Source organism: Ranitomeya variabilis, chromosome 1, assembly GCF_051348905.1.
Source record: "Ranitomeya variabilis isolate aRanVar5 chromosome 1, aRanVar5.hap1, whole genome shotgun sequence".
NCBI lineage: Eukaryota > Metazoa > Chordata > Amphibia > Anura > Dendrobatidae > Ranitomeya > Ranitomeya variabilis.
The window spans coordinates 818,535,457-818,823,814 of record NC_135232.1 but is presented as its reverse complement, the minus strand read 5'-3'; the positions used below and the strand labels follow the sequence as shown (position 1 = coordinate 818,823,814).

General features: G+C 43.4%; 2 protein-coding genes and 1 long non-coding RNA gene across 13 annotated transcripts; 2 read left to right on the top strand and 1 right to left on the bottom strand.

Annotated features, from left to right (window-relative positions):
* Nucleotides 1–50,308: 50,308 nt before the first annotated feature.
* LIN54 (lin-54 DREAM MuvB core complex component) lies at nt 50,309–89,859 on the top strand. Its single transcript, XM_077274808.1, has 14 exons — nt 50,309–50,521; nt 50,661–51,332; nt 57,284–57,410; nt 67,136–67,284; nt 68,716–68,871; nt 69,601–69,814; nt 70,186–70,259; nt 70,943–71,125; nt 71,199–71,290; nt 74,310–74,381; nt 76,037–76,139; nt 85,560–85,697; nt 87,288–87,490; nt 89,371–89,859. The coding sequence occupies exons 2-14, from the start codon at nt 50,688–50,690 to the stop codon at nt 89,570–89,572; spliced, it is 2,358 nt and encodes a 785-aa protein (XP_077130923.1). The 5' UTR covers nt 50,309–50,521; nt 50,661–50,687; the 3' UTR covers nt 89,573–89,859.
* A 13,259-nt stretch (nt 89,860–103,118) lies between these two features.
* LOC143785708 (uncharacterized) lies at nt 103,119–109,479 on the bottom strand. 3 transcript variants are annotated; one of them, XR_013218060.1, is made up of 6 exons: nt 109,416–109,479; nt 107,273–107,361; nt 106,391–106,443; nt 103,995–104,059; nt 103,754–103,782; nt 103,119–103,276 (listed from the first exon to the last, which is right to left on the bottom strand). It is a non-coding gene; the product is annotated as an uncharacterized LOC143785708 (long non-coding RNA). The 3 variants fall into 3 exon arrangements; XR_013218061.1 differs by lacking the exon at nt 109,416–109,479 and adding an exon at nt 109,115–109,162; XR_013218062.1 differs by lacking the exon at nt 109,416–109,479 and adding an exon at nt 109,111–109,134.
* A 186-nt stretch (nt 109,480–109,665) lies between these two features.
* On the top strand, nt 109,666–205,461 carry SEC31A (SEC31 homolog A, COPII component). 9 transcript variants are annotated; one of them, XM_077274722.1, is made up of 29 exons: nt 109,750–109,965; nt 131,910–131,989; nt 139,375–139,498; nt 140,032–140,230; nt 140,380–140,475; nt 143,181–143,321; nt 143,401–143,543; nt 143,636–143,735; nt 145,811–145,972; nt 146,179–146,331; nt 153,679–153,912; nt 158,522–158,596; nt 158,944–158,982; nt 163,619–163,696; nt 163,981–164,056; nt 167,823–168,001; nt 170,423–170,549; nt 172,655–172,800; nt 173,248–173,421; nt 183,385–183,534; nt 184,699–184,794; nt 185,097–185,229; nt 188,991–189,275; nt 194,137–194,175; nt 197,754–197,809; nt 197,888–198,109; nt 199,885–200,004; nt 200,132–200,203; nt 204,918–205,461. In XM_077274722.1, exons 2-29 carry the CDS (start codon nt 131,911–131,913, stop codon nt 205,095–205,097), a joined length of 3,678 nt encoding a protein of 1,225 aa, XP_077130837.1. In that variant the 5' UTR covers nt 109,750–109,965; nt 131,910; the 3' UTR covers nt 205,098–205,461. The 9 variants fall into 9 exon arrangements, with proteins under 9 accessions (XP_077130877.1, XP_077130852.1, XP_077130860.1 ...); XM_077274737.1 differs by lacking the exon at nt 163,619–163,696 and having other exon boundaries at nt 109,704–109,965; XM_077274745.1 differs by lacking the exon at nt 184,699–184,794 and having other exon boundaries at nt 109,704–109,965.
* Nucleotides 205,462–288,358: the final 82,897 nt, after the last annotated feature.

The following is a 288,358-nucleotide window of genomic DNA, read 5'->3' as shown; positions in this document are numbered from 1 at the left end:
GCAATATTTGGCGGCTCAAAAAATACGTATTGTGTTCGCCGGACACCACCACACACAGCGAAACGATGCATGCGTACGCATCCGCATGCGAACCCATGGAAAAACATGTCCCTGCGTACACAATATTAAAGATATGTACGCATGACGCATGCAGATGTACACGGATCACACATTGCACACAGAAACGCTAATGTGAACCCGGCCTTATCTCTCTATTATTGTCTAATATAATAATTCTTGGCACTCAGGAGAAATTTGTAGAATGATTCAAAAAGTAGATTTTTATTCTAGTGCATCCAGCTCAACATATAAACGTTTTCGGTCTCGACAACTGAGACCTTCATCAGATATAGTTGTCAAATGCTGGAGGACACTGGTAGTGTGTATGAGTCACACACTGTGTGTGTAGCCGAGGAGCGGGAGAGCAATGCGTCTGAAAGCACTGGACGGCAGTATAGGCGCTTGTGGTAATGCGAGATACTCGCAAAATGAAGAGCGCTGGATGTTGCCGCTGTCAGGGGTGGAGAGGACGCTGCGCTGCTGTGCAGGAGGGAGCTCCCTCCTGCACAGCAGCGCAGCGTCCTCTCCACCCCTGACAGCGGCAACATCCAGCGCTCTTCATTTTGCGAGTATCTCGCATTACCACAAGCGCCTATACTGCCGTCCAGTGCTTTCAGACGCATTGCTCTCCCGCTCCTCGGCTACACACACAGTGTGTGACTCATACACACTACCAGTGTCCTCCAGCATTTGACAACTATATCTGATGAAGGTCTCAGTTGTCGAGACCGAAAACGTTTATATGTTGAGCTGGATGCACTAGAATAAAAATCTACTTTTTGAATCATTCTACAAATTTCTCCTGAGTGCCAAGAATTATTATATTTGCTACTACGGGTTGGATCCCCTACTTGAGCACCTCCCAAGAATCCCTGAGTGCCGTGGCCAATACTTTTTATCTCTATTATTGTCTGCCATGTATTTTGATTATTATATATATATATATCTTTGTGGCGTAATATTTTGGTATCATTCGGGACCTATCTATCCCACTATTATTTATTTTATTGTGATGTATTTATAGGAATTTAGTCTCTTTTGCCCCTTATAATTCATGTTTTTAAATAATCCAGTTGTGTTTTCTATAATTCTTATTGTTATATTTTATGTGTGCGGGCACTCTTTTGCACATAGTGCCAATGTTTTTCCAATTCACCTCCAATAAATGCATTTTTATCTTTTATATAATATTGTCCCTTTTTCAAATTTTTCTATATATTATTATTTATATTGTTTCTATTATTTTTATTTTCCAATGTAATCCACATCCAGGGCTTAGGTTTACATATTTTTGAGTGGTTTCCACTCAGTGTGTTGTTTTTGGTCGTACAGATAGATATTTTAGTATTAATATAGATACATATATTTTATATATTTTTATACAGTATATTTTTATATTTTTTTATTTTTATCTATTATATCCATTTTTTTGGTTACAGCTCCGCAATGTCTACATATGATGTCTGTCTGGCAAATATATCTTTGAAATAAACATGTAAGTTCACTTAGACCTAAAAGGTCGGAGACACACGTAATGCAAATTACAAGGTAGACAAAACTTATCTACATCAAACTTTACTTTAAAGCATATTACAGAAAAAAAAACATTTTCACACATTACACATCTATAAAATTAACAATTATGATAGCTTCCTTGATTTTTAGCTACTTTTCCAAAATTGTAATCAAACAGATTATTGCACACCTAAAAATAAAATTAAAAAACATAGGCCTCCTCCATATCCCCTCAAAGCCTCCTTTCCATCGCCAATATAGGTGTTTTCTAGCATTTTGGAAGAAAAAAAAACCTTATTGATTTGTTTAGGAAAAGTAGAAAAATCTTCTACACAGCTCCGCAATATCTACTTTAGACTTCTCTCTAGCATATATATTTTTGAAAAAATTATTTTGGCTCACTTAGACCTAAAAGATTCGATAAACACGTAATGCAAATTTCAAGGTAGAGGGATCTTATCCACATTTACAGAAGCAGCTGATTTTAGTCTATTGTGTATGGAATCTTTTAATTTTAAGCAAAAAAATACAGAAAAAATACATATTTCCATACATTCTACATATTTAAACTTAATTATGAAAATTACATTGCATTTTAGCGACTTTCCAAAATTATAAACAAATAGATCATTGAACACACAAAGAAGAGTATTAAAAAAAGATATAGGCCTCCTCCATATCCCCTCAAAGCCTCCTTTCCATCGCCAATATAGGTGTGATTTCTAGCATTTTAGTAGAAACAAAATCTCAATGATTTGTTTTTAATTTAGGAAAAGTAGAAAAATAATTTACACAGCTCCACAATGTCTAACTTCAGACATGTGTCTAAGATAGATATATTTAAAAGTAATATTTTAGCTCACTTAGACCTAAAAGATTAGAGAAACACATAATGCAAATTCCAAGGTAGAGGGATCTTAACCATATTTACAGAAGCAGCTGATTTTAGTCTATTGTGTATGGAATCTTACTTTTAAGCAAAAAAATACAGAAAAAAATACATATATTCATACATTCCACATATTTAAGCTTAATTATCACAGTTACCGTATTTTTCGGACTATAAGACGCACTTTTTTCCCCAAAAATTTTGGGGGAAAGTGGGGGGTGCGTCTTATAATTCAAATCTGTGTGCTGTGCTGTAGAGGAGGGGGGCGGCTCTGGAGTGGTGTCAGGGGCTGGGGTGGGCTGCCTGCAGGCTGAGGAGACAGTAGGAGGTTCTGTGCTCCCGCTCATTAGCCTCATGTAATATTCACTGCACCTGCTGTCCATCACCTCGGTGCTGAACCTGTGCCGAGTTGATTCACAGGGGAGCAGCGAATATTACATGTGCCTGCACTCTCCCCCCCACTCCCATCATGGATATGGCCTCCGGTCACTCTTATATGCCCACCCCTGTGCTGCTGGCAGGCACATGCTTCCCCCTCCCTGTGCTGCTGGAAGGCACATGATAAAATAAACACTTAACTCACCTTCCCCTGATGGCTCCGTGCTCACAGCTCCTCGGTTGCTTCCTGTGTCTGTGCTGACATCCAATCATGTGATCAGCACAGCACAGTGATGACATCACTGTGTGCCCAGGTCACATGATCTGATCCCAGGGAAACAGGGTGCGCAACCGAGGAGCTGTGATCACGGAGCCATCAGGGAAAGGTGAGTTAAGGGTTTGTTATTTTATCATGTGCCTGCCAGAAGCACAGGGGGGCATGTGTATGCCAGCAGCACAGGGAGGGGCATGTGCCTGCCAGCAGCACGGGGGGCATGTGTCTGCCAGCAGTACGGGGGGGCATATGCCTGCCAGCAGCACAGGGGGGGCATGTGTCTGCCAGCAGCATGGGGGATTGCATGTGTCTGCCAGCAGCACGGGGGGCATGCGTCTGCCAGCAGCACGGGGGGCATGTGTCTGCCAGCAGTACAGGGGGGATGTGCCTGCCAGCATCACGGGGGCATGTGCCTGCCAGCAGCACGGGGGGCATATGCCTGCCAGCAGCACAGGGGGGCATGTGTCTGCCAGCAGTACAGGGGGGCATATGCCTGCCAGCATCACAGGGGGCATGTGCCTGCCAGCAGCACGGGGGGCATGTGTCTGCCAGCAGTACACGGGGGTCATGTGCCTGCGAGCAGCACAGGGGGCATGTGTCTGCCAGCAGCAGGGGGGTGGCATGTGCCTGCCAGCAGCAGAGGGGGGAAGCATGTGTCTGCCAGCAGCAGGGGGGATGGCATGTGCCTGCCAGCGGCACAGTGGGATGTGTCTGCCAGCAGCACAGGGGGCATGTGTCTGCCAGCAGCACAGGGGGGCATGTGTCTGCCAGCAGTACGGGGGGCATAGGCCTGCCAGCAGCACAGGGGGGCATGTGTCTGCCAGCAGCATGGGGGATTGCATGTGTCTGCCAGCAGCACGGGGGGCATGTTTCTGCCAGCAGCACGGGGGGCATGTGTCTGCCAGCAGTACAGGGGGATGTGCCTGCCAGCATCACGGGGCCATGTGCCTGCCAGCAGCACGGGGGGCATATGCCTGCCAGCAGCACAGGGGGGCATGTGTCTGCCAGCAGCACAAGGGGGCATGTGCCAGCACAAGGATGGGGGTTATATAGATACCAGGATGAGGGACATATGATTTGTAAGACAGACACTGGCATTATAAGACAGACCCCCATTTAACATAAAAAAAATATTTTTTTCTTTTTCTTCACCAAATTTGGGGGTGCGTCTTATAATCAGGTGCGTCTTATAGTCCGAAAAATACAGAACAATGCATTTTAGCTACTTTCCAAAATTATCAGCAAATAGATCATTGAACACACAAAGAAGAGTATTAATAAAACACATAGGCCTCCTCCATATCCCCTCAAAGCTTCCTTTCCATCGCCAATATAGCGGTGTTTTCTAGACTTTTAGTTGAAACAAAATCTCAATGATTTGTTTTTAAAATAGGAAAAATGGAAGAATAATTTATACAGCTCCACAATGTCTAACTTCAGACATGTGTCTAAGATAGATATCTTTAAAAGTTATCTTTTAGCACACTTAGACCTAAAAAATCAGAGAAACACGTAATGCAAATTCCAAGGTAGACGTATCTTATCCACATTTAGAGAAGCCGCTGATTTTAGTCTATTGTGTATGAGAACCTTTAAAGCCTATTACAGAAAAAAATACATATTTTCACATGAAAAAACGACTGATTTTATTTAAATATGTATGACAACTTTAAAGGTTTAAAGCCCATGACATACAAAAAACATATTTTCATTAAAAAAATGTAATAACCTTTGGATCAATCATGAACCTTCTTGATTTGATGTATGAGTGTTCTGTAGGAAGATAGATCTTGTGCAAGCTCAGATAGGTCCTTCAGGGTCTTCTCTGCTATTACTTTGACTGTATCAAGCCATTGCTGTTTTTTCTCCTTCCCTTGTTCCAACTAGGCTTACGCCTACGCATCATCTTGCGCATGACGCAAACAAAAACACTGCGTGTGCATGAATTTAAATGAGTTTTGGCATGCCTTTACATTTTTTATTCGCATGGTGGAGGCGGTGACATCATTTTCTGTACATGCGCAGTCTAAAGTACGCATGCGTACGCATGTCCTTGCGTACCAATGCGTTACCATAGATGGCAATGCGTTTTTTGACGGAATCATCCGCAATCGTCCGCATGCAGACGATTGCGCAATATTTTGCGGCTCAAAAAATACGTGTTGTGTTCGCCGGACACCACCACACACAGCGAAACGATGCATGCGTACGCATCCGCATGCGAACCCATGGAAAAACATGTCCCTGCGTACACAATATTAAAGATATGTACGCATGACGCATGCAGATGTACACGGATCACACATTGCACACAGAAACGCTAATGTGAACCCGGCCTTATCTCTCTATTATTGTCTGCCATGTATTTTGATTATTATATATATATATATCTTTGTGTGGCGTAATATTTTGGTATCATTCGGGACCTATCTATCCCACTATTATTTATTTTATTGTGATGTATTTATAGGAATTTAGTCTCTTTTGCCCCTTATAATTCATGTTTTTAAATAATCCAGTTGTGTTTTCTATAATTCTTATTGTTATATTTTATGTGTGCGGGCACTCTTTTGCACATAGTGCCAATGTTTTTCCAATTCACCTCCAATAAATGCATTTTTATCTTTTATATAATATTGTCCCTTTTTCAAATTTTTCTATATATTATTATTTATATTGTTTCTATTATTTTTATTTTCCAATGTAATCCACATCCAGGGCTTAGGTTTACATATTTTTGAGTGGTTTCCACTCAGTGTGTTGTTTTTGGTCGTACAGATAGATATTTTAGTATTAATATAGATACATATATTTTATATATTTTTATACAGTATATTTTTATATTTTTTTATTTTTATCTATTATATCCATTTTTTTGGTTACAGCTCCGCAATGTCTACATATGATGTCTGTCTGGCAAATATATCTTTGAAATAAACATGTAAGTTCACTTAGACCTAAAAGGTCGGAGACACACGTAATGCAAATTACAAGGTAGACAAAACTTATCTACATCAAACTTTACTTTAAAGCATATTACAGAAAAAAAAACATTTTCACACATTACACATCTATAAAATTAACAATTATGATAGCTTCCTTGATTTTTAGCTACTTTTCCAAAATTGTAATCAAACAGATTATTGCACACCTAAAAATAAAATTAAAAAACATAGGCCTCCTCCATATCCCCTCAAAGCCTCCTTTCCATCGCCAATATAGGTGTTTTCTAGCATTTTGGAAGAAAAAAAAACCTTATTGATTTGTTTAGGAAAAGTAGAAAAATCTTCTACACAGCTCCGCAATATCTACTTTAGACTTCTCTCTAGCATATATATTTTTGAAAAAATTATTTTGGCTCACTTAGACCTAAAAGATTCGATAAACACGTAATGCAAATTTCAAGGTAGAGGGATCTCATCTACATTTACAGAAGCAGCTGATTTTAGTCTATTGTGTATGGAATCTATTAATTTTAAGCAAAAAAATACAGAAAAAATACATATTTCCATACATTCTACATATTTAAACTTAATTATGAAAATTACATTGCATTTTAGCGACTTTCCAAAATTATAAACAAATAGATCATTGAACACACAAAGAAGAGTATTAAAAAAAGATATAGGCCTCCTCCATATCCCCTCAAAGCCTCCTTTCCATCGCCAATATAGGTGTGATTTCTAGCATTTTAGTAGAAACAAAATCTCAATGATTTGTTTTTAATTTAGGAAAAGTAGAAAAATAATTTACACAGCTCCACAATGTCTAACTACAGACATGTGTCTAAGATAGATATATTTAAAAGTAATATTTTAGCTCACTTAGACCTAAAAGATTAGAGAAACACGTAATGCAAATTCCAAGGTAGAGGGATCTTAACCATATTTACAGAAGCAGCTGATTTTAGTCTATTGTGTATGGAATCTTACTTTTAAGCAAAAAAATACAGAAAAAAATACATATATTCATACATTCCACATATTTAAGCTTAATTATCACAGTTACCGTATTTTTCGGACTATAAGACGCACTTTTTTCCCCAAAAATTTTGGGGGAAAGTGGGGGGTGCGTCTTATAATTCAAATCTGTGTGCTGTGCTGTAGAGGAGGGGGGCGGCTCTGGAGTGGTGTCAGGGGCTGGGGTGGGCTGCCTGCAGGCTGAGGAGACAGTAGGAGGTTCTGTGCTCCCGCTCATTAGCCTCATGTAATATTCACTGCACCTGCTGTCCATCACCTCGGTGCTGAACCTGTGCCGAGTTGATTCACAGGGGAGCAGCGAATATTACATGTGCCTGCACTCTCCCCCCCACTCCCATCATGGATATGGCCTCCGGTCACTCTTATATGCCCACCCCTGTGCTGCTGGCAGGCACATGCTTCCCCCTCCCTGTGCTGCTGGCAGGCACATGCTTCCCCCTCCCTGTGCTGTTGGAAGGCACATGATAAAATAAACACTTAACTCACCTTCCCCTGATGGCTCCGTGCTCACAGCTCCTCGGTTGCTTCCTGTGTCTGTGCTGACATCCAATCATTTGATCAGCACAGCACAGTGATGACATCACTGTGTGCCCAGGTCACATGATCTGATCCCAGGGAAACAGGGTGCGCAACCGAGGAGCTGTGATCACGGAGCCATCAGGGAAAGGTGAGTTAAGGGTTTGTTATTTTATCATGTGCCTGCCAGAAGCACAGGGGGGCATGTGTATGCCAGCAGCACAGGGAGGGGCATGTGCCTGCCAGCAGCACGGGGGGCATGTGCCTGCCAGCAGCACAGGGGGGCATGTGTCTGCCAGCAGTACGGGGGGGCATATGCCTGCCAGCAGCACAGGGGGGCATGTGTCTGCCAGCAGCATGGGGGATTGCATGTGTCTGCCAGCAGCACGGGGGCATGTGCCTACCAGCAGCACGAGGGGCATGTGCCTGCCAGCAGCACGGGGGGCATGTGTCTGCCAGCAGTACACGGGGGTCATGTGCCTGCGAGCAGCACAGGGGGCATGTGTCTGCCAGCAGCAGGGGGGTGGCATGTGCCTGCCAGCAGCAGAGGGGGGAAGCATGTGTCTGCCAGCAGCAGGGGGGATGGCATGTGCCTGCCAGCAGCACAGGGGGATGTGTCTGCCAGCAGCACAGGGGGCATGTGTCTGCCAGCAGCACAGGGGGGCATGTGTCTGCCAGCAGCACAGGGGGGCATGTGTCTGCCAGAAGCACAGGGGGATGTGTCTGCCAGCAGAACAGGGGGGCATGTGCCAGCACAAGGATGGGGGTTATATAGATACCAGGATGAGGGACATATGATTTGTAAGACGGACACTGGCATTATAAGACAGACCCCCATTTAACATAAAAAAATATTTTTTTCTTTTTCTTCACCAAATTTGGGGGTGCGTCTTATAATCAGGTGCATCTTATAGTCCGAAAAGTACAGAACAATGCATTTTAGCTACTTTCCAAAATTATCAACAAATAGATCATTGCACACACAAAGAAGAATATTAATAAAAGACATAGGCCTCCTCCATATCCCCTCAAAGCCTCCTTTCCATCGCCAATATAGGTGTGTTCTCTAGCATTTTAGTAGAAACAAAATCTCAATGATTTGTTTTTAATTTAGGAAGAGTAGAAAAATAATTTACACAGCTCCACAATGTCTAATGTCAGACATGTGTCGAAGATAGTCACTTAGACCTAAAAGATTAGAGAAACACGTAATGCAAATTCCAAGGTAGAGGGATCTTAACCACATTTACAGAAGCAGTTGATTTTAGTCTATTGTGTATGGAATCTTTTACTTCTAAGCAAAACAAAAAAAAATACAGAAATAATACATATATTCATACATTCTACATATTTAAATTTATCAATTATGAAAATTACATTGCATTTTAGCTACTTTCCAAAATTATCAGCAAATAGATCATTGAACACACAAAGAAGAGTATTAATAAAACACATAGGCCTCCTCCATATCCCCTCAAAGCTTCCTTTCCATCGCCAATATAGGGGTGTTTTCTAGAATTTTAGTTGAAACAAAATCTCAATGATTTGTTTTTAAAATAGGAAAAGTGGAAGAATAATTTATACAGCTCCACAATGTCTAACTTCAGACATGTGTCTAAGATAGATATCTTTAAAAGTAATCTTTTAGCTCACTTAGACCTAAAAAATCAGAGAAACACGTAATGCTAATTCCAAGGTAGACGTATCTTATCCACATTTAGAGAAGCCGCTGATTTTAGTCTATTGTGTATGAGAACCTTTAAAGCCTATTACAGAAAAAAATACATATTTTCACATGAAAAAACGACTGATTTTATTTAAATATGTATGACAACTTTAAAGGTTTAAAGCCCATGACATACAAAAAACATATTTTCATAAAAAAAATGTAATAACCTTTGGATCAATCATGAACCTTCTTGATTTGATGTATGAGTGTTCTGTAGGAAGATAGATCTTGTGCAAGCTCAGATAGGTCCTTCAGGGTCTTCTCTGCTATTACTTTGACTGTATCAAGCCATTGCTGTTTTTTCTCCTTCCCTTGTTCCAACTAGGCTTACGCCTACGCATCATCTTGCGCATGACGCAAACAAAAACACTGCGTGTGCATGAATTTAAATGAGTTTTGGCATGCCTTTACATTTTTTATTCGCATGGTGGAGGCGGTGACATCATTTTCTGTACATGCGCAGTCTAAAGTACGCATGCGTATCGAACGCATGTGTACGCATGTCCTTGCATACCAATGCGTTACCATAGATGGTAATGCGTTTTTTGACGGAATCATCCGCAATCGTCCGCATGCAGACGATTGCGCAATATTTGGCGCCTCAAAAAATACAACGTGTTGTGTTCGCCGGACACCACCACACACAGCGAAACGATGCATGCATACGCATCCGCATGCGAACCCATGGAAAAACATGTCCCTGCGTACACAATATTAAAGATATGTACGCATGATGCATGCAGATGTACGCGGATCACACACTGCACACAGAAACGCTAATGTGAACCCGGCCTTATCTCTCTATTATTGTCTGCCATGTATTTTGATTATTATATATATATCTTTGTGTGGCGTAATATTTTGGTATCATTCGGGACCTATCTATCCCACTATTATTTAATTATTTTATTGTGATGTATTTATAGGAATTTAGTCTCTTTTGCACCTTATAATTCATGTTTTTAAATAATCCAGTTGTGTTTTCTATAATTCTTATTGTTATATTTTATGTGTGCGGGCACTCTTTTGCACATAGTGCCAATGTTTTTCCAATTCACCTCCAAATAAAGGCATTTTTATCTTTTATATAATATTGTCCCTTTTTCAAATTTTTGTATATATTATTATTTATATTGTTTCTATTATTTTTATTTTCCAATGTAATCCACATCCAGGGCTTAGGTTTACATATTTTTGAGTGGTTTCCACTCAGTGTGTTGTTTTTGGTCGTACAGATAGATATTTTAGTATTAATATAGATACATATATTTTATATATTTTTATACAGTATATTTTTATATTTTTATATTTTTTTATTTTTATCTATTATATCCATTTTTTTGGTTACAGCTCCGCAATGTCTACATATGATGTCTGTCTGGCAAATATATCTTTGAAATAAACATGTAAGTTCACTTAGACCTAAAAGGTCGGAGACACACGTAATGCAAATTACAAGGTAGACAAAACTTATCTACATCAAACTTTACTTTAAAGCATATTACAGAAAAAAAAACATTTTCACACATTACACATCTATAAAATTAACAATTATGATAGCTTCCTTGATTTTTAGCTACTTTTCCAAAATTGTAATCAAACAGATTATTGCACACCTAAAAATAAAATTAAAACACATAGGCCTCCTCCATATCCCCTCAAAGCCTCCTTTCCATCGCCAATATAGGTGTTTTCTAGCATTTTGGAAGAAAAAAAAAACCTTATTGATTTGTTTAGGAAAAGTAGAAAAATCTTCTACACAGCTCCGCAATATCTACTTTAGACTTCTCACTAGCATATATATTTTTGAAAAAATTATTTTGGCTCACTTAGACCTAAAAGATTCGATAAACACGTAATGCAAATTTCAAGGTAGAGGGATCTCATCCACATTTACAGAAGCAGCTGATTTTAGTCTATTGTGTATGGAATCTTTTACTTTTAAGCAAAAAAAATACAGAAAAAATACATATTTCCATACATTCTACATATTTAAACTTAATTATGAAAATTACATTGCATTTTAGCTACTTTCCAAAATTATAAACAAATAGATCATTGAACACACAAAGAAGAGTATTAAAAAAAGATATAGGCCTCCTCCATATCCCCTCAAAGCCTCCTTTCCATCGCCAATATAGGTGTGTTTTCTAGCATTTTAGTAGAAACAAAATCTCAATGATTTGTTTTTAATTTAGGAAAAGTAGAAAAATAATTTACACAGCTCCACAATGTCTAACTTCAGACATGTGTCTAAGATATATATAGTTAAAAGTAATATTTTAGCTCACTTAGACCTAAAAGATTAGAGAAACACGTAATGCAAATTCCAAGGTAGAGGGATCTTAACCATATTTACAGAAGCAGCTGATTTTAGTCTATTGTGTATGGAATCTTACTTTTAAGCAAAAAAATACAGAAAAAAATAAATATATTCATACATTCTACATATTTAAGCTTAATTATCACAGTTACCGTATTTTTCGGACTATAAGACGCACTTTTTTCCCCCAAAATTTTGGGGGAAAGTGGGGGGTGCGTCTTATAATTCAAATCTGTGTGCTGTGCTGTAGAGGAGGGGGGCGGCTCTGGAGTGGTGTCAGGGGCTGGGGTGGGCTGCCTGCAGGCTGAGGAGACAGCAGGAGGTTCTGTGCTCCCGCTCATTAGCCTCATGTAATATTCACTGCACCTGCTGTCCATCACCTCGGTGCTGAACCTGTGCCGAGTTGATTCACAGGGGAGCAGCGAATATTACATGTGCCTGCACTCTCCCCCCCACTCCCATCATGGATATGGCCTCCGGTCACTCTTATATGCCCACCCCTGTGCTGCTGGCAGGCACATGCTTCCCCCTCCCTGTGCTGCTGGCAGGCACATGCTTCCCCCTCCCTGTGCTGTTGGAAGGCACATGATAAAATAAACACTTAACTCACCTTCCCCTGATGGCTCCGTGCTCACAGCTCCTCGGTTGCTTCCTGTGTCTGTGCTGACATCCAATTATTTGATCAGCACAGCACAGTGATGACATCACTGTGTGCCCAGGTCACATGATCTGATCCCAGGGAAACAGGGTGCGCAACCGAGGAGCTGTGATCACGGAGCCATCAGGGAAAGGTGAGTTAAGGGTTTGTTATTTTATCATGTGCCTGCCAGAAGCACAGGGGGGCATGTGTATGCCAGCAGCACAGGGAGGGGCATGTGCCTGCCAGCAGCACGGGGGGCATGTGCCTGCCAGCAGCACAGGGGGCATGTGTCTGCCAGCAGTACGGGGGGGCATATGCCTGCCAGCAGCACAGGGGGGCATGTGTCTGCCAGCAGCATGGGGGATTGCATGTGTCTGCCAGCAGCACGGGGGCATGTGCCTGCCAGCAGCATGGGGGGCATGTGCCTGCCAGCAGCACGGGGGGAATGTGTCTGCCAGCAGTACACGGGGGTCATGTGCCTTTCTTCACCAAATTTGGGGGTGCGTCTTATAATCAGGTGCATCTTATAGTCCGAAAAATACAGAACAATGCATTTTAGCTACTTTCCAAAATTATCAACAAATAGATCATTGCACACACAAAGAAGAATATTAATAAAAGACATAGGCCTCCTCCATATCCCCTCAAAGCCTCCTTTCCATCGCCAATATAGGTGTGTTTTCTAGCATTTTAGTAGAAACAAAATCTCAATGATTTGTTTTTAATTTAGGAAAAGTAGAAAAATAATTTACACAGCTCCACAATGTCTAACGTCAGACATGTGTCGAAGATAGTCACTTAGACCTAAAAGATTAGAGAAACACGTAATGCAAATTCCAAGGTAGAGGGATCTTAACCACATTTACTGAAGCAGTTGATTTTAGTCTATTGTGTATGGAATCTTTTACTTCTAAGCAAAACAAAAAAAAATACAGAAATAATACATATATTCATACATTCTACATATTTAAATTTATCAATTATGAAAATTACATTGCATTTTAGCTACTTTCCAAAATTATCAGCAAATAGATCATTGAACACACAAAGAAGAGTATTAATAAAACACATAGGCCTCCTCCATATCCCCTCAAAGCTTCCTTTCCATCGCCAATATAGGGGTGTTTTCTAGAATTTTAGTTGAAACAAAATCTCAATGATTTGTTTTTAAAATAGGAAAAGTGGAAGAATAATTTATACAGCTCCACAATGTCTAACTTCAGACATGTGTCTAAGATAGATATCTTTAAAAGTAATCTTTTAGCTCACTTAGACCTAAAAAATCAGAGAAACACGTAATGCTAATTCCAAGGTAGACGTATCTTATCCACATTTAGAGAAGCCGCTGATTTTAGTCTATTGTGTATGAGAACCTTTAAAGCCTATTACAGAAAAAAATACATATTTTCACATGAAAAAACGACTGATTTTATTTAAATATGTATGACAACTTTAAAGGTTTAAAGCCCATGACATACAAAAAACATATTTTCATAAAAAAAATGTAATAACCTTTGGATCAATCATGAACCTTCTTGATTTGATGTATGAGTGTTCTGTAGGAAGATAGATCTTGTGCAAGCTCAGATAGGTCCTTCAGGATCTTCTCTGCTATTACTTTGACTGTATCAAGCCATTGCTGTTTTTTCTCCTTCCCTTGTTCCAACTAGGCTTACGCCTACGCATCATCTTGCGCATGACGCAAACAAAAACACTGCGTGTGCATGAATTTAAATGAGTTTTGGCATGCCTTTACATTTTTTATTCGCATGGTGGAGGCGGTGACATCATTTTCTGTACATGCGCAGTCTAAAGTACGCATGCGTACGCATGTCCTTGCGTACCAATGCGTTACCATAGATGGTAATGCGTTTTTTGACGGAATCATCCGCAATCGTCCGCATGCAGACGATTGCGCAATATTTGGCGGCTCAAAAAATACAACGTGTTGTGTTCGCCGGACACCACCACACACAGCGAAACGATGCATGCGTACGCATCCGCATGCGAACCCATGGAAAAACATGTCCCTGCGTACACAATATTAAAGATATGTACGCATGACGCATGCAGATGTACGCGGATCACACACTGCACACAGAAACGCTAATGTGAACCCGGCCTTATCTCTCTATTATTGTCTGCCATGCATTTTGATTATTATATATATATCTTTGTGTGGCGTAATATTTTGGTATCATTCGGGACCTATCTATCCCACTATTATTTAATTATTTTATTGTGATGTATTTATAGGAATTTAGTCTCTTTTGCACCTTATAATTCATGTTTTTAGATAATCCAGTTGTGTTTTCTATAATTCTTATTGTTATATTTTATGTGTGCGGGCACTCTTTTGCACATAGTGCCAATGTTTTTCCAATTCACCTCCAATAAAGGCATTTTTATCTTTTATATAATATTGTCCCTTTTTCAAATTTTTGTATATATTATTAATTATTTATATTGTTTCTATTATTTTTATTTTCCAATGTAATCCACATCCAGGGCTTAGGTTTACATATTTTTGAGTGGTTTCCACTCAGTGTGTTGTTTTTGATCGTACAGATAGATATTTTAGTATTAATATAGATACATATATTTTATATATTTTTATACAGTATATTTTTATATTTTTTTATTTTTTTATTTTTATCTATTATATCCATTTTTTTGGTTACAGCTCCGCAATGTCTACATATGATGTCTGTCTGACAAATATATCTTTGAAATAAACATGTAAGTTCACTTAGACCTAAAAGGTCGGAGACACACGTAATGCAAATTACAAGGTAGACAAAACTTATCTACATCAAACTTTACTTTAAAGCATATTACAGAAAAAAAAACATTTTCACACATTACACATCTATAAAATTAACAATTATGATAGCTTCCTTGATTTTTAGCTACTTTTCCAAAATTGTAATCAAACAGATTATTGCACACCTAAAAATAAAATTAAAAAACATAGGCCTCCTCCATATCCCCTCAAAGCCTCCTTTCCATCGCCAATATAGGTGTTTTCTAGCATTTTGGAAGAAAAAAAAACCTTATTGATTTGTTTAGGAAAAGTAGAAAAATATTCTACACAGCTCCGCAATATCTACTTTAGACTTCTCTCTAGCATATATATTTTTGAAAAAATTATTTTGGCTCACTTAGACCTAAAAGATTCGATAAACACGTAATGCAAATTTCAAGGTAGAGGGATCTTAACCATATTTACAGAAGCAGCTGATTTTAGTCTATTGTGTATGGAATCTTACTTTTAAGCAAAAAAATACAGAAAAAATACATATATTCATACATTCTACATATTTAAGCTTAATTATCACAGTTACCGTATTTTTCGGACTATAAGACGCACTTTTTTTCCCCAAAATTTTTGGGGAAAGTGGGGGGTGCGTCTTATAATCCGAATCTGTGTGCTGTGCTGTAGAGGAGGGGGGCGGCTCTGGAGTGGTGTCAGGGGCTGGGGTGGGCTGCCTGCGGGCTGCTGAGACAGCAGGAGGTTCTGTGCTCCCGCTCATTAGCCTCATGTAATATTCACTGCACCTGCTGTCCATCACCTCGGTGCTGAACCTGTGCCGAGTTGATTCACAGGGGAGCAGCGAATATTACATGTGCCTGCACTCTCCCCCCCACTCCCATCATGGATATGGCCTCCGGTCACTCTTATATGCCCACCCCTGTGCTGCTGGCAGGCACATGCTTCCCCCTCCCTGTGCTGCTGGCAGGCACATGCTTCCCCCTCCCTGTGCTGCTGGAAGGCACATGATAAAATAAACACTTAACTCACCTTCCCCTGATGGCTCCGTGCTCACAGCTCCTCGGTTGCTTCCTGTGTCTGTGCTGACATCCGATCATGTGATCAGCACAGCACAGTGATGACATCACTGTGTGCCCAGGTCACATGATCTGATCCCAGGGAAACAGGAAGCGCAACCGAGGAGCTGTGATCACGGAGCCATCAGGGAAAGGTGAGTTAAGGGTTTGTTATTTTATCATGTGCCTGCCAGAAGCACAGGGGGGGCATGTGTATGCCAGCAGCACAGGGAGGGGCATGTGCCTGCCAGCAGCACTGGGGGCATGTGCCTGCCAGCAGCACAGGGGGGGCATGTGTCTGCCAGCAGTACGGGGGGGGCATATGCCTGCCAGCAGCACAGGAGGGGCATGTGTCTGCCAGCAGCATGGGGGATTGCATGTGTCTGCCAGGAGCACGGGGGGCATGTGTCTGCCAGCAGCACGGGGGGCATGTGTCTAACAGCAGTACAGGGGGGGATGTGCCTGCCAGCATCACGGGGGCATGTGCCTGCCAGCAGCACGGGGGGCATGTGCCTGCCAGCAGCACAGGGGGGCATGTGTCTGCCAGCAGTACAGGGGGGCATATGCCTGCCAGCATCACAGGGGGGCATGTGCCTGCCAGCAGCACGGGGGGCATGTGTCTGCCAGCAGTACACGGGGGTCATGTGCCTGCTAGCAGCACAGGGGGCATGTGCCTACCAGCAGCAGAGGGGGGAAGCATGTGTCTGCCAGCAGCAGGGGGGATGGCATGTGCCTGCGAGCAGCACAGGGGGATGTGTCTGCCAGCAGCACAGGGGGCATGTGTCTGCCAGCAGCACAGGGGGGCATGTGTCTGCCAGCAGCACAGGGGGGCATGTGTCTGCCAGCAGCACAGGGGGATGTGTCTGCCAGCAGCACAGGGGGGGCATGTGCCAGCACAAGGATGGGGGTTATATAGATACCAGGATGAGGGACATATGATTTGTAAGACGGACACTGGCATTATAAGACAGACCTTCATTTAACATAAAATAATATTTTTTTCTTTTTCTTCACCAAATTTGGGGGTGCATCTTATAGTCCGAAAAATACAGAACAATGCATTTTAGCTACTTTCCAAAATTATCAACAAATAGATCATTGCACACACAAAGAAGAATATTAATAAAAGACATAGGCCTCCTCCATATCCCCTCAAAGCCTCCTTTCCATCGCTAATATAGGGGTGTTTTCTAGAATTTTAGTTGAAACAAAATCTCAATGATTTGTTTTTAAAATAGGAAAAGTGGAAGAATAATTTATACAGCTCCACAATGTCTAACTTCAGACATGTGTCTAAGATAGATATCTTTAAAAGTAATCTTTTAGCTCACTTAGTACAAAAAAATCAGAGAAACACGTAATGCTAATTCCAAGGTAGACGTATCTTATCCACATTTAGAGAAGCAGCTGATTTTAGTCTATTGTGTATGAGAACCTTTAAAGCCTATTACAGAAAAAAATACATATTTTCACATGCAAAAACGACTGATTTTATTTAAATATGTATGACAACTTTAAAGGTTTAAAGCCCATGACATACAAAAAACATATTTATATAAAAAAAATGTAATAACCTTTGGATCAATCATGAACCTTCTTGATTTGATGTATGAGTGTTCTGTAGGAAGATCAATCTTGTGCAAGCTCAGATAGGTCCTTCAGGGTCTTCTCTGCTATTACTTTCACTGTATCTAGCCATTGCTGTTTTTTCTCCTTCCCTTGTTCCAACTAGGCTTACGCCTACGCATCATCTTGCGCATGACGCAAACAAAAACACTGCGTGTGCATGCGTTTAAATGAGTTTTGGCATGCGTTTACATTTTTAATTCGCATGGTGGAGGCGGTGACATCATTTTCTGTACATGCGCATTCTAAAGTACGCATGCGTATCGAACGCATGCGTACGCATGTCCATCGAACGCATGCGTACGCATGTCCTTGCGTACCAATGCGTTACCATAGATGGTAATGCGTTTTTTGACGGAATCATCCGCAATCGTCCGCATGCAGACGATTGCGCAATATTTGGCAGCTCAAAAAATACAACGTGTTGTGTTCGCCGGACACCACCACACACAGCGAAACGATGCATGCGTACGCATCCGCATGCGAACCCATGGAAAAACATGTCCCTGCGTACACAATATTAAAGATATGTACGCATGACGCATGCAGATGTACGCGGATCACACACTGCACACAGAAACGCTAATGTGAACCCGGCCTTATCTCTCTATTATTGTCTGCCATGTATTTTGATTATTATATATACACTCACTGGCCACTTTATTAGGTACACCATGCTAGTAACGGGTTGGACCCCCTTTTGCCTTCAGAACTGCCTCAATTCTTCGTGGCATAGATTCAACAAGGTGCTGGAAGCATTCCTCAGAGATTTTGGTCCATATTGACATGATGGCATCACACAGTTGCCGCAGATTTGTCGGCTGCACATCCCAAAGATGCTCCATACAAGGCAGGATGGATCCATGCTTTCATGTTGTTTACGCCAAATTCTGACCCTACCATCCGAATGTCGCAGCAGAAATCGAGACTCATCAGACCAAGCAACGTTTTTCCAATCTTCTACTGTCCAATCTCGATGAGCTTGTACAAATTGTAGCCTCAGTTTCCTGTTCTTAGCTGAAAGGAGTGGTACCCGGTGTGGTCTTCTGCTGCTGTAGCCCATCTGCCTCAAAGTTCGACGCACTGTGCGTTCAGAGATGCTCTTAGGCCTACCTTGGTTGTAACGGGTGGCGATTTGAGTCACTGTTGCCTTTCTATCAGCTCGAACCAGTCTGCCCATTCTCCTCTGACCTCTGGCATCAACAAGGCATTTCCGCCCACAGAACTGCCGCTCACTGGATTTTTTTTCTTTTTCGGACCATTCTCTGTAAACCCTAGAGATGGTTGTGCGTGAAAATCCCAGTAGATCAGCAGTTTCTGAAATACTCAGACCAGCCCTTCTGGCACCAACAACCATGCCACGTTCAAAGGCACTCAAATCACCTTTCTTCCCCATACTGATGCTCAGTTTGAACTGCAGGAGATTGTCTTGACCATGTCTACATGCCTAAATGCACTGAGTTGCCGCCATGTGATTGGCTGATTAGAAATTAAGTGTTAACAAGAAGTTGGACAGGTGTACCTAATAAAGTGGCCAGTGAGTGTATATCTTTGTGTGGCGTAATATTTTGGTATCATTCGGGACCTATCTATCCCACTATTATTTAATTATTTTATTGTGATGTATTTATAGGAATTTAGTCTCTTTTGCACCTTATAATTCATGTTTTTAAATAATCCAGTTGTGTTTTCTATAATTCTTTGTTATATTTTATGTGTGCGGGCACTCTTTTGCACATAGTGCCAATGTTTTTCCAATTCACCTCCAATAAAGGCATTTTTATCTTTTATATAATATTGTCCCTTTTTCAAATTTTTGTATATATTATTAATTATTTATATTGTTTCTATTATTTTTATTTTCCAATGTAATCCACATCCAGGGCTTAGGTTTACATATTTTTGAGTGGTTTCCACTCAGTGTGTTGTTTTTGGTCGTACAGATAGATATTTTAGTATTAATATAGATACATATATTTTATATATTTTTATACAGTATATTTTTATATTTTTTTATTTTTTTATTTTTATCTATTATATCCATTTTTTTGGTTACAGCTCCGCAATGTCTACATATGATGTCTGTCTGGCAAATATATCTTTGAAATAAACATGTAAGTTCACTTAGACCTAAAAGGTCGGAGAAACACGTAATGCAAATTACAAGGTAGACAAAACTTATCTACATCAAACTTTACTTTAAAGCATATTACAGAAAAAAAAACATTTTCACACATTACACATCTATAAAATTAACAATTATGATAGCTTCCTTGATTTTTAGCTACTTTTCCAAAATTGTAATCAAACAGATTATTGCACACCTAAAAATAAAATTAAAAAACATAGGCCTCCTCCATATCCCCTCAAAGCCTCCTTTCCATCGCCAATATAGGTGTTTTCTAGCATTTTGGAAGAAAAAAAAACCTTATTGATTTGTTTAGGAAAAGTAGAAAAATCTTCTACACAGCTCCGCAATATCTACTTTAGACTTCTCTCTAGCATATATATTTTTGAAAAAATTATTTTGGCCCACTTAGACCTAAAAGATTCGATAAACACGTAATGCAAATTTCAAGGTAAAGGGATCTTATCCACATTTACAGAAGCAGCTGATTTTAGTCTATTGTGTATGGAATCTTTTACTTTTAAGCAAAAATAATACAGAAAAAATACATATTTCCATACATTCTACATATTTAAACTTAATTATGAAAATTACATTGCATTTTAGCTACTTTCCAAAATTATAAACAAATAGATCATTGAACACACAAAGAAGAGTATTAAAAAAAGATATAGGCCTCCTCCATATCCCCTCAAAGCCTCCTTTCCATCGCCAATATAGGTGTGATTTCTAGCATTTTAGTAGAAACAAAATCTCAATGATTTGTTTTTAATTTAGGAAAAGTAGAAAAATAATTTACACAGCTCCACAATGTCTAACTTCAGACATGTGTCTAAGATAGATATATTTAAAAGTAATCTTTTAGCTCACTTAGACCTAAAAGATTAGAGAAACACGTAATGCAAATTCCAAGGTAGAGGGATCTTAACCATATTTACAGAAGCAGCTGATTTTAGTCTATTGTGTATGGAATCTTACTTTTAAGCAAAAAAATACAGAAAAAATACATATATTCATACATTCTACATATTTAAGCTTAATTATCACAGTTACCGTATTTTTCGGACTATAAGACGCACTTTTTTTCCCCAAAATTTTTGGGGAAAGTGGGGGGTGCATCTTATAATCCGAATCTGTGTGCTGTGCTGTAGAGGAGGGGGGCGGCTCTGGAGTGGTGTCAGGGGCTGGGGTGGGCTGCCTACGGGCTGCTGAGACAGCAGGAGGTTCTGTGCTCCCGCTCATTAGCCTCATGTAATATTCACTGCACCTGCTGTCCATCACCTCGGTGCTGAACCTGTGCCGAGTTGATTCAAAGGGGAGCAGCGAATATTACATGTGCCTGCACTCTCCCCCCCACTCCCATCATGGATATGGCCTCCGGTCACTCTTATATGCCCACCCCTGTGCTGCTGGCAGGCACATGCTTCCCCCTCCCTGTGCTGCTGGCAGGCACATGCTTCCCCCTCCCTGTGCTGCTGGAAGGCACATGATAAAATAAACACTTAACTCACCTTCCCCTGATGGCTCCGTGCTCACAGCTCCTCGGTTGCTTCCTGTGTCTGTGCTGACATCCGATCATGTGATCAGCACAGCACAGTGATGACATCACTGCGTGCCCAGGTCACATGATTTGATGCCTGGGAAACAGGAAGCGCAACTGAGGAGATGTGAGCACGGAGCCATCAGGGAAAGGTGAGTTAAGGGTTTGTTATTTTATCATGTGCCTGCTAGAAGCACAGGGGGGCATGTGTATGCCAGCAGCACAGGGAGGGGCATGTGCCTGCCAGCAGCACGGGGGGCATGTGCCTGCCAGCAGCACAGGGGGGGCATGTGCCTGCCAGCAGCACGGGGGGCATGTGCCTGCCAGCAGCACAGGGGGGCATGTGTATGCCAGCAGCACAGGGAGGGCCATGTGCCTGCCAGCAGCACGGGGGGCATGTGTCTGCCAGCAGTACGAGGGGGGCATATGCCTACCAGCAGCACAGGGGGGCATGTGTCTGCCAGCAGCACGGGGGATTGCATGTGTCTTCCAGCAGCACGGGGGGCATGTGTCTGCCAACAGTAAAGGGGGGGATGTGCCTTCCAGCAGCACGGGGGGCATATGCCTGCCAGCAGCACAGGGGGTATGTGTCTGCCAGCAGTACAGGGGGGCACACGCCTGCCAGCATCAAAGGGGGGCATGTGCCTGCCAGCAGCACGGGGGGCATGTGTCTGCCAGCAGTACAGGGGTGGCATGTGCCTGCCAGCAGCAGAGGGCGGAAGCATGTGTCTGCCAGCAGCAGGGGGATGGCATGTGCCTGCCAGCAGCACAGGGGGATGTGTCTGCCAGCAGCACAGGGGGCATGTGTCTGTCAGCAGCACAGGGGGGCATGTGTCTGCCAGCAACAGGGGGGGTGGCATGTGTCTGCCAGTAGTACAGGGAGGGCATGTGCCTGCCAGCAGCACGGGGGGGCATGTGTCTGCCAGCAACAGGGAGGGTGGCATGTGCCTGCCAGCAGCAGAGGGGGGAAGCATTTGTCTGCCAGCAGCAGGGGGGATGGCATGTGCCTGCCAGCAGCACAGGGGGCATATAGTGACCGGGGGGGCCTGAACCTGCCAGCAGCACTGGGGGGCATATAGTGACTGGGGGGCTGTACCTGTCAGGAGCACAGGTGGGCATATTGTGACTGGGGGGCATGTGCCTGCCAGCAGCCCTGGGGGCATGTCCCTGCCAGCACAAGGGGGCATATTGTGACCAAGGGGGCATGTGTCTGCCAGCACAGGGGGCATATAGTGACCCAGGGGGGCATGTGCCTGCCAGCAGCAAAGGAGGGCATATAGTGACCCGGGGGGGCATGTGTCGGCCAACAGTACAGGGGGGCATATAGTGACCAGGGGGGCATGTGCCTGACAGCAGAACAGGGGGGGCATGTGCCAGCACAAGGATGGGGGTTATATAGGTACCAGGATGAGGAACATATGATTTGTAAGACGGACACTGGCATTATAAGACAGACCCCCATTTAACATAAAAAAATATTTATTTCTTTTTCTTCACCAAATTTGGGGGTGCGTCTTATAATCAGGTGCATCTTATAGTCCGAAAAATACAGAACAATGCATTTTAGCTACTTTCCAAAATTATCAACAAATAGATCATTGCACACACAAAGAAGAATATTAAAAAAAGACATAGGCCTCCTCCATATCCCCTCAAAGCCTCCTTTCCATCGCCAATATAGGTGTGATTTCTAGCATTTTAGTAGAAACAACATCTCAATGATTTGTTTTTAATTTAGGAAAAGTAGAAAAATAATTTACACAGCTCCACAATGTCTAACTTCAGACATGTGTCTAAGATAGATATATTTAAAAGTAATCTTTTAGCTCACTTAGACCTAAAAGATCAGAGAAACACCTAATGCAAATTACAAGGTAGGTGAAACTTATCTACATTATCTTTATTGTAAATCATATTAAAAAATATATATATATTTTAACACAGTACACATCTATAAAATTAATAATTATGATAGTTTCCTTGATTTTTAGCTACTTTTCCAAAATTGTAATGAAACATCTATAAATAAAATTTAAAAACATAGGCCTCCTCCATATCCCCTCCAAGCCTTTTTTCCATCGCCAATATAGGTTTGTTTTCTAGCATTATGGTAGAAAAAATACTTAATCATTTGTTTATAATTTAGGAAAAGTAAAAGAATGTTTTACGCAGCTCCGTAATGTCTACTTCAGACATCTGTCTGTCTAGCAAATATCTTTGAAATTAACCTTTTAGCTAAGGCTTCTTTCACATTTACGTCGGTACGGGGCCGTCACAAAGCGTCGGCACGACGTACCGACGTATGTTTGTGAGTTTGTGCATAACGTGAGCAGTGGACGCAGTATTTCAACGCTTCCGCTGCCCATTCTAAAGTCCCTGGGAGGAGAGAGAGATCTCCGCCCGGGGATGCACAGTTAAAAATGCAGGATGCAACGTACGAAAAAACATTCATTTTAACGTTTTTTCAAAACGACGGGCCGCCAAAACCGGACGCATCCAGTGGATGACGCATGCAACGTATGGCCATACGTCGCAATGCGTCGCTAATGCAAGTCTATAATGCAAAAACACATCCTGTGGGCAATGTTGTGAATTCCGCTCTTGGGCTCCCTCCGGTGGTTGTAAGTAGCACTTTTGTGAATTCTGCTCTTGGGCTCCCTCCTGTGGTTTTGAGTGGTATAGCTGCTTCTTGGATTTAGCATCAGCAGCTGCTTCCACTGATCGTCTTTCTGGCTCGGCTATTTTAGTCTGGCCTTATCCCTCAATCAATGCCAGTTGTCAATTGTTCCTGCTTGGAGCCACTGCTCTTTTGGATTTCCCTGACACTCTGTCCAGTTCAGCAAAGATAAGTCCTTGCTTGTCCTTTTGCAGTCCACTTGTTGTGGACTTTATTGTTCAGCACATCCTATGTTTTGCTCATTTGTCCAGCTTATCAGTATGAATCTATTCAGCTAAGCTGGAAGCTCTGGGCTGCAGATTTTGCCCTCCACACCTTTAGTCAGGTGTGTAGATTTTTGCATATCTCTGCGGTGGACTTTTTCTAGTTTTTATTACTGACCGCACAGTGTGCTTTCCTTACTATCTATCTAGCTAGAAGTGGCCTCCTTTGCTAAATCTTGTTTCATACTACGTATGTCATTTCCTTCTCCTCTCACAGTCAATATTTGTGGGGGGCTGTCCTATCCTTTGGGGATTTTCTCTGAGGCAAGATAGCTTTCCAGTTTCTATCTTTAGGGGTAGCTAGTTCTCCGGCTGTGACGAGGTGTCCAGGGAGTGACAGGAACATCCCACGGCTACTGCTAGTGTTGTGTTAAGATCAGGAACTGCGGTCTGTATAGTTACCACCTGCTCAGAGCTAGTCGCATGTCGCTCCTAAATTACCAGTCCATAACAGGGCAACTTTGCAGGACGCGTTTTTTCTCCAAAATGACGCATTGTGACAGTTCCAAAACAAAGGAAATGTGAAAGAGGCCTTACATAGACCATTGCCAGCCAGCTAAATAGCCATGGGATCACCTTGAAAGGGAGACCCCGGGAGGATGCCTTGCAGGCCCAGCCTGTGATTGGGACTGCTGGGCAATCTTAAATTTGCATTGGGACAACTCAGCATGCCCCAGTCCCTGATTTGGTGGATGAACTATCCTTAATTAGCATGAGGATAGTCAGCTTGCTCTAGTCCCTGACTGGGTGGCAGGGATATCCTATTCCCAATACTGACAACCCATCATGCCCCTACAATAGTCTTCCCCAGCATTGAGAGAATAAATGTTGTCTAAGCACAAAATACATATTGCAAGGTAGCCCGTGTTTGCTCAAATTTGCAGAAACAGCTTAATGTGGACAGTTCAATGTGTATAGCAATGTCTACTTCAGAGATCTATGTAGGTTATATATTTTTCAAAGAAATCTTTTAGGTTACTTGGACCTAAAAGGTGGAGAAACACATAATGCAAATTACAAGGTAGGCAAATCTTATCTAAATTTACAGAATCAGCTGATTTTAGTCTATTGTATATGATAACCTTTAAGAGTAACCTGTCGGAAACTTTTATCCACACCCAGAAACCATTAATATAATTGTGTTGCCCTTCAAACGATAAGGAAGTTAATTCCTTTATTACCCTAAAGTGCTTCTCCAGCAGTGAGAAATCATATTTCGAAATTGTGTGTGGAAGAGCATTGGGACATGATGGTGAACTTCTACCTTCTCAGTCTCACACTGTATTTCCTATCTAGTTGCATCCACCCCTGGCTGATTGAGACGTCAGTTGGCTTGTACAGAAAGTAAACAACCTGTCAATCAGCTAGGTAGGATATAGAGAGTGAGGCTAAGAATAACAAAATGTGCACTGTTACACCCCAATACATCTCCAGACATAACTTAACCCCTTAACGACCTATGACGTGGTGTGTCTGTCATCGGTTGCCTCCCCCTCTTTGGTGCAGATGCCGGCACATGACAGTTGTTAAGTAGTTAAATGCCACTGTCAATATCTGACAGCAGCATTTAACTTACGCAAACCGGATATGCATCTTAGCTCTGCCTATCGGCGCCTATGTCACATGACTGTGGGTTGCCTGTGGTTGGCATGACAACCATGGGTCTGCAGGAGATCCCTGTGGTTGAAATTGCCGAACTTCTATGAGTGCTGCCTGGTGGTCATAGCATATGAGCATTTTTGTTACACATAGCAGGGCAGCCTGCTATGTGTAACACAATCGATCAGATTATCGCAACTTCTAGTCCACCATGGAGACTATTGAAGCAAAAAAATAAATAAAAAAATATAAAAAAAAATATATAAAAGTTCAAATCACCCCCTTTGCCCCTTTCAACATAAAACAATTAAAAAAATACACATAATTGGTCTCGCCGTGTTCAGAATTGACCAAAAAATTGAGACATTATAGGTCTCAGAAAATGGCTAATTATTATTATTTTTGTTTTTTTTAAAAAAATTTTGGATTTTTTTTCACTATAAATAAAAACCTATACATGTTTGGTATCTACAAACTGGTAATGACCTAGAGAATCATAATGGAAGGTCAGTTTTAGCATTTAGTGAACATGAAAAAAAAAAAGAAGAGAAACATTTGTGGAATTGCACTCTTTTTGCAATTTCCCCGCACTTAGAATTTTTTTCCCATTTTCTATTACACAATATGGTAAAAGCAATGGTGTCATTCAAAAGCAAAACTCGTCCAGCAATAAGAAGCCCTCACATGGCCATATTCACAGAAAAATAAAAAAGTTATGGCTCTGGGAAGAAGGTGAGCAAAAAATGGAAACGCAAAATGGAAATACTCCTGGTCTTTAAGGGGCTAAAAAGGCAACTTCTCCTGTCAAGCAGTCACAGCTGCAGCTTAAATTCCTTCTTTTTTATCTTTATTTTTTTCTCTCTTCTTTTTTCCCTCGACTGATGGTCCATATTCTTATTAGCTCATCAAGAAGGAATAACACCTCTAAATAAATATACCTTTTATTACTAATTAAAAAAACACACACTACAAAATGTGAAAAACCAAAGAAAAAATGAAAAAATCTATTACTGATCTGTAATTATTGGTAAGTACAACAGCATAAGTGTGAATAGGCCTAAATGACCCTAGTTCACCCAAGCTGAAAACCTTCCTAACAGCGGAGGTTGGCACCCTCTTGATACGCAAATGGCGCCCCCGCTCAACGGCGGCTCTCCCTAAAATCGCTAGGTGACCCTAAAATAGATTATCACGGAAAAAACACACGATGATAATACAATACCAATCCAACAATAAAACTTTCTGTGGAGTACTACGAAAGTCAAACCCAGGAATAAAGGTAGGGGTTTAATTGTGATACTAAGCCACCATAATAACAACAATGAGAAGTACCAAAAAATCACAAATTAAGAAACTTATTTTTGGTGGTTAGTTTTTAACTTTAGGGGGGAGACATAGGGATGATTATATTCCTTGCCCTCCACAATCCCTATTTACAGAGTCCCTTCCTGACTGCGGAGGTTGGCACCCTATCATAACAAACAAACGGCGCCCCTGCTCACCGACGGCTCACCCTAAAAAACTCTATAGCTTACCCTTTGATTTGTTACTTATAAGATGGGGATAGGTCAAGGGAAAAAGGGGTTTATAAATCGATACACCCCGAATATCTCAAAGTGGGCTGCCAATCAGTAACCCCTCTAAGCTAATATAACCACTCCAGGCATAGTGTATGGTGATATTATGATAGATTAGATATAGCAAATCCACAAAGCAACGTCCTTTGCCACATGATCACCTATAGTGCAAAGTTTCTTTAGTCAGTGGCAAAAAGGGAAAAAATTCAATATGTAACCAGAATCCATAAGTGACATAGGATTAACATCCCATTAGGTCTCAATAACTCAAGAGTGTCACTACATACTAAAACGTGGCAGCCTAAATCATTCATAACTCTATTGCACCATGCCCAGACAGATCAGTAGTCTGAACAATTTCAAGGTAAAATGTATCTTATATCTGCTAGATTAGCATTGCCTCTGCCTAATCAGCATCACTTTGAATAATACAAGGCTCATTTACTCAGTGGCAAAATGATCAGACATTTAGGATGTAAACAAAATCTGAAAATATAACATCCCCTTAAATCTCTTTTTCTTATAGTGATGTTACTGCATATCAACATAGCAGGCCACACAGATCACAATTAGCGATATTGCTGCATATTAATGTGACAGCCCACATAAATCACCACTCTATTGCACTATGCCCAAACATGTCAGCAATCTGGCAATTTCAGAGCATGTTAAAGTGAGATTCCAGATTTGGATATAACATTTGTATACAAGAGTGTTACTGTTTTACAAAGCAATTTTGATGACTTGAGATATAGCGTTCACAGAGAACTCAAGATACTTATTGCATTGATGACGTCTTATTGTCCTGAAAGTATACTTGAAAGTAGATTCCTGGCCGCCCAAAAACACCTGAATTTGCCCCGCATTTGGGAAATGTTTACTTTTGTCCTCATAATTGTGACTGATGTGCCATATCATCACAATGTGGTGTCAAAGACTCTGTATTTGTCACTTTGAATTTGGTCTTACAACTGGTGTTTTTTCAGTCTACGTGTATATTAATAAGTGTGAGTGCGTTTACAGCCACATGGTACCTCCCTTTTGTTTGTGTGTTGGTTTACATGATGTGGTCACAGTCATATAATCAGTGTTACGCGATCGCAGGTTATAATGCAGAGGTTCTGTTGTCAATATTAACATCATTCCATTATCCCGGACAATGTCATTTGAGGCTATGCTGTCTAAACTTAAAGAGTAACTGTCTTTCTAATATTTATTTATCAGTTAAAATTTGTAAAGGACAAGGCAGTTGCTACTGATAATATTCTATGTGAAAGCAGAAGGAGGACAGGGTAGGTGCACATTGACACTAAATGCTGTGGATTGGATGCTGCGTACTTGTGCAGAGGCCAACCCGCAACGTCCAGATGTTACAGCATAGTGGATGGGATTTCAAGAAATTCCATGCCCACTAGGCGTCCAGAAACACCCACTGATCTCCTGCGGCGATGGACATTTCCAGGTCACAGCAGTCTATTTATCTTGTGGAGACGCGAGCATCCGCAAAATTAATTTCACCCGTGCAATGTACTGGACGCGGTGAATCCGCATGGTTCAATGAACACATGTGGAATCACCTGCGTTAAATAGCCGGCAGTGCTTTCGATGCAGTGGACATGTGCTGTCTATTACTGAACGTTTGCACATACCCTTAAAGATAGAGCTCCTCCCTCTTCTCCTTCTCATCTACATTGAATCTTATCAGCACCAACTGTCATCTCTAGAGTTGAGCGAATTTGTTCTGGTTCCCTCGAATAAGCTGCAGAGGGAACCCGGCTTCCTAGATCAAGCCGGCCAGTCAGCTGATCGGCGCCGCAGCTGCATGTGTCGCGGCTGTGTCAGTCACAGCATATGCATGGAGAGCCCAACAAACAGATAGATACGGCCAAAATGTTGCCATGTGTTGTTGCTATGTGTTTTTAAGGATGGAATAAAAGTCTCAAATCTTATAAGATGTTTTACTTACCTGCTACTCTTCAAGAAAATTTCTTCCACATATCCTGAATCTACCTGAATCTGCTCTCTGAAGTACGTCCATCTGAGTAAATGTTATAGAGTAAAAAATTATTTTAGGGTTGTAAAGTGAGCGTACTGTGACTATACAATACATAAAAGGCAATATTACTGTAAACGCTAAAAATGTAAGGTGCTTATGTCCTACCTCTCCATTTGCCAAAAAGGTCCTCATCTGAACAGGGAGTAAATAGGAAACCAGGCGTAGCTCGGAATTAAAACCTTGTATAGGAAAGATGGGTGGATAAGGATGCTCTGGAAGGGGCCAGGGGTACATATAGTGGTTAGAGAAATGGTCACCTTGATGTGGTTGAATGGCTTTTGCACTCTTTGATCATAAAACGCTAACCAAATACATTACGTTTATAACATTTACAGCAGCATTGAAGTTCATGTATTTATTAATTGGAGTGTGCTGATGCATTGTGTATGTATAGGTGCATCTCACAAAATTTATCATCAAAAAAGTTAATTTATTTCAGTTCTTCAATACCAAAAGTGAAACTCATATATTAGATAGCCATTACAAATAGAGTGATCTATTTCAAGTGTTTATTTCTGTTAATGTTGATGATTATGGCTTACAGCCAATGAAAACCCAAAAGTCATTCTCAGTAAATTAGAATACTTTATAACATCAGCTTGAAAAAATGATTTTAACATCCGAAATGTTGGCCTACTGAAAGGTATGTTTAGTAAATGCACTCAATACTTGCTCGGGGTTCCTTTTACATCAATTACTGCATCAATGTGGGGTGTCATGGAGGCGATCAGCCTGTGGCACTGCTAAGGTGTTATGGAAGCCCAGGCTGCTTTGTTAGTAGTCTTCAGCTCGTCTGCATTGCTGGGTCTGGCATCTCTCATCTTCCTCTTGACAATACTCCATAGATTCGCTATGGGTCGGTAAGGTCAGACGAATTTGCTGGCCAATCAAACACAGTGATGCTGTTGCTTTTAAACTAGGTATTGGTATTTTTGGCAGTGTGGAAAGGTGCCAAGTCCTGCTGGAGATTGAAATTTCCATCTCCAAAAAGCTTGCCAGCCCAGGGAAGTATAAAGTGCTCTAAAATTTCCTGATAGATGGCTGTACTGACTTTCGTCTTGATAAAACACAGTGTACCTATAACAGCAGATGACATGGCTCACTAAACTATCACTGATTGTGGAAACTTCACACTAGACCTCAAGCAGCTTGGATTGCCTGTCTCTCCACTCTTCCTCCAGACTCTGGGACCTTGATTTCCAAGGTCTAATGTGAAACATTCACAATCAATGATGGTTTCGGGAGCCGTGTCATCTGCTGGTGTAGGTACACTGTCCAAAGTCAGCGTAGCCGTCTACCAGGAAATTTTAGCGTACTTCATGATTCCCTCTGCCAACAAGCTTTTTGGAGATGGAAATTTAATTCTCCAGCAGCACTTGGCACCTGTCCACACTGCCAAAAGTACCAATACCTGGTGTAAAAACAACAGTATCACTGTGATTGATTGGCCAGCAAACTCGTCTGACCTTAACCCCATAGATAATCTATGGGGTATTGTCAAGAGGAAGATGAGAGACACCAGACCCAACAATGCAGACGAGCTGACGGCTGCTATCAAAGCAACCTGGGGCTTCCATAACACCTCAGCAGTGCCACAGGCTGCTCACTTCCATGCCACGCAGCATTGATGCAGTAATTGATGCAAAAGGAGCCCCGACCAAGTATTGAGTGCATTTACTGAACATACATTTCAGTAGGCCAACATTTCGGATTTTAAAGTCATTTTTTTCAAGCTGGTGTTATAAAGTATTCTAATTTACTGAGATAATGACTTTTGGGTTTTCATTGGCTGTAAGCCATAATCATCAACATTAACAGAAATTAACACTTGAAATACATGATTCTATTTGTATTGACTCTATATAATATATGAGCTTCACTTTTTGTATTGAAGAACTTAAATTAACTTTTTGATGATATTTCTAATTTTGTGAAATGCACATGTATATGTTTGTACAGTGGCATGTAAAAGGTTGAGCAACCCTGGTCAAAATGACTGTTATTCTGTTATTGTGAAAAGTTATGCAAGGTAAAGATTAAATGACCTCTAAAAGGTCTAAAGTAAAGATGACACATTTAATTTGCATTTTAGGAAAAAAATACTGTATATAAATTGTCATTTTTTTACATTTAAAAAACTACAAAAAAGAAAATGGGCCAGTGCAAAAGTTTGGGCACCCTTGAAGATTTGTATGCTCAGATAACTTCGACTAAGGTTTCACCAACTATTAACATTGGGGGGCGGAGCAATCATGCTTTGAGGTTGTTTTACAGCCAATGGTAGGGGGAACATTTCATGGGTAAAGGAAAGAATGGATTTAATGAAATTTCAACAAATTCTTGATGCAAACATAACACCATCTGCAAAAAAGCTGAAGATGAAAGAAAGGAGGATGACTTCTACAAATGGATAATGATCCTAAACACACAGCTCATGTTCCTTTTTGTAATTTTGAAAATGTAAAAGATGAAAATATATACTGTATATTTTTTGCTTAAATTACAAAGGAAATGTGCCATCTTTAACTTTAGGCCATGTAGAGATCATTTCATCTCCAACTTGCTTACTGTTCACAATAACAGTAACTTTGATCAGGGGTGCCCAAACTTTTACATGCCACTGTATCACTGTATATTCGTTACATAGCGTATTTGTACACCTGTGCATTAATTTAATACTAAAGGGGCGGTGGTCCTATTTTTCTTTTTTGTAGTACATATCGGGGAGTGTGGCCCCCTCCAGGTCTCAGCACCCTTATCCACCAATCTTTACCATACAAGGATTTACTTACTAGCTATACCTGGTTTCCCTTTCACTCCCCATTCAGATGAGGCCTGGTATGGTACAAGGAGAGGTAGGACATATAGTCGTTAGGGACCATCCATATTAGAAGGTACACCTTGATGTGGTTGGATAGCTTTTGCGCTCTTTGATCAACAATTGCTAACTAAGTACCTTATGTTTGAAACGTTTACAGCAATATTGGAGTTCATATGTTCATTAGTTGCAGTGTTCCAACGCATTGTGCACCTGTGCATTAATGTAATACTAAACGTGTGCGGCTCCTATTTCTTCTTTTTTATTTTTTGCAAATTGAGCATACATCATGTAAGATAATGACTATTGTACTGCTCCAGCAAGTAATTTTCTATAAAGAAGAAATACGGTAGTATTTTAACCCCTTTCTGCCAGCTGATGGAATAGTACGTCAGCTCCGGCGGTGAGCCCACATCAAAGCCGCGACATGTCAGCTGTTTTGTACAGTTGACATGTGCGCGCAATCAGCGCGTGCGGAATCGCGATCCGCCCGAGCCCATTAACTAGTTAAATGCCGCTGTCAAACGCTGACAGCGGCATTTAACTAGCGTTCCCAGCCGCGCGGCCGGAAGTGCTCGCACTGCTGAACCCCGTCACATGATTGGGGGTCAGCGGTGCATTGCCATAACAACCAGAGGTCTCCTTAAGACCTCTATAGTTGTTGATGGCCGATTGCTTTGAGCGCCGCCCTGTGGTCGGCGTTCAAAGCACACCTGCATTTCTGCTACATAGAGGTGATCTGTGCTTCACCTCTATGTAGCAGAGGCGATCGTGTAGTGCATGCTTCTAGCCTCCTATGGAGGCTATTGAAGCATGCCAAAATGAAAAAAAAAGTGTTTAAAAATATAAAAAAATTAAAAATATATAAAAGTTCAAATCACCCCCCTTTCGCCCAATCAAAATAAAACAATAAAAAAATCAAACCTACACATATTTAGTATCGCCGAGTTCAGAATCGCCCGATCTATCAATAAAAACAAAGGATTAACCTGATCGCTAAATGGCATAGCGAGAAAAAAATCAAAACGCCAAAATTACGTTTTTTTGGTCGCCGCAACATTGCATTAAAATGCAATACCGGGCGATCAAAAGAACGTATCTGCACCGAAATGGTATTATTAAAAACGCCAGCTCGGCACGCAAAAAATAAGCCCTCACCCGACCCCAGATCACGAAAATTGGAGACGCTATGGGTATCGGAAAATGGCGCAATTTTTTTTAGCAAACTTTGGAATTTTCTTTTTACCACATAGATAAAAAAGGACCTAGACATGTTTGGTGTCTATGAACTCGTAATGACCTGGAGAATCATAATGGCAGGTCAGTTTTAGCATTTGGAGAACCTAGCAAAAAAGCCAAACAAAAAACAAGTGTGAGATTGCACTTTTTTGAAATTTCATCGCACTTGGAATTTTTTTCCCGTTTTCTGTTACACGGCATGGTAAAACCAATAGTATCGTTCAAAAGTACATCTCGTCCCGCAAAAAATAAGCCCTCACATGGCCATATTGACAGTAAAATAAAAAAGTTATGGCTCTGGGAAGGAGGGGGGCGAAAAACGAAAGCGAAAAAAGCTCCCGGGATGAAGGGGTTAAAGGGTTGATATTGTCTTCTAGGATTTTGCTGGAATCCTACCTATAAATATTTCATAAGACACACAGCCATGTACAAGGAATGGCTATTAGGTTGATGATCGTGTCATTTCCAAGTTCAGTAAATTACCATATTTAGGGCTATGCCTCAGTGTTTTCACCAGAAAAGTGGTGTAAAACATTTTGAAAAGTAAAAACTCTAATTTAATAACATTGCTAATAATAAATCAAGCAAGTGCATAACAATATAGTAAATGCTGTATTACTTTTTTAATGTTCCTTATAGGGTAACTATCCAAGATCTCCTGTATAATAACAAAGGATAGAGTTTTTGCTATACACTATGTGGCTTTTGGCTGAAGGTGCAGGACCCGTATCATTAGATTTCAAAGGGGGCAGTGGCTTTTATATTTAAAGTATTTATTTAAAACATTTCTGCCATGTTCCTATATCAATTTTACCCTGCCATAGATGTATTAAGTAGAAAGTTTATTCTTGTGGAGAGTGCCAAGTTGGGGTACGGAGACTTTTAGGCAATGCAATGCAACTCTGGAAATGTAAATATGTTAAAAAGTCTCTTGAGCGTGGCCATGACGATATTTAATTTCCCAGGGGACCAGTGCATGTCTATAATTCTACCTAGACATACCGGAAACTTTCCACAGAGAAACTTCATCCCTTAATATGCCTGTCAGAGGTCTCTCACCCAGTCAAAACAGATCTCTTGTTTGCACTGATGAGGGGCAAACACCTTAAAACGCATGTCTGCAAACTGAGTTTGTGGTTTAGCTGCTTAGCCTAAGACATGCAACAATACTATTTAAAGGATTGCTATTGACTTTAGAATTGCTACACCCCATAGGTGGTACTTGAGTTCCAGTTTATTTTTTTAGTATAGTCTCCTGTGTATGACTATTTACACCTACTTAGTTACAATGGGGTACAAAACTTTCTGTAATACATGCAATATTCCCCATAGTATCCCCTCATATCTGCCTTATTTGAAATACTAAAATCAGGGGTGCACCAGGCTGATATGTAAAGGATTTGCGAACTCCCAAAAATGCTGATTATTTTACCAAATATCTGTTTGCAGGGAGAGCTATTGACTTTAGCTTAGCTTCAGCTAGCTAAGAATGTGCAACTCCTGCAATATACAGTCTGTCACTGTACTGTGAGTCCTTGACATTTACACCACAATGGAAACCCGTCCAGTCAAGAAAAAGTCACAATGTCACACCGATCAAACAAAACAGCATGGAAAAACTGGAAGGATCCTTACCTTCTCTTCGTAGGTGAGCTTTTCCTGCAGAACCATCTAGGATTTCACCTAAAGATCTTCCATGTACGGAGAACGCTGCTCTTGTCTGAGATCTACCTGATGGAATGAAGACTGCGTGCGCCACACATCACAATTATTCCTGCATTCCATCTGCTGTGATGTCATAAAAGGAAGAAGCCTATGATGTCATCAACTGAAGGTAGAAGCCTGAGAGTGCTGTAGCTGAAAATCAAAAGAAATTCCTAATTTATACTGCACTGACTAATGTGATTCATTTAACTTCTAAAATGAACAGGAAAATGTAAACTGACAAAAAACAAAAACTGATTTGCACTTTATAGCCAACGATCACAACTCAGCTTCCATTTTTTATCACAGGTACATAGTTACTAGTGATGAGCGAGTGTGCTCGTTACTCGAGATTTCCGAGTAGGGTGATCTTCGAGTATTTTGGGCGTGCTTGGAGATTTAGTTTGTGTCGCCAAAGCTGCATGATTTGTGGCTGCTAGACAGCCTGAACACATGCAGGGGTTGCCTGTTTGTTAAGAAATCCCCACATGTATTCAGGCTGTCTAGCAGCCGCAAATCATGCAGCTGCGGCGTCACAAGCTAAATCTCTGAGCATGCCCAAAATACTTGGAGATCACCCGAGCATGCTTGGAAATCTCGAGTAACGAGCACACTGTCTCATCACTAATAGTTACATAGGTTGAAAAAAGATCAAGTTCAACCTTTCAGCCATACATGATGCTCCATATATAAAGGGCCCCATATAATGCTCCATATAGTATAGGATGGGCCCCATATATTGCTCCATTCAGAATTGACCCCATATAATGCTCCAAACAGAAAAGTCCCCATATAATGCTCCACATATAATGGCCCCCATATAATGCTCCATATATAATGGATCCCATATGATGCTACATATATAATGGGCCCCATATGATGCGCCTCATATAATGCTCCAAATATCATGGGCCCAATATATGATGCTCCAGTGTATGATGGGCCCATATAATGCTCCAGTGTATGATTAGCCCCATATATGATGCCCCAATGTATAATGGGCCCCATATATTCTGGGTCATTCCATATCAAGTGATCCAAATATGAATATTTTTTTTACCTTACGTCTTTAGATTTTTTTTATTTTTTATTTTTATGAAGTACAACTTTAGTTAATTACAAATTAAAAGTTTGGAATGTTTTTCTTCATCAGTTAATTTTTTACAGATTTTTAAAGTTTTGAAAAAGCATGGATTTTGGCCTGGTATGGCTTTACATTTTTTATCATATCTCGGGCTAGAATTAAGATATAGAGGTGGGAGAGGCATCATTTTTCTCAGAACGGTACCGGCTTTCATTTGATATGTCACAAGACTATGTTTCTTTATATTTTGTTTTGGAGAAATCAAATTAAAAATTTTGATGCGCAATTCTGAAAAAAACGTATTTTTTAAAATTGTGAAAACATGCATGTGTTTTATGTGTGTCCTTGTTTATATTTGTACAGGGATTCAACTTGGGATCTATCACATTTGTATTTTTTTTTTAAGCCTTGAATCATCTGATTTTATGTTTGTTCCTTTTTTCTTTTCAAATTACAACTTATTGCATTCAACATTTATATGTAACAATAAAGAAACACAAAAAACAACTACCAAAGTGCCAGAATAAATGCATCTTAATCATCATAACAACTTCCTCAGCATTTTTAACCTGAATTCTTTGAACAAGCCAAAAGATAAAAGGTGATCATATCCTCAAGTGTGATTTTCTAAATACAGTATCGTCCTAATTATATGTTACAAACGAGATGAGAAGAACCAATATTTCTACCACCTATTTATACATGGAACAATTTTTTTTCTACTATACCACTAAACATGTCATTTCTGAAGTGTTTAAGAAGAATAGTACAGTAGTTACATCCTCGTACTATAAAATATGAACTAATCAAACAATTAATAGTAGGTTTTTACACTGGCCTGTTATCAGCAATGTGTCCCTTCTAGAGGGTGAAATGTCATCTTGTCCATAAGCGCTCACTAGAAAGGCCGTTTCCTTTTGTGTCAGTATGTGCGGCTGTCATGGTGCTCGGCTCCACCTGAGTTATATCTGATTTTTATTCACTTTTACAATGTCTGATTTTCTTGGATACACAAAGGACGGCGCTGGACCAGAAAGTGCAGAAAAGTCACTTCTACATCTTCATTTTCACAATCTTTGGAGAGTCCAGTAGCTGTCAGCGCTAATCATATTCACAGGTCACATAGCCAGTTGTCATCCATGGCCGATCTTGTGCCGCCTTCTACCACTTCATAGACATCACTGTCTTTATTTCCACTACATGGGATGACAGTCCGGTATTGCTGAGTCCTGTGATGGGTTCTGCTTCCTGTAACCGATGTTTTCACAAACTCTCCTCCTCTTCGTAGTCCTGGTTTGTACAATACATGAACTGGATGGTAAGAATATTTTTCTCCCTCCATTTGAGGAGCTGCCTGGGTGATAAGATTTGGTGTGAATACGGTCTGTGGAGGCAGGAGCTGCCGGCCTGTCATCTGCTCTGCAGTCACCGTCTACCCCTGGTCATCCTCAGCCCTAACAAAGCTTCTCCTCTGTCCTCTCCTGTTTCTAAGTGGTAACATAATAAAATAATACAGTAATATCTAGCAATCATGGAATATTTGGTAAATCTAGACCCCACACTGTTAGACCACAAGCTGAGCAGATCTGAAATCAAGATTTTTGAACTGACACTGTAATAGTTTTATTTTTTAAAATATGATCCCATCAAGATCCCATCTTATATTTTGGTACAGATGTGAATAGGAGTATAACAGGCACATGTGCAGTTTTTGAAATTTTTAAATTAAACGTTTTTTTCGGAAATGCGTTTTAAAATTTTGCGCTTGCGTTCGCATAGGTAAAATATTATCAAAGATACTCTTGTGACATATCTGGTGAAAGCCTGTACAGTTCTGAGTAGAATGGTGTTTATTTTGTTTCTCTATCTCTTTTCTAGCCCGAGTTATGGGGAGAAATGTAAAGGCAGGCAACACCGAAATTCGCACTTTTTCCGAACTTTGAAAATCAATAAAAAATAAAAAAAAAAATCTAGAATTTTTTTTTGCTTCACATTTTGCATTCTCTGACACACTATTACCAAATAACAAAATCTCAAAAGAATTAAAAATATAGTGGTAAAAATCATTGGTTCACTTGACATGGAATGACCCCGCTCCATATATGATAGGCCCCATATATGATGCTCCAGTGTATAATGGTCACCATATATGATGCTCCAGTGTATGATTGGCCCCATATATGATGCCCCAGTGTATAATGGGCCCCATATATTGCTCCATATATGATAGGCCCCAAATATGATGCTCCAGTGTATAATGGGCCCCATATATGATGCTCCAGTGTATAATGGTCACCATACATGATGATCCGGTGTATAATGGGCCCCATATATGATGATCCAGTGTATGATGGGCCCCATATATGATGCTCCAGTGTATAATGGGCCCCATACATGATGATCCAGTGTATGATGGGCCCCATATATGATGTTCCAGTGTATAATGGGCCCCATATATGATGCTCCAGTGTATAATGGTCACCATACATGATGATCCCGTGTATGATGGGCCCCATATATGATGTTCCAGTGTATGATGGGCCCCATATATGATGCTCCAGTGTATAATGGGCCCCATACATGATGATCCAGTGTATAATGGGCCCCATATATGATGATCCAGTGTATGATGGGCCCCATATATGATGTTCCAGTGTATAATGGGCCCCCTTTATGATGCCATATAATTTTATTTTATCACAGTTTTATTTGTTTGATTTCTTACACTTATGTAACTACAACGGGATTTTCAACTTCCTGTAACACATGCAAAATCTCCCATATTATCCCCTCATATCCATCATATTTGACATAACTAAAATCAGAGGTGCACCAGGCTAATATGTAAAGGAATACAAACGCCCAAAAATGCTGATTTTTTTATCATATAACTGCTTGCAGAGAGAGCTATCAATTTGAGCTTACTGTGTAAAGAAAGTGCAACTCCTGCAATATACAGTCTGTCACTGTACTGTGAGTCTTTGGCATTTACACCACAATGGAAACCCGTCCAGTCAAGAAAAAGTAAAAATGTCACACCGATCAAACAAAAGAGCATGGAAAACTGGAAGGATCCTTACCTTCTCTTCGTAGGTGAGCTTTTCCTGCAGAACCATCTAGGATTACCACCTAAAGATCTTCCATGTACGGAAAACGCTGCTCTTGTCTGAGATCTACCTGATGGAATGAAGACTGCGTGCGCCACACATCACAATTATTCCTGCATTCCATCAGCTGTGATGTCATAAAAGAAGGAAGAAGCCTATGATGTCATCAACTGAAGGTAGAAGCCTGAGAGTGCTGTAGCTGAAAATCAAGAGAAATTCCTAATTCATACTGCACTGACTAATGTGATTCATTTAACTTCTAAAATGAACAGAAAAATATAAACTGACCGAAAACAAAAACTGATTTGCTGTTTACAGCCAACAATCACAACTCAGCTTCCATTTTTTTTATCATAGCTACTAGTGATGAGCAAGTATTTTGGGCGTGTTTGAAAATTTAGTTTGTGTCGCCACAGCTGCATGATTTGTGGCTGCTAGACAGCCTGAACACATGCAGGGATTGCCTGTTTGTTAGGAAATCTCTACAAGTATTCAGGCTGTCTAGCAGCCGCAAATCAGGCATCTGCGGCTACACAAACTAAATCTCCGAGCACGCCCAAAATACTCGGAGATCACCCGAGCATGCTCGGAAATCTCGAGTAACGAACATACTCTCTCATAACTAATAGTTACATAGGTTGAAAAAAGACCTAGGTCGATCAAGTTCAACCTTTCTCCACCAATTGTATTTTTTGTCACTAAATTAACTATAACCCGCAATGTTATGTGTATTGAGGAAATCATCCAGCTCTTTTTTAAAAGCTGTTATAGTGTCTGCCATTACTATCTCTTGTGGTCGGGCATTCCACAGTCTGACTGCTCTAACTGTAAAGAATCCTCTCCTATTTAGCTGACGGAATTGCCTTTCTTCCACCCGCAATGAATGCCCCCACATGCTACAATTCATGATGCACAGATATGGCAGAGAAATATAGATATAGTACAACGCCAAAGATTCCACTTCTTACATTAAGGGTGACATATATAGTAAATTCTACAATAGCTCAGAAACTGAACAGTATAGTCTTCCATACAGTATTATGGGCATCATATATTGCTCCATACAGAATAATGAGCCCCATATATTGCTCCATACAGAATAATGAGCCCCATACAATGCTTAATACAGTATTACGGGCACCACATTTTGCTCCATACAGTATTATTGGCACCACATGATGTATATGGGGCCCATTATGCTACAGTGTATAATGGGCCCCATATATGATGCTCCAGTGTATAATGGGCCCCATATATGATGCTCCAGTGTATAATGGTCACCATATATGATGCTCTAGTGTATGACAGTACCCTTATATGATTCTCCATATAGGATGGGCCCCATATATGATGCCATATAATTTTTTTAGCATAGTTTTATTTGTTTGATTTCTTACACTTATTTAGCTACAACGGAATATTCAACTTCCTGTAACACATGCAAAATCTCCTGTATTATCCCCTCACATCCATCATATTTGACATAACTAAAATCAGAGGTGCACCAGGCTAATATGTAAAGGACTACAAACGCCCAAAAATGCTGATTTTTTTATCATATAACTGCTTGCAGAGAGAGCTATCAATTTGAGCTTACTGTGTAAAGAAAGTGCAACTCCTGCAATATACAGTCTGTCACTGTACTGTGAGTCTTTGACATTTACACCACAATGGAAACCCGTCCAGTCAAGAAAAAGTAAAAATGTCACACCGATCAAACAAAAGAGCATGGAAAACTGGAAGGATCCTTACCTGCTCATCGTAGGTGAGCTTTTCCTGCAGAACCATCTAGGATTACCACCTAAAGATCTTCCATGTACGGAAAACGCTGCTCTTGTCTGAGATCTACCTGATGGAATGAAGACTGCGTGCGCCACACATCACAATTATTCCTGCATTCCATCAGCTGTGATGTCATAAAAGAAGGAAGAAGCCTATGATGTCATCAACTGAAGGTAGAAGCCTGAGAGTGTTGTAGCTGAAAATCAAGAGAAATTCCTAATTTATACTGCACTGACTAATGTGATTCATTTAACTTCTAAAATGAACAGAAAAATATAAACTAACAAAAAACAAAAACTGATTTGCTGTTTATAGCCAGCAATCACAACTCAGCTTCCATTTTTTTATCATAGTTACTAGTGATGAGCGGGTATTTTGGGCATGCTTGGAGATTTAGTTTGTGTCGCCACAGCTGCATGATTTGTGGCTGCTAGACAGCCTGAACACATGCAGGGATTGCCTGTTTGTTAGGAAATCTCTACATGTATTCAGGCTGTCTAGCAGCCGCAAATCAGGCATCTGCGGCTACACAAACTAAATCTCCGAGCACGCCCAAAATACTCGGAGATCACCCGAGCATGCTCGGAAATCTCGAGTAACGAACATACTCCCTCATAACTAATAGTTACATAGGTTGAAAAAAGACCTAGGTCGATCAAGTTCAACCTTTCTCCACCAATTGTATTTTTTGTCACTAAATTAACTATAACCCGCAATGTTATGTGTATTGAGGAAATCATCCAGCTCTTTTTTAAAAGCTGTTATAGTGTCTGCCATTACTATCTCTTGTGGTCGGGCATTCCACAGTCTGACTGCTCTAACTGTAAAGAACCCTCTGTTGTGAATTGAACTTTTTGGCTCCCTCTTGTGGTCACTAGCGACATGACACTTTGATTTTCTTTCCCCAGCTTGGTACCCACCTGGTTCGTTAGTCCAGGGGTGTTGCTATTTAAACTCCCTGGATTCTCAGTCTGGTGCCTGGCATCGTTGTAATCAGTTCCTTTCTGTTGCTCCTGTCTGCTGGTCCTGGTTCTTTGCAAAATAAGCTAAGTCCTGCTTCCTTATTTTTTGGTTATTTGCATTGCTCTTATTTTTGTCCAGCTTGTACTAAATGTGATTCCTGATATTGCTGGAAGCTCTAGGGGGCTGATATTCTCCCCCCGTGCCGTTAGACGGTTCGGGGGTTCTTGAATATTCAGCGTGGAAATTTTGATAGGGTTTTTGCTGACCGTATAAGTCATCTTCCTATATTCTGCTATTAGTCAGTGGGCCTCTCTTTGCTAAAACCTAGTTCATTCTTACGTTTGTCTTTTCTTCTTACCTCACCGTTATTATTTGTTGGGGGCTTGTATCCAACTTTTGGGGTCTTTTCTCTGGAGGCAAGAAAGGTCTATTGTTTCCCTTTAGGGTTAGTTAGTTCTCCGGCTGGCGCGAGACGTCTAGAACCAACGTAGGTACGTTCCCCGGCTACTGCTATTTGTTGTGCTAGGATCAGTTATACGGTCAGCCTAGTTACCACTGCCCTATGAGCTGGTTTTTTGTGTGTGCAGACTTGGTAATAACCTCTGAGACCCTCTGCCATTGGGGTCATAACACCCTCTCCCATTTAGCTGACGTAATTGCCTTTCTTCCACGCGTAATGAATGACCCCACATGCCACAAGTCATGATGCACAGATATGGCAGAGAAATATAGATATAGTACAACGCCAAAGATTCCACTTCTTACATTACATGAGTGACATATATAGTAAATTCTACAATAGCTCAGAAACCGGACAGTATAGTCTTCCATACAGTATTATGGGCATCATCTATTGCTCCATACAGAATAATGAGCCCCATATACTGCTCCATACAGAATAATGAGCCCCATATAGTGCTCCATACAGTATAATGAGCCCCATATAGTGCTCCATACAGTATAATGAGCCCCATACAATGCTCCATACAGTATTATGGGCACCACATGATGTATATGGGGGCCCATTATGCTACAGTGTATATTGGGCCCCATATAAGATGCTCCAGTGTATAATGGGCCCCATATATAATGCTCCAGTGTATATAATGGACACCCATCTCAAGGAGGATCACAAGGAAATGGACAGCATGTGACTTAAATATGAGTGTCTGAGCAAAGGGTCTGAATACTTATGACCATGTGATATTTCAGTTTTTTTTTAATAAATTTGCAAAAATTTCTACATTTCTGTTTGTTTTTTTTCAGTCAAGACTGCAGACTGTACATTAATGTGAAAAAAAATAAACTTTTTTTAATTTACCAAATGGCTGCAATGAAACAAAGAGTGAAAAATTTAAAGGGGTCTGAATAATTTCCGTACCCACTGTATTTAAATGAGGTGGAATACCCTTGAGTATTTATGATATACAGGTCCTTCTCAAAAAATTAGCATATAGTGTTAAATTTTATTATTTACCATAATGTAATGATTACAATTAAACTTTCATATATTATAGATTCATTATCCACCAACTGAAATTTGTCAGGTCTTTTATTGTTTTAATACTGATGATTTTGGCCTACAACTCCTGATAACCCAAAAAACCTGTCTCAATAAATTAGCATATTTCACCCGTCCAATCAAAGTGTTTTTTAATAACAAACAAAAAAACCATCAAATAATAATGTTCAGTTATGCACTCAATACTTGGTCGGGAATCCTTTGGCAGAAATGACTGCTTCAATGCGGCGTGGCATGGAGGCAATCAGCCTGTGACACTGCTGAGATGTTATGGAGGCCCAGGATGCTTCAATAGCGGCCTTAAGCTCATCCAGAGTGTTGGGTCTTGCGTCTCTCAACTTTCTCTTCACAATATCCCACAGATTCTCTATGGGGTTCAGGTCAGGAGAGTTGGCAGGCCAATTGAGCACAGTAATACCATGGTCAGTAAACCATTTACCAGTGGTTTTGGCACTGTGAGCAGGTGCCAGGTCGTGCTGAAAAATGAAATCTTCATCTCCATAAAGCATTTCAGCCGATGGAAGCATGAAGTGCTCCAAAATCTCCTGATAGCTAGTTGCATTGACCCTGCCCTTGATGAAACACAGTGGACCAACACCAGCAGCTGACATGGCACCCCACACCATCACTGACTGTGGGTACTTGACACTGGACTTCAGGCATTTTGGCATTTCCTTCTCCCCAGTCTTCCTCCAGACTCTGGCACCTTGATTTCCGAATGACATGCAAAATTTGCTTTCATCAGAAAAAAGTACTTGGGACCACTTAGCAACAGTCCAGTGCTGCTTCTCTGTAGCCCAGGTCAGGCGCTTCTGCCGCTGTTTCTGGTTCAAAAGTGGCTTTACCTGGGGAATGCGGCACCTGTAGCCCATTTCCTGCACACACCTGTGCACGGTGGCTCTGGATGTTTCCACACCAGACTCAGTCCACTGCTTCCTCAGGTTCCCCAAGGTCTGGAATCGGTCCTTCTCCACAATCTTCCTCAGGGTCCGGTCACCTCTTCTCGTTGTACAGAGTTTTCTGCCACATTGTTTCCTTCCAACAGACTTACCATTGAGGTGCCTTGATACAGCACTCTGGGAACAGCCTATTTGTTGAGAAATTTCTTTCTGGGTCTTACCCTCTTGCTTGAGGGTGTCAATGATGGCCTTCTTGACATCTGTCAGGTCGCTAGTCTTACCCATGATGGGGGTTTTGAGTAATGAACCAGGCAGGGAGTTTTTAAAAGCCTCAGGTATCTTTTGCATGTGTTTAGAGTTAATTAGTTGATTCAGAAGATTAGGGTAATAGGTCGTTTAGAGAACCTTTTCTTGATATGCTAATTTATTGAGACAGGTTTTTTGGGTTATCAGGAGTTGTAGGCCAAAATCATCAGTATTAAAACAATAAAAGACCTGACAAATTTCAGTTGGTGGATAATGAATCTATAATATATGAAAGTTTAATTGTAATCATTACATTATGGTAAATAATGAAATTTAACACTATATGCTAATTTTTTGAGAAGGACCTGTAGATAGTATGCACTGGCATATTTACAGCTCTGGCAAAAATTAAGAGACCACTGCAAAATGTTCAGTTTGTGTTATTTTTCTCTTTATAGGGATATTTTTGAATAAAATGTAAATTGTTCATTTATTCTATAAACTTCTGACAACATGTCTCTTAATTTCTAAGCAATAAATTTTGCATTTTTTTTCTGAAAAAGAAAAATGGTCAAATTTAAAAAAAAAAAAAAAAACCAGTGCTTTCAGACCTCATATAATGCAAAGAAAACAAGTTCATAATCATTTAGAAACAACAATACTAATGTTTTAACTCAGGTAGAGTTCAGAAATCAATATTTTATGGAATAACCATGATTTTTAATCACAGCTTTCATGTGTCTTGGCATGCTTTTCACCAGTTTTTCACACTGCTTTTGGCGCAAAAATGTAAGCAGTTCTTCTTTGATGGCTTGTGACTAAGATGTAATAAGATATATTAAGATTAGAACGTTAAAACCAACCACTTCAAAAGTGGATCAGATAAAAACAATAACGTGGAGGGAAATGGAGCATCCTCACTCATTGATGAATTGTCGGTGGTCTGGTATCTGGGAAGTCTTAGGTAATTTCCAGGGGCTGTTCAGGGATGGTATCTGATTCTGCCCTTGTGTTTCCCTATGGGGACTGCACTGATTTAACTCCCCTTTGCTCCTGCCCTAACAAGGGCAGTCCATAGCTTAATACTACAACAAATGGCCCTGCACTCTCTGTCCATGAGTCTCATGCGTTGCAACGTGTTTCTTTCATAGGAGTGATCAGGGGACCTATGTACATGGTATAATGGTAATCTGTTCTATAGTGCCAAATAACAGACACTTTTGTCTTCACTACCTCTCAGACAGATCAGTGGGGTAATGGAGTAGAGTATAAATGTTGCGGTGAATCAAATTAGCATCAAAAACATGTGATGGGTCTCATTTAATTGTCCAATGGTATGCCCCAATAGTTAAAAAAATATACAGTACAGACCAAAAGTTTGGACACACCTTCTCATTTAAAGATTTTTCTGTATTTCCATGACTATGAAAATTGTAAATTCACATTGAAAGCATCAAAACAAAGAATTAACACATGTGGAATTATATACTTAACAAAAAAGTGTGAAACAACTGAAAATATGTATTATATTCCAGGTTCTTCAAAGTAGCCACATTTTGCTTTGATGACTGCTTTGCACACTCTTGGCATTCTCTTGATGAGCTTCAAGAGGTAGTCAGCGGGAATGGTCTTCCAACAATCTTGAAGGAGTTCCCAGAGATGCTTAGCACTTGTTGGCCCTTTTGCCTTCACTCTGCGTTCCAGCTCACCCCAAACCATCTCGATTGGGATCATGTCTGGTGACTGTGGAGGCCAGGTCATCTGGCGTAGCACCCCATCACTCTCCTTCTTGGTCAAATAGCCCTTACACAGCCTGGAGGTGTGTTTGGGGTCATTGTCCTGTTGAAAAATAAATGATGGTCCAACTAAACGCAAACCGGATGGAATAGCATGGCACTACAAGATGCTGTGGTAGCCATGCTGGTTCAGTATGCCTTCAATTTTAAATAAATCCCCAACAGTGTCACCAGCAAAGCACCCGCACACCATCACACCTCCTCCTCCTCCTCCATGCTTCACGGTGGGAACCAGGCATGTAGAGTCCATCCGTTCTCCTTTTCTGTGTCGCACAAAGACACGGTGGTTGGAACCAAAGATCTCAAATTTGGACTCATCGGACGAAAGCCCAGATTTCCACTGGTCTAATGTCCATTCCTTGTGTTCTTTAGCCCAAACAAGTCTCTTCTGCTTGTTGCCTGTCCTTAGCAGTGGTTTCCTAGCAGCTATTTTACTATGAAGGCCTGCTGCAAAAGTCTCCTCTTAACAGTTGTTGTAGAGATGTGTCTGCTGCTAGAACTTTGAATGGCATTGACCTGGTCTCTAATCTGAGCTGCTGTTAACCTGCGATTTCTGAGGCTGGTGACTCGGATAAACTTATCCTCAGAAGCAGAGGTGACTCATGGTCTTCCTTTCCTGGGGCGGTCCTCATGTGAGCCAGTTTCTTTGTAGCGCTTGATGGTTTTTGCAACTGCACTTGGGGACACTTTCAAAGTTTTCCCAATTTTTTGGACTGACTGACCTTCATTTCATAATGATGGCCACTCGTTTTTCTTAACTTAGCTGCTTTTTTCTTGCCATAATACAAATTCTAACAGTCTATTCAGTAGGACTATCAGCTGTGTATCCACCAGACTTCTGCACAACACAACTGATGGTCCCAACACCATTTATAGGGCAAGAAATCCCACTTATTAAACCTGACAGGGCCCGCCTGTGAAGTGAAAACCATTCCCGGTGACTACCTCTTGAAGCTCATCAAGAGAATGCCAAGAGTGTGCAAAGCAGTCATTAAAGCAAAAGGTGGCTACTTTGAAGAACCTAGAATATAAGACATATTTTCAGTTCTTTCACACTTTTTTGTTAAGTATATAATTCCACGTGTTAATTCATAGTTTTGATGCCTTCAGTGTGAATTTACAATTTTCATAGTCATGAAAATACAGAAAAATCTTTAAATGAGAAGGTGTGTCCAAACTTTTGGTCAGTACTGTATATCTTTTATTGGTGCTGCTTTAACCTGATTATTAATGAGAAAATATAACTTATTTTAAGGTGCGGTCCATGTGCCTTGGCGTGCAAAGCTGGAGTCGGCTGCGCTGGACCGCATGATAGACCTCTCCGTTTGAGAGATCTCCAGTGAGATCATTTCCGGTCACACACAGATGCGGGTTCGCTGTAGCTAGTGGTTCAGTTGAATGCACAGTGATGTTGGAACGCACAGCCATTTTGGGAGTGACTTTTTCCGAGTCCCTTGCTCTACTGAATAATTGCGGGCAACTATTGCTGATCGATTATTCATTAGATGAATATAAATAATCCATTGGGGTTAGAATCTTGCATTTTCCATTTATAACAAAGTGGTAATTTTTGCAGTAGGAATCCAAATGGAACGGTTAATAACTAAGATTGGTACATATGGGTTTAATACAAATGTAGAGGTGTATAATACTGCCAGTACTTAAGACACTGATGCAAAAGGAGCCCCGACCAAGTATTTAGTGCATTTAGTGAATATACATATCAGCAGACCAACATTTCGGATTTTAAAATAATTTTTCAAGCTGGTGTTATAAAGTATTCTAATTTACTGAGATGACTTTTGGTTTTCATTGGCTGTAAGCCATAACCATCAACATTACCAGAAACAACCACTTGAAATAGATCACTTGGTTTGTAATGACTCTATATGAGTTTCACTTTTTGTATTGAAGAACTGAAATAAATTAAGGCTGCCGTCCCACTAGCAGTATTTGGTTAGTATTTTACATCAGTATCTGTAAGCCAAAACCAGGAGTGGGTGATAAATGCAGAATTGGTGCATATGTTTCTATTATACTTTTCCTCTAAGGGTATGTGCACACGTTGCGGATTTGCTGCGGATCCGCAGCGTTGAGGTGCAGAAACGCTGCAGATCCGCAATTGATTTACAGTACAATGTAAATCAATGAGAAAAAAAAAATGCTGTGCACACTTTGCGGAAAATCCGCTGCGGTTTAAAAGAAGTAGCATGTCACTTCTTTTTTGTGAATCTCCAGCGTTTTTGTACCCATTCCATTATAGAAAACCGCAGGGGTAAAAACCGCAGCAAATCCGCAAGAAAACCGCAGCAAAAAGGCACAAAAAAACGCTGCGGAACTGCACAAAAAAACGCAGGTGCGTTTTCTGCCAGGAGAGGCAGAATCCGCACCAGAAATTCCTAAGCCTAATCCGCAACGTGTGCACATAGCCTAATTGTTCCACTCCTGGTTTTGGCTTATAAATACTGATGTAAAATACTGACCAAATACTGCCAGTGTGACGGCAGCCTTAACTTTTTGCTGATATTCTAATTTAGTGAGAAACACCTGCATGTCTCACGGCTGTTCGATAGCCACAACACTAGTGATGAGCGAATATACTCGTTACTTGAGATTTCCCGAGTACGCTTGGGGGACCTCCGAGTATTTTTTAGAGCTCGGAGATTGTTTTTATTGCCGCAGCTGAATGATTTACATCTGTTAGCCAGCATAGGTACATGTGGGGGTTGCCTGGTTGCTAGGGAACCCCCACATGTACCTATGCTGGCTAACAGAGGTAAATCATTCAGCTGAGGAAAACTAAATCTCTGAGCACTAAAAATACTTGGAGGACACCCGAGCGTGCTCGAGAAATCTCGAGTACCGAGTATATTCGCTCATCACTACACAACACATACAGGTATTGGATAACACACCGACAATCCCTGCATGTGTTGTGACTGTACACCTGCCGTGAGACATGCAGCCGCGGGGATTCGGACATATTATTCGAGCACGTCGGAGTCACCCGGTCAGCACCCCAGCATGCTCAGATAACACCCTATCCCAGCACCAGTGAGTATATAGACATGTGGCGTTACTAACGCTTTGTGGGCGGGCTTGTTTAAGAATCTCAAGTGCAGAAGTGATTTGTAGCACTAAGTATACGCATTTAAGTGAAAAAAAAGTATTGTGCCCAAAGGTGGAGAATCCCTTTAAGATTCCTGAATATGTGTACTTTCCCACAACCACAAATAGATGAGGTAACATCATGGATGACTGCAGGGAGTTTCGAGAATGGTTAGTCTGCAAAATCGTCTAAAGCCCTCAGTTTCCGCCATAGAGAGAGCTGCAAGTGTACTGCCTCACAGGCGCATTTGTTGTCACGGTGTGCAGGCCTCCTCATACTTTTCTGTCATCCCTTCCCCGCCCGCCCTCCGTTCTGCTTTCATTCCGCACCGGATACATCGCCCGGTTAAAGTAAACAACCTCCCAAATCGTAACGTAATCCCGCCGTGCTTTGCACGCATGCGCAAGCAGGCTCCGATCGTGTCGCTTTGCAATTACTGATGACGCGCGATTGTCTGACGCATGCGCAGTGTCGCCTGCTGAGTCCCGGAGAGAGGTGTCTGTCGTTAGGCACCGGCTGGAAGAGCGCCCTTTCCGATCTAGCGCCCGGCGGCTATGGCGGTGTCCCCATAACGGTGCAGCAGGCGGGTGACGGATGTAAGGCTGCCATCCCCGGGACGCAGCCGCTGGCCGACAACTTGCTCACTTCCTGGAGGTAATGCTGGGAGCGCACAGTTTCAAATCTGGTGACTTGTCGTCCACAGATCACGTCACCTATGGCAGTCCTGTGATGGGCTCCTCACCCGCTGCAGGCGATCCCTTGGCTGTAAGGATATCTGTCCTTCTCTTTTCAGGAGATTTGTCACTATCCTATACTAAGGATGAGTGTGATATCTGCGGATGTGAACAGCGCCCTACCGGACGAGATCATGGAGACCGGCCTGTCCGCAGCGGATGAGGACGGCATAGAAGCCATTACAGTCTCCTCCCCCTTGGCGGAAGAGGTCCCCATGGAAACCGACCTGGAAGAAATAGTGGAAGTGAGCAGCAGCGGAGAGTGCATTAGTACGTCACTGGCGAAGGAAGGCGCTGCCCTCCCGGGCAATCATGGCAGCCACCTGGCAGCGGTCGTGAGTGTGCCCAAGCCAAGTCCCGGACCTTCCGCCACGGCCATGAAGACTGTCCTGCAGAGCGGCATCCACAAGCTGCGCACCCCTCTGCCTGGGCAGATGATCCATAACAAGGTGTCGGAGCTGGCGTCCGGCAGCCGGGTGATAAAACAAGAGAAGGTGTACGTGACCACTCTCGGGAAAGGAAGCAATCCCATTGTCTTCATACCGCAGCACTCCATGTCAGGCACGCAAAAAGCCGCCCAAAACCAGCGCGCCGACGCAAAAGGCCCACCGCAGCAGATCAAGCTGGTCACCATCGGGGGGCAAGGCGGGGTGTCCTCAGTGACGTCCGCCCAACTCATTAATACCACTGCCAAGACTTCACTGCAGGGCCAGCAAATCCAGAATGTGCAGGTAACCGGTGGCAGCAATTCAGTACTGGTCTTGGTTTCCCTCTACAGTTATCTGATTGTTGTGTATTGAGTGGGGCTGTGCCATAAAGTGGGCCCCCTCTCCCACCCACCGCGATATGCTGTGTATGACCATCAGCGCAGAGACCCCCCTCTGAGCCATAAGGGGGAACCCTCTGGCCACCATGTAATGTTGTGTACTGAGTGGGGCTGTGCCATGAAGTAGGCCCCCACTCCCACCCACTGGGATATGCTGTGTATGACCATCAGCGCAGAGACCCCCCTCTGAGCCACCATGTAATGTTGTGTGGAGATGTTCTGCCATCCAGGAGGGACAGTGCCGCTCAGAGGTAGGATGGGAAGACCCCAGCACTCCATTGTTGTTGTGAGGAGGCATACACTTTGTGCCATGTACAAGATGGCCAACGTCTCGGCCTGCTCAGACCTTCATCGCAGCCAGTAGACGGTCTGCAGAGCAGCGGTCAGATTTCCAGTAAAACAAGTTATGTGCTGGACTTGCAGCTTTAATCCCACGGCTTTGTTGTGTGCTATAGGCACCTGGTAATAAACATACGTTACATATGTTCCCCGTTTTTTTTACACTCTAAGTGTCTTTTTGTTGCTTGTCGACCGTAATCTTTCAGTGACGTGATGCTGCTGTTCTTGTACTTATGCCGCGTTCACAAACCTGTGAGTCACGGACCGGCTGCAGGTCTTCCCACCTGGACTTGATGGCCTCCTAGGCATGTGCAAAGCCGTCAAGTTCAGCCAGTCACACACCGCGGTCCATCCTCTGTGACACAGATGTGTGAATGAGGCTTTAGGTTACGTTCTCACTTTCATGTGAATGTTACCAACTGAGAGGAAAGCAGATGAGAATAGAACATGCCTATTTTATTTTTTTTTTTATTGTTTCTTTTTCTGTTGATGCTTGGCTTTATTGATCTCCTTGGTCAAGAAAACAAAGTAAGAATGCAGAAAGAATTTATATACTGCGTTCTTTAAAAAAAAGCAAGGAACTAATTAAAATGTGGGAATGAAAATGCTGTGATTTTTGTTTTTTGGTTCACACTCAAAAGAAGATAGACAAAAAAAAATGCTAGGTATGAACAAGCTTTTACCCTCCCAGTTGTATTTAGGTGCTTGTTTTGTTTACATTTAAAGAAGCCCTCCTCCCATCAAAGTTTTTGTCCACTTAGTATATAGCATTCATCATATTATACAGCACTGTGCACTTACAATTACTCATTTTGCCTTTCTACCCAGATAATACTTTTTTTCTTTTCTATGTAAAAACAGGAAGTCTCTTGATCCTGCGGAAATCATCCATCTGTTTCACTCTTGACCCATTTGCTCTGCTCCTCTTCCCGCCAGGGAGTTCTGCAGTGACTTATGACTCATGCAGGAAAATAGACTAGCTACATAGAGCTTACAATAATTCAGCTAGTCAGTTTTTAATCACGTGATGTCATAGACCTAATGGAAAAGAGAAGAATTAGCTGGGTAGAAGGGCAAAATGAGCAATTGTAAGTACACAGTGCTGTATAATATGATGAGTTCAATATATTAACCCCTTTCCGACATCGGGTGTAATATTACGCCGATGTCAGACACCCTCCCTTTGATGTGGGCTCCTGCGGTGAGTCCACATCTTTCCCGGCACATTTCAGCGGGTTTGAACAGCTGACATGTGCCCAGAACAGCTGCTGGTAGAATCGTGAACCACCCGCAACTATTAACCAGTTAAAGCCTGCTGTCAAACTCTGACAGCGGCATTTAACATGCACTTCCGGAAATTATGCCAAGAATCCACCCACCAGTGACACCTTTCAGGTGATCGCGGGTTACTCATGGATTGGCATGACAACCAGAAGTCTCCTGGAGATCTCTGTGGTTGTCATTGCCGGTTCGCTGTGAGTGCCGCAGAGTGGTCGGCGCTCATAGCAAGTGAGTAATTCGACTACTTACAGGCGAACTGATCATCGCCTGTAAGTAGCAGAGCCGATTAGGTAATGGCAGCTTCTAGTCTCCCATGGAGACTATTGAGTTTAAAAAAAAAAAAAAAAGGGTTTAAAAATATATAAAAATACAACCGTTTAAATCACCCCGCTTTCGCCCCATTCAAAATAAACCAATAAAAAAAATCACACACACATATATTTGGGCGATTCTGAATGCAGCGACACCAATCTATCAATAAAAAAAAAAGGATTAACCTGCTTGCTAAACGGCGGTGCGAGAAAAAAAAATCAAAACGCCAGAATTACATTTTTTTGGTTGCTTCGACTTTGCATTATAATGCAATAACGGGCGATCAAAACATCGTATCTGCACCAAAATGGTATCATTAAACCCGAGATCACAAAAAATGGAGACACTACGGGTATCGGAAAATGGTGCAATTCTTTTTTAACAAACTTTGGAAATTTTTTTTCACCACTTGGATAATAAGAACCTAGACATGTTTGGTGTCTATGAACTCGTAATGACCCGGAGAATCATAATGGCCGGTCAGTTTTAGCATATAGTGAACCTAGTAAAAAAGCAAAACAAAAAACAACTGTGGGATTGCACTTTCACTGCGCTTGGAATTTTTTTCCCATTTTCTAGTACACGACATGGTAAAACCAATGATGTCGTTCAAAAGTGCAACTCGTCCCGCAAAAAATAAGCCCTCACATGGCCATATTGACAGAAAAATAAAAAAGTTATGGCTCTGGGAAGAAGGGGAGCGAAAAATGAAAATGCTAAATCCTTGGTCATTAAGGGGTTAAGAGGATAAACACTTTGATGGGAGAAGGGCTTCTTTAGCTTCAACCTCATTCACAAAATGGATGTGAGCTTATTGCCGGTGTTTGCACAATCATGCTTCTTGAGTTGCTGAATTGCAAACTTGCCGAGGTTTTCATCCCCTGTATTGCAAAGGGTGAAATCCGCAACATAAATTGTAATACTGCAGATGTCCCACTGCTTATTCTCCATAACATGTGGAAGAGATTTTGTTATGATTTTATTGTTAAAGCGGTTGTTCACTACTCAGCCAACCCCTTCTGAATCCCTATGTTTCCTGTGTAAAATTACACCTATACTCACATCTAGTGATGAGCGAATATACTCGTTACTCGAGATTTCCCGAGCACGCTCGGGTGACCTCCGAGTATTTTTTAGTGCTCGGAGATTTAGTTTTCATCGCCTCAGCTGAATGATTTACAGCTATTAGCCAGGCTGAGTACATGTGGGGGTTGCCTGGTTGCTAGGGAATCCCTACATGTAGTCAAGCTGGTTAGTAGCTGTAAATCATCCAGCTGCGGCGAAAAAAAACTAAATCTCAGAGCACTAAAAAATACTCAGAGGACACCCGAGCATGCTCGAGAAATCTCGAGTAACAAGTATACTCGCTCATCACTACTCACATCCAGTGTGGGAGCCGTTCCAGCCATGTCAGCACTGGCTCTTGCAGGGAATGTGTCACGTTATGTCACACAATCCCAGCGGCCAGTCAGCGCTGGGGTTCAATCTCCTTACTAATGGACATAATTGACATCTCACCTGTCAAATCTGTGGCTGCCCTCTCACTTCCTCCTTATGTCTTGTTGTATATATTCATCCGAAGGAGTGGAAAGTGAAGTCAGCACTGATTAGCCACAGGGATCACATAACAATGTCACACGATCCCTGGGAGATAAGGTGATGGAACTGCGCTGGCTCTGGCGGTGAGTGTGAGGCTGTGTGCACACGTTGCGTTTTTTTTCGCCATAAAAACGCCTTAAAAACGCATAAAAAGCGCATACATATGCATCCTATCATTTAGAATGCATTCTGCAATTTTTGTGCACATAAAGCTTTTTTTTTTACTCCGAGTATTTTTTAGTGCTCGGAGATTTAGTTTTTCTTGCCGCAGCTGAATGATTTACATCTGTTATAGGCTGGTTTCACACTTGCGTTTTGATCTGCAGCGTTTTTAAAAAAAACGCATGTGGTGAAAAAACGCATGAAAACGCATGCAAACGGTGCGTTTTTTAGACACATGCGTTTTTGCGGCAAAAAAAAAAAACGCGGCAAAACGCGGCGTTTTCCCGCGTTTGCGTTTTTGAAACGCATGCTGAGAAGTGTGTGACAGCTGCCAATCATCAAAATCAACTAGAAAACACACTATTAATAGAATTAGTTAGGGTCAGGGTTAGGATCCCTAGGGTTAGGGTTAGGGGTAGCTTTTTATTAGAATGTCCTGGTCACCAGGTCACTGATAAGCCACCCCCCCACCATCAAGGTGATAAAGGGATCCAAACCCTAACCATAGGGATCCAAACCCTACCCCTAACCATAACCCTTGGGATCCTAACCCTAACCATAGGGATCCAAACCCTAACCATAACCCTTGGGATCCTAACCCTAACCATAGGGATCCTAACCCTAACCATAACCCTTGGGACCCTAACCCTAACCATAGGGATCCAAACCCTACCCCTAACCATAACCCTTGGGATCCTAACCCTACCCCTAACCATAACCCTTGGGATCCTAACCCTAACCATAGGGATCCAAACCCTAACCATAACCCTAGGGATCCTAACCCTAACCCTAAGGTTTAGGATACTAACCCTAAGGGTTAGGATCCCTAGGGTTAGGGTTAGTATTCCTAGGGTTACTAGGGATCCTAACCCTAACCGTTACCCTGGGGATCCTAACCCTAACCCTAAGGGTTAGGGTTAGGATCCCTAGGGTTAGGGTTAGGATCCCTAGGGTTACTAGGGATCCTAACCTTAGGGTTAGGGTTAGGGTTTGGATCCCTATGGTTAGGGTTAGGGTTTTCTTGGTTTTTTTTTGTGTTTTCTTGTGTTTTTCTATAAAAACGCATGTGTTTTTAATGCAAACAAATGCATGTGCTTAAAAACGCATGCGTTTACATAGACAGCAATGCATTTTTTTGCCGCGAAAAAACGCATGCGTTTTTTCGCGGCAAAAAAACGCCGCTAGAAATTACTACAGGTTGCATTTCTGCAAATGAACGCACGCATCAAAAAACGCATGCGTTGCCGAAAACGTGTCAAAACGCATGCGAAAAAATGCATGCATTTTTAATGTTAAGTATAGGGAAAAAACGCATGCGTTTTTTTGCGGTTTTTAGCGCTAAAACGCAGCTTACAAAAACGCAAGTGTGAAACCAGCCTTAGCCAGCATAAGTACATGTGGGGATTCCCTCTATTTTCCCGCTATATAATGCATTGGGAAAGCTCCGGAAAAAACGTGAAAAAAACGCATGCGGTTTTCTTGCAGAAAATGTCCAGTTTTCTTCAGGAATTTTCTGCAAGAAATTCTTACGTGTGCACATACCCTTAGGCCACGTTCACACTCTCAGTATTCGATCAGTATTTTACCTCAGTATTTGTAAGCAAAAACCAGGAGTGGAACAAATAGAGGAAAAGTATAATAGAAACACGTTGAGGTAGTAGAACACGGCACTCATACACTGAAGGAGAGGAGGTGCTCAGGTAGGGTATCCAGCCCCAAATAATAGAAACACGTCACCACTTCTGTATTTATCCCCCAGTCCTGGTTTTGGCTTACAGATACTGAGGTAAAATACTGACCAAATACTGAACGTGTGAGGTTATACTCTCCTCCGGTGCTGGCTCCATGCTAGAACAAAAGGATTGGCAGTCCTAAATTGGACTCTGGATCCTCATGTCCCTGGTATCATCTGTCAGGGCCCCCATACAAGTTACACTGTTGGCCAAACCTGTCAGCTTGTTCACCCAATATTGGTTTAATGTGAATTTTGTTATTATTATTATTATTATTATTTTGTTTTTTGGTCGACAGACACTACCTATAGAGAATAAGTTTTAAACCGCTGTAAATAAGAAATGATAAAAATGCACAGTTTTAATATTTCATTCTGTTAATATTTGAATTTTTTATTTTATTTTGCCTTGTGTATTTTCTGTTTCTTAGATTGGTAAGAAAGTTCCTCTATCAACCTCATCTGGTGCTGTTATCACCAAGCTCATCATTGCAAAGCCATCAAACAGTAAACCCATTGGTTCTTCGCAGACCACTCAATCAACCTCAGTATTTACTGGTAAAGGGGGCAGCCTTGTTCTAGTACAGATTGCGAGGGGTTTTTCTTTTGCTTTTCTTTGAGATGTGTTGAAATATAATTGAGACATGAATAAACGTCATGGGCAGGAGTTTGCCTGTGTGTTAGGGGCTCAGGAGATGAGCTCCCTCCACACGCTCTAGGCGTCTTCTATATTACAAAGCTGGCATCTGTCTGATAGCCGTGGTCAGAACTGACAGAAAAGGGGTGAATGTCCATGTTAAATTAAAGGTATGGGCAGGATGGTGCAGTCATACTGGTTTTATACATACCTGTAGGGTAAAAATCTGCAGCCTGGTTTCCGTTAAATCATCATGGTACATTTTGGTTTCCTCATCTCTTCGAGCTTCAGGACGGGACTGCCTCTGTTGTATTCATTATCTTCCTAATTCTAATGTTGGGTTGGCGACCGTCCTAGCAGTGGGCAGCGCTCTCGCAGATTCAGCTGGTGGTGGTCTTCATGAAAATGGCGCTGCTGCATGTGCAGATTGGTGTCTGGCTGTCTTCAGGAAAATAATGCCGAGAGGTGGTGCACGCGCAGAATGAGATCTCTACTCGTCATTGATGAATACAACAGAGGCAGCGGAGGGGCTGTGGCTGAGCCCTCTGAGCTGAAGACCCTACCCAAAGTCCCACCCCAAAGCACGAAGAGATGAGGAAACTGAAATGTATCATGTTGATTTAACGAAAACCAGGCTGCAGATTTTTACACTAAAGGTATGTATAAAACCAGTATGACTGCACCATCCTGCCCATACCTTTAATTTAACATGGACATTCCGACTGCTAGGTCCTCTTCAAACTTTGATATTGATACAGTGGCATGTAAAAGTTCAGGCACCCCTGGACAAAATTCTGTTACTGTAAACTGTTAAGAAAGATGAAATGATCTCTAAAAGGCTTAAAGTTAAAGATGACACATTTACTTTGTAGTTTATTCAGTAAAAAACAATATATACTGTATTTTTCGCTTTATAAGACGCACCTAATTATAAGACGCACCTAGATTTTAGAGGTGGAAAATAAGCAAAAAAATATTTTGAGCCAAATAGTGTGCAAAAAACTTGCGGATGACGCACTGTTATGGGGGATCTGCAGGATACACACTTATGGGGAGGATCTGCAGGATACACACTTATGGGGAGGATCTGCGGATGATACACTGTTATGGGGGATCTGTTACACCAAATATGGCTACAACCCCCATCATCCGTCAGAATCCACCCATTGGTACAGTTTATTCTAAAGGATGATGGGGGTTGTGCTTCCCTTCAAAATGTGCGCACCTCTTCCAAGGATCTCGTGCTAGTTTAAATAACAAGTGCAACACTGTACATGTGCAGGGATAAATATCTGATTGGTGGAGGCAGCTCAGCAACAGTTCCCTCCACCAATCAATATCTATCCCTGCAGAGGAGGAGAATCATGCTTCTTTCCCCCCCTCTGCTTTAGGGCTCCGGGTGCAGCGGAGCCCAGAATTCACCCTGCTGCCAGCTAGTATTTGCCGAGAGCTACTGCAGCGCATGCGCAGGTCGAGAGCTCAGTGACCGAGAGCTCCATTTGCACGTGCGCTGGTTCGGCGGCCATTTTCTTGAAGTCCCGTGCGGTAGGCACAGACGCTTATTCCGGAAACTCTGGATACCTTAAGTGCAATGGTGCCACCCTGCATTGTGCCGCCCGAACACCGGAGAAAACCGCGCCGCCACCCCCAGCTCCAGGCCCGCTGCACTGCCCCATCGGTGACCCTGCCTTCTGCCAGCCCGCCCGCTCTGCAGCCGCCAGCACCACAGTAAGAGATTCCTTCACTTCTTCCCAATTTTTTTTCACTATTCTGATTGTAAGACGCACCCCCATTTCCCCCCCAATTTGGGGGAAATAAAAGTGAGTCTTACAAAGTGGAAAATACGGTAGTTAATTTTTTTCATTTTAAAAATAACAATAAGTGGGTTCTTCCAAGCAGCTGCCTAGCACTCTGAAAATGGTGGAGACCCACAAAGCATGTATATTAGGGTGGCAGTCATATATTTTTTCAAATTTTTAGGTCTCCCCCTAGCGGATTATAAGATGCACTTTTTTTCCTCCAAATTTTGGGGGGGGGGAATGAGGGTGCGTCTTACAATGCGGATATACCTTACTGGTACCGTTGGTGCAAGCAGGGATGAGGGGGTGTGCTGTGGGGGTGTCCGGTGACGGGCCCCCTCATCCCTGTACTGGTAGGTAGGCACAGGCCCCCTCATCCCTGTCCTGGTAGGTAGGCACGGGCCCCCTCATCCCTGTCCTGGTAGGTAGGCACGGGCCCCCTCATCCCTGTCCTGGTAGCTAGGCACAGGCCCCCTCATCCCTGTCCTGGTAGGTAGGCACAGGCCCCCTCATCCCTGTCCTGGTAGGTAGGCACGGGCCCCCTCATCCCCTGTCCTGGTAGGTAGGCACGGGCCCCCTCATCCCCTGTCCTGGTAGGTAGGCACGGGCCCCCTCATCCCTGTCCTGGTAGGTAGGCACGGGCCCCCTCATCCCTGTCCTGGTATGCATGACCCCCATCAAAAAAGCTTTAAAAAGAAACCTAGTATCATTATACTTCTTGCGCTCCCTTGCATCCTCTTGTTCCGATGCCAGCAGCTGATTTATGCTTGTAAGAAGCGAATGGCAGGGACGTCATGCACTGCTTGCAAGCCAAGGACAGCTGCTGGAATACTCCCAGCTCCCCCTGCCGAGACTACAGGAGTGGAGAGAAGTAAATATTAATTGCTCTTTAATAGCGGGCACAGTGTTAGTTGCAACTGCCGACCGTTCGCGTGTGTCCGCTACTAAAGGGATTGAATATTCACTGCATTCCATGCCTATGAGAGTGAATAGCAGTGAATATTCATTGCCTTAAGTAGCAGGCACACGCGAACGCCCAGCAACTGCAGGAAGCCGGCTGCTGCGACTAACAGCGTGTCCGCTATTAACCCCTTCACCCCAAAGCCTGTTTTCACCTAAGTGACACGGCCAATTTTTAGAATTCTGACCACTATCACTTTATGAGGTCATAACTCTAAAAACGCTTCAACGGATTCTGGTGATTCTGACATTGTTTTCTCGTGACATATTGTACTTCATGATAGTGGTAAAACTTCGATATGACTTGCATTTATTTGTGAAAAAAACAAAAATTTGTCGAAAATTATGAAAATTTAGCAATTTTCAAACTTTTATTTTTTATGCCCTTAAATTAGAGAGTTATATCTCATAATATAGTTAATAAACAACATTTCCCACATGTCTGCTTTACATCAGCACAATTTTGGAAACATAATTTTTTTTTGTTAGGGAGTTATAAGGGTTAAAAGTTGACCAGCGATTTCTCATTTTTGCAAGAAAATTTGCAAAACCATTTTTTTTACGGACCACCTCACACTTGAAGTGACTTTGAGGGGTCTATATGACAGAAAATGCCCAAAAGTGACACCATTCTAAAAACTGCACCCCTCAAGGTACTCAAAACCATATTCAAAAAGTTTATGTTTATTAACCCTTCAGGTGCTTCACAGGAATTTTTGGAATGTTTAAAAAAAATTGAACATACAACTTTTTTTTTCACAAAATTTTTACTTCAGATCCAATTTGTTTTATTTTACCAAGGGTAACAGGAGAAATTGGACCAAAAAAGTCGTTGTACAATTTGTCCTGAGTATGCCGATACCCCACATGTTGGGGTAAACCATTGATTGGGCACATGGCAGAGCTCGGAAGGGAAGGAGCGCCATTTGACTTTTCAATGCAAGATTTGCTGGAATTGAGATCGGAACCCATGTCGCAATTGGAGAGCCCCTGATGTGCCTAAACAGTGGAAACCCCCACAAGTGACACCATTTTGGAAAGTAGACCCTCTAAGGAACTAATCTAGATGTGTGGTGAGCACTTTGAACCACCAAGTGCTTCACAGAAGTTTATAATGTAGAGCCGTAAAAAAAATTCATATTAATTTTCACAAAAAATGATCTTTTTGCCCCAAATTTTTTATTTTCCCAAGGGTAACAGGATAAATTGGACCCCAAAAGTTGTTGTGCAATTTGTCCTGAGTACGCTGATTTCATATATGGGGATAAACCACTGTTTGGGCGCATGGCAGAGCTCGGAAGGGAAGGAGCGCCATTTGACTTTTCAATGCAAAATTGGCTGGAATTGAGACCGGAACCCATGTCGTGTTTGGAGAGCCCCTGACGTGCCTAAACAGTGGAAACCCCCACAAGTGACACCATTTTGGAAAGAAGACCCCCTAAGGAACTTATCTAGATGTGTGGTGAGCACTTTTAACCCCCAATTGTTTCATTAAAGTTTAGAATGTAGCGCTGTGAAAATTAAAAAATCATTTTTTCTTTCCACAAAATGATGTTTTAGCCCGCAATTTTTTTTTTCCCAAGGTAACAGGAGAAATTGGACCACAAAAGTTATTGTCCAATTTGTCCTGAGTACGCTGATACCCCATACATTGGGGGGAACCACTGTTTGGGCGCACGGCAGAGCTCGGAAGGGAAGGAGCGCCGTTTGAAATGCAGACTTAGATGGATTGGTCTGCAGGTGTCATGTTGCATTTGCAGAGCCCCTGATGTACCTAAACAGTAGAAACCCCCCACAAGTGACCCCATATTGGAAACTAGACCCCCCCAGGGAACTTATCTAGATGTGTTGTGAGAACTTTGAACCAACAAGTGTTTCACAACAGTTTATCTTAGAGCCGCGAAAATAAAAAATATTTTTTTTTCCACGAAAATGATATTTTAGCCCCCACGTTTTTATTTTCCCAAGGGTAACAGGACAAATTGGACCCCAAAAGTTGTTGTCCAACTTGTCCTGAGAACGCTGATACCCCATATGTTGGGGGGAACCACTGTTTGGGCGCACAGGAGAACTCGGAAGGGAAGGAGCACTGTTTTAGTTTTTCAAAGCAGAATTGGCTGGAATTGAGATCGGACGCCATGTCGCGTTTGGAGAGCCCCTGATGTGCCTAAACAGTGATAACTCCCCAATTCTAACTGAAACCCTAACCCCAGCCCTAACCCTAGCCCTAACCCCAACCCTAGCCCTAACCCTAGTCCTAACCCTAGCGCTACTTTCACACTAGCGTTTTTTTGCATACGTCGCAATGCATCGTTTTGGGGAAAAAACGCATCCTGCAAAGTCATCTGCAGGATGCGTTTTTTCCCCATAGACTAACATTAGCGACGCATTGCGACGTATTGACACTCGTGTTGTGGCGGACCGCCGGCAGCAAAAAACGTTACATGTAACTTTTTTTGTACCGACGGTCCACCATTTCCGACCGCGCATGCGCAGCTGGAACTCCGCCCCCACCTCCCCGCACCTCACAATGGGGCAGCGGATGCGTGGAAAAACAGCATCCGCTGCCCCCGTTGTGCGGCACTTGCACAGCATGCGTCGGTACGTCGGGCCGACGCAGCGCGACGGCCCAGTACCGACGCTAGTGTGAAAGTAGCCTAACGGGAAAATGGAAATAAATATATATTTTTTAAAATTTTATTATTTTTCCCTAACTAAGGGGGTGATGAAGGGGGATTTGATTTACTTTTATAGCGTTTTTTAGCGGATTTTTATGGTTGGCAGCCATCACACACTAAAAGACCCTTTTTATTGCAAAAAATAGTTTTTGCATCACCACATTTTGAGAGCTATAATTTTTCCATATTTTGGTCCACAGAGTCATGTGAGATCTTGTTTTTTGCGGGACGAGTTGACGTTTTTATTGGTACCATTTTCGGGCACATGACATTTTTTGATCGCTTTTTATTCCGATTTTTGGGAGGCGGAATGAACAAAAACCAGCAATTCCTGAAATTCTTTTAGGGGGGGGCGTTTATACCGTTCCGCGTTTGGTAAAAAGGATAAAGCAGTTTTATTCTTCGGGTCAGTACGATTACAGCGATACCTCATTTATGTAATTTTTTTATGTTTTGGCGCTTTTACACAATAAAAACTATTTTATATAAAAAAATAATTGTTTTTGCATCGCTTTATTCTGAGAGCTATAACTTTTATTTTTCTGCTGATGATGCTGTATGGCGGCTTTTTTTTTTTGCGGGACAAGATGACGTTTTCAGCGGTACCATGGTTATTTATATCCGTCTTTTTGATCGCGTGTTATTCCACTTTTTGTTTGGCGGTATGAGAATAAAGCGTTGTTTTTTGCCTCGTTTTTTTTTTTTTTTTTTTACGGTGTTCACTGAAGGGGTTAACTAGTGATATAGTTTTATAGGTGGGGTCGTTACGGACGCGGCGATACCAAATATGTGTACTTTTATTGTGTGATTTTTTTTTTTATTATTATTTAGATAAAGAAATGTATGGGAATTTATTTTATTTTTTTCTTTAGGAATTTTTTTTTTTCTTTTTTTTTTACACATGTGGAAATTTTTTTTTTTTACTTTTTTACTTTGTCCCAGGGGGGACATCACAGATCGGTGATCTGACAGTGTGCACAGCACTCTGTCAGATCACCGATCTGACAGACAAGGGCAGAGGCTTGCCGGCGCTTGCTATTAGGAACTCTCTGCAGGCGCCGGCAAGCTAGGGCATCTCATGACCCGGAAGGAGTTCCGCGGCCATCTTGGATCCGGGGACTCCTTCCAGGTCACCGGAGCAGCGCGATCTCATTGCGCTGCTCCGGTGGGAGAGCGCAGGGAGCCCCCGTCCCTGCGCGATCCCCCTCTATGCCGCTGTCACTATTGACAGCGGCATCAGAGGGGTTAAATGCCCGTGATCGGCGATAGCGCCGATCGTGGGCATTGCTGCGGGGTGTCAGCTGTCATATACAGCTGACACCCGCACCCGATCACCGCGGCGCTCAGCGTGAGACCGCGGTGATCGGGGCGCTGTACTAGTACTGCGGCTGGCACTAATGCAGTGCCGGCAACGCAGTACTAGTACGGCGCATGTCGGGAAGGGGTTAAAGAGAAATGAATATTCACTACCCTCCATGCCTGTTGGCGTGGAATGCAGTGAATATTTCTCTTTTACCAGCGGGCACAGAAGTTAGCCGCAGCCGCCGTTTCCTGCCTCCTGTGATCCTCCACTGACGCTCCCCCACCTCCTCACCACAGCCAGAGCCGATGCACCCCCCATTTTCCTCCACATTTTTGGATTAAAAAAGCGCATCTTATAGTCTGACAAATGCGGTAAATGCTACTGTCATCTAATGTTTAAATGGCAGCAAAAAGATTTCGGTCCAGTCAGTGTTTGTAGAGGCAACTGCTAGCTGTATAACACAGCCATCGTCTGCCGGTTTACAGCAGGCTCAGTTCCTGAGCCCGCTGTGTACATTCCACACACTACCTGAGAACGAAAATGTGCAACACAGATAATTGAAAGGTTAAAATGCAGCAATGATCTTAAAAAAAGAAGTTATCCGAAGCTCACAAATGACTAAAATAGAAATAGTCGCCCGCCTCTCCAAGTAGCCAAAGTGGTTTTCCAGGCTGAGGAGAGAAGTCCGCAGTCACTCTCTGTGACTGTAGTCTGCTGAATTATGATTCACCTGCAGGCTTTTTATTTCTCAGCCTGGAAAGCCCATTTAATTAGAACAGAGTGTAGCTAGATCCTATTTGCGTTACTATTCTGTAGGCCTCATCCCAGGAATTTTAGTGTAGGGTCCCATCTGAAGAGGTCACCTTATTTCTGGCAGATTGGTTCAGATAATTTGATCAAACTGTTCGTTTAATACCACAAATTTGTTAACATTGTGTAGCTGAAATTCCATTAAAAATTCAGTGTGTGTATATACATTATGGCTCCCAGAGTGCGTATGTGGTGCTAGTGCACCATAGTCGGAGCAACCTTCACATTTCTTTCACTTTGCGAAGTGTTGGACTCTAATTTAATTTCTTGTAGCATACAGTTTTGCATCACGGTGCCTGGCTATCTCTCAGCCAGGAACCTGTTTCCCGGCTGCAAAATCCCCCATGCAGCCCTTATTTTGTATTGTTTAAACTTAGAGGCTGTCTACTATTTGGAGAACCCCTTTTGAATCGCCATATTCTTCACGTGAAATAATAAGAGCCTGTACTCTCCTAGTGCCTGCGCCATTCCAGAGACTTCAGTGCTTGGTCTGCTGAGGCATGTGCTTGATATTCTGTCACGTGAACCCTGAAACCAATCCGCATCTGCAATGGGCCACTTTAGCATTAGTTCTCACTTATTCCAGATGTCCGTTTCATCCAAGGGTAGGTGCACACGGTCAGTAATCGCTGCGGATTGGACGCTGCGTACTTGCACAGCGTCCAACCCACAGCGTCCAGTTGTTACAGCAGAGTGGACGGGATTTCAAGAAGTCCCATGCCCACAATGCATTCATAGACGCCCGTGGCTCAACTTTGGAGACGGACATGTGGCACATCTTTCATCCATACAATGTATTGGACTCAATGATTCCGCACGATTCGATGAACACATGCAGATTCACCTGCGTTCAATAGCCGGCAGCGCTTTAGACTGAGTGGACATGTGCTGCATCCAAAGCGTTGCCACTTACTGAACGTGTGCTCATACCCTAAATGAAGTGAGTGTGAAGCGGCCTCTGGCTACGAGGATCACACAACGTCCTAACTGCCTCACATGCCTCATTGGGGATCACATGACGTCCTAACAACGCCTCATGTGCCTCAGGGGGATCACACGACGTACTAACAACGCCTCACGTGCCTCGGGGGATCACATGACGTCCTAACCGACTCGAGTGCCTCAGGGGGGGATCACATGACGTCCTAACAACGCCTCACGTGCCTCAGGGGGATCACACGACGTACTAACAATGCCTCACGTGCCTCGGGGGGGATCACATGACATCCTAACAACGCCTCACGTGCCTTGGGGGATCACACGACATCCTAACCGCTTCACGTACCTCAGGGGGATCACATGACGTCCTAACAATGCCTCAGGGGGATCACATGACGTCCTAACAACGCCTCACGTGCCTCAGGGGGATCACATGAAGTCCTAACAACGCCTCACGTGCCTCGGGGGATCACACGACGTACTAACAATGCCTCACTTGCCTCGGGGGGATCACATGACATCCTAACAACGCCTCACGTGCCTTGGGGGATCACACGACATCCTAACCGCTTCACGTACCTCAGGGGGATCACATGACGTCCTAACAACGCCTCACGTGCCTCAGGGGGATCACATGAAGTCCTAACAACGCCTCACGTACCTCAGGGGGATCACATGATGTCCTAACAATGCCTCAGGGGGATCACATGACATCCTAACAACGCCTCACGTGCCTCAGGGGGATCACATGATGTCCTAACAACGCCTCAGGGGGATCACATGACATCCTACCAACGCCTCACGTGCCTCAGGGGAATCACATGACGTCCTAACAACGCCTCACGTGCCTCAGGGGGATCACATGACATCCTAACAACGCCTCACGTGCCTCAGGGGGATCACATGACATCCTAACAACGCCTCACGTGCCTCAGGGGGATCACATGATGTCCTAACAACGCCTCACGTGCCTCAGGGGGATCACATGACGTCCTAAGAATGCCTTGCACGCCTCAGGTGACCCAACTTCGCATGAACGGCGCCGGCATCAGAGGGGAGTATAGGCTGTTATTTTACTTTGGGTTAAAATGGTAATTACTTTCCACTTTAAAAGGAGAATCGGAGGAAATTAAGGTGTTAATATGATTCCTTTGCAGGCAGAGTGCTTTCCCACAGTAGTTCTGGAGGTGCAGCCAAAGCCATCACCATCACTGAAAGTGGAGGAGTTGTCGGGACATCAATGGAGTCATCGATTCAAACATCCAACAAAATTGCTATATCACCTCTGAAATCTCCTCCTACAAAGGTAGAGTTCTAAACCGGTGACCTTTCCACCTAACCCTGCTGGTATATTATACATATACTATGTTCATTCACACCTGTTTTATGAATTGTATTAATTTACTTAATTTTTTCATATAAAACATTCAATGGTTTATGAACACGTCCTCAGGATTTTGCCACCTATTCTAGAGCAGGGCATAATGTAAGAGCAGAGACCCTGATTTCAGCAATGTCCGCAAAGCCCCCCATACACTTTAGACTAATGTTGGCCGCACCCACCAATATCACCTGGTTCGGCCAGCAGTCCAATGTGTATGAAAGACCTCGTCCGATTTCCAACTTCTGATCGAAATGTCTCCTGGCGATAAAGCAGCTGGCAAACGCTCTCTCATAGAGAGCACATGCTCCTGAGTATGGGAGAGCTAGCCTAGATGGCTGAACGATTAGCTGAACCATCATTTGGCCGACAGCCATTTCATGTGTATGGCCGGCTTTTCTGGACTGCTTCCTGTAGCTTTGATAGTCTCCTGCTGGTAAAATAGTAATTGTATCACTAAAGGACCAGTAAACCTGTGCCTTGTAGTCCAGTCCCGCGCCCCCCATCAACCCAGCTACCAGTCTGGTGTGGGGGCGAGGTTATCACAGCCTGGCATTAGAGCAGTGCCAGATCTGCAGCAGATAAAACAGTAATTTTATTGAAACTGCTGCAAGCAGCCCAGTAAATGCCACATCGCTGGACTCCGGGTCTCTGACCCTACATGATGGTGCTCTCAGATGGGGTAGCAAAAGCCTTGCTGACAGAGTGATTCCCTTTAATAAGCACCTGTCTTGTGTTCACCTTACCCAGATGTGTATGTTGCATTTTTTTTAAATTACCAAAGCAACAAATAATCCTTTATACAAAAACAATGAGCAAAAATACATGTGATGGAACAATTCAGGACACAATCTAGAACAAAAAGGAATACATTACAGATGCAAAACGGAACAAACTAAAGCAAATAATCCGTATTTGCTCATTTCCTTATGTGAGGGAACATTCGATTCTTTTTTACTTTTTCTGTATTTTATACTCCCATTTCGCCAGATTTATTGTTGATTGATAAGCAAAAAAAAAAACCTGTAACCAAACCTGTTCTGTGGTGTGCCCCTAGATTTGTGTGGGCCAGATGTGCATCATGGATTCAGGAATGCCATTGCTTATGGTTTGTCTCCTATATGCGGCCATGACGTGAAATGGGCCCGTGCTGCACACAAACACTAGATAAAGAGGAGCCCCAATGTGGGCGATTGCTGGCAGGCTGAGGATCCAATAAATGTGATTGGTCTGTGAGGGAAGTAGGCCGCAGTGACCTAAGAGGCTTGGCGGTATTGGACGGCGAGTGTCGCCCGCTGTCATCCTGTTGTTCTGTTGTCCGTCTCCCGTGACTTTACTGTACATTTTGTTTTGCAGGTGACGGTGGTGTCCGTGGGCTCCCAGCCTGCTAATTCCCCTCAGAAAGCAGTTGGCGTGCCCATCAGTGTGGCTCTCAGCCAGCAGCTTTTGACTGTGCAGTCATCGAGCGCTTCCTCCCCTGTCAAGGCTGTCACTAATAGCACAACGGCTCAGGTAGCGCCATTCGATCAGTATTTCAAGTTATTCATTCTCTTAATCAGGTGGCTGAGAATTAGGCAACAAAGAGAGGACGCCAATGTTGTAAAAAGGCAAATTCAGCAGTTACTAATCCTTCCCAGGTCCACCAATGCCCCTCTGTCGCTGTCACATTTTTTACAGGGCGCAGCAGTGACATCATAACTGTGACACGGGTGACCACTGCAGCCAATCACTGGGCTCACCTGCTTGTGCCATCAGAATAGGCGGGCACCGTAGCCATGATGTGACAGATGTGGCCTATAAATACTGGGGCAGTGGCGGAGAGCGATCGATGGAGCTTAGTAACCGTTCTAATAATATTCGCAAATACCACCAATTAGAAATTTAGTATAGTTCTTCAGACTCGCTATGTCGTTTACATCATATAGGGCATTGCAGTCAGCTAAGGTATCCATGGTTACGACCACTCATATAGTTAGACAGCTCTTTGGTCGTAACCATTGATTGATAGGGCTACTGCATTGCCATATATAAGGTAAGAGACATAGCGAATCAGAAGAATTATACTATATTTCTAATTGGAGGTATTTGTTTGGTAATATTATTATTACACCGAACGCATATTGAGATAGGGTCTTGGAGATGGGAATACCCCTTTAATGGTTAAAGTGCTCAGAATGTATACTTGCGTGTTAATACATATGTATAGATTATAAAAAATACTATAATTTTCTATTTTTCCAGACCGTGAAACCAACCGTTCAGACTATAGCTCTTAGTGGCGTCAATACACCTCAGTTTAAAACCATTATACCACTCGCAGCCGCCCCTAATGTGCAGCAAATTCAGGTTCCCGGAAGTAAATTTCATTATGTCCGGCTGGTGACGGCGACTACTGCCAGCAGCTCCACGGCCTCCACGCAGAACCCAAGCACCAGCACACAGCCTCTCCAGCAAGGTATGCTCCTCTGCTTCTGTCTGGCTTCATATTGGTGTGATATGTGTCAGCTGGGCATATTGGGGGAGACTTGCTACACAGGCGGCGGCCAGGTTTTTTGGGAAAATAAAGTTATACAAGGCACTGTATTGGATCTGCATCTTAGACTTTCATGTGCTTTAATGAGAGTAATTGGCTGCTAGACACTAATGACTTCTCTCCAGGGGGACAATAGGACTGCCCAAATGGACAGCTTCAGACCACTTTAATGTGTATAAAGACCTGTAACTGGGTGGTCATTCCAATGTCTGGGGTCTTGGCTATCTGTATAGAAAATCATTTGACTACAGTGAAAGGTTGCGATGTTGTTTCTTGTTTTTGTTTCCTTCCAGCTAAACCAATGGTGGTAAATGCAACTCGTGTGCAGATGTCTGTTCCCATCGTTCCAGCACAGGCTGTAAAACAAGTGAGTTCTAATGCAGTAGTTTAAATTTTTTATGAAAGGGAATCTGCCAGTAGGTTTTTGCTATGTAATGTAAGAGAACCGTGATGTAGAGAAAGAGACCCTGATTACAATGATTTGTCACTTACTAGGCTGTGTCTTGCTGTTTCAATAATATCCGGTGTTTAATCAGCAGGAGATTATCACTATATGACTAGTGTCCTCACGCCTCCTAGTCAACGTGTTTGTGTAACCACTTCCCCCACCACTGATTAGCAACCCTATGTACACAGAAAGCTGTTAACCAGTGGTGTGGGCTGGATCACACAGGACACGGCATTCTGAGCACAGCTACATCTGCAGCAGAGAAAATTGTGATTTTTTTTTTAATTTTATTTTTTTTAATCACAATTGCTGCCCCCAGTACACTAAGTGATACATCGCTGGAATCAGGGTCCCTGCCCCAGACGAGGTATCAAAAATCTGGTGTCAGATTGTCTTTAAAACTGATTGCTAGTCAATCCACTTTAAATTATACAAGTGAAGGTTAAAATAAATGATGTAAAATGTGGGCAAGAAAATCACACAGGTGCAATGTGTTCACCCTAGGGCATATGGCCTCCTTGTGCCCATCCCCGTGATACGCTACATGTAGATGTGTATGTATAGATATTTATCTTTGTGTAATTATTTCTTTCTGTGCTTAGGTTGCTCCCAAACCAGTAAATCCAAATCTCGTGACTTCGAGCCAACCCCAGCAGCGCCTCCTTATGCCTGCCACGCCGCTCGCACAGATTCAGCCAAACCTCACAAATCTCCCCGTCCTGACCCCTGCCCCAGGCACAGGAAATATGGGTTATGCCGTCGTGCCAGCTCAGTATGTTACCCAGGTTAGTAACTGACGGGCGAGTTGGGATTCTTTTTAGCCTTTGTTCTCCTTACAAATGTTCTTTTCTCCTGAAGTTGCAGCAGTCGTCTTATGTATCTATCGCAAGCAATGCAGGAATGTCCGGGGCACAGAGCTCACAGAATCAGCCCAGGGTCCCACTGAATGGGTGAGTACAGCATGGTGAATAGCTACACACCCTGCAGAGATGAGATTGATCTCAGACTGGAGCAACCAGTGCTGAGCATTGCAGGACCGTCCATTTCTATTACCGTACAGTATAAGAAATGACACTAGCTAGCAGGGCTTTGGAGTCTGTGCCATGGAAATTGAGGAGTCGGAGGTTTGGCTTACCGACTCCACACCCCTGCTAGCTGGAGGATCGGCCAGTCATTGCACTCACTGAATACGTGAACAATTTCCCTACTTTAGTGTGTTCATTCATGCACTTATTTTCCACAGTTTCCATTAAGACAGTCTGTTGTGGGCATGCGCCAGGAATGTGACGATCGGCGCATGCTTAAGACTTTATGGGAGACTACTCTTGCTTAAAGAAGCACTCCAGCCATTTCTTTTTGAGTACATAGTGCAGCATGGACTGTTATTAAAGGGCAATGTATAGGTTTGTGTATATAGCTTGTGTTAGTTGATGTAGTGTAGCATGTCTTGGTTGTATGTCATTTTAATTTCTCCTTCACTTTTGGTATTGGTCCCCAATGTAGACTTAGGGTATGTGCACACGTTGCGGTTTTTGCTGCTGCGGATCCGCAGCAGTTTTCCATGCGGTGTACAGTACAATGTTAACGTATGGAAAACAAAAACCGCTGTGCACATGCTGCGGAAAAAAAATGCGCGGAAACGCTGCGGTTTATTTTCTGCAGCATGTCAATTCTTTGTGCGGAATCCACAGCGGTTTGGCACCTGCTCCATATTAAAAAAACGCAGGTGTCTAAAACTGCAGTGGAAACCGCACAAAAAACCACAATAAATCCGCAGTACTTTTTGCACTGCGGAAAATTCCGCAATGGAATCCGCAGCGTGTGCACATGGCCTTAAACTCCTGTGATGTCAGGGTCTTGTCCTGTTGGTCTTGCTCCTATCTAATGGTAGCAGTGAGTGAACAGTGACATACAGCTGTTCCATGATGTGTATACAGCCGTCTCAGTGTATCCTATGTGATGTGTGTACAGCAGTCTTCTATGTGATGTACACTGAGTGCACAGTTATTAGGCAACTTATATTTTTTGATGACTAATTTAATTATTGAACAACTACAGGGCTGTAAGATATATTTTAATTGTTTCAGAAAGGTGTTTATAGCCTTAAAAGGGGTCCTTTTTTTGTTCCAACCACTAGTATAGCAGTATGGATGTGGATTTCTGTATTCTGATAAGGTGTTTTACGGTACATACTATGGGCTTATTCACACCTCAGTATTTGGTCAGTATTTCAACAGTGTTTGTGTGGATAAAACCAGGAGTGGATTTTACAGAAAAAAACTGTACTTGAAAGATTGACGCTAACTGTTTTGTGTTTTGGAGACACCGCTGGTTTTGGTATAAAATACTGATCAAAAACACCGATGTGTGAATAAAGCCCACTGTATGTTACGCATGTTGCATTCTAATGTTCCTGTTTTGTAAAAATGAATTTTTATTTTGCAACTCTGTATATCCTAATAAGTGTCCTCCATTTAAGTGAAGAGTCAAATAATACAAGTTTTTTTATATACTTATGGAGAATAAAATACAGTATGAGCTGCCCATTAAAGGAACAGCATGAGCTGCCTAAACTGGAGCTGCCCTTATGCCACTGTCCTCGCACACATTACTGGCGCAGTGACCCCCTCACACTATCTTCTGGCTCCCATACCTATTACAGCAGAGTTGGCTGAACCCGCTCACTGTCTTGTGGCTATGAGAGCAGTCTGACTTTCCCACAAAAGATAATGCCGGGGCATAGATCGGTTAAGCATTTTTATTTATTTTTTCTCTTTAATGAGGAGAGATGGGCAAGCCACCAGATGGGTATTAAAACTTGGAAAACCCCTCTCCCCATTAAAAACCCAGCACACGTGACAGAGGCCATCATGTATACAATAGCATTTGGCATAAAGATTATTTGAGGGGTATGACCACGTTTAGAATGTGTCTGCTTATGCCAGGGGTGCACAGACAATGGCCTGGGTGCTTCTTGTGCTTCACAATAGCATTTTGTCCGTCCCTCAAGCTCCTGAACACAGTAATGCTTTTTATGCGTAAGATTCTTCACGTGTAGCTTCTAGAAAAGAGTGGCACACGGCTGAGAAGCAGCTATGATTAGCACCAAGTAGCCATCTTTGATGATCACATATGTCAAGACAATGGTGTCCTTTGAACCCTATTTGCTACTCAACAAAAAATAAATTGTATGTATAGTTAGAGGTTGCTGTCCATGCTTGAAGTTCTGATAGTTTGAGTAAAATTTGACATTCCTGCAGTTGGGTAAGCCAAACCTCCGACTCCTAAATTTCCCTGACGCCACTACTCCGCAGCACTGGTCACTACTGAGCATGTGCATAAAGTGCAGCACAGATTCATCTCCACAGCCCTGGTCACTACTGAGCATGTGCATAAAGTGCAGCACAGATTCATCTCCACAGCCCTGGTCACTACTGAGCATGTGCATAAAGTGCAGCACAGATTCATCTCCGCTAATAGCCGATCAAGAACAGAACAGACATTTATTGGACATTTCATAACTTTCCCAAATTCATATGAAAACATTTACAGTACGTCCTGCATCGTACTGCTGTACCCAATTATCTATTGTTGGAGGGGTCCATTTTGTTCAGACTTCACGACTCTTCCTGCAGGATTGGATCTCCTGTCTGTAGTGTTGAGCCGGGTACTCCAATTCCCCTGAAAGATGAGCGATCTGGAAGTGGTCCCAGTGCCCATGAGACATTTCCAGGCTATACTTTTGTTATGCCGTAAATGTCTCGGATATTAATGCTTCCTTCTGATGTGTCGCTGCCTATAAAATGTAGTATTCTACAACTAGGAGTCGGGCTATTGAGGGAAACAGTCAATCTTCCTTCATTTCATATTGTCCTTTATCAACTCTGCAGAATAATTTGCCGTTTGATAAGTTTTCTAAAAACAGTCATCATTTAATGACATGCATATCACTTGTCTTTTTGTTTGTAGCATAATGCCTTCTGAATCGACAAGTCGTCCTAGAAAGCCATGCAACTGCACAAAGTCTTTATGCTTGAAACTGTAAGTAGATGACTTTCATTATGTAGTGCCTACAAGAACTGCGTTTTTACGGCATTGTCTTACACCTTGTAGTAATTCTGAATGGCTTTGTTGATATTGCCTTAGAGTACCTGTGCTTTTTGTAGATCTTTTAAGGTTTTTACGTATTTGGAAAACACTTTTTCCCAACTGTAAAAACAAGTTGTGTTCTACTCACCCTTCCTGGGTCCAGCGCTGAGTCTCTTCTGTTGTTTCCGGTGTCTGTCATTGTCTGCAGTGCAGATATCGTGTTAATAACGCCAATAAGTCAGCTCAGCGTCTCTGCCGGAGGAGTTAATGGCATGAGTCACTTGGAGCCTCTGGGCTCACTGATTGGCTGCAGCACTGTCGACATACGGGTGCATCTCACAAAATTAGAATATCATCAAAAAGTTAATTTATTTCAGTTCTTCAATACAAAAAGTGAAACTCTTATATTAGATAGTCATTACAAACCGAGTGATCTATTTCAAGTGTTTGTCTGTTAATGTTGATGATTATGGCTTACTAGCTTCACACTAGACCTCAAGCAGCTTGAATTGTGGCCTCTCCACTCTTCCTCCAGACTTTGGGACCTTGATTTCCAAGGTCTAGTTTGAAGTTTCCGCAATTAGTGATGGTTTCAGGAACCATATCATCTACTGGTGTAGGTCCACTGGGTTTATCAAGACCAAAGTCAACGCAGCCATCTACCAGGAAATTTTAGAGCACTTCATGCTTCCCTCTGTTGACAAGATTTTAGGAGATGGAAATTTCATTCTCCAAAATGACTTGGCACCTGTCCACATTACCAAAAGTACCAATAACTGATTTAAAAGCAACAGTATCACTGTGCTTGATTGGCCAGCAAACTTGCCTGACCTTAACCCCATAGAGAATCTATGGGGTATTGTCAAGAGGAAGATGAGAGACATCAGACCCAACAATGCAGAGGAGCTGAAGGCTGCTATCAAAGCAACCTGGGCTTCCATAACACCTCAGCAGTACCACAGGCTGATCGCCTCCATGCCTCGCCGCATTAATGCAGTAATTGATGCAAAAGGAGCCCCGACCAAGTACTGAGTGCATTTACTGAACATACATTACAGTAGGCCAACATTTCGGATTTTAAAGTCATTTTTTTCAAGCTGGTGTTATAAAGTGTTCTAATTTACTGAGATAATGACTTTTGGGTTTTCATTAAATGTAAGCCATAATCATCAACATTAACAGAAATAAACACTTGAAATAGATCACTCTGTTTGTAATGATTATATAATATGAGTTTCACTTTTTGTATTGAAGAACTAAAATAAATTAACTTTTTGATATTCTAATTTTGTGAAATGCCCCTTTATCTGCATAATAGACACTGGGAAGAGTGGCGGAGACTGCGTAAAGTCTTGTCCAAATGTGGAGAACCACTTTAAAGGAAAGCTGTTAAACATAGAGAAAGACCAGCGATTATAGGGGAGTGGATAGGGAGAATACACCCTTGGACTTTTCATGCTAGTCGCATCGTCCCTATCCGCTGTTTGAAAGTATGTTTAGCTGAAACACCGCAATGTTTTACTGAGAACTATGTGGCTGGAATAATGGAGCCAGTCTCTTATTGAGGTGATTGAGGTTGACCTTTACTACATTGTCTTTTTTTTTAGATATTGCGATTGTTTTGCCAATGGAGAATTTTGCAACAACTGCAATTGTACAAACTGTTACAACAACCTGGAGCATGAGAATGAAAGGCAAAAAGCTATTAAGGTTAGAAAAATGGATTAACTGTAATCCCAGTGACTTATTCCTAGGTCTACAAGGGCATCTGTCAGTAGGATCAACCCTTCTTTGCCGTCTATATGGACATGTGGGTCATAGAAAACTGAATAAAATGATACTTTGATTTCTGCAATCTGATGTCTTACTCCAGAGAAATGTACATTGTTCTTAATATGTACATTGGCTGTTAAGATCTATGGTCTGGATATAGATCTCCCAGATAATTTGTCCTCAGAGTTTGTTTAAAAGGAAAGGGGCTGTTACCAGAGGCATATAATGACTGACAGCCAGCTCTCCTAATCTAAAAATCTCACACTGGTAATGCCCTCTTTCATTTAAAATAAGCTCTGGAGGCAGATTCTCAGGAAGAGCTATGTCTAGCTCATTTACATATTAAGAAAAACACGGATTTCTTTGGCGCAAGATACCGCATCTCAGATATGAAGGTATCGTTTTTTCCCCTCACCCATGACCGCACGCAAGAGAGTAGGATCCACTCGTATTACTGGACTGAAAACCCCAAGCACAAAATAAAAAGCCAACTCCCGCTTCCTCCTTCAGTGTGCTTTTCTGTCCTCTGGATATAGGAGCCTTGAGGGTAAGAGCCTTTCTGGACCTGGTGGGGTGGGCACACAGTAGATCTGATTCCAAGCACTGGCTTATATTGAAGCATCTTTATCTCTCTCCCCCCACTATGCCTTAGTGACTCATCTACTATATTATTGTCTAAGGGTCACTTTCGTCAGTCCTTCTGTCTGTCTGTCTGTCACAGATATTCATTGGTCGTGGCCTCTGTCTGTCATGGAATTCAAGTCGCTGATTGGTCTCGCCAGCTGCCTGTCATGGCTGCCGCGACCAGTCAGCGACGGGCACAGTCCGATTAGTCCCTCCCTACTTCCCTGCAGTCAGTGCCCGGTGCCCGCTCCATACTCCCCTCCAGTCACCACTCACACAGGGTTAATGCCAGGGGTAACGGACCGCGTTATGCCACGGATAACTTACTCCGTTACCGCCGCTATTAACCCTGTGTGACCAAGTTTTTACTATTGATGCTGCCTATGCAGCATCAATAGTAAAAACATCTAATGTTAAAAATAATTAAAAAAAAAATAAAAAATCATTATATACTCACCTTCCGCCGCCTTTCCCGCTCCTCGCGACGCTCCGGTGACCTCTCCATGCAAGCGGCAGGTTCCAGTGGCAAGGATGGTATGCAAGAAGGACCTGCCATGCCGTCACGGCCATGTGACCGCGACGTCATCACAGGTCCTGCGAGAAGGATCTGCCATGATGTCACGGTCATGTGACCGCAACGTCATCACATGTCCTGCGCTCATACCAACCCTGGGACCGGAAGCTGCCGCGTGCACTGCACACAGGGCCAGGACTTCAGAGGGCCTTCGAAAGGTGAGTATATGTTTATTTTTTATTTTAAGTCTGTATACTACGTGGCTCTGTGCAGTATACTACGTGGCTGGGCAATATACTACGTGGCTGGGCAATATACTACGTGGCTGGGCAATATACTACGTGGCTGGGCAATATACTACGTGGCTGGGCAATATACTACGTGGCTCTGTGCTGTATACTACGTGGCTGGGCAATATACTACGTGGCTGGGCAATATACTACGTGGACTTGCATATTCTAGAATACCCGATGCGTTAGAATCGGGCCACCATCTAGTAGGTTTATATAAGCACTATGCCCCTTTCTACTGAGTAAAAATCCCTTTGATATAATACTGATGTACATGCTGCTCTCTACCTGATCTTTTCACTGGAACTGACTCCGTTTTTATCTCCATGTATTGAGTTATGTCTTTTGCTTATTCAGTAAATTTGTCCTTTTTTATACGTTACATTTGTTATATATTGCTCCGTTTTATCAGTGTATTGTTTAATTTGGAGTGTCCTTCTCTTGTCCTGCTCTGGGCCTTCCCACATGGGCATACGACCCCTTTTCCAGGTTCTTAGTTATGTTTTCTGTTTTGGTCTTTATTCTTCTCTTTCTGACTGAGTCGCTTCCTCAGGGAAGAAAGGGAAGGGGAAACAAATGTGGTGTATCAGAAGTGATAGTTATCATTTGTATTTTATTTTTAGATTAGTTTTCGAGCAGAGAAACTATTTTGCATTTGAACTATTTTCAGCGAAGAATCTTCACGGTTGAATTGTATTTTTAGCATCCATTTAAGTAGCAGAATTGATGCCGTTATAGAGAATAGGATCAATTCTATCATCCCTGTATGAAGAGTGGATCCTGGCTCCTCTTTATATGGAATAGCTCAGATCTGTGGTTTGCCTGTTCTAGTTTTACCAGGTCTTAGTATTTGGCTAGGACATGGCATCCAGAAATTCCCTATGATGGGAAATCTCAAACAAGAAGCGATTGTTTGTCCTGAATACATTTCTTGGGGGGACTTAACTTTACTTCCCAAGCGATGTAACAAAGAAATAAATCTTTCTGCTGGTTTCTAGAACCCCTTTGGCATTTTGGGATGCTAAATAAACACTTGATAGCATACAGTTAGGTAGATATTGAACAATGATGTGATCATTAACACTAAAATGGTTTCTCACAGGCCAGATCTTGGCCTTAACCCCTTCGTGACATGCGCCGTACTAGTACGGCGCTGCCGGCACTGCATTAGTGCCAGCCGCAGTACTAGTACGGCGCCCCGATCACCGCGGTCTCACGCTGAGCGCCGCGGTGATCGGGTGCGGGTGTCAGCTGTATATGACAGCTGACACCCCGCAGCAATGCCCACGATCGGCGCTGTCGCCGATCGCGGGCATTTAACCCCTCTGATGCCGCTGTCAATAGTGACAGCGGCATAGAGGGGGATCGCGCAGGGACGGGGGCTCCCTGCGCTCTCCCACCGGAGCAGCGCGATGAGATCGCGCTGCTCCGGTGACCTGGAAGGAGTCCTCGGATCCAAGATGGCCGCAGGACTCCTTCCGGGTCATAAGATGACCCTGCTTGCCGGCGTCTGCTGAGAATCCTCATAGCAGGCGCCGGCAAGCCTGTGGAACGTGCCTGTCACATCGGTGATCAGACCGAGTGCTATGCACACGGTCTGATCACCGATCTGTGATGTCCCCTCCTGGGACAAAGTAAAAAAGTAAAAAAAAAATTTTTCCACATGTGTAAAAAAAAAAAAAAAAAAATTCCTAAATAAAGAAAAAAAATATATATATATTCCCATAAATACATTTCTTTATCTAAATAAAAAAAACACCACACAATAAAAGTACACATATTTAGTATCGCCGCGTCCGTAACAACCCCACCTATAAAACTATATCACTAGTTAACCCCTTCAGTGAACACCGTAAAAAAAAAAAAAAAAAAACGAGGCAAAAAACAACGCTTTATTCTCATACCGCCAAACAAAAAGTGGAATAACACGCGATCAAAAAGACGGATATAAATAACCATGGTACCGCTGAAAACGTCATCTTGTCCCGCAAAAAAAAAGCCGCGATACAGCATCATCAGCAGAAAAATAAAAAAGTTATAGCTCTCAGAATAAAGCGATGCAAAAACAATTATTTTTTATATAAAATAGTTTTTATTGTGTAAAAGCGCCAAAACATAAAAAAATTATATAAATGAGTTATCGCTGTAATCGTACTGACCCGAAGAATAAAACTGCTTTATCCTTTTTACCAAACGCGGAACGGTATAAACGCCCCCCCTAAAAGAATTTCAGGAATTGCTGGTTTTTGTTCATTCCGCCTCCCAAAAATCGGAATAAAAAGCGATCAAAAAATGTCATGTACCCGAAAATGGTACCAGCAAAAACGTCAACTCGTCCCGCAAAAAACAAGATCTCACATGACTCTGTGGACCAAAATATCGAAAAATTATAGCTCTCAAAATGTGGTGATGCAAAAACCATTGTTTGCAATAAAAAGCGTCTTTTAGTGTGTGACGGCTGCCAACCATAAAAATCCGCCCAAAAAACGCTATATAAGTAAATCAAATCCCCCTTCATCACCCCCTTAGTTAGGAAAAATAATAAAATTTTAAAAAATATATTTATTTCCATTTTCCCGTTAGGCTACTTTCACACTAGCGTCGGTACGGGGCCGTCGCGCTGCGTCGGCCCGACATACCGACGCATACTGTGCAAGCGCCGCACAACGGGGGCAGCGGATGCTGTTTTTCCACGCATCCGCTGCCCCATTGTGAGGTGCGGGGAGGTGGGGGCGGAGTTCCAGCCGCGCATGCGCGGTCGGAAATGGTGGACCGTCGGCACAAAAAAAGTTACATGTAACGTTTGTTGCTGCCGGCTGTCCGCCACAACACGACGCAACCGTCGCACGACGCTTGCGACGTGTGTCAATACGTCGCTAATGTTAGTCTATGGGGAAAAAACGCATCCTGCAGATGACTTTGCAGGATGCGTTTTTTCGCCAAAACGACGCATTGCGACGTATGCAAAAAAACGCTAGTGTGAAAGTAGCGCTAGGGTTAGGACTAGGGTTAGGGTTGGGGTTAGGGTGTCAGTTAGAATTGGGGAGTTTTCACTGTTTAGGCACATCAGGGGCTCTCCAAACGCGACATGGCGTCCGATCTCAACGCGTTTGTTTGCGTTAAAAACGCATGCGTTTTTATAGAAAAAAAACAGAACACACTGAAAAGTCACCCACCACCATCAAGGTGATAAAGGGATCCAAACCCTAACCCTAACCCTACCCCTAAACTCATCCCTAACCGTTTAATGAACATTTTCTGACAGTCATAGTGCCACGTATTTCAGTGCCACGTATTTCAGTGCCACGTATTTCAGTGCCACGTATTTCAGTGCCACGTTATTTCAGTGCCACGTATTTCAGTGCCACGTTATTTCAGTGCCACGATATTTCAGTGCCACGATATTTCAGTGCCACGATATTTCAGTGCCACGTATTTAAGTGCCACGGTATTTCAGTGAAATACGTGGCACTGAAATATCGTGGCATTTACGTGAAATACGTGGCACTTAAATACGTGGCACTTAAATACGTGGCACTTAAATACGTGGCACTTAAATACGTGGCACTTAAATACGTGGCACTTAAATACGTGGCACTTAAATATCGTGGCATGTACATGAAATACGTGGCACTTATATACGTGGCACTTATATACGTGGCACTTATATATGTGGCCACTGAAATATCGTGGCACTTGTATACGTATATACGTATATAAACGTATTTCAGTGCCACGTATTTCAGTGCCACGTATTTCAGGTTAGGGGTAGGGGTAGGGTTAGGGGTAGGGTTAGGGTTTTTTGATTTTTTCTTGTTTTCTTGTGTTTTTCTATAAAAACGCATGCGTCTAAAAAAACGCATGCGTTTTACCGCGATTACATGCGTTTTTTCACACATGCGTTTTTAAAAAAAACGCAAGTGTGAAACCAGCCTTATCCTTGGGAAAATAAAAACATGGGGGCTAAAATATAATTTTCGTGGAAAAAAAAATATTTTTTATTTTCGCGGCTCTGCGTTATAAACTGTAGTGAAGCACTTGGGGGTTCAAAGTTCTCACAACACATCTAGATAAGTTCCGTGGGGGGTCTAGTTTCCAATATGGGGTCACTTGTGGGGGGTTTCTACTGTTTAGGTACATCAGGGGCTCTGCAAATGCAACATGACACCTGCAGACCAATCCATCTAAGTCTGCATTTCAAACGGCGCTCCTTCCCTTCCGAGCTCTGCCGTGCGCCCAAACAGTGGTTTATCCCCATATATGAAGTATCAGCGTACTCAGGACAAATTGGACAACAACTTTTGTTGTCCAATTTCTCCTGTTACCCTTGGGAAAATAAAAATGTGGGGGCTAAAATATAATTTTCGTGGAAAAAAAAATTTTTTTTATTTTCATGGCTCTGCGTGATAAACTGTAGTGAAACACTTGTTGGTTCAAAGTTCTCACAACACATCTAGATAAGTTCCGTGGGGGGTCTAGTTTCCAATATGGGGTCACTTGTGGGGGGTTTCTACTGTTTAGGTACATCAGGGGCTCTGCAAATGCAACATGACACCTGCAGACCAATCCATCTAAGTCTGCATTTCAAACGGCGCTCCTTCCCTTCCGAGCTCTGCCGTGCGCCCAAACAGTGGTTTATCCCCATATATGAAGTATCAGCGTACTCAGGACAAATTGGACAACAACTTTTGTTGTCCAATTTCTCCTGTTACCCTTGGGAAAATAAAAATGTGGGGGCTAAAATATAATTTTCGTGGAAAAAAAAAAATTTTTTATTTTCATGGCTCTGCGTGATAAACTGTAGTGAAACACTTGTTGGTTCAAAGTTCTCACAACACATCTAGATAAGTTCCGTGGGGGGTCTAGTTTCCAATATGGGGTCACTTGTGGGGGGTTTCTACTGTTTAGGTACATCAGGGGCTCTGCAAATGCAACATGACACCTGCAGACCAATCCATCTAAGTCTGCATTTCAAACGGCGCTCCTTCCCTTCCGAGCTCTGCCGTGCGCCCAAACAGTGGTTCCCCCCAATGTATGGGGTATCAGCGTACTCAGGACAAATTGGACAATAACTTTTGTGGTCCAATTTCTCCTGTTACCCTTGGGGGAAAAAAAATTGCGGGCTAAAACATCATTTTGTGGAAAGAAAAAATGATTTTTTGATTTTCACAGCGCTACATTCTAAACTTTAGTGAAACAACTGGGGGTTAAAAGTGCTCACCACACATCAAAATAAGTTCCTTAGGGGGTCTTCTTTCCAAAATGGTGTCACTTGTGGGGGTTTCCACTGTTTAGGCACGTCAGGGGCTCTCCAAACACGACATGGGTTCCGATCTCAATTCCAGCCAATTTTGCATTGAAAAGTCAAATGGCGCTCCTTCCCTTCCGAGCTCTGCCATGCGCCCAAACAGTGGTTTATCCCCATATATGAAGTATCAGCGTACTCAGGACAAATTGCACAACAACTTTTGGGGTCCAATTTATCCTGCTATTCTTGGGAAAATAAAAAATTTGGGGCAAAAATATCATTTTTTGTGAAAATTAATATTAATTTTTTTTTACGGCTCTACATTATAAACTTCTGTGAAGCACTTGGAGGTTCAAAGTGCTCACCACACATCTAGATTAGTTCCTTAGAGGGTCTACTTTCCAAAATGGTGTCACTTCTGGGGGTTTCCACTGTTTAGGCACGTCAGGGGCTCTCCAAACACAACATGGGTTCCGATCTCAATTCCAGCCAATTTTGCATTGAAAAGTCAAATGGCGCTCCTTCCCTTCCGAGCTCTGCCATGCGCCCAAACAGTGGTTTATCCCCATATATGAAGTATCAGCGTACTCAGGACAAATTGCACAACAACTTTTGGGGTCCAATTTATCCTGCTACCCTTGGGAAAATAAAAAATTTGGGGCAAAAAGATCATTTTTTGTGAAAATTAATATTAATTTTTTTTACGGCTCCACATTATAAACTTCTGTGAAGCACTTGGAGGTTCAAAGTGCTCACCACACATCTAGATTAGTTCCTTAGATGGTCTACTTTCCAAAATGGTGTCACTTGTGGGGGTTTCCACTGTTTAGGCACGTCAGGGGCTCTCCAAACACGACATGGGTTCCGATCTCAATTCCAGCCAATTTTGCATTGAAAAGTCAAATGGCGCTCCTTCCCTTCCGAGCTCTGCCATGTGCCCAATCAATGGTTTACCCCAACATGTGGGGTATCGGCGTACTCAGGACAAATTGTACAACAACTTTTTTGGTCCAATTTCTCCTGTTACCCTTGGTAAAATAAAACAAATTGGATCTGAAGTAAAAATTTTGTGAAAAAAAAGTTAAATGTTCAATTTTTTTTAAACATTCCAAAAATTCCTGTGAAGCACCTGAAGGGTTAATAAACTTTTTGAATGTGGTTTAGAGTACCTTGAGGGGTGCAGTTTTTAGAATGGTGTCACTTTTGGACATTTTCTGTCATATAGACCCCTCAAAGTCACTTCAAGTGTGAGGTGGTCCGTAAAAAAAATGGTTTTGCAAATTTTGTTGCAAAAATGAGAAATCGCTGGTCAACTTTTAACCCTTATAACTCCCTAACAAAAAAAAAATTATGTTTCCAAAATTGTGCTGATGTAAAGCAGACATGTGGGAAATGTTGTTTATTAACTATATTATGTGATATAACTCTCTAATTTAAGGGCATAAAAACGAAAAATTTGAAAATTGCTAAATTTTCATAATTTTCGACAAATTTCTGTTTTTTTCACAAATAAATGCAAGTCATATCGAAGAAGTTTTACCACTATCATAAAGTACAATATGTCACGAGAAAACAATCTCAGAATCACCAGGATCCGTTGAAGCGTTTCAGAGTTATGACCTCATAAAGTGACAGTGGTCAGAATTGTAAAAATTGGCCGTGTCACTTAGGTGAAAACAGGCTTTGGGGTGAAGGGGTTAAGGGGGCCTTCAATGAAAAATGTCAACAATATTCAGGTAGAAACCCTATTAAAAGCCTTGTTAAGGTTACCAGGTTCTTTGAATCGCTTTACCTCTACTTCCGTTAACATACTCGATCTTAGTACCAGTTCCTATACACTTCAGTTGTTGGTTAGGTGATTTAATATGTACGGAATATCTAATCAAATCTGAGGAAGATGACCAACCATACATATAAGTGAAGTCTCTAAATATACATCCTCTCCGAAAAAAAAGAAAAGAGGACACAGTTGTCAGCAGTAAAGAATTTATTTTTTACTCCTGTTGGTGCTTTTTGTTGGAGCTCCAAATCGATAGAGACATTATCTTGATTGAATGATATCTAAAACTTTCCCACTCTTCCTTCCTGAAGCACTATCCGTTGAACTAGGATATTCTGGGGATCTTTCTTTAGGTGCAAGATCCTATAGGGTGCTCCCTCCCTATCAGAGGATTCCTTGGTTATCGTCTCTCGTGTGAGGTCATGGGTGAGGGGAAACATGAGAATTAATTACCAGTAATTTGATTTTCCTGAAACCCATGACCGCACCCTCATTTTTTCTCCATCTGGTTTATGGTTAATGGTGGTTATCCATGTTTTCTTCTCACAATGAAGAATGGGCTTGAGTGAATGTATAAATAATAACAAGAATAATGATGATGGATTGGGGTGACTCTCACTTGATTCCTTGGAAACCACATTGAATGAGGAAGTGGGAGTTGCCTTTATGTCCAGTAATAGGGGCGCAGCCTACTCTCTCGTGTGCTGTCATGGGTTTCAGGAAAATCAAATTAACGGTAATATTCATTATTCCGCTTTATATGATCTACCTGCCCATAAGGATGGTTTAGGAGGATTGATGTCATGAACAGGTTCCCTTTAAAGATCCTATGTAGGGCTGAAAACATATCAAAAGGGTTGGGTTTTTTAATGTTTTTCAATTGCTTTCTGCTGGTTTTCAGGCATGTTTAGACAGAAATCCAGAAGCTTTTAAACCAAAAATTGGTAAAGGAAAGGAAGGAGAATCTGACCGACGACACAGCAAAGGCTGCAATTGCAAACGGTCTGGATGCCTAAAGAACTATTGTGAATGCTATGAGGTAAAGATGCTTCTTCGTTAGCTTGAAAAATCGTTCTTAAGGGGGTTGTTCACTATTTGGGACAATATATTTTTTAATGAAATAGGGGCAAAAAAAAAAATGTTTGCAGTTGGGTTAAATTAAAAATGTTGCACTGTTTGTCTTCTATAGTCTGTATTACACGGCCTATTGACTGGCTGCAGAATAAGTTCATTGAGAATCTGGCAGTCTGCCCACTTTGGTGGTATGACTGGGAGGTTGAAGCTCTTCTCGGCTGATTCATGACTAGAGATGAGCGAATATGTTCAGGTCCCTGCTTATTCGGCCAGCCATAGTTCTTACTGAATAAGCTACAGTGGGAACCCAGATACCTGGAGCGCTCCAGGCGATCAGCTGTTCAGGGCCGCAGCTGCATGTGTCGCCGATGTGACAGTCACTGCACAATGCATGGAGAGCCTGTGTGTTGTGACACAGCCGCGACACATGCAGCTGATCGGCCGGAGCCCTCCAGGTAGCCATGTTATCGTTGCAGCTATTCGGATAAGCTCTTATCCAAAGCTATTCAATCAACCCTAGTTATCACCTGTCCTAAGCATAGAGGATAACTTCCAAACCTAAAGGCCCCTTCACACATAGCGATTTACCAACGATCACGACCAGCGATACGACCTGGCCGTGATCGTTGGTAAGTCGCTGTGTGGTTGCTGGGGAGCTGTCACACAGACAGCTCTCTCCAGCGACCAACGATCAGGGGAACGACTTCGGCATCGTTGAAACTGTCTTCAACGATGCCGAAGTCCCCCTGCAGCACTCGGGTAACCAGGGTAAACATCGGGTTACTAAGCGCAGGGCCGCGCTTAGTAACCCGATGTTTACCCTGGTTACCAAAAAAAACAAACAGTACATACTCACCATCTGATGTCCGTCAGGTCCCTTGCCGTCTGCTTCCTGCTCTGATTGAGTGCCGCCGTACAGTGAGAGCAGAGCGCAGCGGTGACGTCACTGCTGTGCTGTGCTCTCACTGTACGGCCGGCAGTCAGTCAGAGCAGGAAGCAGACGGCAAGGGACCTGACGGACATCAGATGGTGAGTATGTAGTGTTTGTTTTTTTTTACATTTACGCTGGTAACCAGGGTAAACATCGGGTTACTAAGCGCGGCCCTGCGCTTAGTAACCCGATGTTTACCCTGGTTACCAGTTAAGACATCGCTGGATCGGTGTCACACACACCGATTCAGCGATGTCAGCGGGACCTCAACGATCAAAAAACGGCCCAGGCCATTCCGACACGACCAGCGACCTCGCAGCAGGGGCCTGATCGCTGGTACGTGTCACACATAGCGAGATCGCTACTGAGGTCGCTGTTGCGTCACAAAACTTGTGACTCAGCAGCGATCTCGCTATGTGTGACGGGGCCTTAAGAATACCCCTTTAACTACACAAAAAATATATAATTACCTTGCAGTGATCTAATCCTATTTTATGATTAAATGGTTTCTACAAAGAAGCTTGCTATGGATGACTAGATAAAGCCATACACTAAAGAAGCACATTTTTTTTTTCATCCCTTTCCACTGAGTTTTGAATTTTTCATTTTTTATTCTTCCCACAGGCTAAAATTATGTGCTCCTCGATATGCAAGTGCATAGGTTGCAAAAATTTTGAAGAGAGCCCGGAGCGTAAGACTCTAATGCACCTCGCCGATGCTGCAGAAGTGAGGGTGCAACAGCAAACTGCAGCCAAAACGAAATTGTCTTCTCAGATCTCAGACTTGCTCACAAGGCCAGCACCATCACTTTCAAGTGGAGGTGGAAAGTAAGCAGCTTCATTTACACTTTTCTCTGCCTTCATCCAGAATTATAATTTACCTTCTGTATTTCTCTCATCCCCATTTTTTTCTGTGAGTGACTGTAGATGTCTGAATCCTTACAGCGTGTGCACTTCACGCTGACCAGATTCTCCACTGTCATTGCCAAGACTCGGCAGAAACGCAACTGCACTTATGCAATTTGCATACTACCGGCAACATTCCGACTAGACGTGTTCAGCCTTAATCAGCTCGCTTGTATTGAGCAGAACTGAGCATGTCTAGTCTGCACGTGACCTCATGTATGCTATTCGCAAACTTGCAGTCACATGATCACACGATCTGTCGCTAAAAAGACCAGGCGGTGTACGCACTGTAAGTATTCAGAAGTCTTTGGTGACAGAGTGACTTCAGATTCACCAGACAACCCCTTAACTAGACAGCAAATTTAAGGCTACGGTGCCACGATGAGCTTTTGGTGAGTTTTTGATGTTGCAGATTTTCTGCACCCATTAAGTAAAATGGGTAATTTGCATTTTTTTTTTTTTCAAAATTACGCAGTGTCAAAAATTCGCCACATCTCTTGGTGGGAACGTAGCCTAAAGCTGTCTTCACATGTTGGCCATTTATGCCAGAGCTGGTGTACATTATAGATTCTGGGCAGCTAACATAGTCAGTTATTTGCCACTACCTTTTCCAGATCTTTGGGCCAAATCCCAGCATAATAAATATTTAGAAATATTTCAAAGCTTTGATTTTAGTGTTCGCAATCTGTTCCAAATCTCTTTAATTACACACATCATATAACAATATTTGTAGACTTGGTATTTACATACTGCATTTCAGATGTGTATCTGCTAACATGCACAGTCCCTGTCAAACGCTGGCATCCTGGAAATAAAACCTGGGTAGAGATGGAGCACCATCAGAACTAAAGACTGTGTTCTCTCAGAAACAGTGCCACCTCTGACCACAGATTGTGTGTGGTATTGCGGCTCGGCTCCAATCGGTTCAGTAGGACTGAGTTGCAATAGCAGACACAACCCACAGCCAGTGGTGCCACACTTATTCTGAAATGTTTTTCTAAGTCTGGACAACCCCTTTCAGTTATATAAACAGAAAAGATGCCAAACACTTTTAAAGGGGTTGTCCGATGTAAAATAAATAGTCTGCTGTCACTCTGTGTGACTGCAGACTTGTGAATCTTCCCAGGCACGCACTGTGCGCAGTGAGGATTTGTGGTTCTCTGCCCCGGGAACGGCAGTCAGTTATGTGACATGCATACTCCAGGCCAGAGCCCGTCCCATGGGCACGGTCTCTCTCCATACACTTATATAGAGCGAGGATGCGCCCACTAGATGGGTTCTGGCTTGGAGTAGGCATATCGCATAAGTGACTGCTGTTCCTGGGGCAGAGAACCACAAATCCTCACTGCGCACAGTGCGTGCCTGGGAAGATTCACGAGTCTGCAGTCACACAGAGAGAACTTTAATGGGAACCTGGCAGTCGATTCATGCTGCCCTTTCTACAGACAGCATGAGTCAGGGTCTGGCTCCATGATTGCAGCCAGGTACATGTCTCTCTGAAATGCTGCAGCCTTTCAGAGAAAGTGTAGTTTAAAGATCCGTCCATGGACCATAATGAGTCTCCGATATCCACACGTGCTAGAGGCCTGTCCATACATGAGATTGCCGCGGGGTGCCGTCTCCGGTTATGGTCCCCAGCTGTATGTTTCTATGCACAGCCGGGATCTGACTCATTCTGCCTCCACTTTGGCCTCTTTAATATCCCATTCGGGGCTGTGTGTATATGTACTTGTTATAACAAATATGTAAAGATGCTAGTTATTTTGAGGTTCTGCTTACATAGCCCCTTCCATTCTTTTAAGGCTACCGTTCACGTTCGTCACAAAGGAAGTCGCTGAGGCTACATGTGCATGTCTTCTCGCCCAGGCCGAGGAAGGAGAAAAGCTCTCGAAGTCCAAAGCTGCCACAGAGCGGATGATATTGGAGGAGTTTGGGCGTTGCTTAATGAGGGTAATTAACTCTGCAGGAAAAGCGAAAAGTGACCCTTGTCCTATGAGTTGTTGAACATGAGGCATATGGACTGGCACCAGTGATTGTGGCTATGAAAAGGAGAGGGTGCTTTCATGGAGAACATGGAAATCGCTGCCGCCTCGGCCCACGCTGTACGAATGACACAGAAAACTTACCCGCTGACTGTGACAGTGACGTTCCCCATGTACATACAGAAAAACAGATTTTATCAGAAACTCTGCTTTTAACTCTTGCAGTTGTCTTACCTGACTCTTGGCTTGTGCACAGGTGATGACCTCTCTTCCCCACCGGAGAATACAGATTTGTTCTTTGTTGCTTTGTCACGTTTTTCCTGATTTGATCAAGTATTTTACTGTTTGTTTTGAATCACCGAGTGTCTTATAATGGTCAGTTTTTGTTTTGCTGCCTGGAGTGGTAAGTTCCCAGTGCTGTGCTCCTGTAATCGCTTCCACGCCATGCTAATGGACATTTAAAGTGACGGGTGGAGGCAGTAACATCGCAATGGTTGGCTGACGTTCATTCATGTTGCCAATTTCATGGCAGAAGCACAAAACTCAATATGGTGCATTAACACATGGACTGCTTTCATGATAAGTTTGATAACTGCTATTAACCTCCTTAGGACATTTGGGAGTGATTGTTGGGATTCTATCCAGTGAGATATAATCCTGAGAGCAGCAAGTTCAAGATCTCCATGCAGATGAATTAAGATCCTACTCCGCTTCCTCTTAAGATAATGGCCAGTAGAGTATTTTAGAATAAGTTGGGAATTAATTGCCAATATTTTCATATTACACATGAAAATATCATACTATATGAGCCGAACCACAGCAGAATGAGGTAAGCGTTCTCATGTACAGGATGGAGGGCCTAACAAGACAGAAAGATGTTGTGGATCATTACACTTGTGCATATCTGCTATTAAGTATGTATTTTGTATATCACCATAGGTCATCATCAAGCCATGGCTGAAAACCGACCTTTTCATGAGTGGAGGGAATACCCGTGTGGCTTGGTCCACAACAGCATTTAAACAAAGTGTAGATTTTTATCACACATACATGTCTTATATGTGCTGCCCATAGATGGAGTAGCGTACATGAGCTGTTCCTTTAAGTGTTAATTTAGGCAATGAAAATTCATGCTTCTACCCCTATCTGTAGTAGGGATGTGTACCATAAAAATGCAGTGAAGTGAGGCTTTGGTGGAGTAAGGTCCTTGTACAATCAGACTTCACAAAGGCTAAGATGGTGCTGCCCATGCGCTCCACTTTGGTCTGTTTGTGGTATATTCACAGGTGGGTTCAGAATAGTGAAAAAAAAAATAGCATCAGAATTTTAAAGGGATGGCTGGGGGTTTAATCTTTAAGCACATTAGGCTTTGAAGCATGTGCAGAACATTTCCTACTGGGCTACCAGATAGCTTAGTAGTCATCGGCCACCACTCTATTTTAATGAAGCATGTCTGATTCCCGTTGGCAGGTGTCCCATTGGTCGGATCCTTAGGCCTTGTTCACACGATCCTTTTTTAGCTGCGGATTTTTCAGGTCCTGATTTGTGAAACCCGCAGTGCAAAACCTGCGGTGGTTTTCACTGTGGTTTTCCGTCCTTTTTCTACTGCGGATTCCACTGCGGGTTTCCAGCTGCTTTTTCCTATTGGTGCAGGTGGAAAACAGCAGCGGAATCCGCAGAAAGAATTGACATGGTACTTCTTTTTTTCCGCAGAAAATCAGCGCTGATTTTCCAGCGGAAAAAAGGAACGTCGGAACAGCGTTTTTTTTTTTCCATAGGGTAACATTGTACTGTACCCTGCATGGAAAAAGGCTGCGGATCCGCAGCAAAAACCGCATCGTGTGAACATAGCCTTAGCAATCAGCAAGTCATTACCAATCCTGTTTTATATAACTTCTCAGATTCTCGTTAATATGTAGAAAACAAATCGCTTTGTTCTTACTAGAGCAAAAAAGGCATTTCACCATGTAACCTCGTCTTCTGATTCCTCTTGTAGCATAGCCACATTTAAAAAAAAAAAAAAAAAAGCTTTTCTGTAAACATGAGCACTTAAATTACTCCCATATCAAATATTGATATCCTTGTGTCTCTAAGCCCAACCCCTGCACTGATTTGGCTTCTGTGCTTATCTACCCGCCACCACCCTCCTGGGAAGCGAAAGGGAAGTTTCTCCTGGCTGACCTCTCATTTCTCCCATCATGTTGTGTTCTAACTTTCTATGTCTGTTGGAAGTGTATAAATGTAAACTAGCGTGTAGATTATCCCATGGGTTTTACATTGTATGTTTTGTAGAGCCACAACTGTTAGTACTGTACATAATCTGTCCGTAACTCCCCCTTTTTCACCTCTTGTGATGTGTATTTATACCTTGTGCAGAAAATGTGAATTTTAAAATGCAGTTGTAGATTATGTATACTGACTTTCTGGCTTGTGAAATTAAGGTGCAACTAATTCTATTCCTAGTATATGTATTTTTTTCCCCCTCAAAATAATTATATTGTCTAAGTATTTTTTTTTTCTTTGGAAGTGGAACAAAGGCCAAAGATTCAAGATGCTTAAACTGTAGATAAGAACAGACACACAGCATTAGTAAGTGGTGTTTAGCTGCCGCTCTGGCACAGCAACTTTTGTTATATAGACCTGTCAAGAAGTGGGATTGGCGCTATTCTGTTAAAGCTTTTAAAATGGTACCCATCATTTACAGATAATATTTGACATTTCAAAATGTTCAGTCGGTTGGAATCAGGTGCTAAACGCTTCCTTGCTAGTTTAACTTTCTGCCTATGCACAGTAAGTTGCCAATCAGTGGTATGGTCTGGGCTATGCAGATGTCAGCATTCGCAAAACTGGTAGATCTGCAGAAGATAATTGATTTTAGCAAACCTGCAGCCAGAAGCTGGCTAATGGGGGTAGCAAAAACCTGATGACATGTTCACTACACAGTCTTTATCTAATTGGGTCTTACGAGCCGGAATTAAACATTTCTTCCACTGAGTTTTTTTTGGCACCTGATAGTATAAGAATAAAATACATACAGGGGAGTCACTTTTTGTGCTGGCTCAGAAAATGGTGCCGCTGCCTCAGTTAGATGGTAGGGTTTTAGGAAGCCACTGAGCTGTATCTTGAATACAGGTGTATATATATTTGTATGGTTATCAAATAGGATATTCTAGAATTCCCTGTTAACAGATGGTTAGTGTAATAAATATTGATTAGTCTATTTGCAAACCATGCACTTAGCTGCAGTGTGTTGTGCCTTGACATAGCCCCCTTATGGGATCTAACCCTCAGCTACACTGACCTACATGACCACAACATTTCCATTCCAGCTGCCCTGTCCAGGAAGCCATTGCCACCTAATGGGGTGAGGCGCGTGCTGGGAAGATATTGGGAGTCTAGTCCACTGTGATGATCACGTGCCAGTGTGGGCTAAAGCATAGAAGGCATGGATCACCTCTGTATCCAATGAGATGTTCTAGCTTATTTCAGACCAGGCTCCACATAAAGGCCAGAGCTGTGCCATAAAAACTATTGACCTTTGTTCTCAGGTACTAAGATCTAGGTTGGGCAAAGCATGTTTGCTTTTCTACACAGGTGTGAGCAGAGGTTTCGGTTAGCCAAAGTACATAATAAAATCATTTTCTACCCACTCTATATACAAACATTTTTTTTACACATCCACCTTTGTTTCTTTAAGTGGTTGAGTTGCTTTTAGACAATATTTTAGTATCAAAATTATGGTGCAAGGCTCAAGATTGCGTTGGATGAATGATTAAAGATGCAGCCAGTTTATCATCCTGCATGAGCCACTGTGATAAATCTGGTGCATATTCAGACTCCCTGTTCTGGATTTACACTGCTTATATTGGGACAGGACTAGTTCCTAGAGGCTCTATTAAAAAAATAGTGTCACTTGTGAACCAAGAAATCCTATTTTCTATCATTTAAGTTAACATAAGAGTAATTTTCTCTTTAATAAAAGGTTAATGAGACATCAGAGGTAGGGGTAAGAGAATAAAGGTCAATGTATCTGGCCTTTCCAGCAGCATAGTTTTGGAGTTTCTCACTTTTTTGGATTCAATATAAACTGAATGGGACATACAAGTGCATCAATAAGTAACAGGGTTTTTGGGAAGGCTGGCATGCTCCGATTAGGGGGTCTGGAACCATTGGGCTGCAATTACAGAGTAGCTTACAAATCTACTACACTTTTCAAACTCCGCTGTGTACATAAAGTTCTGTGATCAGAATTATTCCCATGGAAAACTAATGTATAAAATAAATGGGGAAATATTGTACATTCACACTTCTGAACGATAAACCCTGACGGAAGCATGCAACAGCGGAGAATCATGAACTCGGCCAGCTTACAGCACCATAGACTGCTACATGGGTCTGTTCCTGTTAGTTAAAGCCGCTGCCCATATTTTTATGCCATTTGTTCTTTCAGCTTCAAATATTTGGGAGAACCTTGTCTTTTTCTAGTTCTGTGTACATCAAAAAAGTAGAACAGAAATTTATATTTACTAGAATGTCTAAAAGATACTTTCTATATTGTAAAAAGCAAATGAAAAATCACAGAAATAAACATTTATACTATTCTGGAGTTTGTGTGGTTTTAATTGCATGCACACACTTAAAGGGAACCTATCACCCCGTTTTTTAAAGATTAGATAAAAATAGTGTGAAATAGGGGCAGAGCTGGGCTTTACATTAGTGCCTTTTTACCCCCGTTAGGCTGCCGAAATACCTTTGTGAAGTGGCCGTTTTGTCCTGTCACTCAAGTTGGTCAGGTCGGATGGGTGTGGTCACAGCGCTGTTTCTCCCCCAGATCAGGCTCATCATTACGTTGGTGGCGTAGTGGTGTGCGCATGTCCAAGGTCCCGAATCCTGCACAGGGGTGTGAAAATAGCAGCGATGTCCGTTATTCCATTGGTGGTCGGTGGGCGCGGCCATCTTGCTTCACGAAAATGGCCGCCGCGATAGCCATCTGCGCACGCGCGGATGCCCGCGGCCATTTTCCTGAAGCCGCGGCCAGCAGGGCGCCGCTTCTGCGCACGCGCGGCCAAAGCAAGATGGCCGCGCCCACCGACCACCAATGGAATAACGGACATCGCTGCTATTTTCACACCCCTGTGCAGGATTCGGGACCTTGGACATGCGCACACCACTACGCCACCAACGTAATGATGAGCCTGATCTGGGGGAGAAACAGCGCTGTGACCACGCCCATCCGACCTGACCAACTTGAGTGACAGGACAAAACGGCCACTTCACAAAGGTATTTCGGCAGCCTAACGGGGGTGTAAAGGCACCAAAAAGGCACTAATGTAAAGCCCAGCTCTGCCCCTATTTCACACTATTTTTATCTAATCTTTAAAAAACGGGGTGATAGGTTCCCTTTAATATCTTGGCAGGAAACTGCAGCAAAAGATGTCCTCTACAAACATTTTTACCTAGGGCGGTGATAAAGGGGAGTTTGATTTACTATTTGTATTGGGTTTTTATGTTTGGCAGCTGTCACACTAAAGATGCTTTTTATTGCAGAAACGTTTTTTTGCATCACCACATTTTGAGAGCTATAATTTTTCTATATGTTGGTCCAGAGTCATGTGAGGTCTTGTGTTTTGCGGGACAAGTTGACGTTTTTATTGATAACATTTTCGGGCACATGACATTTTTTGATCACTTTTTATTCTGATTTTTGTTAGGCAGAATGACCAAAAACCTGCTATTCATGAATTTATTTTGGGTGGGGAGTTTATATTTCACACTTGGTAAAATTGATAAATCAGTTTTATTCTTCGGGTTAGTACGATTACAGCGATACCTCATTTATGTCATTTAATGGTTTTTGCACTTTTATACAATAAAAACATTACCGTATATACTCTAGTATAAGCCGACCCGAGTATAAGCAGACCCCCCCTAATTTTGCAACCAAAAACTGGGAAAACTTATTGACTCGAGTATAAGCCTAGAGTGGAAAACGCAGCAGCTACTGGTAAATGTCAAAAATCAAAATAGATACCAATAAAAGTAAAATTAATTGAGACATCAGTAGGTTAAGTGTTTTTGAATATCCATATTGAATCAGGAGCCCCATATAATGCTCCATGCAGTTCATTATGGCCCCATAGATGCCCCATATAATGCTCCATGCAGTTCTTTATGGCCCCATATAATGCTCCATGCAGTTCATTATGGCCCCATAGATGCCCCATATAATGCTCCATGCAGTTCATTATGGCCCCATATAATGCTCCATGCAGTTCATTATGGCCCCATAGATGCCCCATATAATGCTCCATGCAGTTCTTTATGGCCCCATATAATGCTCCATGCAGTTATGGCCCCATAGATGCTCCATATAATGCTCCATGCAGTTCTTTATGGCCCCATAGATGCTCCATATAATGCTCCATGCAGTTATGGCCCCATAGATGCTCCATGCAGTTCTTTATGGCCCATAGATGCTCCATATAATGCTCCATGCAGTTATGGCCCCATAGATGCGCCACATAATGCTCCATGCAGTTCTTTATGGCCCCATAGATGCTCCATATAATGCTCCATGCAGTTCTTTATGGCCCCATAGATGCTCCATGCAGTTCTTTATGGCCCCATAGATGCTCCACATAATGCTCCATGCAGTTCTTTATGGCCCCATAGATGCTCCATATAATGCTCCATGCAGTTCTTTATGGCCCCATAGATGCTCCATATAATGCTCCATGCAGTTATGGCCCCATAGATGCTCCATGCAGTTCTTTATGGCCCCATAGATGCTCCATATAATGCTCCATGCAGTTCTTTATGGCCCCATAGATGCTCCATGCAGTTCTTTATGGCCCCATAGATGCTCCACATAATGCTCCATGCAGTTCTTTATGGCCCCATAGATGCTCCATATAATGCTCCATGCAGTTATGGCCCCATAGATGCTCCATATAATGCTCCATGCAGTTCTTTATGGCCCCATAGATGCTCCATATAATGCTCCATGCAGTTATGGCCCCATAGATGCCCCATATAATGCTCCATGCAGTTCTTTATGGCTCCATATAATGCTCCATGCAGTTCTTTATGGCCCCATATAATGCTCCATGCAGTTCTTTATGGCTCCATATAATGCTCCATGCAGTTATGGCCCCATAGATGCCCCATATAATGCTCCATGCAGTTCTTTATGGCCCCATAGATGCTCCATACAGCATTGTGCCACATGTAATGCTGCTGCAATTAAAAAAAAAAAAAAAAACACTCACCTCTCATCGCTGCCCGCTGCTCCTCAGCGTCCCATCTCTCCGCACTGACTGTTCAGGCAGAGGGCGGCACGCACACTAATACGTCATCGTGCCCTCTGACCTGCACAGTCACTGCAAGAGGACGGGAAGACTGAGCGGCGCCCGGCGAATGGAACGCGGACAGGTGAATATGAAATACCTGGTCCCGGCTCCCCTGACGCTGTCCCTGCCTGTCCCATGGTACTGCAGCTTCTTCCTGTAATGAGCGGTCACTGGTACCGCTCATTACAGTAATGAATGTGGCTCCGCCCCTATGGGAGTGGAGTCCATATTCTTTACTTTAATGAGCGGTACCACGTGATGGCTGAATAGAGGAAGAGCTGCAGCAAGGGAGAGCATGAGACAGGCTGGGATAGTGTTAGGAGCATGTGAGTATGCGACAGTCCTCTCTCCCCCTCACCCGCCGAACATGACTCGAGTATAAGCCGAGAGGGGCACTTTCAGCCCAAAAATTTGGGCTGAAAATCTCGGCTTATACTCGAGTATATAAGGCAATGCAAAAATAGTTTTTTATTCTGAGGGCTATAACTTTTTTGCTGTATGGCGGCTTATTTTTTGCTGGACAAGATGACTTTAGCGGTATGATGTTTATTTATATCCGTCTTTGATTGCACGTTATTCCACTTTTTGTTCGGCGGTATGATAAAGCATTGTTTTTTGCCTTTTTTTTGGTGTTCACTGAAGGGGTTAACTAGTGGGACAGTTTTATAGGTCAGGTCATTACAGACATGGTGATACTAAATGTGTGTACTATTGTTTTTTTATTTACATAAAGAAATGTATTTATTGGAACTATTTTTAAAAAAAAATTTTTACAGTGTAATTTTATTTTTTCTTCTACTTTGTCCCAGGGTGGGACGTCACTATGTAGTTTCAGATTCCTGATCTGACACTTTGCACAGCACCATGTCAGATCAGTGATCTGACAGGCAGTGCAGGAGGCTGGCAAGCCACCTCCCTGCAGGGGATCCAGGGCCTGCAGGGAGAAAAGAGGAGACCTTGTGATCGCGTTGTTCCAATTGCGTTGTTCTGAGGGTCTCAGGGATGCACGCAGGGAGCCCTCTCCCTGCACAATGCTTCCCTATGCCACAATCATGTTTGATTGCATGTTGGATATTTATTATCCAACCCAGCTCCATTAGAGTTGATGTTACTACTGAAACTTGATGAGTGCAGTGGGACTCTGACCTCCCTATTAGAATAGGGAATTGTCCGATATGGGACAATTACTACATCCTGGGACCGGAGGTATGACATTACTTCCACCATCACTTTGGTGAAAACCCTGGGGGCTGTAGACAGGCCAAATGGAAGGGCTGTATATTGGTAATGTTTTATCTGATTTTGAACATAGAGCTACTCTCTAGTATTTCCGATATTCCTGATGTATTGGCATATGGTAGTATGCATCTTTTAAGTCTATTACTGCCATGAAGCAGTGTTGGAAGAGAAGTTTTACAGTCGTGTGGATAGACTCCATCTTGAAGGAATAGTTCTCTATCGATTAATTGAGCTTCCTTAGATTTATTATGGTTCTCCAAGAGCCATCCGGTTTTTGGATTAGAGGGGGGAGTAAAATCCACCTCCTTCCCGAGCCGGGACTTCCTGAAGAACCTTTTTGTGAATAAGTCCCAAGACCTCGGTTTCCAGGGCAGATTGCTCCTGCTGGGACCTTCTTCCGGGAGTTGTTATAAAGTTTTGCCTGGGTGGACGGATGAATTTTATTTTTAGGCTGTCTTTGATAATATTCACAACCCAGGTACTGGGGGAGATATTTAACCAGGCCGGAAAGAAGAGGGAGAGTCTTCCTCCCACTTCTGGCGTAATGTCATTGGGGGGGTGGGGGGGGGGAGGGATTATTTTGCTGATGTAGAGGGCCCTTTAAACATGTAGCCCGATCCTCTTATCCTTAAAGTCCCAATTTTTCCTCTCCCCTGGGGGGCGACCTCTGTTATATCTTCTCCAAAAAAAAGGTTTTTTGGAATCTTTGGGGATATTGGGAAAAACTCTCCTGCATGTTCCAGGATCTCTTCTAGTTTTTTCCCGAAAAGGAGTTGGCCATCGCATTGAATGGAGCACAGCTTATGTTTAGATGGCAAATCCCCCGGGCAACCCTTGAGCCAAAGGGCTCTTCTTACCACATTGGACAAGCTCGCTGCTCTGGCTGTTAGTCTTGCGGAATCTGCAGAAGAGTCTGCCAAGAAAGCTGCTGCTCCTTGCACTAAAGATATATTTGCAAGGATGTTGCCTCTGGGTACTTTGTCCCTTAGCTGATCCTCTATCTGCTGTAGGCAGACCATGAGGGTATGTGCACATGCTGCGGATCCGCAGCAGTTTCCCATGCGTTTACAGTATAATGTAAACCTATGGGAAACGAAATCCGCAGTGCACATGCTGTGGAAAAAACGCACGGAAACGCAGCGGTTTATATTCCGCAGCATGTCAATTCTTTGTGCGGATTCCGCTGCGGGTTTACACCTGCTCCAATAGAAGACTGCAGGTGTAAACCCGCAGTGGAATCCGCAATAGAAACCGCGATAAATCCGCAGGAAAAAACAGCGGTTTTGCCCTGCGGATTTATCAAACCTGCTGTGGAAAGTTCCGCTAAGGAATCCGCAGCGTGGGCACATGGCCTGAGAGCACAGGCCGTACATGTCCCAGCAATTGCTGGCTTCAGGCCCCCCGCTGAGGCTTCCCAGATATGTCTCAGAAAACTGCTTTTTTATCAAGCGGGTCTTTGAGAACACCCGAGTCTTCTCACGGAAGGGATGATCTTTTTAAACATTTGGCTACTGCCCCATCAATTTTAGGGATTTTCTCCCAGGATTCAGAGTCTTTCTTCAAGAGGATATCTCCTTTTGGATGAAGAAGGCAAAGTACCCATTTTTTCAGGTTTTTTTCCACTCTCAATGCTTTGGTTTTCGCATTGACCGGAAACGTGCGTTTCCTTTTTCTCTTCTAAGCCACCAAACATGACATCTTCTAGTGACCTAGGTGTCTTCTCCTCTAACACCATTGCAGATCTAACGGCTTTAACTAATTTGTCTATGTCCTCAGTTGGAAAACATGGACAACCTCCTGAATCACTGTCCGAGGAGGAATCTGAAGACTGGATAGAGGCCGAGGAGGTAGAGGGAGATGGGACGATTTATGACTCCTGTCTGAGAGGCATCTGACTCTGTAGACACCTTACGGCTTTTCCTTCTCGGTTTATTAAGGGCCATTTTCAAGAAGTCTTTTATTTCTGCCTGTATTATGGCTTTAACCCCTTCCCGACATGTGACGGAATAGTACGTCACATGTCGGGACCCCCGCTTTGATGTGCGCTCCGGCGGTGAGCGCACATCAAAGTCGCGAAATGTCAGCTGTTTTTTACAGCTGACATGTGCGCGCAATAGCGGCGGGTGAAATCGCGATCACCCGCCGCTATTAACTAGTTAAATGCCGCTGTCAAACGCAGACAGCGGCATTTAACTACCGCATCCGGCCGTGCGGCCGGATATGAGCGCATCGCCGACCCCCGTCACATGATCGGAGGTCGGCGATGCTTGTACATTGTAACCATAGAGGTCCTGGAGACCTCTATGGTTACTGATCGCCGGTGGCTGTGAGCGCCCCCCTGTGGTCGGCGCTCACAGCACACCTGCATTTTAGCTACATAACAGGGATCTGATGATCGCTGTTATGTAGCAGAGCCGATCGGGCTGTGCCTGCTTCTAGCCTCCCATGGAGGCTATAGAAGCATGGCAAAAGTAAAAAAAAAAAGTTTTTAAAAATGTGAAAAAAATAAAAAAAATATAAAAGTTTAAATCACCCCCCTTTCGCCCCAATCAAAATAAATCAATAAAAAAAAAACCCAACCTACACATATTTGGTATCGCCGCGTTCAGAATCGCCCGATCTATCAATAAAAAAAAGCATTAACCTGATCGCTAAATGGCGTAATGAGAAAAAAATTTGAAACGCCAGATTTACGTTTTTTTGGTCGCCACGACATTGCATTAAAATGCAATAACGGGCGATCAAAAGAACGTATCTACACCAAAATGCTATCATTAAAAACGCCAGCTCGGCACGCAAAAAATAAGCCCTCACCTGACCCCAGATCACAAAAAATGGAGACGCTACGAGTATCGGAAAATGGCGCAATTTTGTTTTGTTTTTTGCAAAGTTTGGAATTTTTTTTCACCACTTAGGTGAAAAATAACCTAGTCATGTTAGGTGTCTATGAACTCGTAGTGACCTGGAGAATCATAATGGTAGGTCAGTTTTAGCATTTAGTGAACCTAGCAAAATAGTGAAGCAAAAAACAAGTGTGGGATTGCACTTTTTTTGCAATTTCACTGCACTTGGAATTTTTTTCCCGTTTTCTAGTACACGACATGCTAAAACCAATGATGTCGTTCAAAAGTACAACTCGTCCCGCAAAAAATAAGCCCTCACATGGCCAAATTGACGGAAAAATAAAAAAGTTATGGCTCTGGGAAGGAGGGGAGCGAAAAACGAAAACGGAAAAAGCTCCGGGGGTGAAGGGGTTAAGGCTAGTGGCAAAATTAGGGGTCTCTTGTATAGTTTTACTAATGCAGTTAGCAGAGATCCTTCTGCCACTGAACTGCAAGCGGGTCTTTACAAAAGGCACACTCTCGGTTCTTTGATTTACCGCTAGCTTTCCTGGACCCCTAGTGATCAAAACAGAAAAAATGGACCCTGTTACCATAAGGGTGACATTCACGTAGATCACTCACCACCGCCGACAATCAAGGGTACCGGTTTTGAAGGCTGGACAGATGCACGTTAAGCGTAAATTTTACTTTAGTTGGATTTTTGTCATCACAAGTATTTTCTCAACGCTCAAGTGCCTTTGGCTGTTAACCTCTTCACTCCTGCTCAAGTGACTGCTGTAGGGGGCTCCTGGGTGCATGCTAGTCATGCAAGAATCATACCAAAGCAAGACAATTAGAAAACTGGAATAAAATAAGCAAGTCTCATTTAAAACAGATTTGTAATTTTAGTACATGGGATAAAGACAGGGATAAAGACAGTGCCCAAGACACTGGGACAGCAGAGTTCGGAAGACTGCTGCATTGTAGTGTACCACAAGGGGGCAGCAGCATACAGTATTGCACATACAGCAGGTATATGAATACCGTCATGAATGGGAGAAATTAATGAACCATCAGCATGTGCCAAAAACAGAAAGGATGTCTGTAGAAGTTGTTATGGGCACACATCCCCTGTAAACACCACACTGAATGCATACCAACAATCCTAAAAAACAGTGCACAGAACTGAAGCATACCCCAAACATTGGGGCACAAACCTCCCAAGCACCAGTCACACATATGCACCATTATAATAATTAATAATAAATAAACCCTACACAGAAACATTGCACAGAAAGGGATACTATCAAAAAGTAACTTTATTGAAAAACCACAATGTTAAAAATTACAATAAAAAAAGGGAAATGCTTTGAAAGGTGACAGCTACACCAAAGCCGCAGGTATGAGGATAATAACCAGCTATAATCAAAAAATACCATCCTTATACTAAATGTGAGTGTGCTAGTAGTCCATGAGGTTTGTAACCTTCAGCTGGTATAAAGCATCCAGCAAACACATCAGGCAAGAAACAGGACCATAAATAACGTTATTAGAGCATAATTACCTCAGACCTGCGGCGCCACCCCTACGCGCGTTTCGGCTTGCATGCCTTATTCCGGAATAAGGCACGCAAGCCGAAACGCGCGTAGGGGTGGCGCCGCAGGTCTGAGGTAATTATGCTCTAATAACGTTATTTATGGTCCTGTTTCTTGCCTGATGTGTTTGCTGGATGCTTTATACCAGCTGAAGGTTTCAAACCTCATGGACTACTAGCACACTCACATTTAGTATAAGGACGGTATTTTTTGATTATAGCTGGTTATTATCCTCATACCTGCGGCTTTGGTGTAGCTGTCACCTTTCAAAGCATTTCCCTTTTTTTATTGTTGTAATTTTTAACATTGTGGTTTTTCAATAAAGTTACTTTTTGATAGTATCCCTTTCTGTGCAATGTTTGTGTAGGGTTTATCTGTTGTAATTGCATGGGATTTTGCTAGAAATCCCTCATATGGGCACAGGTGTACTCTCAACACACTGTGTATTGTGTATCAACATCGGCTTAAAATATGCACCATTAGTACACAGAGTAAAATTAAATTTAGTAGTATAGGCTTCACTTTAGTGCATATCATTGTGCACAGTAATGAGACGCTTACAGTTTAGTTTTGCTTAAAGTAGAATTTTAATTGTAAAAGCCTTTGAGAGAAATACACCTAGTACAATATGCACAGCCTATTGCAAAGGCTAAACTTGAGTTTTGCAACGAGTCTTCAGTGGCACAAAATACAGCCAACACCATCTTCATTGAAGTATAATCTGGGGGAAAAAAATAATTTCATTAGCCCAAACTAAAAAGCATTAAAGGGGAATTTCTAGTGTACAAAGTCTGCAGTCTATGAATGGTCTACTGAATTTTGACACCATGTAGTGCACACACGATGTGTGGTGGGAGATATACATGGTCACATGAAGACTAGACTGCGCATGTCTAAAAATGCTGGATGGAACTAGTCAGCAGGCGCTCGCATACTCTCGTCACACGACCACCCGCACGGCGATTACAGTGCAGCTGTGACAGTGCACAATCATAATTCAGCAGACTGCAGGTTTTAGACCAAAAAAACCTTTAACCTATGATTAAAATGATCTTTTTAATGGTTGTCCCATATATTATACAAAGGAAATGCATTAACCCCCCCCTGCCCCATAAAGGCATTAAATAAAGCTGTTAACCCCATGCACATTACATGCAGGACCACCACTACAATTTGTGTCCCATTGATCAAACATTACCTGCAGATTTTAGAATACTTTGTTTCTGCCTACAATAAAACAGCAAATATTGAAGTGTTACTGACAGTACAACAGAATTTTTTATTTATATTTTTTTTTTAAGTTGTCCTCATATGTAAAATAAAAATGAATCATGTGTATCATAATGTGAACAGCAGTATAAGGTTTTAATCATTGGACAGAAGTAAAATCAGGAGAGTGAGTAGACATTTTATGTCCTGGTCCACCTCAATCTCATTACCTTTGTGAAGATGTTCTCCGGTACTTTCCAAGTCATTATCTCCAACTGACCACCGCACCAGGAGGCTTAAACAGAAAGGAAACGTACAACTTTAGTGCATTCTAAGAAAGCTAAACCATGGAGTTACATAGCAAGATCCCATTTCCCTACCTGGTGAACACTACACAATCACCCACCATCATACACCATTATGATCATCTCACTAAACAGAACCCAAAATCCGTAATATTAGAAGTTAGTCCTACAGGCCAAGCCTCCAGCACACTGGGCTGAGGGAGAAGCCAAGTGCCTGACTAGAGCACAAATGGCATTATGCTGTGATCTTTGGCCAGGTTGTTGGTAAGGATTCTTTAACACTTCCGTCAAAATGTTGAAATGATGGATCCTGTGCAGATTGTAAAAAACGTGTGCACTGGGCCTGTTTTTCTGACGGACCCGTCGAGGCTATGTGCACCTGTTGTGTATGCGTCTTCACAGCAGTTTTCCACGCATACACAATAAAACCCAGGTTAAAAAAAAACAAATATTCTCACCTTCCAGTGTCCCGCGCAGCGTTACCAATGCTTGCGGCACCTGGCGTTCCCAGTAATGCCTTGAGTGCAATGACCTCTGATGTGCAGTCTCACGAGACTGCGACGTCATCCGGTCATTTCGCAATGCATCCATCGGAACGCTAGCTGCTGCGAGCATCGGTAATACTGCGCGGGACACTGGAAGGTGAGAATATTGCAATTTTTTATTTTTAACATCTTGTTACTACGTATTGATGCTGCATAGGCAGCAACAATAGTAATAAGAAAGAGCGAGCAAGAATTTCCCTGACTGGAAATTCTTCCTCGCATGCTCAGTTTCGAAAGACTGGACCAGTCGCTGGATTCCTGCTTTTCACAGTGACGGATCCTGTGTCCATAGGTTTCTATTATAGCCAACGACGGGCAGCGCAGGATCAGTCACTGAGCGATTTTCCAACGTGCAGAAAAAACGTTCCTCTGAACGTGTTCTCTGCCCGACAGACAGCGATTTTCCGACAAATCCAGTGCACGACGGATGAAACAGAAGGTTATCAGTCACAATCTGTCGCTAATACAAGTCTATGGGAAAAAATAGGATCCAGCAGAAAAATTTGCTGGATCCTGTTTTTTTTCAAAAATCGACAGATTTCGATGGGAGCTAAAAGACGGAAGTGTGAAAGAGGCCTAAGGCTACTTTCACACTTGCGTTTTTCAGCTTCCGTCACAATCCGTCGATTTTTGAGCATGCAGGATCCTGCATTTTCCCATAGACTTGTATTAGTGACGGATGGCCTTCCGTTTCATCCGTCGTGCACTGGATCCGTTGGAAAATAGCGGTCCGTTGTGTGGAGAAAATGTTCATAGGAAAATCGGTCAGCGACGCATCCTGCGCTGCCCGTCGTCGGCTATAATGGAAGCCTATGGACGCAGGATCCGTCGCTGACCATCACACAGGAATCCAGCGACGGATCGCGTTTTCCCCTCTGAGCGTGCCTGAAAGGATTTTCAAGTCTTGAAAAAAAAGTTAGAGTCTCTCTCTAGACCTCAATCCAATCGAGAATCTGTGGAAAGAGCTGAAAACTTCTGTTCACAAACGATCTCCATCAAACCTCACTGAGCTCGAGCCGTTTGTCAAGGAAGAATGGGCAAGAATTTCAGTCTCTCGATGTACAAAACTGATAGAGACATACCCCAAGCGACTTGCAGCTGTAATCCCAGCAAAAGGTGACACAACAAAGTATTAAGTTAAAGGGGCCGAATAATATTGCACGCCCCACTTTTCAGTTTTTGAATTTCCACAAAAAATTAAAATTACTAATAAATTTCGGTCAACTTCACAATTGTGTTCCACTTGTTTCTTCACCAAAAAATTACATTTGGTATCTTTATGTTTGAAGCATATGATGTGGTGAAAGGTTGAAAAGTTCCAGGGGGCCGAAATCTTTCTCAAGGAACTGTATGATTTAAAGTGAGTTTATCACTGTGATCCCCCTCCCCACCTTCTATTATATATGCAAATGATCCTCAGATGCCCTGGGAGTGACCAGAGCACTTCATGAACCTCAGCCTCCATGCCCACGTAAGCAGGTAATTGCACCAACAGATTCATTTAAATCCCATTAAACCATTAAATGTATCATCCAACCCAATTTCATATTGATAACCAACCCCCCCACCGTTGCCCAATCGGATATCCTAAAGTTTACTATAAAATGTGCCATATACTCATGTTCAGCAATAGCATCTATAATATAGTTTGTGCAAGTACATACAACCAATCAGAAACAGCCTCTATTTTCAGCACATGCGATGCATCAGATGGCTAAATCATCATTGGTCAAGCATTAGACATTTCTGGTAGACGTTACAAGAACAAGAACCTACCTTTTGAAAACCCTGCCCGTATATGACTATAGCGTCAGATCATTTATCAGGTCCTGTCAAAAAGTGATGAGACACGTTAGCAAGCCAACATCCACCAAAATCCAGTAATCTCAACCATTTTTGTACTGCTGTCAACTAGTTTTCTGTATTATCCAAGGTGGAACTTATTTATCCTGGTCAATTGTATCAACCACATTTATGATTGTGATACAGGAGAAAGGCACATGTGTGACCATTTCTCCTTTCCTGGCAGCACAGTAACATTGCGTTTCCCATGTATATGATATACATTTCTAAGAGTAGATGAGTAGAGAATACAGTACAATTGTATGTTGCACTGATACTAATGGTGGCATTTACAATACCCATCGTGGCATCAGCATCTCAGGAGACTTCTGTGCTCCAGGATATTGGGACCCCACTTACCATCTACAAGTTGTTGAGCACTTATATCCATATACAGACCTGTAGGGGGCCATTTACATTGCTCAGTAGTTTAAAATAGAGATCTGCAGATTTCTGCTGTGCATGTACAGTTTGAACTGCCATAAGACCACACAAGGATCAGTAGGTTATAGGCAACAACCCAATGCGAGTTGAAGGCCTTAAATCTTTTTTTTTTTTACAAGCCAGCTTACATTAAATATGCCACTACTTCCCTAAAGACACGGTTTCAATCCATGATCAGTCTTCTGCAATCGCAGGGCTGTATCAATACAGTTTTTTCTACAAACAATTTCACAACCATCCTCAGCCAGTTAAGAGCTAATCATGGTTAAATCATGATGTGAACAGCAGTAAAAAGGCTTCATCACTGGATGCTGGAAACAAATAAGGCATTTGGATATCACTGGCATATTAAAGAAAATAAAAGCGCATTACCTGATTTGTTCATTTTGGGTGTAATCGGGGAGGACTCCTCATGGAGGCTTGTGTAACTCTTGCTCCAGTATCACCACAATAGACTGCATCTGAATTAGAAAATGAAGTAATTAAATCAAAGAATGTAGATTTGTAAGAACGATCATTCTCCAGAGCACATCCTCATAATTTAGCAGTGTAATCACAGCAGTCATGATGTGAACAGCAGAAATGTATTTTAATCATCGGATGTGCAACATAGAAATTAAAGACGACCCGTCAACAGATCAAAGCCAACAGTTTTGCTTGTATTTCCGCACTGAAAAAAAAGCTGAAAGAAGCGACATGCTTTATGTCCAAAAATCCATGCACGAAATACAGATTACAAAAAAAAACTGCACGCGATTTCTGAAATCTCAGGCTTTGCTGGTATTGTAAAATGCAGCTGAATATTACCATAAAAACCTTAGTAAAACACCTAGTGTGAACTTAGCCCAAGAGGCTTCTGTAGGTGTAATACTGACAGGTATAAAGCATTGCATTATATCAGCGATCAGTCACCTTCTCAGTTTTACCAAATGCAGAACAGTATAACAAAAATGAAAAATCCCTGAATTGATGTTCTTTGTTCATTTTGCCCCTCAAAAATCAGTTTAGAAAAAGAAAAAAAATGTCATGTCCAAAAATGGTAACAAATAAGTCAACTCGTCCCACAAAAAAACAAGCCATCATATGACTGCTGGAAAATAGAAAAATTTATAGCTTTCAAAATATTGATGCAAAAGTTTCTTTGCAATAAAAAGCGTATTTTGGCATGCGACAGCAGCCGAACAAAAATATAAGTCTGGTTTTCATTGTAAACACACGAACTGGAAGAATAAAGGTATCTAATCACTTAAACCACGCAAGGAACAGCATTAAAAAAAAAAAAACACAATCAAACCAGTTATTCGCCTGCTGTTGAATTGTTCATTCTGCCTTCCAAAGATCACAGTAAGGCTCTGCTTGCATTTATAATACTCTACACTGAGCGCTTACAACAGGGTTTCTGCATAAATCTTTGAAATATGTGATTCAAACAGAACCCTAGACTGAAGATTCCCTATAATGAGGCAGATGGAGGCACTGTGGACGTGGTCTGGCCTGTGATCTGGCAGTGTCAGTTTTTATCCATGCATAGAAGCACAGTTGGGTCAGTTTTGCACACCTCTGAAGGGGAAAATCGCTGAACAGAAGCAAGAGTCCATAATAACTGCTGACTCAGCGATTGCATCTCATGGAGGTTTCATCTGAATCACGTCATTCAGAGATGGAACCCCTCATGTGAGTGCTCAGCATAGAGCACAGGATAAATGTAATCCAAAATATTCCCAGTAAAAGCTTCAGTCCACCAAAAAAAAAAAAAAAATCCTCACTGAGGGGAAAAGTGAAATAGTGCTCACAAAAAGAATCCTGAGATTCTGCACTCCCAAATACAGCAACATCCACTGCTGCTTGTTTCTGGAAAACACCCATGGAGTCAAACTCAGCACATCTGTAGATAAATCCCAAAGTGGGGTCACTTTAGGGGGGGATGGGATCCACAAACCGTTCTAGGAACATCTCCCCTCCAGGAGGCAAATAGCGCTCCGTCCCTCCCGAGTCTCTCCGTATGGCCAAGCAGTATTGTACAGCCACATGTGGGGTATTGCCACATTCAGTAAATGTGGGAAAAATTTTGGTGCCATTTTTACCTCTTCTGTGAAAATGTATAATCTGGGGCTAAAACAAAATTTTGGTGGTAAAAATATAATTATTTTTTCTTCACTGCCCAATGGTATAAAACTGACACACACGTGGTGTCAATATTTTCACAGCACCTACAGATGAATTCATTGAGACGGTCACAGACAGGGGCTCCTGCTGGTCCGGCACCTCACGGCTCTCCCAGTGGGAAGCGCTGCACTGCACAATGGCGCTCCATCCGTGTAACCACAGGCCCAGAGGCCCGGGCTCCTCAGCCACCGTCACTGCCATACATGTCCCGTGTGACGGGGGAAAGTGACGACCTCTGGAAATAACAGCACTGCCAGGAACTTGTAATGAGAGGCCTCTGCACAACACCGCGGCAGCCCAGCGACACCGCTCTGCAGACTAGCACTACACAGCCCAGCAGAGCACTCACCTCCTCTTCCTCCGACAGTCAGGCTGGAAAGGCCGCCCAGCTCGAAACCACGAGGTTATAAGCGTAGCACGTATCAGGTCACGTGTGCAACGTCACTGCCAAATCTCCGAGAAGGAAGTGACTGTGCTTGCGTCACTTCCTGTGTGTTCACGGCGGCCATGTTTGTTTCTGGTACTCGGCTTCCTGCAGTTATAGTTCGTACCGTTATTTCATTTGCCATAAAGTGAATGGACAGTGAGACACCGCGGACAGTAATAAATGTACAGTCAATAGAGTGAGAGTGGGCGCATGCGTGTCCGACCTGCTGCTGTGGTTGCCCTGCAGGCCTGTGTGGGCGGAGTTCTGGTTGCCACGTTGAGTTGGACGTGGAGGGGAGGTGCTGGGACCAGAAGAGCCGGGCAGGGAAGAGGCCGGAGGGACGCGAGCAGGGGCACTGGTCAGACCTCCCACAGTCCGCAGCCTGTCTGACATTTCCTGGGCCAGGCTGTACCCCAGCACTGTCGTATCGCCCCCGTGTAAGAGGCCGGGCATCCTCACTTCCTGTGTGCAGGTGAGTGTGTGGGGGCTGCCCAGCTGGCGCTGTGGAGTAGAGGGGCAGCACTGGTGGATGAGTTAGTGCTGGGCACAGTACCCAGATGTGCTGACAGCCATGGTGAGTGTGTGGGGGCTGCCCAGCTGGCACTGTGGAGTAGAGAAGGGCAGCACTGGTGGATAAGTGCTGGGCACAGTACCCAGGTGAGCTGACAGCCATGGTGAGTGTTGGGGGGCTGCCCAGCTGGCACTGTGGAGTAGAGAAGGGCAGCACTGGTGGATGAGTTAGTGCTGGGCACAGTACCCAGATGTGCTGACAGCCATGGTGAGTGTATGGGGGCTGCCCAGCTGGCACTATGGAGTAGAGGGGCAGCACTGGTGGATGAGTTAGTGCTGGGCACAGTACCCGGATAACCTGACAGACATGGTGAGTGTTGGGGGGCTGCACAGCTGGCACTGTGGAGTAGAGGGGCAGCACTGGTGGATGAGTTAGTGCTGGGCACAGTACCCGGGTGAGCTGACAGCCATGGTGAGTGTTTTTGGGTTGCCCAGCTGGCACTGTGGAGTAGAGGGGCAGCACTGGTGGATGAGTTAGTGCTGGGCACAGTACCTAGGTGAGCTGACAGCCATGGTGAGTGTGTGGGGGGCTGCCCAGCTGGCGCTGTGGAGTAGAGGGGCAGCACTGGTGGATGAGTTATTGCTGGGCACAGTACCCGGATGTGCTGACATCCATGGTGAGTGTGTGGGGGCTGCCCAGCTGGCACTGTGGAGTAGAGGGGCAGCACTGGTGGATGAGTTATAGCTGGGCACAGTACCCAGATGAGCTGACAGCCATGGTGAGTGTGTGGGGGGCTGCCCAGCTGGCGCTGTGGAGTAGAGGGGCAGCACTGGTGGATGAGTTATTGCTGGGCACAGTACCCAGATGTGCTGACAGCCATGGTGAGTTTATGGGGGCTGCCCAGCTGGCACTGTGGAGTAGAGGGGCAGCACTGGTGGATGAGTTATTGCTGGGCACAGTACCCAGATGTGCTGATAGCCATGGTGAGTGTATGGGGGCTGCCCAGCTGGCGCTGTGGAGTAGAGGGGCAGCACTGGTGGATAAGTAAGTGCTGGGCACAGTACCCAGATGTGCTGACAGCCATGGTGAGTGTGTGGGGGCTGCCCAGCTGGCACTGTGGAGTAGAGCGGCAGCACTGGTAGATGAGTTCGTGCTGGGCACAGTACCCAGATGTGCTGACAGGCATGGTGAGTGTATGGGGGCTGCCCAGCTGGCACTGTGAAGTAGAGGGGCAGCACTGGTGGATGAGTTATTGCTGGGCACAGTACCCGGATAACCTGACATGGTGAGTGTTGGGGGGCTGCCCAGCTGGCACTGTGGAGTAGAGGGGCAGCACTGGTGGATGAGTTAGTGCTGGGCACAGTACCTGGATGAGCTGACAGCCGTGGTTTCCTGCAGCATTATCATTCAACCTGTCACTTTGGGGCCATCTCCTTCTACATCTATTATAACAAAACACCCAAGGTTCAGCAAATGCATGATAACTGGATCATATAATGAGGACAAAGAACAAATCTTAATTGACCCTGAAAGCAACGCCATATGAGAGAATATGATATACAGAGGAGAACAATGGGAGACTAAAATGCTTCAAATATAACAAAAAACCTTTATTAACACATAAACACTAATAAAAAAGGATCAAAGACAATGAACAGAGCTGACACATGCAATTGGTGCATACACAGTAAACAGTCTGAAGCCCATATAATATCAGTATAGGCGCAGTAGCCACCACATGTGTCCATGGAAGGCTAGATCAGACTTTTATATAAGTAACACTAATGGCCGTCCCACATAGTAGCAATATGTAAGGAGCACAAGAATAAGGTACCAAAGGCAAAGCCTGTCCAAGAGCAGAGACCCCCCTGGATCCCCGACGTGCGGTTCGCTGTGAAATGTGTAGCTTCATCATGGGGGAGTCTGTATTGGAGGGATCCCCATTGTGTATATTCTGAAGATCTCTGACCGTAGTGTGGGAATGGAGGGGATAAGACCGACTCAGTTCTGGGAATCCGACAAATGTTATGATCATATACCTGCAAAGTATACCTAGTCCAGGAAATGTGTGCAAAAGCCGCTGGGATTCCATATAAATCCTGCCTTACCGGAATGGTCTGAAGCAGGCCCTAACAGGTACACCAACATATACCGCATCTCTGTACAATCAAAATCTGCAACTGTGGAGCTGCATGCTTCATGGAAACGCGAAGGTCTGATTGCACCAATCGTGATTTCATTTTTCCGCTGTGTGACGATGCAATTCTTCAACCTCTAGAACAGTGTTTCCCAAACTCCAATCCTCATGGACCCCAACAGGTCGTGTTTTCAGGATTTCCTTAGTATTGAACAGGTGATGGAAGTATCAGGAGTTCTCTCACTTGTGCAGCACTATGGAAATCCTGAAAACGTGACCTGTTGGGGTCCGTGAGGACTGGAGTTTGGGAAATAATACTGCTCTAGGAGATTGTATAGTCGCGGCTACAATTACTAATTAGCAATCGTTGACGTTTTCAGATCATTGATTTGTAGCGGTGGAACTAGTTTCTCACCATGACCGCTCCTTACTTTTCTCCTACGTCATAGGGGAAGAGCCACTAACAAGGAATGGTTGGCTGTTGGCTGCATCTTCGCTTGCAAAACATCCGTAGCATTCTACAGTGCCGGCAAAGTGGATAAGAGTTTAAGAGACCTCAAGCACATGCTGCAAATTATATCCACAGCGTAAACTGGCAGCACCAGCTAACATGCCAACCTGCCAGCTTGAGGTCCGCAGCCTATCAGTTTATACGGCAGATGGTGCGAGCTTCGCGCTTTGCCACACTAAGGGTGAAATGTGCAGCTTTCCCACACCTGGCGTTGTTTTGGTAGTGTTTGCAGCAACTTTGCTCCTGGCAGCTTTGTTTTTCACTGTATACGGTATATATAATAATGAGCGGCTTCCAAGCAGAATCTTAAAAGAAGCTCAAAAGGACGGGACATAAAAACAGCAAATTGCATATGTTCATTCTTTTGAGCATTCTTGAAGTGCTTTTCCAGGCATGTTCCTGAGCGCACCCACCTGAAAAAAGATGCCGTGTGCACATTCTCTAAGGGTACAGACACACATATTGGCAGGGCTGTGTTTTAACCACATGTAAGGGTGGTCTGCAAATACTTGTGGCCAGGGCTGTGGTGTCGGTAAGCCAAACCTCCTACTGTAACTCCTCAATTTCCCCGACTCCCTCATGCATGGCTCATCTTTAATTGATACATTTACTGTAGTAAAATGGTAACATCAGGCTTTTCATCACCATTATGATACCATAATAAAGCTATTTCCTGTTCACTCTAGCACATACATGTCAAACTCTGGCCCATGGGCAGTTATATTTGGCCTGTGATACCAGAACCATCACCCAATGTTGGGCCCATTATTCGGACTATGTGGGGCCCATTATTCTGTATGGAGGCCTATGTGGGGCCCATTATTCTGAATGGAGGACTATGTGGGGCCTATAAGGCCGGCGTCACACTGGCGAGTTTTACGGACGTATGAGCGCAGAAAATATACCCGTAAAATACGCATAACACACGGCCCAATGATTCTCTATGGCCCAGCTCCTATCAGCCGTATTTTACGGATCCGTATTATACGGTCTTCTACGGCCGTACAAAATCGCAGCATGCTGCGTTTGTCACCGTATTGCGCAAAAAAATCGCCAATGAAAGTCTATGGGGGCGAGAAAAATACGGATTACACACGGACCAGCAGTGTGACTTGCGAGAAATACGCAGCGGTGTTCTATAGAAAAGCCGGTAATTCAATTGCCAGCTTTTCATTTCTCCTTCACAAACCCGACATGATATGAGACATGGTTTACATACAGTAAACCATCTCCTATCCCTATTTTTTTTGCATATTCCACACTACTAATGTTAGTAGTGTGTATGTGCAAAATTTGGGCACTGTAGCTTGTAAAATAAAGGGTTAAATCGAGGAAAAAATTGGCATGGGCTCCCGCGCAATTTTCTCCGCCAGAGTGGTAAAGCCAGTGACTGAGGGCAGATATTAATAGCCTAGAGAGGGTCCATGGTTATTGGCCCCCCCCTGGCTACAAACATCTGCCCCCCAGCCACCCCAGAAAAGGCACATCTGGAAGATGCGCCTATTCTGGCACTTGGCCTCTCTCTTCCCATTCCCGTGTAGCGGTGGGATATGGGGTAATGAAGGGTTAATGTCACCTTGCTATTGTAAGGTGACATTAAGCCAGATTAATAATGGAGAGGCGTCAATTATGACACCTATCCATTATTAATCCAATAGTACGAAATGGTTAATAAAACACACACACATTATTTACAAGTATTTTAATGAAATAAAGACACAGGTTGTTGTAATATTTTATTATACTGGTAATCCACCTGATGACCCTCGTTCTGTAACAAAGGAAAAATAAAAAAACAACAATATCTCATACCTTCTGACGCTCAGGTCAAGTCCCACGAAGTAAATCCATCTGAAGGGGTTAAATCATTTTACAGCCAAGAGCTGTGCTAAAGCAGTGCTCGTGGCTGTAAAACCCCCGGGAATGAATGGATTGCTGGGGAATGACCTGTAGTTACCTTGAGTTGCGGTGAGGCGCCCTCTGCTGGATGTCCTCATATGAACTCGAGCGTGGGAACTTTTACCAGGCTCCAGTTCATGAGGACATCCAGCAGAGGGCGCCTCACCGCAACTCAAGGTAACTACAGGTCATTCCCCTGCAATCCATTCATTCCCAGGGGTTTTACAGCCACGAGCACTGCTTTAGCACAGCTCCTGGCTGTAAAATGATTTAACCCCTTCAGATGGATTTACTTCATGGGACTTTGACCTGAGCGTCGGAAGGTATGAGATATTGTTGAGTTTTTATTTTTCCTTTGTTACAGGACGAGGGTCATCAGGTGGATTACCAGTATAATAAAATATTACAACAACCTGTGTCTTTTTCATTAAAATACTTGTAAATAATGTGTGTGTGTTTTATTAGCCATTTTGTACTATTGGATTAATAATGGATAGGTGTCATAATTGACGCCTCTCCATTATTAATCTGGCTTAATGTCACCTTACAATAGCAAGGTGACATTAACCCTTCATTACCCCATATCCCACCGCTACACGGGAGTGGGAAGAGACTGGCCAAGTGCCAGAATAGGCGCATCTTCCAGATGTGCCTTTTCTGGGGTGGCTGGGGGCAGATGTTTTTAGCCAGGGGGGGCCAATAACCATGGACCCTCTCTAGGCTATTAATATCTGCCCTCAGTCACTGGCTTTACCACTCTGGCGGAGAAAATTGCGCAGGAGCCCATGCCAATTTTTTCCGCCATTTAACCCTTTATTTTACAAGCTACAGCGCCCAAATTTGGCACATACACACTACTAACAGTAGTGTGGAATATGCAAAAAAAAAGGGATACGAGATGGTTTACTGTATGTAAACCATGTCTCATATCCTGTCGGGTTTGTGAAGAAGAAATGAAAAGCCGGCAATTGAATTACCGGCTTTTCACATATCTCGCACTGAAATAAATATAAATACAGGATATATATATATATATATATATACTCACCGGCCACTTTATTAGGTACACCATGCTAGTAACGGGTTGGACCCCCCTTTGCCTTCAGAACTGCCTCAATTCTTCGTGGCATAGATTCAACAAGGTGCTGGAAGCATTCCTCAGAGATTTTGGTCCATATTGACATGATGGCATCACACAGTTGCCGCAGATTTGTCGGCTGCACATCCCAAAGATGCTCCATACAAGGCAGGATGGATCCATGCTTTCATGTTGTTTACGCCAAATTCTGACCCTACCATCCGAATGTCGCAGCAGAAATCGAGACTCATCAGACCAAGCAACGTTTTTCCAATCTTCTACTGTCCAATTTCGATGAGCTTGTACAAATTGTAGCCTCAGTTTCCTGTTCTTAGCTGAAAGGAGTGGTACCCGGTGTGGTCTTCTGCTGCTGTAGCCCATCTGCCTCAAAGTTCGACGCACTGTGCGTTCAGAGATGCTCTTAGGCCTACCTTGGTTGTAACGGGTGGCGATTTGAGTCACTGTTGCCTTTCTATCAGCTCGAACCAGTCTGCCCATTCTCCTCTGACCTCTGGCATCAACAAGGCATTTCCGCCCACAGAACTGCCGCTCACTGGATTTTTTTTCTTTTTCGGACCATTCTCTGTAAACCCTAGAGATGGTTGTGCGTGAAAATCCCAGTAGATCAGCAGTTTCTGAAATACTCAGACCAGCCCTTCTGGCACCAACAACCATGCCACGTTCAAAGGCACTCAAATCACCTTTCTTCCCCATACTGATGCTCGGTTTGAACTGCAGGAGATTGTCTTGACCATGTCTACATGCCTAAATGCACTGAGTTGCCGCCATGTGATTGGCTGATTAGAAATTAAGTGTTAACAAGAAGTTGGACAGGTGTACCTAATAAAGTGGCCAGTGAGTGTGTGTATATATATATATATATATATATCTCTCAATGACATATATATATATACACATACTCTATATATGTTTTAACGAACATTTAAGCACATAAATCCATTAGATGTCAGTTTTGCAAGCCTGCGAGAAAATATCGCAGTACGGATGCCATACGGATTACATACGGAGGATGCCATGCGCAAAATACGCTGACACACCCTGCCTACGGATGACATACGGATCACTATTTTTGGAACATTTCTGCGTATTACGGCCGTAAAATACGGACCATATTTTCATACGCTGAGTGTGACGCCGGCCTTATTCTGTATGGAGGCCTATGTGGGGCCCATTATTCTGTATGGAAGCCTATGTGGGGCCCATTATTCTGTATGGAGGACTATGTGGGGCCCATTATTCTGTATGGAGGCCTATGTGGGGCCCATTTTTCTGAATGGAGAACTACGTGGGGCCCATTTTTCTGAATGGAGAACTGTGTGGGGCCCATTATTCTATATACTGGTTGGCCTGCGACTTTGTCCAAGCTTTTCATTTTGTCCCTCTATGTTTCAGTTTGACATGCCTGCTCGAGCAGTTCTAAGATGAGTGCAAGGCATTCCTTTCCAGCGCCTTTATGCCCTGATCTATAGAGGAGGATCTTCACTACTGAGCATGTACATAAAGTGCTTCACAGATTTATCTCAACTAAAAGCCGAGATCCTTAGATCAGGAACAGAAGAGACATTTACAGGACATTTCATAACTGCCTTGACCTACTGTACCCAATTTATTATATATTTTAGGAGTTGGTCCATGTTATTCCGACTCCACAAAAATGGAATCTGACTCCATAGCACTGGTTGTGGCTTTCCTACCAATTTGTGGTATAAATGTTGATGTGTGGCACACATTCTGGCTGCTACTTGTGTCTATATCTTAGATACCGGATCTCATGAGCTTATTTTATGATCTGCATATGGACCGCAATGCCTTGTTTGATGGTATGTCTCCTGACCCAAACATGCAGCCTCCTGGTTCTACAAGGCTCTAAGTTCCAGTTGGGAGGTCAGGAGTCAGTCCAGGCATTGCAATGTGTATGCTCTTGTGTGAATCAATGGCCTTCTTCGTGTGAGAGAATCAGATGCAACAAGGATTGTAAAATCTGACAACGGACCACAAATCGATCCAGCACACTAGAATAAAAAGGCCAATTTTTCACATGCGAGAAAATAAAAAAATGGTTTGTGAAATCGACCTTAGGGAGTAGGTAGACTTTTTTGCTGCACCAAATTGAAAACAATGTATCTGATGCCTAACAAATATCATGAACACTTAGACATTTTCCGCATCTAAATGATCATTTCATGAGGATTTTCAGATTGGCAGCATGTCGATTCCTTGCAGACAACACCAGAGTTGAAGTTTGCGGTCAGTTTTCAACATAAGCTCCGTAGATAAGCAGCCAGCAGAAATGTCCATCGATGATTTTCCCATAGAAAAATCCCGCGAGCGCTCAGCTGAATGAACACTGCTGTGTATGAGAGTGCTGGCCAAGATGGCTGTTGTCCAAACGATGACCTGAAGCATTCCAACATCTATCTAGTTTGTACAGGAGCCCCTACACTGTCTTCACAGAACTGGAATCGGCCTTAACAGTTCGATCCCAAGCATTTTACTAAACACAACTTGGTATACCTTTAGATTACTTACCCTATGATCATCTAAGTGTGCCTAAGTAGAAATGTGGAGGTCTGGGTTTGTTGGGATTAACATTCTCTAGTAGCTGAAACTTTACAAGGAAGCTACAAGGCCGTTGTATCAGCTGGAGTTGAATGGACTACTATGGTCTGTTGTCCATTAGCCTGGATTCATACAATCTTAATTCATGGTCAATACATTGACCACAATGCTTGAACTGCCTATGGCCTGAACTTAGAGCCTGATAGACACATAAGGCTGTAAGTTTGGGCACAGTGGTCTTTGTACAGACTGTGAAATGCCCCATCTGGACCTGATCTTCGGCCAGGTTTAGATAGCTAATTGAAAAGAGGGCCAGTCTTTTTTGCAAATTACCGATGTGACTGACTCCGTATGTTTATCCACATTGTAAATGGGTGCCAGAGTTGCCTTTACTTTGCAGACATAATTCTGGCCCATTTTACCACTTAAATTATCAGTCAGTCTGGAACATTGCACTGGCAATGATTGGTTTGTGTGTTCTTCTCATCGAGCCCTTAAATGTTCGCTTCTTGCATCCAGTGTGACTGTGGAAAATTGATGGCATGCTCTAATATGTTTATTCATGGTTGCTACATTATTTTCCACTGAAATGCAGGTTTAGTCAGGGAGATTTGTGACGGTGCCGAGGTCCAACTAAAAGAAACTGACTAGTAAGAACACTGAAATGTTCTCCTTCCCATGTAGTGTCCCCCAATGTATGGAAACCATCTTTGTTGTCCAAAGCATCCAATTACAAAACATCTTTCATTTTACCAGCTATGATGGCTAAACACGTATTGGTTTCTATGGGCAACAATCGTTTTTTCTTTTCGTTTTCATAAATGCGACAGTGTGTGATTCATTAATTCATGATGTAACCTCTGTAGAACTCCTGAAGTATGGATGAATATGAGCGCACACACACATTTAGGCCCTGATTCATCGACATTTTTACATTAAAAAAGTGGCGTAAACACTTTGAAAAGTTGAAAAATTTTGGCATAACTTGGAGTTGTGCCAAAGTGTTGGAACGTTTGGCGTTTTCATGCCAGCCCTACCTGAATGGCTGAAGCTGGGGTGTTGGCAAGACTCCACAGCTCGTCTAAGGCCACGTGCACATGTTGAGTATTTGTTTTTTTTACCTCAGTATTTGTAAGCCAAAACCCCAGCTTGATTTACAGTGCTTACTTACCCAAGTCATCGTATCTTAGGGCACATTTAGACAGACCAGAAAATAAGTGTTCCCCATTATTGGTTATGAACCTCCCTTTACAGTTCAGCAATCATCCAAGGAACTAGCAAAATATTTCTTTGTCAGGTGATTCAATTCTTAGGCGTTTTGCAAATAATTGCTGCGGATAGCATGGTATTGTATGAGCCCAGACCAACCATGCTTGTGATCGATCTGTGCACTTTGAATTGGGGCCCCATAAAAATGCCAGAAGCTGTCACGCTCGGGTCAGGAGACCTGCGGCCAGTTCAAGCATTAGCGGTCCTTTCGCAGACTGATGTGCACAGATGTCTGAACGAGCTCTTAAAGGGAATCTGTCACCCCCTTGGACGTACCTAATCTATTAATATGGGCATGCAGGTTCATGAATACTTAAAATAGTCATACATGTATGCCTCATATTCCTGCCTGTGCAGAAGAAACAAGAAGCCAATGCCCACGGAAAGGGCGGAAAAGTAACGCGGAATATCGCAATTGCAGGGCGCAACCACTAGACGTCACAGGGCAAAGTGATGCTGATGGGAGGCGACAGGTACACTAATGAACACCGGGAGCAGCGTTTTCTTCCCGGCACCGTGCGCCTCAGAGCCTAAAAGAATGCATTAACATAAATTTGTGCACAACAAGACTACAGATATGGGGCATACAGGTAGGACTATTTCAAGCATTCTAGTACCTGTATGCCCATATTAATAGGTGAGGTACGTCCAAGGGGGTGACGGAACCCCTTTAATGATTTTGGCCCATCTTAGTTCAGTTCACCCTTCATTAAAGCTGACTTGCAAAATGTCTGTCTTGATAAATAGGGACCTGAGTGTTTTTATCACTGGCATTTCTAATTGCTGATAAGATTCACTGAAGCTCACAGTGGACATATAGCAGAAAAGGTTCAAAGTGCAAACTTCAGTTTATGCTTCAGTACACATCCATGTGGAATTACTGGCAGCATTTTACCTGCAGCTAAGTCATTGTATGCCCGTTTGGTCAGGGCTCTCCTCATATAGTTTGTGTATCTTACTGAAGTCCTCACTCATTGCTATAGGTTTGTTTTCACAGGGCTCTATGCAGAATGAGCTCCCTGAGAGTCCGCCAATAAGTTCATTCTGACAGCAGGATGTAGGCTCCTTACATACACATCAGCTACAGTGCACTTGGCCCCTGCCATCTTTTCACTTTTCTCTCTGCATGGTTATATGATTGTGTAGGGAAACAGTGAGAACATTGCTGTGGTACGGGATGGGTGCAGTTTTCGGCTGCAGAGCTGCGCCAGCTGCACTTCTGTGACTGAAAGCCTGAGACTGCTGGGAAGAATAAAGTTAATTTTCTCCCCTCAGCCAAGCTCTCAATATGGCAGCCAAATGGCTTCAGAATGCTTATTAACCTGCAGTTTAATAGTGTTTTTTGACATAACTGGTTTCCTTTAATAGCAAGTAAATTGTGAAGTTTCTTCATTTCTCATGGGCTGTACAGTGATTTAACCATCTGTGTGCGGGGAAGAACCACTTTAAGTAAAAAATACAAAATATTATCTAACTTCAACCACGGTATTTGAAGCATGGCTACAGCTGTGTTGCCTTAAAGAAGCCCTCCTCCCATCCAAATTTTTATCCTCTTAATGGATTGCAATCATTATATTATACAGCACTGTGTAGTTACAATTGCTCATTTTCCCTTCTACCTTGCTAATTCTTCTCTTAAAAACCTAGCCCGTCCCCCCCCCCCCAAAAAAAAAAAACCCAACTTGTTGGCTTGTATCAAAATTGCTCCACCCAAAGTCGTAGCGATGGTCAGTTATGCCCAAGTTACAGGCTGGGAAGCATGTAGGGCGCCACAGTTGGCTACTGGCTATGATCGTAGAGAGGAGCCCTCTTGTCTGCAGTGTGGTTTTAACTCGGTGTGATAATTCACAGTACAGTAGGAACTGGCACACAGAAAAAAAAAATCACACGAGCTGCACCATCATCCACTTCATGACCTAAATATCACATTTGGTGGTCAGCTATGGGCCACATGGGCTGTGGACTCTATATTCATTTTATGAAAATGTGAGCACAGCCATGCACATGACCAACCTTCAGCCATTCTCTAACTCTGGCCACTACACGTACTTTTTATTGCTTTCCACTGGTTGCACTGCACCAAAAGAAACTCTAAGGCTATGTACACACGTTCAGGATTTTTTACATTTTTTCGGCGGTTTTCCGCTGAAAAAAACGCTTACATTAAGCATCCCATCATTTTAATGCATTCCGCAATTTTTGTGCCCATGCTGCGTTTTTTTCCGCGAAAAAAACATCACGGTAAAAAACGCAGCATGATCATTAATTTTGCCGAAAATCTGCGGATTTGCCGCTATACACTGTGTTCCAAATTATTATGCAAATAATATTTCCTCATATTTTCTCTAAATTACCTATCTGAATTGCAGTCATTGTTATTTTCCAGTCATCTACTATTCTAGTATAATTGCAATGTTTTGGAACAAACTGCCTATGAAAACAGTATCTTTTTAAAAAAAAATAAACACTCAAAATGCATGTTCCAAATTATTATGCACAGCAGAGTTTTCAACCTTTTTTGTTTTATTTTGAACAAAAAAATGGTCAATTGTGAAGTTATAAGCATTATCAGCTTATTACAAAATGAAATCAAACAGTTTTCAAGTGAAAACTTTATTCTAAGTGATGTTACATTTGCACGTAGGACCCCTTGTTCGAAAGAAGCTTCTGAACTCTCTCGTCCATTGAATTTGTCAGTTTTTGGATGGTTTCTGCTTCAATTGTTTTGTATGTTGACAGAATACCCTCCCAGAGCCGTTGCTTAGATGTGAACTGCCTCCCGCCATCATAGACACTCCTTTTGATGATGCTCCAGAGGTTCTCAATGGGGTTGAGGTCAGGGGAAGATGGTGGCCACACCATAAGTTTGTCCTCTTTTATGCCCATAGCAGCCAGAGATGCAGATGTGTTTTTTGCTGTATGAGACGGTGTATTATCATGCATGAAAATGATCTTGCTGCGGAAAGCACGGTTCTTCCTCTTGAACCGTGGCAGGAAGTGTTGTTTTAGAAACTCCACATAGATTATGGAGTTCATCTTTACCCCTTCAGGGATCATAAAGGGGCCGACAATCTCTCTCCACATGATTCCAGCCCAAAACATTACTCCACCTCCTCCTTGTTGGCGCCTTAGCCGTGTTTTCATGGGGTGTACATCAACCAGCCATCCTCCACTCCATCCATCTGGACCATCGAGCGTTGCACGGCACTCATCGGTGAGCAAAACAGTTTGGAAGTCAGTCTTCATGTATCGTTTGGCCCACTGGAGCCGTTTCTGCTTGTGTGCAGTGGATAGAAGTGGTTGACAGGATGGCTTACGCACAGCTGCAAACCTCTGAAGGACCCTGCTTCTTGTTGTTCTGGGGACGTTGGAGGCACCAGCAGCTTCAAAAACTTGTCTGCTGCTATGACAAGGCATTTTTGCAGCTGCTCTTTTAACCTTACGCAATTGCCTGTTGGAAAGAGTCCTCAATTTTTCCTTATCAGCACGCACACGTGTGCTGGGAATCAGCTACATACTTCTTGATTGTGCGATGATCACGATGAAGTGTCTTGGCAATGTTGATTGTAGTCATGCCTTGACCTAAATACTCCACAATTTGTTGCTTCTCAGCAGCCGACACATCCTTTTTCTTGCCCATTTTGGCAAAAAATGTAGGCTGCTTAATAATGTGGAACAGCCTTCTTAAGTAGTCTTGCCTTTATTTGGACACACCTGCCAAACTAATTTGCACAGGTATCTGCAATTGCTTTCAGTGATATAAAGAGCCCTGACACACATCACCATCAATGAGTTTAAATGACAAACAAAAAAATTCTAACCTTATCACTCATAAACTCTTTGTGCATAATAATTTAGAACACAGTGTATTATTGCATTGGGAAGCTCCGGAAAAATCACGCAAAAAACGTGAGTGGATTTCCTGCGCAGGGAGTCCGGTTTTGCCCAGGAAATCCTGCAGACATTCTGCAACGTGTGCACATAGCCTTAAACATAAACCCCTAGCACTTGTTCAGGCGTTAATGAAACAGAACAGACCCTGGCTACACATACATGGCTGAGCTAGTCCCAGCTCGGTCAAGCAAAACAGCTATTGTCCATCGCAACCACTGATACTTGTGGTTCCCTGACTGTGCAGACTCTACACAGAGAGGGATTCTGGCCTGTCTCTCTCTTAAGCTCCAAGACACATCCAGTCTGGTCTGCTTCCCTGAGCTGACTGCCTAAGGTGACCAGGAAGCCTGGTTATATGCAGGCCTAGCCAGGTGATCTAATCAGAACACGTAGAGCTAGGATTTAACCCTAGCCTACCTGGCATTGCTTCACTATACACTCACCGGCCACTTTATTAGGTACACCATGCTAGTAACGGGTTGGACCCCCTTTTGCCTTCAGAACTGCCTCAATTCTTCGTGGCATAGATTCAACAAGGTGCTGGAAGCATTCCTCAGAGATTTTGGTCCATATTGACATGATGGCATCACACAGTTGCCGCAGATTTGTCGGCTGCACATCCCAAAGATGCTCCATACAAGGCAGGATGGATCCATGCTTTCATGTTGTTTACGCCAAATTCTGACCCTACCATCCGAATGTCGCAGCAGAAATCGAGACTCATCAGACCAAGCAACGTTTTTCCAATCTTCTACTGTCCAATTTCGATGAGCTTGTACAAATTGTAGCCTCAGTTTCCTGTTCTTAGCTGAAAGGAGTGGTACCCGGTGTGGTCTTCTGCTGCTGTAGCCCATCTGCCTCAAAGTTCGACGCACTGTGCGTTCAGAGATGCTCTTAGGCCTACCTTGGTTGTAACAGGTGGCGATTTGAGTCACTGTTGCCTTTCTATCAGCTCGAACCAGTCTGCCCATTCTCCTCTGGCATCAACAAGGCATTTCCGCCCACAGAACTGCCGCTCACTGGATTTTTTTTCTTTTTCGGACCATTCTCTGTAAACCCTAGAGATGGTTGTGCGTGAAAATCCCAGTAGATCAGCAGTTTCTGAAATACTCAGACCAGCCCTTCTGGCACCAACAACCATGCCACGTTCAAAGGCACTCAAATCACCTTTCTTCCCCATACTGATGCTCGGTTTGAACTGCAGGAGATTGTCTTGACCATGTCTACATGCCTAAATGCACTGAGTTGCCGCCATGTGATTGGCTGATTAGAAATTAAGTGTTAACAAGAAGTTGGACAGGTGTACCTAATAAAGTGGCCGGTGAGTGTATAATGCAAATATTAGGCCTTTGGGCCGCTTAGTAGAATAGTTCATACCTCCCAACCATCCCGGATACAGCGGGACTGTCCTGATTTTGACAGTCAGCCCCGCGATCCCGGGCGGGACATTAGTTGTCCCGCAGTGGTTGGAGGTGTGCTGCAATATCACGCGGTCACTGCGGTCAGCCTCTTCCCTGCACCCGCAGAGCTGCCTGAGCACAGCACAGCACATATTGGCTGCTTCGTGGCCACAGGACCTGTGATGAGGTCACAGGGGGGAGGAGTCATGGGTCACATGATCGGGACCTCGTGGATTGCAGGACTCGGCTTGCTGGTTGCCAACTTGCCATGCTGGATGAGGTAAGCTGCCGTGTGTGGGGTCAGGAGGTGTACAGTGTGGATGTAGCGGAGCCGTGTGTGTACGAGGTGTACGGAGCGGAGCGCGTGTGGGTACGAGGTGTTCGGAGCGGAGCGGGTGTGTGTACGAGGTGTACGGAGCGGAGCACGTGTGTGTACGAGGTGTACGGAGCGGAGCGCGTGTGTGTACGAGGTGTATGGAGCGGAGCCGTGTGTACGAGATGTACGGAGCGGAGCCGTGTGTGTACGAGGTGTACGGAGCGGAGCCGTGTGTGTACGAGGTGTACGGAGCGGAGCCGTGTGTGTACGAGGTGTACGGAGCGGAGCCGTGTGTGTACGAGGTGTACGGAGCGGAGCCGTGTGTGTACGAGGTGTACGGAGCGGAGCCGTGTGTGTACGAGGTGTACGGAGCGGAGCCGTGTGTGTACGAGGTGTACGGAGCGGAGCCGTGTGTGTACGGAGCGGAGCCGTGTGTGTACGGAGCGGAGCCGTGTGTGTACCAGGTGTGCGGAGCAGAGCCGTGTGTGTATGAGGTGTATGGAGCGGAGCCGTGTGTGTACGGAGCGGAGCCGTGTGTGTACCAGGTGTGCGGAGCAGAGCCGTGTGTGTACGAGGTGTACGGAGCGGAGCCGTGTGTGTATGAGGTGTATGGAGCGGAGCACGTGTGTACGGAGCGCAGCCGCGTGTGTAGGAGTAGCTATGTGTGGCCATTATACGGTACGAAGTATCATGTGTGCTCATTATACAGTATGGAGCATCATGTGCGGTCATTATCTACCTGAAACTCAACCTCTCCAAAACTGAACTTCTTCTGCTCCCGCCTTCTATTAACCTCCCTAAATCTGGCATTTCCCTCTCCGTGGGTGGCACCATAATAACACCCCGGCAGCAGGCACGCTGTCTGGGTGTTATGTTTGACTCCGATCTTTCCTTCACCTCCCACATACAACCTCTTGCCCGCTTGTGCCGCTTACACCTAAAGAACATCTCTAGAATCCGCCCTTTTCTCACCATGGAGACAACAAAAACCCTCACTGTCGCCCTAATCCACTCCCGTCTGGACTACTGTAACGCTCTATTAATTGGCCTCCCCCTCACTCGACTTTCCCCTCTCCAGTCTATCCTTAATGCAGCAGCCAGGGTCGTCCATCTGGCTAATCGTTACTCGGACGTGTCCGCTCTTCGCCAGTCATTACACTGGCTGCCCATTCATTACAGGATACAATTCAAAGTACTTGTTCTCACCCACAAAGCTCTCCACAGTGCGGCACCCCCTTACATCTCCTCCCTCATTTCTGTCTATCGGCCTAGCCGACCGCTGCGCTCTGCAAATGACTTTCGACTAACCTCTGCACTAATCCGTACCTCCCACTCCCGACTCCAAGACTTCTCCCGTGCTGCGCCAATCCTCTGGAATGCTCTACCCCAAGATATTAGGACCATTCACAATTTGCATAGTTTTAGGCGCTCCCTCAAAACACATTTGTTCAGAGCGGCCTATCACGTTCCCTAATCAAACTCATTTTATGTTTGTGTGTTTGTGTAGCCCATTCACTATCTCCATCTACCCCCCACTCCCTGAAGATGGCTGGACCATCATTGTAAATACACCATTGTAAATACACACCTGTGCTTTGTATCTCCCCACCTCATTGTAGATTGTAAGCTCTCACGAGCAGGGTCGTCGTATTTTGTTTTATTCTGCTTTATTACTGTATTGTTAACATTGTTACCTATGACTGTTGTGTTTGAAACTGTTAAACTGTAAAGCGCTGCGGAATATGTTGGCGCTATATAAATAAAGATTATTATTATTATTATCATGTGCGGTCATTATACAGTATGGAGCATCATGTGGGGCCATTGTACAGTATGGAGCATCATGTGGGGCCATTATACAGTATGGAGCACTGTGTGGCCATTATACAGTATGGAGCACTGTGTGGCCATATTTTTTGTTTATAATTATTCTTTATGAAACAGTGTGATCAGCAGTGCTAAATGGGTGTGGTTGGGACGTGGATATGGGTGTGACTAGTTATGAATGGGTGTGGTCAGAGGCGTGGCCTAAAATTTGCCGCGGCGCGCAAACTTTGCCCCTCTTTGCCATCTTCAAAAGTTGGGAGGTATGATAGTTGCCTGTTGGAGGGTAGTGTGAGACTGGTCATATAGTGTTAGGGAAGTGGCTGCAGAGGGAATCGCAGCTGTAAATATCTATAGAATGGTAGTTCATAGGCCTCCTATATCTATGGGAATGATTTAATAACACCATTCATATATAGATCTCTTCGAGTACTGATGTTATGTGACTTCCAGAAGTTATTCTCCTACAGTGCTAGCAAATGAATTATTCCCGAGAGGCATGGCTGGAAGAAGCTTCTGGTGGCGAGTCTTTGGCTTCATGCACGCTACACCTGTATTGATAACTTATGGATCAGGATTAGTGATGAGCGAGTGTACTCATTGCTTGGGTTTTCCCCAGCACGCTCGGGTGGTCTCCGAATATTTGTTAGTGTTCAGAGATTTAGTTTTCATCGCCGTAGCTGCATGATTTACAGTTATTAGCCAGCCTGAGTACATGTGGGGGTTGCCTTGTTTGCTACTGAACCACCGCACAACCAGCTCTACCCTCTCCTACTGTATCCTCACCCATCCCCTGCAGACTGTGAGCCCTCGCGGGCAGGGTCCTCCCTCCTTATGTACCTGTGTGCCTTGTTTTTTGCTCATGTTTAATGTATTTATCTATATTTGCCCCCTTTTCACATGTAAAGCGCCATGGAATAAATGGCACTATAAAAATTTATAATAATAATAATAAAAAGGGGTTGTGTGGTCCAAAATGATAAGTCTGAAGTCACTCTGTGTGACTGCAGACTTCTGAATCTTCCCAGTGCCTTCACTGTGCGCTGCGAGGATTCCCCGATTTCTGAGCCGGTACCGGAGGGTATTTCTGAGTTATACATACTCCTAGCCAGAACTCGACCAGTGGGTTTGGCCTCTCTCCATACACTTGTCTTTTTATATAGTGTATGGAAACTTCTAGTTTCAACTGTATATAATTAGTGCCTTGTGTGTAGTTTACAGTACATGTATTTAGCTAATAAATAAATGAAAACAATTACCGTATTTTCCGGATTATAAGGCGCACATAAAATGTTGAGAATTTCTCAGAAATAGAAAGTGCGCCTTATAATCCAGTGCGCCTTATATATGAACCAAGAGAGAGGTTCATACAGGATCCTTTACCTCTATCGTGGGCGGCAGGGGTCGGCGGCGGCATACCACAGCACCACCACTATTGGTATATATAAGACCAACTGGCTGCGGGCCCGAAGTGAAAGTGAAAGTACAAATAAAGTGCACGCTTATATTACGCCCCTAATTGGCACCTGGTTCCACAGCACAATCTAGCTCCAACAGTATTAAAGGGAACCTGTCACCCCGTTTTTTCAGATTGAGCTATAAATACTGTTAAATAGGGCCTGCGCTGTGCGTTACTATAGTGTATGTAGTGTACCCTGATTCCCCACCTATGCTGAGAAATACATTACCAAAGTCGCTGTTTTCGCCTGTCAATCAGGCTGGTCTGGTCAGATGGGTGTGTTCACAGCGCTCTTTTCTTCCCCAGCTTTCCGTTGGTGGCGTAGTGGTGTGCGCATGTCCAAGTTCCGAATTCCCTGCGCCCACGTGAAGACACAGCGCGCGATCTGCGCTGTCATCCCTTTCATCGGTGGGGGCGGCCATCTTCCTGGGGCCGCGCGTGCGCAGAAGAGTGCTCTGCAGCGTGTCTGCTGCACGGGGCTTCAGGAAGATGGCCGCGGGATGCCGCGCGTGCGCACAAGAGATCGCGGCGGCCATCTTTCCAAAGCCGAGTTTGCATCTCGGCTTTGGGAAGATGGCCGCCGCGATCTCTTCTGCGCACGCGCGGCATCCCGCGGCCATCTTCCTGAAGCCCCGTGCAGCAGACACGCTGCAGAGTTGATGAGGCTGGCGTGCAGGGGTCCCGTGACGTTCCTATACAGCAGGTGGGGCGGAAGAGCTTTGGCCGCAGGGTGGATGTGACCGGCGTGCAGGGTTGCTGTGATACTTACAGCTCTGTGCGCAGGATCCTTGCAATATATCTGTGCTTTAGCGTTAACTATATCCACTACCCCAAAAAATGCCTCCTGTTAAGAGACATGCTTATGATGCAGGTTTCAAGCTTAAAGCTATAAGTTATGCAGTAGAGCATGGAAATAGGGCAGCTGCAAGAGAATTCAACATTAATGAATCCATGGTGCGTAAGTGGAGAAAACAAGAAGATGCCCTCCGCCAAGTAAAGAAGACCAAACTGTGTTTCCGAGGAAACAAAGCAAGGTGGCCACAGTTGGAGGACAAAATAGAACAGTGGGTTATGGAACAGAGAAACGCAGGTAGAAGCGTCTCCACTGTCTCTATTCGACTCAAAGCCACTGCTTTAGCACGTGACATGGAGATCAAGGACTTTCGAGGAGGTCCTTCATGGTGCTTTCGTTTCATGAAAAGGCGTCATCTCTCCATTCGCACCAGAACTACTGTGTGCCAGCAATTACCAAAGGATTATGAAGAGAAGCTGGCCATTTTCCGCACCTACTGCATAACCAAGATAAATGAAAAGAATATCCAGCCAGAACACATTATTAACATGGATGAGGTTCCCCTCACTTTCGATATCCCCGTAAACCGTACTGTTGAGAAAACAGGGACCAGTACAATATCTATACGTACCACAGGAAATGAGAAGTCATCTTTCACTGTAGTTCTCGCTTGTCAGGCTAATGGCCAGAAACTACCACCCATGGTAATTTTCAAGAGGAAGACTTTGCCTAAAGAAAATTTTCCTGCTGGTGTCATCATTAAGGCTAACCCAAAGGGCTGGATGGATGAGGAGAAGATGAGTGAGTGGCTGAGGGAGGTCTACGTCAAGAGACCGGGTGGCTTTTTTCACAAATCCCCATCCCTATTGGTCTGTGACTCGATGCGCGCCCACGTGACCGATACTGTCAAAGCCCAAGTGAAGAAAACTAATTCGGAGCTTGCTGTCATCCCTGGTGGATTAACCAAAGTGCTCCAGCCGCTAGATATCAGCATCAACAGGTCATTTAAAGTTAAATTGCGAGCTGCATGGGAGCATTGGATGACAGAAGGTGACCACACATTCACCAACACAGGGAGGCAACGCCGTGCGAGTTATGCCACTATGTGCCAGTGGATCGTGGATGCCTGGAAGAATGTATCAGTCTCCAGTGTCATCCGAGCTTTCAGGAAGGCTGGAATCACCACTGAAGAGCCTAGCAGCAGCAGCGAGACCGACTCGGATAATGAAGAGGAGGACCCCATGCTTGATTCCGAAATCGCCCAACTGTTCAACTCCGACACTGAAGATGACGGATTTGATGGATTTCTGGTGGAGGAATGAACTGAAAAAGTACGGTAAACGTTTTGATTTGCAATTACAGCTGAACCAGTTTCAAGTTATTGTTAAAAAGTGTAATAAATCTTGACTTGCAGTCTGAGCAATGGTTTATTTAACGGTAATGTGCTGCGCCTTATAATCCAGTGCGCCTTATATATGAAACAAAATTGCTTATGAGGCGCTCATAGAAAGTGCGCCTTATAATCCGGTGCGCCTTATAATCCGGAAAATACGGTATGTGGGGTCGCCCCTATTTGTGATAAGCAGCGAAGGTAGCAGACAGCTGGGGGCTTATGTTATCCGGCAGTCAAGGTCCATGGTAATTGGGCTTTTCTGAGCCTAAAATACCACCATGCAGCCGCCCCAGAATTGGTGCATCCTTTACATGCACCAATTCTGGCGCTTTGCCTCGGCTCTTCCCGATTGCCCTGGAGCGGTGGCAATTGGGGTAATGGTAGTCGAGATTGATGACGGCTGTGATTTGTCAAAAATCACAACTGCCATAAAGCCATAGGGTGGGTTAGTATTGGAGAGGTGTCTATTAGACACCCCCATTAATAACCTGGTAATAAAAACACACACACAGAAAAAAAAAACAATTTTATTTGAATAAAGACTCCCCCATGTTAGCCCTGGTTCATGATCTGTTGTCCATAAACTTCAATGTTTTAAAAACGGGTCCAGCTGAAATCAGTTTTTTAGAAACAGACAAAAAAAGTTGTGTCAGCATTACTTTTCTTTTGTCAACGAATTGCTGCTGGATCCGTTCTTACGGATCATTACTGGAAATGTGAACATGGACCCATACATGGTTGTTGTAAATCCACTCAACTGCTCTCTGCTGTGACTGGTAGGCGGCAGTACCAACATGGTGTCCTCCCATTTTGAAGTCCATTTGTTCTAGAAATAGGTGAATCACTTGGTGATAAATGATGTTGACCTGCCACTCCATACTATAACTTTGACATATGCCAATCTACAATTGAGCGTAGCTTGTGAATCCTCTTGGTTATGGGCAAAATGGTGGCTCAGCTATGAGAGGCACCGAGATTCAGATCTTGGGGGGGAAAACATTGCATGGAGTCTGTATGCTCTCCCCACGGTTCTCTGCTATCCTCTGAGCACTCCTGTGGCCTCCTACACTCCAAGGACATGTAGTACCGATAGGGAATTTAGATAGTGAGCCCCAATGGGGAGAGCAATGGGGAATAAGACCTCATCCTGATAATGTATAAATTCAGCATTATTGTATGTTCTATCCTTGTATAATACTGTCACGTCTTATATACCCGCTTCCGAGTTGGGTGGTGATATGTGCGTTGTAGTTAGATTAGTTGGTTGGTCTTTTTTCAGCCTATGTATCTATGTCCACAGCCACTTGTCTGGCTTAGTAATTCTCCAATCTTTGTTTTTTTTTTCTATGTAGAATGAAGTTAAAAGAAATTGACCGTACGGCCATGCAGGCCTGGAGCCCCTCGGAGCAACACCCCATATACCTGGCGACAGGTGAGTACATGCTGTCTGGTGTACGTGTGCTTCACCATCAAGCTAAGACACTTGTGCTGGAAAAGTCTTCATTCCACAGAGGTCGTGGATCTAGGCGTCCCATCTTCTAGTGCGTGAGGGCACATTTCTTCGGCATAGCTCCTATAGTAACTGATAGGATCTGTAGATAGATCCCTATGTCTATGAATTTGGTAAAATGCTTCAAAGCAAAGAAATATGATTTTTTTTCCAAATGCAATTGATTTACATTCCCTCTCTTTTGGTGCCGAAAATTTGAAATTCTATATGGATTTTGAATAATATACTGGGCCAGCATGGCTCAGTGGTTAGCACAGCAGCCATGCAGCGCTGGGCTGCTAAGTTCAAATCCCACCAAAGACAACATCTTCAAGGAGTTTGTATGTTCTCCCCATGTTTGCGTGTCTCCCTCCGGGTTCTCTGGTTTCCTCCCACATTCCAAAGTCAAACTGATAGGGAATCTAGATTGTGAGCCCCAATGGGTGAACATGATGTCGCTATATAAGTATAATAATATAGCAGGGCCTTTTTAACCCCTTAAGGACCAGAGGTATTTCCGTTTTTGAATTTACGTTTTCTGCTTCCCTTCTTCCCATGGCCATAACACTTTTTTTTTTTTTTGGTCAAAATAGCCATATGAGGGCTTGTTTTTTGCGGGACGTGTTGTACTTTTGAACGACACCATTGGTTTTACCATGTCCTGTAGTCAAAAACAGGAAAAAAAATTCCAAGTGCAGTGAAATTGCAAAAAAAAGTGCAATCCCACACTTGTTTTTTGTTTGGCTTTTTACTAGGTTCACTAAATGTTAAAACTGACCTGATATTGTGATTCTCCAGGTCATTACGAGTTCATAGACACCAAACATGTCTAGGTTTTTTTTTATTTAAGCGATAAAAAAAAATTCCAAACTTCGTTAAAAAAAAAAATTGTCCCATTTTTGACCCGTAGTGTCTCCATTTTTCATGATCTCGGGTTGGGTGAGAGCTTATTTTTTGCGTACTGAGCGGATATTTTTATTGATACCATTTTGGTGCAGATATGTTCTGTTGATCGCCCTTTATTGCAATTTAATGCAATGTTGCGACGGCTAAAAAAAAAAAGTAATTCTGGCGTTTTGATTTTTATTCTGGCTACGACGTTTAGCGATCAGGTTAATCCTTTTTTTTATTGATAGATCGGGCGAATCTGAATGCGACGATACCAAATATGTATATGTTTGATTTTTTGTTTTATTTTGAATGGGGCGAAAGGGGGCGATTTGAACTTTTTATAATTTTTTTTTTTTACTTTTGGCATGCTTCAATAGCCTCCATAGGAGACTAGAAGCTGCCATAACTTGATCAGCTCTGCTACATACAGGCGATGATCAGATCACCTGTATGTAGTAGAATTACCCACTTGCTATGAGCGTCGACCACGGTCATGTGACACGGCCGCCGATGGGAGGAGGTAATGACTCGTTTCCTGCGCGTACATGTTAAATGCCGCTGTCAGAGTTTGACAGCAGCATTTAACATGTTAAAAGCCGTGGGAGAATCGTGATTCTACCCACGGCTGTTAGGGCCACATGTCAGCTGATCAGATCAGCTGTCATGTGCCGGAAAAGGTGCGGGCTCCAGCGATGAGGGGGGAGGCGCCCAATGACGGTACGTCATTGCACGTTAAGGGGTTAAAGTACTTTTCGTGGCAAAGCATTTCTTTTTTTGGCATGATTATGAAAAAACACTAGATGGTGGCCCGATTCTAACGCATCGGGTATTCTAGAATATGTATGTCCATGTAGTATATTGCCCAGCAACGTAGTATATAGCCCAGTGACGTAGTATATTGCCCAGTGACGTAGTATACAGCACAGAGCCACGTACTATATTGCCCAATGACGCAGTATATTGCCAAGTGACGTAGTATACAGGTCCTTCTCAAAAAATTAGCATATAGTGTTAAATTTCATTATTTACCATAATGTAGTGATTACAATTAAACTTTCATATATTATAGATTCATTATCCACCAACTGAAATTTGTCAGGTCTTTTATTGTTTTAATACTGATGATTTTGGCATACAACTCCTGATAACCCAAAAAACCTGTCTCAATAAATTAGCATATTTCACCCGTCCAATCAAATAAAAGTGTTTTTTAATAACAAACAAAAAAACCATCAAATAATAATGTTCAGTTATGCACTCAATACTTGGTCGGGAATCCTTTGGCAGAAATGACTGCTTCAATGCGGCGTGGCATGGAGGCAATCAGCCTGTGACACTGCTGAGATGTTATGGAGGCCCAGGATGCTTCAATAGCGGCCTTAAGCTCATCCAGAGTGTTGGGTCTTGCGTCTCTCAACTTTCTCTTCACAATATCCCACAGATTCTCTATGGGGTTCAGGTCAGGAGAGTTGGCAGGCCAATTGAGCACAGTAATACCATGGTCAGTAAACCATTTACCAGTGGTTTTGGCACTGTGAGCAGGTGCCAGGTCGTGCTGAAAAATGAAATCTTCATCTCCATAAAGCATTTCAGCCGATGGAAGCATGAAGTGCTCCAAAATCTCCTGATAGCTAGCTGCATTGACCCTGCCCTTGATGAAACACAGTGGACCAACACCAGCAGCTGACATGGCACCCCACACCATCACTGACTGTGGGTACTTGACACTGGACTTCAGGCATTTTGGCATTTCCTTCTCCCCAGTCTTCCTCCAGACTCTGGCACCTTGATTTCCGAATGACATGCAAAATTTGCTTTCATCAGAAAAAAGTACTTGGGACCACTTAGCAACAGTCCAGTGCTGCTTCTCTGTAGCCCAGGTCAGGCGCTTCTGCCGCTGTTTATGGTTCAAAAGTGGCTTTACCTGGGGAATGCGGCACCTGTAGCCCATTTCCTGCACACGCCTGTGCACGGTGGCTCTGGATGTTTCCACACCAGACTCAGTCCACTGCTTCCTCAGGTTCCCCAAGGTCTGGAATCGGTCCTTCTCCACAATCTTCCTCAGGGTCCGGTCACCTCTTCTCGTTGTACAGCGTTTTCTGCCACATTGTTTCCTTCCAACAGACTTACCATTGAGGTGCCTTGATACAGCACTCTGGGAACAGCCGATTTGTTGAGAAATTTCTTTCTGGGTCTTACCCTTTTGCTTGAGGGTGTCAATGATGGCCTTCTTGACATCTGTCAGGTCGCTAGTCTTACCCATGATGGGGGTTTTGAGTAATGAACCAGGCAGGGAGTTTTTAAAAGCCTCAGGTATCTTTTGCATGTGTTTAGAGTTAATTAGTTGATTCAGAAGATTAGGGTAATAGGTCGTTTAGAGAACCTTTTCTTGATATGCTAATTTATTGAGACAGGTTTTTTTGGTTTATCAGGAGTTGTATGCCAAAATCATCAGGATTAAAACAATAAAAGACCTGACAAATTTCAGTTGGTGGATAATGAATCTATAATATATGAAAGTTTAATTGTAATCATTACATTATGGTAAATAATGAAATTTAACACTATATGCTAATTTTTTGAGAAGGACCTGTACAGCACAGAGCCACGTAGTATATTGCACAGCGACGTAGTATATTGCCCAGCCACGTAGTATATTGCCCAGTGACCTAGTATATTGCCCAGTGACGTAGTATATAGCCCAGTGACGTAGTATATTGCCTAGCGACGTAGTATATTGCCCAGCGACGTAGTATATTGCCCAGCGATGTAGTATATTGCCCAGCGACGTAGTATACAGCACAGAGCCACGTACTATACTGCCCAATGACGTAGTATATTGCCCAGCGACGTAGTATATTGCCCAGTGACGTAGTATACAGCACAGAGCCAGGTAGTATATTGCCCAGCCACGTAGTATATTGGGCAGTCACGTAGTATATTGCCCAGCCACGTATGTCACAGGTTAAAAAAATAAAAATAAACATATACTCACCTTCCGCAGGCGCGTCAGCTTCCGGTCCCAGGGTGTGATGACGTCGCGTGACCGTGACGTCATGGCAGGTCCTTTTCGCACAGGACCTGTGATGACGTCTCGGTCACATGACCGTGACGTCATGGCAGGTCCTTCTCCCAGACCATCCTTGCCACCGAAACGTGCCTCTTGCATGGACCGGCTGGAGCATCGCGAGGAGCGGTAAAGGCGGCGGAAGGTGAGTATCTAATGATTTTTTATTTTTTAAAATTATTTTTAACATTAGGTGTTTTTACTATTGACGCTGCATAGGCTGCGTCAATAGTAAAAACTTGGTCACACAGGGTTAATAGCGGCGGTAACGGAGTGCGTTACCCACGGCATAACGCGGTCCGTTACCGCCGGCATTAACCCTGTGTGAGCGGTGAGCGGTGACCGGAGGGGTGTATGCGGGCGCCGGGCACTGAGTGCGGGGAGTACGGAGCTGCCATTTTCTTCCGGATTGTGCGCGTCGCTGATTGGTCGTGGGCGTTTTGCCACGACCAATCAGCGACTTGGATTCCATGACAGACAGAGGCCGCGACCAATGAATATCCGTGACAAACAGAAGGACAGACAGACAGAAAGATGGAAGTTACCCCTAGACAATTATATAGTAGATTCTAACTTCTTAATGCAAGGGTGGGGAATCTTTTTTTTCTGCCCAGGGCCATTTGGATATTTATACCATCCTTCGGGGACCGTACAAACTCTGCCCACAAAGTACATTGTGACTCTGGTGCTGGTGTCAGGACGTAATCTTTCATTGCATGCCCTTCAGTGTTCAGTAGTGAGCACTGTGTGTGTGTGCCAACAGAGCAAGAAGAAATTAAAGGGAACCTGTCACCCCCAAAATGGAAGATGAGCTAAGGCCACCGGCATCGGGGGCTTATCTTCAGCATTCCGGAATCCTGTAGATAAGCCCCCGATGTATCCTGAAAGATGAGAAAAAGAGGTTAGGTTATACTCACCCAGGGGCGGTCCCGCTGCGGTCCGGTACGATGGGTGTCACAGTTCGGTCCGGCGCCTCCCATCTTCTTACGATGACGTCCTCTTCTTGTCTTCACGCTGCGGCTCCGGCGCAGGTGTACTTTGTCTGACTTGTTGAGGGCAGAGCAAAGTGCTGCAGTGCACAAGTGCCAGGAAAGGTCAGAGAGGCCCGGCGTCTGCACACTGCAGTACTTTGCTCTGCCCTCAACAGGTCAGACAAAGCCGGAGCCGCAGCATGAAGACAAGAAGAGGACGACATCTGATGAAGATGGGAGGCCTCGGACCCGGACCGCGACACCCACCGCAGCGGGACCGCCCCTGGGTGAGTATAATCTAACCTCTTTTTCTCATCTTTCAGGATACATCGGGGGGCTTATCTACAGCATTACAGAATGCTGTAGATAAGCCCCTGATGCCGGTGGGCTTAGCTCAACTTCGATTGTGGGGGTGACAGGTTCCCTTTAATGAGCTGGTGGCAATGAAAATACACCTCCCTGCCGAAGCACTGCGGTCCCTGAGATTCTGCTCAGGGGCCCGATAAAGGGTAATTGAGGGCCGTAAATGGCCCGGGGGCCTGAGGTTCCCCACCCCTGTCTTAGTGTATTATCCCAGGCAGTAGATCAGATAGAAGCTGCTAAGCATCTCACAAAATGAAAAATCTTTGTGTTGTGTTGTAAACCAATTATAATATATCTCTGGTATTCAATTTTTAATTTGTTCAGTGGATAGTCTATCAACGAAACACTAGTGGCCATACCCTTTATTCATGGTAAGGGCAGTAACATGGAATATTCTTTACATTTGCTTCCTTGTGGGTTGAGTGTAGCATTTAGATGTTTGTTATACTGGTTCTTACTGGAGCCATACATTCAGTGCCAGGATGGTGATCAGTGAACCCTTTATCTGGGCTAGACTTGGCTGATGTTCCCAGGTTCCTGGCAGCTCAGTATTCCAGCGACCTGATGGGTGTAATTAGGATATTCGTATCTCTCCAGACTTACCGCGGTTCATCAGAACCATAGTTAGAGCTTCCTAGCAGAGCTCTGGGTGCAGCTTCCAAAATAAAGTTCTCATGGTTCACCTATGTAAACGTGGCCTTGGAAGAAGCGATTTTATGATAGCAGACGTGGATAAATTGGGAAAATGTGACTCAGCCTACCTAATGAGAAGCTAGAATGGTCTTTCAGACAATGGGCCCTCCTGTCACATTCGACTCTTCAGGTCCTGCCCTAGGAAGACCCCAACAATCCTGCCGTCATTTGTGATCTTGTGTTGTATACTGTGTATGGTCTTATGTAGACTATATATTGATTTCTATTATTGTTCCATTACGGTGCCACTTGTAAAAACATCAGGGGTGTAGTTGATTTTTTTTCTTTTTTAATTTACAGCAGAACATGCTGTGTAAAAAAAATAAATAAATAATAAAAAAAAGGATCTGTCAATCACATAGTGTCAGCAGTACATTGAGAACTCTTACATTCATAACCATGTAACCACTTTTCCTCAGGGCCAGGGCAACACTAAGGCTATATTTATATCCCTAAATGTAGACTGTTTTTTTTGTTTTTTTAGAGAATTTGTCAATTCCCCTCAGCCGCATATATGGAAATTCAGGTCTTTGAAATGTAAATGGGCAACATGGTGGCCCAGTGGTTAGCACTGTAGCCCTGCAGAGCTGGGGGACTGGGTTCAAATCCCACCAAGAACAACATCTGCGATGAGTTTGTATGTTCTCCCTGTATTTGTATCGGTTCTCTGTTTCCTCCCACACCCCAAATGGGATCAGTGATAATCAAGTGCTATGGAATTATTGACGGTATATGAACGAGTAAAATACATAAATCCATCGCCACCTTTATATTATCTATCTGTTGCTGCGTTCCGGAGTTAATAGGGCATTAATTGTTTTGGATGTGACTGCTTGTTTTCCCACTTTTCACCAGTCTCCTTAGCTTGATTGATAGCTCACTCTCTGATTTCCTTGCCTCCAGCCTGACTTAAGGTACACAGGGAGCTATCAATCAAGTTAAAGACCCTGGTGCTAAGCTGGGACGCACAGGCTGCTGAGTTCTCTTGTCACGCCCAGGGCACTTACCATATTAGTTGCATATGAAGGAAAATGCTAATTATCCAGGAATGCAGCAACAGATGTAAGACATGAAAGTGTCGATAGATTGACATTTCAAAGATCTGCAGGTCCATATATGCTTTTTGGGGGTTTGTTCTTACCAGCAGATTGCCTTTAATAGAGCTAACGTTGTAGAGCACAGAGTAGATAACATTGCTGTAGTTTTGTGGTCTATAGCTGACACTCGCACCACAGAATGTCTGAGTGTAGACTTGGCATACAGTTCCCATTTTTGATGAGGCGTGATGCCAGCCACCTCGTACACCTGTTATGTGACTGTCTCCTTCCCTTCTGTGTTCCTAGGTACCTCTGCCCAGCAGCTTGATGCCACGTTCAGTACTAATGCGTCCTTAGAGATTTTTGAGCTGGATTTGGACGACCCCTCGTTGGATCTGAAGTCTTGTGCTTCCTTCGCATCCTCTCATCGGTACTCAGTTTGCCTTTTGTATAAGTACATGTCCGGCCATGTGTGTCGGGTCACAGCGCTATTAGGTACATGTGATACATTCGTACAGCTGCCAGTGGGTCTTGACTATATTTTACTTTTTGATCTGCAGTATAGATATTTTGTCACATTCAGTGAGTCTCCTTGGCACCAAACATTCAGAAAACGTCATGGCTTGAATGAAGATGTATCTCCATTACACTCCTGCCGCCAGGAACAAGCAAGAATTACCCAATAGAATCATAGCGCTCCATTAATTTTTAACATCACGATTATGAATTTCATACCAAATTCTCTGGCGCAGTTTGTTATAAATAAATCGATCCGCACCTTACTCTCCACTGTTTTTGAGCTGCTGTACTCTCAATGCTGTAGTCAGTGCCGCAGCCAATAGCAGACACCCAGAGCACTGGCGGAGACTCTGCTTTGGAAATCCCCTTTAAATCTGTTACCTTACCTGCTAGGTATAGCTCTAGCCTTATGCTGTTTTATAATCCGTGTTTCTTACTTTTTAGGTACCATAAGCTTATTTGGGGACCACATAGAATAGATTCGGAAGGCAGCGTTTCGGGCGTGCTAATTGCCGGAGGAGAGAATGGAAATGTAATTCTTTATGATCCCGCTAAGATATTGGCTGGGGACAGTAATGTGATGATCTCTCAGCAGGATAAACACACTGGGCCTGTCAGGGCTTTGGATGTGAACCCGTTCCAGGTACGGTCTCATAACTGGAATCTTGGTGGGGTCATTCAGACAATATGACTGTGGGCATCCCTCGCCTATACATTAGCACTTCTTATGTGCCTTCATTTGGGCTTCATCTTCAGCAGAGAGAGATAATCATTTCTGCTTTTCTCTCCTAGACAAATCTTTTCGCATCTGGGGCCAATGAATCTGAAATTTACATTTGGGATTGTAATAATTTAGCGGTCCCCATGACACCTGGAGCTAAATCTCAGGTAAGATAAAGTGGCCGCTCTAAGTCACCCGTTTAGACTACTTTTTTTGTCGGCCACAAGTGCCTCTTCATGATATGGACAAGTATGACAGATGCTGATGGATGGCAGGTATCTGAGAGGTGTCACGTACGGAACCAGTCCAAAGATTGCCCAAACTTGCTCACGCAATGGTATTCTTTCTTGCTGTGCACATTGTAGATTCAGCCTAATGGCAGAAGACATTGAAGGACCGCGAAGTAAAGGAAGATTAGGGGAAACAAAGCAGAATATGTGTTACACCTTAGTTTCTGAAAAGTGCCCCCTTGTACTCTGATGACCGCTTTCCACACACTTGGCATTCTCTGTTTCATCAGGTAACATCTGGAATGGTCTTCCAACAGTCTTGGAGGAGTTCCCAGAGGTGCTGAGCCCTTGTGGGCTTCTCAGCCTTCACTCTGTGGTCCAGCTCTTCCCAAGCCATCGTTATTGAGTTTAGGTTGGGTGCTTATGGAGGCCATGACATTTGACACAACACTCCATCTCTCCTTCTTGGTCATGGATACAAATGATGATCCCACTACCTACAAACATGATGGGATGCAGTGGCATTGCAGAATGCCTTGGTAGCCATGCTGGGTAACTGTGCTTTGTATTTGGAATAATTAACAAACAGCCCATCAAACATCCCCATACTTGTATTACGGCGGACACCACAAAGGTATTACCATCTGCTCACAATTTGACTCTTTAGAACCCAGTACGGATTTCCACTGATTTAATGTCCAGTCCAGTGTTGCTTGGCCCAAATAGCTCTTTTCTTCATGTTCGCAGTCTTCAGTGTTGGCTTCTTTGCAGCAGTTCGATCGTATAGATCTGCTTCTTGCATTTTCCTCAGGGCAGTTGGTGTTGAAATGTGTTTGTGCCTCATTTATGAGGGTTGTTATCTTTGATGCTGTCAATTTGTGGTAACTGATGAACTTGTCCTCTGCAGCAGAGGTAATTCTTGGTCGTTCTCATGCGAGCCAGTTTCATCATAGTGATTGATGGTTTTCATGACTGTACTTGAGGCTGCCTTTAATGTTCTAGGAATTTTCCAGCTTGACTGACATTTATATTACTAATCATAGACTTCTTTACTTAGTTGAGTGGTTCTTGCCACACTCTGGCTTAGAGCAGTTGTAGAACACAATTTTTCACTATAAGGAGCCGTGTACCACCACTGCCTCTGCAGAACACCCCTGATTAGCACTAACAATTTCTGACGGCCGGCGGATTCCAGAGATGAACTCTAGACAAGGCACATTTGTTCATCGGAAGCTATTCCAGGTGACTGATGATGCTGCTTAGGAAAATGCTAGGAATATAAAAATCTGCCCTGATAGTTGGGTGGTAGGTCATCGTTCTGCTGCCTTTAATCTGAATCTGCAATGTGCACATTCCAAAAAGAGTAAAGAAAACCATTGCATGAACTTGTGTCCAGTCTTTTGACCCATACTCTGTGTGTTTTGGATTTTTTCTTCTTTTGTCAGGTTTCAATCAATAGAAGCCCAGTTTTGGCCACAGAAAACCTGATGATCGGCTGTTTTGTGTGATTGCCATTTGGATTAATGGCATTGTTGTGAAGGATGACCACTTTCACAGACCAGCAATGAATGACTAGCCATTCAGTAAACAGCGTGAAAACCCTACATAGCTAGCTATACAGGGGTCTTCACTATGTCCATATGTTATCTGTGCTTTTAGAGTAGCAGGCAGTCCGGTTGTGGAGGGCTCCTGCTGCAGACCCTCTGGTGTCTAATTGCTTAGTAGTGCTTTCCCCAGAATCAGTGTATTCCGGGAATAACAAATAGTTTTGGAATATAATTGTAAGAATATGATGGACACAGCTTGGAACAGTGGCTTGCGGAGGAGATGTGTGCAGACGGGGTCTTCTGTGCGGTGCTATGGGAGCACTGACTGATTTCTAATTCCTACATTGACACTGGACTGTACGGTCCAAAAACTGAGATCTTTGTAATGTACAGAATGTAAGTGAAGACCACTGTCGGGGTTTGGCCAGTTAAGGACTTGGCGGATGGGTGGTGCGTCCACATCAACCATTGAATGCAGGCACTCTCTAATAGATCAGAGATCCTTTTTCTTACTCTACACACCAGAAACATTTCATGAGAACTTTTATTTTATTTTTTTTAAGAATTTGTTACCCTGTATTTGTCACATAATGTAGGGACAGAGACCTTGATTACAGCGATGTGTCTCTTGCTGGACTGCTTGCTGTAGTTGTGATAAAATTATTGCTTTATCCGCAGGACATTGTTACTAGAGGACTAAGAAACCTGCTGCCAGGTAGTCCTCAATACTTAAGAGCTTTGTATAACCCTGCCCCAACCACTGATTGGCAGCTTTCTGCCTATGCACAGTGTACGCAGAAAGCTGCCAGTCAGCGGTGTGGGCGGGGTTATACAGAGCGCAGCATTCAGAGAACTGATAGATCTGTAACAGAGAAAGCATGGCTTTTATCAAAACTATAGCAAGCAGCCCAGTAAGTGATATATACCGGAAATTAGTGTCTCTGCCCCTTCATCATGTTGTTCTCAGATGGGGCAGCAAAACCTGGTGTCAAATTCCATGTATCTGAGACTTGTAGCAAACGTTCCTTTTTCTGCAAAATATTTAGCACTCTTCAATGTTAGCATGTTTAATACTTATGATATGAAATATTTCAGCCTCTAGAAGACATCGGCTGCATTGCATGGAACAGGCAGGTTCAGCACATTCTGGCTTCCACTAGCCCCAGCGGTCGAGCCACAGTTTGGGATCTTCGGAAAAATGAGCCCATCCTTAAAGTCAGCGACCACAGCAACAGGGTACAGTGAATACACAGATCCTTGTTGCATCTCTTTAAGCATGTATATATTACTATAAAAGCCGTTCCTTTTCTCCCAGATGCATTGCTCTGGAATGGCCTGGCATCCCGATGTTGCCACACAAATGGTGTTGTCTTCCGAGGACGATCGCTTGCCTGTGATACAAATGTGGGATCTTAGATTTGCCTCCTCCCCATTACGAGTGATGGAGAATCATTCCAGGTACATACACTGGAAGTGCTGCCTCTCTCACGGCTTCATGATTTTTACATTCCGGCCATTATTTTAATCTGGACTATGTGCTTTTACATCAGGGGCATCTTGGCTATCGCCTGGAGCGCGGCAGACCCCGAACTGTTACTGAGCTGTGGGAAGGACTCAAAGATCCTCTGCTCCAATCCAAACACTGGGGAAGTAAGTGACTCTAGGAATCATTTACAACATCTGCATATTGTAGTATTTGTGCTAAATGATTAGGAAAAACGTATTAAAGTGTTCTGCACGGCTTTCCTGCACCTTCATAGCTTGCACATGAGCTGTCAAGAAGCGTGGAGTGAGAGCTGGAGAAGCAGGAGATTGAAATGACGGCTCACATACAAGCTGCGAAGGTGCAGGAGAGGGGCAGGGGGCATGAAACCTGCACGCAGACTGTGCTAGGCATTGGTCAGAGGGTGGCTTGGAGAAGTAGTAATACATATGCCACGGAGCTTCCCAGAAGGGGGGAAGAAAAGCACAAAATAAGGGCCAGCACACCTGTGATATTAAAGTAATATTCGCTGTGCCCATTATCAAATAAACATATACTTATAATAAAAAGAAAATGTGTGGGCACAATGCAAAAAATACCATTACATACGTCAAAAAGTAAGGTACTTAGTTTATTTACTAAAAAAAAGCATAAAAGCCATCGTAGCGCGACAAGGTGAGGATAGTCCCTCACTCTACTGGCACTCAAGAGCAGCAGCAGCACTGAAGGAGTAAAAACAGAATGTAGATTGAAATAAATGGGTACATTTTTATCCTTGCGGTACCCCTTTAACTCCTTCCTGACCTTGGACATATGGGTACGCCCTGGCAATCATGCAGCCACCATGATTGAAGGCACGGTGATCACATGAAGGTGCCTACTGTTTCTGACAGCAGGGCACCTGTGCTCGTCGCCACAGGGGGTTCACCACCCCCGACCCCCCCTTGTCCCGCAACTACAATCGCTGTGATTGGCTGTTCAATTCTGAACAGCCGATCAAAGCAATTTCAATATTTAGGCAGACAGACTTGCCTGAAACATTATAGTCCAGCTATGATTGTTGTATTAACAGCACCTAATATTCTGGTGCTAGAGATCAGCACTCATTGGAGCAATCAGAAGATGACGTCCGATCGCATCATTCAGTGAGCAGAGACGCGGTTTGATCCCACAGTTACCGTTTTGCTGCCGGATCTGCTGGGACTTGTGGTTGTCACAGACTATTTTAGCCTATGCCACCACATCTTGTGCTGCTGCTGACTAAAGAAAGAAGATAGAAGACGTTCTTATCCTGTTCCTGTCCCCTGTTTTTTTTCAAGTCCACACCAATTCCACTCAACCCACGCCCCTTCTGCCTATCCCCTTCCCCACGCCCCCTTCTGCCACCGAGCACTGATCAGTACTTGATTGCCGATCAGTACTTGAGCGCTTGTTTTTTGTTCTTTTGCACCGCCTATATGCTTGCATCCTGCAGCCACCGAGTGCTGATCAGTGACTCACATCACTGCTCAGCATCCATGCTCGCTTTTGGCCAGGACTTTGGCCCCCCTTGCTCTCAAAGTCACTTCAAATGTGATGAGGTACCTAAAGAAAATGGTTTTGTAAATTTTCCAATTTTGTTGGAAACATGAAAAATTGCTGATCAACTTCTAACCCTTCTAACATTCTAACAAAAATAATTACTTCAGAAATTAAGCAAATGTACGGTAGACATGTGGGAAATGTTACCAATTAACTTTTTTGTGTGACATAACTGTATTTTAAGGGCATAAAAATTGCAAAATTTTCAAAATATTTGCAAAATTTCCGATATTTTCACCAACAAACCCAAGTCATGAAAGACACAATTAAGCAATTATCAGGTTGGTTTCCTGAGCAAGTGAACCATGAAAAAGTGTAGAAAATCCAGCATTTACAGAGTTCATTAAACCATTGCGATTATTTGTAGATTAAAACATGAAACAACAAAAATTAAAAAGACATATTGGCGCTATGGTCGACGCTATCAAAGTGCTTTTTTGCATTCAGTATGGGAGTTGAAATTGCCCCCATCCTATTCTCAGATCAGATTATCGCTAGGTTTAAGGTAGAATTACCCTGGTGTAGGTAGATGTCCTAATAGCGAGGAAGCAATGTAGGCACCATTTGTGCATCTAAGCAGCCAGACCAGCGGGAAATATAGTTTAGTCTTGTGTAGGTGCATTGTCATTGGCATAACCTTCTTTTTTCCCCCCGTTCTTAGGTTTTATATGAGCTGCCGACAAACACCCAGTGGTGCTTTGATATCCAGTGGTGCCCGCGGAATCCAGCAGTGCTTTCTGCTGCTTCCTTCGATGGAAGGATCAGCATTTATTCCATAATGGGTGGAAGCAATGACAATCTGAATCAGAAGCAGGTGGATAAGGTAAATTGTACCCCTTTTAGTCTTTATAAAGAAAAGATATTACATTTCTGATATTTAAAATGGTGTAAGCTATGTAAATATTTGTCTTAAATTATCACCTCTCGATAATACGTCCATAAAGTTATTTCCATGCCCATTTCTTGTGGAAGGTTTCATTTAGTAAATGTAACTGTACCGCATTTGGTTTTGGGTTATTTCCTGTGCAGCTATCTTCCTCTTTTGGGAACTTGGATCCATTTGGCACTGGACAGCCCCTTCCTCCTTTGCAGCTTCCTCAACCGACCACCCAGCAGAGCAGTGTTCAGCCATTGAAAAAGCCGCCCAAGTGGTTACGAAGACCAGTCGGAGCTTCATTTTCTGTAAGTGTTTGCCGTCTGCCACAAATGCAGTCAATTTTTGGAAGACACTTTAGTGATTAAAGTTTTAGTGCTTTATCTTTATCTAGTAAGGCTTCCAACTGCTGCTCTGTCGACTTGTAGACAGTCAGTACTGCACAAAAGTTGTAGGCAGGTGTTGAAAAAAATTCTGCAAAAATAAAAGTGGACAGCTTAGGACAGAAGGTACCTTAGTTGCTGGGCCCCACTGGGTGCAGCAGCTAGTTGTGAGCTGATGGCCCTGCTGGATATCTTGCAATGTCAAAGGTAAGCAAGCATGATTTGTCTTTCATCTGCTGCTCTAAGGGCAAGTTTCCACTAGGTGGTTTTTTTTTTTCTGCAGCAAAACCTGATCTCTTGGCAGGAAAGAAGCTGCAGAAAAAAAGCAGGTTTTCCTTGTATTTTTGCAGCGTTTTTGTAGCATTTTTGGGTCTGTTTTGACAGCCTAGATTTGTCTCTTTTACATGTTGATAAAGTTTAGGGTTGAAAAAAAAGTCCTATACCATAGAATCAGGTTTTGGCGCAAAAAACGCTGCAAAACCTGATACCTGCATTTTGGCACATTTTTTGTGCTTTTTTTTCACCACCCATTCAAGTCAGTAGATGAAAAACGCTGATAGAAGTGACATGCTCTATGTCGAAAAACCCATGTAAAGCACAAAATACTGATGACAAAAAAAAACAGTGTGCGTGCTTGAGATTTCTGAAATCTCATAGACTTTGCTGGTTCTGTAAAATGCAGTTGAAAATTAGCATAGAAAACACAGCAGAAACGCCTAGTGTGAACCATAGTGTCCTTAGCTGAGCACTGCACCTACATTGCGCATTGTGAAAGCACAGTCTACTTGGTTTTGTTTTGAAATCTTTGCTGGGGAGACCTTGATGATGCAGTATAACTACCTTATATCTTGATGCTGCGCTCAGTCTTACCATGGTGTGTGATGACCTGTGAAATAGTCTTCCACAATCTCACCTCTGTAGCAGAGTTTGGCTGCTCTTCTCCCAGCTTGAACGTGAACCTTTCAGCAGGATTTTGCCAAGTAAACTACAGACATTATCATGTTGCATGATAAATGGGGTGACTAAATCCGTCTTTATCGTTATCACCTGTTTGGTATAATCGGTTACTCCTACACGTGCCTATAATCCTACAAAATCATGTTCTTTGTACAAGTGTACCTCTTTTGTTCATTCACTTTGCATTTTGTTAATTGATAAAAATTAGCTAATAAAGGTAATGTGTCAGTTGGCTCAACCTTCCTAAGCCGTCTGTATTTAGATCATAGGGACTGAATAAAATATCTTAATATCTGCAATCTAATCTCGTATTCCAGAGAAATCCACATTTTTCTAATATGTAAATGTGCTGTTAAGGACTATGGACCAACACTAATCTGCATGAGAATTTGCCTGCAGAGCGCATTTTAAATAAAAGGGGGAGTTACCAGTGTGAGACATGTAACTAATGCAGAACCGGAGAACTGAACTTGGTCTCAAAACAAACCCGTTAGCAGCTGTAGCTCTCATAGCTCTGCTGTATTGCAGCCCTAGAAACACCACTTTATCGCACACCTTGAACTGCATAGTTGCGATTATTTCCTGCTCTTTAGGATACCTCGTCCCAGAGCACCATAATGCTTTTGTGAGCTAGCTGTTCATGTACAATATTGTAATGATACCTCTAGGTTTGTCTGCAGACTTGGGACATTGAATCATCTAATAGCAAATTTTGCAAGATATATATTGCCTCTTCTGCAGTACACACTTGAGCTATACTCCAGCATTACTTACTTTTTTGCCTAATGATTTAATCGGTTGACTGCACATTGCACTTTTGTAATTAACTCTTTCTTGTATCTACCGTTTGACTGTGATTGATACACTTTTTACTGTTTACTGATTGGTGAGAAATTTATTTTTTTGGCTATATTACCATAATCGACAATCTATCTAGGGATGAGGGGACAATGCACACCAGGATAGGGATGAGGGGGCCATGCACACCAGGATAGGGATGAGGGGGCCATGCACACCAGGATAGGGATGAGGGGGCCATGCACACCAGGATAGGGATGAGGAGGCCGTGCATACCAGGATAGGGATGAGGGGACAATGTATACCAGGATAGGGATGAGGGGGCCATGCATACCAGGATAGGGATGAGGGGACAATGTATACCAGGATAGGGATGAGAGGGCCATGCATACCAGGATAGGAATGAGGGGGCCATGCACACCAGGATAGGGATGAGGAGGCCGTGCACACCATGATAGGGATGAGGGGGCCATGTATACCAGGATAGGGATGAGGGGGCCATGTATACCAGGATAGGGATGAGGGGGCCATGCACACCAGGATAGGGATGAGGGGGCCATGCATACCAGGATAGGGATGAGGGGGCCATGAATACCAGGATAGGGATGAGGGGGCCATGCACACCAGGATAGGGATGAGGGGGCCGTGCACACCAGGATAGGGATGAGGGGGCCGTGCACACCAGGATAGGGATGAGGAGGCCGTGCACACCATGATAGGGATGAGGGGGCCATGTATACCAGGATAGGGATGAGGGGGCCATGTATACCAGGATAGGGATGAGGGGGCCATGCATACCAGGATAGGGATGAGGGGGCCATGCACACCAGGATAGGGATGAGGAGGCCGTGCATACCAGGATAGGGATGAGGGGGCCATGCACACCAGGATAGGGATGAGGGGGCCATGCACACCAGGATAGGGATGAGGGGGCCATGTATAACAGGATAGGGATGAGGGGGCCATGCACACCAGGATAGGGATGAGGGGGCCATGCACACCAGGATAGGGATGAGGAGGCCGTGCATACCAGGATAGGGATGAGGGGGCCATGCACACCAGGATAGGGATGAGGGGGCCATGCACACCAGGATAGGGATGAGGGGGCCATGCACACCAGGATAGGGATGAGGGGGCCATGCACACCAGGATAGGGATGAGGGGGCCATGCACACCAGGATAGGGATGAGGGGACAATGCACACCAGGATAGGGATGAGGGGGCCATGCATACCAGGATAGGGATGAGGGGGCCATGCACACCAGGATAGGGATGAGGGGACAATGCACACCAGGATAGGGATGAGGGGGCCATGCACACCAGGATAGGGATGAGGGGGCCATGCACACCAGGATAGGGATGAGGGGACAATGCACACCAGGATAGGGATGAGGGGGCCATGCACACCAGGATAGGGATGAGGGGGCCATGCACACCAGGATAGGGATGAGGGGGCCATGCACACCAGGATAGGGATGAGGGGGCCATGCATACCAGGATAGGGATGAGGGGGCCATGCACACCAGGATAGGGATGAGGGGACAATGCACACCAGGATAGGGATGAGGGGACAATGCACACCAGGATAGGGATGAGGGGACAATGCACACCAGGATAGGGATGAGGGGACAATGCACACCAGGATAGGGATGAGGGGGCCATGCACACCAGGATAGGGATGAGGGGGCCATGCACACCAGGATAGGGATGAGGGGGCCATGCACACCAGGATAGGGATGAGGGGGCCATGCATACCAGGATAGGGATGAGGGGGCCATGCATACCAGGATAGGGATGAGGGGGCCATGCACACCAGGATAGGGATGAGGGGGCCATGCACACCAGGATAGGGATGAGGGGACAATGCACACCAGGATAGGGATGAGGGGGCCATGCACACCAGGATAGGGATGAGGGGGCCATGCATACCAGGATAGGGATGAGGGGGCCGTGCACACCAGGATAGGGATGAGGAGGCCGTGCACACCATGATAGGGATGAGGGGGCCATGTATACCAGGATAGGGATGAGGGGGCCATGCACACCAGGATAGGGATGAGGGGGCCATGCACACCAGGATAGGGATGAGGGGGCCATGCATACCAGGATAGGGATGAGGGGGCCATGCACACCAGGATAGGGATGAGGAGGCCGTGCACACCATGATAGGGATGAGGGGGCCATGCACACCAGGATAGGGATGAGGAGGCCGTGCATACCAGGATAGGGATGAGGGGGCCATGCATACCAGGATAGGGATGAGGGGGCCATGCATACCAGGATAGGGATGAGGGGGCCATGCACACCAGGATAGGGATGAGGGGGCCATGCACACCAGGATAGGGATGAGGGGACCATGCACACCAGGAAAGGGATGAGGGGGCCATGTATAACAGGATAGGGATGAGGGGGCCATGCACACCAGGATAGGGATGAGGGGGCCATGCACACCAGGATAGGGATGAGGGGGCCATGCACACCTGGATAGGGATGAGGGGGCCATGCACACCTGGATAGGGATGAGGGGGCCATGCACACCAGGATAGGGATGAGGGGGCCATGCACACCAGGATAGGGATGAGGGGGCCATGCACACCAGGATAGGGATGAGGGGGCCATGCACACCTGGATAGGGATGAGGGGGCCATGCACACCTGGATAGGGATGAGGGGGCCATGCACACCTGGATAGGGATGAGGGGGCCATGCACACCAGGATGGGGATGAGGGGGCCATGCACACCAGGATAGGGATGAGGGGGCCATGCACACCTGGATAGGGATGAGGGGGCCATGCACACCTGGATAGGGATGAGGGGGCCATGCACACCAGGATGGGGATGAGGGGGCCATGCACACCAGGATGGGGATGAGGGGGCCATGCACACCAGGATAGGGATGAGGGGGCCATGCACACCAGGATAGGGATGAGGGGGCCATGCACACCAGGATAGGGATGAGGGGGCCATGCACACCAGGATGGGGATGAGGGGGCCATGCACACCAGGATAGGGATGAGGGGGCCATGCACACCAGGATGGGGATGAGGAAGCCATGCATACCAGGATAGGGCTGAGGGATCCATGCATACCAGCATAGGGATGGGACCATGCACATTACGACGAGATCGGGGCCATGCACATTAGGACGAGATGGGGGGCCTTGCATACCAGCATAGGGATGGGGCCATGCATATTTGGGTGAGATGGGGGCCATGCATACCAGGATAGGGATGAGGGCGATCATTCCTGCCAGGATAGGGATGAGGTGCCATGCATACCAGGATAGGGATGAGGGGGCCCATGGGTACCAGGATAGGGAGGAGGGTGCCATGTGTATCAGGATGGGGATGAGGGGACCATATATACCAGGATAAGGGATATTAACCCCTTTCTGACCTCGGACGGGATAGTACGTCCGAGGTCAGAAGCCCTTCTTTGATGCGGGCTCCGGCGGTGAGCCCGCATCAAAGCCGGGACATGTCAGCTGTTTTGAACAGCTGACATGTGCCCATAATAGGCGCGGGCAGAATCGCGATCTGCCCGCACCTATTAACTAGTTAAATGCCGCTGTCAAACGCAGACAGCGGCATTTAACTACCGCGGCCGGAAATGACGGCATCGCCGACCCCCATCAGATTATCGGAGGTCGGCGATGCTTCAGTATTGTAACCATAGAGGTCCTTGAGACCTCTATGGTTACTGATCCCCGGCAGCTGTGAGCGCCACCCTGTGGTCGGCGCTCACAGCACACCTGATTTTCTGCTACATAGCAGCGAACATCAGATCGCTGCTATGTAGCAGAGCCGATCGTGCTGTGCCTGCTTCTAGCCTCCCATGGAGGCTATTGAAGCATGGCAAAAGTAAAAAAAAAAAAAAAGTGAAAAAAATAAAAAAAAATATAAAAGTTTAAATCACCCCCCTTTCGCTCCAATCAAAATAAATCAATAAAAAAAAAAAAAATCAAATCTACACATATTTGGTATCGCCGCGTTCAGAATCGCCCGATCTATCAATAAAAAAAAGCATTAACCTGATCGCTAAACAGCGTAGCGAGAAAAAAATTCGAAACGCCAGAATTACGTTTTTTTGGTCGCTGTGACATTGCATTAAAATGCAATAACGGGCGATCAAAAGAACGTATCTGCACCAAAATACTATCATTAAAAACGTCATCTCGGCACGCAAAAAATAAGCCTTCAACCGACCCCAGATCATGAAAAATGGAGACGCTACGAGTATTGGAAAATGGCGCAATTTTTTTTTTTTTTTTAGCAAAGTTTGGAATTTTTTTTCACCACTTAGGTAAAAAATAACCTAGTCATGTTAGGTGTCAATGAACTCGTACTGACCTGGAGAATCATAACGTCAGGTCAGTTTTAGCGTTTAATGAACCTACCAAAAAAGCCAAACAAAAAACAAGTGTGGGACTGTACTTCTTTTGCAATTTCACCGCACTTGGAATTTTTTTCCCGTTTTCTAGTACATGACATGCTAAAACCAATGATGTCGTTCAAAAGTACAACTCGTCCTGCAAAAAATAAGCCCTCACATGGCCAAATTGACGGAAAAATAAAAAGGTTATGGCTCTGGGAAGGAGGGGAGTGAAAAACGAACACGGAAAAACGAAAAATCCCAAGGTCATGAAGGGGTTAAGTACAGAATTGATCACATTTTTTTTGCTTCAATTTTTTTTATTAATTTCCTCCTCTAAAACCTAGGTACGCCTTATAGTCTGAAAAATACGGTAAGCTCTAGAAGCAGATTCTCATACAGAACAGTGTTCGCCCCATAGCCTGGAAAGCTCATTTACATATAAGAAAAACATGGATTTCTCTGGAATAAGTCATCAGATTGCAGACATCAAGGTATCATTCTGTCCAGCTTCCTTTGATCTACATGCTCATATAGATGGCTTAGGAGGGTTGATCCTACTGACAGATGCCCTGTAAAACTTCTGTTTTTAAAGCGTTATTAATTTGCATCATTTTTCCACACCTCCCTAAGAATTAAAAAGTTATTATGAAAATTGAAAGTTCTTCCATCCTATCCATGGAATATGGCACTGTAGATACCGTGTGAAGGGAGCAGAGGCTGAGCATGTGCACCTCTATGGTACTGCCGGAGAAAGCAGAGTACAGCCCTATGCTGTTTCCAGCATTACTATACTCAATGACTGAAGTTCCACATACCTCACCTTTGCGTTATTCGGACTGTGTTCTGCAGAGCCCCTGTCTCCGAATCAGTGGGGGTTACAGCGCCTGGGCCTCCAGCAACCAGTATTCGATGTATAAGGGATATCTTTCAATCTTGGTAACACCATTTAAGTTCCATGAGATAAATTTTAATGGGACTATGCTAGTTGTTTAGTATTTATCAGAGCTCCATCAACTGGGATCACCAAGCTAATATCATTTGGTGGAATCAGATCCTAGACTTCCATAAGTATGAACCTCTGATGCTCATAACTTTTGTAGGTGAACTATAGTATTTTCTAAAGGTTCTTTTGTTATTTTACAGTTTGGAGGGAAACTGGTTACATTTGGTGCTGAGAAAACTCAACCAACCCAACAGCATCCACAAGCTGAGCGGTTTCATGTGTATGTCAGTCAAGTGGTCACTGAGGAAGAGTTCCTGATCCGCTCCAATAAACTTCAAGATGTGGTCAGCACAGGGGCATTCCTTGAGTACTGCCAGAAAAAAATTGATGATGCGAAGAATGACTTTGATAAAAATGTCTGGTCCTTCCTGAAGGTTAGTGTATGATCTCCTATTTGTCCTATCATTGCATTTCATGGTCTTCATCCTTAAAAGGGAAGCTGTCACATTGTAGTGCATCCTGATCTGTGGACATGGTATAGAGATGGAGACACTGAGCATAATGATGAATACGTTTGTTGGAAAGATTCAGTATAACTTGTATTTTATTAAACAAGGTAACATATGTAAGGATAGCGTACACCACATAGCACGCATGTGGAAGTAGTAATAATACAAAAAGGTGCTATGTCCTGTATGGCATGTACTAAACTGAGAGCCAAAAAAAGGAGGGGAACGCACTAATACAGATTGGATGTGATTAAATGAGTATACGATTTATTAACACACCAAAAAATGTATATAAAATCATTTACAAATTACACATAAAAAGTGCCAAATCGCACCCCTGTAATCGCAACCAGGCAACCCCCACATGTACCTATGCTGGCTAACAGATGACTGCGGGGATGAAAACGAAATCTCCGAGCACTAAAAAATACTCGGAGGACACCCGAGCATGCTGGGGAAATCTCGAGTAAAGAGTATATTCGCTCATCACTAATACAGGTCCTTCTACATGCTAAATATGAGTGTGCTCTGCAAGATGTCTATATGAATACATGCCACAAAACAATATAGAATTTATGAGGCGAAATCTGAAAAGACGCACACTAGAATGTCACCTAATCAAATGAAGACTACAATGGCTCCCACATGAGCAACCATGTGTGAGGAGCGAAGGAGCAATATGCAAACCTGGGTGTCCCCAAGGGTAAGCAAGCAGTCCTAAGAACTGTACAGACCGTAATAGGCTCATAGGACAAGACATATAAAAATGTGCAAACAATACAGTGAAGGACCATGACCGATATGTCAATACATACTGGGCCAAAATACCTGTGAGAGCCAAGGGGTGACAGGTATCAGACTGACACAAGCATGACCAGAAGATGGAAAAATGGTAACGAAGGCAGGAGCGCAGAAGCATAAATACTAAACAGTCAGAACAAAGCAATTACCGGTGTGTATGGCCACATCCTGGTGATGAGGTGGGGGAGCAATGTGAGCCAAGCAATCACAGTCATACGGTAAGGCAGCTGGACGGTGTAGGTCACGTGATGAAAATCGTGTGGCTAAAACATGTGAGAGCACCGCGCACGCGCAATGCCAGGCAAGTTCAGCTGAGGGCAAGTATCTGCATTATGTGCTTGTGATATGTGTATATAATCATTAGACGTGAAGATGTACAAATGAATGTTCAAAGGAACAAGTACCAGAGTTTATCAATGGGTGGTGCCCAGAATATAAGGTATAAGTCTGAGATGGTGAAGGACAAGTATTTGTACCACCACATAAAGTAAAAGTAACCATAATAAAAGAGGATTTGAAATGCCAGAGTGGCCATTGGCAACAAGATAAGATCCTCATTGCATTCTAAATGACTATATGGGGGACAGGCAGATGTCAAAAAAGACCATTAATAGTACAACCAAGTATACAACTAAAGAACGGCACGGTGTCTCAGTGGTTAGCACAGCAGCATTGCAGCGCTGGAGTCCTGGGTTCAAATCCCACCAAGGACAACATCTGCAAGGAGTTTGTATGTTCTCCGTGTTTGCGTGGGTTTCCTCCGGGCACTCCGGTTTCCTCCCACATTCCAAAGACATACTGATAGGGAATTTAGATTGTGAGCCCCATCGGGGACAGCGACAATAATGTGTGCAAACTGTAAAGCGCTGTGGAATATGTTAGCGCTATATAAAAATAAAGATTATTATTTTTAAAGGACATCATATTATTTTAGATATTTCAAGCCGAATGACAGGGGCAAAGTAGGGGCATCTGAAAAGAGCATATGTGTCCAGTGGCATATGGGAACATGTGTCCATATACTTGCAGAAGATAGCAGATAGGACTATAGGGTAAGTTCCCAGCAACGATATTATGGGCACCGGCCAGGTTGGAGGACACAAAAGTAGAGCAACAGCATTTGCCAAAGAAAATAATTCAAATATATATTGAAGATAAAGATGACCGATCAGGCAAGGGTTGTTGGCCTGCGTTAAACCTTGGGAACACTAAACAGGGAGGTATCAGTGTGAGATGACAAAAAAGAGTGAATACCATACCATAGAGCCATGGTCGATAATCTTTGAGGACAGGGAATATTCCTCACCCAAGAGTTTATTGTGAAGTGAGCAAACACTGAGAACTAACATGTTACGGTAAGAAACTGTACAACAACCAACAGTGCCTAGGCCTATGGCAAATTTGGTAAAATAAGCGTTCAATAAAATAGAAAGAAAGACGATATAAGGAGTACTCCTGAAGACAAATAAGATCATGTTACTCAAGAGGCCGGAGTCCTCGGTCCAAAGGAGAAGGTTATCCCAAAAAAACGGTAAACAGCAGCTCCTCAATGAGACCCGATGGAGCCACTGATTGGAGACTGAAGATCCATCTGGATTCTCTCCATTCTAATTGTTTATGGCAATTGCCACCCCTGCCATTGCTGAAGATCCTTTTTATGGGTAATTTTTAAATGATTTTATATATATTTTTTGGTGTGTTAATCAAAGCGTATACTAAATTATTCACCGGGTGTGCACGTCCAATCTGTATTGGTGCTTTCCCTTCCTTTTTTTTCGCTCTCAATTTTGTATTTCATTCATTGAAATCCCTTCTGTTGGCATGCTATCTCTGTGTGCACTGTGATATAAGAAAAGCTTTCAATAACTAATTCTAACCGCTCATCGGACTCCTATGCATACAACAGCAGGGATTTTAATGACTAAAATACAAGCTTTACTTAAACTTTTAACAGAAAAATGTCTAACAATCTGATCAATTTTTCCGGCTCTATAACATCCTGCCTGCAGATCAAGCAGCAATGTCAAAATGACAAGTGCCCTTTAAATAATCTTTGCAGGTACAGTATTATTGACTGCTGTGTCATTTTACTTTCCAAAATGTGCATTCATTTATTGAAGTCTTTAGGTGCATTTACACGGCACGACTATCATTCCTGGGAACATTTGTTAAATGGTAATCATGCAGTATAAATAGGCTGCTGATCACACTAAACAGGACAAGCAGCGCGTCCTCCTGTGTAAACAGGCCCTGCACTGATGAGAGCAAACATAGGCTGTCAACCAATCTATTACACATCGCTCAGTGCGCCTCTGAAGCACGGTCTGCCGGGCTTCTAATGAGATGATGATTTTTATCCTACATAGTATAAGCAATCAGATGGTCGCAGGTTCAAGTCCCTGAAGATGAGTAACAAATACAGAAAAAGTAAAGAAAGTAGAAAAAAAAGAAAAGTTGTTCAAAATATATAAAGGAAATGTAAAAAGCATAAAAGTTCAAATTAGCTCATCATTTTTAAAAATGCACATATGTGACATCGCTGTGTTCAGAAAAGTCAGATCTAACGAAACATAAAACTAAGGAACCCAATTGGTAAACACTGTAAGCAGGAAAATAATTCATTACTTTGGTCAATACCAAAAAAATGCTATAAGAAGTGATCAAAATGTCATATCCGTCCCAAAATGGTATCAATCAAAACAGTGTCTTGCCCCACAAAATAATAAGCCCTCACACAGCTTCATCGACTGAAAAATGAAAACGTTGCAGGTCTCAGAAGATGGCGACCCAATCAAAAAAGATTTTTTTTTCTACATTTTTGAATTTTTCAACCACTAAAATAATAATAACAATAAATAACTCTACAAGTTTGGTATTGCAGCTGATGAGAAGAGTCATGTTGCAGGTCATTTTTACCTCACAATGTACACTGTACAAACAATTTCCAAAAAATAATATATCCTACAAAGAAGAAGGAGGTTTTCTTCCAATAAGTAGAGTCAGAAATACCTTTATTAAGTCACAAAAACACATTAAAAACATTTAAAAGGAGAATATGCAACAGAGGTACTAAGTCACTCAGGAGATTCATTGTAAATGGGTGAATGTCCAAGGGGAAGCAGCTATACGAAAGATGCACCATATTTACTTTTATAGGCATTATATAGGAATTTATTTTTTTTTTATAAAAAAAACAGTGGCAGAATTACCGTTTTTTGTTGTTTTGTTTTTTTCACAATTTAACTGCACTTGACATTTTTTTTTCTCCTGTTTTCCAGTTCACTATGTGGTAAAATAAATAGTGTAATTCAAAGGTATAACTCTTCCCCCAAAAATAATGCCCTCATATGTCTATGTGGGAAAAAGATTAAAAGGTTATGGCTATGGGAAAAGGGAGGTAAAAATAAAAAATTGGAAATTGGCCATCTTGGGAAGGGGTCATTTAACGCTACAAAATAAAAGTGATAATGCTAAAGGTAAATTCAGGTTTAGGCTGAGTCCACACTCTGTAAACCCTCACCATTCCCATTGTTTTCAGGCTACCTGTAGGTGGGGATTTAAAACTCCCATCCGCATGTACTATACTGTAAATGGCTGCTGAATCTTCATCTGCAGTGGAGTGTGTGAATTCACCCTTAGTGTACGGAGGTGACAATATCTACGGATATGTTTGTGAGCCATTATCAGTAAGGGCACGTAAAGCTACTTATATTTACCGCTTTCTTTTTGTAAGGTCAATTTTGAAGATGATTGCCGGGGCAAGTATCTAGAGCTGCTGGGATTCAGAAAGGAAGATCTTGGAGCAAAGGTAACCATGTAGCCTACACGTTTGCTTTGGAGGAAGGCTGATTTTCCATTGATTTCTTCTATCTCCCGCTTGGTGACGATTGTCCATGTGTTTGCATGCTTCTTTGGTCTCATGGTGACAAGTATCCCGCTTCCGTCATTCATTTTCTCTTTCCTACAGTCTGTCTCCCTGACTGCAGGCAATATACTACGTACCCTGGGTTTTCTTGTTTAGAGTATGGCCCTGGCATTTTCTTCTACTATTGTCTGTAATGGTCAGAAAGAAATGAAATGATGCATGCCGCAAGGTGGTCTTCTTAGGCAGATCGTCCGTGTATGTAAAGTTGGAATATTTCTCTTTTCTTGCAGATTGCATCTGTTTTAAGCCATGTGGATGGAACAGAGCAGGTAAGTTTGGTAACTGGTGTGTGAATCTTAAATGTATTCTCTAATTCCGGCGATTTTATTCCAGAAGCATCATCCACATATGGCAGCTAGTGAATTATTAAAACCCCTGCAGAATTTTTTTTTTTTCTAAAATATTCGTTTATATCATTCACATGAAAAATGACAGCTGAATCTTTATGTATATTTTTTGTGTGTTTGTAATACTATACATACTTATTAGGTAGTAAAAAGACAGCATTTTTTTCACTTAAAGGGTTTATACTGGACTACATTTTTTTTTTACTTTGAGCCAAAAAGCTAACAGGCAAATAGTTGCTAACCTGTCCTATCCAGCGCTGGCTCAGAGTGGTCACGCACTGCTCCTGCCACCGATTCCCTGCCTTCGCAGCCGAGCAGCTCTTCTTCTCACCCGCTCTGCTCTGACAACGGGGCGTGACTGCCGATGTCATGCTGATTGACAGTCTGCTTCCCGCAGTTATCCAGCAGGGAGCTGGTTGTCAATCAGCATGACATCGGCAGTCATGGCCCATCAACAGAGCAAGGTGGATGAGAAGAAGCTGCTCTGTCAATGTGATGTCAGCAGAAGCCGCAGAATCAGTAGCAGGAGCAGTCTGTAACCGCTCTGCAATAGCAGAAGGCTGATATTAGAGTCCCAAATGCTTGTAAAAATATAGTAACGAATAGCAAAACATTTTTAACTTTTATTTAAAGGGGGAAAAACACAATAAGCATGGTTTATTATATTTTAGAAGTTGGATGCATTTTACCATAAAGCATCTGGCTGATTTTCACTTTTCTCAGCTTGTTAGTATAGTCTGAAGATGACAGCACAAAAAGCTTAAGGCAGGTCCAACCCAGCCAAATAATGGAGCTGGGTGGATGTATGGCTGCAGAGAAGCGCAGTTACTTTCTGATGAAGACCTGCTGGTCGCTGCATTCTGTATTGTCCCTCACTTTGTTTCCTTTCTGTAAAATGAGAAATCAAATCCAATTATTTAACCAGTGCAAACTTTAGTTCATGGTGGGAGTTTTTTTTTTTCTTTTTAATGGGGACCATGGCAATTCTGGATATATGTATATAAATCATAGTATGATAACAACATTTTATGCAATGAAAAAAAAAATATTAATTTTCACAATTTCTGCTAGCTGTCAGTCAATGGGAAAACTCTGCTTACGCCAGCGCATATTTAAATTCAATGTACATCCAAGGACGCACATTCAGCTGAAATTCTTTGTGGCGTTGAGACCCCCTGGGTCCCCGCACTGCAATCCATGCTGCCAGTCAATCAGAGGCCTGCAGCTAACGTCGCCGCGCACATCTCTATATGCTGCCTGTTACTTGCACGCTGAAGTCAGCTGTTGGCTCCTGCTCAGGCTACAGAAAAGGATGCCAAGCGGCAGGGGAAGATAAGTAGAATTGTTTAATTTTTTTTATGCGTTAAAGAACAGCAGCCGAACAGGGGACATATATACCAGGACAGGCCCAGAAAGGCAGACATATATACCAGGAGATGTGGGCCATATATATACTAGCATAAGCCCAGGATGAGAGACATATATACCAAGATGGGCCCAGGATGGGGGGCATATATACCAGGATGGGTGACATATATACCTGGAAGGGGCCCACAATGGGGGGCATTAGTACAGGATAGAGCAAATTACTACATAATGGGGGCAACACATATGTGCTCATAGGATTTAGAATGCTACAAGGGCCCATACATCTCACCAACATGCAAGGGGAAGGGGGCCCGGGTCCATATTTGCCACTGGGTCCTATCGGACGCTAGTTAGGCCACCGGCTTGGACATCATTTTAGACCTATGACTTTAGTTTAGTACAATTTTTATAACTGTAGAAAACTATACATTGTGGTGTAGGCAATTTTTTTCACCTGCTATTTAGGCAGATTAGCTCACAGAGGATCGCCTAGACTGGGAAAACGAAAGTGGAAAACTCTTCCACTTGGTGCATGTATGGCCATCTCTTGGATAGAAACGAGAATGTTTCCCATCACTGACAGCTAACTGCTTAAAAATGGTGATTAATGAAAATATAGATTGTATTGAAATGTTGCCTACCTGTACATTATAGTAACCGCCATTTTAATTTATACTTAGTACATCAGTAGTACTGCTGCAAATTTGAAACTTCATAACAGAAGCATATTTCTCTGATAAGATATTTCTCACCCTGGACTAATCTTTCACTCTCTAGTCATGGGTACAACCTGTATTCATTGAACACAGACTTTTTCATTACTCAGTAGGTGACAGTTAGTGTTTTTAAAATTCTATGCAGATGGGAAGAGGGAGATGCGGACATTTTGCTGAAATGACAGTTAAGTTCTCCATATTCGTTTATGAGCACCAACTGCCGTCTCCTATCTCAGTCCTGGGAAATTCTTTTTTCAATGAAAACAGATTTTGCCTATAAATTGCCGAGAAAGAGAAAGGTCATAGAATGTTAGAGTTGGAAGGAACCTCCATGGTCATCATGTCCAACCCCCTGCTCAATGCAGGATTCACTAAACCATCTCTACCATGTCTAAACCGTTTCTGTCAAGCCTCTGTTTGAAGACTTCCATTGAAGGAGAACTCACCACTTCTCATGGCAGTCTGTTCCACTTATTGATCACCCTCACTGTCAAAAAGTTTTTTCTAATATCTAGTCTGTATCTTCTCCCTTTCAGTTTCATTCCATTGCTTTTCGTGTTTCCATGCGCAAATGAGGTTAAGGATGATCCCTGTACACTGTGACATCCCTTCAGATATTTCTAGACAGTTATTAATTCTCTTCTTGGCATTCTTTATTGCAAGCTAAACATTCCCAGATCCTTTACCATTTCTTGTAGGACGTAGTTTGCAGTCCGCTCACCATCCTGGTAGCTCTTCTATGAACTTGCTCCAGTTTTTAATTTTTTATTTTTATTTTAAAAGTGCTGCCCAGAACTGTGCACAGTATTCCAGATGAGGCCTGACCAAGGAGGAGTAGAGGGGGATAATTACATCACATGATCTAGACTCTATGCTTCTCTTAATACATCCGAGAACTGTGTTTGCCTTTTTTGCTGCTGCATCACACTGTTGACTCATGTCCAGTTTGTGATCTATTAGTATACCCAAGTCTTTTTCACACATACTGTTGCTTAGTTCTCTTCCTCCCATTCTGTAGATGTAAGTTTTGTCTTTCTTGCACGTATGTGCAATCTTACGTTTCTCCCTGTTAAATAACACTCTATTAGTCGCTGCCCATTGTTCAAGCTTATCTTGAGCTGTCTGAATCCTTTCTCTGTCTTCAGTAGTGTTAGCTATCCCTCCTAGCTTTGCATCATCTGCAAATTTTACCTTCAGTTCCCTTACCTAGATCATTTATAAAAAATATTGAACAACACTGAGGCCAAGACAGAACCTTGTGGTACCCCATGAGAAACACTCTTCCAATTAGATGTGCAGCCATTTATCACCAGTCTTTGATTACAATCACTGAGTCAGTTATGAATCCACCTAACCTTAGCCTTGTCAATCCCATACTTGGTCATTTTTTCAATAAGGATAGTATGCGATACTTTATCAAATTCTTTGCTGAAGTCGAGATATACTATATTTCCCTGATCCACCCAGTCAGTCTTCCATCATAAAAGGAAATTAGATTAGTCTGGCATGACTTGTTTGCTACAATCCCATGATGGCTCCGGTTAATTACTGTATTCTTATCCTAGTCCTTACATAAATGCTGTTTAATAATTTGTTCAAAAATCTTTCCTGCTATAGAAGTAAGGCTCACTGGCCTGCAATTTCCTGGCTCCATCTTCTTTTCGTTTTTTTGAAGATAGGGACAACATTTGCCATTCTCCAATCTTCTGGAACTTCTCCTGTTCTCCAGAATTTTTCCAAGATTCTGGCTAGTGGTTCTGCAGTTTCCTTTACTAACTCTTTCAGTACCCTAGGATGTAATTCATCTGGACCAGGAGATTCTAATTCATTTAAATTAGCTAAGTGTTCCCTCACCATCTTGCTGTTTATGGATAGTGTAGATTATTTTATTCCTTCAATGGCACCGTGAAGATCAGTTAATGTTACAATTGCTTTCTTAGAGAACACGGATGCAAAATAGGAAATTGAAAGTTTAGCCTTCTCAACATCATTTTTGACCACTTCACCCTTTTCATCCTATAAAAATCCTTTAGCTTTATCTTTGACATTTCTTTTGCTTCTGACATACCCCCAAAATATGTTTTTAATGCTTTTGGTCTCCCTTGCAAGCCTCATTTGATTACTGGCTTCAACACTTTCCCTGCATTCCTTGCAGACAGCATTGTATTCTTCTTTAGATATGCCCCCCTTCTATCCTTCAGAGAGATATGGATCTCTCTGGTAAGATATGGTACAAACTTTCGTATTCTGGCTTGTACTGTTGATTTATGAAACAAAATGAAACCAACGGTTACTCTTTAGCTATTTAAACTTTATTTGCATAGGCCTACAAAGCCTTCATGTTTTATGGCTCAAATGACCCACCATGGACATTGTTTTCTCTGCGTTGATGTCTATCTTACCCGCTTGATTTTACTTCTGGTCTTTTAATTCTTCCGTACTTTGTTTTGCATTTCTTACTATATTAACCTAAGACTGTCAAAGAAACTGACCAGGCTGTAGAGAGTGATGAGGATGAAAGTGAAGCGGCAGAGGAGCTGATCTTGGGGGAGGTACTTTTTACCATCTTTAATGCTGCTGTCCTGTGGTCTCCGTGCTGTTCCTCACTGTATTGCCTTAGCTGCACTGCCTGCAAGATGCTTGTTAACAATCGAATACCTATTACACATCCCAGGATTGCCTGGTGTGAAATTTTCCCTACTACTAATTGTAAAACTAATTGTGGAATTGCTTTGCTGTTTAGTCGCTGAGAACATCACCCGAGATTGTGCTGCTGTACTTCCCATGTCATCATGGTGTCCAGTACAGTCATTGAATTTTCTGTTTTATTTTTCAGAATGTAAATTCGGAGAAAGCTGAAGGTGGTCGCACCATCCCGGCAGGTGAAACATTTAATATATCCGTGAGCGGAGGTAAATTATCTATGCTCTGACTAGTTTTAAAAGCCGTTCAATGTGCTGACATTGTTTTTGTTGTTGCTTTGTCATGGATTTGAAGACTTCACATACAATAACTAAATTTAAAAAAATACCGTATTTTTCGCTTTGTAAGATGCTCCGGATTATAAGTCGCACCCCAAATTTTGAGGAGAAAAGTAGGAAAAAAACTTTTTTTAATAAATTGGTGGTGCTTCTTATAATCCATGCTTCTTATTGCTTACCGGGGGTGGTGGCTGTGATAAATCGGGGTCCCAGGGTCGCTGCTGGAGGAGGCAGGAGCGTGGAGCGTTGCTGCAGGCTGGGATGAGGGGGTGTGCAGGTGCCTCTGGTGCTGCAAGGGTGCCTCTGGTGCTGCAAGGGTGCCTCTGGTGCTGCAAGGGTGCCTCTGGTGCTGCAAGGGTGCCTCTGGTGCTGCAAGGGTGCCTCTGGTGCTGCAAGGGTGCCTCTGGTGCTGCAAGGGTGCCTCTGTTGCTACAAGGGTGCCTCCGGTGCTGTGGGGGTTTCTCCGGTGCTGCCGGGGGCTCTGCCGACATTTTGTGAAAGCCCAGAGCCCCCCGGCTGTTCGTCCATGCTTTCCTGTGCGGTGGACTTCGGGAAAATGGCTGCCGGGAGGCAGCGCATGCGCATATGGAGATCTTGGAACCAAGATCTCGAGAGATGAGATCTCCGCGCTGAAATCTCATCTCCCGAGATCCCGGCGGCCATTTTCCCGGAGTCCGTCGCACAGAAAAGCATGGACTAACTGCCGGGAGGCTCTGGCCTTCCACAAAATGTCGGCAGAGCCCCCCCCCTCCGCACCGGAGACTCCAGCATCACCCGGGGGCAGCAGCGGACAACCTGGGCAGCGGCGGCGGACACCCCCTCATCCCAGCCTGCAACAGCAAGCGGTATATCCGCTTTCTAAGCCGCACCCCCATTTCCCCCCAAAATAAAGTGCGTCTTACAAAGCGAAAAATACGGTAAATAGTTTACTGAAATAACGAAAAATACATGCAAGAGAATGTTGAAGTTGGACAATATGTCAACAGCTACAACCAAGCAATAAACATGTACAATTGTGTGTAAAAATGTTTGCCCCTTCCTGATTTCCCGTTCTTTTACATGTTTGTCATACTTAAATGTTTCAGATCAGCAAAATGTAATATTAGACAAAGATAATGCAAGTAAACACAGAATGCAGCTTTTAAATGAAAGTCTTCATTATTAAGGGAAAAAGAAATCAAACCTTCAGGGACCTGCGTGATAAAGTGATTGCGGCCCCCCTCCCCACCCCTCTTAAACATAAATTAACTGTGGTTTATCCCATCTCTGGGAATTTGCATTCAAATTCCCTTGCCACACCCAGGCCTGATTAGTGCCACACCTGCTCTCAATCAAAAAATCATTTAAATAGGACCTGCCTGACAAAATAAAGTAGACCAAAAGATCTCAAAGACTAGACATCATGCCGCGATCCAAAGAAATTCCAGAACAAATGAGAAAGTAATTGAGATCTGTCAGTCTGTCAAAAGTTATAAAGCAATTTCTCAAGCTTTGGGACTCAAGCAAACCACGGTGAGAGCCATTATCCGCGAATAGCGAAAACGTGGAACAGTGGTGAATCTTTCCAGGAATGGCCGGTGACCAAAATTGCCCAAAGAGCACAGCGACGACTCATCCAAGAGGACACATAAGACCCAACAACAACATCCAAAGAACTGCAAGCCTCACTTGCCTAAGGTAAAGGGACTCTGTCACCTCAAATTGGCGGGATATTTAAATGACTTTTTACCTGTCCAATGGGCGGCGTTTCATCTTCATTTCTCCACCCCGTCCGCCCTGTTGTCCGCAATATGTTAGTGAATTAGAGTACTTGTGCTCCATAGTTGGCGCGTGCGCAATGCAATCTTCGGTCGCGCACGCGCAGTATGCTTTGCCCAACTGCGGGCAAAACCGAAAAGCATTACTGCGCATGCGCCCATGCACTTTGTCCTGCAACACAGCGAAATACTACCGGTCCGCCCATCGGACAGGTAAAAAGTAATTTAAATATCCCGCCAATTTGAGGTGACAGATTCCCTTTAAAGTCAGTGTTCATGACTCAACCATAAGAAAGAGACTGGGTAAAAATGTCCTGCAGGACGAAAACGCTTCTGAGCAATAAGAACAGAAAGGCTTATCTCAATTTGGCAGAAAACATCTGGATGATCCCCAAGACTTTTGGGAGAATACTCTGTGGACTTACGAGTAGGGTTGAGCGACTTTAGCTTTTTTAGGGTCGAGTTGGGTTTTGTGAAACCCGACCTTCTCGAAAGTCGGATCGCGTGAAATCGGCCGATTCTGCTGTAAAGTCGGGTTCCGGACCGGAACTCGAGACCCAATGCAAGTCAATGTGGATTATTTAGTCTCTCTCTCTCCCTCTCCCTCTCCCTCTCTCTCTCTCCTCCGTGCAAAGCATGTGTTGTGTTTGACTGCGGAAATCACTGCAGCCCAAACGGTAATATGGCTCTATGACGCCGCAGAAACCAGGCCGGAACCTATGTCATCATGCTGCCCACACTCCTTAATTGGCTGAAAAAATGGCGGGGAAGGCGTCATACAAAACGCGACTTTGGCGCCAAGATCGCCGACCACGTAGCCGATCCCACGCTGGAGTCGGGTCGGGTTTCACGAAACCCGACTTTGCCAAAAGTCGGCGACTTTTGAAAATGAACGATCCGTTTCGCTCAACCCTACTTACGAGACAAAAGTTGAGCTTTTTGGAAGGTGTATGTCCCATTACATCTGGCTTAGAAGTAAAACAGCATTTCAGAAAAGGAACAACAGACCAACAATAAAATTTGCTGGAATTGTGATGGTCTGGGGCTGTTTTGCTAATTCTGGACCCTGAAGACTTGCTGTGGTATAAATATATTCTACTCGGCCTCCGTGTCTGGGGAAGTTCCCCCCACCTCCCCTTTTTTAATCCGGGCCCAGATTGACTCAAGCAGACTTTCCATCCTGCAGTTTCTTTTGGACTAAACTGTTCGTTGTCTAATCTTACCTTTTATTCCACCATCCTAACCCCCTTGATATGTCTGATCATTGAGCTATGATAATGCTAGATTTTTGCATAATCAATAAACAAATGTCTCGTAATGCGATGGCCTAATGTAACCATTTTAGCAATGGGGTCTAGCACTTTGTAGACCCTGATACTGCCCTTTTTAAAGGCTAAATCAAAGATGAAACTAAGAATATTAACGTGTTAGAATCAAACTGAATCATAAAATTGTCTCTTTCCAATAGTTTCCTTCTCTCTTCTAAGTGAGGAGGTAAGCTAGGAAAGTGTATAGATAAAACTTCACACGTTTCGTTGTATCGATTCTCATGTAAACTCACAGTTAATTATGAACTTTGTTGACGTTTTGAGTGCAATTAAAAAAGGCTTTACCTGTATGAATATGGATGACTGGCATATACAGTGCTTACAACAGAATTCGTTCCAGGCGTTTTTCAATGTCATGCATTGATGAGAGCGGATGAGAAGAAGCTTAGATCAGCATCACAGGACTTGGTTGCCTTCTTCAGCTAATTTCTAGATTGCCCAGTCACTTCATCACATTTACAGCCATCAGTTTATGAATCTGTGTGCTGGTCTTGAATGTTTTATGATGTATTAAGGCTAGTCAGGTTGACATTTTCGAAGCTGTGTACTTGAAAGCATTTTAATATTGCATCACATCTTATCCTTACCGGTACATTTACTTTGTGGTTATAGATGTTGATGGACTCATCACCCAGGCTTTGCTGACGGGTAACTTTGAAAGTGCAGTTGATCTATGTTTGCATGATAATCGTATGGCTGATGCAATCATCCTGGCCATCGCTGGAGGACCAGATTTATTGGCAAAGACGCAAAGAAAGTACTTTGCTAAATCGCAAAGCAAAATAACAAGGGTATGTGCTTTTTCTTTCTTACTTCATATGGGTATAAAGTCAGTAAATAATGTTTAGCCATGTAATTAAGGTACAGTTGTGGTTCTCTGCTGGGTCCTGGAAGGCCTGAACCTCTATTAGAAAGATAAAATAAGCACTGTTTTTTAACACCTTCGCGAGGAAGGTGATCTGGCATAACTCTTAGATGTATGGCAAAAGGATAGTCTTGGCACATCTATACCCTGAGTAGAAAGAATGGTATAATATACAATGGCATGACAAAAGTATGCAAACGTGTAAGTCAAACATCTTGCCCAAATATGACATTAACATATCCTTAACGATGATAATGTCTTTTGGGTCACCACATTCCCTAGAATGAAAGCTCTGAACCTCTTGATTGTCTTACAGAAAAACTTACCCATAGCAACCACTATGGATCTCCAAGAATGTGATAAAATGGCTCCATCGCATAATTAAAATGGCAGACTGTACAAGCAATGTGTTAAGGCAATCTGAGGAAACACTGCTCCCAAGACCGGTATCTCAGCCGACAGATGACTGGTATCGAAAGCACCTACGTGAGCTCAAGAGAAGGTCTGTGACAGGAGAAGATCTAAATCTTCTCCATGGTGGACTGAGCGCGGAGTACTGATGCTAGAGAAAAAATACTTTGTGCTAATCCAGCCAAGGAGAATATTAACCTCTTCTCCAGTTACACCCCTTCTCCTCGGCTCGTGGAGATATTACAATACAGCTCTTCTTTTAGTTGAGACACAGATTTCAGGAACTGTGTTTCTCCAGACTGAAGCTCTTCCTGACACATGACTTGGACGGGCTGCCACTTGAATTATGTAACAAATGAAAATTGGACTGTGGTTGTTTTTCAGCAATAAGCCTCTAAACTATGGTTTGTATTGTCAATTCATAAGTGCTTGCATTTGATTGGATACAGGAAATGAGCAAATTGTTTTGGAAAAACCCCAGTCCAGGACAGTGCACTTTGTCCTTGGACAGGAGCTGCGTGAATTTCCTGTACTTCCAGGAACCCATGCTCTTCTAATGATTTGCTGAGCCGGTGCGTTCTCACCTTTGCGCCATATGGAGCACAACTGATGTAATGCCAGGCTGACAAATCAAAAGTCACATTAACCCCTTCAAGCCCTTTTTCGTTTTTGCTTTTCTGTTTTTCGCTTCCCTTCTTCCCAGATCCATAACTTTTTTATTTTTCCGTCAATATCGCCATGAGAGGGCTTGATTTTTGCAGGACAAGTTGTACTTTTGAAAGTCATCATTGGTTTTACCATATTGTGTACTAAAAAATAGGAAAAAAATTCCAACTGTGCTGAAATTGCAAAAAAAGTTCAATTCCACAACGGTTTTTTGGATGTTTTTTTGCCAAGTTCACCAAATGCTAAAACTGACCAGCCATTATTATTCTCCAGGTCATTTCGAGTACATAGACACCAAATATGTCGTATATAAGTGGCGGAAAAAAATCCAAACTTTGTTTAAAAAAAAAAAATGGTGTCATTTTCCAAGACCCGCAACGTCTCCATGTTTTGTGATCTCTGGTTGAGTGAGGGCTTACTTTTTGTGTGCCGAGCTGACGTTTTTATTGATACCATTTTGGTGCAGATATGATTTTTTGATCTTCCATTATTGCGGCAACCAAAAAAAAACGTAATTCTGGCTTTTTTACTTTTTTTTCTAGGCTATGCCATTTAACGATCAGGTTAATTTTTTATATTGATCGGGCGATTATAAATGTGGTGATACCAAATATATGTATGTTTGAGGTTTTTTATTTTATTTTGAATGGGGTGACTTCAACTTTTTTTTTTTTTTTTTCCTTTTTTTATATTTTTAAAAGCTTTTTTTCTTTTTTTTTACTTTTAGCATGTGTCAATAGTCTCTGTGGGAAACTCTATGCTGCCATAACCCGATCGGCTCTGCTACATACAGGCGATGATCAGGTCACCTATATGTAGCTGAATTACTCACTTGCTATGGGTGGCGCTCAAAGCATGCCGGCAATGACGACCTAAGAATTCTGTAGGAGACCACAGGTTGTCATGCCAACCCATCGGTCACCCGTGATCATATGACGGGGGTCACCGATGGGCGGATTTCCGGTCCGATGGCCGGAAGTGCGTGTTAAGTTCTGCTGTCAGAGCGATTCCACCAACGGCTGTTCCAGGCACATGTCAGCTGTTTAAAACAGCTGACATTTGTCAGGAAAGATGTCGGCACAGCATCGGAGCCCACATCAAAGGGGAAGACATGACATGCGCATGTCGTGAAGGGGTTAAGGAACCCGCAAGGTAAAAGAAAATTGTGCTGCTCCTATCCACGGCTAGAGTGCATGTGGACCGGGGGTTGTGTGTAGAATTCCGCTCACCTCTATTAGATACTGATTAGATGCAATGTGTCTTTATTTAGCTGATCACGGCTGTCGTTACCAAGAACTGGAGTGATATTGTTGAATCTTGCGATCTTAAGAATTGGAGAGAGGCACTAGCTGCAGTGCTGACCTATGCCAGGCCGGAGGAATTTGCTTCTCTATGCGGTATGAATTTGGGATTCTGTTTTTTGGAAGCCTTTGTGATGTTCAGTGCCCACAGTTATAGCTTTTTTTTTTTTTAAGTTTTAAAGTCAAACAGATCAATAGTGCATCAAATTAACAAAAGTAAAAAACTGTCGATTTAAGGAAATGTGAAAAGAATATAATTTGTTTTCTTTTTCTTGTATTGTGCAGAGGTGAAATATTATTCAAAACCTCAAAATTAATATTCATAATATCACTGTTTTACCCTTGTATATTATTTCAAGTGTAATTTCACAAAAAGAGAGCCTTTACAAAACCTTTGACATGTCACGGAGGTTTGTCGAGTATTGCCAGACAATTATCCAGGGGTTGTGACGTCTGACAGAAGCACCCGTCTGAGCACGGTCTTTCCGCACAGGTTCTAGATCAGCTCATACACTTTCTATTGAGCCGATCTTCATTCTCTGAGGAAATCAGGACTCCGCTGAACTCTGCTTCTTCATTTATTGCGATCAGTGAGTGCTATGAGGTTTTCAGGGGAGGTTAAAATTCACTTGTCAACTAATGGTACATCAACACCAATAAGTGAACCTAATGATAAATACCAACGTAAGGCAAAAACTGCAAATATCCACCAAAACTACCGCCCACAATGCTGGTTTAGGTAATATGAACTTTATTATTATCAAATATATAACAATAAAAACACAAAAAAATTACAAAACAGAAGTCAAGTACAGGAAAAAGACCGGTGGGTATGGCTACAAAATGGCTTAATACATAACAGGACTAAACAATTGATTGTACACACAGTTATACATTAATATACAAATTGTATCAATTCAAAATGCGGGCAGTAGCAATCGAGCATGTAATAAATATAAAGTGCATTATCATAGTATACGTAGTCAAACTACAATCAGTAGTATAAGAACATAAATAAGAAAGTGCCAGAGCGCAACTGCCCGCCGTATTTAACATATATCACCAATGAAGCCCATATGTAAAATATATAGCATATGCCTACCCAGTAGGAGCCAGGGACCCATCACACCCGACGTGTGTTTCGCTATGGAAAGCTTCGTCCAGGGGTCGAAGGTGTGTGTTTTATTGTTATATATTTGATAATAATAAAGTTCATATTACCTAAACCAGCATTGTGGGTGGTAGTTTTGGTGGATATGTCATTGAACAAGAGAAAAGGAGACATACACATGACCGGGGATCACCAAGAAAACAACAATATTATTTATAATACTCAATTTTATTGTGGTCAAAAAACGAGACACAACACACCGTAAAAACAATTAAAAACCAAATTGGTACATCCCCGAAAGGGGAATGCCCCCCAAGACCAGAGAGAACTGATGCTGAAAAGTATAATACAAATATACCATAACAGGTGCAGATACAGATGTAAAACAGATGGTAAAAAGCGCATATAAAATGTACAACTGCTCAATGGGCAGGATTTATCATGTTTGCCCTAAAGGCATAAGGTTGTTATGGCCATAACAATTATAAGATAAAAAAGCTCAGAAAGTGATAGTTTTCAACCTATTACACCCTTTTGCAAAAATACAGGAAACAATATCAGATAACTGATCCGACCTAAAAATAAGTCCTATATGCTATAAGAATCCCATATATGTGTAGAGTACTGCATGCAAGATGTACAAAATCAATAATATAAGGTGGAGGGGGCGGCAATGCCTGAACCCCACAAGCTGCAAACAGGATATATATAAAGGCCTGCAAATGAAGGGCACATGAATATGACACCTGCCTCGTTTTTTGACCACAATAAAATTGAGTATTATAAATAATATTGTTGTTTTCTTGGTGATCCCCGGTCATGTGTATGTCTCCTTTTCTCTTGTTCAATGACATTACTCTCTTGGACATACCCCGGGTTGATCCCAGTTTGATATAAGGTTGATGGTGCCCTCCACCCCTCTTTTCTATTAGTTTTGGTGGATATATAACTAATGGTACATGACTAATTTGACCTCATTAACATTGTGACCGAAAGCACTCGGATGCAGTAATGTTTAGTTTTGCAAGTTAATGTACGGAAATAATGATATCTAGCTTAGAAAAATGTGTTTGACTGATTGTGATTACAGACCTGCTGGGTTCCAGACTTGAGAAGGAAGGTGATCCGTCTCTGCAGGCACAAGCTTGCCTATGCTACATCTGCGCAGGGAATGTGGACAAACTGGTGGCCTGCTGGACCAAAGCTCAGGATGGAGTCAACCCACTCTCATTGCAGGTGAATTCTGTGAACTCTTTATCCACAAATATCTGAGGATTATACTCTCCATTCTTGAAATATCTTTGTGGAGACACGAGGCTCAGTGGGTGCTCTCAACCTGGCTGGCTTAGAAAGACTGCATGGAGCAGGGCTCATCCCACTGAACACTCGTACTCCTTTCCCCTGGCAGAATACTACTCCGGCAACACAGGTTGAGGGTATCACAATGGGGTGATACTTTATTAATCTTACAGTTTAACTAAAACAGCACACAGTTTAATAAAGGACGAATAGATTACATTGCAAAATTCTGCTGACTGATTCCCTTAATTAGATTGTATATAGTGGTCTGGGTCAAAGAGTGAGGTGTGTATTGGAAGCTAGCTGGTGGCATGCGTTAATATTGAACTACTCCTTTTTTTCAGTTTAACTTTCTTTTCCTTTTTATGTATCGAATATGTTTAGGATCTTATAGAAAAAGTGGTTATTCTTCGTAAAGCTGTGCAAGTCACCCAAGCTGTGGACACGCAAGATGTAGGGTTCCTCCTGGCTGATAAGATGAGTCAGTATGCCATCTTACTGGCGGCTCAGGGAAGTCTTGCAGCAGCTATGGCATTTTTGCCCACCAGCAGCAACCAGGTGAGTAACGGTGGACAGTGTGCAACTAAAACACTAGCGTCACCGAAGCCAGTGTAAAAGCCACTCTTTTCATATCTAATTTGTTCTCTTTTACCATTATATATACAACAATAAATTTGGTCTCAGAGTACCCAATCACTGTACCCATAAGCCTATCCGCCCAATAAAGTAATATCTCAGGTGCTTCATTAGGGAGACAGCTGAAGCTATGGTTTTGTTTAGATGTGTCCCCCACACCCCCATTGAAGGCTATGAGAAAAGAGATTTTACAGTGAGTACCAAAAATCCTGTTTCTTTCTCGCTTCATTGGGGGACACAGGTAACCATGGGTGTATGCTGCTGTAGCTAGGAGGCTGACACTATGCAAATAAAGAAGAAGTAGCTCCTCCCCGGCAGTATACACCCTCCGACAGGCACCAGGCAACTCAGTTTTTGCTTAGTGTCTGTAGGAGTCGGACCTGGATCTAACACCAGATCCGTATTTCTTTTACAGGGATTTTTTGTGTGTTATTAATCATTTCCCCTTTCTTTTTCAGATACTTTCTTCAGGGTAACGGTGCAGTTTTCTCACCCTGTTTTCCCCACTTTGAGCGGCCGAGAGAGCAGTGTGGTTTCACCCACATCGCACCCTCTCGGACCCGCTGGGCAGGACTTCGTCCCGTCACCCTTTCGGGTGTTCAGGGTGACTCTTTTTCGGTGGCTAGTCCTGCCCGTTTTCCCCTCCTCATCCTTCTCCTCTGAGTGGGCTGAGAGGAAGACGGCGGTCACTTCCAGTGACCCTCTCCCCCTGTTTAGGGGTTGACGCCGTCTTCTGCGCCGATGTTCGTGGCGCGGGAAGGAGGACTTCATCCCAGGACCCTCTCCTCGAACAAGGGCTCCTGATGCGTTCCTCAGCCTCAGGTAGGGAATCTCCAATCAACATTTAGGGACCAATGTGAGCGTACAGCCTGCCCCCTCCCCCGGAGTGAACAGGGTTAAAACAGTTTTCGGAGGGGCTCAGGGGTAGTGTCCGGAGCGTGCATCTTTTCTAGCCTCTTTGTGGGTCTTGTTCCCCCCCCAGCGATCTCTCCGGGGCCTCTACCTTTTCGGTGTCAATTCGTCGCCGCAGAGCGGGCGCCTTTATATTCAAACCGGCACGCGCGCGCCCGCCATTTTTCTCTTCCTCTTCAGCCGGCTTTTTCGGCGCCCGGCTGACCACGCCCCCTTGCGGCCTTGTTCCGCCCTGCATCCACACGGCAACGCTTCTCAGGGAGTCCAGCGCTGTCGGGGGCGTTCCTCTCTCCCCCCTTCGGCGCTTATGCACGCCCACCTCCGCAGCGTGGTTCCCGCGCTGCACAGGCGACTTCCTCTTCCTGCAGCGTCTCCGGCACATCGCGTGGCTCACGTGGATCTCTGGGGGACACAGACGCCTGCGGCTGCCGCTACCTCTGCTATATCGGTAGGCTGGGCACTACTGCTCTCTCGGGCTCTACCCTTCCCGGCAGTACTCCTGCACCTGCAAGGTAATACCTCTACCTATGTCCGACCCCACTCCAACGGTCGTCCACTACGCCTGCGCTCACTGTAAGAAAAAGTGGGCCTCAGGTCAGCCTTCTCCTTTCTGCCCGTCCTGCATTCCTTCCACTATGTCCGTCCCTCAGGAAGCCCCTAGGCCTCGGGATGAGTGCACCCCCCCTCCCCCGGAGTGGGCTGTTGCAATGTCGCAATCAGTGTCAGACCTGACTAAGGTGTCTCAGTCCCTGGTCCAGGCACTTGAACGTATACCGCTTCTATCTAATGCCACCAGTGCCACGAACGCCTCGCACGGCGATTCGCTCGCACCTGTCCAAGACCCTCACAGAGGCAGGCTTGACAAAAGAGACAGAAAAAGGACTCTATCTAGATCCTCTTCCAGTTCTCCGGACCACACCGGGATACCCCTTACTGCCCGTTCCCCCTCCTCGCAGGCGGACCTCGGGTCTGATGTAACCTCTCAGTTTGAATCTGACTCGGATGCACATCAGACTTCCGGAGCTCAGGATATGGTCGATAACCTTATTTCGGCTATCATTCAGACGCTTGATCTTAAGGAGGACGAGACAAGCTCTCAGGACGTCTCCGTTGCTTTTAAACGGATTAAACGTCCCTCTAGGGTGTTTCCTAATCACAAGGAGTTTGACAACACTGCCTCTTCTCACTGGGAAAACCCTGGTAAGCGTTTCCCTGGCAGGAAACGGCTAGATGTCTTATACCCTTTCCACTCCGACCTTGTCAGCAAATGGTCCGAGTCTCCTAAGGTCGACCCGCTGGTGTCCAGACTATCTTCTCAGACGGTTTTGTCTATTCCGGACTTCTCTTAAAGACCCCACGGACAGACAGATCGAGGCTTTAGCCAAATCGGCGTTTGAGGCTTCTGGAGCCTCTTTGTCCTAGTTTCGCCTCTTCATGGATAGCGAAAGCTGTGTCAGCCTGGGCCAAAACCCTGCGCAGAGGCATTTCGGCCTCAGCTCCTGCTGAGGAACTGTCTGATTTAGCGGACCAGATTTCTCTGGCGGGAAAATATCTCATGAATGCCTCCCTTGATGCGGCAGCCTGCTCGGCTAGGGCTAACAGTAACATTGTGGCCATTCGCCGGGTACTTTGGCTTAAAGCGTGGAACGCAGATCCCGCTTCTAAAAAATCCCTCACTGGTCTGCCCTTCCAGGGCGCTAGACTCTTTGGCACACAGCTAGGTCAAATGATCTCGGACGCTACGGGTGGTAAGAGTACCTCCTTACCCCAGTCCAAGCCTAAACGTTCTTTCAATAGAAGGGGCCCCCAGTCCTTTCGGTCCTTCACCTCCTCAGGAAACCCCAATCAGGACCGCTCCTCCTCACAAGGAGACCGGAGGAAGCCCTCTTTCAGGCCTCCCCCATGCTGGAGAGCTAAGAGCCACCCCTCAAAACCATCTTGATCTCGGGACCATAGATTTGCTAATAAATGACGGGTCGCCCCCACCTGGAAATCTTTCCAGGGTGGGAGGCCGACTTCTTCTGTTCTCGGAAGTTTGGCTATCTGTAGTCGACGACGCCTGGGTCAGGGAGATCGTCACTGCGGGCTACAAGATAGAATTTTCTTCGCCCCCAGGAAGACGTTTCCTGCTCTCTCGTCCTCCCAAACAGTCCTCTCATCTCCCAGGGCTTCTCCAGGCCGTCGATTTACTCCTCGCCTCAGGAGTCGTAGTTCCGGTTCCTTATCACGAGCGGTTTTCAGGTTTTTACTCGAACCTGTTCGTGGTCCCAAAGAAGGACGGCTCTCTCCGTCCAATTTTGGATCTCAAGCAGTTAAACTGCCATCTCAGGATTCCACACTTCAGGATGGAATCACTACGCTCGGTGGTCGCGTCCATGGAACCAGGAGAGTTCCTGTGTTCCGTGGACATTCGGGATGCGTACCTCCACGTTCCGATTTGCGTATAGCATCAGAAGTTTCTCCGGTTCGCGATCCAAGAACATCATTACCAGTTCACAGCTCTCCCCTTCGGGCTGGCCTCTGCTCCCAGGGTCTTCACGAAGGTCATGGCAGCCGTCATGGCCATTCTACGTTCAAAGGGGATTCTGGTAATCCCTTACCTCGACGACCTCTTGATCAAGGGTTCGTCCCGTCGGGATTGCAGCCAGAGCCTCCGGCTTACTCTGGACACGCTCATTCGCCTCGGTTGGATAATCAACTACCAGAAGTCATCCTTGATCCCGACCCAACGCTTGGAATTCCTGGGCATGGAATTCGACACCTCTCAGGCTCAGGTCTTCCTCCCCAAGGAGAAGTTCCTTTCTATTCGGCGGGGTGTCAGAGCGCTGAAGGGTCCGAACCCGCTGTCCCTCCGCCTCGCCATGAGGGTTCTGGGGAAAATGGTCGCTTCAATGGAAGCGGTTCCCTATGCTCAGTTCCACTCTCGCCCCTCCAGCTGGCCCTTCTAGCCGCCTGGGACAAGAATCCGCTTTCCCTGGATCGTCCGTTTTGCCTTTCTTCCAAGGTGAAACAGTCCCTCTCTTGGTGGACGCTGTCCACCTCCATTCTGCGCGGGAGGTCATTTCTCCCTCCCCGCTGGCAGGTCATCACCACCGACGCCAGTGTCCAGGGTTGGGGAGCGGTCTTTCTTCATCTCACGGCCCAGGGCCGCTGGACTGTTCAAGAGGCACGTCTTTCTATCAACCTCTTGGAACTCCGAGCCATCTTCCTAGCCCTCGTCCACTGGCAGTCCCTCCTCTCGGGAAAGCCGGTCCGCATTCAGTCAGACAACGCCACAGCCGTGGCTTACATAGACCACCAGGGAGGGACTCGCAGCAGTCAAGTCATGACTGAAGTGGCAAAGATTCTGCGTTGGGCAGAGAGTCACGTTCCCTTTCTCTCAGCCATCCACATCCCAGGGGTGGACAATTGGGAAGCCGACTTTCTAAGTCGCCAAGGCATCATGGCGGGCAAGTGGTCTCTCCTTCCCTCAATCTTCAGCCAGATTTGTCAGCGGTGGGGTGTCCCAGCCGTCGACTTAATGGCCTCCCGGGCGAACCACAAGGTTCCCCAGTACATTTCCAGATCTCGGGATCCGATGGCCGTCGGATGCGACGCTCTCGTGATCTCGTGGGCCCAGTTCCAGATGCCCTATCTGTTCCCACCCCTCCCCTTGATCCCGAGAATCGTCAAAAAGATCAAGTCGGAAGGGGTCCCTGTGCTCTTGGTAGCTCCAGATTGGCCTCGCAGGGCTTGGTACGCCGAACTGGTGAACATGCTATCGGACGTTCCATGGAGGCTACCGGATTTACCGGATCTTCTTTCGCAGGGGTCCCTCTTCGACCCGAATTCTCGGTCTCTGAATTTAATGGTATGGCCGTTGAGGCCGCGGTCCTGAAGGACGCGGGTTTTTCTCACAGCGTCATCCAGACTATGATAAGGGCGAGGAAACCGGCTTCCTCACGTATCTACCACAGATGTTGGAAGGCCTTTTTCCGATGGTGCGAGGTCAACGGTCTGTTCCCTATGACCTTTTCCCTTCCATCCCTTCTCAGTTTTCTTCAAGCGGGTCTCGATTCGGGTCTTTCCCTTAGCACCTTGAAGGGTCAGACTTCCGCTCTGTCCATCCTTTTTCAAAGAGACATAGCCTCCCTCCCTCAGGTGAGGACCTTTATTCAGGGGGTCTCGCATATAGCTCCCCCTTATCATCCTCCTGTCGAGCCTTGGGATCTCAACCTCGTCTTAGACGCCCTCCAGCGGGCGCCTTTTGAACCTATGCAGGACGTTTCCTTCTCGCTTGTATCGTGGAAAGTGGCCTTCTTGGTCGCCATCACCTCGATTAGGAGAGTCTCGGCACTGGCAGCGTTGTCCTGTCGCTCTCACTTTCTAGTCCTCCACCAGGTCAAGGTGGTTCTTCGACTGGTTCCGTCCTTCTTACCGAAGGTAGTCTCAGCCTTTCACATCAATGAGGACATTGTCCTCCCTTCCTTGTGCCCTTCCCCGGTTCATCCCTTGGAGAAATCCCTTCACAAGTTGGATGTGGTCAGGGCTATCCGGATCTATCTTGCCAGAACTGCTTCCTTTCGTCAGGCCGATTCTCTGTTCATCGTCTCGGAAGGTCGTCGAAAGGGGCTCCCCGCCTCCAAGTCCACAATTGCTCGTTGGATCCGTTCGGCGGTTCTGGAGGCATACCGTGTCCAAGACAAGCGGCCTCCTTCGGGGGTGAGGGCTCACTCTACCCAAGCTGTGGGAGCTTCCTGGGCAGTTCGTCACCAAGCTTCGGCCTCGCAAGTTTGCAAGGCCGCAACGTGGTCATCCATTCACACCTTTGTAAAATTTTACAAGGTGCATACTCAGGCTTCTGCAGATGCGAGCCTGGGTAGGAAGATACTGCAGGTGGCGGTTTCTCACCGGCCAACCTAACTTCTATTTTTCGGCAGAATATCCCGCCCTAGGGACTGCTTTTGGACGTCCCATGGTTACCTGTGTCCCCCAATGAAGCGAGAAAGAAAGAGGGATTTTTGGTTCTTACCGTAAAATCTCTTTCTTGGAGCCTTCATTGGGGGACACAGCACCCTCCCTTGAAGTTGTACCGTGTTGGCTAACGTGCCGTTGTTGTGGGTTGGTACATAGGTTGAGTTTTATATTACCTGTTCCTACTACTGCTTTTGCACCAACTGAGTTGCCTGGTGCCTGTCGGAGGGTGTATACTGCCGGGGAGGAGCTACTTCTTCTTTATTTGCATAGTGTCAGCCTCCTAGCTACAGCAGCATACACCCATGGTTACCTGTGTCCCCCAATGAAGGCTCCAAGAAAAAGATTTTACGGTAAGAACCAAAAATCCCTCTTTCTCACAACAATAGAACTATCCTAACATATGAACATAGTAAAGCGATACCTCCTGCTCAGGCCTTTCTTCTATGTGCGAAAAAGGAGAGATGTTCTATTGCTCATAATCCTGTCTCCCCAGTTAAGAGATTTCTCGAGCACTTCATTGGACGGACACCGCTAAATAAAACCATGGTTTCCTGTGTCCCCCAAGAAAGGCTACAAGAAAGATCTTACGAGGAGTACTAAAGAAATCCTCATTTCTTGGGTGCGTCTTTGGAGGACACATAAAACCATGGTTTAGTTTAGATCTGTCCCCAATGAAGGCTACGAGAAAAGAAATTTTACAGTGAGTACCAAAAATCCTCTTTCTCTCATCAAGTTGAATTATTATACCATACAGTCATTATAAAGTGATATCTCTCACTCAGGCCTTTCTTCTATGTGTTAAAAAGAAGAGAAACGGTATTGCTGGAGGTACCGTCCTGGGGACCAAGCGCATGAGCAGCCGTCAGGTCATGGATGTGTAGCCTGCTACAGCGTTTGAGAAGCTGACTGCTTTTTAATAAGGGGTTGTCTTAATTATACACCGCTTTTTTAATTTACCCTACTCTAAATTTATATACTGAGCATTAAAAGAAAAAATGTTAATGAAATTCTCTTTTCGGTTTGTTAGAAAATGTACATTCTTTCTGCTGTTTCCAATAAAACATTGAAACAAGAACAAATTAAATAGTTCAGCACAACTAATACAACAAGTGGGTTCTCCAAATTCAGGTAAAATGCCACTTTAACTGACAACTTCAATCTCTGCATTATTCAACCCCTTTATGACAAGCATCTGTAGTAGTTCTTAGACCCTGTTGGCTGTTATGACCTGCTGCAGACATGATGCATTTCCATACACCAGCTTCTAGCAGCATTCCTGAGAAATCATAGCTTATTCCTCATGGGGAATGGCCTCCAGGTCATTTGCGTTGTCCAAAAAGTTAAGAGCTAATTGCCTGCACAAACAAGGAAAAGGAGACAACGGCATTTAATGTTCCTAGAGATACAGCTGGAAGCAGTATTCACAGTTCAAAGGTAGAGGAGCACTGACACTACATGGACCACCGACTATCACTAGATATCTGAGGAGGCAGGTGATCAAAAACTGACAAGTGACTGCAAAAGACCTAAAGCAGCAGGCACTAAGGTTTCAGTGTGCCAAGTAAGGTTCATAAATGCTGAAGGTCTCCATGCCCAGACCCCATCATGTACGCCTAACCCAAAACAAGAGACATTTGCTCCAATGTGCTCAAACCATATAAGCTAATGTTCACATTTGCGTTGTTGGGCGCAGCGTCGACGACGCAACGCACAACGCATACACAGCGCAGCTTTTTGTGACGCATGCGTTTCTTATTTACCTTAAATTTGAGGCAGAAAAACTGCATCATGTAGCGTCGCCTGCGCCCTGACTGTTGCGCCCAAATGACGCATGCGTCACAAAACGCAAGACAGCGCATACCGGCGCATGTCCATGCGCCCACCATGTTAAAGATAGGGGCGCATGACGCATGCGTTGGTATGCGTCGACGACGCTGCGCCCAACAACGCAAATGTGAACGTAGCCTAACTGGTCACAGTCACCTGACTTGATCCCCATAGAAATCTTTGGTTGAAGGAGGTTGCAGCATGGAAACCACAGAATATTAATGAACTGGAGGCCATTGCCCATGAGGAATTAGATTCCTCAAGAAAGCTGCCAATAGCTGGTATCTGGTTATGTATCACATTTTGCAGCAGGTCATTACAGCCAAAGGGTCTCTACTAAGTACTAAGACACTGGTCATGAAGTGGGTGACTAATTCTGAGACTGCAGTAGTCGGTAAAAGTGGCATTTTAGCTGAGTTGTGACACATGATGACGGTGCCCAGTGAGTTCTGGCGTCACTGTTCCCTCCTTCGGACAAATATAGCCTATACTCTCCTCCCATGTCGGTGCCGTTCCAGCAGCGTTGGCACTCACGCTCTCTCCCAGGGCTCCCATGCGATTGTTGTGACACGTGATGCCGGCGCCCAGTGAGTTCTGACGTCACTGTTCCCTCCTTCGGACAAATAAAGCCTATACTCTCCTCCCGTGTCGGTGCCGTTCCAGCAGTGTTGGCACTCACGCTCTCTCCCAGGGCTCACATGCGATTGTTGTGACACGTGATGCCGGCGCCCAGTGAGTTCTGGTTTCGCTGTCCCCGCCGTCGGACAAATAAAGCCTATACTCTCCTCCCATGTCGGTGCCGTTCCAGCAGCGTTGGCACTCACGCTCTCTCCCAGGGCTCCCATGCGATTGTTGTGACACGTGATGCCGGCGCCCAATGAGTTCTGGCGTCACTGTTCCCTCCTTCGGACAAATAAAGCCTATACTCTCCTCCCATGTCGGTGCCGTTCCAGCAGTGTTGGCACTCGCGCTCTCTCCCAGGGCTCACATGCGATTGTTGTGACACGTGATGCCGGCGCCCAGTGAGTTCTGGCGTCGCTGTCCCCACCATCGGACAAATAAAGCCTATACTCTCCTCCCATGTCGGTGCCGTTCCAGCAGTGTTGGCACTCACGCTCTCTCCCAGGGCTCCCATGCGATTGTTGTGACATGTGATGCCGGCGCCCAATGAGTTCTGGCGTCACTGTTCCCTCCTTCGGACAAATAAAGCCTATACTCTCCTCCCGTGTCGGTGCCGTTCCAGCAGTGTTGGCACTCGCGCTCTCTCCCAGGGCTCACATGCGATTGTTGTGACATGTGATGCCGGCGCCCAGTGAGTTCTGGCGTCGCTGTTCCCTCCTTCGGACAAATAAAGCCTATACTCTCCTCCCGTGTCGGTGCCGTTCCAGCAGTGTTGGCACTCGCGCTCTCTCCCAGGGCTCACATGCGATTGTTGTGACATGTGATGCCGGCGCCCAGTGAGTTCTGGCGTCGCTGTTCCCTCCTTCGGACAAATAAAGCCTATACTCTCCTCCCGTGTCGGTGCCGTTCCAGCAGTGTCGGCACTCACGCTCTCTCCCAGGGCTCCCATGCGATTGTTGTGACACGTGATGCCGGCGCCCAATGAGTTCTGGCGTCACTGTTCCCTCCTTTGGACAAATAAAGCCTATACTCTCCTCCCGTGTCGGTGCCGTTCCAGCAGCGTTGGCACTCGCGCTCTCTCCCAGGGCTCACATGCGATTGTTGTGACATGTGATGCCGGCGCCCAGTGAGTTCTGGCGTCGCTGTTCCCTCCTTCGGACAAATAAAGCCTATACTCTCCTCCCGTGTCGGTGCCGTTCCAGCAGTGTCGGCACTCACGCTCTCTCCCAGGGCTCACATGCGATTGTTGTGACACGTGATGCAGGCGCCCAATGAGTTCTGGCGTCGCTGTTCCCTCCTTCGGACAAGTCGAACATGAAGAGGAAGCCCGGGCTGCAGCTACTCTCGGACTTCTTCCTGCTCAATTCGACAGGAGGCGGAGGACTGTGATGCCATCGCTGATTGGGCACGGGAGAGCGAGTGCCAACACCGTGGGAAAGGTGCCAGCACAGGAGGTGACTATAAGCTATATTTTATGCGTGCCAAGCGAGGGTTATAACAAGAAGTAGTGGACAACTTCTTTAAGTATTGCAATCTGGTATACTTTCTACAATTTCTTCCCTTCTCCAGCTGAACATTGTGCAGTTGCGGGAGAGATTGTCTCGAGCACAAGGAGAAAGTGATGTAACTCCCACTATGGGAACTCGTGCAACATCGGTGGTTCAACAACGCATGCCAACCCACATGAAACCAACACCAGAAAACCAGTACTACCCACAGGTAAAAGGCAAAATAACAAATATTCTTACTGATTTCTAGCTTTAGATGGACATTATTATTATTTATTATTATTATGTGTGTTTGTTCAGTACTGTGAGATCTTTAAAGGGGTTGGGGTTTTCTAATTTTTATGTAAGTCCAGCTTAATTATTGTGTCGTGAAAACTGAAACTTTCCTCACCAATTAAAGGGAAGTTAGTGAAGCAAGAGCTGGACGTGGTTTGGGCAGCATGAATCATTGGATAGGTTCCCTTTCATGATCTATTCTTGCTATCAGTGAGTGGAAACCTTCCTGTTAACAATCAGAGGCTGGAAAAATGACTTATATGGGTATACCCATCTCCAGGATCCTACCCCAATACATAGTAGTTGTAATAATAATATTAATATTAGCAAATTCCTCCAATTAGAAATGTAGTATCATTCTTCTGATTAGCTATGTTGCTTACCCCATGTGCAGAGCATTGCAGTCACTTAGATATCCATGGTTATGACCACTGACTGTCACTATACGAGTGATCGTAACCATGGATACCTAAGCTACTGCAATGCCCTGCACATGGGGTAAGCAACATAGCTAATCAGAAGAACTATCCTTCATTTTTTATTGGAGGTATTTGCTAATATTATTATTATTATGACACCTACTACATTTTGGGGTAGCTTCTTAGAGATGGGAATACCCCTTTTAAGTTTATATATGTTGGAGATGAAAGTTTTCCAAAGTTTTAGCAGTGCAAAGCAATCTTCTCTTGAGCTAGGCGCAAAGGATCGCTGTAGAATATGTAGGTCCGATGCTGCCTGGCTCACAGGACATTAAGCCGACTGGGAACACTCCTAGAATGGATATAATTGTATATTAAAACAAAAAAGCTTTTTTTCTTCCCAGGTAATAGTAACGGTATTTGAGGCCGGTAAATGTTATTTTCCAAGCCTTATACTTTTCCATTATAGTACAAAACTCTGGCTGATTTATTGTGCCTTTCCTCTTCTCCCTCTTGGACACCCATCTTTCACAGGATGCTTTTCTATATCACTCCTACCAAGCAGACGGTGGCATTTGTCTATGTAGGACCAATAGGATAACAGCCACCCTTTGACCAAGGCAGAATTTAGCTGTAATCTTAGTTTTTTCCAGTGATTTTTATTTCTTTATTCACCTCAGGCTAGAATTGCCCCTACTGTCACTTCCTGGAGTAACAAAAACCCTACTGCCCTTCCCAGCTTTGCACCTGCTGCCTCCTCTTCCTTTGACACCCAGGTATTACATTGCAGTACATGGAAGGTTTGCCTCTTTTCTTTTGCAGTGGCACTGGGCATGCTCTAATCTTGCGCAGCACATCACATATTGCGCAGCACTTGGTATCAGAAAGCAGACTTTCTTTGCGCTGATTTTGTAGCTTGCTGCCTATAGATATATTGCACTGCTGTTAATGCGATCGAAAGTCGACTTCTTATGAACATAGACTTGTTTCACCTGAAAAGTTGCAAAAATGTTGTGGCAAAAAACACCTTAGCTGTTAAAAGATGTGTAAATAGTTTGTTTTTTCTTCCATTTTACAGAGAGAAAATGCGCCACCACCAGGCTTCAACATTCCTGGTAACTTGTATCCACCTGCTGTAGGAGCCCCAGCTCTGCCACCAGATTCTAATGCCAACCCGTATAATACAGGTGGTCGGCAGCCGTACCCACCAAGTATGTATTTCTGTGCTGTTATTATGGGCAAATGTCTGCATGCTTCCTTCTCAGGACTAAAGCAAGTGTTCTTCATACAGACGTTTTTGCATTCCACGTACCTCTCGTATAGAAATGTATTAATTCAAGATAATTGCACGTGATAATTGCACGTAATGAACAGCTTATATCTGATTTTGCATATATTTCACTTAGAGTTGGTTCCAATTTATTTGCACATCCCATTCCATCAGCCATCCATGATCTGTGGCCGCTGCACGAGAGCGGTAATAACGCCCCTTACCTTCCGGCATCTAATGCTCTACTTTTGATGTGACCTCAACGTTGCAGCACGATGCACTTGTATCGTCACACCAGGCCAGCTCATCAAAAGAAAAACTACAGATACCAGCAAGTAAGAGACATTAGTCCCGCCGATGTGTAGAGGTTACAGACCATTGTCGCGGCCTATAAAATTGGTGCCAAACGATTAATATGTCCAATTCCACCATTCACATGTATATCTTCTATCTCTTTTTTAATAATGTTGTTTCATTTATTTCAGTTACATCTAAAAAAAAATAAAAAAAATAATAATATAGTTAAAACCAGGGCTGTGGAGTCAGTAAGCCAAACCTCCGACTCCTCAAATTCCATGACACTGACTCCAACTCTGACTCCCCCAAAATGGGCTCTGATTCCACGACTCCGACTCCACAGTCCTGAAAGGACTGTGGAGTCGGTAAGCCAAACCTCTGATTCCGACTCCTCAATTTCCATGACACTGACTCCGACGCACCAAAATGGGCTCCGACTCCACGAATCTGTTAATACTTTACATATATCCAGAGCAGCGTTCACAATCTGGTTGGTTTCTATTGTAGCACTGGGCTATAATAAAAGTAATCAATTAGGAGTTGTGTAATGTTGTAAAATTACTCACATTTATGTAAGATTGTCTTAAAGGGAATCTCCAGCCCCTCCTAAGCTGCTACCATAGCTTTATAAGCATATTCTGGGATTATAAGAAAGTACTTTCTGTGCCATACACTTATTTCTATGTTTTAAAAAGCAAGTTATGAACCGGGCTCACAGTATGCAAATAATTAAGGACTTCTCCATCGGGGTATTGCTGCCCCCAGACTAGTCCTGCCTCCGATAGGGTATTGCTGCCCCCAGACTAGTCCTGCCTCCGATAGGGTATTCCTGCCTCCGATAGGGTATTGCTGCCCCCAGACTAGTCCTGCCTCCGATAGGGTATTGCTGCCCCCAGACTAGTCCTGCCTCCGATAGGGTATTGTTGCCCCCAGACCAGTCCTGCCTCCGATAGGGTATTCCTGCCTCCGATAGGGTATTGCTGCCCCCAGACTAGTCCTGCCTCCGATAGGGTATTGTTGCCCCCAGACCAGTCCTGCCTCCGATAGGGTATTCCTGCCTCCGATAGGGTATTGCTGCCCCCAGGCTAGTCCTGCCTCCGATAGGGTATTGCTGCCCCCAGACTAGTCCTGCCTCCGATAGGGTATTGCTGCCCCCAGACCAGTCCTGCCTCCGATAGGGTATTGCTGCCCCCAGACTAATCCTGCCTCCGATATGGTATTGTTGCCCCCAGATCAATCCTGCCTCCAATAGGGTATTCCTGCCCCCAGACTAGTCCTGCCTCCAATAGGGTATTCCTGCCTCCGATAGGGTATTCCTGCCCCCAGACTAGTCCTGCCTCCGATAGGGTATTCCTGCCTCCGATAGGGTATTGTTGCCCCCAGACCAGTCCTGCCTCCGATAGGGTATTGTTGTCCCCAGACTAGTCCTGCCTCCGATAGGGTATTGCTGCCCCCAGACCAATCCTGCCTCCAATAGGGTATTGTTGTCCCCAGACTAGTCCTGCCTCCGATAGGGTATTGTTGTCCCCAGACTAGTTCTGCCTCCGATAGGGTATTGTTGTCCCCAGACCAGTCCTGCCTCCAATAGGGGAATTGTTGTCCCCAGACCAGTCCTGGCTCCGATAGGGTATTGTTGTCCCCAGACCAGTCCTGCCTCCGATAGGGTATTGCTGCCCCCAGACCAATCCTGCCTCCAATAGGGTATTGTTGTCCCCAGACTAGTCCTGCCTCCGATAGGGTATTGTTGTCCCCAGACTAGTTCTGCCTCCGATAGGGTATTGTTGTCCCCAGACCAGTCCTGCCTCCAATAGGGGAATTGTTGTCCCCAGACCAGTCCTGCCTCCGATAGGGTATTGTTGTCCCCAGACCAGTCCTGCCTCCGATAGGGTATTGCTGCCCCCAGACCAATCCTGCCTCCAATAGGGTATTGTTGTCCCCAGACTAGTCCTGCCTCCGATAGGGTATTGTTGTCCCCAGACTAGTTCTGCCTCCGATAGGGTATTGTTGTCCCCAGACCAGTCCTGCCTCCAATAGGGGAATTGTTGTCCCCAGACCAGTCCTGCCTCCGATAGGGTATTGTTGTCCCCAGACCAGTCCTGCCTCCGATAGGGTATTGCTGCCCCCAGACCAATCCTGCCTCCGATAGGGTATTGTTGTCCCCAGACTAGTCCTGCCTCCGATAGGGTATTGTTGTCCCCAGACTAGTTCTGCCTCCGATAGGGTATTGTTGTCCCCAGACCAGTCCTGCCTCCAATAGGGGAATTGTTGTCCCCAGACCAGTCCTGCCTCCGATAGGGTATTGTTGTCCCCAGAGCAGTCCTGCCTCCAATAGGGGAATTGTTGTCCCCAGACCAGTCCTGCCTCCGATAGGGTATTGTTGTCCCCAGACCAGTCCTGCCTCCAATAGGGGAATTGTTGTCCCCAGACTAGTCCTGCCTCCGATAGGGTATTGCTGCCCCCAGACCAGTCCTGCCTCCGATAGGGTATTGTTGCCCCCAGACCAGTCCTGCCTCCGATAGGGTATTGCTGCCCCCAGACTAGTCCTGCCTCCGATAGGGTATTGTTGCCCCCAGACCAGTCCTGCCTCCGATAGGGTATTGCTGCCCCCAGACCAGTCCTGCCTCCGATAGGGTATTGTTGTCCCCAGACCAGTCCTGCCTCCGATAGGGTATTGTTGTCCCCAGACTAGTCCTGCCTCCGATTTTGTAATCATGCTCAAAGGAGTGGGTTAAGATCCACTGCACAGGCAACGTCAGCATCAAGGCTCTGCAGCTCCCACGCATGAACACAATATTCTCTTGCCATGTGCAATGAAGTTGGGTGTATGCTCCCTGGCTTCATCAGCGCACTGCTCATGCCCAGAGGAGATACGGGTGCTGATCTCGCTTTACAGCCAGCTGCCGTGCAGGCGTCAGTAATACCCATCTGAGCATGAGCGTAGTCCTGATGAAGCTGGGGAGTGTATGCTAATGGCCACAAAGGCGGAACGTTGCACTCATGCGTGAGCTTTTCAGGGCCCTGATGGTGATGTCACCTGTGTGGTGTAAGTTAATCATGCGCTCCTAGGTGTGATTCCAAGATCCCAGGCAGGACTAGTCCTGGATAATTTGCATACCACGAGCCAGATTTATAACTTGATTTTATTTAGACTCACAAATAAGTGTAAGGCACATAAAAGAACCTCCTTATAATCCAGCACTAAGCTTACTTAAAGTTATGATGGCAATAAGACGGGCTGGGGAGAGTACAGGATCCCTTTAAATTGTGTACATGGGATTTTACAGTATTATACGAATTATTTTTAAGGCATAAATATATTTTATATTTGCATGACACTGCTTTCTAATATACGGAAACTAATATTGTTACTAATTTTACATTTTTGTTCCTCTTCGTTTGATATAGCCTATCCACCTTCTCAACAGTATTATGGCTCTGAGGGACCGGCTATCTACCAACCTCAACCGTCGGCCTCCATTCCCTCTGCCTCTCCCTACCATAACCCTTCTTACACCTCGTCTGCTCACTCTGCTCCTCAGCCGCACTATCCTGTGCAGCCTCCGCACCCTCCAGTGTCCACACCGTCTTCTCCTCATTCTTTCCCACCTCCTGGACCATCCTTCCAGCATGCCAGGCCAGGAGCGCCAGCTAGCTCTGCTCCTTATGCAATGCCTCCACCTGGATCTACAGGTACTCTGCCTGCCTCCCAGAGAACAGGTCTGAGCATGAATCGGGGGGTGGGAGGGCGGCATTTTTAGCCCACTGGGAAAATAACACGTAAATGCATGTGCCTACGACTTGAATACAGGTTTATGCTCTATTTTTTGTTTATTTGTGTATCATTACAGTAATGTGTTTTCCTATGTAGAATATACAGTGTCCATCTTGTTACTTTTTCCTTTATTTTACATTTTTTCTCTCCAGTCTGGTTTCTCTCTTTGCAGTAGGTTCTTATTGAGCTTTGTAGATAGACCATGTTGAATATATTTTATAGATTGATGTGAGAGGTCCAGTAGTTACTTCTTTAAAGGGGTATTCCCACCTCCAAGATCCTATCCCAATATTTAGTAGCTGTAATAATAATAATAATATCATCAAATAACTCCCGTTAGAAATGTAATATACTTCTTCAGATTAGCCATGTCTCTTTCCTCATGTGCAGGCATTGCAGGACCTTAGGTATCCATGGTTACTAGTTGCTAGTGTTCGTAACCATGGATACCTAAGGTCCTGCAATGCCTGTACATTAGGAAAGAGACATAGCGAATCAGAAAAACTGTACTACATTTCTAATTGGAGGTATTTGCTAATATTATGATTACACCTTCTACATATTGGCTTAGGATCTTGGAGATGGGAATGGAATAATACCCTTTTAAGGTCGATCATGCATGAGACGATGGTGGTTAAAGGTTCGCTACCTATTGTTTAAATCAGGTTTGTGTTAAATGTATTTTTTAAAAAATATTTTTGGCAATGTGATTTTTTTTTAGTTGTTGTATTTTTAGCTTAACATGGCTATAAAAAGAATACACACCCCTTTTAAAATAAAATAAAGACTGGCTTCACCAGTAGAAGGTCAGAATTTGGGATTGGCCCACTCAGAGCCCTGACCTGAATCCAATTGAAAATCTGTGGGTGACCTGAAGAGGACGCTGTACACAGAAGCTGTATGAATAAGATCATGATCTGAAGAAAAAAAAAAAAATCTTCCAATTTTTTTTTTACTAAGTAAATATACAATGCCTAAAAGTAGTATTCAACCCCCTGCAGATTTAGCAGGTTTAATAAGATGCAAATAAGTTAGAGCCTTCAAACTTCAAACAAGAGCAGGATTTATTAACAGATGCATAAATCTTACAAACCAAAAAGTTTTGTTGCTCAGTTAAATTTTTATAAATTTTAAACATAAAAGTGTGGGTCAATTATTATTCAACCCCTAGGTTTAATATTTTGTGGAATAACCTTTGTTTGCAATTACAGCTAATAATCGTCTTTTATAAGACCTGATCAGGCCGGCACAGGTCTCTGGAGTTATCTTGGCCCACTCCTCCATGCAGATCTTCTCCAAGTTATCTAGGTTCTTTGGGTGTCTCATGTGGACTTTAATCTTGAGCTCCTTCCACAAGTTTTCAATTGGGTTAAGGTCAGGAGACTGACTAGGCCACTGCAACACCTTGATTTTTTGCCTCTTGAACCAGGCCTTGGTTTTCTTGGCTGTGTGCTTTGGGTCGTTGTCTTGTTGGAAGATGAAATGACGACCCATCTTAAGATCCTTGATGGAGGAGCGGAGGTTCTTGGCCAAAATCTCCAGGTAGGCCGTGCTATCCATCTTCCCATGGATGCGGACCAGATGGCCAGGCCCCTTGGCTGAGAAACAGCCCCACAGCATGATGCTGCCACCACCATGCTTGACTGTAGGGATGGTATTCTTGGGGTCGTATGCAGTGCCATCCAGTCTCCAAACGTCACTTGTGTGGTTGGCACCAAAGATCTCGATCTTGGTCTCATCAGACCAGAGAACCTTGAACCAGTCAGTCTCAGAGTCCTCCAAGTGATCATGAGCAAACTGTAGACGAGCCTTGACATGACGCTTTGAAAGTAAAGGTACCTTACGGGCTCGTCTGGAACGGAGACCATTGCGGTGGAGTACGTTACTTATGGTATTGACTGAAACCAATGTCCCCACTGCCATGAGATCTTCCCGGAGCTCCTTCCTTGTTGTCCTTGGGTTAGCCTTGACTCTTCGGACTGGCCTCGGCACGGGAGGAAACTTTCAAAGGCTGTCCAGGCCATGGAAGGCTAACAGTAGTTCCATAAGCCTTCCACTTCCGGATGATGCTCCCAACAGTGGAGACAGGTAGGCCCAACTCCTTGGAAAGGGTTTTGTACCCCTTGCCAGCCTTGTGACCCTCCACGATCTTGTCTCTGATGGCCTTGGAATGCTCCTTTGTCTTTCCCATGTTGACCATGTATGAGTGCTGTTCACAAGTTTGGGGAGGGTCTTAAATAGTCAGAAAAGGCTGGAAAAAGAGATAATTAATCCAAACACGTGAAGCTCATTGTTCTTTGTGCCTGAACTACTTCTTAATACTTTAGGGGAACCAAACAGAATTCTGGGGGGTTGAGGGGTTGAATAATAAATGACCCTCTGATAAAACTTTTCACAATTTAAAAAAAAAATAAACAAAGAAATAACATTCTTTTTTGCTGCAGTGCATTTCACACTTCCAGGCTTGGTATTGGTATTGACACCCCTGCAATTCTGTCAGATAATACTCAGTTTCTTCCTAAAAATGATTGCAAACACAAATTCTTTGGTATTATTATCTTCATTTAATTTGTCTTAAATGAAAAAACACAAAAAGAATGGTCCTAAAGCCAAATTGGATATAATTCCACACCAAACATAAAAAAGGGAGTGGACAAAAGTATTGGCAGTGTTCGAAAAATCATGTGATGCTTCTCTAATTTGTGTAATTAACAGCACCTGTAACTTACCTGTGGCACCTAACAGGTGTTGGCAATAACTAAATCACACTTGCAGCCAATTGACATGGATTAAAGTTGACTCAACCTCTGTCCTGTGTCCTTGTGTGTACGACATTGAGCATGGAGAAAAGAAAGAAGACCAAAGAACTGTCTGAGGACTTGAGAAACCAAATTGTGAGGAAGCATGAGCAATCTCAAGGCTACAAGTCCATCTCCAAAGACCTGAATGTTCCTGTGTCTACTGTGCGCAGTGTCATCAAGAAGTTTAAAGCCCATGGCACTGTGGCTAACCTCCCTAGATGTGGACGGAAAAGAAAAATTGACAAGAGATTTAAACGCAAGATTGTGCGGATGTTGGATAAAGAACATCGACTAACATCCAAACAAGTTCAAGCTGCCCTGCAGTCCGTGGGTACAACAGTGTCAACCCGTACTATCCGTCGGCGTCTGAATGAAAAGGGACTGTATGGTAGGAGACCCAGGAAGACCCCACTTCTTACCCCGAGACATAAAAATCCAGGCTGGAGTTTGCCAAAACTTACCTGAAAAAGCCTAAAATGTTTTGGAAGAATGTTCTCTGGTCAGATGAGACAAAAGTAGAGCTTTTTGGGCAAAGGCATCAACATAGAGTTTATAGGAGAAAAAAAAGAGGCATTCAAAGAAAAGAACACGGTCCCTACAGTCAAACATGGCGGAGGTTCCCTGATGTTTTGGGGTTGCTTTGCTGCCTCTGGCACTGGACTGCTTGACCGTGTGCATGGCATTATGAAGTCTGAAGACTACCAGCAAATTTTGCAGCATAATGTAGGGCCCAGTGTGAGAAAGCTGGGTCTCCCTGAGAGGTCAAGGGTCTTCCAGCAGGACAATGACCCAAAACACATTTCAAAAAGCACTAGAAAGTGGTGTGAGAGAAAGCAATGGAGACTTCTAAGGTGGCCAGCAATGAGTCCAGACCTGAATCCCATAGAACACCTGTGGAGAGATCTAAAAATGGCAGTTTGGAGAAGGCACCCTTCAAATATCAGGGACCTGGAACAGTTTGCCAAAGAAGAATGGTCTAAAATTCCAGCAGAGCATTGTAAGAAACTCATTGATGGTTACCGGAAGCGGTTGGTCGCAGTTATTTTGGCTAAAGGTTGTGCAACCAAGTATTAGGCTGAGGGTGCCAATTCTTTTGTCTGGCCCATTTTTGGAGTTTTGTGTGAAATGATCAAGGTTTTGCTTTTTGCTTCATTCTCTTTTGTGTTTTTTCATTTAAGACAAATTAAATGAAGATAATACCAAAGAATTTGTGTTTGCAATCATTTTCAGGAAGAAACTGAGTATTATCTGACAGAATTGCAGGGGTGTCAATACTTTTGGCCACAACTGTATGTCTATGTGGACTGAAAAATAAGGAGTTATGGCTCTGGGAAGAAGGAGAGGAAAAAATGGAAATTCAAAAACGTAAATTGGCCGTGGCGTGAAGGGGTTAAAAATCCATAGACAATATAACAAAGACCATTAATAATAAGATGGTAGGCCACCCTTGGAGTTCCAACAAAAAAAATATGTACTCTGTAGTGAAATAACCTGAATAAGGGGCAAGAGGAAAATTCCGATGTTAGTTACCCTGTTCTTTCCCTAAAACAACCCTGACGTACCACAGAGGTTGCCAACCTGGAAAACGCAAGTGGCGCCCTGCTCACCGAAGGCTGGCCCTATAGTGCCCTGATTAGATCCTGCCACCAAAGACCATACAATGTGTCTCACTCCTATGGTAATATACATCTGCCAAACATAGAAATAATCCGCATTATATGAGTAGAGCGGAACAAGCCACTAATGTAGATACACAGTAGTCATGTACTGTAGAGAATAAACCTGTAGGATTTCCAAGTTATTGGCATATAAGGGGTAAAATGGTGCAAACCGTATATTTGATTTCTTTCCAAACTGTTGTAGATTTACTGGCCGATGTAATGTAGCATGCACCGTGTAGGCTTAATAAAAATGTTTGGCTTTACTGTTTAGAAATGACATTGTTGCATAATAAGTGATCTTTGCATCTTATCTGCAGAATTTTCCACTGTTCAAGATATGACAACTTTCCCGCAAGGTGAACAGCGCGCTGCAGAACAAGCGCCAAAAATAAATTAAATAGATTATGGACATCTTTAGCAATTTACATTTATTTTATTAAAGGGGTTGTTCCCTTTCATGAAATCTTCATCCCCGGCGCAGGTTGGCATAAAAAAGCAAATAAAAACAAACCATGCTATATTTGCTGCCCCCAAGGGAGTCTCCACCACAGTTCGCTGTGTATGGCCATTGGCTGTGGCTATGACATCATGTCGAGACCATGGCGGTATGTCAGCTCAGTGGCTCTGCCAGTGCCGATAAGAGACATACCGCTTAGCTCACCGACGCTGTCAGTGCTGCAGCCGATTCCCGACATCGAGCGCAGCGGCGTAGGTGAGTATACTGCAGCTTGTTATACTGCACCAAGGGATGAACATTTCCTAAAAGGGGACGACTCCTTTAATGGGAATCTGACACCAGGTTTTTGCTTCCTAATCTGGGATCAGCATAGTGTAGGGACAGAGACCTTGGGGTGTGTCACTTACTGGGCTCTTTTATTGTCGCTTTCATAAGATCATTGTTTGATTAGCAGGAGATTGTCACAAATGACTAGTAAACCTACTGATAGTTAGTCCAACCACGCCCACAGCACTGATTGGCAGCTTTCTGCCTATGCACGGTGTACACAGAAAGCTGCCAATCGGTGGTGTGGGCGGGGTTATACAGTGCTCAGCATTCAGAGAACTGATAGATCTGCAGCAGATAAAATACTTTTTAATTCAAGCAAGCAGCTCAGTAAAGTACGTGACACATCACAGGAATCAGGGTCCTCTACATCATGCTGTTCTTAGTTGGGGTAGCAAAAACCTGGTGACAGTTTATCCTTTCACTAATTAAACATCCAAAACTGTTAATATATGAATAATTAATCAAATGAAAAAACAAAAATTTACCTTTTAATATAATTTAAAAACTATGTGTCAACCATTTTTAGTGCTCCACTGCATCCGAAAAAAAAATGAAGCAACCTATTAGCGATTTTTCCAAATTAGAAGAAATTGGGCCATGGGATCTTATTCACCTGATAAATCCCCTCTGTTCCAACACCACCTTTACCAATGGTCTTCTTTTACTGCACTGCAGCAATGACGACCCCAGTATGCATGTGATCGCTTACGGTGATTAGCTGCAGCGCTCACTTAGCTTGCTACAGCAAAGTAATTAATAAACAGCAAGCCGTGGTGGGGCTGAAACGCACAGGGTTTATTTAAATGAGTAATAAGGTTTTAATTCGTACCATTTCCCATCCTTGACACCGTTTTTTTTTTCTGATCCTGAAAACCCATGTTATAAAGGTGTATGCTGCCCAATCCCAAACAGCCTTCCTTGTACAAACAATAGCTGTGTTATGACATGCGCACCTGTCGCTGCCTGAGTCTACTGATAGGTTCCCTTAATGTGATGTGATAAGTGTTTACAGCTCCTGTGCAGAACCATGTGTCTTCATGGTTACCGACTTCTGACCAACCCTACTCGCAGTCTGAACTTACACTTACGTGCTACTTCCATCCATCTGACCCTCACTTATTGTCTGTAGGGTATTCGGAAGAGGGGTCCCATGAAACATAAAAACACAAATCTAGGGGATGTATACAGTTAATAAGATAGTTTTAAGTGTGACGTTCTCAAATGATTTTTATTTTAGTTACATTGGAGCAATACAAAAAGTGGTTGCAAAAGCTCACATAGCTTTTAAAGGGAATCTGTCGACGCTAACATGTGAATTAAACTACCTGTACGGTTATATAGGGAACTTAGCTGGTTATAAAAACGTACCTGCAGTGTAGATTTTGGTGTTTCAGTAGCTAAGAAAAAGCCTTTTATTTCATGTTTGAATGTGGGTGCTTCGGTGCACCCTTGGTGTGGCCAAGGACTCTGCTCTGTTACTCTCCATCGATTATCCTGATTAACGTCACTAACTTGACCAGGGCGAACACTGCCTGACCTCAATCTATGGCACACGAGCACTGAAGGAGCCCAGTGGTGCTCAGTGTACATGTTGGCGTGCATATGTGTGCTGGCGCGCTCTCATCCCTGGCTTTTGTCTGCACCTGCCGCTTTCCACACTTCCTGGTGTTACAGTGCAGCAAGCAGAGGCTGTAGGCGAGAGCCAGGGGTGAGCGCGCGCCTGCACTGACACTGTATGCCGCAGATAGAGGCCAGGCAGCGCTCAGTCCGGCCAAGCGAGCGCTGTCATTCAAGGTATTTGTTAACAGGGCATAATGGTGCACCGAGTAGTTTACATGTCCCCATATTTGCATACAAAATCACTTTTCTAAGTCACCAATACTGAAACTTATACTGCAGGTATGATTTTTATACTGGCTAAATTGCCTATTGTATTAGTGATTTATTTTGCGTTTTTGGGGGTGGCAGAGTGCCTTTTTATGTTAATTTTCCGCTATACGAAAGCAGATAACTTTGCAACGTGCACAATTAATCAGAAAAGAGAAGCATGGACACAACCAAATCTCCCTCTGTTGTGTGTTCATATAATCACCTTCTTCAGCCCAAAGATTTAAAAATGAGGTTCGCCTTCACACATCTTCTGTCACATTATTATTAGAGAACTTCATTAGAAGGTGCTCCATGACCGGAGCTCACCACTCATGACTCATTTAGAGCTTCTATATGCTTACAGGGGATATCCGGGACTTTTGCTTACAGAAGCAACTACCTGTCTGTTGTACCCGGTGCCGGTCATTGACCGCTCCTGCCAGAGATTCAGCTACCCCTGTCAATAGAGCAGCAGTTTCTCTTCCTGTTGACAGGGAGGGACTTCTGATGTCATGTTGATTGACAGCTGGCTTCCCCCAATTAGGCAGAGGAGAGCTGCAGCATGACACCAGCAGTCCCGCCGTGTCATCAGGAAGAGAAACTGCTGAATCTCCGGCAGGAGCGGTCAATGACCGGCGCCGAGTACAACAGACAGGTAGTTGCCTCTGTTAGCAACTACATGCCTTTTTTTTTTTTTTAAAGTCCTGGATATCCTCATTAAGACGAAGACACAGTGGAACAAAGGAATATACATGTACAGCAAATTTATATACATTTCTGCGTGTGTGTGTGTGTATGTATATATATATATATATATATATATATATAATTACATTTACATTTAAGTATATATGGTAATTTTGTTCCATTGTTTGTGTCTCAAGCCCAAGACAAGCATTAAAGTGGAAAACTTCAGACATGCAATGCTAGTTTTCCTTCTAACATGTGAAGCTTTGGCCACTTGTCATTCTTGAAAGCTAAGTAACGATACACCCATAAGACAGCTCTATGAGGCTATGTTCACATGCAGTGTTTTTGCAGCGTTCTTTTTTTCTACAGCCAAAACCTGTTGTCCTGGCAGTAAAAACGCTGCGTCTTTGGTGCGCTCTTGCTACATGTTAATTTTTGTGTGCCGATTACATGTGCTTTTTGTCCACAGTACATGTTAAATAAAATAGGTTTTATTCACCACAAACACTGGAAAATGCAGCATGTGAACATAGTCTTAGGCAGCACCTTTTCACTATTCTAACCTGACCAAACTGTTGTTTTTCTTAGGACCTCAGAATGGATGGAATGACCCCCCTGCGCTCAGTAGAACTTCAAAGAAAAAGGTTTATGACAGTAAACTGTTTCTGAGTCTGAGAGATCGAGATGAACATTGCTAAAGCATTTTCTTATGTTTTTTCTAGGTTCTTGAAAACCGCCTTCCTCCCCCACCAATTACAGCTCCTATAATGAACCCTGTTGCAGACCCACGCTCGCAACCGCAGCAAGCTCCATCGCCTGCATCTCCTGCAGCATCAGCACCATATCAGCCATCACACATGCCAATTCCACAACCAGTCCACCTTGATTCCGCAAAGCCCAGTACAGAAGGTGCTCCGGGTGCACCAATCGGCAACACCATACAGGTTAGCTTCAAATTTCATCACTTCGCTTGGGCTTTATTCACACATCAGTAGTTTTGATCTGCATTTTGTGCCAAAACCAGGAGTTTCTCAAAATACAGAGCAGGCGTCAATGTTACAATTATAGTTTTTCTCTGTAACATCCACTCCTGGTTTTGGCATACAAACACTGATGCAAAATACTGGCCAAATACTGACGTGTGAGTAAGGCTAGGTTCACATTGCGTTAGTGGTTGGTCGCTAACGGACAGCGTTGCACGGCGAAAATGTCGCAATTAACGCCGTGCAACGGGTCTGATAGCGCACCCATTGACAGCAATGTTGTTTCAGCCTGAAGCGCATCGCTAGCGTGTGCCTTTTTCGGCTCGCGCTAGCGATGTGCCGTTCTTTTGTGGCGCGCCTCGGACGCTGCTTGCGCGGCGTGCCCGAGGTCCGTTCCCCGCTCTCGACGTTAGCACGACCCCTAAACGCGGCCCCTACAAATACATTGCGTTAGCGCAATCTGCTAGCTCTAAACGGATTGCCCTAACGCAATGTGAACCTAGCCTAAGGCTAGTTTCACATTTGCGTTTAAAAACGCAGCGTTTAAAACGCAAACACAGGTGGTGAAAAAAACGCATGTAAACGCGTGCAAACGCTGCGTTTTTTAGACGCATGCGTTTTCGCATGCGGTAAAAAAAATGCGGCGTTTTGCCGCGTTTACATGCGTTTTTTCCTGCGTTTGCGTTTTTGAAACGCATGCTGAGAAGTGTGTGACAGCTGCCAATCATCAAAATCAACAAGAAAACCTACTATAAATAGAAATAGCTAGGGTTGGGGTTAGGGGTAGGGTTAGGATCCCTAGGGGTAGGGTTAGGGGTAGGGTTAGGGGTAGGGTTAGGATCCATAGGGGTAGGGTTAGGGTTAGTATCACTAGGGGTAGGGTTAGGGGTAGGGTTAGGGTTAGGATCCCTAGGGGTAGGGGTAGGGTTAGGATCCCTAGGGTTAGGGGTATGGTTAGGGTTTGGATCCCTTTATCACCTTGATGGTGGGGGGGTTGCTTATCAGTGTGTATTCTTGTTTTTTTTTCTATGGAAACGCATGCGTTTAAAAACGCAACCAAACACATGTGCTTAAAAACGCATGCGTTTACATAGACGTCAATACTTTTTTTTGCCGCAAAAAAAACGCCTCTAGAAATTACTACATGTTGCATTTCCGCAACAAAACGGAAGCATAGAAACGACGCATGCGTCGTCAAACGCGGCAAAACGCATACAAAAAAAAAGCATGCGTTTTTAATGTTAAATATAGGAAAAAAAACGCATGCGTTTTTTTGCGCTAAAACGCAGCGGCAAAAACGCAAATGTGAAACCAGCCTAAGCCCTTATGGCCACAGGGCAAAAAGACCCAGAATTATGTCTGCTGCCAAAGTTTCTCCTTTACATACCAACAATAAATAATGGGGCATGCCCTGGATTAACCAATGCAGGCTGATGCAAGTACTGCACAGTGCTGCGAGCCTTATGTGTCCTCCTACAATTAATATTTTATTAATAGAACTGCCAGAAAGTAATCCAATGTCATTAGCGTGTACATAGCCATTCCACCCTAATGAGAAGAAAAAAATATATATATATAAGTGGACTCTATTGGGTGTATATATATATACTGTGTATATGTATGTATATATATATATATATATATATATATATATATATATATATATATATATATATATATATATATATATATATATATATATATTTCAATTACTATATTTATTTTTCATTTTTCAGGCTATACACAATTTGCCTGCTGAGAAGATTACCAAGAACCCGATCCCCGAGGAGCACCAAATCCTTAAAACTACTTTTGAGGCCCTAATCCAAAGATGTTTATCGTCGGCCATCGACCCTGTGAGTTTCATTGCCGTAATGTCATGTTTCACATTAATTATGTTACCACTAGCTTAGTATATATTAAGTCCTGTGATATTGACATATGTTTAAATTAAATAATTGGAAACTATTTTTTTTTTTCCAGCAAACCAAAAGAAAATTGGATGATGCAAATAAGAGGCTAGAGTCCTTGTATGACAAGCTAAGAGAGCAAACGGTAAGTTAGCTGCGATCTCCGAGTTTTACCGTGCTGTAATTGGCCACACAATAGACTTCTAAAGAGCACAACAGTCCAACAGTGAAAATTGTTGCATGCTTCCTTGAATGCTGCACTATGAAACTTTGTATTAATATGGTAAAGCACAGCACAGCGGTGACGTCACCGCTGTGCTTTACGGCCGGCGCTCACAGTCAGGGCGGGAAGCTGACGGCGAGGGACGTGACAGACACCGGAATGTAAGTATGTAGTGTTTTTTTTTTTGTACATTTACAATGGTAACCAGGGTAAACATCGGGTTACTAAGCGCGGCCCTGCGCTTAGTAACCCGATATTTACCCTGGCTACCAGTGAAGACATCTCTGGATCGGCGTCACACGCCGATCCAGCGATGACAGCGGGTGATCAGCAACCAAAAAAAGGTCCTGATCATTCGCAGCGACCAACGATCTCCCAGAAGGGGCCTGATCGTTGGTCGCTGTCACGCATAACGATTTCGTTAACGATATCGTTGCTACGTCACAAAAAGCAACGATATCGTTAACGAAATCGTTATGTGTGACGGTACCTTTAATGTGTTTTCTTCCAGCTCTTCTCTGCAACCCTGGACACTCGCCAAAGCTTGTTAGTGAGGTTGGGCTGTCTATTGATTTGTCGCTCTCTGCCGTGCACGAGATGGGCGACTGAGTCAATAGTTGAGTGAGTGTAGCATTGTAGAAAACAGTGGCATTGTCTGCGTCGTGGAGTGAAGATATATAGGGCCGCGGCAGAATAGAGTTGGAGAGTGTGTGAGTGTCTTAAGTTTCTGTCGGGGTGAGGTAGATGCTGGACTTGGGGGGGCAGGTGAAGAAGACAGGAAAGACATGTAAGCAGTTGACCCTTTGATACAATGTACAGTAGTCAGTGTGCAGCTTGTATGAAGGTAAGTTCACACTGGGCGTTTTTTCAGCGTTTTGTTTCTGCAGCAAAACCTGATCTCTTGGCAGGAAAGAAGCTGCAGAACAAAAGCAGGTTTTGCTTGTTTTTCTTGCACATTTTTTGCTGTGGTTTTGGCATGCTAGATTTGTTTCTTGCATGTTGATAAAAAGTGAATACACCCCTAAATGGAAATGGCCAAATTGTGCCCAATTAGACATTTTCCCTCCCCAGTTTCATGTGACTCATTAGTCTTGTGTGAATGGGGAGCAGTTGTGTAAAATTTGGTGTCCTCTCTCTCACTTACACTCTCTCATTTTGGTCACTGGGAGTTCAACATGGCACCTCATGGCAAAGAACTTTCTGAGGATCTAAACAAAAGAATTGTTGCTCTACATAGAAATAGCGTAGGCTATAAGAAGATTGCCAACACCTTGAAACTGAGCTGCAGCACTGTGGCCAAGACCATACAGAGATTTAACAAGACAGGTTTTACTCAGAACTGTCCTCGTCGTGGTCAACCAAAGAAGTTGAGTGCACGTGCTCAGCATCATATCCAGAGGTTGTCTTTTCAGAATAGAATTATGAGTGCTGCCAGTATTGTTGCAGAGGTCAAAGGGGTGGGGGTCAGCCTGTCAGTGTTCAGGCCATACACCGCATACGGCAACAAATTTGGCTGCGTGGCTGCCGTCCCAGAAGGAGGCCTCTTCTAAAGATGATGCACAAGAAAGACAGCAAACTCTTTGCTGAAGACAAGCAGATTAAGGAAATGGATTACTGCAACCATGTCCTGTTGTCTGATGAGAACAGGATATACTTAATTGGTTCAGATGGTGCCAGGCATGTGGAGGCAACCATTTGAGGAGTATAAAGACAAGTGTGTCTTGCCTACAGTCAAGCATGATGGTAGGAGTGTCATGGTTTGAGGCTGCATGAGTACTGTCAGCTGTGGGGAGCTACAGTTCATTGAGTTATCCATGAATTGCTGTGACATACTTTAGCAGAGCTTGATCCCCTCGCTTCGGAAACTGGGCCGCAGGGCAATATTCCAACATAACAACCCCAAACACACCTCTAAGATGACCATAACTTTGCTAAAGGAACTGAGGGTAAAAGTGCTGGAGTGGCCAAGCATGTCTCCAGCCTTAAACCCTATTAAGCATCTGTGAGGCAAACTCAAACGGATGGTGGAGGAGCGCAAGGTCTCTAACATCCACCAGCTCCCTGATGTTATCATGGAGGAATGGAAGAGGATTAAAGTGGCAACCTGTGAAGCTCTAGTGAACTCCGTGTCCAAGAGAGTTAAGGCGGTGTTTGAAAATAATGGTGGCCACACCAAATATTGACACTTTGAGCACAATTTGGCCATTTTCACTTAAGGATGTATTCACTTTTGTTGCCAGCGGTTTAGACAATAATGGCTGTGTATTGAGTTATTTAGAGAAAATATAATGCTCTCAATGTGAAAAATAAGATAATCTTGCAGTTATAATACTTTTTAATGGCTAACAATTAAATGATGTTACAAAGCAAGCTTTCGTGACTTTTTAGGTCCTTTCCTTAGGCTTGCTTTGTAACATCATTTATTTTATTTTTGCTAGCCATTAAAAGGTATCATAACTACAAGATTATCTTGTTTTTCATACTGAGAGCATTATTTTTTCAACTGGCTAACAAAAACCCTTTTTTTCCTTTAACAAAATGGAGTTATTTAGAGGGCACACCAAATTTGCACTGTTATGCAAGCTGAACACTAACTACTTTACATGTATAATTAGACAAATGGAGTCAGAAAAACTATCTTTTAAAGTATGTCAAAATTGTAACATTTATTCAATTAAAATTTTTTATCAAAAATCACCGTATAGAAAATTGTAAAAAGCACAGTCATTAAAGGTCACTACACAGATGAAGGATACAGGTAACACATCCACAAATCCACACTAGTAAAATATAGTCCGACCCGAGGTCTCAGATTCCATAGGGTATATTGTATATGTAATTGTAAGCACTCAATGTCCCACTACAATGCCCCCCAAAGAAGCCTACGCGTAACGCGCATAGGGGCTGGCTTTCCACTTCCACACTACGACCATTATGGGTGAGGTTCAGTCCTATATACTCATTTTCTACTGGGCATTGTAGTGGGACATTGAGTGCTTACTATTACATACACAATATACCCTATGGAATCTGAGACCTCGAGTCGGACTATATTTTACTAGTGTGGATGTGTTACCTGTATCCTTCATCTGTCTAGTGACCTTTAATGACTGTGCTTTTTACAATTTTCTATATGGTGATTTTTGATAAAAAAATGTAAATTGAATAAATGTTACAATTTTTATATACTTTAAAAGATAGTTTTTCTGACTCCATTTGTCTAATTATACATGTATTGTAGGGAGTTCTTTTTGCTATGGTTTATATGGTTAGTGTTGCTCTGTTCTATTTAACTAACTACTTTACATTGTATCAGTGTCATATCTTCAGTGTTGTTCCAGGAAAAGATATAATAAAATACTTGAAAAAAAAATGTGAGGGGTGGTCTCACTTTTGTGAGTTACTGTATGTCCGTCTGTGTGGGTAGCTGTAGAAGATCACTGAGTGAGGCCAAAGGATGAGGCAAGTGACAGTAGTTGAGAAGCTGCCGACTGGTGGGTGGCCGTGGGGAATGTTGAAGTCACCCATGATGATGATGGAAATGTCAGCAGAGAGCAAGTGTAGAAGCCAGGTGGAGAGTTCGTCAATAAAGATAGCCAGGCCAAGGGGTTGGTAAATAATGGCCACTTGGTGGTTGGAGGGAGAGTAGATGCAGACAGAATGCATTTCAGAAGATGGAATGATAAGGGATGGAATTTGGTTGAAGGTGCAGGTGTTAGAGAGGAGAAGACCTGCTCCAACAACCTGTTGCCAAGTTTAGGAGTTTAAGTGTAGTAAAGGTCACGAGGCCGTGTTGGAGGGTGTCAGCCATGTTTCGGTGAGGCCAATGAAGGATAGGTTGTGAGAGGTGAAGAGGTCATGAATGACGTGGAGTTTATTGCAGATGTATCTGGCATTCCAAAGTGCTCCGGAGAGTGGGGGTCAGGGGAATGAGTTTTAGATTTGAGAAATTGTGGTAATTTTTAGCAGGTGAGCAGTTATAGGAGGGTGAAATAATGGGGGTTATCAGCTGTGGAGGTCCAGGATTAGGATATATGTCACCAGCTGTTATGGGAAGCAAGGAGAGAGCAAGCAAATGGAAGAAGGAGAGTGGCCAGTTTGTTTTGTGTTTCTGTAGGAGAGATGTGAGATTGAGGAGCAGGTCAGCAGATATGGTCAGGTGGGAAGGTCAGATAAATATTTGGTTGGAGAGTGAGGGAGTTTGGGGATAGCAAAGGAGGGTATGGATTAGTGAACCTATAAATGTTAAAACAAAGTAAGTGGAGACAGTCAGCAGCTGTGGCTCTTACCTTCTGGTCACTTCTGGGACTTTTCTGGCCTATTTCTGATGTGCACTTAAAAAGCTGCACTTTAAGATGCTGCAGAGACCTCTTGCTCAATATTTATATAATTGTAATTGCACATGAAAGATGCCAGGTGAGAACAGAAGGATGGAGTCCCAAGAAGACAAGTATGACAATTAGAGGTATAGAATAAAGTAACAGACAGGACTGAATAGAAAGCTTGGCTAATTACACAGCAGGGAAGCAGCAGACATACCACAGAAGGCAGACATTTGGGAATAGAGAACAATAGATGTGGGGAATAATCGATCATCAATTCGATCATAACCATTTATTTTCCTTGTCTTCTCCAGCTTTCTCCTGCAATAATTACAGGTTTGCACAACATTGCAAGAAGTATCGAGTCTCGAAACTATACGGAAGGCCTGAACATCCATACCCACATAGTGAGCACCAGTAACTTCAGCGAAACATCCGCCTTCATGCCGGTGCTCAAAGTAGTGCTTACCCAGGCCAATAAACTTGGGGTGTGAACTGTTCACTCAGAGACTTCCTTCACCATTTCTTGAAGAGCTTCTGCACCTTGTATAGATGAGGGACCAAGGATTAGCATGTTTTTAAAACTTCCAGAACGCAAATACTTTGTGACACCTACATTTTTTTTCATCTCCTTTTTTTACCTTCAGGAGGTTCTTTTTTCGTTAAGTATTAATGTATATCATGGATTATTTTCAGCGCATGTCTTCGAGTTGCCAGTTGCCAGAGTTATGCTATGAAGTCTTTATCCAAGGTTATATATTTTTTTGTTGTTATTTTTATTTTAATGGCTCACATTTTTTAAACATTTGGTTGCCAAGTTGTGTCGTCTAAAATAAAATATGTGATCCAAATTAAAAACATGGTGATTTCTTTTCAATGTTACACACCTTTACCAGGTCTGAGCTCTGCTCCATCTGCCCCGGTCCATTGAACTTTATCGTGCTCCACGTCTGGCTTTGCCGGTGGCCTGGCATTCTTCTATGTGATGAAATGCTGGAGCCTGTTTAGGGGCTTCTAAGACACACACCCTGGGCTTGAAATTGAGTCTTTGACTAGACTTGCAGTTTGCGAGTGCACTGTAACCGGGCTGCGGGCCTCTTCCTACTTGTCTGTGGGTTCTAGTGACTCTGGAGTTCTGTCGGCTACCTGTCCTTGGGTCTCCTAGACCTCTTCTTTATGTCCTTAACTGCGGTTTTCAGGGTGTCTTCCTGGCTGCGGTTTTCTTGGTTGCTGACTTTTCCGTTGCTCCGGAGTGTAATCTTTACCTGCCTGCGGTTTCTTGCACGCCACCTGCTTGCCTGCGGATTCCAGCATTCCATCTGTCTACCTACAGTTTTCAGCCCCTTTACTCACCAACCTTCTGCACTGACGCTCGTGGCCCATGTGTCCTCCTGGACTTTGGTCTTGGATGATTCACCTTACCCAGTGAGTCCCTCGAATTTCTCGTAACATTTATTTTAAATTGGAAAAACTGTAGCGGTGTTTTAGGAGATGCGTGAGCGCTAAGTTTGCATTGACTAATTGTTCATCAAGCCACGGTCAAGTGAAGCATCCACATTACTGAGCTGTAAAATGGGCAGCTGGGGAGGCGCATGGGAACGACAATAGTTTTCTAAATACTAGCAGTGTGTTCAGAAACATGAGTTAATCACACATTTTTTATACTAGTTTTTATTTCCATGCATTGGGAACATTGCACACAGTCTCCTAATTCAAAACATGAAGAGAGATGTGTATAATTTTTAACTACTTTACTAAAAATAACAAAAAATGAACATTGGGCTGTTCAAAAAAATAGCAGTGTCTGCATTTGTCTTTACAAGCTCACGATGTGTATTTTTTTTGTGGATTTAGCAGTCATGTCAATCACTAACCTAATATCTAGTTTTGCGTTTTTGTTTTTGACTTCCCCTCTTCCCAGAGCCATAACTTTTTTATTTTTCCGTCAATATGGCCATGTGAGGGCTTGTTTTTCTCAGGACGAGTTGTACTTTTGAACGAAACCATTGGTTTTACCATGTCGTGTACTGGAAAATGGGAAAATAATTCTAAGTGTGGTGAAATTGCAAAAGAAGTGCAGTCCCACACTTGTTTTTTGTTAGGCTTTCTTACTAGGTTTGTGGGAAAAGGTTGAAAAGTTCCAGGGAGCCGAATACTTTTGCAAAGGCACTGTATGTGAGCCCAACAGCCAACGTCAAGATGTTGTTCATTGTTGGGTCCCTGTCCTGATATGACATCTCTCCTGGGCAAGAGGCCTACAATTTATGGGTCAGGATAGGCATTTTCCTATTTCCTATGGCAGTAATGCAGTTTCAGTGTTCTAGAGGGATGGTATTGGGGTAGATGTCATGTACGTATGATGGCTGACTATTGTTAGCGCATCAGGTGAGATTGTCCACAGATTGAATGCTCCATGTAAAGCTATAAGTGTATATTTTTACTTTTGGCTTCTGGATTCAGAAGCCAAAAGTTAATTAAAAAAAAAGTGTCAGATGTAACTTAGCGAAAACTGTTTCCCATAAATCAAAAGCAATCTGCTTTATCTCACATGACCACCAGGTGGCAGAAATCTTTTACATTTCAAATGAGTCTACACTAGGCAGAGAAAGTCTATTTTTTTTTTCATTACTTTTTTGCTGTTTATTATTGGACCCTTGTATAAAATAAAAGCTGCAAATGAGCTCATCACGTCGGCACAAATATTACATCACACAAATATTCACTCACAAAAGAGTTGTCACCTGCCATAACGCTATCCATTCATAAGACAGCAGTCATCAAAGCAATAGTAAAAATGTTGCTTAATGCCCCCATAAAAATGCAGATAGGAATGCTGTTCCAATATGGACTGTGAGATTAGCAGCCCGTGCTTTGTGTTCAGACTTGTTAAATACATCCCCAGCTTCCGGTGCTCATCTGTCCGCTTTGTTTTCAGGCTCTGCTGTGGCCGTGCAATGCTCAGCTCATACTCTGGATGCCGCTCATCTGGCCTATTCTGTCATAGCCTCATTCAGACGTCCGGTTTTCACATCCGTGTTCATTTGTGCTCTTTATAAATAAAGCATGTACCTACTATATAGTCTTGGAGGTCGTTCACATGTCCCATTTTTTTTCTTTGCGCACTGAATGACCTCAAAAGAAACAGACGTGCATTTTTTATTAGAGTCATGAATGGAAAATCACACTTTCATATCTATAGGTCTGTAAACTCCTTATTTCCCTGACTGTTGCTAGAGAGTCGTCAGAAACCTGCATCGGTTTTTTTTGTGTGTTCAATATAAATTGAGCAAACACTGATGGTAAATTTGGCACCAAACACTGATAAAAGACTGATCCAGAACCCTGATGAAAATTGGTTCATTTTTTTCATGCACAATTAAAATCACTGATGTCTGAATGAGGCCAAGGTGTAAGGCCAAATGGCGCAGCAACAATAGAGTTTTGTTGTGGTTATTACACGAACAAACATATCTTCATTGTGTGTTTTTCTTCTGCATGACCCACATTTAAAGGGAATCCGTCACCAGGTTTTTGCTATGGAATCTGAGAGCAGCATAATGTGGAAGAGACCCTGATTGCAGCGATGTGTCACTTACTGGGCTGTGTTTTACTGTTTCACTACAATCAACGTTTTATCAGCAGGAAATTATCATTACATGACAACTTGACACCTGCAGGGCAGTCCAACCATACTCTCAGCACTGATTAGCAGATCTGTCACTACACGTTGTACACAGAAAGCTGTATTGTGGCCGAAGTTATACACAGCTCAACAACTGAGCTCTGCTATATCTGTAGCAGAGAAAACTGTGACTCTCATAACTGCTTCATCCAATAAACTAAGTAATTTGTCACTAAAATCAGGGTCTTAGCACCTATACTGTGCGAAACAACATTAAACTCAACATTAAACTGAAAAGTAGCATGGCTGGCACTGTTGGTGTTGCTTTACCCAAGCTTTTATTTTGTGCTTAGTGATCGAGGTGCATTCCTTCTGGGGCTCCAGATCATTTGCTCTTCTGCTGTATTGAAATTCTCTGACCTCGTCTCCGTTCCTGACCTCGTCTCCCTTCCTGACCTCGTCTCCGTTCCTGACCTCTGCTCCCTTCCTGACCTCGTCTCCCTTCCTGACCTCGTCTCCCTTCCTGACCTCGTCTCCGTTCCTGACCTCTGCTCCCTTCCTGACCTCGTCTCCCTTCCTGACCTCGTCTCCCTTCCTGACCTCGTCTCCCTTCTTGACCTCGTCTCCCTTCCTGACCTCGTCTCCCTTCCTGACCTCGTCTCCCTTCCTGACCTCGTCTCCCTTCCTGACCTCGTCTCCCTTCCTGACCTTGTCTCCCTTCCTGACCTCGTCTCCGTTCCTGACCTCGTCTCCGTTCCTGACCTCGTCTCCGCTCCTGACCTCGTCTCCCTTCCTGGTCTGGGCTCCGTTCCTGACCTCGGCTCCCTTCCTGACCTCGTCTCCCTTCCTGACCTCGTCTCCCTTCCTGACCTCGTCTCCCTTCCTGACCTCGTCTCCCTTCCTGACCTCGTCGCCGTTCCTGACCTCGGCTCCCTTCCTGACCTCGTCTCCCTTCCTGACCTCGTCTCCCTTCCTGACCTCGTCTCCCTTCCTGACCTCGTCTCCCTTCCTGACCTCGTCTCCCTTCCTGGTCTGGGCTCCGTTCCTGACCTCGGCTCCCTTCCTGACCTCGTCTCCCTTCCTGACCTCGTCTCCCTTCCTGACCTCGGCTCCCTTCCTGACCTCGTCTCCCTTCCTGACCTCGTCTCCCTTCCTGACCTCGTCTCCCTTCCTGACCTCGTCTCCCTTCCTGACCTCATCTGCGTTTCTGACCTCGGCTCTCCTTCTGACCTCATTCCTTCCTTGCCTTTCTGATTTATTTGTCTGGTGTGTATGGTGCTTCCAGAATGCTGACTCTGGCCTACTCCCTGAGCGTGCCACTGTCTCACACCTCAGGTACCTGGCTGTGTCACTAGGGGCATAATGGCGGGTTCAGAAGGTGTGACTGCGACTGGGCCCGTGTGGGAGGGAGATGTCCACTGACACCAGATCCTACTTCAGGTTGAATGTGCGTCCAGGGAAGCATATTCAGCTGAAGTGTACTGCTGTGCAGGGATCCAACAGGACCACAATTATCAAATGTTTATTATTACACCATGATCAATGAAGTTCTATGATTATAGCTAATCTTTTCTTCTGCAAGCAAACTGTGATAATAACGGGTCTGTATACATGAGTATTGTGGGTGTATTGTGTTGTAATTCCTACCGAAGCATGTGATGTAAATAGGAGCCGGGCAGGAGCTGACCATTCTCCCTGTATGAGTTGCATGCAGGTAGAGCTGTGAGCAAGCAGTGTGCCGGCCAGGATAACAAATCTCATCTCTGGGACCTTTCAAAAAATCAATGGAAAGAGTTGGACTATATTTCGGATTAAAGTGTTTTCACTTGAGATGGCAATAAAGAGACTTTTGGCTTAGATGGTTCTGTGGCAAAGCCGGTTGCTGGGGAAAAAGTCTTTCTAGTGCTGCACAGTTGTATAAAGCTATAAAATACAGTCCTGTAATAATAATAATAATAATTTTTATTTATATAGCGCCAACATATTCCGCAGCACTTTACAATTAAGCGGGGACATGTACAAACAATAAATTCGGTACGAGTTAAGACAATTTAAACAGTGACATTAGGAGTGAGGTCCCTGCTCGCAAGCTTACAATCTACAAGGAAATGGGGGGGACACAATAGGTGAAAAGTGCTTGTTATTTCCGGTCTGGCAATTATAATAGGGATTTTCATACCAAGCTGCATGATCCGGTCAACAGCCTGTGTGTTTAAGTGCAATAGTCAAGTATCAAGTGCAGTTAATCGTGTGCATGGAGGGTGTGGACCTGTCATATAACTTAAGCACATTGCAATTTGTGAAGGAGTTACCTTGACCCTGTTTAGATATGAAAAGGAATGAAGGCGAGTCCAATGTCATATATAAATAATAAACCTAGAAGTTGTAAAAAAAAAAAAAGCCCAGGTTAAAAAAAAATATTTTAAATCAAGAAAACAAAGCATTTAAAGTTACACTAAAAATAAGTATAAAAAGAACTAAGTTTAATTTAAGGGGGCATATGTTTACAGGAGTTATCCTAAGAATAGTCAATGTTTTACTCAAATCATACAAAAATATGTATATATATATATATATATATATATGTGTGTGTGTTTGTGTGTGTGTGTATATATATATATATATATATACCGTATATACAGTTGCATGTGTTAAAATTTGGGCACCCCTGGTCAAAATTACTGTTATTGTGAACAGTTCATTAAGTTGAAGATGAAATTATCTCTAAAAGGCTTAAGGCTGACACATTTTCTTTGTATTTTAGGCACACAAAAAAAATTTTCATTTGAAAAATGGGATGATGCTAAAGTTTGAGCACCCCTTTGTGCTCAGATATCTTTAACCAAGGTTTCAGATCTTAATTAGCCTGTTAGGGTTATGGCTTGTTCACTATCATCATTAGGAAAGGCCGGGTGATGCAAATTTCCCTGCTTTATTAAAATCCAGCCTCCTCTAACCTTGTGCCAAAAAACAGCAGCTGTGGTCTTCATGGAAGAGTCATCAGAAGAAAACCTCTCCTGCATCCTCACCAAAAAAATCAGAAGTATGCAAAATAACATCTAAACAAGCCCGATACATTTTGGAAACAAATCCTGAGGACCAATGAGGTTAAAGTAGAACTCTTTGGCCACAATGATCAAAGGTATGTGTGGAGAAAAAAGGGCACAGAATTTCAGGAAAAGAACATCTCGTCAACCATTAATGAAGGGGGTGGATCAATCATGCTTTGGGGTTGTGTTGCAGCCAATGGCAAGGAGAACATTTCCCAGGTAGAGGGAAGAATGGATGCAATTAAATTTCAACAAATTCTTGATGCAAACAACTCATCTGTAAAAAAGCTGAAGCTGAAAACAGGATAGCTACCTACAAAATGTTAATGATCTTAAACATGTCAAAATCCACAATAGACTACCTCAAAAGGAGCAAGTTGAAGGTTTTACAATGGTCCTCACAGTCCCCTGATCTGAACGTTATTGAAAATCTTTGGCTAGACCTCAAAACAGTAGTACATGCAAGACCACCCAGAAATATCACAGAACTGGAAGAATTTTTCAAGGAGGAATGGATAAAAATCCCTCAAACAAGAATTGAAAGATCCTTGTCAGGCTACAAAAAGCGTTTACAAAGTGTGATACTTTCAAAATGGGGTACTACTAAATATTAACCATGCAGGATTTTTTTCCTACAATACAAAGGAAATGTATCATCTTTAACTTTGTCTTTTAGAGATCATTTCATCTTCAACTTGCTTAACTGTTTACAATAACAGTAGTTTTGATCAATAGTGCCCAAACTTTTACATGCCACTGTATATGTCCACCATCCTGGTATATATGTACTAGTGATGAGCGAATACGCTCGTTACTCGAGATTTCTCGAGCATGCTCAGGGGTCCTCCGAGTATTTTTTAGTGCTCGTAGATTTAGTTTTTCTTGCCGCAGCTGAATGATTTACATCCGTTAGCCAGCATAAGTACATGTGGGGGTTGCCTGGTAGCTACTTGATTGCTTGATTGCAGTTGTTGCTACTTAGGGTGGCCCAACCAGTTAATAGGTTTAGGGGCAATTACTTTTTCACGCCGGGCTCTGTAGGTTTGGATTTCTTCTTTCCTTAACCCCTTAATCCCATATGACGTACTATCCCGTCAAGGTGACCTGGGACTTAATTCCCAGTGACGGGATAGTACGTCATATGCGATCGGCCGCGCTCACGGGGGGGAGCGCGGCCGATCGCGGCCGGGTGTCAGCTGCCTATCGCAGCTGACATCCGGCACTATGTGCCAGGAGCGGTCACGGACCGCCCCCGGCACATTAACCCCCGGCACACCGCGATCAAACATGATCGCAGTGTACCGGCGGTATAGGGAAGCATCGTGCAGGGAGGGGGCTCCCTGCGGGCTTCCCTGAGACGATCGGTACAAGGGAATGTACTCACCTTGTACCGAGCGTCTCCTCCCTGCAGGCCCCGGATCCAAAATGGCCGAGGGGCTGTATCCGGGTCCTGCAGGGAGCACTTCCGGGTCGGAGCAGGCTGCAGATGAAAGCTGCAGCCTGCTCCGATGAAAGTATGATCGCGGATCTGATAGAGTGCTGTGCACACTATCAGATCTGCGATCTGTGATGTCCCCCCCTGGGACAAAGTAAAAAAGTGAAAAAAAAAATGTCCACGTGTGTAAAAAAAAAAAAAAAAAAAAAAAATCCTAAATAAAGAAGAAGAAAAAAAATATATTATTCCCATAAATACATTTCTTTATCTAAAAAAAACAAAAAAAACAATAAAAGTACACATATTTAGTATCGCCGCGTCCGTAACGACCCAACCTATAAAACTGTCCCACTAGTTAACCCCTTCAGTGAACACCGTAAGAAAAAAAAAAAAAACGAGCCAAAAAACAACGCTTTATTATTATACCACCGAACAAAAAGTGAAATGACACGCGATCAAAAAGACGGATATAAATAACCATGGTACTGCTGAAAACGTCATCTTGTCCCGCAAAAATCGAGCCGCCATATAGCATCATAACCAAAAAAATTAAAAAGTTATAGTCCTCAGAATAAAGCGATGCCAAAATAATTATTTTTTCTATAAAATGGCTTTTATCGTATAAAAGCGCCAAAACATAAAAAAATGATATAAATGAGATATCGCTGTAATCGTACTGACCCGACGAATCAAACTGCTTTATCAATTTTACCAAACGTGGAACGGTATAAACGCCTCCCCCAAAAGAAATTCATGAATAGCTGTTTTTTGGTCATTCTGCCTCACAAAAATCGGAATTAAAAGTGATCAAAAACTGTCACATGTCCGAAAATGTTATCAATAAAAACGTCAACTCGTCCCGCAAAAAACAAGACCTCACATGACTCTGTGAACCAAAATACGGAAAAATTATAGGTCTCAAAATGTGGAGACGCAAAAACTTTTTTGCTATAAAAAGCGTCTTTTAGTGTGTGACAGCTGCCAATCATAAAAATCCGATATAAAAAACGCTAAAAAAGTAAATCAAACCCCCCTTCATCACCCCCTTAGTTAGGGAAAAATAATAAAATTAAAAAAATGTATTTATTTCCATTTTCCGGTTAGGGCTAGGGTTAGGGCTAGGGTTAGGGTTGGGGCTAGGGTTGGAGCTAAAGTTAGGGTTAGGGCTAAAGTTAGGGATAGGGTTGGGGCTAAAGTTAGGGTTGGGGATAAAGTTAGGGTTAGGGTTGGGGCTAAAGTTAGGGATAGGGTTGGGGCTAAAGTTAGGGTTGGGGATAAAGTTAGGGATAGGGTTGGGGATAAAGTTAGGGTTGGGGATAAAGTTAGGGTTGGGGCTAAAGTTAGGGTTAGGGTTTGGATTACATTTACAGTTGGGATTAGGGTTGGGATTAGAATTAGGGATGTGTCAGGGTTAGGGGTGTGGTTAGGGTTACAGTTGGGATTAGGGGTAGGGGTGTGTTTGGATTAGTTTCAGGTAGAATTGGGGAGTTTCCACTGTTTAGGCACATCAGGGGCTCTCCAAACGCGACATGGCGTCCGATCTCAATTCCAGACAATTCTGCGTTGAAAAAGTAAAACAGTGCTCCTTCCCTTCCGAGCTCTCCCGTGCGCCCAAACAGGGGTTTACCCCAACATATGGGGCATCAGCGTACTCGGGACAAATTGGACAACAACTTTTGGGGTCCAAGCTCTCTTGTTATCTCTGGGAAAATAAAAATTTGGGGGGCTAAAAATCATTTTTGTGGAAAAAAAAGGAAAAGGATTTTTTATTTTCACGGCACTGCGTTGAAAACTGTAGTGAAACACTTGGGGGTTCAAAGTTCTCACAACACATCTAGATAAGTTCCTTGGGAGGTCTAGTTTCCAATATGGGGTCACTTATGGGGGGTTTATACTGTTTGGGTACATCAGGGGCTCTGCAAATGCAACATGACGCCTGCAGACCAATCCATCTAAGTCTGCATTCCAAATGGCGCTCCTTCCCTTCCGAGCTCTGCCATGCGCCCAAACAGTGGTTCCCCCCCCCACATATGGGGTATCAACGTACTCAGGACAAATTGCACAACAACTTTTGGGGTCCAATTTATCCTGTTACCCTTGTGAAAAAACAAAACTGGGGGCTAAAAAATCATTTTTCTGAAAAAAAAAAAGAATTTTTATTTTCACGGCTCTGCGTTATAAACTGTAGTGAAACACTTGGGGGTTCAAAGCTCTCACAACACATCAAGATAAGTTCCTTAAGGGGTCTACTTTCCAAAATGGTGTCACTTGTGGGGGGTTTTAATGTTTAGGCACATCAGGGGCTCTCCAAACGCGACATGGTGTCCCATCTCAATTCCAGTCAATTTTGCATTGAAAAGTCAAATGGCGCTCCTTCCCTTCCGAGCTCTGCCATACACCCAAACAATGGTTTACACCCACATATGGGGTATCAGCGCACTCAGGACAAATTGCACAACAATTTTTGGGGTCCAATTTCTTCTCTTACCCTTGGGAAAATAAAAAATTGGGGGCGAAAAGATCATTTTTGTGAAAAAATATGATTTTTTATTTTTACGGCTCTGCATTATAAACTTCTGTGAAGCACTTGGTGGGTCAAAGTGCTCACCACACATCTAGATAAGTTCCTTAAGGGGTCTACTTTCCAAAATGGTGTAACTTGTGGGGGGTTTCAATGTTTAGGCACATCAGGAGCTCTCCAAACTCAACATGGCGTCCCATCTCAATTCCAGTCAATTTCGCATCGAAAAGTCAAATGGCGCTCCTTCGCTTCCGAGCTCTGTCATGCGCCCAAACAGTGGTTTACCCCCACATATGGGGTATCGGCGTACTCAGGACAAATTGTACAACATCTTTTGGGGTCCATTTTCTCCTGTTACCCTTGGTAAAATAAAACAAATTGGAGCTGAAGTAAATTTTGTGTGAAAAAAAGTTAAATGTTCATTTTTATTTAAACATTCCAAAAATTCCTGTGAAACACCTGAAGGGTTAATAAACTTCTTGAATGTGGTTTTGAGCACCTTGAGCGGTGCAGTTTTTAGAATGGTGTCACACTTGGGTATTTTCTATCATATAGACCCCTCAAAATGACTTCAAATGAGATGTGGTCCCTAAATAAAAATGGTGTTGTAAAAATGAGAAATTGCTGGTCAACTTTTAACCCTTATAACTCCCTAACAAAAAAAATTTTGTTTCCAAAATTGTGCTGATGTAAAGTAGACATGTGGGAAATGTTACTTATTAAGTATTTTGAGTGACGTATCTCTGTGATTTAAGGGCATAAAAATTCAAAGTTGGAAAATTGTGAAATTTTCAAAATTTTTGCCAAATTTCCGTTTTTTTCACAAATAAACACAAGTTATATCGAATAAATTTTACCACTAACATGAAGTACAATATGTCACGAGAAAAGAATCACCAAGATCCGTTGAAGCGTTCCAGAGTTGTAACCTCATAAAGGGACAGTGGTCAGAATTGTAAAAATTGGCCCGGTCATTAACGTGCAAACCACCCCCGGGGCTTAAGGGGTTAATAATAAAGATCTTCATATAAAAACTACATTTTGTGCTATCTGTGTCTAATATTTAAATATTAATATATTTATAATATTTGGTGATCTGAAACATTTAAGTGTGACAAACATGCAAAAGAATAGCAAATCAGAAGAAGGCAAAACCTTTTTCTCTTTGCAACAATACACTACAGCTGAATGTGCGTCTAAGTTCGTACATCCAGTTGAAGTTTGAGCTTTGACGTCGGCAGGTCCTTCACACCCACGGGCCCAGTTGTGATCGCAGAGGCATTAAAAAACAGAATTAAGCCCCTGCCAGGAGTGCTCACACTCCTTTTTTCAACTCATAATGCTTGCTAAGCAGCTAGTGCTGCATAAATGGGTCACTTAAAAGATCCAGTTATGCAGCTAAAAGTTTTCAGGGTAAAGGGGAGCACTTGCTGAACTTTTTGCATCAGGGACTATGAGCCCTACATCTGACATGCTAAGCCTCTGTCGCCAATCTGGGAGCGCTTGTAAAATTACAAAGAAATACTAATTAAGAAAAATACAGACCTTTTATGTGGTTTGAGGATCAAACCCACAAAAATTAGAGCTGTTGTCAATTTAATGTCTGTTGATATCTTTGTTTCTTAAAATAGCAAAATTGGTTGCGCATGTATAATATTTTCCTATATAATGAATAGCAATTCTCATTTGTTAAATTACCAGGGGGTCTCAAACATACAGCTTGCAATTTCTGATGGCCTGCTGTCAAGTATGGATTTTAATGAGGGAAATGTGGCCTTTCGCCCTTGGCCACTGCTAGCCGTTATTATAGTGTTTTTATGCCACCATTGGCAGCGCGCAACTCCATTCAGGAAGCTCTGCTGCTGCCAATAGTAAGTTGCTGCAAGAAGCCATCTATCTATCATTGTGCAGGATGCATCATTTAGCAGGTACTGAGCCGGGGCGAATATCCTGAGAGGTAAGTGGTTCTTTTTTTTCTTAACACAGTGGGGGAGAGCAAGATTGGGGATGAGAGAGATGACATTTATTTGTAATGAATATGGGGTGGGAGAGAGGACATGGAATTGTAATAATTTGGGTGGGAGCGAGGACATGGAATTGTTATGAATTGGAAGACATGGGAGAGAGGACATGGAATAGTAATAAATTTGAGGGGGACATGACATTGGAATGAATTAGGGGTGGGATAGAGGACATGTAATTATGATAAATTGTGAGTGTAGGAGGTGGAAGAGAATACGTGGAATTGTTATGAATTGAGGGAGAGAAAGGACAAGTAATTGTAAGGAGTTGGGGGTGTGAGTGGGAGAGAGAACATAAAGAATTTGCAGTGAATTGTGAATGAGAACAGAGGAAAGGGACTTGAATGAGCTGGGAGAAAGATGCAAAGTGGCTAATTAAAAGGATTGCCCAAGTTTATCACGAATATCTGCAGTCAGTGTATGTTACTGCAGACTTGTGAATCCTCACATCGTGAGCAGCGAATAGTGTGGGGGATTCTCCAGTGCTGGTTACGTGACCTGAAATATGGGATATGTATACTCCCAGCCACATTCCTATTAGATGTGTGCGGCCTTGCTCAATTCACTTGTATTTAGTGAGGCTGTGCTTGTCTATTAGCAATATGGCTGGAAGTATGCATATCGCATACCTGCTATGACTTTACCACTCAGTCTCACTGCCGGCATTGGAGAATCCTCACAGCGAGCAATGATGGGAGGATTCACAAGTCTGCAGTTACATACAGTGACAACAGACTTCATGATAAACCTGGACAACCGCCTTTAATTTATATTTTTAATGACCAACAAAAAACGTGGGTAAAATGGGGGCAAAGTGCTGACTAATCAGTTAATAATTTGAACGGTGGGTTTCACAGTGGCAAATTTTATACAGTATTACATATCCGTATTCATGGGCGCCACATGGGGGACTTCACTCTCCATTGCAGTCAAAGTTGCTGTGTTGCCTCAGCCTAAATTTTACAATGCCGCCTACTCCCTAACAGGATTTTTCTAAGTAGTCCTGAACCCCATTTTAGTTTGAGACCCCTTTTCTAGAATTTCTATCTGTTAGAAAATGTGGCCAGGGCAGGATTTATGCAGCTGATGTTTGTAGGCTAGACCTCTAGTCTACTTTAACCGTGACCAAAAACACCTTATTCACTATAGTGCTGCGGTCAGTTGCCTGTGACATTGGATGATACATTGTCCGATGTCTCTCTTGTAGGCCCTAGAACACTAGGTGAAGGATGACCTGTGGTGGAAACAAACTGCATGCTCTATTTTCTGTGATGTCTTCATGAGGTTGATGTCAGATGGGCCAATGCCACTGATTTAGTGATGTCACTCCCCATTAAATTCTTGAGGGAAGTAGTCAGTCATGTTTGATTAGTGGTAATTAGACTTGGATTCTTGTTGATAAGCAAAGTGACAGGTCTATTACATCCCCACCCCATGATACCATAACATTCACTAGTGTCTAAGGCTACTTTCACACTAGCGTTAACTGCAATCCGTCACAATGCGTCGTTTTGCAGAAAAACGCATCCTGCAAAAGTGCTTGCAGGATGCGTTTTTTCTCCATTGACTAACATTAGCGACGGATTGCCACACGTCGCAACCGTCGTGAGACGGTTGCGCCGTGTTGTGGCGGTCCGCCGGGAGCAAAAAACGTTACATGTAACGTTTTTTGCTCCCGACGGTCCGCTTTTTCCGACCGCGCATGCGCGGCCGGAACTCCGCCCCCACCTCCCCGCACTTCCCCGCACCTCACAATGGGGCAGCGGATGCGCTGGAAAAATGCATCTGCTGCCCCCGTTGTGCGGCGGAGACAACGCTAGCGTCGGTGACCTCGGCCCGACGCACTGCGACGGGCCGAGCCCGACGCTAGTGTGAAAGTAGCCTTAGAAGGGTACCCCTAAGGCCATGTACCTGGCAACGTTCCCCCATTATAGCGTTACCAGGGATATCATCGCTTTGCTATCATAGTGGACAACCGTCAAATCAATGCAAGATGTTACACAGTCAATAATATTGGCCATACCAGAAAAATTGTACAATGATGTAGATCTATTCCGAGACATAGAGCACCAGCTATGCGAACACAAAATGCTGCCTCTTCTTTCTTTCATTAAATGAACAAATCTTCTTAGACCTCTATAAGATGTTACGGCAGATGAAAGGGAATTGTTACATTCTAGCATCAAAGACATTCATTGTTTTATTTCTTTACCACATCACAATAACCAGGTTTATGATTGAACTCTACTAATAGTCCCTCAATGATTTTTGGCTTTAATTAGAAAGATAACATTTTTGTAAGGTCTGATATTTGCATACAAATCAAGCTATTAAAAGCGTTCAGTATAAGTAGAATATTTTTGGATTTTCCATGCAGACCAGTCAGCTGACTAACAGCGCACCTTTATTTCCCATGACACACAACATAACCCCATCATGCTGTAAACAGCTCAGCTATTGCCAGAGCGTGAGGTACCGTAAGTGATATCTCTTTGTGGTTTGCTTATTGTGTTTGCTTCTTGGTCTATATTACATAGATAGATATCTATCTATATTATATATTTACACTGCTGCTAGTTTGCAGTAGAGCTATGTATAAGGCGGACACAACAATTTAACCAACATAAATGGCATAGCCATAAATGTATTGCAGAAGTGAGTCCCATTAATGAGGCATGCATGTATCTTGGGAATGAGCTCTAAATGCACGCCGCTTCAGAATTTTCATTCTTTTTATGAGAATTTCGGCAACCTCTCCACTGATCGACCGGAGCCCATTCTTGCGATATATATCCCATTGGTTGGACCCAAGTCTTTTGTCCATTTATTGCATATGTTGTGGATATGCCTTAATTGTATACCTATTTAAAACTATAATTAGAAAATGACCTATTCTTTAACCCCTTAACGACCAGAGGTATTTTTGGTTTTGCATTTTCGTTTTTCACTCCCATTCTTTCCAGAGCCATAACCTTTTTTATTTTTTGGTCAAAATGGCCAAGTGAAGACTTATTTTTTGCGGGACGAGTTGTACTTTTGAACAACACCATTGGTTTTCCCATGTCGTGTACAAGAAAACGGGAAAACAATTTCGAGTGCCGTGAAATTGAAAAAAAAGTGCAATCCCGCAGTTGTTTTTTGTTTTGCTTTTTTTACTATGTTCACTAAATGCTAAAACTGACCTGCCATTATGGTTCTCCAGGTCATTATGAGCTCATAGACACCAAACATGTGTAGTTTTTTTTTTTATCTAAGTGGTGAAAAAAATTTCAAACTTTGTTAAACAAAAAAAAAAAAAAATTACGCCACTTTCCAATACCCGTAGCGTCTCGGGCTGGGTGAGGGCTTATTTTTTGAGCACTGAGCTGACATTTTTAAGGATTCTATTTTGGTGCAGATACGATACTTTGATCTCCCGTTATTGCATTTTAATGCAATGTCGAAGCAACCAAAAAAACGTAATTCTGGCATTTTGACTTTTTTCTCGCTATGCCATTTAGCGATCAGGTTAATCCTTTTTTTATTGATAGATCAGGCGATTCTGAACGTGGCAATACTAAATATGTATATGTTTGATTTTTTGAATTGTTTTATTTTGAATGAGGCGAAAGGGAGGTGATTTGAACGTTTATTTTTTTAATGTTTTTAAAAACATTTTTTTTTTTATTTTTGCGTCATTCAATACTCTCCATGGAAGACTAGAAGCTGCCATAACCTGATCGCCTCTGCTACATACAGGCGCTGATCAGATTGCCTGTATGTAGCAGAATTACTCACTTGCCATGAGCGCTGACCAGCGGGTAGCACTCATAGCAATCCGGCAGTGACTACCCTAGAGGTCTGTAGGAGACCTCTGGTTGTCATGCCAACCCATTGGTGACCCGCGATCACGTGACGGCGGTCACCGATGGGCAGATTTCCGGCATGTTTGCCTAAAGTACATTTTAAATTCCGCTGTCAGAGATTGACAGTGGCATTTAATGGGTTAACAGCCACGAGAGGATCGTGATTCCTCCTGCAGCTGTTAGCGGCACATGTCAGCTGTTCAAAACAGCTGCCATGTGCTGGAAAAGATGTGGGCTCACTGCCGGAGCCTACATCAAAGGGAGGGTGTCCGACATCAGCGTACTATTACACCCGATGTCGGAAAAGGGGTTAAATTAGAGTTTTGAGATACATATTTATTTTTTGTAGGGAAGGGGAAATGCATTTTTTTTCTACCTATCACAATCTGTATTAAAATAAAATATAGAAGTCTTGCAATTTTCACACAGGGGCTTTTTTTAGACTGACTTTTGGTGGTTTCAGGAAACAACACATGTACATAGTCAAAATGGTCAGATCTCGACCCTATCTTTTGAAGTGCATAATGATCCTGTGCAAAGGTCATTGTTGAGGCAAGGGGAGCAGGGCCAATCGTGAAATCAACTGATTTAATCAATGGATCCTTTGTTATCAAATATGTATAGAAGGGTTTCCAATGTGAAAGAATCTGCCACCCATAGATAGTAAGAAAATGGCAATAATTATGACATTTTGGTCATTTAGACTTTTATCAGAGAAAAACTAAAATCAAGTATAATACATTGAATTAAGCAATAATTTATATAATAAGAATATGCAGCTATAAAGGATGATTCATCAAAGCTTTAGTAACATCATAAAAAAAATTTAAATTTTTTTTGCGCAACATGGAGTTGAGCAGAAATGAGTTGAACAGAAATGTTGCAACTTTTGGTGTGTTCACATCACTTCAGCGTGGTGCGGAGAAGGATCCGGGGCAGGGGCCTCTCAATGAATTCATTGCTGTGTTCTCTGTCAAAACTGGCATAACATGAGCTTGCGCTACACCAGTCTTCATGGATCAGCCCCATAGCGATACAACAAGGAAACAGACAAGTCCAGATCTGAGATAGAGCAAAAAATGATATATTAAATGTTAAGCATGAGTCACAATATAATGAATATGGTATCATGGTAAGGAAGAAGCCTACTCATGAGGCAAACTTGAAATGTGCAGTACTTACTGGGAAGTGGGAAAAAATAGAAATAAAAATAAATAAAAAGTAGTGTCATGTTGTTCTACATATTTCAGTACAGGATTGTGAAGACTATCTGGAAATGCGTAGCTCATCTATTGCGGCTTGGATAACACAAACACCATTTTTTTCTTATCTATGAGTGCTGTGTTCTTTCACATTGATAAATGCAAGGTGGGTTGCTATCCGAGCACCAGAGAACTATAGGAGTGCCGTATTCCCTATTCACAATAGAGCTGTTACCTGTCATTATATCCCAACCGCTAATAATAAGAAACCTGGCCGTAAACATCTCCTGAAAGGAGAAGGAACAAACTGGAGCCAGAGCCCAAAATTTATGAAAACCTGGAATTTATTTCCTCATGTTAAAACATGCAACTCGTCAGCACTTGATAGATAATTGGATATTGGGAGAAATATATCCAATTATCTACCTATCAGGGGCAAGTAATGTACAAAGTGATTTCCTTTTGGAAAGTTTTTAAATAACTGTTTGTATATTAGTTTTAAAGGTATGATATATGCGATATTTACATCTCCTGTGTGTGGATCCTTGCTGGTTAACTGTTTTTAACTTGATGAAATAAACTCCCAGGATTATTTTAATTTTGGCACTTTACATACATTATAATTGCTATCCACAAATTGAAGAAAAATGACTGAACGGCACCAGGGAAACGCACACTCCAGGACGTAGGATCCACGTGAAAACCAGCGTGCAGCTCCACGAAATCATGGGTGACTGCTCAGCATATATTGCAATAAGTAGAATATTTGTAATGAAAAGAGATGCGGCACTCACCCCTTTGCTGTGAAGGCGTGATCTTTATTGGACGAAAAAAGATTTCACTAAACAAAGTCCATGGGGACGGCAGGCATACGGTGAAAAGAAGGTGAACGACGGCCTTTTCACACAGAATGCGCTTCAACGGTTCCAGGTCCAGGCATTCTGCACGAAGCGGCCGTCGTCTACCTTCTTTTCACTGCACCCCTCTGTATGCCTGCCGTCCCCATGGACTTTGTTTATTGACATCTTTTTTCATCCAATAAAGATCACGACTTCACAGCAAAGGGGTGAGTGCCGCATCTCTTTTCATTACAAATTATCATTGCTGTCCCCATTGGGTCTTACAAATTCACACATTCTTTGGAATGTGGGAGGAAACCGGAGAACCCTGAGTAAACCCAACGCAAACACGGGGAGAACATACAAACTCCTTGCAGATGTTGTTCTTGGTGGGATTTGAACCCAGGACCCCAGGGATGCAAAGCAACAGTGCTAACCACTGAGCCACCGTGTTTCCTTATGTGGAGATTGGTACATAAGGAGTGAACATATATATCTTTATAAGATCTGGAACGTTACAAAGGCCCATACATTTGACTAAAATGTAGGTTGGGGCCCTGGTCTAAATTTTTCACCAGGGCCTTCCAATCCCTAGTTACACCACTGGGTACAGTCATGGCTGTGGAACAAATGAATGCTCGGTCAACACTTATTCATGTGCAGTTGTATTTTTTGGTTTGGTGTAGTCACATGAGATACAATAAAACAATAATTTCATACTTCTCTTACTTTATATTGGCCATTGTAAAGATCCAGAGAAGTTCCAAAGTTTTCCGTTCTTTTAACATATCAGACTACATATTACATACCTAAATACTCAAATGACCGTATAGTCAAAATGACTTGCCAGTTAGATTTTTTGCAAAATGTCATTTACCGTAATAATTTTTCACATGCACATTAATATGTTCAACACTTTAATTTCACCATAAAACCTGTTCCTCATAGAGCTCCAGTTTGTATAAGAGTCTTTTATTCCCTGTTAGGCAGCTTGTTTGCACAGAACAATGCAGGATATGCTTTAAATTTAGAAGGCTGAAATTTCACCACAGTATCTTATCTAAAAAAAGCTGCACAAGCTGTGTGGGCTGAAAAGGTGAAAATGCTTTGTAAGCATCCATGCTGAGGAAAAAAATGTCAGAATTTATACATTGATAATTAAAGCGTGTCTCCTGTTGACTTGGAAAATGGAGCACAAAACCTTACAGAGAATAATCTCTTCATCTTTTGCTCACTGTAAAATTACGATTTTTAATAAAATATTAAAATCCTGAAACTTGGTGTTAAATAAATAGGAACAAAAATTACAAAGGTTTAGTTACCGAACTGTTTAGTACAAATAGAATTAATATAAAATGTCACTACAATTATATCACAATGGAGTGAACCGACCATTTATATGGCTACAAATATCTGTGATATGATCACTTATTGGAGTAGTATTTGGGCTCACTAATGTTTTGAAGTGATACTCTATATTTGCTCTATTTGTGTTAAGTACACTGCTCAAAAAAATAAAGGGTACACTTAAACAGCAGAATATACCTCCAAGTAAATCAAACGTCTGTGAAATCAAACTGTCCACTTAGGAAGCAACACTGACAATCAATTTCACATGCTGCTGTGCAAATGTAATAGACAACAGATGGAAATTATTGGAATCATCAAGACACACTCAACAAAGGACCACATCTCAGTACCAATGCTTTCTGGCTGATGTTTTGGTCACTTTTGAATGTTGGTTGTGCTTTCACACTCGTGGTAGCATGAGACAGACTCTACAACCCACATAAGTGGCTCAGGTAGTGCAGCTCTTCCAGGATGGCACATCAATGCGAGCTGTGGCAGGAAAGTTTGCTGTGTTTGTCAACGTAGTGTCCAGATGCTGGATGCACTATCAAGAGACAGGCCAGTACACCAGGAGACATGGAGGGGGCCATAGGAGGGCAACAACCCAGCAGCAGGACTGCAACCTCAGCCTTTGTGCAAGGAGGAATAGGAGCAGCGCTGCCAGAGCCCTGAAAAATGACTTCCAGCAGGCCACATATGTGCATGTGTCTGCACAGTTAGAAACAGACTCCATGAGGATGGTCTGAGTGCCCAACATCCACAGATGGGGGTTGTACTCACAGCCCAACACCATGCAGGATGCTTGGAATTTGCCACAGAACACCAGGATTGGCAAATTCGCCACTGGCACCCTGTGCTCTTCACAGATGAAAGCAGGTTCACACTGAGCACATGTGACAGACGTGACAGAGTCTGGAGACGCCGTGGAGAGCAATCTGCTGCCTGCAACATCCTTCAGCATAACCGGTTTGGCAGTGGGTCAGTAATGGTGTGGGGTGGCATTTCTTTGGAGGGCTACACAACCCTCCATGTGCTCGCCAGAGGTAGCCTGACTGCCATTAGGTACTGAGATGAGATCCTCAGACTCCTTGTGAGAACATATGCTGGTACGGTTGGCCCTGGGTTCTTCCAAATGCAGGACAATGCCAGACCTCATGTGGCTGGAGTGTGTCAGCAGTTCCTGCAAAATGAAGGCATTAAAGCTATGGACTGGCCCGCCCGTTCCCCCAGACCTGAATCCGATTGAACACACCTGGGACATCATGTCTCGCACCATCCACCAATGTCACGTTGCACCACAGGCTGTACAGGAGTTGGAGGATGCTTTAGTCCAGGTCTGGGAGGAGATCCCTCAGCAGACCATCTGCCGCCTCATCAGGAGCATGCCTAGGTGTTGTATGGAGGTCATACAGGCACTTGGTGGCCACACACACTACTGAGCATAATTTCCTTTTCTTGAAGCATTTCTGCTGAAGTTGGATCAGCCTGTAATTTGATTTTCCACTTTGATTTTGAGTATCATTCCAAATTCATACCTCCATGGAAAATTAATTTTGATTTACATTGAGCATTTTTATGTTTTATTCTTCTCAAGGCATTCCTCTATGTAATGAATAAAGATTTTCAACTGGAATATTTAATTCAGAGATATTTAAGATGTGGGATTTTAGTGTTCCCTTAATTTTTTTGAGCAGTGTATATACCATACTTGTGTTATAGGTATCTTATATGTAGCACCTGCTTCTATCGTTCTTCTAAGTCTCGATTTGCACTTATACATTTCCTTCTTCATATGACACAGCCATGTCTGAACTCTTTCCTATGACCTCTTCCTTTGACGCTTGCAATGCCTGTGCTGGTTGCACTGGGTGATGCGTGTGCAGTCCTGTTTTAAATTAATTTGGCTGGGATTTGTGGTCTGACACAGACAAGATATCTCTTGTCTTGCTGCAGGCTGCTGACTATTACAATTGGTTCCCTGCTGTAAGCCTTGTGTGAGGCCACTCCCTATTTAAACCCCTAGCAGCTATTTCTAGCTGCCAGTTTTGAGTTATACTTACCCTCGTTTCCATTCCTATTACTCTGTTCCTGCTCAGCTTGTTTGATTTCTGTCACTGACCTCAGCATCTTCTCATGATCTCAACACATCCTTGTCCTCTGACTTTTACCTCCTGGATAGAACCCAACTTGATGTTTCTTCTTTCTGCTAGTCTGCTCCACTTACCAGCAGCCTTTTTGTCAATGGAAACAAGGGAGCCCAGTATAGGGGTTAAGAGTTCCCCTGGGACCTGCTAAATGTAGTGGCTTGTGCAAAGCATGTCCATTGAAGCCCTATTAAGTATTGCAAACCTTCTTTGGATAGTGACCTTCTACAGTGTGCTTGAGAACGGGATATGCTCTGAAACCTAGCAGGACCCATATTCTGCTATACACTTTTCTGCTGCTTGATGGCATATGTTCACCACAACACTGACGATAGGCACTTTATTGTCAGATACCTTGCATTGGATATTCTCAGGTCAGGTGCATATGCACTTTACTATTTACATGTGATCCTATTTCTTAATATATCTTAATGGTAAAGAAATGAGTTCCTCACTGCTTTTATTGTATAGATGTGTAATGCTGATATACTAAAGGTTGGTATATGAGGTTTGTTTTGGTACCATGTTCTTTCCATTTTATGATAATTAATTTGATGGAGCTCCGTGGGATCATCAGAGAATGGGATATTTCTCAGTCACCCATGACAGCACTTCCAGAGAGAGGGGATCCGCCCTTCAGGGACAGGAAACCTACAGGATAAAAGGGCGGTACCTCTCCCCTGCATCAGTTTGGTTTCCTGTCCCTGACGGGGAACCTTCTAAGACGGTACCTGCTAGAAGACTGGAACCTGAGAACGAGAAATCCGGAGCCGGCCAGTCCGAGTTCCGGCAGCGGGGAGGCCCCTGCCACGGCTGGTCCGGTATCCGAGGCCGCCATGGCTACGACCGATGGGTCTGAAAGCGTGAGCGGGGGGAAGCGCAGCCGCCACTCCGGATAGGAGTTAGGGGCTCTCAGCATTCTGCGGCGTGCAGGACACCGGTGATCCAAGATGGCGCCACGCCGGAAGTGGTGAGAAGGACTTCCAGTTCAGGGGCAGCGCAGTGAGTGAGTACACCAAGATGGCGCTGCCCCGGAACCGGATTTTTTCATTTCCGGGTCCCTGACTGCGTGCGCATGCGCAGTAGAGTTTTAAAAAAAAGAAGATGATGAACGCTTCCTCTATCATGCAGCCACAGGGGGAGGGGCTGATAATAAGCGCCAAGCTTTAAAAAGAAGGTGCACATGGAAGCTCTTGCTGCATGCTGTCCCAAGGTAGTACCATGGAAGACAGCGATCAGCAGCTCCAGCCGCCGCCACAGCAGCAGCAGCGCCATCATCAGCAACCGAAGCCGGACACACAGAAGAAACGAACTTCTGCTGGCACCCGGAGTTCTCGGTCTGGTAGCCATTCCACGCAGCATAGCAAGAACTCCAGTGTGGTGAACCAGCTACCGCCTACGGATCTCACACTTCAGGATCCTACCCCTCCTCTAGAACCGGTACCTGTGGCTGCATCAGATTGGTGAGTGATCTTCGTGAAAGCTCACTTTTTATAATTTGGGTTCCCCCTTCTCCGTTTATCTTAGGGAAGGAAGAAAACGGGGAAGACAAAACACAGAATCTGCCCTTTGTGCGAAAAAGATTTACTGCAATCTTGGGATAAGAAGCTATGTGACTCCTGTATAGGACGTGTCCTCTGTGAGGAGACCCCAAACTTCGCCTCTGAATTACGATCCGTAATGAAGTCAGAGGTGGAAACTGTGTTTAACTCCCTTAAAAGTGGGAAGAAAGTCAGTAGGAAAGAACCTATTCCTTATGGGAATTCAGATTCTTCCAGCTCTAACAGTGGGAACTCAGAATCACAGGACTCCTCCTTCTCCTCTTCAGATAATGAGAGTGGAGGTCGGCATTGCTTCCCCCTAGATGTTGACGGCCTTGTAAAGGCAGTAAGATCAACGATGGGGGTATTGGACCCTCGTCCTGACAATACAGTACAGGACATCATGTTTGGAGGACTATGCCAAAAAAAGCGTAAAGTTTTTCCCCTTAATGAAAACGTTCAAGCGTTAATTAAAAAGGAGTGGGAAAAACCAGAGAGAAAGAATGCATCGGTTCCCTCTATTAAAAGGAAATATCCCTTTGAAGAGGAGGCTTCTATTTCATGTGATAAAGCCCCCAAACTTGACGTCGCGGTAGCTAAGGCCTCAAAAAAATTTGCGTTACCATTTGAGGGTATGGGAACCCTGAAAGATCCTCTTGATAAGAGAGCAGATACTTTTCTTAAAAGGGCCTGGGAGTCGGCAGGGGGATGTTTAAGACCAGCCATAGCAGCTGCTTGCACATCACGATCCCTAATGATCTGGGTTGACAACCTAGAAAAACAGCTAAGGGATGGGGTTCCCCAGAAATAAGGTACTAGAGTCTATCCCTATAATTAGAGGAGCCGAGGCATTTTTGGCGGACTCTTCTGCTGATTCAATTAAACTAGCGTCTAAATCTGCAGCTCTTTCGAATGCAGCGCGTAGAACCCTATGGCTAAAAAGCTGGCCAGGTGATTTACAAACTAAGCAAAAACTTTGTTCAATCCCATGTGAGGGCAAGTTTCTTTTTGGAGAAACTCTGGACGATATCCTGCAGAAAGCAGGTGATAAAAAGAAAGGGTTCCCCAACCTGGCCCCAACGTTTGCTAAGCGTCCCTTTCGGAACAGAAATTTTTTAGAAAAAGACCACCAAGGGATCAAAACCGACGGGATGATGGGAAAAGAAGAGACAGGGGGTTCCTTTTCGGTAATTCCTCACGAGACAGAAAACCCCCTCCCCCCAAGTGACGTCTTCCCCAGGGTGGGAGGGAGATTGTCTCAATACCTCCCGGCCTGGGAGAAAATTTCAACCAGCCCTTGGATACTAAATTTAATAGGTGCGGGGCTTCGAATAGAATTTCTATGCCTACCCCCCCCCCCCCCCGAAATTATGTGATAACACCGCTGAGGTCCTCTCCTCAACAACAAGAAGCTCTAGAACTAGAAATCTTAAAACTGATAGACAAAGCTGTCATCCAGGAAGTCCCCCCTCTGGAGAGAGGGAAGGGATTTTACTCCCCGTTATTCCTGGTTCCCAAGCCGGACGGGACCTTCTGGACTATAATAAACTTGCGGAAGTTAAATACTTATGTAAAGAACCAGAGATTCAAAATGGAGTCAATAAAGTCAACAAAACCTGCTTCCAAACTGTTTTATGATAGTTCTAGATCTCAGCGACGCGTATTATCACGTTCCCATCCACGAGAACTCTCAAAAATTCCTCAGACAGGCAGTAGTCATAAAAAGACAAATAAGGGAATACCAATACAGAGCTCTTCCCTTTGGTATTTCAGTTGCACCTCACAACTTCACCAAATTGGTAGCAGAGATGATGGCACATCTAAGAGAGGAAGACATTTTGATTGTTCCATATTTGGATGACTTTCTGATTGTGAGCAACTCGGCCCAACTCTGCCGTCAGCAATGCGACAGAGTGATAGACACTCTAAAAAAAATTAGGCTTGCTGGTGAACCTTCAAAAGTCAGAACTAGAACCAACCAGGGTTCAGGAATTTTTGGGTCTCACCTTGAACTCTATTTCTCAAGAATGTCGCCTCCCAGTCCAGAAAAGACAAAAGATAATACATCTAGTGTCGGAAGCTTGCTCAAACCCATCCATGTCTCTAAGAAACGCGATGTCATTACTGGGCTCCCTCTCTGCTTGCCTTCCAGCAGTTCAGTGGGCACAGCTCCACACGAGACCCCTCCAGTGGGACATTTTAAGGAACCAGAGTTTGCTAAGGGGACGGTTAGAGGGTCGCATGACTCTAAGTTTGCCTACTATTCTGTAACAACTCTGCTGGCATCACGGCATGGCCTCGCATTTCTCACACTATCTTACCCACTGCTCCAGGCCATGATGTGGTTTCTGTTTTTTGCCAGCTCCATGTTCTGTGTCTCTGCTCTCTGCATGCTTCATGGCTTTGTGTATAGGGGGCGGCGCCTGAACTCTCTGGTTCTTATAGGAATCAGGTACATCTGTCCAATCTGTTCCTGACCAATTGCCAGGAGACCTCCAGTATTTAGTTCAGGTCCACCAAGTGGTCTGGGCCTGTGCAATGTGTTAGCTCAGTTAGTGTCTTGCTTCTGAGTTTGCCTGGCCTTTCTCTGAGTTACTCCCTCTCTGGAGGATTTTCTGTGTTATTTCCTTGGTCTTGTTGTCCGCCCACCAGGAGGCAGTATATCCTGGTCCCAGTGTCTTTGTCCTTGTGTCTTGTTCCATTGCCTTGTCTGCACTTAGTCTTACCTCGGTCTCCTAGTCTTTGGCTTCCTTCCCTGTTGTCTTTCCTTGTATTCTCAGTCTGCTTACACTCCGCACTCTTGCAGCTCTGCCTGCTCTGAACCTTTGTTACTTTACCTCTGCTCCTCACTTCTGCGTTTCTGCTCCTTTCTTCTCAGCTTATCTTCTGCTCTTGCAGTTATCCCTTGCTGCAGCTTCTCTCCACATTCCTTGTGGCTCTGCTCAGCTTTGCTGCAGAGACCTCTCCCGCAGCTCCTCTCCGCTCCTTGCGGTTCTACCTGGCTCCGCTCCTTGCGGTTCTACCTGGCTCCGCTCCTTGCGGTTCTACCTGGCTCCGCTCCTTGCGGTTCTACCTGGCTCCACTCCTTGCGGTTCTACCTGGCTCCGCTCCTTGTGGTTCTACCTGGCTCCGCTCCTTGCGGTTCTACCTGGCTCCGCTCCTTGCGGTTCTACTTCTCCTGCACTTGGCTCCGCCGCCAGCTCTTGGCTCCGCCTCCTGCCTATCTGCACTTGGCTCCGCCTCCAGCTCTTGGCTCCGCCTCCTGCCTGTTTGCACTTGGCTCCGCCTCCAGCTCTTGGCTCCGCCTCCTGCGGTTTTGCACTTGGCTCCGCCTCCTGCTCTTGGCTCCGCCTCCTGCACTTCTGTTCTTGCCCCTAGCTCCTGTGCTTTCGCTCTGCATCCGCTCTTGCAGTCTTTTTCTACTTATTCCTAAGTCCTCGTGTCTGAACAGGTTCTTACCTGTTCTACATACCTGCCTGCAGACCGGTCCCTACCGGTTCTTCCAGTGTGCCAGTCTTGTCCACCAGTCCTGCCAGAGAGCCAGCCGTGCCTGCCTACCTGAGAGCCAGCCGTGCCCGCCTGCCTGACAGTGTTCCTGTTGTACCCGTCTGCCTGCCTATGTGCCAGCCGTGCCCGCTTGCTTGTCTATGTTCCGTTCCCCGGTGGGATCAGCAGCCACAACCAGACTCCACCCTGGAGTGGTACCTGGTAGCTCCCTATTGCACAAGTCTGACCTCACCATCTGAGGCTCCAGCGAACACCTAGGAAGCTACTTAGTTACGCCCCTTCCTGGGAAGTTTGGTCTGTGGTCCAGTGGGGCCACTCCCCCGCACGCCCGCGCCAACCAGTCTGGGCGCGAGCATGACACTATTCATTCCCTAGCTTGGTGGTTAAATCCCAGCAATCTATCAAAATGGATTCCCTGGGTGATAGTGGTGTCTCAGATAGTTACCACAGATGCAAGTCCCACAGGGTGGGGGGCTCATTTGGACAACAGAGTCGCTCAGGGGGCATGGACAAGTCAGGAACTTGGGGCTTCCTCAAACCTAAAAGAACTGAGGGCAGTGAGTCATGCATTACTATTCTTCCTAGACAAATTACAAGGGCATCATGTCCGAATATTCTCGGACAACAGAGTAGTAGTAGCCTACTTAAACCACCAAGGAGGGAGCAGGTCTCAAACATTAATGAAAACCACCTCCGAAATCTTCAGCCTGGTATAGAACAACTTTCTATCCCTATCGGCCCTACATATAAAAGGTGTAGAGAACCAGAAAGCGGACTTCCTGAGTCGTACCCAACTAAAGCAAGGGGAATGGTCTCTAAATCAGGACATCTTCAACAAAATTACAGATCTATGGGGAATCCCTGTAATAGACCTCTTTGCAAACATACACAACAGGAAGGTGAAAACCTTTTGCTCCCTAGATCCCAGGGGGAACCCTCAGGCTGTAGACGCATTTACGATTCCCTGGACACAAACTCTTGCATATGCATTCCCTCCCACGATCCTCATTCCAGCAGTTCTGCGAAAAATCAGACAGGACAGATCCAGACTCATCCTAATAGCCCCCTTCTGGCCCAAAAGGGCCTGGTTCTCCTGGCTGAGAATGCTATCAATCTCCGATCCCTGGGTCCTTCCGGATCTTCCGGACCTCCTGTCACAGGGACCGGTGTTCCACCCTCAGTCAGAGAATCTCCACCTGACAGTGTGGAATTTGAGAGGTCACTATTGAAGGAAAGGGGTTTTTCTGACAAGCTAGTTTCTACACTAATGAAAAGTAGAAAACCTGTGACCACAAAAATATATGGCAAAACTTGGAAAAAGTTCTTGTCCTCCTCTGGGGTTAGCTTGAAAGATGGGGTCCCAGTTGCTGAAATATTAGAATTTCTACAAAAGGGGTTAGACCTAGGCCTTTCAGTAAGTGCTTTTGTCAGGATCACACTCAGTCGGAGTAGCCTTTGGAAGTGGGGAATCACCAGAAATAATACACAAGACACGTCTTGTTAGTGTATCACTGGGAAGTCTCTGAAGCACGCCTGCCTTCAAGGTGCTATCCCTTCTTTATATAGTTGTATCGGTAGGTTCAGTGGTTATACAAGTTTTGCATGTTTAAACAAAGAGACAAAACAGGAAAGAAAGAAAAAAAAACAGTTTCGTGGGCGGCAGTTTCACAACAAACAGTACAAAGGCAATTCCACAGACAAGAAAAACAGGATTTCATACTATAGCTAAAATGTCCTTGAATGGACAGGTCAATATTTATCACAAATTCTTGTTAAAATGGTTCATTGAGGTAACCATTTTTGTTCTGCTCTTCACAATCCCCCATTTGACATATTCCATTCAAAACCTTGTCATATAGACGATCATTTTAGTCATTCTTTTTGTGATATTACAACAAAAAAAGAAAAAAAAAAACTTTATATTCTCGCATCCATTACACAAAATTTATTTGTGCATACCGAGATACCCTTGAGTACAACCTTGAATAATACATATATAATTACAATAACCATAACTGTATGTATTAGGCTTTGCATAATCCCGGTAACCCACCCACCGATCCCTCTGAACCAATTGGCCGGGTTAAGAAAAGAAAAGGTATCTGACCACCAGCTATCCTTATTTTGGTCATTGTCTTTGTCATACTGATCCCTGAGTCGTTGTACGTCTTCTAATTTAAATCTCATACTCATAGTACTATTTGGGTCTATATAATGACAGCAGGTGGGTCCGATGATTTGACACATACCCCCTTGTGAGGCAGTTAGGTAATCCAATACCAGGGTATGTTGGTTAGTGATTATTATAAGCTGATTCTGTACAGCTATACTAGTATTTAATATGTCCAATATATCCCAAATCTGATCATCTAGATAATCCGTGGCTCTAACTAATTTATCCCACATCTGTGTTAACATAATTAACATCAATATCATGAGTCTTATACTGCTTTTTTGCAATGGCTTGCATGTATCCATGATGCCTTTCCTTCAAGCTTGACTGCTGTCGGAGTTGTTAACAGGACTTGGAAAGGTCCGTCAAACCTCGGTTCCAGAGTCTTTCTGGTGTGTCTTTTCACGTAGACTTGATCACCAGGTTCCAACTTGTGGCCTCCTTCGAGATTTTCTGGATCTGGAAGGGAAGTAAAAACTTGCGAATGCACTTTAGTTAAACGTTTTTGTAATTCTTGTACATAAGCAGTTAAAGTCTCAGTATTCAACATCAGTTGTTGTGGAAAATAACAACCCAAATTTGCTGCTCTACCAAAAAGAATCTCATGTGGTGACAGCTTAGCCTTCCCCCTTGGGGCGTTTCGGATGGAATACAGGGCAAGTGGTAGACACTCGGTCCAAGGCTTTCCTGTTTCTGCCATGGCCTTCTGGATTTTTAATTTTATTGTTCCATTTAATCTTTCCACTTTACCTGAACTCTGTGGGTGATACGGAGTGTGAAACTGGTTTTCTACTCCCAACATTTTCATAACATTCTGGAATATTTCTCCAGTAAAATGGGTACCCCTATCTGACTCGATCACCTCAGGCATGCCGTAACGGGGTATCAGTTCATGTGCTATTTTAATGGCAGTAGTTTTTGCTGAGGCTTTACGAACTGGATAAGCCTCTGGCCACCCTGAGAACATGTCCACACACACAAGCACATATTCGTATCCATTGTACCTAGGAAGTTGGATGTAGTCGATCTGGAGTCTTTGAAAGGGATACAGTGGTCTTACATGATGCTTGGTTGGGGTTTTAATGGTCTGACCTGAATTGTGTGCCAGGCATATAGCGCATGCAGCACACATGTTCCGAGCAAAATTACCAAAGCCTGGAGCCAACCACCTTTCTTTTACCTTGAGCGTCATACCATTTGCCGACACATGCATGGGTAGGTGGAGGTCACTTGCCACTGCGGGGTACCAGGCTCTGGGTAAACACAACAAAGTTCCTTTTTTCCATAATCCTTGCTGATCTTCTGCCCCTTTTTTCTGCCACTGCCCTCGTTCTTCGTCGTCTACCTGTTTCTGAGCTTCCTTCAATCTCTCCTCATCATCTTCAGAGCTATCTAGTGTGTGGGCATGATGTAAGGGTTTACGTGCTGCCTGTTTTGCTGCCTTGTCGGCTTTATCGTTACCCCTGGCTTCCTCGGTGTCGAGTCTCACATGTGCAGCTACCTTTATCACCGCTATTTCTTTAGTTTCTTGTGCTGCCTCCAGAATCTGTTTAATGAGGGAGGCATGTTTAACAGGTTGGCCTGAAGCAGTCATATAACCTCTGGCTCTCCATATTACGCCAAAATCGAAAATAATGCCATGTGCATATCTAGAATCAGTGTATATGTTTGCTGTCTGATCTTTGGCTATTTTTAGAGCTTCAACCAATGCCGTAAGTTCTGCTTCTTGTGCAGACTGATTAGCAGGGAGAGGTTCTGCTTTCAGCACTTCATGCTGAGTTACTACTGCATAACCTGTATGAAATTGTCCATTCATATCTGCATATCTACTGCCATCTATGAAAAGTTCAAATGTAGCATTACAGAGTGGCTTGTCACGTACATTACGTAAGCCCTGAGTCTCTTGTTCCATTAATTGTACACAATCATGCATTGACTTTGATGGGTCAAAGGAGTTGGAGAGTGCAGTTTCCTCAGGTATGGTACCCCCCTCAGACTCTAAAGGGAGCAAAGACGTGAGATTAAGAGTCTGAATCCTGGCAAAGGAAATGTTGGGCGGCAGTAGTAGGGAACATTGGAGACGGAGGTGTCTGGCCATTGAAATATGTTTAGGTTGGACCTGGTTAAGAATGCCATGTACATCATGAGTGGTCTGAACTAGAAGTGGGTGATCAAGAACAATCTCAGAAGCTTTATCTAATAACAGTGAAATTGCGGCTACTACTCTTACACAAGAAGGTGCGGCTCTAGCTACAGGGTCCAGATGAGCTGATATGTATGCCACCGGTCTCTGTTTGTTTCCATGTTTTTGTGTGAGCACCCCTGTAGCATGTGAGGATATCTCAGCTGCCATCAATTGAAAAGGTTTAGTGTAGTCTGGGAGTCCCAAAGCCGGAGCTGATACCAGTGCTGTTTTCAAAGAGGAAAATGACTGTTTAGCCTCTTCACTGAGTGAATATGGTGTGTTGGCAATACAGTCATATAAAGGCTGCATGAGTTGACTTGCATGTATGATCCACTGTCTACAGTGTGAAACAATACCTAGGAAAGCACGCAGCTGTTTGTGATTCCTGGGTTCAAGCATGTTACGTATGGCTTCCGTACGTTGAGGTGTGAGGTGTCTGATGCCCTGTGATATGCAGTGACCTAAAAACACGACTGTTTGTTGACAAGCCTGGAGTTTCTGTCTATTTACTTTACAGCCTTCTTGCGCTAGGAAAATTAAGAAATTAACAGTTGAGGTAACTGCCGTCTGCTCATCAGGGCAACAAATAAGTAAATCATCTACATACTGTAGAATGACTACTCCTGGTTCTGGGATGAAATTTTTTAGCACGGTCTGCATTGCTTCAGAGTACAGAGTTGGTGAGTGTACCATACCTTGTGGCAATCTTGTCCATGCTAATTGTTTACCCTTGAATGTAAAGGCAAACAAATGCCAACAGTTCTTATGTAGTGGCACAGAAAAAAATGCGTTTAAGTCAATTACCGTAAAATATGCAGCAGTGCTGGGAATTTGAGACAGTAAGGTATGAGGATTCGGTACCACAGGGGTGACCGGTGCCAAAACCTTATTGATTTCCCGTAAGTCGTGCACCATGCGATATTTCACCATAGTTTCTTTGGAGGACACTTTCTTTTTAACAGGATATAAGGGTGTATTGGCGGGTGACCTGATTTCTACCAAAACACCTTGTAACACATAATCCTGAATTTGTTGAGAAATCGCCTGTTCTTGCTGGGCGCTGATGGGGTATTGCCTAAGCTGAGGTAAAATGGTTCCCGGGGCAGTTTCTAACAGTATAGGAGCTACTGATAAGAATCCTACATCAGTGTCTCCTTTTGCCCATAGGCTGTCAGGAACCCGAGACAAGTCAATTTTTGCTTGTTGAGTGTAAATTTCGGGAAAATCCTCCATTGCCTGTATTCTAACATATGGTTCCAGAGTTTCTGCATCTTCAGGGATGGTCAGCATAACTGTGCCATTTTCTCTAAAATGGATGTTTGCGTGCATTTTACTTAAGACATCAGTACCCAGCAAGCAGGTAGGTGCACCTTTAGCAAATAAAAATTTGGATACAAAAGTTTTAGGGCCAAAGCTCACATTTAAAGGTTTTGTAAAGGGCAACGCCTGAATTTTACCATCATACCCTTCTGCATATGTAACCTTTGAGGATATATTGTCAGGATATTGTAAAAAGTCCTGATTTAAAATGGAGGATGTTGCTCCCGTATCTATCAGAAAAGGTACATTTTTACCCTCAACCTCAACTTGTATTATTGGTCTTCTAGAAGGAAGAGAGACCTGCATAACCTTCAGTCATTCTGAGCTGTCTGTTTGATCAGGCGCTGGGTTATTTATCCTATTTTTGGGTACAAAGGTTCCTGAATCTATATCTGCTTTTCTCTTCCTACATTCCCTTTGGAAATGTCCTGGCTTCTTACAGTAATGACAAGTAAACTTTTGATTAGCAGAGCCAGTATTAGCCTGTGCAATTCTTACTGGCTTAGAATTTTCTCTTAAGTCCATTTCTATCCCTACAGCTTTCTGTCTAGCCAGGTGTGGGTCTTCCAAGGTTCTCCAATCAGGGGTTGCGGCCTTAAGCTTTTCCTTCACTTTTGGAGACAATCCATCTATAAAGGTTTTTGTAACTAACCTCATCATTCCTGGAGCGGTTAGATCCATGCCTTCATCTCTGAAATTATTTTCTACACTTAGATAATATTCGTCTACTGATTGTCCAGATTTCTGAGCCACCACTCCCGTTGTTCCTCTCTGCCTCTGTCTCTCCCTCATGAAAACCATTAAGTGATCTACAAATTGCGTACCTGATTCTATCGTTTGTAAGGCACCATCTCCTGCTTGGGGCCTATGTACCTGTAGATTTGCTAATAGCTCCTGGAAGAGTCCAGGAGTCATTTTCATTCTACATAATTCTTCTCCATCTGCCCAAACTCCTGCGTGAGTCTGCATAATTTGCTGTATATATTGTGCAAATCTAACTGGACACTGGGTGCGTTATGCAAGAGAGACATGCCTTCAGCGGGGGACCAAGGGAAATATTGTCGAGTTTGGTGGTATCTAGTTCCCATTACTCCGTCAGCACCAGGTTCCCTAAAGGGTCTTGGTACTACCCTAACAGGGGCAAGTACAGCGCCATGTCTAGGTGTACCACAGGCTAGGCAATCATTTCTCCAGTCTGGATTTTGTTGTCCACAGTGCGGACATACCCATCCTCCTGGTCCGGCTAAACTTTGAGGTGGTGTTTGGAGAAAAGATGGGGCATGTGGGTTAAGGTATGGGGGTGGGGTATTTTTAGATTCCACATTTTGTTTTTCTCCACAGCCTGCGGGTCTAATACACCACTTTTTACTCTGTTGATTATATGTCCATCCCTCATTTTCTGCTACCCTAGAGACATCAATCAATGCTTGGATCTGATCTATCCATTTCTTGTCTCTGATTATGCCTTTTTTCTTTCCTGAATTCCTTCCCATAGTTTTCTACTAAAAGCTTCTGCCCTAGTAACTCCAAACTTACTAAAAATCTTTCTCAGCCCCTTAGTGGCATCTTCACCACTTCTCTCCTTTATGATAGTATAGATATCTAATTCTTCTGGTTCCGACTTTGTTTGCTTATTCCCCATTTTCTTATCCTGAGCTTTCTTGCCCTAGGTGGCGTTTGGGTATGAGAATACCTCGTTACCTTCTTCCTAAGGAGCTAGGATGTCTTTTCTTGCCCTAGGTGGCGTTTGGGTATGAGAATACCTCGTTACCTTCTTCCTAAGGAGCTAGGATGTTTAAACTGTGTTGATGTAAGAAAATCCTGATTCCTACACCTATAGCAAACAACACAAATGCAACCAGACAGAAAAAGAAAAAGAACATACAACGTATCTTGTCCCAGGCTAATTTATCTGTCCTGGGCTCATACTATCATACACAACGTATTCTTGTCCCAGGCTAATTTATCTGTCCTGGGCTCATACTATCATACACTTATCCGTCACCAGGTTTTTGTCAAAGACAGGGTCAGAGATTGAACCATAGGCGCGGAGGTCTCCCCGAAAGGACGCAACCACGTTGCCCAGTGGGACAGTCACTTCTTCTGTTTCAACACCATGGGCGGCTTATAGGGCTATTCCCAACTTCCACACACCTTTTATTCACATTCACTCTCATTCAATGCCGTACTCCGTGAGGTGATCAATTCCTAAATAGTTCAAGAACCCGAGCTATAGGTATCCTCCTCTACTAGAACTACCCGCTAAAGAACACGACACATAAAATCTTACGGACAGTGCAGGGCAGATATAAGAGATCTAACAGTGTCTCTTACCTGGCCAGGTTTTTGTTCATCTGCCGTCCATTATCCCAGATTCTCTTTTCGTTCGTATTCTGCCGGTGTTCTTGAAGGAATACACAGACCTCGGGTCCCTGTTCAGGCGCCAGGAAATGTCAGGATCACACTCAGTCGGAGTAGCCTTTGGAAGTGGGGAATCACCAGAAATAATACACAAGACACGTCTTGTATAGTGTATCACTGGGAAGTCTCTGAAGCACGCCTGCCTTCAAGGTGCTATCCCTTCTTTATATAGTTGTATCGGTAGGTTCAGTGGTTATACAAGTTTTGCATGTTTAAACAAAGAGACAAAACAGGAAAGAAAGAAAAAAAACAGTTTCGTGGGCGGCAGTTTCACAACAAACAGTACAAAGGCAATTCCACAGACAAGAAAAACAGGATTTCATACTATAGCTAAAATGTCCTTGAATGGACAGGTCAATATTTATCACAAATTCTTGTTAAAATGGTTCATTGAGGTAACCATTTTTGTTCTGCTCTTCACACTTTAAAAGTGCAGATAGCTGCCCTAGGAGCATTGTACTGTGAAAATATAGCGGCCAACCCTTGGGTAATACGGTTTGTCAGAGCAGTCGTATGGTCTAAACCTGTAACTATACATAGATTACCAACCTGGGATTTGAACTTAGTCTTGTCAGCTTTAAAAGAATCCCCATTTGAGCCTATAGAATCAGTACCCTTTAGGATTCTATCACTTAAAACTGCCCTCCTAATAGCCCTGACATCGGCCCGCAGAATAAGTGATCTCCAAGCCTTGTCTGCAAACCCTCCTTTTACACAAATACTGGGTGACATGGTTGTACTAAAAACAGACCCTGCCTATTTACCAAAAATTGCAATTGCCTCCAAGATTTCTCCTGAATATCCCCCATCCTCTGGAATTCCATGCCTCAACACGTCCGATTATCCACCACCCTCGGATCCTTCAGACGGAACCTGAAAACCCATCTCTTCAGGAAAGCCTACAATAACCGAGCCGCCGCCGCCTCACCCCTACCTTCTGTCTCTTCCCCACTATCCCATAGAATGTAAGTCTGCAAGGACAGGGTCCTCTCCCCTCTGTACCAGTGTGTCACTGTAAACCTGTTTACTGTAAATGATATCTATAACTCTGTATGTAACCCCTTTCTCATGTACAGCACCATGGAATTAATGGTGCTATATAAATAAATAATAATAATAATAATTGCATTCCACATTCCACAGGTCTTAGGAAATAATCCTTCCTTCCTTCTGTCCAGACCCTAGAAATAAGAAAGAAGAGAGATTCCACTCACTAGATGTGAGAAGGTGTCTAGTTCAATATATTAAAACCACCCAGCAGTGTAGGAAGGAAGGAAGGGTCTCTTTTTATCTGCTTCCAGGGACCCAGGAAAGGACTCAGGGCCTCCAAAGGCAATATAGCATGGTGGATAACAGATGTGATAGCCCTGGCGTACTCATCCACCGGGAACACAGTTCCAGAGGGTCTGAAGGCCCACTCTACAAGGGCTATGGTGACCTCCTGGGCCGAAAGGTCGGAGGTACCATTAGATCAGATTTGTAAGGCGGCCACCTGGTCATCACCTTCAACCTTTTTTAGACACTACCGCTTAGACCTAGCCTCTTCATCTGACTTAACCTTCGGAAGAAGGGTTCTGCAGGCTGTGGTCCTTCCCTAAGCAATAATCTCTGCAATTCTCTCTGGTAGTGCTGTCATGGGCGACTGAGAAAAGCGTAGTTACTCACCGATAACGGTGTTTCTCAGAGCCCATGACAGCACCTGCTTATTCCCCCCTCACGTGTGCGGTGAGCACATTCTTTTGTATAACATGTATTTTTTCTATATAGACACGGTGTTCACTTGTTAAGCAATATGATAAAGTTGTACATTTTTTGTCGTTGTGACTAACCTGGAGGTCCTCCGATGCTCTGTAAACAAAACTGATGCAGGGAAGAGGTACCGCCCTTTTATCCTGTAGGTTTCCTGTCCCTGAAGGGCGGATCCCCTCTCTCTGGTAGTGCTGTCATGGGCTCTGAGAAACACCGTTATCGGTGAGTAACTACGCTTTTTTTTACCACCCAACCCTGACTTGTAGTTCTCAACAACTTTGTCCCTGACTTGTTTGGAGATTTCATGGTGTGGTTGGCTTAATGGTGGTGCAGCCTTTGTGGCCTTTCAGAAAAGGTGTGTATATACTGACAGACCATGTGACACTTAGATTGCACACAGGTGGACGTCGTTTCACACTTAGAATGCAAACAGGTGGACGTCATTTCACTAAATATGTGTTTTATGAAGCTAATTGCTTGCATCAGAAATTTTTATGGGTTTCATTGCAAAAGGGGTGAATACATATGCACATGCAAAATGTTAGTTATTTGATCCCAGAAATTTAATTTATGCCTATATTTTTCTCACTTCTCCAGCTATTTAGTGCTGATGCATCACAAACATCGGATTGCAAAAATATTTAAACACAGGTTGTAATGTAACAAAATAGGTAAGAAAAATAAATAATGCTCAGACGACACTTCGATTAAACTCTGATTAAAATAATCAGTCCATTTTTCTCGTGCGTGTGAATGAGCCCTTAGTCCTGGTATACAAAAAACACATAGTGAATAATAACTTATACATCTGCGTGCTCAATTAGATGGCTATTACATTTACTTTGTTAACAAGGGCTACAAATAATGAATTTTGTTGTCTTTACCTTGACTTCAGCTGGGCCCTTTTTTTTTCTTATAACGGTCTGAAACCAGCTGTAAAAAGCATTCTAAAAACACTCTAAAAATTGATCATATGCACGTCTATGTCAGAACAACTTGCTGTGCAAATGTTCTGTATTTTGATCAAATTTTAACTTATTCAGATTTCAAAAGGCACCCAGGGGCTCAAAGAAGTGATCTGGCCACTTCAGCTTGGAAGATGACACAAATTAAATAAAGAAGTCTACAGTACCTACATAAAAAGTGGAGTGTCTGAACTCCAAATGAGGTGGACAAAAAAAGTATATAAAAATATAGTACTTTTTATTACATATACAAAATACATAAAAAGTACACAAAAGTATAAATAGTCAATGATGGTCAATGGTGACGGCTCAGTTATATACTTTTAGGACAGTAATTGAGTAACGGTGGCAAAATATTACAGACTGCTGAAAATGTCAATGAGGAAGAATATGGCTATAAAAATGCTAAAGTGCCTTAAAATTAGGCTAAATAGTATTTGACTGATACACTTATATTTTGGTAGTCATCTTTTTTGTACGGTATTTTGTATATGTAATAAAAATTGTTATGTTTTAATATACTTTTTTGTTCACCCCAATTGGGGTTCAAACTCTCCACTTTTTGTGTAGGTACTATGTATCAATTGGGTATTTTGCACACCTAATTTTTCTGGGACTATGATTCCCTTTAGTAGACAGTATGTCTTTGCATAATTCCTTCATTAAATAAAGACATCTTTGAGGAGCCCAAAAAGACAGATGTACGATTTCTGGCGTCTGTTACAGCAAAAATGGCGGTGGTTTCTAGAAGTAGGTTCTTCAAAAAATCAGCTGCTTCACCCATGTATAAAGAAAGTTATGTTCACATACCCTAAATCTCAGAGAAGAGGTACGGTAATTGGTTTGGAAATCTATATAGATCACTGCACACCCTTTGCTTTTGAAATGGTAGAGCCAAATCATGGAACCCTGCACTTAGCTTCTGACTTTTCACAATAATATGGCCAATGAACTAAAAAGACTGAATTTTAGCTGTAAATGAATAGGAGATGATTAATTTCTGTTGACACCCTTTGGGAGACTTATTAATTTTAGCGCAAAGTGTTTGCTAATATTTCCTTCTCACTGCAACAGATATGACACATTTACCAGCAAACAACTGTAATCTTACACTTCAGGAATGTTTGTTTTAAAAATCCAAGATAGAAAATGTTGTAGAATGTTTTAATTAACGTTCTTAAGTTTGTGTTTCATTATAAAGTCTGTAACAGAAATGTGTCAACTTGATGCTCCATTACAGATTAGTTTTAAAGCCCAGGTAGCAATTTATCATTGTCTGCTTCTGTTTTGGGAGTGATGTTTTGCCACAAAAATAAGACTGATACTAGAGTAGGACCCAGAGGTTTTAAAATCTATCAGGTTAATCTCTGAGAGTGATTAATAGCCTGTCGCTTGCCTAATTCTTAATATGATTTACTGGGAAAGAAGCCTCAAGCCCTTGGATGTTGGTACACTTAAAATGTGTCTAGAGAGAAACAAGCAGATGTTCATTTATCATAAGCAGTGCAAGAAAGATGTCACTCTTTTAGGGAGCCAATGCAACAGCCAGAAGAAAATTGAGAAGAAATGTGAACACTTGTAGTAATTGTACCTGTTCCGAGACTTAAAGGAAAGTTATCATCAGAAAATGATCTAGTGTTTAAATCAGTTTTTGCATTAACATGTATATTTAAAAAAAAAAAAAAAGTTGCCAATGTTTTTTTTCATATCACAATCTTTAATAAATAAAAACAAAATCAGTGCATGATAAGCAAGTCTCTCTGTCAGTGCAGCGCTGACAGCTTCTATGGCATGGAGAGGCTGCTTCATCTCCATGCTATAGAAGCGATCAGCCTGCAAAAAATGATAGTCCCATAGTAAGACAAAGAAAAAAGTTAGAAACATTTTTTTTTAAATAATTGTAAAAATATTTTAAAAAAAACAAAAATAATAAAAAAAAATCAATATATTCTATCTCTAAATAAATATTTGAATGAAAAAAAAGCCAAAAACCCCCCAATAAAATACACATACTTGGTATCGCTGCATCTGCAATGACCCGACCTATAAAACTGTCCCACTAGTTAACACCTTTAGTGAACACCATAAAAATAAATAAAAAACAAGGCAAAAAATATTTTTATCATCATACCGCCAAACAAAAAGTGGAATAACACGCGATCAAACAGACGAATATAAATAAACATACACCAGAAAAGCAGAAAAGTAAAAAAGTTATAGCTCTCAGAATAAAGTGATGCAAAAATAATTATTTTTTCTATAAAATAGTTTTATTGTATAAAAGCGCCAAAACGTAAAAGATATAAATGAGGTATCGCTGTAATCGTACTGACCCAAAGAATAAAGCTGCTTTATCAATTTTACCGCACACGGAATAGTATAAACCCCCTATTAAAAAAATTAATGAATTGCTGTTTTTTGTTCATTGTGCCTCACAAAAATCGGAATAGAAAGCGATCAAAAAAACAAGCCATCACATGACTCTGTGGGCCAAAATATGGAAAAATTATAGCTCTCAAAATATGGTGATGCAAAAACTATTTTTTGCAATAAAAAGCGTCTTTTGGTGTGTGACAGCAGCTAAACATAAAAACCCGCTATAAGGCCTCTTTAACGTGTCCTGATATTTCCGGTACCGGAGATTTCAGTGTCCGTGTTTGTAATACGTGTGGCACACGTGTGGCAAACATGTGCCGCATCAGTGCCATACGGACGGGCGCCAGGGAAGAAGCGTTACAGCGCTGTTCTCTGGCGCCGGGTGCTGAAGACGGCTCTCATCATTCTCCCCTGATCGGCGTGAGCAGGGGAGAATGATGAGAGTTATACATAAGCAATAAAAGAGACATCAGGCGGCGGCTGAAGGGACCATTACTCCCATCCCACCCCTGCTGCTGCAAATAACAGTGACACCAGGAGTGGCTGATGGGAGTATTCATCAGCCGCCACCTGCATTATAAATAAATAAATAAGTGAAAAAAACAGCGCGGGTTCCCCTCTATTTTCTATAACCAGCCTGGCAAAATTCACAGCTGGGGCTGCAACCTTCAGCTGTCATCTTCAGCAAGGTTGGTTATCAAGAGGGGTCCCCACGCTGTTTTTTTAAAGAATTATTTAAATAAATAATTTAAAAAAACGGCGTGGGGTCCCCCCCATTTTTGACAACCAGCCTTGCTAAAGCTCACAGCTGGGGGCTGGTATTCTCAGGCTGGTAAGGGGCCATGTATATTGACCCCCCCGGCCTAAAAATAGCAGCCCACAGCTGCCCAGAAAAGGCACATCTATTAGTTGCGCCAATTCTGGCACTTTGCCCGGCTCTTTCCACCTGTCCTGTAGCGGTAGCAAGTGGGGTTCATATTTGTGGGGTTGACTTCCACTGTTTAGGCACATCAGGGGCTCTCCAACCGCGCCATGGCATCCGATCTCAATTCCAGCCAATTTTGCATTGAAAAGTCAAATGGCGCCCCTTCCCTTCCAAGCTCTGCCATGCGCCCAAACAGTGGTTTACGCCCACATATAGGGTATCAACGTACTCAGGCCAAATTGTACAACAACTTTTGGGGTCCAATTTCTCCTGTTACCCTTGGTAAAATAAAAAGAAATTGGATCTAAAGTAAATTCTTTGTGAAAAATCGTTAAATGTTCATTTTTTTTAAAACATTCCAAAAATTCCTGTGAAGCACCAGAAGGGTTATTCAACTTATTGAATGAGGTTTTGAGCACATTGAGGGGTGCAGTTTTTAGAATGGTGTCACTTTTGGTTATTTTCTATCATATAGACCCCTCAAAGTGACTTCAAATGTGATGTGGTCCCTAAAAAAAATGGTGTTGTAAAAATGAGAAATCGCTGTTTAACTTTTAACCCTTATAACTTGCTTATTAATGTTACTTATTAAGTATTTTGTGTGACATATCTTGGTTATTTAAGGGCATGAAAATTCAAAGTTAGAAAATTGTGAAAGTTTTGCCAAATTTCCATTTTTTTCCCAAATAAACACAAGTCATATCAAAGAAATGTTACCATTTACCATGAAGTACAATATGTAATTAGAAAACAGTTGTCAGAATCACCGGGATCCGTTCAAGAGTTTCAGAGTTATTACCTCATAAAGGGACAGTGGTCAGAATTGTAAAAATTTGCCTGGTCATTAACAGGCAAACCACCCTCAGGGATAAAGGGGTTAAAGATATGACCAGGGACCATAATCAGAGATGCGATTGAGATTAATCAGAGAAAAAGATTCCTGGCTGCAATTATGAAGTGTATTTAGGTAAATGAAGTTGGCAATTGATATTGATAGTGGCATCACTATCAAACATTCTTTTCATAGAGCAAATATGACATATGAAAAGTTAAGGGGTTCCCAGAGAATGTAATAAAATGGCCTCCATCACATCTTTCAAATGGCAGCCTGCCCTACTTACATGACAGGATAGGCTGCAGTCTGAAGAAACACTGCTCCAGAGACCTTTGTGTCAGGTGACAGAGGAGCTGTATTGTAAGCACAAATACCTCCATGAGTTAGGGAGAAGTGTGTGACAGAAATATAGCTTCTCCTTAGTTGAGAGGGCATGGAGGAGTGAAGCTGGATAAAAAAATCCTTTGTGTTCAGTCAGCCGAGAAGATTTATTTCTTCTTCTGTCACACACTTTTTCTTGGCTTGCAGAGGAACTTGTGCTTTCAATACAGCTCTTGTCAGTTGACACACGGGTGTTAAGACTGCAGCCCCACTTTACATCTGACTAGGACAGGCTATGTTTGAGTTATGTAATGAGAGCCACAACATTACATTCCTGAAGAATCTCCTCTTTCAGTAAGATATCAAAGAATAGATAGGATAAATTTGTTAGCGCATTTGTACAAAAAGAAAATTTTGAAGAATTCGGGTAGGTGCACACGGTCAGTAAACGCTGCGGGTTGGACACTGCATATTTGTGCAGCGTCCAGATGTTACAGCATAGTGGATGGGATTTCAAGAAATCCCATGTCCGCTATGTGTCCAGAGACGCCCGCGGCTTACCTGGGGAGAAAGACATGTGGCGTGTCTTTCCAGACTGCAGCATGTCTATTTATCTTGTGGAGATGCGAGTCTCTGCAAGATATATTTAATCCATACAATGTATGTATTCAGTGAGCACATGCGGAATTATCTGCTCTCAATAGCTGGCAGTGCTTTGGACGGAGCGAACATGTGCTGCATCCAAAGCGCCGCCAATTACTGAATGTCTGCACATACCCTTAGTGAGGTAGTGATTATTGATGAGCGAATATACTCGTTACTTGAGATTTCTCGTGCATGCTCGGGGGTCCTCTGAGTATTTTTTAGTGCTCGGAGATTTAGTTTTTCTTGCCGCAGCTGAATGATTTACATCTGTTAGCCAGCATAAGTATATGTGGGGTTGCCTGGTTGCTAGGGAATCCCCACATGTAATCAAGCTGGCTAACAGATGTAAATCATTCAGCTGCGGGGATGAAAAGTAAATCTCCGAGCACTAAAAAATACTCGGAGGACCCCCGAGCGTGCTCGAGAAATCTCGAGTAACAAGTATATTCGCTCATCACTAGTAGTGATGCTACAGAATTTCAATAGGGTTCCAAATTCTTGTTTATGTAAATGTCTATTGTCTGTGAATCTCAAATTAGAGGTAAAAGATATTTCTCTCTGGTGTCAGAGATTGGCCAGAGAAACAGAATACACAAACAACAAGAATATAAAGAGTAAAAAAGAGTCTCTTGGTATAATGGCGTGCAATATTCCTATATTATAGTATAAGTTTGTTCCAATGATGTCCAATACAATATGACAATATAGAAAAACACATATTTTCCAGGGTTCACAACCAGTTGTGGTGGTTCAATTCTCTAAGATATCACACTTTATTCCATTGTCTGCCCTACCTTCTGCCCCAGTTGGCTCTAGTTTTATTCAAAATCTTTTTGAACTTCCCTCTTGTCTGCCATTCAGGAAGTAAGGGTATATGCACACAATTAGTAAATGCATGCGGATTCACCTGCGTTCAATAGACGTCAGTGTTTTGGATGCAGCAAACATGTGCTGCGTCCAAAGCGCTGTCAGTTCCAGACCATCTGCACATAATAGACAAACTGAGATATTAATCAGAACCAGGGGTGAACCTAGCCTCTGTGCTGCTTGAGGCGAAGTGCAGGACGGCGCCCCCCCCCCCCAGTGCATTTTTTTTAATCGGTAGGAATAAATCTGGTTCATACAGATTTATATCTATACTGTAAAAATGAGGACAATAATGGACATTTTAATTTAGAGAAATTACTAATACTGACCTGCAAAGCCATCCATAACCTGTCTCCTCCATATATCTCTTAACTAATCTCCTGATATCTTCCCTTATGTAATCTCTGGTCCTCCCAAGACCTCCTTCTCCTCCACACTTATTCGCTTCTCACCCAACCGCCTCCAAGACTTCTCCCAAATATCCCCCATCCTCTGGAATTCTTTGCCTCAACACGTCCGACTATCAACCACATTCGGATCCTTCAGACGGAACCTGAAAACCCACCTCTTCAGGAAAGCTTACAGCCTGCACTGACCCCTCTGCCTCCTCATTACTACCGGAGCTACCACCTCACCAACACCGGAGCTGCTGCAACCCACCCAACCTGCTGTCTCCTTCCCCACCATCCTGTAGAATGTAAGCCTGCAAGGGCAGGGTCTTCTCCCCTCTGGATCAGTCTGTCATTGTTAGTTTGTTTACTGTAAGTGATATCTGTAACTTGTATGTAACCCCTTATCATGTACAGCACCATGGAATCAATGGTGCTATATAAATAAATAATAATAATACTAAAAAAAAATGTCCAAATACAAGGATGTCAGTGCCATTACACACACATACAAAAACCTCACAGAAGAATCCAGAACAAGGATCATTAATGACAATGGCAGGCCTGGCACAAACATACAGATACACATGATGGCTGGCAGAGCGGTGGTCCTGTAGGCAGACACAGTACTGCATCCTTATTGCACAGGAGGCAGCACTGATTGCCAACCTATTATCTCTGGCTCATGCCTGGGCAGCTACAACGTGGGCGCTGCCAGGCACAAACTAGTCAGACATCAGTGGACATCACCATGCAGCACCGTCCATACACCACACGGAACAACCTGCAGTCTGGGCATCACACTAAGCTGGTAAAATGATGCGTCTTCCCCAACAGACCACGTCTCCTTTTCCTGAAACACTAAGCCAATCACAAGCGCTGCATACGGGGCTGTCCAGAGCTAATAGCAGGGGCCTTCCTATTGGGTTGAGTAAGGGATGTGAGAGCGGGAAGGTGGACGAGCGCAACCGACACCCAGGAAAAACATGGCTGAATGCCTGTATGTACCGAGGGGCAGCATTGGATGTAGTGTGTATGTTATGGGCAATCAGTCCTGCAGCAGATGCGTATGTGAAAAGGACAATGCATCCTGCACCAGGGCATACAAAGTGATCATGGGGCCCCAAAGCACAAGCTCTTATTAGTCCCCCGCCCCCCCCCAAAAAAAAAAATTGTCCGGGTCACATAGGTACATATCTCACAACTTTGCTGCCATTACAAAGTAATTTTCCTCCCATTAAAGCCCCCAGATTCCTCTTTCATTGCCCCCATAAAGTAGGATGCCAACAAAGGTGCCCCGCAAACACTATGACCTCCCACAGTGATTCCTCCACACGCACAGTATGATAACCTTACTGTACCCCCTCAACTATCCCGCCACAGTATGATCCCCAACTGTGAGCCCCATACGGCCCTCCATAATGTATAAAGGAACTATGCTTTGTCAGATCCTATGATTGCCATTTGCTCCTCCTTTTGCCACACTTCTTTCTGGATGATGCAACATTTCTACTTGTGGAGAGTGACATGTGAAGCCTAGCATGTCAGATTGGGGAGGCCTAAAAGCCAGTTATGCTCCTCTGGGAATATAAATATGCAAATTGTCTCTTCAGAGAGAAAGAGAACCTGAACTCTAGCCCCATCTATTCGAAGCAGAGATCCAAAAAGTCAATAATGACTCTTCACAGAGCTTTGCATTATGACTTAGGATACAAAACAAACCAGAACTACAAAGTATAAGATCTGATTTGGCTAGGTGAGAGGCTCTGGACTGGAATCTAAGGGATTTCTCCTTGTGGAGAGTGACATGTCAAGCCTGGCAGGTCAGAGTGAGGAGACTTAAAAGCCATGCAAACTTCTCTGGGAATATAAATATGCAAATTGTCTCTTCAGAGAGAAAGAGGACTTGAGAGGTGAGAGGCTCTGAACTAATGGGCATTATAGTTCAAGTCCTCTTTCTCCCTGAAGAGACAATTTGTTAGGGTTTTGCGGCTATAATTTTGAATGGAAAACGTGGGGACTCATATCCATTCGTAACTGGACTAATAGAAGTAGATGCAAGGAACATCTTCAGCCTATATATGCCACTAATGCTGACAAGGTAAAGGTGAAAAAAGGATTCAGTTATGTAGCAACCATTTTTAACAGAGATAAGCAACTGCATTGTCTTCTATTTCTTCATCATTTTGAGTCATTGATCTCTCTTTCTTTCCCATGAGAAATGACTACTAACAGTACAGACTAAAGCCGACTGTCTGACTTTACAAACTCAATAAACACATACTTTCAAAGATGAACTTTCTGTGAACCATAAAATATTTGTGTCAAGAAGAAGATATTTCCAATATGATTAATTTCATGAAGTATTTGATATGTAGAGAATGTTGAAAAGTTACTTATGGATAATATTTGACATCCTCTTAGGCCTCTTTCACACTAGTGTTGTGCACTGCACGTCGCTATGCGTCGTTTTGTAGAAAAAACGCATCCTGCAAAAGTGCTTGCAGGATGCATTTTTTCTCCATAGACTTGTATTAGCGACGGATCGCGACGGATTGCCACACGTCGCAACCGTCGTGCGATGGTTGCGTCGTGTTGCGTCGGTCCGTCGCCACCAAAAAACGTTGCATGTAACGTTTTTTGGTGCGTCGTGTCCAGCATTTCCGACCGCGCATGCGAGACCGGAACTCTGCCCCCTCCTCCCCGCACCTTACAATGGGGCAGCGGATGCGTTGAAAAACTGCATCCACTGCCCCCGTTGTGCGGCGCTTGCACGGTATTCGTCGGTATGTCGCAACGTTGCATTGCATCAGCAATATATCTGCTGAAGAAATATATGGCAGCAGATTTCATATGGAATTCAGCAGAAAAATAATTTTTGTATTCCTTGCTTTGAACTCAGAGGAAAATGTAGGTGCAGTGTTGACCTATATAATTATATAAGCACTATTAAGGCTTTACTAAACAACAATTATAGGTTGATAACTGTGAGAACATTATAGTGTCCATTTTTTATATATTAATGATTAATCAACCTAATGCCATATGCCCTGTTCACACTGGGTTTATGCATTGCTTCCAGGGATTCTGTCTAAGTCTCAATAAACCGGAATTCAGATTAACCCCCATCAGAACTATAGACTGCTATGCAATAGCATAGCTAACCAGGGGCAAAGGGGGCCCTGGGCACTGCGCTCTGAGGGGCCCATACGTAGCTACGTTACTGTTAACTGTATTGTCGCATTCAGCTCACCCATACAATTAAACTCTGTGACAGAGCAGGGAGACTCAATGTCCCTGCACTGCTGCCAGACCTTTATGGGGCCCCCACACCCATCATCACAAGTTCAACTGTATCAGCTGGATACCAACACAGTTGAAAGCAATGATGAGAGACAGTGTCACACTTCCTCTCCCATCATTCCCCCCCTGCGTCTAATGTCACTGACACAGACACTGACTGCAGGCGTGATAACAGCACTACATGGTGCCCGCTGTGCTGAGATGTGCGGGTGCTTGGAACAGCGGGGGAATGACGAGCAGTGGGAGAACGAGGAGGAGATGTAAGTATTGTATTTTATTTAAATGGAGAGTGCATTATACTGTATCAAGGCCTATGAGGAGTGTATTATATTATACAAAGGCCTATGGGGAGTGCATTATACTATATAGAGGCCTATGGTGACTGCATTATGCTATATAGCGGCCTATGGGGACTGCATTATACTATATAGAGGGCTATGGGGAGTATATTATATTAGGGATTATGGGGAGTGCATTACACTACGGAGGATCATGGGGAGTGCATTATACTATATAGAGGCCTATGAGGAGTGCACTGTACTATATAGAGGTCTATGAGGAGTGCACAGTATACTATACGGAGGACTATGTGGTGCATTATACTATATGGAGGCTATTTAGGGAGCCATCATGCAGTGTGGGGATTACAGTGAGGGTGCCATTATACAATGAGGGGCCATCATACCGTGTGGGAGCTAATGTGGGGTCTTGGTACATCATACAGTCTTAGAGCCATCAAATAGTTAGGGGCCTACTAAAGGATCAGTATACTGTATGAGAGCATCATACTCTGTAGGTTGAGAGTGGGGACATTATTAAAAGTTGAGGAAAAAAGAAAAATTGTTCCAGCTTCTTAAAAGTCCAAAGTTTTAACTTTCAGAAAACAATGCACAAGCTCAAGGACACCTTGAGTGTTTGAAACATGTTGCCGCATACGCCTGTGTGCATTGTTTCTTGCAATGATATTTTAAATATTTTGAACAGTAAAACTTTGGACTTTTAAGAAGCTGGAATCATTTTATTCCCTCAATTGTTGTACGTGTGGCTGCACTGAAACAAAGTGAAAAATTTAAAGGGGTCTGAATACTTTTCGTACCCACTGTATAAGCCTCTAGCTACTAAAAGTGCAGAAGGGTCAACTCATCTTGAGATGAAACCATGTTTTATAAGGGAACTCAAATGTACAAAATTTGCACATCAAAAAGAGAGTCATGTGATACAGCAATAACTAGCATATACAGAATATAATATAAATATACAGTAGGTACGGAAAGTATTCATACCCCTTTACATTTTTCACTCTTTGTTTCATTGCAACCATTTGGTAAATTCAAAAAAAGTTATTTTTTTTCATTAATGTACACTCTGCACCCCATCTTGACAGAAATGTAAAAATTTTTTTTGCAATTTTTAAAAAAAAGATAAACTGAAATATCACATGGTCATAAGTATTCAGACCATTTGCTCAGTATTGAGTAGAAGCACCCTTTTGAGCTAGTACAGCCATGAGTCTTCTTGGGAATGATGTTGTAAGGGGGACGACCGTACCGCGGGTACCTGCTTGCCGGGGCCGGAACTGTCAAGGCTGCATCCCCTGTTGCCTGGGGAAAGCATCAGCAAGCTGGACCTTCCACCTGACTGAGGGGGGCGGGGGCGGGGAGATAAAAGGAGAAAGCGCACGCAGCAGAGGAGTTTGGCGCCAACCCACAGAGAGGTGATCGGCGCGCTCTGCTTCCCCTTCCCCAACCGAGCACCGGCAGTGTAACAGCCCTCATCAACTACAAAGGGATCGCACCAGAGAAAGAGGGACTACTGCGCTCAGAGAAGCTGTGTCTTCAGCAGCAGCCAGGGAAAGAAGTGCTCCGTCCTGGGAGTACCAGCCAAGCGCAGGTCAGCATCCGTCGTCTCCCGCCTCCAGCCGTGGGGACCAGAGAGAAGGAGACTTGCAGTGTGAGCCCGGTGACTACCAGAGAACAAGTCCGTGAGTACAGCGCACGTACTACATAAGAGTGACCGGGAACTGGACAGACACTTGCACCCTGACTTTTACCAGTATATATTTGCTGAGCCACGTTGGGCTTGTACAGGACTGTGACCCGTGCCCAAGCACCGCCACTGCTGACAGAGACTGCAAGGAGAGACAAGCAGGGTGCCCGTTGGTCACCACAGAGCGAGGTGTTGAATGTACCAAGCTAGTGAGTACTATGTGCGTGCTGCCAGAGAGAGATAGGGTGCAGGACTGTTTGTTGCTGCCCACATTGCCGGATGTTGCCACACCGTTCGACCAGGACGCTGGCGGCATTGTCTGCATTAGCCGCAGCCACTTATGGACTAGGGGCCCAGCGGAAGGTACCAGAAACCGACCACTGCCACCAGAAGACAGACCACTGTTATCAGCAGGACCTTCTTGGACAAGCACCGCTCCAGCTGTTGTCGGCGCTACTGACTTTCAAGGAGCATCTACAGTCGGAGATACTTCTGACACGATAAGTGTACAACAGAACTGCCGTTACCTTGTTCATTATCTCTGCGTATTGTTTACACCTGAACTGTTTATTCCTTGTTTAACCCTTTACCTCCCTGTGAAGAGTATTTCCCCTGTTATTAAACTTGTTAACCCTTGCTCTGCCTCCTGTCTGTCACTGCATCCGGCAACCTGCTCACAATGCAACAAGTTTTTCACACCTGGATTTGGGGATCCTCTGCCAATCTTAATTGCAGATCCTCCTCAGTTCCCTCAGGTTGGATGGTGAATGTTGGTGGACAGCCAATTTCAGGTCTCTCCAGAGATGCTCAATTGGGTTAAGGTCAGGGCTCTGGCTGGGCCAGTCAAGAATGGTCACAGAGTTGTTCTGAAGCCATTCCTTTGTTATTTTAGCTGTGTGCTTAGGGTCATTGTCTTGTTGAAAGGTGAACCTTCAGCCAAGTCTGAGGTCCAGAGCACTCTGGAAGAGGTTTTCATCCAGGAGATTGCTGTACTTGGCCGTATTCATGTTTTGTTCAGTGGCAACCAGTCGTCCTGTCCTTGCATATATATGCATATACAGCTCTGGCAAAAGTTAAAAGACCACTGCACAGTTATATAAAAATCAGCTTCTCTACATGTCTGACAGCCATTCCATTCCAGTGTCAGTTGAATTCCAACCAGAGTACACCTCATTCTACTTCATGTGCTTCTGATTAGGTGATCACCTGAACCAAATCTTATTTAATGGGAGAACATTGTAGAGGCTGGGGCCAAGTCACACCAGCAATTCCTCCACCCCTCATGCTCCTCCTCATCCTTCATCTCCGATGTGTTATCTCACAGGACATCGTCCACATCAGCCAGAAGCTGTAAGCTCTGCACTGCAGCACTGTCTCAGCGAAGCGGCAACAGGCTCTGCTAAAGCTAATTTGTCTAGGAGACAAACCACACACCGCGGTAGAAGAAACTTAAAGGAATAACTTAAAGAATTTCCTTAAAGGAATAACAGACCCGAAAGATCTGTGGCTTTTGCTGCTGAACCTCCAACCAGTCATGATCGTGTGTGATAATGGGCGTAATCTGGTGGCGGCTGTGAAGCTTGGCAAGCTCACACACATACAATGCTTGGCATATGTGCTCAACTTGATATTTCAGTGGTTTCTTAAAATATGCCCAGATTTGCTTGAGCTTCTGGTCAAGGTACGCCACGTCAATGCCCATTTCCGCAAGTCAGATACAGCTGCTGCCACTCTGGCAATGCTGCAGCAGCACAAGCAAGTGCTAGCTCACTGACTGGTGTGGCTGTAACTCAACACTGCAAATGATGGCAAGGCTTTGTGAACAGACGAGGCCAGTGGTTGAGTACCAGCTCCAAAACGCCCTTTGGCATTCTGGTCAGCCTCCGCATATAACAACTGAAGAGTGGGAATTGGTGTCTGAGATTTGTGTGGTTCTCCAAGACTTTGAGGACTCCACAAAGATGGTGAACGGTGATGGTGAACGTACTCATCTCATCTGCTCAGTGCAGATTGAGTATCAATGAGGAGGTGGACGCTAAGGAGGAGAAAGACTAAGAACAGGAGTTGGTGGCTCACTCAACAGAGGCTAGTAGTCACACAACTTTCGTCCCGTCTCTCCGTGGATGGGCTGAGGATGGGAATGAGGAGGAAGAGACAGAGGAGATGGAGAGTCGTCACATATGGCTGACTCTATGTACCACTGCCTTTCCCATAAACCTTGTGTTACATTCATCTTGGCCAAAAAAGAGCACTGGTTGTTCACCCTGCTAGACCCACCCTACAAGGAGAACTTTGCATCTCTTCTTCCTGAGGTGGTGAGGTCTTTAAAGGTCTTTACCAGAAGGTCATTGTGGAACATATGTTGAAAAAATACCCATCAGACAATGCTAGCGGCAGCAGGCAAGCTTCATTGCCCAAACAAGGAGGAGAAGCCAAGGAGACACACAGCAGAGGCACTGCCCTGCCACTAGTGCTTTATCTGAGTGTGTATTTAGTGATGCCGGGGGAGGGGCCATAATAGACTGGCGCTTTCATCTGTCAACAAAAAATGCAGACAGGCTCACTCATAAAAAAGAACAAAGCCTGGATTAGCCCACACTTTCCACACCACCAGATGACAGCAGCACATAATGTGTTTGTAATGTTCAATATTTTAATGAGGCCTGCCAGTTGCTGTCTTTCAGGGGTGTATGGATAACCCTCCTCATAATTTCTGTCTGGCTTTGCACTTTCTGCAAAGCCTTTATAACCGTATAAGTACTAGAAGTGAAAGAACTAATCAAGGTTTGGTTAGGTTCAGCGAACGTTCCAATGTTCGCTGAACAGTTTGTCTAACGTACCTAAGCCCCATTGAATTCAACGGGAAGCAAAACCAAACATATAGAAAACACCTTAAAGGGGAGGAAAAGCTTCCCAAACAGCTCAAATTAGGGGCAGACAGCATGAAAAGTGGCATCAATTGACCCAGAGTACAAATAGTATAATTGTGCAGCATGGATGCATGATACAGGGCTTGAACCAGGATTTCTAGCTTAAACATTGATCAGTAACAGGTAGTGAGTGACAGGTGTAGGTCTGGTGTGCTGAGATGTCTGCAAAATTCAGGCAACACAAATGAAGGAGACCTAACTTGGAGTCCAAACGTTTGCAAAAAATAGGGGCAGACACCAGGAAAAACGGCATCAATTGACCCACAGTAGAAATTTGATAATGGAAAATCAGCAGTCAGCCATGTGCTAAGTATGAAGTATCAGCGTCTGGGTCAGCATTAAGAGCTTTGAATTTTCAAATAAGATGAAGTGGGTGGGGCACAGTGTAAGCTGCCTTGCTGGGAGCCCTGATACCTCATGCAACAGCTCAAAGTGTTTTTTTTCTCAGCCACACTCAGGGGGCACAAATATCAGCTTGGAAGAGCAATAATGTTAGAAAAATGTAAGGACAGTAACACAAGTAGTTGAATAAAAGTAAGGGAGCCCTACTGCTACAGGCAACACATGTGAAGGAGACCCAACTTGGAGTGCAAACATTTCAAAAAATTATTGCCACAAATCGCTAAAGTGGCATCAATTTCCACAGGGTAAAAACAGTATAATGGGCCTCTGACACCCCTTCAACAACAGGCAACCCACCAGATGGAGACCCATCTTGGAGTGTAAACTAGTGATGAGCCAGTATACTCGTTGCTTGGGTTTTCCCAAGCACGCTCGGGTGACCTCCGAGTATTTGTTATTGCTCGGAGATATAGTTTTCATCGCCTCATTTGCATGATTTACTGCTTCCAGATACGCTGAATACATTTGGGAATTCCCTAACAACCAGGCATTCCTCATGTTTTCAGCGTATCTGGAAGCCGTAAATCATGCAACTGAGGCAATGAAAACTATATCTCTGAGAAATAACAAATACTCGGAGGTCACCCGAGTGTGCTCTGGAAAACCCGAACGAGTATACTCGCTCATCACTAGTGCAAACATTTCTAAAAATCGTAGTCATACACCACTGAAGTGGCATAAATTTCCCTAGAGCAGAAATAGTATAATGGGGCTCTGACACCCCTTCCACTACAGGCAACCCACCAGATGGAGACCCAATTTGAAGTGCAAACATTTCTAAAAATCATAGTGATACACCACTGAAGTGGCATCAATTTCCCTAGAGCAGAAATACTATAATGGGGCTCTGACACCCCTTCCACTACAGGCAACCCACCACATGGTATGGTGGAGTGTTGGTTACTGTAGGTTATAGGCTTGTTGGATAAGGTGGTTCTTCAGGTTCTTTTAAAAGGTTTCTATGCGTGATATATATAGTGACCCCACGGGCGTGGTTCGGTTGACGGACTGCACGACACACAATGGGATGGTAAAGCGGTGAGGAAGGCCCTACCAATAGTGAAATGAGGAATGGTCACCACATGCTCAAACCTGAGCCTGACCCTGCACTCCCCTAATGCTTTAAGTGGGTCCTTCCCCCAACCGCCATCAGGAACCTTGTCCCTCACTGTCACCTTACACTGCCCTGGCTGGTGCATTGGCCGGCAAGAGCACTAGCCTCACCACTGCAGATAGTACGAAATGGGGTAATAACACAACGTAGCTTTACAGATTCCTCTGATGCAAAGCACCGCACAGCAGAATAAAGGCACCAGGATTATGAACTCACGAAACCAGCTGATAAACCACAGCAGCCAGCAAGCTTCTTACTCCAGGCTTGGTCACTGTAGACTGCTCTATCACCGACAGTCAGCTGATGCATCAGGTGACCATCTAAAGGATGGTGGGAGTGGTCACCACCCACATCAGCTGGCCTAACAACTCTGCAGTTGCAACAGATTGCTATGGAGGGAAACTGATTTTAACCCCCCTGGTCCTGAAAGGAAAAAAGCTTCATTTAAATCATAGTGGAACCACAGCTGTCACGAATCCAAAAATGGATCATGACAGTTCCCATGGTAGTTGAGAGTATGATATCTTGGGATAGAGAGTTTCAGAGTAGAGGGGATGTACAGGAGAAATCTAGTATGCGATTGTGAGAAGATTAGTAGAGATGAGCAAACCTTTTTAGGTTTGGTTCAGTTCGATTTGCCGAACGTTTAGACGTTCGCCGAACAGTTCGACAAATGTACCCGAACCCCATTCAATTCAATGGGAGGCAAAACCAAATGTACACACATGGTCAAAATTGTTGGTACCCCTTGTTTAATGACAGAAAAACCCACAACGGTGACCGAAATAACTTGAATCTGACAAAAGTAATAATAAATCAAAGATCTATGAAAATGAACAAATGAAAGTCAGACATGTCTTTTCAACCATGCTTCCACAGAATAAAAAAAAAAATAACACAGAATAAAAAAAAAATTAAACTCATGAAAGCCCTGATTGGCTGCCGGAATGTACGCACATTAAGTTATTAAAGAAAAAAAAGAAAAAAAAAATACAGTCTGCCGTTAGTGTTGAGCGATACCGTCCGATACTTGAAAGTATCGGTATCGGAAAGTATCGGCCGATACCGGCAAAGTATCGGATCTAATCCGATACCGATACCCGATACCAATACAAGTCAATGGGACTCAAGTATCGGACGGTATTCCTGATGGTTCCCAGGGTCTGAAGGAGAGGAAACTCTCCTTCAGGCCCTGGGATCCATATTAATGTGTAAAAGAAAGAATTAAAATAAAAAAATATTGCTATACTCACCTCTCCGACGCAGCCTGGACCTTACCGAGGGAACCGGGAGCCTTCTTTGCTTAAAATGCGCGCGTTTCCTGCCTTCCGTGACGTCACGGCTTGTGATTGGTTGCGTGCCGCCCATGTGGCCGCGACGCGACCAATCACAGCAAGCCGTGACGTAATTTTCAGGTCCTGAATGCCTAATTCATAATTCTAGGCATTCAGGACCTGAAAATTACGTCACGGCTTGCTGTGATTGGTCGCGTCACGGCCACATGGGCGGCACGCAACCAATCACAAGCCGTGACGTCACGGAAGGCAGGAAACGCGCGCATTTTAAGCAAAGAAGGCTCCCGGTTCCCTCGGTAAGGTCCAGACTGCGTCGGAGAGGTGAGTATATCCCTATTTTTTATTTTAATTCTTTATTTTACACATTAATGTTGTTTCGATACCGATACCCGATACCACAAAAGTATCGGATCTCGGTATCGGAATTCCGATACCCGCAAGTATCGTCCGATACCCGATACTTGCGGTATCGGAATGCTCAACACTATCTGCCGTTCCTCTGATGTAAACACCCCCTCCCCTCATTATCCACGTCCTCTCGTCACCCCCGCTCATCATACAGCACCAGTATCGTAGCCAAAGTAATAACAAAACCATTAGTGGAAATGCAATGATTTACCAAACTATGAATGAAATTTGCTGACTTTGAGTGAAAATGCTTGTGAAACCGAACACGAATCTGAATGTGCTATGTTTGTGCCGAATTTTAGATTGGCGACCGTTTTCCGAACAAGATGGCTCGTCTCTGCTCATAACAAACATCAAAAGTGACTAGCTAGTATATTCCTAATGATTAATCGCTGTGGGACGTGATCTAACTTATTTTTCTTTCTTTTAGACTCTCAACTAGTGATGCCCCTTGTTTCACTGTGGCTGAAAGTGAGCATAATCCCCTAATGGAGGGCAATAATTTGCTTTGGTTTTCCTATACACTAATCTGGAGGACGTCAATTAAATTCCATTATGTTTATTTATATGCACTTGCACTAATGCTTAGGACCTGATTCGGTCTTAGAACCTAGACATAACTTCATCTTCATTCAGGACATTCAGTCACTAACGCACATTTGACCTGAACTTTTCTTCAGCCACTCGCTCACTAGGAGTTAGCTGTTCTCTCTAGTGAATGGCACGTCCTGCATTTTTCCTGCCTCTAGTCACACCTCTGAGACCACAGAATCCGAGGTAGACTATTCATCATCAACCTTGTGGTTAAACACGCCCCTTTTAATCGGATTGATCAACCTCCAGTACGCTCCTTTTCCCCCGCACCTGACCTGACACACCTAGCACTGTCCGATTGGTTGGACAACTGCACACTAGACACTCTACTATTTTTCATTTGGTTGGCTGGCAACACCCCCCTAAATTCCTGCAGTACGCAGTTTTTCCAACATCTGGATGGTACATATAGATAGCTCATGATCTTTTCTGTTATATATCATTGGTCACAAAGATGAGGTGCCTACTTCTTATTGTATACCTAACTTTTATCTTATGTTCACCTGAATATTCCACACTAGGGGGCACGCATGTGATAAGTTCCAATTTATTGCTGTCACTTTTTACTCTCTGCACTGATTACACAAGCACTCAGTTATGCTATATGCACTTACTTGTCTCCTTGAATTATCACCACTGTCATCTTGAATTTGGCGTTGTATATTCATTTATTCCCATTCCCCAATTTTTTTCTCATTCCCTGACTTTTCTTCCCCCTTTTCCCTTCCCTTCCTTTTTCACTCTCCCCTCCATTTCCTCTTGTTTTCCCTTGTTCTTCTTTTATATTATTATTTTCTCAATTTAATTTTTTTTTTTAATTTTCCTTTTAACTATTTTCTTCTATCCCTTTTCTGCTACCCTTGAGAGAGAATGAACATAGCTTCACAATAGGTTAGATTGGGATGACTTCTAGGCCTGAGATATACAGACATTAATATACTGTATCCTCTTTTTCAAAATTGAGGTATATGAATGATGTTCTGTTTTCTTTTTTTGTGCAGTTGCTTATTTTTTTAATAGACTGATGAAGGTCTTGTGTTGACCAAAATGTCTATATTTTGTTTCTGGATATTCCGCACCTAATAAATCAATCCTTTTGAGCATATTTATTGAGTCCTATTGAATTTGTCATCATATTATTATCATTTTTTTTTACTTTTGAAAAAAACCCTACCTTTGAGACTAACTCTAAGCCTAAACCGAAGTTCAGCCCTAACCCTAAACCAAACTCTAACCCCAAAATTAAGCCCAATCCCAACCCTAACCTTAAACCTGATCCTAACCCTAAGCCCAAGCCTAGGCCTAACCATACTCCTAACCATAATGGCAAAGAATTAAAGAAATAAAGGTGGTAACACAGGGGTGGTGGTGGGGATTTACTAATTATTGGGCTTTTGATCACTGTGATAGGGCTGGGGAATGCTGGAGGTACCGTGGGGGGCTTGAGGACACCATTTCTCTCTCCTCTGACATGGTATTGATTTTAATACCGGATCACACTTTTTTTACGTGATAGCCATTATTCACTGAATACTGTGATTGGGAACTGGAAAAAACTGTTCTGATCGTGTTCTCTAGTGTCTTAGCTAACTCTGGTCGCTGAGACCCCAGAGATATTCAGATTATGGGGGGCACTATTCACTTTGCCCCAATAACCATTTAAAACAGCGATGAGGGAATAAGGCCCCTTAGTGGCCACTGTTTTAATGCTTACAGGCGGTCCTTAAGGGGTTAAGCGACAAAAACATTTACTGCATTGAATAATCATTAAAAATATAAATTTTAGTAAAAGGAGTTGCACATTCTTTTTTTATCGTAACAAATATGATAATGGGATCTGATTTTGTGTCACTTATTAACCCCCTGCCTCTGCAGTCAATTTTTTACATTTATTTTTGCAATTTTCCTTCCCCTTCTTCAAGAACCATAGCATTTTTATTTTCCAATCAACATAACCATATGAGGGCTTGTTGTTTTGAGAGACAAATTGTGGTTTTGAATGACACTATCCATTTTATTATAGATTTTACAAAATTTGTATTTTATTTAAGTGGTGCAAAAAAATCAGAAGTATGTAAGAAGTAAGATTTTTATTTTTCAATGCAGGTGTGTGAGGGCTTATACAGTGATGAGCAAAACAATAGCAATGTTTTGAACGTTTGACTTTCAGGCTCCATATTTTACTATCCACTACTGCTTCAAATGTGAGATTTCCATCATTTTCTAGACAATCATCTTGGCTATCTTATACATAAATTTAATTTGCAACTATTTAGCATATGCATTGTTACTGTTTTGCCCCTGGTAGTGGAAAAAATGTTTTCTTCCTGAATACTACAAATTACAACCTGTTTTCACATTCCCTAATAGATCAGTGTGTTATTAATTTGACTCCCATGTAAAAGGTCACTCGTTCGAATCAAGGAGCAGACATATAGAAGATTTTCCAAGAAAAGAGAAACAGCATGATCCAGCTTATCGATAGTGGTCTTTCTGCCAAGAGTATTGCCAAACTGCATCATGTGAGTGCCATGATAGGTGAGGAAATACGAAATAAAGTCCGTTCTTTCATTCAAAAGCCAAGAGCTGGATGTCCAGGCAAAATATCAAAGTCAATAAGTCGGATCATCGCAAGGTCTATCAGTTCTGGTACGACAACCACAGGAGTGGAGGTGGCTCGTATGCTTCATAATTGTGAGATCACAAACGTCCATGCAAGCACCAGGCAAAGCATGTTTCACAAGTCTGGAATGGTCGAAAAAAGGTGATGAAGCATCAACTTCAATATTGTCATAAGAAGCATTGGTTTGAGTTTGCAGTAAAGTACACAAAGTAGACAGTAGAAAATTGGTATGATATGGGGTTGTTTCACAGCCAAAGGCATTGGATACTTGACCAGGATTGATGGTGGTCTCAGTGCTGAGCTATATTTAAGTATTTTACAAGACAAATTACTTTGTACACTAGAGTACTATGAGTATGAAAAGGACAACATAATGTTCCAACAGGACAACAACATGAAGCATACATCGAGATTGGCATAGAAATGGTTCAATGACAATGAAGTAGAGGTGCTGGATTGGCCCCCATAGTCCCCAGACCTCAACCCAATCGAACACTTGGGGGAAAAGTTGACGAAATAGCTGTATACATACCCAAGTAAGTCGACCAGTATGCACCAACTTTGTGAACGTGTAGAAGAGACCTTGGATCAGATTTCAGTTAAGAGATGCATGAATCTGATTGAGATCATGCCCAAAAGGATTCAAGCAGTCATGAAAGCCAAAGGTGGTTTTACAAAATACTAACAAAATAAAAAAAATTGAAACTTAGATTTTCAGGAGCAAAACAGTAACAATGCATTGACATGAGAAGAATCATCATAACTAATCATGTGCTAAATAGTTGCAAGTTAAATTTAGGTATGAAATATCCAAAATGATTGTCTATAAAATGACGGTAGTCTCACAGTCTCACATTGGAAGCAGTAATGGATGGAGGAGCTTGAAAATCAAAGTTGAAATCATTGTTACTCTCACGCTCATCACTGTATATATACAGTACAGACCAAAAGTTTGGACACACCTTCTCATTTAAAGATTTTTCTGTATTTTCATGACTATGAAAATTGTACATTCACACTGAAGGCATCAAAACTATGAATTAACACATGTGGAATTATATACTTAACAAAAAAGTATGAAACAACTGAAACTTATGTCATATATTCTAGGTTCTTCAAAGTAGCCACCTTTTGCTTTGATGACTGCTTTGCACAGTTTTGGCATTCTCTTGATGAGCTTCAAGAGGTAGTCACCGGGAATGGTTTTCACTTCACAGGTGTGCCCTGTCAGGTTTAATAAGTGAGATTTCTTGCCTTATAAATGGGGTTGGGACCATCAGTTGTGTTGTGCAGGAGTCTGGTGGATACACAGCTGATAGTCCTACTTAATAGACTGTTAGAATTTGTATTATGGCAATGAAAAAGCAGCTAGGTAAAGAAAAACGAGTGGCCATCATTACTTTAAGAAATGAAGGTCAGCCAGTCTGAAAAATTGGGAAAACTTTGAAAGTGTCCCCAAGTGCAGTGGCAAAAACCATCAAGCGCTACAAAGAAACTGGCTCACATGATGACCGCCCCAGGAAAGGAAGACCAAGAGTCACCTCTGCTTCTGAGGATAAGTTTATCCCAGTCACCAGCCTCAGAAATCGCAGGTTAACAGCAGCTCAGATTAGAGACCAGGTCAATGCCACACAGAGTTCTAGCAGCAAACACATCTCTACAACAACTGTTAAGAGGAGACTTTGTGCAGCAGGCCTTCATGGTAAAATAGCTGCTAGGAATCCACTGCTAAGGACAGGCAACAAGCAGAAGACTTGTTTGGGTAAAAAACACAAGGAAAGGACATTAGACCAGTGGAAATCTGTGCTTTGGTCTGATGAGTCCAAATTTGAGATATTTGGTTCCAACCACCGTGTCTTTGTGCGATGCAGAAAAGGTGAACGGATGGACTCTACATGCCTGGTTTCCACCGTGAAGCATGGAGGAGGAGTTGTGATGGTGTGGGGGTGCTTTGCTGGTGACACTGTTTATTCAAAATTGAAGGCATACTGAACCAGCATGGCTACCACAGCATCTTGCAGCGGCATGCAATTCCATCCGGTTTGCGTTTAGTTGGACCATCACTTATTTTTCAACAGGACAATGACCCCAAACACACCTCCAGGCTGTGTAAGAGCTATTTGACCAAGAAGAAGAGTGATGGGGTGCTACGCCAGATGACCTTGCCTCCACAGTCACCAGACCTGAACTCAATCGAGATGGTTTGGGGTCAGCTGGATCACAGAGTGAAGGCAAAAGAGCCAACAAGTGCTACGCATCTCTGGGAACTCCTTCAAGATTATTGGAAGACCATTCCCGGTGACTACCTCTTGAAGCTCATCAAGAAAATGCCAAGAGTGTGCAAAGCAGTCATCAAAGCAAAAGGTGGCTATTTTAAAGAACCTAGAATATAAGAAATATTTTCAGTTGTTTCACACTTTTTTGTTAAGTATATAATTCCACATGTGTTAATTCATAGTTTTGATGCCTTCAGTGTGAATGTACAATTTTCATAGTCATGAAAATACTTTAAGATCTTTAAATGAGAAGGTGTGTCCAAACTTTTGGTCTGTACTGTATATTTTAGAAGCATTTATACTTTACCATTTATTCCTCTTAGAGATTTGAGCCTGATATCTTCTGATCACTTATAATATATAGTATATGCAACAGTATCACATTATACAGTATAGTATAAATCATTGTTTCTTATGAAGTTCAGATTGTGGCTGCGCTTCACAGGAGTAGAAAATGGTAGTGACAGGGGACTTTATCAGACACGGTTACCCTTCTGTGACCCACATTTATGTCGTGGGGGGCCAAAGGGAGCTGGGTCTAAGGGTATGTGCACACGTTGCGGATTTGGCTGCGGATCCTCAGCGGATTTGGCCCTGCGAATCCGCAGCAGTTTTCCATGTATAGTACCATGTAAACCTATGGAAAACCAAATCCGCAGTGCACATGCTGCGGAAAATACCGCGCAGAAACGCAGTGGTTTATTTTCCGCAGCATGTCATGTTTTGTGCGGATTCTGCAGCGTTTTACACTTATTCCATAATAGGAATCTGCAGGAGTAAAAACACAGGCGAAATCCGCACAAAATCTGCACAAAATCCGCAAGGAATCCGCAACATGTGCACATACCCTAACAGTAAATATTTTCCAAATCACAGTGTAAAATTACATTTTGTTCAACCATACCACTAAACCATGCTCCTTTTAATAATTTTCCAGCATTACTTGATGAAAAAGGTAACAATCTTACATGGGCTTCACAAGAATGCTTACTTATCGGCTGTTTAACCCCTTCCCGACCCATGACGCCACGTAGGCGTCATGAAAACCCGTGCCAATCCGACCCATGATGCCTATGTGGCGTCATGGAATGATCGCGTCCCTGCAGATCGGGTGAAGGGGTTAACTCCGATTTCACCCGATCTGCAGAGACAGGGGGAGTGGTGCTTCAGCCCAGGGGGGGTGGCTTCACCCCCCCCGTGGCTACGATCGCTCTGATTGGCTGTTGAAAGTGAAACTGCCAATCAGAGCGATTTGTAATATTTCACCTGAAAAACTGGTGAAATATTACAATCCAGCCATGGCCGATGCTGCAATATCATCGGCCATGGCTGGAAACACTAATGTGACCCCCCCACCCCACCGATCGCCCCCCCAGTGCTCCGTTATGGGGTCCGGTCCCCTCGGTCATGTGCTCCGCTGCCCCGTGCTCCTGCCCGCTCCCCCCGTGCTGCTATGCCACCCCCCTGTGCTCCGACGCCCCCCCCGTGCCCCGATCTCCCCCCCTTATACTCACCGAGGCTCCCGGTGTCCGTCCGCCTCCTCGCTGGGCGCCGCCATCTTCCAAAATGGCGGGCGCATGCTCAGTGCGCCCGCCGAATCTGCCAGTCGGCAGATTCGTTAAAAGTACATTTTGATCGCTGTGGTAGGTTCTATCACAGCGATCAAAATAAAAAAAATAATAAACCCCACCCTTTATCACCCCCATAGGTAGGGACAATAATAAAATAAAGAAAATATATATATTTTTTTTTTCTTTTTCCAATAGGGTTAGGGTTAGAACTAGGGTTAGGGTTACGGGTAGGGTTAGGGTTAGGGGTAGGGTTAGGGTTACAGGTAGGGTTAGGGTTAGGGGTAGGGTTAGGGTTATGGCATGTGCGGATTTGGCTGCGGATCCGCAGCGGATTGGCCGCGGATCCGCAGCGGATTGGCCGCGGATCCGCAGCGGATTGGCCGCTGTGAATTCGTAGCAGTTTTCCATCAGGTTTACAGTACCATGTACACCTATGGAAAACCAAATCCGCTGTGCCCATGGTGCGGAAAATTCCGTGCAGAAACGCTGCGTTGTATTTTCCGCAGCATGTCAATTCTTTGTGCGGATTCCGCAGCGTTTTACACCTGTTCCTCAATAGGAATCCGCAGGTAAAATCCGCACAAAAAAACACTGGAAATCTGCTGTAAATCCGCAGGTAAAACGCAGTGCCTTTTACCTGCAGATTTTTCAAAAATCGTGCAGAAAAATCTTACACGAATCCGCAATGTGGGCACATACCCCTAGGGTTAGGGTTGGAATTAGGGCTAGGGTTGGAAATAGGGTTAAGAATAGGCTTGTGGTTAGGGTTACGGATAGGGTTAGGGGTGTGTTGGGGTTACAGTTGTGGTTAGGGTTGGGATTAGGGTTAGGGTTGGGATTAGGGTTAGGATTAGGGTTGGAATTAGGGTTACGGGTGTGTTGGGGTTAGGGTTGTGGTTAGGGGTGTGTTGGGGTTAAGGTTGGGATTAGGGTTATGGCTACAGTTGGGATTAGGATTAGGGGTGTGTTGGGGTTAGTGTTGAAGTTAGAATTGAGGGGTATCCACTGTTTAGGCACATCAGGGGCTCTGCAAACGCAACATGGCGCCACCATTGATTCCAGCCAATCTTGCATTCAAAAAGTCAAATGGTGCTCCCTCCCTTCCAAGCCCCGACATGCGCCCAAACAGTGGTTTACCCCCACATTTGGGGTACCAGCGTACTCAGGACAAACTGGGCAACAACTGTTGGGGTCCAATTTCTCCTGTTACCCTTGCAAAAATAAAAAATTACTTGCTAAGACATAATTTTTGAGGAAAGAACAATTATTTTTTATTTTCATGGCTCTGCGTTATAAACTTCTGTGAAGCACTTGGGGGTTGAAAGTGCTCACCACACATCTAGATAAGTTCCTTCGGGGGTCTAGTTTCCAAAATGGGGTCACTTGTGGGGTGTTTCTACTGTTTAGGCACATCAGGGGCTCTGCAAATGCAACGTGACGCCCGCAGACCATTCCATCAAAGTCTGCATTTCAAATGTCACTACTTCCCTTCCGAGCCCTGACGTGCGCCCAAACAGTGGTTTACCCCCACATATGGGGTATCACTGTACTCACAACAAACTGGGCAACAAACATTGGGGCCCAATTTCTCCTGTTACCCTTGTGAAAATAAAAAATTGCTTGCTAAAACATCTTTTTTGAGGAAAGAAAAATGATTTTTTATTTTCACAGCTCTGCGTTGTAAACTTCTGTGAAGCACTTGGGGGTTGAACATGCTCATCACACATCTAGATAAGTTCCTTGGGGGGTCTAGTTTCCAAAATGGGGTCACTTGTGGGGTGTTTCTACTGTTTAGGCACATCAGGGGCTCTGCAAATGCAATGTGACGCCCGCAGACCATTCCATCAAAGTCTGCATTTCAAATGTCACTACTTCCCTTCCGAGCCCTGACGTGTGCCCAAACAGTGGTTTACCCCCACATATGGGGTATCAGCGTACTCACAACAAACTGGGCAACAAATATTGGGGTCCAATTTCTCCTGTTACCCTTGAGAAAATAAAAAATTGCTTGCTAAAACATCTTTTTTGAGGAAAGAAAAATGATTTTTTATTTTCACGGCTCTGCGTTGTAAACTTCTGTGAAGCACTTGGGGGTTGAACGTGCTCACCACACATCTAGATAAGTTCCTTGGGGGTCTAGTTTCCAAAATGGGGTCACTTGTGGGGGGTTTCTACTGTTTAGGCATATCAGGGGCTCTGCAAACGTAACATGATGCCCGCAGACCATTCCATCAAAGTCTGCATTCCAAAACGTCACTACTTCCCTTCCGAGCCCCGGCATGTGCCCAAACAGTGGTTTACCCCCACATATGGGGTATCAGCGTACTCAGGAGAAACTGGACAACAACTTTTGAGGTCCAATTTATCCTGTTACCCTTGCAAAAATAAAAAATTCTGGGCTAAAAAAATATTTTTGAGGAAAGGAAACACATTTATTATTTTCACGGCTCTGCGTTATAAACTTCTGTGAAGCACTTGGGGGTTCAAAGTGCTCACCACACATCTAGATAAGTTCCCTTGGGGGTCTAGTTTCCAAAATGGAGTCACTTGTGGGGAGTTCCTACTGTTTAGGCACATCAAGGGCTCTGCAAACGCAACCTGACGCCCGCAGAGCATTCCATCAAAGTCTGCATTTCAAAACGTCACTACTTCCCTTCCGAACCCCGACGTGTGCCAAAACAGTGGTTTACCCCCACATATGGGGTATCAGCGTACTCAGGAGAAACTGGACAACAACTTTTGGGGTCCAATTTCTCCTGTTACCTTTGGGAAAATAAAAAATTGTGGGCTAAAAAATCATTTTTGAGAAAAGAAAAATTATTTATTATTTTCACGGCTCTGCGTTATAAACTTCTGCGAAGCACTTGGGGGTTCAAAGTGCTCACCACACATCTAGATTAGTTCCTTGGGAGGTCTAGTTTCCAAAATGGGGTCACTTGTGCGGGAGCTCCAATGTTTAGGCACACAGGGGCTCTCCAAACGCGACATGGTGTCCGCTAACGATTGGAGCTAATTTTCCATTCAAAAAGTCAAATGGCACGCCTCCCCTTCCGAGCCTTGCCGTGCACCCAAACAGTGGTTTACCCCCACATATGAGGTATCAACATACTCAGGAGAAATTGCCCAACAAATTTTAGGATCCATTTTATCCTGTTGCCCATGTGAAAATGAAAAAATTAAGGCTAAAAGAAATTTTGTGTGAAAAAAAAGTACTTTTTCATTTTTACGGATCAATTTGTGAAGCACCTGAGAGTTTAAAGTGCTCACTATGCTTCTAGATAAGTTCCTTGGGGGGGTCTAGTTTCCAAAATGGGGTCACTTGTGGGAGCACTCCAATGTTTAGGCACACAGGGGCTCTCCAAACGTGACATGGTGTCTGCTTGCGATGGAGATAATTTTTCATTCAAAAAGTCAAATGGCGCTCCTTCCCTTCCGAGCCTTACCATGTGCCCAAACAGTGGTTTACCCCCACATGTGAGGTATCGGTGTACTCAGGAGAAATTGTCCAACAAATTTTAGGATCCATTTTATCCTGTTGCCCATGTGAAAATGAAAAAATTGAGGCTAAAATAATTTTTTTGTGAAAAAAAAGTACTGTTTCATTTTTACGGATCAATTTGTGAAGCACCTGGGGGTTTAAAGTGCTCACTATGCTTCTAGATAAGTTCCTTGGGGGTCTAGTTTCCAAAATGGGGTCACTTGTGGGGGAGCTCCAATGTTTAGGCACACGGGGGCTCTCCAAACGCGACATGGTGTCCGCTAAAGATTGGAGCCAATTTTTCATTGAAAAAGTCAAATGGCGCTCCTTCCCTTCCGAGCCCTGCCGTGCGCCCAAACAGTGGTTTACCCCCATATATGAGGTATCAGCGTACTCAGGACAAATTGGACAACAACGTTCGTGGTCCAGTTTCTCCTTTTACCCTTGGGAAAATAAAAAAAATTTCGCTAAAAGATCATTTTTGTGACTAAAAAGTTAAATGTTCATTTTTTCCTTCCATGTTGCTTCTGCTGCTGTGAAACACCCGAAGGGTTAATAAACTTCTTGAATGTGGTTTTGAGCACCTTGAGGGGTGCAGTTTTTAGAATGGTGTCACTTTTGGGTATTTTCAGCCATATAGAACCCTCAAACTGACTTCAAATGTGAGGTGGTCCCTAAAAAAAATGGTTTTGTAAATTTTGTTGTAAAAATGAGAAATCACTGGTCAAATTTTAACCCTTATAACTTACTAGCAAAAAAAATAATTGTTTCCAAAATTGAGCTGATGTAAAGTAGACATGTGGGAAATGTTATTTATTAACTATTTTGTGTCACATAACTCTCTGGTTTAACAGAATAAAAATTCAAAATGTGAAAATTGCGAAATTTAAAAAAAATAAAAATAAACTCAGAAATTATCGACCTAAATTTACCACTAACATGAAGCCCAATATGTCACGAAAAAACAATCTCAGAATCGCTAGGATCCGTTGAAGCGTTCCTGAGTTATTACCTCATAAAGGGACACTGGTCAGAATTGCAAAAAACGGCAAGGTCATTAAGGCCAAAATAGGCTGGGTCATGAAGGGGTTAAAGGGGTGTACAGCCACAACATATTCATAACCTATCAACTCCATCCAATGTGTAGCAGCCACTGCCATGTACTGTAGAATAGCTCTCATTCCTTTAAATTATTTTGAATAGTAGCAGTTTAGCAGTACTTAGTAATAACCACAACACATTGGATGCATGTGTGCTTTTCAGCTCTCTAGAAAGTGTTAACGTCCAGCTGCCCCTAGATGTAAAAACGTTGTGCAGTGCCAGGTGTATGAGCCCCACCAATCTGATATCGACAACCTATGTCACCTATAGGTGATTGATATGTTATGACTGGACAACTCTTTTCAGCCTGTTGGGCCTGGAATCTGTCCAAGTTTGTTCGAGGCTGACATCATTACTGTATAAGTTTATACCTTTTTCCAAGACATTACACGGGGAAGATAGCTTCCTTTTATACATTTTTTCAATTATAACAATTTATTTTCATCCACTGGAGTTGCTTTATGTCTGAAAACTATGACAGCATTGGAGCACATCTTTTCATGGTATTTGTCTCCTTCATCCTAAGTACATGAATGGAATAGAAATATAGGTCATAGCTCTCAGCTAAAAATATATGTCCCCCTCAGCAATTTATTGTTGCATGTGCACAAAATACACTTCAAAATTCAATTTCTCATTAATGTTAATGTTGTTTTCAAATTATGTGTTTCTCCATATCAACTCATGCTAAAAGAAATAGAATACAAGTTTTCTTAATGATGTTTTTATAGAGCCTAATGAAGAGGGTACAAAAAGTATTTTCAGCTTGGTAAAAAAGTTGATTTAGCATGCCAAATAAGAGCACAGAAGTGGAATGTGGGCTACCTATTTTTTTACACTCTTTGTCTTTATGATAGTTGTAATTATTAGTGATGGGTGAGTGTGTTCGTTACTCGAGTTTCTCCGAGCATGCTGGGGTGATCTCCGAGTATTTTGGTGTGCTCGGAGATTTAGATTATGTCGACACAGCTGCATGACTTGCGGCAGCTGGACAGTCTTTTTATTAGGCAATCCCCACATGTATTCAAGCTGTCTAGCAGCTGCAAATCATGCAGCTACATCTACATGAACTAAATCTCCGAGCACGCCCAAATACTCGGAGATCACCAGAGCATGCTCGGAGAAACTCGAGTAACAAGCATACTCGCTCATCTCTAGTTATTATACTAACCGACTTGTATGTCATTTTGTTATTGTAGTTGGAAAACAGTATACAACTTCTGTAGTGTACCTATAATCCATATCAACATCTTTCTAGCATAGATCTAGTAAAGATTGTTCACACAGAGTTTTTTTTACACACAGACTCTAGAGTGCATTTTATGGAAAAATCCTCATGAAAACTTTCTCCCATTGTTTTCCATCGAAAATATGCATTGCTGTTCATGGAGTAATATTTTTTTCCCACACAATCTTTTTGAATAGGGCTATTGTGATGCTAGTCACTTCTCATGGCCAAGCCATGGGTCAGAATGGTTAAGGAGTGCCAGGTCAGAATCTAGGAGGGTACGTCAAAAAGAGAAGGAAGAGACAAAAGCGTGGTCAGGTAATGTTTCGAGATCAGAATACGAGGAGGATAACGGATCAGAGCAGAAGGGGTTAAACAGACGAATGGTCAGAATGAAGTCCAAGTTCAGGAAACAAACGATCAAGCATGCAGAACTTAAGCCACAAGGAGTACAAGCCTCACTTGCTGAATGCACGTCTGGCAGAGGTCTGCGAGAAGCAGTTTAAGTATCATGGCAATCACCTGGGATAATGAACACTTGTAGACAGCCGACGCCTCCCAGTCTCAGATTGGATAGTTGAGATGACAATCAACACAGTGACAGCTCAGCACACCCCTGTACCAGATTCAGTAGCGTAGCTACCAGGGGGGCAGAGGGGGCCATTGCCCTGGGCCTGATGCTCAGAGTCTGCCTGTGGGGGGTGCTGCCTTATACTACAGGGTCTGCCTGTGGGGGGTGCTGCCTTATACTACAGGGTCTGCCTGTGGAGGGTGTTGCCTCATACTACAGAGTCTGCTTGTGGGCAGGGGTGCTGCCTTATACTACAGGGTCTGCCTGTGGGGTTGCTGCCTTATACTACAGAGTCTGCCTGTGTGTGGGGGTGCTGCCTTATACTACAGAGTCTGCCTGTGGGGGGTGCAGCCTTATACTGCAGAGTCTGCCTGTGGGGGGTGCTGCTTTATACTACAGGGTCTGCCTATGGGGTGCTTCCTTATACTACAGTCTGCCTATGGGGTGCTGCCTTATACTACAGAGTTTGTCTGTGGGGTGTGGTGCCTTATACTACAGAGTCTGCCTATGGGGTGCTGCCTTAGACTACAGAGTCTGCCTATTGGGTGCTGCCTTATACTACAGGGTCTGCCTATGGGGTGCTGCCTTATACTACAGAGTCTGCCTGTGGGGGGTGCTGCCTTATACTGCGGAGTCTGCCTGTGGGGGGGGTACTACCTTATACTACAGAGTCTGCCTATGTGGGGTGCTGCCTTATACTGCAGAGTCTGCCTGTGGGGAGTGCTGCCTTATACTACAGAGTCTGCATGTGGGGGGTGCTGCCTTATACTACAGAGTCTGCCTATGGGGTGCTGCCTTATACTACAGAGTCTGCCTATGGGGTGCTGCCTTATACTACAGAGTCTGTTATTATCCGGTGACTTTGGAGCTGCATGAACTTTCTCTGGAGTAGGTGGAAACTGTACTGACCGCAAAACCTGAACTAACACCGCAACTAGAAGTAGCCGTGGAGTGTGCCTAACAAACCCTAGACACCTCGACACAGCCGGAGGACTAAATACCCCTATAGATGGAAATAGGAATACTACCTTGCCTCAGAACAGAACCCCAAAGGATAGACAGCCCCCCACGAATATTGACTGTGAGTAGGAGAGGAAAGACACACGCAGGCAGAAAACAGGATTCAGCAAAAGAGGCCACTCTAGCTAAATAGGGAAAGATAGGACAGAATACTAAGCGGTCAGTATTAAAACCCTTCCAAAAATATCCACAGCAGATAATACAAAAAAGTTCCACAATCTAACTAAAGACATGGAATGTATATCTGCCACTCCAGAGAATCCAACAAGACTGAGAAAATACTGACACAATCTAAGCTGGACAAAAAAACACTGAATAGCCCAGAATTATTAAGCACACAGCATGTGTTTTTACAGAAACAAAACCAGACACTTATCTTTGCTGATTTGGCAGAAGGCAGAAGGAACCAAACCAGGACCAAAACCTCCCAACAACCATGGACAACTGGCCAGGACTAATGAATCCTGCATGACTAAATACCCCAGTCAGAACTGCAATCAGCAGATACACCTGACCAGGACTGCAACTCAGGGACAACTGCATTACCACCTACAACCACCGGAGGGAGCCAAAAAGCAGAATTCACAACAAGAGTCTGCCTATGCTGGTGCTGCATTACACTACAGAGTCTGCCTATGGGGTGCTGCCTTATACTACAGAGTCTGCCTATGGGGTGCTGTCTTATACTACAGGGTCTGCCTATGGGGTGCTGCCTTATATTACAGAGTCTGCCTATGGGGCTGCCTTATACTACAGGGTCTGCCTATGGGGTGCTGCCTTATACTATAGTGTCTGCTTATGGGGTGCTGTCTTATACTACAGAGTCTGCCTATGGGGTGCTGCTTTATACTACAGGGTCTGCCTATGGGGTGCTGCCTTATACTATAGAGTCTGCCTGTGGGGGGCTGCCTTATACTACAGAGTCTGCCTATGGGGGCTGCCTTATGCTATAGAGTCTGCCTATGGGGGTGCATTATACAATATAGAGAAGGCCTATGGAGAGTGTATTATACTATATGGAGTCCTATGGGGGTGCATTATACTATATTGAAGATTATCTGGTGCATTATACAATATGGAGGCTATCTAGGGAGCCACATACAGTGTGGAGATTACAGTGAGGGGGTCATCTTACAGTGTTGGAGCCATCAAACAGTTTGGGGCTACTAAAGGGCCTGTATACTGTGTGGGTGGTACTATACAGTGAGGGGGCATTATACTGTGTATAAGAGAGCATCATACTGTGTATAGGGAAGCTGTACAGGGGAGAGACTTGGGACATTATTAAATGTAAAGTGGGCACTGATTGTTATAGGGGAACTCAGGTTACTGTGACTGTCAAAGGGGCACACAGGACAATATTACTTTCTAGGGGGCAAAATGTGGGCACTGTTTTCTAGGGCACTTGCACCCGGCATTACTATATTATAGAGGGTTGCTTTAGAATTCAGAAAACACAGAGAACCGCACAGCAGGTGCAGTAATAGGGACACATACAACAGCAGCGGCTCAGTGTTGGGATATCAGCAGTATGAGGAGTTTGTGCAGGTTGGGAATAGATGGTGATGGCTGGAATATGAAAAGTGAAACATGGCTTTGTTGTTTTCTCTGCAGCCGAATCATGGCTGGAAGAAGTTGTTGTGTCCGTCTGGGCCAGAAGGAAAAGACGTGAAAAGTGAACAATTCCATCAGAAAGAACGTCAGCGGTAAGTCATTATCTGTAACTGTGCTGTGATCTCTTATATGTTCTGTAGGGCTGGTATCTACCACTGACCATATGGTGGTAGGCACCAGGCATAAATACTAGTGATACCCCTATATGGCTTTAAGTGATATTAAGGTCAAATACCCAGTGTACAATAAGCCAAATGGGAGCACCGCTATATAATGAATCAAGATGACAAAACATGTGTAAGAAAAAATTAGAAAAGAAGGAAACTTACAGCGAGAGTCAGTGACAATCCAGTCGCACCATCCACAATCAATGATGTTTTTGGGAGCCATGCCATCTGCTGGTGTAGGTCAACTGTATTTATCAAGACCAAAGTCAGCACAGCCTTCTACCAGGAAATTTTAGAGCACTTCATGCTTCCCTCTGCCGACAAGCTTTTTGGAGATGGAAATTTCATTCTCCAGCAGGACTTGGCACCTCTCCACACTGCCAAAAGTACCATTACCTGGTTTACAAACAACAGTATCACTGTGCTTGATTGGCCAGCAAACTCGTCTGACCTTAACCCCATAGAGAATCTATGGGGTATTGTCAAAAGGAAGATGAGAGACATCAGACCCAACAATGCAGACGAGCTGAAGGCTGCTATCAAAGCATCCTGGTCTCATATAACACCTCAGCAGTGCCACAGACGGATCGCCTCCATGCCACGGCGCATTGATGCAGTAATTGATGCAAAAGGAGCTCCGACCAAGTATTGAGTGCATTTACTGAACATACATTTCAGTAGGCAAACTTTTCGGATGTTAAAATAATTTTTTCAAGCTGGTGTTTTAAAGTATTCAAATTTACTGAGATAATGACTTTGGGGTTTTCATTGGCTGTAAGCCATAATCATCAACATTAACAGAAATAAACAGTTGAAACACACTCTATTTGTAATGACTCTATAGAACTGAAATAAATTAACTTTTTTATGATATTCTAATTTTATGAGATGCACCTGTAGTTCTATGTATCTCTTGACGTTCTCACTACATAGGAAGTTATCTATTTCTCCCTAGCCTGAAAGAATTGTTTGAAGTGCTTCTGTTAACCACTATTATAGTCAAGTACATCTGTCAGGTGCTGCTGGTGTCGGACATATGGCACCATGATGGCTCAATGGTTAGCGCTTTAGCCTTACAACGCTGGGGTCTTAAGTTAAAATATCTTCAAGGACAACATCTGCAAGGGGTTTGTATGTTCTCTCTGTGTTTGTGTGGGTTTCTTCTGAGTTCTCTGGTTTCCTCCCACACTCCAAAGACATACTGATAGGGAATTTAGGTTGTGAGCCCCAATGGGGACAATGATGTTGAAGTCTACAAAGTGCTGTGGAAATAATGGCGCTATATACAGGAAATACAATAATAATAACATAGGGAGTACCGAATTTCGGTTTAATTGTCAGACTCTTATGATAAAGCAGAACAATGGAATAAAAAAAAACTGTAGTGTGATCAAAGCCTAAATTATTCCATTAGCTATGTGTGCTGGACATAGTATGCCTCTGAATGTAAAACAATAAAATTCATACTCTGATAGCAAGCATTGATCCTGAAGAATTGGACACAAAGTGCATTAAGTATCTGAATATTATTTTACTAGGTGATGAATAAGCGTTACTTTGTAAGACTGAAGAGGTCATTAAATAAAGTGAAGAAAGATCATTACACACAGCGAAAGGACAATAAACATCGATTTTTTTTCCAAAATAGGTAAAAAAGTACATTTTAGCACCGCAAGAGTAAGTCAACAAATGTCTAGAAATATGAAGAGTTTTGTTAGCTGGTAATGCTCGGCTCCCTACTGCTTTCCATTTCATTATACATTTATGTTTCAAGAACGTAATACATTTCATCAACTCTTGGAATTTTGCTAGCATTTAAATAAGTCAGACTGAAACAATAAAACACTGAATCTGCTCTGCTACTTTTTAAATACAGAATTTGGCTCTAAAATATTTCATTTATGCAAGGCAAAGTAAGTCCTAAAATTAAATCAATGGTTTATAAGCTACGGTATCGTTCAAAACAGGCTATTTATCTACCTTTATCGGCAGCAGGCAAAGGAAAGACATTTACCTAAAGTGAAAAAGATTCAAATAAAGGAAAACTTTGCAAATCAAATCATAAATCTGTGAATATACCCTTAGTATAAAAGTGAAATAACTGAAGCTGATGACTAAAGAATTGCCAGATGCAACAAATATAACTTCATGGCATGTTTCTCTAATTACAGCAGTGTTACGGCTACAGAAGATAAAGCTCATTCATTGCAAGAAAACGTTTTACGGGAATTTAATTTAATATGCTTTCTTTCGTAGCTATCTCTCATGATTGTCAGGATCTCTGCAGGCAGATTTTGGAAAGGGACCTGTAAAGGCGTTGTCTGAAATACATTTTTATATGGCCAAAGACTTGCAAACTTAGAAAATAACAAATACAGCACTACTCATCCTCCGCAGGTCCAGCACCTCCCCTCTGCCGCTGCTCTGGTCTTTGTTGCTCCAGTGGTGATGTCATGACTAATAGCCCATGTGACTGCTGAAACCAATCACTTGGCTCAGTGGTGATGCCAAAGTAACCAGTGATTAGCTGCAGGGTTTAATGCATCATCGTTGCATCACTACAATAATAGAGAGTTAGCATTGAACCAGGTGAGCATTAGTGTCTATTTTCTACGCCTGCTAACCCCTTTAATTGTTGCACTTCACCAGATAAAATCTGTTCTAGTCATGTAAGCATCACTTGTTTGGTACAGTTATATACATTGCAGAAATATGTGTGAATCTTCTTGAAAATCCATCTGTAGGAAACAGATTTTTTCATGGATTGTGTTGTGGATTCACTATAGATATCATTTGAAGTTGAGAAATCTGCAGTAAAAGTCACGGATCTGCTGCAAATTTTACCCGTGCAAATCTGCAGGTAAGAGTCATGGTGAATCAGACACATCCGAATTCATATTGAAAGTTTCTATTCACTAATTGCAAGCAGAGATCTAGAAAACTGTTATAAAATACCCAAACTTAAGGAAATCTGTTACAAAATTTTTTACAGCTAATCTGAGAGAAGCATGATGTCGAGACAGAGACCCTGATTCCAGTGATGTATCACTCACTGAGCTGCGTGCTGTAGTATTCATAAAATCACTGCTTTATATGCAGGAGATTATCACTAGAGGACTAGTAAACCTGCTGCTAGGTAGTCCTCCATATTCATGAGCTATGTATAACCCCTCCACTAGCACTGATTGGCAGGTTTCTGTGTATAGAAAGTGTGCACAAAAAGCAGCCAATCAGTAGTGTGGGCAGAGCTGGGACCACAGTCTCAAGCATTATCGTTAGTAAAACACTACGCTGACACAGATTAAAAACCTGCAGGGCACGCAGGGTCCCGCTGCTCACTCCAGCACATTTCTAGGCCCGTTTGAAGTTCACCAATGACCACTTTGATGATCCAGAGGAGGCATGGGAGAAGGTCATGTGGTCAGATGAGACTAAAAAAGAACATTTTGGTATCAATCAATTCCACTCGCCGTGTTTGGAGGAAGAAGAAAGATGAGTACAACCCCAAGAACACCGTCCCAACCATGAAGCATGGTGGGGAAAACATCGTACTTTGGGATGGTTTTCTGCAAAGGGTACAAGACGACTGCCTGCACCATTTTGAAGGGAGGATGGATAAGGTCATGTAACGCAAGATTTTGACCAACAACCTCCTTCCCTCAGTAAGAGCATTAAAGATGGGTCGTGGGTGGATACTCCAGCATGACAATGACCCAAAACACACAGCCAGGGAAACTAAGGAGTAGCTCTGTAAGAAGCATATCATGGACTTTGAGTGGCCTAGCCAGACTCCAGACTTAAACTCAATAGAAAATCTTTGGAGGGAGCTGAAACTCAAAGCTGCCCAGTGACAGGCCCGCAACCTGAAAGATCTGGAGAAGATCTGTATGGAGGAGTGGGCCAAGATCCCTGCTGCAGTGTGTGCAAACTGACCTCTGTAATTGTGAACAAAGGTTTCTGTAACAAATATTTAGTTGTGTTTTTCTATTGTATCAAATACTTATTTCATGCAATAAAATGCAAATTAATTATGTAAAAATCATACAATGTGATTTTCTTTTTTTTTTTTAAGATTCTGTCTCTCACAGTTGAAGTGTACCTACAATAAAAATTACAGACCTCTCCATTCTTTGTAGGTAGGAAAATTAGCAAAATCATCAGTGTATCAAATACTTGTTTTCCCCACTATAGTACCTAACGGGATAGGATCATACTTGTGCACCAATCTACCGGAAGTGCCGTGTTTACCTTTCTAGGGTAGGAGGAAGAAAGAGACAGGGAGAGAGGCCAAAGAGCTGTAAGTGCAGACCAAGCTGTCTACTTTTGTGTACTCAATGTGCAGACCAAGCTGTCTACTTTTGTGTACTCAATGTGCAGACCAAGCTGTCTACTTTTGTGTACTCAATGTGCAGACCAAGCTGTCTACTTTTGTGTACTCAATGTGCAGACCAAGCTGTCTACTTTTGTATACTCAATGGCAAAAACAATTGCCTATGGATTTAAAGAAAACCGAGAAAAGGACCTAAAAGATAAACATATGGATGATGGATGATGTTAGTTTAGTTTTAGGGTCCAAAACCCTGCTAACAGGTTCCATTTAAGCTTAGCAGTCATTTGAATCATTACAATTGCAGTCTTTATTCCCATTGCTAAAATACCCATATACTTTTAGATATCCTATTGATAAAATATGTATTTCGCCCACTGCTGCTGCTGTTCTTGTGTTCTGGTCAAATATTTTGTTGGTAATTTCTCAGACAAATGATCACCTTCTCTAGCACCCATCTTCTGGAGATTAATTATATTTAATTAAATATGACTGCTATTCAATAAAGCTGGACATATTTGGGAATGTTTGTGCATGTGCTTTGGACGTCTGCCCGCAAAACTCAATGATATTGAAGTAGGCAGCAGCAATGATTTGTGACTAAATCCTGATCACTTTCTTTTAACCGGCTCTTATCTCAAAGCATTAAGATCATCATCAAGTAAAGTAAGGAGGAATATTTTGATGCTCCCAAAGACACTAATATGTTATAAGGGGGTGGTCATCTTGACGGCACTTGCATCGTACATTATCTATGATGTTCCAGAACGCCTCCTACATTGAGACTGAACAATACCCATAAATTATTTTTTACCTTAATTATAGCTCGTCAATTAGGAAAATTCTAGTGATCAGATAGCTTCAGTCATATGACATCAATAACACTGGTCAACGCAATTTTTCTGGCAAAAGGTTTTAAAACATATTTTAAGTCAATTTTGGCTGCTGATTACGAATATGAACTCCGTTTTTGGCTATCACATCAGGATTTCGAGATATTTTCAATTTTTGATGAAAATTACTCCTAATGATTTATGATAAAAACACATGATTTTCGGTACTACATTTTGTGTATTTGTTAATCAAGGAATAACAAAAATTACAAAGTCTATGTACAGCAAATCAAATATACTTACAGAATTAAACTACAAAATATAAAAACACATATATATGGCACACAGATGAATGACAAATGGCAGTTATTTGAACTTTCTTTTCTTGGCTGATCTGTGATGTACAGCTTCTGGGTTGTCTCTCATCAAGCTCCAGCAATAGTCAGCCATCATATGTGAGTCCCACCAGCCTTGATACCGTTCTTCCATTGTTTTAATGAAAACGCTCCCCTTGTTCCTCGCTCACATCCCCAAGGTTCTCTGGAAAAAAGTCCAAATGGCTGTGTAAATAGTGAATCTTGATACTCTCTTCATAGGTGTCTGCTTTCTTATTCCCTGGAAAATTCTGCACCACATTACAAAATGCATTACAAGCTCTTTCTTCTGTCTCATTCATTGATGTGATAAAATTTGAGTCTCTCATAAGTGTTCTTATTTGAGGCCCATCAAATATTCCAGCCTTTTTCTTCTCTTGTCTAAGACCAGGAAAAGTTGAACATATATAGTTAAAGCATTCTCCACTGTGATTGAGAGCTTTGATGAACTGCTTCATCAATCCAAGTTTTATGTGTAAGGGAGGAAAGACAATGTCCTTCCTATCCACTAGAGGATCATGGATGAAATTCTTATCGCCAGATGCCAAACTCTGTCGCTGAGGCCATTCAGTTTTCGCCCAATGCTCTGCTGTAGCTCTACTGTCCCAGTAGCACAGAAAACAAGGGTTTTATCATAACAAATGGGAATTATGCATGTTCAAAGAAAACAAAGATATTCTCACATTTATTGGGAGACTAAATGAAAACTAAATTTACCTTAGTGAACCGTATAAACCGGCGCTTTTCATACACTACTTATATTTATCATGGAATTCATGAAAATGGGCTATATACCTATAGTGCAAAAACGTGATGTGATAGAGAAATTATAAGATCAGATTTTAATTCAGCACCTTCAAATTAGTCTAAAACTGTTCTTAAAGTCCATGCCAGAAAATGTTTTTTTTTTTTTTATGTAGACCAGTGTAATTAGAGGGGTTGGTAAAATGTACTGTTAGTGTATATGAAAATGTATAATGTATTATTTAAGTCTATGAGGCTTCATTTCCAAATGCAAATCGTCACTGCCCCCAACTAATATCTACAATACATAATGGCCTTTTTTCCTAGCAGCACATATAACGAAACAAGGACTTAATTACAAAGTGATATATTGCATTACTTGCGGAAAGTGGGATGTTATATTATATTGCCTTGTACAATTTGATAAAAATAGCTTCAGTATTGCACACCTTATTAAGTTCTTTCACCGAGGTGGTCTGATTAGCAGAGGGTTCCAATGTTCAGCCCTACTAACCTCAGCGCCATGCCTCGTCATGCTCGAAAAACCATTCTTCAGACATTACCAGTGTCTCGTTAAGACCCTGACAAAAGACGATGAATACAAGAACACCCGCTTTGTCTCTCACATTACATCATGATGACTAGATTCTGCGTTTATTTGCTGTGTTAGCAATTTTCATGAAGTTTGAATCTACAGCAACGTCTCTGAAAACATATCCTGCTAGTTTCTACATGGAAATGTGAGGCTCTGCTAACATTTCTGCACTATGCCAGGTCCAGACATTGGACATGCTGTCTAATATGAAGAGATCATTAGGAAATTGCATAGTTTTTTAAATCAGGTTTTTATCATGTTATCAATCAAATTTTTTTTACAATGTTTGAATTTTTTTACGTGATTATCCATATCATTTTGAAAAAATAACAAGCACATTTGAGCAGATTTTCTAATGTTGTCCTTTTTCTAGACAGTCAAAAAGTATGTCGCTTATGCTGTATTATTAATTTGGCACCTTTTTCTAACTTTACACCACAGTGATGTAATGATAATGATGTTCTAATTATTACTCATAATATCTTAATTTATGGACATCTATGGTTTGATCTCTTTGCCTGTGTGGATTGGATGGGTTGTTACTTGTTACCAACATCTGGTGAGAATTTCATGTCAATATCATGTTCTTCCTATGTTTGCGTGAATTAATCTGGTTTCCTCCCACACTACAAAGACCTACTAATATGGAATTTAGATTGTGAGCCCCATTGGAGACAGTGATGATAATGTATGTAAATCGCTGCGGAATATGATAGCGCTATATAAGCAAAGCATAAGAAATAAAATAAATATCACCTTTAAAAATATAATTTAAATTATGGACATCTATGGTTTGATTTCTTTGCCTGTGTGGATTGGATAGGTTGGTACCAATATCTACTGAGAATTTCATGTCAATAGAATCTTTAGAAATATATTTACTTAGGAAGTCGGTGATGTGTTCAATACTTATTTCTCCCGCTGTACACTCTACAGGACAGAGAGAGAGGACCCTGCTGACCAATAGAATGTACACACTAGAGGAGAGAGAGGAGCCTGCTGACCATAAGAACTTAGACTCTACAGGAGAGAGTGGATCCTGCTGACCATAAGAGCTTATACTCTATAGGAGAGAGAAAGAGAGAGAGGACCCTGCTGACCATAAGATCTTACAATCTGCATGAGAAAGGGAGAGGGCTGACCATAGAAGCTTACACTATGCAGGAGAGAGAGGATCCTGCTGACCATAAGAAGTTACATTCTACAGGAGAGAGAGGACCCTGCTGACCATAGAAGCTTACACTATGCAGGAGAGAGAGGATCCTGCTGACCATAAGAAGTTACATTCTACAGGAGAGAGTGAGGACAATACTGACCATGAGAGCTTACACTCTAGAGGAGAGAGAGGATCCTGCTGACCATAAGAACTTACACTCTACAGGAGAGAGAGGACCCTGCTGACCATAAGTTCTTACACTCTACAGGAGAGAGAGAGAGAGAGAGAGAGAGAGGATCCTGCTGACCATAGAAGCTTACACTATGCAGGAGAGGGAGAGGATCCTGCTGACCATGAGAAGTTACATTCTACAGGAGAGAGTGAGGACAATGCTGACCATAAGAGCTTACACTTTAGAGGAGAGACAGAGGATGCTGCTGACCAAAACAACATACACTGTACAGGAGAGGACCCTGCTGACCATAAGTTCTTACACTCTGCATGAGAGAAAGGACCCTGCTGACCATAAGACCTTGCACTCTACAGGAGACAGAGGATCCTACTAACCATAAGCACTTACATTCTACGGGAGAGAGAGACCCAGTGACTCAAGATATGGGAAAACTCTGCTGTACAATCTATGCTTCACTGGGAACTGCTGATCTGTGATGGCCCAGGTACTGACCACCACTATACACGGTATAATTATCTGTTAGATTTCATAGCTACAAAGCAGTGTTGGAAGGCCCACATGGTAACACAAAAGTACGTTAGCCCGCTGTCTGATGCTTCAGTAGTATGTGAAATGGTGCTTTGCAAGTTTTTCTTTTTTCAGACTATAAATTGAATCTTGAATTGTTTGAATTCATGTGAAACAACAAATTTCAGGATATTCACCTGTAATTTCATTCTCCGCAAATCAATCTGCTCATTTCTACTGATTTCCTATGCTCTTACTTAGGGGTGATAAACACATCAGAGCTGTGTGCATAGAATCTGCATGTGCGATTTCAGGCTTTCGCCATTGCCTTACTTATACTATTGTACTTCATGTGTACAGGAATTTTGAAGGTGTCAATCGATGAAGTACAGTGGGTACGGAAAGTATTCAGACTCCTTTACATTTCTCACTCTTTGTTTCATTGCAGCCAATTGGTAAATTCAAAAAAGTTCATTGTTTTCTCAATAATGTACACTCTGCACCCCATCTTGACTGAAAAAAAAACTGAAATGTAGCAATTTTTGCAAATTTATTAAAAAAGAAAGCTGAAATATCACATGGTCATAACTATTCAGACCCTTTGCTCAGACACTCATATTTAAATCATATGCTGTCCATTTCCTTGTGATCCACCTTGAGATAGTTCTATTCCTTCATTGGAGTCCAGCTGTGTTTAAATAAACTGATAGGACTTGATTTGGAAATGCACACACCTGTCTATATAAGACCTCACAGCTCACAGTGCATGTCAGACCAAATGAGAATCATGAGGTCAAAGGAACTGGCCAAGGAGCTCAGAGACAGAATTGTGGCAAGGCACAGATCTGGCCAAGGTTACAAAAAAAATTCTGCAGTGCTCAAGGTTCTAAGAACACAGTGGCCTCCATAATCCTTAAATGGAAGAAGTTTGATACCACCAGAAGTCTTCCTATACCTGGCCATTCAGCCAAACTGAGCAATCATAGGAGAAGAGCCTTGGTGAGAGAGGTAAAGAAGAACCCCAAGATCACTGTGGCTGAGCTCCTGAGATGAAGTAGGGAGATGGGAGAAAGTTCCACAAAGTCAACTATCACTACAGCCCTCCACCAGTAGGACCTTTATGGCAGAGTGGCCCAACGGAAGCCTCTCCGCAGTGCAAGACATATGAAAGCCTACATAGAGTTTGCTAAAAAACACATGAAGGACTTCCAGACTATGAGAAATAAGATTCTCTGGTCTGAAGAAACGAAGATAGACCTTTTTGGTGATAATTCTAAGTGGTATGTGTGGAGAAAATCGTTGTGTTGTAACAGCATCATGCTATGGGGGTGTTTTTCAGCTGCAGGGACAGGACGACAGGTTGCCACTGAAGCAAACATGAATGCAGCCAAGTACAGAGATATGCTGGATGAAAACCTCTTCCAGAGTGCTCTGGACCTCAGACTTGGCCGACTGTTCACCTTCCAACAAGACAATGACCCTAAGCACATAGATAAAATAACAAAGGAGTGGCTTTAGAACAACTTTGTGACCATTCTTGACTGGCCCAGCCAAAGCCCTGACCTTAACCCAATTGAGCATCTCTGGAGAGACCTGAAAACGGCGGTCCACCAATATTCACCATTCAACAGAACTGGAGAGCATCTGTAAGGAAGAATGGCAGAGGATCCCCAAATCCAGGTGTGTGTAATGTATAAGAATTAGATCTGTCTCTTTAAGAAAGTGAGGGCGGGAGTTGAGTTTAGTTTCTGTTTCAGTTCTAGCCTGAGGAGGTAATGTTATGCTGCTGTTATGCTGTGTGCTGGAGGAAAAGAGGAGAAGAATAAAATACAGTTAAAGCTTACTGTCTCTTAAATTCCTTACACCGTGTGGACGTTACAACTGGCGACGAGGATGGGATGCAATCACTTGCTGCTGTGAGTACTGACCCCTGCTTTACTGCTTCACATGCCAGCACCACTGAGAGACTCCATCATGGCTGAATACTTGCAGACGTTCCCACAGTTTGATATGACTGATGTCACTAATCTCTCTCATAACTGGAGGAAATGGTTAAATCGATTTGAGAATTTCCGGGAAGCAATAGATATAAAAGAGGAGAACAGAAAGAGAGCCATGTTCCTGCATTGTGCGGGCACAGGAGTCTATGACATATACAGCACATTACCGGCAGCGGAGACAGACACGTACAGCAAATGCTCCAAAGCTCTCACTGACTACTTCAACCCTAAACAAAACATCAGATATGAAAGATACAAGTTCAGGATTGCTAAGCAGCTTCTAGAAGAATCCATAGACACCTATGTCACCCGGCTAAAAGAACTAGCACATGGGTGTGCATTTACTGACGTAGATGATGAAATCCTAACTCAAGTAATTGTCCCCTGCTCGTCTAATAACATAAGGCGTAAAGCTCTGCAGCAGGATCTCTCTCTGCATGATTTACTCAAGATGGCCCGTGCTATAGAGATAGCAGATCATCAGGCAAGTGCAATGGAGAATGGGGATAATTTACATGTGCATAATCTCAAACATAACAGTGCACAAGGCAAGCAGGCCCCGCAACAGAAGAAATGTTATAGATGTGGACAAGATTTCCCTCACCACATGAATAAGTGTCCAGCTATAGGACAAACTTGCAGTAAATGTGGAAAAGGGAACCATTTTGCAGTTGTCTGCAAATCAGCGCCCAACAAGTCTCCTCTGCCAATTACAAAGCCTGCAAATATAAAAATGGTAAATCAGGATATAGAAGAAATGTCTGTGGCTGAGAACTATGTGTTCACGACTTCTGTCACTGGCTCAGTGCAGTCTCCATGTATTACACTCACCATCACTCTCACTCTTACTCTTACTGTCTCACTTATTCATTCTCGTCTGGACTATTGTAACTCTCTACTAATCGGCCTCCCTCTTACCAAACTCTCCCCGCTCCAATCTGTCCTGAATGCTGCTGCCAGGATCATATTCTTCACCAACTGTTACACCGATGCCTCTACCTTGTGCTAGTCATTACATTGGCTACCCATCCACTCCAGAATCCAGTACAAAACTACTACCCTCATCCACAAAGCACTGTATGGCTCAGCACCACCCT

Coding starts and splice junctions, on each gene's coding strand:
- LIN54 (XM_077274808.1), top strand. CDS start 50,688: ATGAGTGTGATATCTGCGGATGTGAACAGCGCCCTACCGGACGAGATC. Junction 71,291..74,309: donor CCCAGGGTCCCACTGAATGG/GTGAGTACAGCA, acceptor TTTTGTTTGTAG/CATAATGCCTTCTGAATCGA. Junction 87,491..89,370: donor CTTTCAAGTGGAGGTGGAAA/GTAAGCAGCTTC, acceptor CATTCTTTTAAG/GCTACCGTTCACGTTCGTCA.
- SEC31A (XM_077274722.1), top strand. CDS start 131,911: ATGAAGTTAAAAGAAATTGACCGTACGGCCATGCAGGCCTGGAGCCCC. Junction 163,697..163,980: donor AGGAGCTGATCTTGGGGGAG/GTACTTTTTACC, acceptor TTTATTTTTCAG/AATGTAAATTCGGAGAAAGC. Junction 185,230..188,990: donor TCGGCAGCCGTACCCACCAA/GTATGTATTTCT, acceptor CGTTTGATATAG/CCTATCCACCTTCTCAACAG.